General features: G+C 38.8%; 7 protein-coding genes across 21 annotated transcripts; 5 read left to right on the top strand and 2 right to left on the bottom strand.

Annotated features, from left to right (window-relative positions):
• Window positions 1-51,528: 51,528 nt before the first annotated feature.
• LOC113180271 (uncharacterized) lies at window positions 51,529-98,531 on the bottom strand. The gene is made up of 10 exons (XM_077800127.1): window positions 98,417-98,531; window positions 90,323-90,399; window positions 88,989-89,117; window positions 73,196-73,452; window positions 64,972-65,107; window positions 62,341-62,652; window positions 61,053-61,253; window positions 55,688-55,897; window positions 54,478-54,693; window positions 51,529-51,690 (listed from the first exon to the last, which is right to left on the bottom strand). Exons 1-10 carry the CDS (start codon window positions 98,529-98,531, stop codon window positions 51,529-51,531), a joined length of 1,815 nt encoding a protein of 604 aa, XP_077656253.1.
• A 595-nt stretch (window positions 98,532-99,126) lies between these two features.
• Window positions 99,127-167,576, top strand: Mthfd1 (methylenetetrahydrofolate dehydrogenase, cyclohydrolase and formyltetrahydrofolate synthetase 1). The gene is made up of 28 exons (XM_026385084.2): window positions 99,127-99,302; window positions 115,268-115,352; window positions 124,514-124,573; window positions 124,978-125,031; window positions 127,434-127,570; window positions 127,717-127,817; window positions 129,739-129,875; window positions 131,296-131,407; window positions 137,074-137,201; window positions 137,621-137,718; window positions 137,912-138,085; window positions 139,614-139,750; window positions 141,262-141,308; window positions 141,929-142,036; window positions 142,153-142,227; window positions 145,148-145,250; window positions 148,926-149,002; window positions 149,601-149,741; window positions 151,357-151,425; window positions 151,710-151,821; window positions 151,916-152,055; window positions 155,202-155,243; window positions 158,336-158,436; window positions 159,264-159,441; window positions 162,266-162,373; window positions 162,800-162,952; window positions 165,765-165,858; window positions 167,355-167,576. Exons 1-27 carry the CDS (start codon window positions 99,262-99,264, stop codon window positions 165,852-165,854), a joined length of 2,808 nt encoding a protein of 935 aa, XP_026240869.1. The 5' UTR covers window positions 99,127-99,261; the 3' UTR covers window positions 165,855-165,858; window positions 167,355-167,576.
• On the bottom strand, window positions 151,989-211,366 carry Zbtb25 (zinc finger and BTB domain containing 25). Of its 7 annotated transcripts, none has more exons than XM_077800341.1 (6): window positions 210,421-210,535; window positions 196,330-196,509; window positions 191,842-192,340; window positions 185,344-185,377; window positions 170,506-170,541; window positions 151,989-152,063 (listed from the first exon to the last, which is right to left on the bottom strand). In XM_077800341.1, exons 2-4 carry the CDS (start codon window positions 196,500-196,502, stop codon window positions 185,351-185,353), a joined length of 699 nt encoding a protein of 232 aa, XP_077656467.1. In that variant the 5' UTR covers window positions 196,503-196,509; window positions 210,421-210,535; the 3' UTR covers window positions 151,989-152,063; window positions 170,506-170,541; window positions 185,344-185,350. The 7 variants fall into 7 exon arrangements, with proteins under 7 accessions (XP_077656467.1, XP_026240882.1, XP_077656468.1 ...); XM_026385097.1 differs by lacking the exon at window positions 151,989-152,063 and adding an exon at window positions 162,973-163,272; XM_077800342.1 differs by lacking the exon at window positions 151,989-152,063 and adding an exon at window positions 162,973-163,272 and having other exon boundaries at window positions 185,344-185,374.
• Akap5 (A-kinase anchoring protein 5) lies at window positions 174,658-175,944 on the top strand. The gene has a single exon (XM_026385098.2). The coding sequence runs from the start codon at window positions 174,658-174,660 to the stop codon at window positions 175,942-175,944; it is 1,287 nt and encodes a 428-aa protein (XP_026240883.2).
• On the top strand, window positions 210,953-237,298 carry Zbtb1 (zinc finger and BTB domain containing 1). 7 transcript variants are annotated; one of them, XM_026385089.2, is made up of 3 exons: window positions 211,451-211,689; window positions 226,207-228,122; window positions 235,589-237,298. In XM_026385089.2, the coding sequence occupies exons 2-3, from the start codon at window positions 226,225-226,227 to the stop codon at window positions 235,623-235,625; spliced, it is 1,935 nt and encodes a 644-aa protein (XP_026240874.2). In that variant the 5' UTR covers window positions 211,451-211,689; window positions 226,207-226,224; the 3' UTR covers window positions 235,626-237,298. The 7 variants fall into 7 exon arrangements, with proteins under 7 accessions (XP_026240870.2, XP_026240874.2, XP_077656465.1 ...); XM_077800339.1 differs by having other exon boundaries at window positions 233,454-237,298; XM_026385085.2 differs by lacking the exons at window positions 211,451-211,689; window positions 235,589-237,298 and adding an exon at window positions 210,953-211,052 and having other exon boundaries at window positions 226,207-232,347.
• Window positions 237,299-241,778: 4,480 nt separating this feature from the next.
• Hspa2 (heat shock protein family A (Hsp70) member 2) lies at window positions 241,779-244,557 on the top strand. Of its 2 annotated transcripts, none has more exons than XM_026385092.2 (2): window positions 241,779-241,863; window positions 242,205-244,557. In XM_026385092.2, the coding sequence occupies exon 2, from the start codon at window positions 242,210-242,212 to the stop codon at window positions 244,112-244,114; it is 1,905 nt and encodes a 634-aa protein (XP_026240877.1). In that variant the 5' UTR covers window positions 241,779-241,863; window positions 242,205-242,209; the 3' UTR covers window positions 244,115-244,557. The 2 variants fall into 2 exon arrangements, with proteins under 2 accessions (XP_026240877.1, XP_026240878.1); XM_026385093.2 differs by lacking the exon at window positions 241,779-241,863 and adding an exon at window positions 241,921-241,963.
• Window positions 244,558-250,435: 5,878 nt separating this feature from the next.
• Window positions 250,436-275,661, top strand: Ppp1r36 (protein phosphatase 1 regulatory subunit 36). 2 transcript variants are annotated; one of them, XM_026385205.1, is made up of 12 exons: window positions 250,436-250,498; window positions 251,408-251,472; window positions 253,521-253,568; window positions 257,604-257,690; window positions 258,515-258,612; window positions 258,709-258,775; window positions 260,862-260,960; window positions 266,047-266,181; window positions 274,189-274,231; window positions 274,549-274,727; window positions 274,813-275,004; window positions 275,495-275,661. In XM_026385205.1, the coding sequence occupies exons 1-12, from the start codon at window positions 250,436-250,438 to the stop codon at window positions 275,640-275,642; spliced, it is 1,224 nt and encodes a 407-aa protein (XP_026240990.1). In that variant the 3' UTR covers window positions 275,643-275,661. The 2 variants fall into 2 exon arrangements, with proteins under 2 accessions (XP_026240990.1, XP_026240991.1); XM_026385206.1 differs by lacking the exon at window positions 253,521-253,568.
• Window positions 275,662-288,358: the final 12,697 nt, after the last annotated feature.

Genomic DNA, 288,358 nt, shown 5'->3' with positions numbered 1-288,358 from the left:
TAACACTTGCTATTATCTAACTGGAAAATGAACACAAAGTTTTAAAAGAATAAGACATCTTCCTCTGGGGTAGAGAATCAATTCCATCACTCATTTTCACCTATGACCAAAATTTTGGTCCAATGATGCTAAAATGACCTGTTAGACACACACCATCAAATGGCAAACCCCAAGACACATCCAGGCCATTAATCAGGTACTATGATGACTGTCTAGAAAAATACAGATCTCACATGTTAACCTATTCCCAACTTCTCTAGAATTTCTACACATCCCCAGCACAATGACAATTAATGTTAGAGAACTGATTGCTGAGTGGTCATAAAAATGCAAGTTACTATTTGGTTTGATAGTTTTGGGATGTATCCAGATTCATGTGATAACTATTTCTCAGAGGCATCTTGGGAAATTAGTAAACTTGGTAGCCAATGCAGAGTGCATTTCTCCTAAGCCAAGCCATAACAAGGGATGATGAACTTAAACCACTACGGTAAACAGGAACACAGGCAGCATAAGGGGAGCCTTCTCCACCAAAGGTCTATAAAACTAAATGAACAAACCCATTCTGGTTATTTGAGTACTTCTATCCTAAAACGGAGATACAAAATGGTTAAAGGAAAGAATCCTCAAAAGATCCAATTTCTTCAACATTGTAATGTGGAATTCTCTCAGCACATCATTTGAGCTCAAGCATGGCCTCAGTGACCACAATATCTGGTAGAATAGGAAAAAATACTCTCTAACAAGTTTAATTGTTGGGCCTGGAAGGCATGGAGGTTTAGCTGGCCAAGAAAAGAACATAAACCTGGACATTCTAGAATTACTCATTACATTTATGACAATCCTCTTTAATTAGTAACCATAACCTAAAATGATCGTTCCATGTCCTTTGGGGTGAAAGCCTGTCTTCCATCCAGAGATTTCTCTTTCCCATTCCACCAGCATCACACACACACACACACACACACACACACACACACACACACCTGTTTGGCCCTCTCAGGTACCATCTTTGTTCAGCAGAAAAGCTTTCTGTACATATGGGATTATGCATGGTGTCCTAAGGCACTGGCTGGGGAACACATTATGGTTCTCAAACTGAAAAAAACTTAAGTTTTTAAAATCCCAAATATTGGCAGTGGTTTTATGGAGAAGATCAAGGTCGGCCCTAGAAATAGTAGGAAGACATTCCAAAAAGAATAAACTGATTTTTATTAATGCGCCTATAAATCTAGCTAAAGAATAAGAAATCAGTCACCACGGAGCCTGTTTTTATGTATATTCTGGCTGACAGCACCACCCAGCAGACACTGGGTCTTGGTCTCAGCTCTGCCTGAAAGCCAGATGTCTTAGACAAAACACATAAATGACTTGAGCTTCCACGTTTTCCTCAGTAAAAATGGGGGCTTATATGGGCTGCACCTTTTCATAGTTCTCTGAGGAGAAAATGAAATGCTGTATGTGAAAGCATTCTGTTAGGTATTATTACACATCCAAGAGAGGGAAGCCAGTCTATTGGCATGCCACTGAATACAGGTATGGTATAGAATTTCCAGACCCTTTAAGATAAAATAACTTGGAGCTGGGGATGTGGCTCAAGCGGTAGCGTGCTCGCCTGGCACGCGTGCAGCCCGGGTTCGATCCTCAGCACCACATACAAACAAAGATGTTATGTCCACCGAAAACTAAAAAATAAATATTAAAAGTTCTCTCTCTCTTAAGAAAAAAAAATAACAAAGGATTAAAAAAAAAAGATAAAATAACTTATTGTCACCCCAAATATTTTTGCCTCCTAATTTTACTTCCTAAATTTCTGTTGGATAGAAGTCCATTATCACCGGTCCAGATAGCTAGGCTGCTAAGTAGCCTGTCAACTTTGTATGTATAAATAAAATGCACAGCCCCTGATGCTACATTCTCAATCCTGCAGACTGGGAGGACTTTGCTAACTCATCCCCTTTCTTCTCCCACCTGTGCATCACAGTCCCTAAGCATTCCATTCAAACACTCTACATTTGTATGCCCCACAAAAGTCATAAATTCACACTCACAAAACAAAAGCTAGAAGGGAGGGGAACTAGAAGAAATTTCAAGGAAAAGATTTAAAAATACATTTCTTAAGGACTGAGCATCCTTGATGTATTTATCTGTTTGGCAACCAGGAGTTTTAAACGTATCTTTTCCAAAGCAAAATGGTAAGGCCATCAATCAATTTAATATTAATTAGAATAAAGAAAAATGACTCTAAAATAACCATAGAACTGATCATCAATACTTGATATACATATAACTGTTTAAAATGTATACAGGTTCTGGGTATCATAGTACGCACCTGATATTCCAGTGACTTGGGAGGCTGAGGCAGAAGGGTGGCAAGTTCAAGACCAGCCTCAGCAACTTAGTGAGGGCCTAAGCAACTTAGTGGGATCCTCAAAATAAAAAATAAAAAGGGCTGGGGATGTACCTCTGTGGTAAAGCACCTCTGGGTTCAATCCCCAGCACCCCCCCCCAAAAAAAGAAAAATACAAACAGCAACAAAAAATGTTCATACGTATCTTCCAAAATGAGAACTCCTTCAGTCATAATTCATACAGTGACACACCTAAAAAGGCCAAATATAACTGCATGTAAACAATACTAAGTCTGAATTTTTTTCAAATGTCACTATGTCTAAAACAACATACTTGATTGAATTATGAAGCCAAATATTCAAGTAAACAGTTCTCAAGGGCTCTAGACATAATAATAAAAAATTTACCAGTAAATGATTCAAGTTTAGTCTTTGATATTTTATATATTTTCATATATATGTTCCATAAAATTACTCAAAACAAATAAAATTAACATAAGATGTATTTTGAATCATTACCTGTTAGATACACATTTATAGAAAATTGCAGTGTCTTGTTCCTCAAAAGGGACACTTCAATATCTTTTAAAGGCTAATTATATTTTTATAAGTTGAATTTACTGTTTTGCCTTATCTGTATTATAGATATATTTTTAAAATGTAAAAGATAGATTCATTCCAGACCCTCAAAACCATGATGAAATGTGTTGTTTTTAAATGATTTTAAAGATTTATATGCCTTGAGCAAGACTTAAATGTTATAAGATATTACTTTCAAAATAAGAATGTTTCAGATTCATCTAAAGAAATGAATGCAAAACAGGAATCCTAAAGCTTATGTCTGCACACCTAATGATGAAGAAATCTACATTTCCCCCCTTCTAGAATGTATGCAGAAACAGAGATTTTCTCCAGAGTGGGGAAAAGCCAAAGAAATATATCATTTTTTTTCATGGTCACAATACATCCACTAATAACCAAATCCAAGTACACACCTTCTCTTTCACATGTTCACTTTTAAAATAACAAACATCTTTCTCACACACAAAAAAAGGAAAATAGTCATTGTGAGTTTAGAAACTTACAGCAGACAGAAAAATTTCTAAAGGAATGCCCATGGGAATACTAGAACTATAACAAAGAAAGGCAAAATCTTTTCTCCAAAGTGCTGCATACCACACCAAAACAAAAACCTGCTCTTCAGAAGAAGATAGTTTAAATCAACCTTACTTTCCTAAACAAAGCTCCACTCAAAGTCAAAGCTCTTTAAAAGTAATATTCACTTGACCTGATTTTGTACTTCAATATGACACCTTGGATAATGCAAAGTGTGAGGAGGCAATAGTTGGATTCCTCTTCAGCAAATAAGAGACCAGATTTAATGTAGTTCCGTCTGCCCAGTAAATAAGTAAACCTATTTCTGATATGGCTGAGAAACGTCGGTTAACACGTTTTTAAAGCACTGGTCGTCTACCTGAGACATGACTCTCCCAGTTCATAAAACTCAAGCGGGAAGCGTCATGCCGAAGTCCACTGTATTCATTTCACCCACAGTGGGGAAATCAAAGAGGACCAAAAAGAAAAACACAAAACAGGATTCTTTTTTTCTTTTAAAAAGACATTTATATTATAACACCCAACTAGAAAATCATAAGCACAAACGGAGTAAGTTAACTTGCTGGCGTCTAAAGTGAAGATATGTAATCAAAGCACAAAACTTCTGTTACCAGTAGTTTCCAAGGCTGGAGCCCAGAGTGGCGGCACGCGCCTGTAATCACAGCGGCTCCAGAGGCTGAGGCAGGAGGATTGCAAATTCAAAGCCTGCCTCCGGAATTTGGCAAGATTCTGTCTCAAAATTTAAAAATTAAAAAAGCTGGGCTTTAAAATTCAGTGGTAGATTACCCTTGCTTTTGATCCCCGGCCCCGGGGGTGGGGGTGGGAGGAGGTTGGATTTGTCTTACTTTTATTGGTCACACAATATTACTGGTTTCTCACCGCAGAATTTCAAAGACATGACAATTAAATCACACCTTGACGAAGGGGGCACCTACCTTACAGGTAAACACGCCGGCCTTGCATTCTCTAAAATATCCACACGTGCTTTCCTAGGAGAAGTTCCACTCCCGGAGCTGGCTCCCGGCCACCTGCTGTAGAAAGTGAGCGCAACTCGCAACCCAGCCCTGTCGCCAGCCTTTACCCGCAGCCCCGGATGCCAGGAATGTCCGTCGCCACACACGAGGGTCCCTCTCGCCCCAGCTCTGGCCGCCACCTCTCCACCCTGCAAGTGTCCAGAGGTGGTTCTTGCAGCCTCGGCGTTTCCCACGGCCTCGCGGCAGGGGCGCAGGGACTGTCAAAAGGGCCGGCAGCTGGAGAGGTCGCCCACGACTTAACGAGGAGCCTCTTCTTCCTTTTAAACACCGAGGAGAGGGTGTGGGGGTTAGTTTGTGAGCTCACGTGACCACGAGCGGGAGACGGTAGGAGGACCGGGAGCTCTGCCTGGAGATCCACAAAGGGGGCGGCCCCGGAGAAGGGGCTCTGGCCCCGGCGCCGCCTTACAGCTACCCTTCAGGGTTGTGAAGCGCAGACCGGGTTCCCCCTGCCTGTGCCTAGACTCTCAGAGGCAGGAGGGCCGACGTGAAGACTGGGGATGAGCATTTCTAATCAGGTCCCGCCTGCTACTGGGACTGATGCTACCGGTCGCGGGTCTCACGTTATGGATCCTGTCTCGGAACCAGAACCCACGTGGGTATCATTAAATTCCTGGCTCTGGAAGAATCCAGTATTACACTTGGGTGGGGGAACCCCAGGGGTGTAGCTCAGTGGTAAATCGCTTGCGTGGGGCGAGTGAGGCCCTCGGTTGGATCCCCGGCACAGCAATAAGTAAATAAGTAAATAAATACCTAGGAGTGAAACTAGGGGGCTGTGGATTTACTAGACCCCCAGCAGCAAGCGGAGAGGCAAAGCCATGGACTGCTGCAGACATGAACTCTCACATCCCAGAGGCTGGCTAGGAGGGCCTTCGGGGCTAGATCTAAGATCCCAGGTGTCTTCTCTAACTCACCGACCGGAAAATCTGTGCCTCCGCGGGGGCTGCGCCCCTCTTCCTAGACTTGGTCTCGGCTCACCCCTCTCTCCTGGCGAGGGTCTCGTGCGCCCCCTGCTGGCATCTCCGATTCTCCTCACCCGACTGGCTGTGACTCCACTAGGTGAAGACTAGGACCTCACTATCTCTAGATGTTAAGAAACTGCAGGCTTCAAGTCAGCTTTTGACGGCTGGATGTCCCATAATCCACTGGGAGCCCGCCCCCCGTGTCACACCTGTGCCTAATTGATAGTTAAACCATCCACACACCGCATAAGAGACTTGGTTCTGGGGATCAAACCCATGCTAGGCAACCACTCTACCACTGAGCTACATCCCTAATCCTTTTTATTTGTTGAAATGGGGGTCTTGCTAAATCGCTGAGGCTGACAACTTCTGACTCAGCCTCCCAGGTAACTGGCATTACAAGCCAGGGCCACTACACTTGGGCTGGGACTTGGGTTTGGGGATGGGGGTTGTTTGTTTTTAATTTTTTTTTTTTTTTTGGTAGTCGTAGATGGACAGCATGCTTTTACTTGTTTCATTTTTATGTGATGCTAAGGATCAAACCCAGTGCCTCACAGATGCTAGGAAAGCTCTCTGTCGCTGAGCTCCAGCTCCAGCCCTGGGACAGTTCTTGATGTGATCTGTATCTCTAATGGAGGAACACCAAGGGGCCATTTGGAAGGAACCTTTTACAGGGCCAGCCTCAACTGGGATTTAGCCAAACATAGCTTTGAAGGACCCTTCTGTGCTCTGTGTTTGTAAGAATGAGGTCCACAGGTAGTAAAGAAGGCTTCAAATATGGAGGAGTTTATGGAGTCTCTACTGTACCCCACCCCCATCCAATTTTCATTAAAGCCAAGAGTTCTGGTTTCTTTCAGATTGTAAGACAGTTCCCTAATCCTGAGGCACTGAAGTTAGTTTGTACAGTAGAGTGGATAGCTGGTGCACTTCACCTGGTGAAAATTTGTAAAGGCCAAGATGTTCTATTTTTGCCAATCTCAGCTTCCCCAACCCCATCGGGGTGTCTCTCTGGATAGTCCCATACCCATGTGCTCCTTCCTCTTTTCTACCTTAAAGAAAAATTTCAAATGATAGCCAGTTCTATTAGGTGGTACTTGCTTGTTAACTTAATACCTCTGGAATGGAAACTATAATGAAGGAATTTCAGTCATGAGCCAATAGGCAAGGAAAAACAGTGTGAGGGTAAGGAAAACTGCCATCTATCAGCTACCTACATCATGCCACACTGTATGCTGAGCACTTGCACAGAATTTCACTTAATCCTCACACCAGGTTTGTAAATAGATAATATTGACCCCACTTTTCAGATGAGACACTGAGAATCACAGAGCTTATATCAGTTACCTGAAGCTACATGAAAAGAAAAGAACCCAGTAGCAAGAGTGGCTTCATAGACAGGTTTAGATACAACAAACATATAAAGTAAAAATTCTACTATTATTCCCATTTTATGGTTGAAAAAAATGGATGTTCAGGAAGGCTGTGAGTTATTTAAGATTACAAGGCTTGTCACTGGCTGACAAGGACTTGAACCCAGGACAGGGCATGAGGCCCTATTTACCTCCTTACCATACCTGCACTTGATCACAAATAAAGATGGCTGGCACATCTCCTCTGTGCAGAACCTTAACCCTCCTGCATACAAACCCTGCCTCAACACCTCCTGCCACCTGTGAGATAAGCTCCTGCTCTATCTGGGAAGTACAGCTGTGCTGAAGTGCCACAGCAGGCAGACTTGCCAGGTTGGTTCATTTTCGTTTTCCTTAATCTTCACAGATATCCGGGGACTATCCCTGTTTTATGGATAGGGAAACTGAACCTGACTTTTTTTTTTCCTTTGAGTTCACCCACATGCATATGCTAAAATGAAAAATTACAACTCAAGCTTGCCTACTCCTCTGCTAATCCCATGCTTTTCCACTGTTACCACGTGATGTTTTCCTTCTTTGGTACATACATGAAGACCTGTCTGTCCCATAGAGCCCAGGTATTGTTGAATGAAATTTTGCCAAATTGTGGTCTAGGCCTGACCACCTGTGAGCATATTTACATAACTTATTCTTTACTGACCTGTGTTTGAATACAATCCTCAGTAAAATGATCAAGGACAAAAGCAGCAAGGTAGATATGACCTAATATCTGGGTGTCCAGGACACAGGACAGGTTTCTTTGACCCGCAGTTTAAATGAACCACCTCAGCAATCAATATCTGCAGCCAACTCTCCCATAAGTCACCCTCATTTATCTTAGTCTTGTTCTTTGACATTTGTAAACAAACAGGTTAAATGACTTGTCCTGTGGACTGTTCCTCAAAGGGACTTGGATTTCACACAAACCTCTTGCATACTTTGGGTTCCTAATGTTCTATCCACTTGAAATCAAACAACATGAAGAATAAATACTCCTGTCCTCACCCCAGCTCTGATTAAAGCAATTCTCTCTTGTGAACTAGAAGAGAAATTAGACCCTGGAGGCGTGAAGGGGAACACCCAGTCAAGAAAGAAAATGTTAAAGAACTGCTAGAACTGGTGGCAAATTGTAAGATGCAATTTCACAAATGACTCAAATGCAATTCTGAAATGCAGCTTCCTTACCTTTTCTGATTCAGAATAAAATAATATTAATATCAGGTCAGACAGTGTAAATTTCTCAAAAATGAGGTCAAAAAGGAAAAGATGGATAGATAGACATGGTGTAAGAGAACAGAGTCTGACTGTCTGATTTCACAGTTTAGTGTTTTTTAAAAGTTGACTAAAATTTTTTCTGCTGCTTCTTGTAAATGTGTTTAACATTTTCAAGTTGTTCATTCATATTATAGAAAGTTACTAGGAATGCCTCTTATGTCCTTTAGACCCACATCAACTAACTCCCTAGTGGTGCACTTTGCATAAATGGCTTTTATAAAAATCCAGACCTGGAAAGGTTGGTTAAAGGATACAAAATTACAGTTAAGAGGAGGAATATAAGTTCTAGAGTTCCATATCACAGCTGAGTCACCACGGTTAGCAGTAATTTTATATGTCAAAATAACTAGAGAATTTTGAATGTGCTCGATGCAAAGAAATGATAAACATTTGAGATGATTACCCTGACTTGATCACCATATATGAAATATCACATGGTACAATTATGTATCAGTTTTTTTTAAAAGGAAAGATGACATTTACTACCTCAAAGGAAAATGCAGACCCAATCTTTTGTGCCCAGAAAGAAGGCATTTCTTTCACATATGTTATTTCTTAATTGAATGAGCCCAACCAAAGAAATAAATTATTTTCTTCTCTATCATCTAATTCCCTCCTTTGTTGGTAACCCCAATCATAAAATGAACTTCTCTCTCTAAGCAACTCCTCAGCTATTGGAAAACACAACTTTATATAGGAACACAGGCCATCTGATTCGTAGATAGACATACACCTCACAGGAGATTTGATTCCCAAATCACTACCCCCTGGAGTCCTAATGTCCACTGCCAGAGCTAGTGCCTCTTAGGCTTGTCAGCCAGACCCCGTCCCATCCCTGCCTACCTCGGTCCTCCCACACCATCTCAGTCTAAACTACCATTCAAGGGAGAAAATTCTTGACAGCTGCTTTAGTTCTTTTTGCTTTACATTTTTTCTGACAGTTGATATAACATTTATTCTTTCATAAAATGCTTTTCTTGAAGAATAGCTTCTTGCCACACATTTATCTCCTTGTGGAAAAGTCCCTTTAATGCTGAAAAATTATAAAGCTTTAAGTGCCTACCTGAGACACTTAAAATGTGTTGCTTTAAGTGTATACCTGAGATACTTATAAGTGTGTTTGCTCTCAAAGGGGAAAAGGAACAGGGAGACACAATTTCCATTCATTCAGCCATTACTTGCAAAAACCTCTACCTGCTCTATTTCACTTAATCCTTGTCTAATTTGGCTTTCCATGACTGTAACAAAATTCCTGAGATAGTCAACTTAAAAGGGAAGAAGTTTATTTGGGCTCACAGTTTTGGAGATTTCAGTCCATGGTTGGTTGGTCCTATTGCTTTTGGGCTTGTGGCCAGGTAGCTCATCATCACCAAAATGCATGGCATAGGAACCTGCTCAATTAGAGGAGCTGGGAAACAAAAGAGACAAGAGGTCTGATGCAGTGGTGCACACCTGTAATCTCAGCAACTCAGGAGACTGAGGCAGGAAGATTGCAAGGTCAAGGCCCATCTGGGCAAACTTAGTGAAACCCTCAGCAACTTAGTGAGACCCTGTCTCAAAACAAAAATGGCTAGGGATGTAGCTCAATGATAGAGCACCCCTGAATTAAATCTCTAGTACCCCCCCACATACACATTAATAAAAAGAGAACAAGAAGAGGGTCTGTGATCCCAATATCTCCTTTCAGGCCTCCCCCCAATGACCTAACTTCCTCCTACCAGATTCCAACTTCTAAAGATTCCACCATCTTCAGTAATACCATGAGCTGGTGACCAAGTCTTCAAAACATAGGCCTTTGGGGGACATTCAAGATCCAAACTATAGTAACCCTCAAAACAATCTGCCAAGGTAGGTACTGTTTATGCTCTCAATTTACAGAGAAGACTAATATTCAGAGAAATACCTTGCCCAACATCACACAGGTAGTAAGTAACAGAGTCCAAATCGGATCTGTTTCACTACAAAGCTCATTTTCTCTGTATTGCTGTTATCCCTAAGGCTTTATTCTCTAGTTATGGGGAGAGAACAAAATATACAAGAAAGACCTCCTTGCCTATTAACAAATGATAAGTGAGAAATGAGTGAGAATTATATGGACCTTTCGGAAGTTCCTTCTGCAGTTTTAGGTTCCTCTTAGAACTTCATAGTAACTCCCAGAGCTCCTTACCTGAGCTGAATGGATTTCAGACCTAGAGATTTCCTAGCTCCCCTGGGGTCTCTGAATTCTATAGGTTTTTCAGGCCCAGTCTTGCATCCTTCCTTTGGAGTCTGTGGGAAGCCATTCTGACACGTGATTGGGTGGCTCCCATTAAGGGTCTGAGGTGCTTTGGCTGTGTCGAAGCTTTCCCAGCCCTTTCCTGATGAGACAGCCCATCCGTGTGGGGGAGTGCCTGACCACTGACCCCGGGGACCCAATCACTGACCCTGACCTTGGAGTGCAGCCCCCCCCTCAACCTTCATTGGATGGAATTCTCCCCTGAATCTCTTGTTCCCCAATAAAAGGCTACTCCCAGGCATGCCCAGTCTCTCTCTCTCCTGCTAGCCCTGAGTAATCCTTGCTGCCCTGCTGGGCAGTTAGAGGTGGGAACCAGAGAGGGGAGCCGTCTCAGACCTAGCAATAGAAATAAGGTAACTGAGTCTGTGTGTTTTATTTCGATCTCTTCTAACTAACTTTATGCCTAGAACCTCATTAATGAAACCATTGAGCAGGCCGCATGGTAGAGGAGTCCCTCATTCTTCCACTCTCATGATCTGGAAGCTTCATTCAGACACCTGAAGACTAGAAACGACCGCCTTTGCTCTGTCCACCTCAACATGGTTGGGAGGAGAGAGAGCATGGGGCTTCTACAGAGGACAGAGAACACAGGCCTCTGTGCAGACAGGTCAGAATGCAAGCCAGAGCCGGGGGTCGGTTTTTAGCTCAACCACTTCCCAGCTGTGTGGGCTTGAACACTCTCCTGACCTCTTTGATGTTTCTCTGTAAAATGGGAATAGTAGAAGAATCTGTCATAAAAATGTTGTGAGAATTAAAAGAAATGATGAATTGTAATGTGCCTATCACCTTGTAAAGGCTCAATAAATGGTTGCTTGAAAACAACCCAGAGATCTTTGGAACAAAGGGCTTCCCAGATGTAAGGAAGCCTTGACCCAAGAAGGGAAAGCAGCAGGCTGAGGGTAGAGGAGGTACCCGGGGAATCATGCCCTTCGTTGAGTTCTCTGCATCCACTTCTTCAAGCAGGCCTGATCATGAAGTGAGTCAGTCTGACATACTCATCAGACCCATCTATAAAAGCAATTTAGTGTTGGAGATGTAGCTCAGTGGTAGGATGCTTGCCTAGCATTCATGAAGCCCTGGGTTCAATTCGCCACATACGGCGGGGGTGGGGGGGGAAATAGAGCCAATTTTCCCCATATCCCTGGGTCACAAGTGTCACCTGGTTCACTTATTTAGAATACAGATTCTCCCTAGAAGGTTCTAAATCAGGCTCCTCTGGGACAGGGGTTGGGGATACGTATTTTGCACAAGCAACTTAGTGAAGGAAATGTCTAATGTGCTCACATGTCTACTGTGTAGTTGAATCTACATAATGGGCAAAGTTATCACCCCAATTTTAAAGGAAAGTTTACTAAGACCCACTCACACTGGCCCAAGAGAGCTGACTATCCAAGGAATCTGAAACTTGGTTGTTATACCAGTGGCAGCTTGAAATTGACCATAGGATCAAGATTCCTTCTGGCCAGAAGGTAGCTCACAGGTACTCCTGTCTGTTTCCTTCAGAATACTACAGGGTGTTGATTGTCATGAACGCTTCCTGGCAGTTCTCTGGTTTTCAGAACATGGCTTAATCTGAATATTATCTTTCTCTCTATGGAAATCCATAAACACTATATGCAATCAGCAAATAAGCATTTTGTTGTTTTTTTTGCAAGCTGGTTTACTGGCACAACATTTATCCCCTGTCAGCAATAGAACTGGAGTTCACCTGTGTTCTCCTAAGCGCAGGAGCATTCTCTTGCATTTAACCCCCTGTAGCTTCCCTCCCCACTCTAGTCCTGCACAGATTTATTAAGGGCTCAAATTCTACAAAAGACCACCTTCCACAGAGTTGCCACACTTTCTAGTTATAGAATCCAAGGGTTAGCTTTCCACAGCAGGTTCATGCCTCCCTCTAGTGGATGGGAAAGAGTACAACTAGCCAGATTCCTGTTTGTTTTTAAATCATCATGTGATAATGTGTGACGCGTTAACACAATATTTAGTGGCTTACTCAACTAATTTCCAAGAGCAGCACAAAAGGAAGGCAAGGAAAATAGCCAGGAAGGGCTCGCATTCAGGTGAATTTCCACACAGGCTCTTTTCAGGCCAGTCTCTCATACTTGTGACATCCCAGGTAAGCTTACAAATGGAGGCTCACACGTGTCTTAATTTTGAAACATGAAAAATCAAGCTAATAAAATGTATTTTATATTTTCAATGTACCTTTGAAATGACAAAACTGAAAATTTTGTGTAGGGCTAGGAGTGTAGCTCAGTTGTAGGGCCCTTGGCTATTCTGCAAGGTGGCCTGGGTTCAATTCCCAGTCCTGGGGTTTAGCAGGGGAGGGGGCTGTAGTATAAAAAGCTATGCTTTGCTAGGACTGAAAGTTGGCAAAATATCAAAGAACTAGGTTCTATTACTATTGTGTATGTCTGGGTTTTGATGATGAAGCAGCAAGATTTGAATCAATAATAACATGAACACATATTTAAATCATAATTACTCCACAGAATTTATATCTCTTGCCTTTATTTTAAAAGCCCATTAATTATTTTGTTATAATTGAGTTTTTATGTAACTTATGTTCCATTATCTAAAGGATAAAAAGTAAAATGTGATTGTTTTTCAAATTGTAATTTCAAAATGAACAAAATTTGAATGTATATTTATCCAAAAAGAAAGTTTTAAAATAAAAAAGTTAAAATAATGTTAAATGTTTTCATTTTTTCTTCTTAAATATTAAAAACTGCTTATGAGCTAGGCTGGGAATGTAATACAGACTGGTATGGGCAAGACCCTAGGTTCCATCCCCAACACCACCAAAAATGTAAATAAAAAACTGCTTATGGAAATTAATAGGTAGCAGGATATAGTGGTGCATGCCTGGACTCCCAGCTTAGGTTCACAAATTCAAGGCCAGCCTCAGCAACTTGGCAAGACCCTGTCCCCGCTCCCCCCCACCCCCCCACCCCAAACATCCAGCAAAAAAAAAAAATAGGACTGGGATTTAGCTCAGTAGTAAAGCACCCTTTGGATTCAATCTTCAATACCAAAAAAAGAAAGAAAGAAAGAAAAGAGAATTATTAAAGGTAAAATGCAAGTCATATTTAATAAAATATTTTTAATAAAACTAAAATTTTAAAATTGGAACTATTACATGAAATATTTTATAAAAATGAAAGCAGTCACAATTATAGCGTTTAATGCCCATTTGATTGATGCAATAAAGAAACATGCAGGGGCTGGGGTTGTGGCTCAGTGGCAGAGTGCTCGCCTCACACCTGTGAGGCACTAGGTTTGATAAAAATAAATAAACAAATATTTAAAAATAAATAAACAAAATATTTTAAAAAAGAAACATGCATGTTATGTTTAGACCTAGACATAGTCTAGTTCATCTTAAGAATCAAGATGAACTATTTAATATTGTAGAATATTCCTTAGCTGTTGCAGATACAGTGCTAATTCCTGGGTCGCTCTGGAAGCATGAATTAGAACATGAATGGAGGTAAGAAAATGGGACTAGAGGAAAATAATACTTCATTAAGTAAGAAGCAATTACAGTTTAGTTCTTAGGAAGAATTAGGCAAGTTAATTCTATCCCTGTCTTTTAACTAAGCGCTTCTGCTGCTCACCTGGGTCCTGCCCTTCAAAATTCTGTCCATCTCTGATATCAGCAGAAACACAAATTTTCACAGCTTTTGGCTGCTAACTGGATGTTGTTTCAAGGACATGGGGCCTAGAGAAAGACAAAGGGTCCTTCTATATACTTAGTTTGTTGAGAAAGATTTTATTAGGAATGGAGATTGGATTTTGTCAAATGCTTTTTTTTTTTTTTTTAATTTGGTATAGGAGATTGAACCCAGGGGTGCTTCACCACTCAGCCACATCCCAGCCCTTTAAAAAAATTATTTTTTAGTTGGACACAATACCTTTATTTCACTTATTTACTTTTTTTCTTGTGGTGCTGAGGATGGAACCCAGGGTCTCACACGTGCGAGGTGAGTGCTATACCGCTGAGCCACCATCTCAGCACCCCCAGCCCTTGTTTTATTTTTTATTTTGAAACAGGGTCTCACTGAGTTGCTTAGGGCCTCATTAAATTGCTAAACTGGCTTTGAACTTGTGATCCTCCTACCTTAGCTTCTGGAACTGCTGGGATAACAGAAGAGCTTCCCACTGTGCTCAGCTAAATCCCACTTTTTTTTCTTTTTTTAAATACATGACAGCAGAATGCATTTCAATTCATAGTACACATATAGAGCACAATTTTTCATGTCTCTGGTTGTATACAAAGTAAGAGTCACACCATCCGTGTCTTCATACATGTACTTAGGATAATAATGTGCATCTCATTCCACAATCTCTCCTACCCCTATGCCCCCTCCCATCCCCTCCCTCCCCTTTGCCCTATCTAAAGTTCTTCCATTCCTCCCAAGCTCCCCACCCTACCCCCATTATGGATTAGAATCCACATATCAGAGAAAACATTCTGCTTTTGGTTTTTTAGGATTGACTTATTTCACTTACCATGATATTCTCCAACTCCATCCATTTACCTGCAAATGCCATGATTTTATTCTTTTTTAAAGCTGAGTAATATTCCATTGTGTATATATACCACAGTTTCGTTATCCATTCATCTATTAAAGGGCATCTAGGTTGGTTCTACAATTTAGCTATTGTTAATTGTGCTGCTGCGATAAACACTGATGTGGACACAGCCACATGTTGTTTTTAAGTCCTTTGGGTATAAACTGAGAAGTGGGATAGCTGGGTCAAAGTTTACCAAGGAATCTCCATACTGTTTTTCAGATTGGTTGGACCAATTTGCAGTCCCACCAGCAATGTATGAATGTGCCTTTTCCCCCACATCCTTGCCAACACTTATTGTTGATAGTATTCTTAATATCTGCCATTCTGACTGGAGCGAGATGAAATCTTAGAGTAGTATTGATTTGCATTTCTTTAATTACTAGAGATGTTGAACATTTTTTCATATATTTGTTAATTTGATTGTATATCATCTTCTGAGAAGTGTCTGTTCATTCCTTTACCCACTTATTGATTGTGTTATTCAGTTTTTTGGTGTGTTAAGTTTTTTGAGTTCTTTATATGCCCTACGGATTAGTGCTCTATATGATGTGTGTGTGGTAAAAGTTTGCTCCCTTTCTGAAGTCTCTCTATCTATCTCACTGATTGTTTCTTTTGTAGAAAAGAAGCTTTTCAGTGTGAATCCATCCCATTTATTGATTCTTGATTTTATTTCTTGCACTATAGGAGTCTTGTTAAAGTTGGGGCCTAATCCGACATGATGGAGATTAGGGCCTACTTTTTCTTCTATTAGGCCCAGGGTCTCTGGTCTAATTTCTAGGTCCTTGACCCACTTTGGGTTGAGTTTTGTGCATGGTGAGAGACAGGGGTTTAATTTCATTTTCCTACATTTGGATTTCCAGTTTTCCCAGCACCATTTGTTGAAGAGGTTATCTTTTTGCCAATGTATGTTTTAACCCCCCTTGTCTAATATGAGGTAACTATATTTGTGTGGGTTTGTCTCTGTGTCTTCTATTCTGTACTATTGGTCTACATGTCTGTTTTGGTGCCAATACCATGCTGTTTTTTGTTACTATGGCTCTGTGATATAATTTAACATCTGATATTGTGATGCCTCCTGCTTCGCTTTTCTTGCTAAGGATTGCTTTGGCTATTCTGGGTCTCTTATTTTTCCAGATGAATTTCATGATTGCTTTTTCATTTCTATGAGGAATGTCATTGGGATTTTGATTGGAATTGCATTAAATCTGTATAGTGCTTTGGGTAATATTTTTTCATTTTGACAATATTCTGCCTATCCAAGAACAAGGGAGATCTTTCCATCTTCTAAGGTCTTCTTTAATTTCTTTAGTTTTCATTGTAGAGATCTTTCATATTGAAGGCATCAACAAATTTCTAAAGTCATATGATTTGCTTAAAACTGAATCAGGATGATATACACAAGTTAAACAGATCAATTTCAAGCAATGAAATAGAAGATGTCATCAGAAGCCTACCAATCAAGAAAAGCCCAGATGGATACACAGCTGAGTCTACAAGACCTTCAAAGAAAAATTAATATCAACATTTCTCAAATTATTACAAGAAATAGAAAAAGGGGGAACACTTCCAAACTCATTCTGTGAAGCCAATATCACCCTGATTCCAAAACCAGATAAAAGACACATCAAAGAAAGAAAACTTCAGACCAATATCTCTAATAAACATAGATGCAAAAATTCTCAATAAAATTCTGGAAAATAGAATACAAAAGCTTATTAAAAAGGTAGTGTACCACAGTCAAGTGGGGTTCATCTCAGGGATAAACATTGGTTCAACATATGGAAACCAACAAATGTAATTCATCACATCAGTAGACTTAAAGATAAGAATCATATGATCATCTCAATAGATGAAGAAAAAGCATTTGACAAAATACAGTACTGCTTCATGTTCAAAACAATAGAAAAACTAGGGATAACAGGAACATGTCTCAACATTGTAAAAGCTATCTATGCTAAGCCCAAGGCTACCATCATTCTAAATGGAGAAAAACTGAAAGCATTCCCTGTAAAAACTGGAACAAGACAGGGATACCCTCTTTCACCACTTCTATTTAACATAGTTCTTGAAACTCTAGCCAGAGCAATTAGATGAAAGAAATTAAAGGGATACGGATAGGAAAAGAAGAACTCAAAGTATCACTATTTGTCAACAACATGATTCTATACCTAGAGGATCCAAAAAATTCCGCCAGAAAACTTTTAGAATAAATTAATTCAGCAAAGTAGCTGGATATAAAATCAACACCCATAAGTAAAAGGCATTTCTGTACATCAGTGACAAATCCTCTGAAAGGGAAACTAGGAAAACTACCCCATTTACAAAAGCCTCAAAAACAATAAAATACTTGGGAATCAACCCACTTTAAAAAATTTTGTTTTAGTTGAAGATGGACACAATACCATGATTTATTTATTTTTATTTGGTGCTGAGGATCAAACCCTGTGCCTCACACATGCTAGATGAACGCTCTACCACTGAGCCGAAACCCCAACACTAAAGCCTACTTTTTATCCATAAAAAGTTCACCGGCAGCAGTAGCTTAATGCCATGCACTCCTGGTTCTCCAACCAGATGCACTCTCTATAAACACATTTAGGGATACAAACCCAGAGAGTCTGGCTTGGAGGCCAGGCTCTTTAACACTGCATGACCTCTTCCATCATAATCACACCCATTCCTCGCTATCAGTTGTCATCTGGAAACAAATAGCAACAACATACTTTAGAAGCCTTCTTTCCATAGTCCTTTGGCATGGACTTTTTTCTCCTGGGTTGGAAATACTGAGGATTTCCCAAAACTCAAAATTGCTTTTTAGCTTATCTCTTTTATCATTAATGAAGGGTAATTGGCAGAGCTGGGGCAAAAGGTTTATTAAGAGGCTTTCTGTTCAGTCCTTCTCTTACTAGTTTTTGACTTTAAGCAAATGATTTAAATTCCCTGATCTTCAGTTTCCCTTATTGGAAAAAAAAGGGGGGATCAAAAAGAAATGGGGGAGGAGGAGGAGAATAATACCCAGGCATTTTATGAGAATTAAATGAGATAATCTAAAGCATGTGGCACAATGTTTATGGTATAGTAGGTGTTCAATAAATGATAACTATTATTGTCAAACTCTTTCTTCTATCATTAAAATGGTGTAAAAGTGGAATTATTTGGCACTTCTGGAAACAGGAAGGAATACAAAGTGATCCCTCATAATCAACACTCATTTGCTGCTTAAAAGAATATGCTGAGTGGAAATAGTTACATAAGCCAAAGATGCTATGGTATAATTTTATTTTAACAGGATTTTTTCAGTTGCAAGTAATAAGAAGCTTGACTCACATGAACTTAACACAGAAAATGCAGCATCTCACAAGTATGACCTCAGAGTAGCTACAAATTTAATTAATTCAGAAACTCATGTCAATAAATCTGTTCTTTCCATTTTCTGCTCTGCTGTCCTTGGTGTGACTGATTTTGTCCTGGGGGCAACTTGCAGCAGTCTGGCTGGGCACAAAATCACGAGCCACTCACAGCCTTGTATATTCAAACAGCAATTCTTTATTCCCAAACTCTCACCAGCACTCTACACGCACGTTCTGGGGAAAAATACACCCTCCGCAGGGCTCTGCGTTCCAAATACCCTCTGAATCCTGAGAGAACTCAACGGGAACTCAAGGAGTGGGTGCCTGAGGCATCAGGATATGCACTATTCCCAGCAGGATCCACCTTAAACCTGGAATCGCCCTATTCCCAGCAGGATCCACTCTAAACTTGGATCCGCCCTAAACCCGGATCTGCCCTAATCCCTGAGCAAGGTCACCTTTCATGCAATGTCACTGCAAATGACCTGGGTCCAAGTCAAGCCCATTTCCACAATGGAGAGTCCTCCCTCTAAGCAACATTGGGTAGGCTGATAAGGAAATTGCTATGTGTCATTCCTACTTGGCTATGGCTCTCAGCATCTCCCCCCTTCTGATTAATTAAACAACAAGCAATGTGGCTTAGGGACCGTGCCTGTTAGGTTGTCCAATTCAACATATGGTTCTTACCCGTCATCGGATGAACTGACCTCTAGGCTTTAGGCGTCAGCCTCCTGTCTTAGGTTGATACCACTGCAATTGGATCATACCCATCACTGACTACCAGTCCAGCATATATCCATACTTGTGGATAGGCCTTTGCACCAGTTGGGGGGTGAGGTTCTTTGCCTCACCTCTGTTGGCCCCCAAATTTGGCCTTTGCACCAGTGGAGGGGGTGAGGATCTTTGCCTCACCTCTGTTGGCCCCCAAATTTTAGACCATCACTAGCAGAAGGGAGGACAATACAGAAATGCCACGACACCAAGCCAATTGACGGCTCCTTAGGAAAAATTGCATCACTGGTGACACCATCAGCAAAGATATGCCAGCACTACCACAATTCGCTGCACCAAATGATAGTTCACAATGCATACAAGTGATACATAGTCCAGGCAAGTTCTGCAAGCAGTTCAAAGTGGAGGAATCTATCAATATGTCCATTTCCTCCCAAAGAAAATTGACTCCTTGATTGAGCATTACTTGTTGAGTTATATTCATTGATGCATCAGTTTATACAGATTATTGTGATAGCTATCATAGAAGCTGTAGTTTGGTTTTATCTTTGTCTTCACCGGCACTGGGATGAAGATAGGAATTCTGGCAATGATGCTAAAGAGACATTATCCTGAACAGAATTATTAAATATAATGAAAAGGAAAGGTGAAAGTAAACAAACAGATCTGTTAACCTCCTTTAAAAAAATCCTTAACAGCTGTTTACCTAATTTAAATTAAACCATTAAAATCACGTGAAATAAAAAAAAATTCGGATCCATTTTTTCATGAGCGCTCCTCATATATGAAATATGGACATACACACATACAGACATATAACACAAAACAAAAGAGTGCACACAAATGTACAACACATAAGACATTAGTAAAGGCCTTGTAGCTTTACACAGGTGAAATTTCCATTGCAATGTTTAAAAACTCCACAGTCAAAAAATAAAACTGATCAGAAAAACATTAACCTAGGTTTGTATGAGCTCAAAAAATAAAATAGAACTTTATTATGTGGGAAAAGGCAATAATAAAATAGATATCGAAAAAAGCACACTGGTTAATCACTGTCGCAGATGTAAGAATAGCCAAGCTGGAGCTCTGGATATCAGCTGTTATGGATTTGAGTCAAATTATCTTCTTTTTGGTCTGTAGAAATTGCTTTGGTTAGTCTCTCTGGAATCCAAATCAGCCGCTGTTCTCTCTGTGGAAACACACAAACAGAACCCCGACTCCAGACAAAAACTGGGTCAGGACCTTTCCATTGTCATGTTAGAATATCTTTCCAAAGTACCTTAGGTTTATGTAAATTTTGTGGATACATATGTCTTTCCACAGCACTAAGTCCTGATGAATCCAAATTTAAAAAGTTTAGAGTAAAAAGGGTTATTTTAAGTTTATCTTTGGGGGATATATACCCCTTTCCAATTCCCTCTTTTTGCTTTAATAAGTACATTTTAATAGTTTGATGAGCTCTTTCAACTATGCCTTGTCCCTGTGGATTGTATGGGATTCCTGTTATATGAGTAATACCAAATGATGAGCAAAATTGTTTAAAAGAGGTAGAGGTATAGCCAGGACCATTATCTGTTTTTAACTGTTTTGGAACGCCCACAGTGGCAAAATTTTGTAAGCAATGAGCTATAACATCTTTAGTTTTTTCTCCGGCATGAAGGGAGCCCATCAAAAATCCGGAAGAAATATCAACTGTAACATGCAAATATTTTAATTTTCCAAATTCTGGCAAATGTGTGATGTCCATCTGCCATATATGGTTAGGTATCAGTCCTCTAGGATTGACTCCAAGATTAACTTGTGGTAAAAAGATCACACAATTTTTACATTGTTTTATTATATGTCTGGCTTGTTCCTTAGTTATTTTAAAATGCTTTTGTAAAGTATTAGCATTAACATGGAACCTTTTATGAAAATTTGTAGCTTCTTCTAGTGTAGAGAAAATATGTATGTCATGTGTAGTTTTATCTGCTAAATTATTGCCCAAACTAAGGGCTCCAGGCAATCCTGTATGTGCCCTGATATGTCCTATAAAGAATAGATCTTTTCTGTCCCAGATTAGATTTTGTATAGTGGAAAACAAAGAGAAAACAGTAGAGGAAGGGGAAATCCTACCAGCATCTTCAAGGGATACTATAGCATTAACTATATACTGACTATCAGAAAATAAATTAAATACAGAATCTTTAAACATCACAAAAGCTTGTAACACTGCATTAAGCTCTACCTTTTGAGCTGATTGTTTGGGTACTAAAAATGTAAAAGTTTGATCAGGGGTAACTACTGCTGCTGTACCATTATTTGACCCATCAGTGAATATATTTGGAGCATTCATGATAGGGGCTTTTCTTGTCATTTTTGGAAAAACTACAGGATGCTTAGACCAAAAAGACAACAATGGATTAGATGGTAAGTGATTATCAAATGAAACATTAGATTTACACATGATTATTGCCCAAGTATTTAACTCATTAGCTAACTCATCAATTTGATCCATAGTATATGGAGTAATAATTTTATTGGGAGAAATTCCAAACACTCCATTCGCTGCTTTTATTCCTTTGAGTATTAATTGTCCTACAGCCTCAGGATACCTAGTAAGAATAGTGTTAGGAGAATAAGATAAATGTATCCACAATAATGGACCTTCTTGCCAAAATAGTCCTGTAGGAATATTTTTTGTTGGTAGTACAATAAATAATAAAGGCAAACTTATATCAATTCTATCCAAATGCATATTTTCCATATATGTTTCAATAATTTTTAATGCCTTTCTTGCTTTAGGAGTTAACATGTGGGGTGAATTTGGATCTGATGGACCTTTTAGAATATCAAATAAAGGTCCCAACTCTCCTGTTGGTATGCCTAGATAAGGCCTTATCCAATTTATGTCTCCCAATAACTTTTGAAAGTCGTTAAGTGATTTGAGTTGATCTACTCGTATTTGAATTCTTGGTGGACGGACCATGGTTGAGGATAATAGAACTCCTAAATAATTAATTGGAAAATTTAATTGTACTTTATCTATTATAGATTATAATTTTTTAATAAGTTTGTAAGTGTGGCATAACATTCCAGCAATGTGTTTTTATCTTTATGTGCTAATAATACATCATCCATATAGTGAAATATTTGTAGTTTAGGATTTTGATTTCTAAGTGGCTGGATTGCTTTGTTAACATAGATTTGACACATAGTTGGACTGTTAGCCATCCCTTGAGGGAGTACTTTCCATTCATATCTCTGATCAGGACCTTCATGATTTAGTGCAGGGATAGGAAATGCAAAACGTGGACTATCCTTGGGATGAATTGGAATTGGAAAAAAAAATCTTTAATATCTATAGCTAAAACATGCCAGGTTTTTGGCAAAGCAGACAATTGAGGAATCCCTGATTGAGCAGGTCCCATAATAACCATCTCATTATTAATGGCTCTTAAATCTTGCAATAATCTCCATTTACCAGATTTATTTTTGATGACAAAAATGGGAGTATTATGGGGAGATACAGAAGGTTGTATATGTCCTTCCACTAATTGTTGTTTGACCAGATCATGGGATACTTGTATCTTTTCTTTAGTCAGGGGCCACTGAGGAACCCACACTGGTCTTTCTGATTTCCAAGTAATTTTGATTGTCTCAGTGGCCCTTTCTGAAAACCCAATCCATGTCTATTTATTCCTTGATCTATTTGAATTGGTGCTACTATACCTTGTTCTTGTTCTCCTAATCTTTTTTCTTTCATAAAACCTTGTTTAGCCCTAGTAGTGGGCGCATTAGGATTGATGTTATTTGTTAACGTCAAACCTAATTGATCTAGGACATCTCGTCCCCATAAATTTATAGGAAGATGATCCAATACATATGGCTATATAGTTCCTTCACATCCTTCAGGATCCTTCCAAACTAATACCATTGCACTTCTATGGGGATTTAGTCACCACTCCTAGGCCTTGAAGCATTTGAGTGGCTTGTTGTAATGGCCAATGTTTTGGCCATTCTTGACGAGATATGATGCTAAGGTCAGCACCTGTGTCCAGTAGCCCATTAAAGTTATGTCCTTGAATATTTAGTTTTAGCATTGGGCGAGAATCTAAATTTAAAGACAGCATAGCCCAATCTACACCTGTGGAGCCTAATCCCCTGGAACCTCTTTCTACACTATGACTAGAAAATTTACCATGTAGGCTGGGTATTATTAATAACTGTGCTATTCTATCTCCTGGTGAAATTGCTGATATATTTCTTAGAGAACTAGCTATAATTTTTATTTCACCTACATAATCGGGATCAATTACCCCAGGACTTATCATAAGTCCTTTTAGTGTAGAATAACTGTGTCCCAATAATAAGCCTACTGTTCCTTGGGAAAGAGGTCCTTTTACTCCCGTGGGAATGATTTGAACTCCCATCTCTGGCATTAGTACTGCTCTGGCAGAGGCGCAGATGTCCAACCCTGCGCTCCCTCTGGTTTGTCTGATGAGGGATTTAATGTACAATGTGTCCTGGGCACTACCCTGATGGTGTTGCTGGGTTCCTCCACTGCCCCATATATTTGTGGTTGTGGGCCCCAGAGCATTGGGCCCCCCAGTCCGTTTTTTGGCAATGGAGCCTGATGCCTTTCTCCACGATATCGTGGGTAAATACCTGGTCCTTGTCCGTTTTTTAATAAGGGAGTACCCTCTATGGTGGTTTGAGAACAGCATTCATTAGCCCAATGTCTCCCTCTACAGCATCGTGGGCAAATACCCGGTATTCTATTCCTTTGATATCTAGTTTTGTTAAACCCTTTTCCTATGGGGAAATTCCTTTTAAAATGTCCTGTTTGTTCACAATTGTAGCATGTTTTGGGCCTGGCATCTAAAGCCTGTTGTACTGCAGCTGCCAAGACTTGCCCTTGTTCATTAATGTCTCTACATAATTTAATATATGTGTTTAAATCTTCAAGTCTCCATGGTCTAATAACCTCTCTGCAGCAACGATTTGCTTGGTCATAAGCCAGTTGTTTTATTTTTTTTTTATTTTTATTTATTTTTTTTTTTTTAGTTCTCGGTGGACACAACATCTTTGTTGGTATGTGGTGCTGAGGATCGAACCCGGGCCGCACGCATGCCAGGCGAGCGCGCTACCGCTTGAGCCACATCCCCAGCCCCGCCAGTTGTTTTATTAATGGAATTGCTTGTTCTGTATCCCCCAAAATTCTGGCAGCTGTTTGAATAATCCTATCTACAAATTCAGCATAAGGTTCATTAGCTCTCTGTATTACCTTAGATAGCTGACCTTGTAAATCTCCATGTCCTTGTAAAGTCTTCCATGCCCTAACTGTGTCTGCAGCAATTTGTGCATATATAGCAGGATCATATTCAATTTGTTGCCATTGACCCTCATAAGGTCCTTTTCTTAACAACATGTCTAGATTTCTTTGAGGGTAACCGGCTGCTGCATTTCGCCTAGCTGTCTCTGTACAAAATTCCTCATTGGCAACCTTCCATAACAAATATTGTCCTCCATTTAGCACAGATTTACACTTGCTAGCCCAATCTGCTGGCGTCATGTCCAAGTTGGTAATGGATTCTATCATGCTTACCGTGAAGGGTGCTTGGGAACCATAGATTGTTACAGCCTCCTTTAACTGCTTCACTGTTTTGAAATCTAAAGCACAGTGAATTCGCTGCCCTCCTGTCTGCTCAAGTACAGGGCATGCTAATCTTTGAGGTCCTGTCTCAGGATCCCATTTATCAACTACAGGGGTTGAGGGCCACTCAGCTGTCTCCATAGGTGGAGCTGTTGGTTGAATTACGCCCTCTGGTGATAGGACAGAGTTAGTAGCAGCCTCCTGTTGTAGCCTTTTTCCTAATAGCCCCTTTTCCTTTAAATTTTCTTCCTCTGTCTGACTAGCTCGAGAGACCTTCTCTTTTGCTTGATCTAAAATGTCTTTCTCCATGGTCTGAACCTCTAACAATTTACTTAACACTCTTTCAGTTTGTTTTTTACTAATTTCTAATCTACTATAAAGATAACGCAACCCAATAAGATAACACAAAACAAAACTGAAACTGAATGAAACAAAAACGGAATAAAAAATTGTTGTATCAATTTTCTCTTCCTCAGGGCCAACAAACTTCAAACCTTGAGCCAACCATTTTTCCCAGTTTGCCTGAGAAATTTCTAGGGATAGGCAGCTTGAAACAAAAACAAAATAAATCAAAACAAGAACACATTGTTTTTTGAAATGGTCACCCATTCTCTCGCCTTCCCTCAGGGGAGAGCAATTTCACTTACCTCCAAGCTTCAGACGTCCCCCGCACGGGCCACCAACTGCCGCAGTCTGGCTGGGCACAAAATCACGAGCCACTCACAGCCTTGTAGATTCAAACAGCAATTCTTTATTCCCGAACTCTCACCAGCACTCTACATGCACGTTCTGGGGAAAAATACACCCTCCACCGGGCTCTGCGTTCCAAATACCCTCTGAATCCCAAGAGAACTCAACAGGAACTCCAGGAACAGGCGCCTGAGGCATCAGGATACACACTATTCCCAGCAGGATCTACCTTAAACCTGGAACCGCCCTATTCCCAGCAGGATCCACCCTAAACCCGGATCCACCCTAATCCCTGAGCAAGGTCATCTTTCATGCAACTCACTGCAAATGACCTGGGTCCAAGGCAAGCCCATTTCCACAATGGAGAGTCCTCCCTCTAAGCAACATTGGGTAGGCTGACAAGGAAATTGCCATGCGTCATTCTTACTTGGCTATGGCTCTCAGCAGCAGCTCATCCATGATTCTAGGTGGCTATAGCAGTGCAAGGGTCACATTCAGGCAAAATATTCAGTAAGGACAGAGGATGAACCACTACTTGAGTCTTTGGGAGTAAAGAAAAGTTTCCCAGTAGCTCTCCTAGCATATTTTGCATGTCTCCTTGGCCAAAACTGAGTCACACCTCCAAACAAACCACTGGCTAAGGGACTGGAACACCTTAAACAGTTGGGTCTTATCAGCATTTAATCTTCTCTCTCTTTTTTTTTTTTTTTTTTTTTTTTGGTACTGGGGATCGAACCCAGGGGAGCTTTACCACTGAGCTACATCCCAGCCCTTTTTATTTTTTATTTTGAGACAGGGCTTCTCTAACTTGCTTAGGGCCTAGCTAGGTTGCTGAGTCTGGCTTTGAACTCGTGATCCTCCTGCCTCAGCCTTCCCAGTCACTAGGATTATAAGTGTGTGCCACTACACTTGGCTAGTATCTCTCTTCTCTGAGCACAGGACCATAGAGCAAAGGACAGAACCCTAACAAACATGGAATGCAGCAGCAAAGAAAAAGGAAATTACTATTATTAAGAAACTGGAGTATCTATTTCAGTTAGGAAACTTCCTTGAGATCCAGGCAGAGCTGCTCTTTTAGAATTCTGTATTTGAATGCAACATTATAAAGGATGATATAACTCATTATAACTGTACAAAGGGCATTATGGAAGACCTAATGACACCCCAAAACAGCAATAAAAAGATGTAAGGTATTTCAAAATTGAAATTAGCATCATATGTCTTGGCCAAATTATATTGTTATATTGTGTGTACGTATAAATGTGTAATAACAAATCCCATCATTATGTACAAGTATAATAATATACTGATAAAAATGTAGAGAAAAAATGGTATCACATGTATTAAAGTGATATTTAATATAAAATTATAAAGATACTGTTCCAAAGGTAAAATTAAAGTATAAGAATACAGTTTGCCTTTTTGAAGAGATTATAGGGAACTTACATATACAGCACTTTCATATGCTTCAGCAGGGCCAGACACAGCATTATCCCATCTTCCATTTTGCCTGGGTCCTTAAAAGTCCTTAGTAGGTACAACAAAAAAAAGGCATATTGATTTCAAAATCTCATTTACAGTATCTTCAAAATACTTAAAAATTCAATGTGTCTGACCTAATCCTCCTACTTCCGTGTTCCTGGTCATTCTCCATCAATTACCTAGTACCCTCTTCCCTGCAAAATAAAGGCTTTTTTTATGGTAATATATTTTTGTCCACACTTCCCTATAATCATTTCAAGTTTGTCCACACTTCTCTAAAATCATTTCAACTCACACTAGACTGGAAGACTTAAGGATGCTAAAATGTCAGTAAATCTGTTCTTTCCATGAGAAAGTATGTTAACTTCGAGATTGTTTTCAAAATAATCATAGAGCCCTATTAACTAGGGCTACATGATATTAAAGAAAACTATATTAAAGTGGCTAGCCACAGTAGCCCATGCCTGTAATCCCAGCTATATGGGAGGCTGAAGCAGGAGGATAGCAAGTTTGAGGCCAGTCTCAGCAATTTAGTGAGACCCTGTCTCAAAATAAAAAATAAAAAGGGCTGAGGATGCAGCTCAATGGTAGAAGACCCTGGGTTCAAGCCCCAGAAAATTATATTAAAATGCCTTAGAAGGAGAACGTGATATTACTTTATAAAACTCTAACTTAATTCATGTTTAGGCCTCTTGAGATTTTAAAACCTACACTACTAATAGAACAACTTTGCTTTACATTTCAAAAGCCTACGTTTTTTCCTAGCTTCTATATTCTCTTCTAAACATTGTACAGTGAAGTCAGTGCTGTGAAACAGATACCAATCTTAGGTGCATTGTTTATGAAAACATGACTATAAAGCTTTGAAAACTCAAAGGAAAAACTATTAGTAAAACAATAGAACATGGACTGTATCACAGGCACAGTGGTCATAGTTATTCTATAGATCTAAATTTTCTATAGATAAAGTATATGTGTGATATAGCTATTCTCTCTGACTAAATGTAAAGAATTTTAAAATGAAAACCCACAACCTCAGACCACTTATTTCAGATTACTGGGCCAGTTTATTTACAAGAAAGGTTGGGGTGAATGTCAATGGGAGAGCACTTGCCTAGCAATGAATAATGCCCTGGGTTGGATTCCCAGAGCTGAAGAAAAAATGGGGAAAAACAGGCAGGGGGAGAATAAAAGGAAAAAAAGAAAAGCAAAAACAAGTCCTAAAAGAAATGAATGTGATATTTTTATCAGAAAGAGTTGAAGACATAATTTAACTATTAAAATTCATTATTTGCAATCACATTTATACCCATTTCTTGCATTGCTTCTACTTAATTAATTTTGCCTGTGAAGTAAAAAAACAGGGTATTTAAATTACTATAAATTGCCTTTGAAGAATTAAACTACTATATTTTATTTGTCAAATTAACTCTAATGTATAAACATCTATTTACAAATGAAATTTGGGAAAGTCTTTTATTATTACAGAATTAGTCTGCTCTAAGTCAATACTTAAATTATTTCTGCATATTCACATATTATATTAATCTATATAAATTTAGATCAACTATCTAAAGCCCCTGAATGTGATTAAAATTTGCTAAATGGGTACCAATGATCTTGTAGTAACAGTGACACTTCATCTTATCAAAAAATTATTTGGCCACAATACTTGAGTAAGACATAAACTACAGAATAACACCAAAAACTGAAGATGGGGATTTATACTTCAGGGAAGATGGATAGATGCATTTTTCTATATTCCTCCTGAAAATTACAACTAAAGTACCTAAGCATTGTATTAAATCAAACATAAGACTCTAAAAGACTGAAAGAAAAAGGCAGGCCAGTCGGACCTGCAGAACAACATGGTGGTTAGTTGCCTACGTTTTCTTTTATGCCTCACATACCCCATACTTACAGTAGAGGAAGCTGCCTGCCCAGACATGGAACAGACACAAACCAAAAAAAAAAAAAAAAGTCTCAATAAAAACCTATTTTCTCTAGCAAAAGGACCAGGAAAAAGAAGTCTAGCAAGACAGAAAGCTTTTGTACAATAACAGCTCTCCTCCAACCAAACACCACAAGGGGAAAAATAATAGCAAAACCAAGCCAGTCACACCAGCAAAGGTTGAGTGGAGAGCCCAGATATATACCCTTGCAAGCCTGTCAGATGTCTAACAGCAGTGCCATGCCAGGGCCATGCCAGAGCAGGCCAACTTAGAGAAGCTGGGTTTTCTTTCTCTCCTGGTCATGAGCTCCTCCCACTTCTGTATTGTTACTGGAGACCACATAGGGGCCTGAACCTTGGAATCCATACCTGCTGGGCAACGATGATGCAGCCCTTCACTTCTTTGCTGGGGTAATGCAGAAGCAGCATAGTGAAGTGTCCAAACTTTCATCACCACCCAGCAGTAATTAAGGAATACCACTGCACTGTCTATAGAGACCACAAAGAAGCTGAAACTCCCACAACCCACCCAGGAGTAATAAGGAGTCCCCTCCTTGGGTGTCAGTGGAGGCTAATCTCAACTTGTTAGTAATCTGAGAATACCTCTTTTCTCCTTGGGATAGCAGTGTCAGAGAAAGCCAGAGTTTTTAAAACATCCAGAATCTCATCAAAAAAAAAAAAAAAAGAGAGAGAGAGAGAGAGAGAGAGAGAGGCCAGGTTTCTGATTATTTGCCATACCAAGTACTAGAAACAGCTCAAACTGGATTAAAAAAAAAAAAAATAGGGCCAGGCAAGGTGGCACGTGCCTGTAATCCCAGCAGCTCATGAGGCTGAGGCAGGAGCCTTAAGGCACTAAGCAACTCAGTGAGACCCTGTCTCTAACTAAAATACAAAAATAGGGCTGGAAATGTGGTTCAGTGGCTAAGTGCTCCCAAGTTCAATCCCCAGTACAAAAAAAAAAAAAAAAAAGAACTACATGTAAATGCACTCACAACAAATACCAAATATGTGTACAGTGGGGAAAATGGGAGATTTAGAAAATGGTAGGCTTTTTGGAAAACTCTGAAGCGTAACTTTAAAGATTTACAGGTATCTTCCTCACTTTTCCAATTTTAAGCGAAATATAGTTTTATCAACTTACTACATGAAATAAAGTCATTAATATTAAAATAATATATGATCAATTTCATTGCCCAGAGCAACACCTATAATTCACAAAAAATCTTTTTTCCCCATATAAATCTAATATTCCTTTTTAAAAAAGTTATTGGGCTGGTGCTGGGGCTGGGGCTCAGTGGTAGAGAGTTTGCCTAGCACAGATGAAGCACTGTGTTCAATCTTCAGCACCACATAAAAATAAATAAAATAAAGGTTAAAAAAAAGTTATTGAAAGAAATTTTTCCTTCCAGATATTTTGAGGGTCTTTTTTGTTCCTTATATTTTTCTTCAACTTAGAACCATTCACAAAAGTGCTTCATAAAAAAATGATGCAGGTGCCCCATTTGCTGAGTGAGCATCTAAATTTCCTGCTTAAGAACTTTCATTCTCTATAGGAAAAAAACAAAAACCAAACCACCATTTTCTGTTAATCATCAGTCATTTACAGTGACATTGTAGTGACAATAAACTAGTGAATAAACACTAAGGGAAGACATTTTTTAAGATTTTGACATTCTAATTTTATGGTATTGGGGATTGAACATAGGGGTGGCTTAACTACTGAGCCACATTCCCAGTCTTTTTTATTTTGAGAGAGGGCCTCACTAAGTTGCTTGGGGCTCAGTGGTGGAGAGTTTTGAACTTGTGATCCTCTGGCCTCAGCCTCCCAAGCCACTGGGATTACAGGTGTGCACCACCATGCCCGGCTTGGACATTTACATTTTAATTTTAAAAATAAATAGATCTAAGGGCAGGGGATGTAGCTTAGTGGTAGAGTGCTTACTTAGCCTGTAAGAGACTTTGGTATATGGAATAAGACAGTTTTAAAATAGTGATAAAGTTCTAAAATAAGTTTGAAAAAAAACAAGATTCAAAAATTATGAATCTGCCAGGCACAGTGGCATCCACCCATAATCTCAGACACTCAGGAAGCTGAGGCAGAAGTTTTGCAAGCTCAATGCTATCAGTGTAGGTAGTTGGTCAGAGAGGAGCTAGAATGGAAGAACTTAAAGGTGAGAAAGTGGTGGCAGCTGTAAGAGTCCCTGAGCAGTGATTGAGCCAGAGGACCCAATAACCATCATGCCACTCCCTAAGGACACAAATTCCTTCTCTCCTTTTGTGGGTGGGGCTAGGGAAGAAATTCTTCTGAGGATGGTGGGCAGACTACTCAGAGCCACCAAATACACCACCACTCTTCCCCAACATTCTACCAAAGGAGTAATCACACTTCTCCATAGATTTTCAGGCACACATCATGTTCCCAAGGTCTGGCTTGTGCCCACCAACTGTTCTGAGGGCAGTTGACTGCTATATGATCTTCTATCCATGCCACTAGGCCAGAAAGGACAAAATGACCCTGGTACAAAAGGGCACAGCACAGGCTTCTTATGATTCCTTCAAATAGGCAGCCACTACACAAGCAGTGGCCTGAAGAGGCATGGCTACTGCCACTGCAAGGTTTCATGACACTGCAAATTCCACCCCATCCTGACAAAAGCCTAAAGCCTAATGATTTCAGTGCATTTTTGTCCCTAGCCTATCTGACCACCTTTCTCTCTGAGATGTATCTCACCATCTTTATCACTGTCTCTTGCCTTGCAGGAAACCTGCTCCAGTTACCATCCTTGCCTTACTGGACTTCTGTTTCAGTGCTGGGGTGATTGCACTAATCTTAGGCATTACACCCAAGGGCTTATGATCACTTTACAGTCACTTTCAACCTCTAGTAACAACGCCATCTCAGGTAACTTAGTGGGACCCTGTCTCAAATTTTAAAAGAGAAGGTTCAGGTAGAGTCTGGGGATATAGCTTAATGGGCAAAGTGCTTTCCTAGCATGCCAGGCCCTGGGTTCAAACCCCAATACCATATATAAATACACACAAAATCATAAGAGTATGGATCTCTATAAATAGAAATTACAATGTAGTAGATCTGGCTAACACTTTGAAACCTAACCTGATAGTTATCTTCATTACATTCTACAACGGATAAAGTTGAATTGCTGAGTCATTAGGCAGACATTTGGTTTTAGAAGATATTGCCAAACATATTTTCAAGCTAGTTATACCAATTTAACCTCCCACAAGCAATATATGAAATTCTTGTTCCTTGCCTTCCTATGCCAATCATTTTAACTATATGTGAAATCCTCAGTTACTTTTTTTTTTTTTTGGTATCAGGGATTGAACTCAGGGGCACTCGACCACTGAGCCACATCCTCAGCCCTATTTGTAGTTTATTTAGAGACAGGATCTCACTGTGATAGACCTAACCTAATCTTTTCTTAAAATTGGGAGCCATCTCGCCACAAAGCCATGAAAAGATAATTCCGGCTTTACTATAAATTACTGCAAATTCTGAACCTGCTTGGAATGCCTGCCTGTGCCTTAACTCATCCATGCCTGGCTCTCTGACCAGATAGTATAGCAGCCCTCTCTGAAACTTTAGTGACACCTCATAAATATTGGCCTTCCCTGGCCAGACAACGACCCTCTCTGAGGCTCTAATGTTCCTCATAAATTCTGATGTTGGGGCCAGCAAAAAAAAAAAAAAAATGTAAACTACCATTAGTGTTATGCTGTCAGAGTTCTGTTATCTGTAATCCCCCCTTGTGTAACTTTCTGGGCTATAAAGCTGGGCTGCAGGAAAGCTGCAGCTACTGTCTTATTCCCACGGTTTTGGGTGGGAGAGGCAGCCCGGCCGGTCGAAATAATAAGCTTGCTTTAATTTGATTTTAATTGGAGTCAGTGGTCTTTTCTTGCATCGTGGTCTAACAACTGAGTTGCTTAGTGCAATCACCATTGCTGAGGCTGGCTTTGAACTAACGATTTTCCCATTTCAGTCTCCCGGGCCACTGGGATTACAGACCTGGGCCACAACACTCAGCTCTTAGTTCCTTTTTTAAAAAATTTGTATCTAGGGGCTGGGATTGTGGCTCAGTGGTAGAGCGCTCGCTTAGCATGTGCAAGGCCCTGGGTTCAATCCTCAGCACCATATAAAAAATAAATAAATAAAATAAAGATATTGTGTCCAACAACAACTAAAAATAAATATTTTTTAAAAATTGTAACTTTTGTCCCCACCCTTTTATGCAACTCTGGGCTCAATAAGCAGATTCAGTTTCCAGATTTTAATCAAGTAAAACTAGAAAATAAGCTGGGAGAAAAAAATTATTAAAGAAAAAATGATGAGGTTTGGGGATGTGGCTCAATGGTAAGGTGCCTGCCTAGCATGAACTAGGCCCTGGTTTTGATCCCTAGCACTGGAGAGAGAAAGAGAAGAAAAGCAATGATGAAATTTGCCTCAGAAGGAATTGAGGGGAAAAACAGAGGCAAAATAAGAAATGGGGAAGAAAAGTCCTGAGTGGTATAGGTTCTGGATATGGGACAAGATTTGAAGAAAATTGAGAGTAAAGGAAAAGAGAGAAAAAAAGATTTTAGGATGTGAAAAATATAGTGAGGAAAATGGAAGGTGTATTATGAATGATGGATAATTGATCTCTTTATTACTCGAAAGAAGCAAATTAAGATAGAAATTCCTTTTAGGTACTTTTTATCTTTGCCTTTTCTGGTTGTTTTCTTTTTTCTTTCTTTTTTTCTCTTTTTCCTGTTTTAAGATGGGAACTTGCTGCATTGCTCACATTATCCTAGAACTCTCAAATCAAATCTGTACCCCAGGCTCCTGAGTAGCTGAGACTGCAGGCATACACCACATGACACCACAACATGCCCAGATACAGTCAACAACTTTTAACAACTGAACTGTTCTTTAAAAATGGAACCCCACACATACATTGGATCTGTGGAAATTTGCTCTACCCACAGACTACATGAACAATCTGTTGGAGATGAAGAGGACTCCCACTACTTCCTTGAAAAATTTTCCCCCCAATAGGCTTCTATAAAATCTCCCTGGCTGGCATCTTAAGAATTCTTATCTACTGACCACTCCCCAACTTTCTTTCACTTAACAAAGATTTGGGGACAAGTTCACATTATTTTTTTAAATATTTTTTTTAGTTGTAGATGGACACAATATCTTTATTTTTATTTTTTAAATTTTTTTATTAATTGCTCAAAACATTACAATGATCGTTTATTTTTATGTGGTCCTGAGGATTGAACCCAGGACCCCACATGTGTGAGGCAAGTACTCTACCACAGAGCTACAACCCCAACCCCAAATTCACATTCTTCTACACCAACACATAACTTAATTCTGTATTCCAATGGCTACAGATGATGACACGTATAACAATATAGTTTTGTGATTCACAAACTTTTTAATTCCAATATGTTGATGCATGCTTATAATACCAGCTACCCAGGAAGCTGAGACAAGAGGATTGCAACTTTGAGGCCAGCCTGTGCAATATAAAAGACCCCATCTCAAAAAACAAAATTATAATTCCAATGACCTTTGCCCATATTCAGTATGTTAGTCAGCTTTGGGTCACTGTAGCAAAATACCTGATATAAACAATTGATAAGAAGATTTCAGAATTTCAGTCTGTGCTTGGTGGGCTTCATTGCTTTTGGGGCTGTGGTTGGATAGTAGTACATCACGGTAGAAATGCATGTAGTAGAAAATTGTTCATTTCATGGCAGTCAGGAAGCAAAAAGAAATGCAGAGGAAAGGCTGAGATCCCAATATCCCCTTTAAGAGCACACTCAATGACCTAACTTCTTTCCACTAGGCCCTACCTCCAAAATGTCTCACTAAGTCCCAACAGTCCCCTGGGCTGGCAACAAAGACTTTAACACGTGGCACTTTGGGGGAGACTTGACTAAAGTACTTACCATAGTACTCAGTGGCACACTGTTGAAGCTAGCTCATTCCAGTTCCTGAGAGCTGATTATTCTTGGCTTTTTCAATTTCCATGCATAATGATATTATATTGATAATACTGGTAGCTTGAAATCAGTCATGGTGAATCAATAAATGCTACAATTTGGAATGTTCTTTCTTTCTTTTTCTTTTCTTTTCTTTCTTTCTTTCTTCTTTTTTTTTTTTTTTTTTGAGCTGGTTTACCAGTACATGACTGCCTCTACCATTCTTCACCTACACCCAGATCCAAACAAAAACAATTTAAAACTCCAATATTTCATTCTCTAACCACCACCTCAACTCAGCTCTCTCACAGTCCTAGTTCCCCCATGACTTCTCTTTAGCATCACAGAGACTTTCAGGCCTGATGTGCACTTTCTTTCCACACATCCAAGGGCAGGAAGGCTTCCAGTCAACCATGCTGTACTGTTTCCTTTTATTCTCCCTAGAGAAGAGAAGGAACAAATTAATCAACACATATCAATATTACTGTGTAGAGTAATACAAGGTAACAAAAATTCTTTTTCTTTTAAAACAAATCAAAATTTACTCTAATCTTCATCATGAAATAAAATTGTGTGTGTGTGTGTGTGTGTGTATACATATACATGGGGGATTTAGGATAATACTTTGATAATTATGACATTTAGGATATCACACACAGACTGAACTACTTCTACCACAATAATTGCCCAAAGGCATCCTTTAATTTGGATTTAGAAAATGGAAGGAAACTGGAAGTAACTATATTGCAACAAAGAATAATATATGTGAAAATTTGGCATCTTATACACAAATAGCTTAGATACTCAAATGACTGATTTTATGACTGATTTTGCTTTATTTTTTATTTTTCTAAATATTTTTTAGTTGTAGGTAGACATAATAACTTTATTTTATTCAGTTTTTTTATGTGGAGCTGAGAATAGAACCCAGTGCCTCACATATGCTAGTCAAGTGCTGCATCACTGAGCCACAACCCCAGCCTTGGATCTTGCTTTGAATACCAATTGCAATTGCTAGAATGGTCATCTCTCTCTCTCCTCTCTCTCTCTCTGTTCTAAAAGTACACTACAGTTTCTAAAGTTATCTATAGTTTCAATTGTATTTCCATATTTTTTACATCCCCTCCTTTCTTAGGATTATAGTCACAGGGGCTGGGAATGTAGGTCAGTGGTAGAGCACTTACCTTGCATGTATGAGGCACTGGGTTCAATAATCAGCACCACATAAAAATAAATCAATAAAATAAGGTATTGTCCATATACAACTAAAAAAATTTTTTTAAATAAAATAAAAAGGGCTGGGGATATAGCTCAGTGACAAAGTGCCTCTGGGTTCAATTCCCAGTACCCACCCCACCACACACACAAAATAACTCTGGAGATATGTGATACACACAGAAAAAAATCATATATATACATACACACAAATATATATATATATATATATATATATATATTTACATACACACATATATATGTATGTGCATGTGTAGGTATGTGTATGTGTATATATATATATGTAGATATAGAGTGTATATGTGTGTGTGTGTGTGTGTGTATAGTTGGAGTCCCAGAATGAGAGAAAGAATGAGATTGCATAATAATCAGATTGTTTATAATTAAAAACAGAGAAAGTCTTATAAGCAGCCATAGGGATTGGGAAGAGTGGAGAGACTCATTACCTTAAAAGGCACAACAATAAGAGTATAAAACTGACGGCTGACTTTTTAACAGACACCAAGGCAATCAGACAATAAAAGAATGATATCTTAATGTGCTGAAAGAAAAAACTTCAAACCCAGAATTCTATACCCAGTGAAATACCATCCATGAGTGAACATTAAATAAGAAAGTTTTTAAGAAAATTAAACAAAAAAAAAACTGATAGAATTCACTGCTATAGGAACTGAAGCATTAAAAGTAGTTCTTCAGGAGCTGGGGTTGTAGCTCAGTGGTGGAGCACTTGCCTAGCATATGTGAGGCTCTGGGTTTGATTCTCAGCACCACATATAAATAAGTAAAATAAAGTTCCATTAACAACTAAAAAATATTTTTTTAAAAAAGGTAGTTCTTCAGGTTGTTGGAAAATAATTTCATTGGAGAATTACAGGAATAAAGAACACCAGTGCAGCTGGGGATATAGTGCACGGTAGAGTGACTACTCAGTAAGCATGAGGTCCTGGTTTCAATTTCCAGCACTGCAATAAATTAATTAATTAAAGAGCACCAGAACAGATAATGGTATTGGGAAACAGACATAAATATGATAGTTAATAATGACTATAAAGGGGCTGGAGTTGTGGCTCAGTGGTAGAGCACTTGCCTAGTACATGTGAGGCACTTGGTTCAATCCCCAGCACCACATAAAAATAAATAAAATAAAGGTATTGAGTCCATCTACAACTAAAAAATTATATAAAAAAATCATGACTATAAAATAAGGTCTGGGCGGGGCTGTAGCTCAGTGGTAGAGTACTTGCCTGACATGTGTGAGGCTCTGGGTTTATTCTCAGCACTGCATGTAAATAAATAAAAATAAAGTTCCATCAACAACTAAAAGAAATATATTTTTTAAAAATAAGGTCTCATGGGATTTGTATTGTGTGTAAAAGTAAATATGGCAAAAATAGCATGGTAGGTATGGGATAAATTCAATTAAACTATCATAAGAGTCTTAATTTGGGGGAGAAGTTATAGAAGTATTAAAGTAAACTATAATAAATCAAGTATGCATTTTAAAATCTCTAGGGCTGATAAATAGCTCAACAGTAGAGCTCTTGCCTAGGCTGAAACAGGAGGAGCCACATTCAAGGTTAGCCTTGGCAACTTAGCTCAGTGGTAGCAGGCATCTGGCTTTAATCCATAAAACTTCACACATGCATACACACATGCAAACACACACAAATTTATAATTGTAGTTTTTTTAAAATTTACTATTTTAAAATCATGATGGATATTTAACTTATACATAAAATCAAACCTTTCAAATCTGTGTATTCCAGTGTTCATCTTAAAATCAGATTAGTACATATAGATTAGAATGTGATTTCATTCCCAACATTAAAATTGTCCCACTTTTTAAAAAGTGAACATTATACAAATAATGAATTCTACAATTCCTAATAGAAAAGAATTTTGCTAGCTACTGTTTAGGCCACACCTATTTTGCTTTATGGTAGGTCCTAAGGGGGAGTGTAGTCACTGTCTATTCATTCTACCACCAAAACTTAGTGGCTTATGACAACAACCATAAATTATCTAACAGAATTTGAGAGTTTGAATTTGAGGGATCCAGTTCAGGGCCTCCTTGTGACATTGTTGTTAAGAGGTCACCTGGAGAGGCAGTCATTTGAAGGATTGACTAGGGCTGAAAATCAGCTTCAAGGTGGCTCATTCATACCACTGTTGGCAAAAGTCCTGAGTCCCCACTGGCTGGGAGTAGACTTGTTTTTCACTGCATGAGCCTAACAACAGCTCTGTTTGATATGTCCTCATGACCCAGCAGCTGGTTTCCCTCAGGGTGAATGATCTAAGAGACAGCAAGAAGGAAGTTGTGACCTATTGACATAATTCCACTTCCACCATATTCTAATCAGAAGGAGGGGAATTGGCTCTGTGTGTGTGTGTGTGTGTGTGTGTATTTTGTGTGTGTGTGTGTGTGTGTGTGTGTGTGTTGCTGGGGTTTGAACCCAGGGCCTTACACATGCTAAGCAAATTGCTTTACCACCAAGATATATCCCCAGTCCTTTTTTTTTTTTTTTAATTTTTCTGAAACAGGGTCTCACTAAGTTACCCAGGCTGTCATTGAACTTGCAGTCCTCCTGCCGCAGCCTCCACAGTAGCTGGGATTACAGATGTGCACTACCACATCAAGTTAGATTCCATCTTTTGAAGGAAAAGAAAATCAAATAATTTGTGGTCTTATTTTAAAACAGCCATACAAATGCTGTTTTGTGTGGGAATTTGTTTGTTTTCCTGAAACAATGTTGTTAAGAACTGTATCTCCCAGCCTTGGGTATATAAAGATGAATAAAAGAGGCAGAACTCTAATGGAACTTAAAAAAGAGACAGTAAAAAATATAAAAATTCATAAAATACTTTTAGGTGGTGATTTTAAAAATAGAGTAAAGTACTAGTGATCAGAGATCAAATGAGGGAATACTTTTTGATAGTGTGCCTAGAAAGGCCTTCTGTGCTAAGATAAATGGGATTGTACTATATATTCTATTATATAACCTGATTTTATCATTAACAAGGCCATAAGTCTTAGCTTGGGCTGCTATAACAAAATACAGACTGGGTGACTTATAACAAGACACTTGTGTCTCACAGATCTGGAGCCAGAAAAGTTCAAGATCAAAATGCCATTCAATCATGATGAGTGTTCTCTTCCCATTTTAAAAATGGCTGCTTTTTCACTATGTCCTTACACAGCAGAGAGCTCTAGTTTCTCTCTCTCCCATCATGAGGCCCCACCTTCATGACCTCATCTAAACCTAATTACTTCTCATAAAAGCCTTCCCTTCAATAACATCATCAAATTAGGGGTTAAATCTTCAATGTGTCAGGCATGGTGGTGCATGCCTGTAATCCAAAGGACTTGGGAGGCTGAGGCAGGAGGATTGCAAGTTTGAGGCCAGTGTCAGCAACTAAGTGAGGATCTCAGCAATTTAATAAGACCTTGTCTCAAAATATAAAATAAAATGGACTGGGGATGTAGTTCAGTGGTAAAGCCACTAGAGTATTTTTATCTAGAGCAGTACTGTTGGCACACAGTGGCCACTTATTAAGTACTCGCTCAGGTCATACATAGACGTATCAAGGTGTCTGAGGTGCCAAAGGCAACAAATTTAGAGAGAAGGCATCTGGTTTGGGGCCTTGTACAGACACAGCTTTAGGCAATATTCTTTAAAGTTCACACTCTCACCTGTACAGTGGGGTTTATACCATATTCCTCAGCATAAGAGATAGTTCAAACAGTCAAGCTGGGCGTGGTGGCACACACCTGGAATCCCAGAGGTTCAGGTACATTGGCCGGGCAGTGCACACCACTGGACAGGGAGACCCCAACAGACTCCTTTAGGGGGTAAGGCGCTTCTTCTTCTTTCTTCTTTCTTCTTCTTCTTTCTTCTTCTTCTTCTTCTTCCTCCTCCTCCTCCTCCTCCTCCTCCTCCTCCTCCTCCTTCTTCCTTCTTTCTCCTCCTCCTTCTTCTTCTTCCTCCTTCTTCTTCTTCTTCCTCCTTCTTCTTCTTCCTCCTTCTTCTTCTTCCTCCTTCTCCTCCTTCTTCTTCTCCTCCTCCTTCTTCTTCTCCTCCTTCTTCTCCTTCTTGTTTTTCCTTTGCGATCGCTCAGAGCTTGGTTTTTGGCTTAGTGGAGAGCGTGAGCTCTCAGAGCCTTTCTGGTTTTTCGGTTTGGGTTGGCAGAGTGTGGTTGCCAGCGGAGAGCGTGAGCTCCCCCTGGCAGTGGTGGACATACGTGTCCTGAAGCCACAGGCCACGTCTTTCAAGGGACGCCTTGGAGGACTCTGGGAGGGACGGAAGTGCCCTCATCTGGTATATTCTGCTGCCAACCCGTCTGGTCTTGCTGACAATTCTTTCTCTCAGGTTGAATTCACTGTCTGTTTTTAATCTTTGCCTCTAAACTTGTGTTACACGTTTACTGTGTGTGTCTGTGTTTGTGTCACGTTTGTATTGTCCCTGTCTTTGTTCAAGTAACTTTCATTATGGGACAAAGCCATTCTACGCCTCTGTCCCTGACCCTTGATCACTGGACTGAAGTCCGCTTAAGGGCTCAGAATCTTTCTTTTTCAGTAAAACGCCTGACCTGGCAGACTCTCTGTGCCTCAGAATGGCCCGCCTTTGGAGTCGGATGGCCTCCAGAAGGATCTTTCTACTCCCCACTAATTCGAAAAGTCAGAGATATTGTTTTTCAGCCGGGGCCACATAGCCATCCAGATCAACAGCCGTATATCTTAACTTGGCAGGACCTCTGTGAATCTCCCCTTCCATGGGTGAAGCCTTTTCTTGTCCCTGTCCCCGCTCCTACTCCTCCCCCCAAGATTCTATCTCTCAAACCCTCTGCTCCTCCTCCACCCTCTGTTCTCCCTGAGTCTCAAGATTTGACTCTACTGGACTCTCCTCCCTTTCCTTATCCCCTGCCTTCGTTCCCCAATCCCCAACACCCTCTAAGTGATTCCCCTGCTGCTGACTCAGCCTCTCCACCTCAGGTTAAGCAGGCCCAGCACCCTCCAGATGACTTCCCCGAGACACACATAGCCCCTCCTCCCCTGGAGGAAGCTGGCCCGGCTAAAGGAACTCGCCGGCAGTGAATGACTAAAAACCCTGAAGCCCCCGTGATACTTCCCCTCCGTCCTTACGGGCCAATGATAGAGGATGGCCATGGTGGAGAAATGCAAGCCTACCAGTATTGGCCTTTCTCCTCTTCAGATCTATTTAAGTGGAAAAATAACAATCCCCCTTTTTCCGAGGACCCCACCCGGCTCACAGGTCTGATTGAGTCATTGATGTTTTCACACCAGCCTACTTGGGATGACTGCCAACAACTCTTAGGCACTCTCTTCATGACAGAGGAACGAGAGAGAATCCTCCTGGAAGCTAGGAAAAAAATATCCTCGGACCAGATGGGCGACCGACACAACTTCCCAACATAATCGAAGCCGACTTCCCCTTGAACCGACCCAACTGGGACCCCAACACCTTTGAAGGTAGGGAGCATCTGTCCACTTATCGCCGGGCTCTAATAGCGGGTCTCCAAGCAGCCGTTAGACAGCCAACTAATTTGGCCAAGGTAAGAGAGATTATTCAAGGGCCTAATGAATCTCCCTCTATGTTTTTGGAGAGAATTATGGAGGCATATAGGAGATATACTCCTTTTGATCCTCAGGCAGAGGATCAAAAGGCATCTGTTACGATGGCCTTTATTGGGCAAGCTGCCCTGGATATTAAAAGAAAATTACAACGCTTAGATGGATTACAAGATATGACTTTGAGAGATTTGGTCAGAGAAGCCGAGAAGGTATACTATAAGAGAGAAACTGAGGAAGAGAAGGAACAAAGGAGGGAGAAAGAAAGGGAGCAAAGGGAGGATGAAAGAAGCAAAAGACAGACTAAGGCATTGACTAAGGTCCTGGTCACAACAACAAATAGGCCAGAAGTTAAGAGACAGGGAGACAGAAAGGGATACCTGGGCCCACGCCAGAAGCCACCTCTGGCCTCAGATCAATGTGCCTAATGTAGAGAAAAAGGACACTGGGCCAAAGAGTGCCCTAGAAAGAAACAGCCACGCCAGCCAGCCATTCTAACTCTGGAGGATGACTAGGAAAGTCGGGGCTCGGATCCCCTCCCCGAGCTCAAGGTAACTTTTGAAGTGGAGGGGACTCCAATAAACTTTGAAGTGGATACAGGGGCAATATACTCAACCCTTAAGGCCCCATTGGGCCCTTTATCAACTAAAAGGTCTCTAGTTCAAGGGGCTAACAACAGTAAATATCGGGCTTGGACAACTAAGAGGACCATGGACCTGGGGAAAGGAAAAGTCCATCACTCCTTCCTGGTGATCCCAGAATGCCCAGCCCCATTGATGGGCAGAGATCTGCTCACTGAACTCCAGGCCAAAATAACTTTTAACCCTGAAGGCCCCCAAATGAAATTTCTAAATCCTTCAGTAAAAACTCCTATAGTCATGGCTTTAACTATGTCAGTAGAAGATGAACATCAACTCTTCACACCCCCCAAGACTGATCAAACAGGCAAGCTATCCCAGAAATGGATAACAGATTACCCAGATGCCTGGGCAGAAACTGCTGGGTTAGGCCTAGCCATAAAACAACCTCCAATAACAGTGGAGTTAAAAACCTCAGCCTCCCCAATTAATATTAAACAATATCCTCTGAGCAAAGAAGCTAAAGATGGGATAAGGCCTCATATTCAGAAATATCTGGCCTTAGGGGTCCTAAGGCCCTGTCAATCGGCCTGGAACACTCTCCTGCTACCAGTAAAAAAGCCAGGAACCAGGAACTATCGCCCCATTCAAGACCTAAGAGAGACCAACAACAGAGTGCAGGACATTCACCCCACAGTACCTAATCCGTACAATCTGCTTAGCACCCTGAACCCTGAGCGAAAATGGTATACTGTTCTGGACTTAAAAGATGCTTTCTTTTGCTTGCCTCTGCATAAAGATAGTCAGTTGCTGTTTGCTTTCAAATGGGTAAACCCAGAAACCGGAACGACTGATCAACTAACTTGGACCATACTCCCACAGGGGTTCAAAAACTCCCCCACTCTCTTTGATGAAGCCCTCCACAGAGATCTCAACAACTTCAGAACTACGCACCCCGAAGTCACCCTGCTTCAATATGTGGATGACCTGCTACTGGCAGCTGATACCAAGGAAAACTATACATTTTCAGGATGGATTGAAGCCTTCCCCACAAAAAAAAGAAAAGGGGGAAATGGTGGTCAAGAAGAAATATACGGCCTGCCTAAGGTAATAGGGTCTGATAATGGACCGGCATTCGTGGCCCAGGTAAGTCAGGGGTTAACTAGGACCCTGGGGATTAATTGGAAGTTACATTGTGCTTATAGACCCCAGAGCTCAGGACAGATAAAAAAATAAATAGAACCATTAAAGAGACCTTAACGAAATTAAGCTTGGAGACCGGCATAAAAGATTGGACCATGCTCCTGCCTTATGCACTGTTTCATAAAAGAAACACTCCCTCTGTTTCTTTGTGTAACCTCACACCCTATGAAATTCTCTATGGTGCCCCTCCTCCAGTAAGGGACCTAACCCCAACTCTAAGACCTAACAATCCCTTCCACACCCCCTTGCTTGACAGACTTAAAGCTCTTGAAAGAACCCAGCGATACCTGTAGAAACAGCTGGCCACTGCCTACCAACCTGGGAACGAAGGGACTCTGCACCGATATCAAGTGGGAGACTTCGTCTACATAAGACGACATCAGGTGTCATCCCTAGAACCCCGCTGGAAAGGACCATACCAGGTGCTACTTATAACACCTACAGCGGTAAAGGTAGACGGAATCACTTCCTGGATCCATGCCTCTCATCTCAAGCCTGCGCCCTGTCCAGACTCTGGCTGGAAATTGAAAAAGACTGGTAACTCTCTCAAATTGCGTATTCGCCGTGTGGATAGGGCTATGGACTCTCCCCTTGACCACCAGTAGTCCTAACCCTCATCAGCCCGTTCAGCAGCGATGGCTGATCACAAATCCTACTGGACAGGAAGTATAATCTATCTCGTATACAGCCCCCTTAGGGACCTGGTGGCCATCTCTCCACCCAGACATTTGTCAGCTGGCTATAGGTCTTTCCTACTGGGATATCCCTGTTGAAGAGGATCCCACTAAAATTCCATTAAATCCCTTCCGTACCATAGATAATAGAAACAAACATTATGGATGTAGGGACACGCGAGCCAAATGCAGGTTGGCTAACCTAGATTACTATGTTGCGGCGGACTATCAAAGCCACAAACAGTCACCGCTGTGTGGGGGAAAAACCGACTTCTTCTGTAAGTCATAAGGATGTAAACATACAGGGGCTACCTGATGGAACCCAAACCTCCGCAGGTTCTCAGACCATTGCCCCCTTGCTGAAGTAACAGGTACTGAGGTATCTCTCCACCCATTCACTCCTTTCTTCTCCTGTCAGTGCCCACACCGGGTCCCACCAGGTCCTCCTACCAGCTAACCCAAAGCTCCAACCAGCTGAGGAGAGCCCTCAGACCCCTATCCAAGATGTAATGAAAATGGCCTTTAAAGTTGCTTTGTCATCACTGAAAACAGGTTACTAAAAATTTAAAGTCCCTCACAGGCTTTTTGGGATACACACTCCAGTCTTCCCCTCTGCTCTACCTGTTCTACTACTCAAGTTTTTGTTGCTAGAAAAATCCCAAACCCTTTTCCCATTATTCTTTTACATCTCTCCTTCCTCATTCTCAGATCCACGGAGCTGCTCTCAGCACCGCCTTCCCTGTCCTCCCTCTCTGTACCAGGCCCACAGAAAAGTCTTAACTGACCTTCTCCAGAAGTCTTCACCACTGCTGACTTTAGGACTTTCAGCAAGAGTCCCTATAAAAGAGTTCAGTATAGATAAACTTCCTCTTTTCATGTTGCCCTGTTCTACTTGGCCACTGGCTGGAAAAATCAGCACTCCTAAGCTAGACACCCCCTTACTAGTTTTTCACAAAATATGTGAACAAGGCCTCTGGCCTTGAGCTGGGGCTTCACAGAGATGGCTACATTTCTAAGATAAAAAATTTATCAACTGGGCTCCATGGTAACAGCTGGCAGGAAGAAAAAGAAAAAATTCTCCCCCTCCCAGGTGTCCTTGAAAAGTTAACTTGCCCAGAACAGAGGAAAAAACAGAAACAAAAACTGCTTTTTGTGAACTTCTGCAGACTGTGAACTTCTGAGCCCCTTCCCTTACATGTTGAGTACAAAATTCTGAAACTACCTAAACTTGGGGTTCAGGAGATTAATTGATTACAACAGAAGCAATGCCCTCTGAATCCGGTTGCAACCAAATAGGACTGTTTCCCTGTCTTCAGTGCTATCTTAGGTGCCTTGCCTTGTCCATGCCTACAACAGTATAATTCTATATACTTAAACATTATTTATGTTTTCATAAAATGGTCAACAGATGTGATTAATTGTATAATGGTGCAGATGTTTCCCAGAGTGCTCTATCATGACGCAGGTTCATTTGAAGATCAAATAAGGGGACATACAACCCGGTTTCGCAGGGAACCTGTATCCCTCACTTTAGCCATCTTATTAGGAATGGGAATTGCTGCAGGGGTGGGCACAGGGACCACTGCCCTGGTCCGTGGGACACAACAAATGACCCAATTAGAAACAGCAATGGACCAAAACTTAAAGATATTAGAAACCTCCATCACAGCTTTGCAGGAATCTTTAACCTCTCTCTCTGAAGTTGTTTTACAGAACAGGCGAGGGTTGGACCTCCTCTTCATGAGAGAAGAGGGCCTTTGTGCTGCATTGAGGGAAGAATGTTGTTTTTATGCCGACCATACTGGAGTTGTAAAAGAATCTGAGTGAACTAAGAAGATGCTTTGAAGAGTGTCAGAGAGAGAGAGAGGCCCAAAAAGGGTGGTATGAGTCTTGGTACACAGTCCCCCTGGTTAACTACACTTTTATCAGCCCTGGCTGGTCCTTTAATAATTCTTATATTGTTGCTAACTCTAGGACCCTGTTTGCTCAACCGTGTAGTTTCCTTTCTCCAAGCCCAAATTGGACAAGTCAAACTTATGGTAATCAGACAACAATATACCCCACTAGCAGACACAGAATGTGACACCCCCCAATGATCACTTTTATGATTAAAAGTAGCCAGAAGACGGGCTGGGGATGTGGCTCAAGTGGTAGTGCGCTCGCCTGGCATGCGTGCGGCCCGGGTTGGATCCTCAGCACCACATACAGACAAAGATGCTGTGTCCGCCAAATACTGAAAAATAAATATTAAAGTTCTCTCTCTCTCTCCCTCTTAAAAAAAAAAAAAAAAAGTAGCCAGAAGAAGAAGTGGGGAATGAAAGGTTAATAAAATAGGTACTTGTCACTCAGTTTTTCTGTATGCTTAACAAAACACTGTTGGAATCTTGTTCCCAGGATGTGTTGTCCCCAACTGTGAACTGTTTGCTAATCTTGTTCCCAGAATGTGCTGTCCCCAACTGCCAAACTGCAGAATGCACTCCCTCACTAGGTTGCAGGCAAACTGCCCACTCGCCCTGACCCATCAATGAACTTCCCTCCCTGCCCTCTCCAAGAAAAGTATATAAGCTCTGCTTAAGCTGTTCTCAGGGCTCTATCTCTCTTCGCTCTAGTGAGCTCTGAGCCCCAGCATGCTGGTCCCCAAATAAACCCTTTTGCTGTTGCATGAGACAGTCTCTTGGTGGTCTCTTCCTCCGAAATTTCACCAGTCCCTTACAACCATGTAGTCCTCTTAGTTCACACTCTATCATGGTCGAAATTGACTAAGAACGCATTTTGTTGAAGTGTTCCTATCATAAATCCACACATGACCGTACACTAAAATCACTAAATCATACACTTAAAATGGGTGCATTTTTATGGTATGTAGATTATACCTCAACAAAACTGCCAATGAAACCAAACGAAATTTTCTAATTCCATATACGGGGGTACTGTAAAATATTCTCCGAATTTAAGTATAAGAAAAAAAATACCCAAAGAGCTCCCCAGCACCCACCCCCCAAAAAAGAACCCGAGTAATAATAAACCGCTGCCATTAGTTGAAACAGGCTACTTAAGAAACAGCTAATTGGTCAGGTCCTAAGTGATCTATCTGGACGACTGAACTATATGGGGGGTTTGTAACCCGGGCTCGGTAAGAACCTAGCCAGGGAGCTGGTGCAGAGAAAGCAGAGTCAGCGGACCCGGCGCCCAGCGGGACCGTCCTCACCCACACCCCAGCTGCCTTGTCGGTCCCGCAGGTTCCCGGAGCAAATGCCAAACTCAGTACTGCTCCGGGAGGGACGCCTACAGGGAGGAGCGTGCGCTCGGAGGGTCAACCTCATCTCGCGGACCCGCGGCCCGCGTCCGTGCTCCAACCCCAGGTCTGGGGCGGGGAACCACGCACCCTCCAGTTCGGTCACCCTCCCCAGCACAGCGGGGCTGAAACAGCCACGGGGCTTCAACCTTGGCTGGCACCAGGTTCTCTCACGAGTTTTTTTAAAAAGTCACTGGCTCCATCTCAGACCCTAGGAATGAGAGGCCAGCCCCGACCACTGTCGGTGGCGCCCAAACGACCAAGCTCAAGGTCTGCAGTCGCTGCTGCACCGGGCAGAGCAGACACAGCAAAGTGTCTCCAGGGCGCAGATTCGTAGCGGAGACGCGCCTCCAGAGCCCGCGAAAGGGATCCCGCCAGGCCGCCCCGCCCCGCCCCGCGCCCTGATTGGCTGGAACGGAGGCGGGTCCCACCCCAGTCAGAGGCGCGCTCTGCACCCGCTCTTTCCACCAACCTATCATTTCCCCAAATTTCTGACGGCCTTCGTTTTTTTCTTTTCTCTCTCCCGCCAGCAGCGTTGAGCATCAGCACCCACCACAGTTAAATACCCGACCCTTTCGCCGCACAGGCGCAGTAGTGCGGGTCCCTGAACTGTTGGACGCTAGCGGACTGTTCCGAGAAGTCGCTCCGCCAGTTTGGCCGCACCTACAGTGGGAATCCCATAAGGGACTCATGTACTAGAACGTGGTCGCCACGTAAGTGGAGGACTTGGGGCTGGGACGTTTTGCACCGTAGGACATTGAATAGGGTGTTCCCCTTTGCGGAAAGGGACACTTGTAGGGGAAAGGCGGGGCCAGGTGGCTGAGGGATGAGGCTGATCTCAGACTGTCAACGCCTGAGGACACGTTGTTTGGCTGTTGAGGAAAGGAGCCTGTATCAGAATGTACCTAGTGGCTGTGCCCACTGGCTCCTGTCTTTTGCGGGTAAAGAGCTCCTTTAATCTGACCAGAACATGTTCTGCCAGAGTAGTTGGGGCTGCCTGGAATCTCACAGTTAGAACTCAGGAATCCAGGTCACATTCTTTAACTTCGATATAAAATTCGAGTTCAAAGAAGTGCCAGGACTTTATCAAGTGTGCAAAGCTGTTTAGTGACAAGTTCAGTAAGAACAAGGTCTTACATCCCATTACTTTCTCCACCATACATACTTGAATCTTATCACCTTGCTTAAGAGAACCCCATAAATTTACCCCTTTTCCTCAAACCTATGTTTGCCATCTCTTAGGTTCTGGCCTCATAACCACCTTCTAGTTTCTGACCCTGAGAAATTTAGCATTTCAGTTGACTTCTTGTTCAATCCCAAAGGAGTTCTGAATGCTTAACCAATGCATTTGGTTGCCACACTTATTTACTTTTTTTTTTTTTTTTTTGGTAGATGAGAGTTTGGGACGATTATAAGCAATGCTGCCATAAATAATCTTGTAAATGTCTTTTTGTATAATATACACACATTTGCTAGTTATATATGTAGGAGTAGAATTGCCTATTCATAAAGCATAAATGTATTCAATTTTAGTAGTTGTTAACTATGGTAGGCACAATAAATAACTATGCTCTTATCCCTGGCACCTGTATTAAGTTGTATGGCAAAAAAGAATGAGGGTTGTTAATCATCTTAAAAAGGGACATCAGGGCTGGAGAGCACTTGCCTAGCAAGTGTGAGCCCTCAGTTCTATCCCTAGTATGACAAAGTAAACAATTTAAAAAGGGACTTAATTCTTGATTGCTCAGGTGGGCCCAATATAATCACAAGGGCTCTTATATGGGGAAGAGGGAGGCAAGTAGAGCAGAGGAGAAACAGAGAAATAGTAGTATGGCAAAATTGGGGTTGGCCTGATGACCCTGGATTTATTTCTGTGGTACTGGAAATTGTACCCAGAGATGCTCTACCACCACCCCCTTTTTATTTTTGAGACATGTCTTTCTAAGTTGCTGGGGTTGCGCTCAAACTTTCAGGTCCTCCTGCCTCAGCCTCCAGAGTCACTGGGATTACAGGCATGCCCTACTGCACCCTACTGACCCTAGATTTAAAGATGGAGGAAGGAGGCAATGAGCCAATAATGTTGGCAACCTCTAGAAGTTGGAAAAGGCAAAGAAAAAGATTTTCCTCTTTCCTGAGGGACACAGCTCTACCAACAACTTGATTTTTAAGCCCAGTGAGACCTCCAAAACTATAAGATAAAAAATTTGTATTTATTATCTTAATTTTTCTACTTATATATTTACCTATTTTTATTTCAGCCAACAAGCTTTATTTGTTATGGTGACCCAGGAAATTAATTAACAGTTTTCCCAAGTATTTTATCAATTTTTATACTTAGGAAGCTTTGAGAAAAATAACTGAGCTGGAACCTCTAATAGGACTAGAAAAAAGAAAGTTTATTAGGTGATTCTGATGCATCTTGAGAACCAGTTATCTAAACACTTTATCTACATCTGTCCTTGAAGAACAATGTGCAGTGATTTGGATTGAGAGCATTTCTAGAAAAAATTGTCCCAGATATTTGAAGGGTAACTCTCCCTAACTTGCTCAGAATTAACACAGTTAACACTTTTTACAATCCCTCTTCTGTGAATAGCCAGTTCCTGTTCCAGGCAGGGTGTACCCCACATTTTCTCTTTTGCTAGACCAAGAATATTACTCCCCACCCCCATATACTGGGATTAAACCAAGGATCAAGGAAATTCTTCAGAGGAAGGATAAGCAAGTTTTTTTTTATGTTCCAGCCATGTATCCTAAAGTCCAGGGAAAGAGTGCCTTATTCCTCAGGTTTGCACGTCAGCTTCCTTGGTAGGGATACCAACTGATGGGCCTCACTTGGCAGTAAATTTACAAAAGTTCTGGGCAGTTTTTATCACAAAGATGTTATCAAAAGAAACAAAGTGATCAAATGTTGAAATTATAAACTACTTGAAACTAGTACTCATGTACTTTCCTGATAGATGTTAAATATCACTGTTTCCCCTTAAATTTTGAAATATTTCAACTAAGAATACAAGTTTCTGATTCACATTCTGCTTAAAATCCTGTAATTCTTGAAGTATATCAAGATTCCTTGGCATACAGTTTGAGAGTCACAACTATGATGATTTAGAAGGTGATTCTCATTTTTCCTTAAATGGGTATTTTATATAATCATTTTCTTCCAAAGTGCTACTTCTGTAAGGTCCAATATAATCTGATCCCTCCCATGCTAAGGAGCCCTCCAAAACTAAGCCAAACAGGAGACCCTTTGCAGTGACCACAACAGACACTGAATCCCACACGCTTGTTCAGATTCTGACCTGTTCCCACAGAGGACATATTGGGTAAATCTAAGACCACCTTGGAAGATGAACAATTTCCTACTTTAAATGAAATATATTAGAAATTATACTATTTTTAAAAAGCCCATAAACTTAGAAATCAACCTACCATTAGGGAAACACTGACAGACACTATTAAATGTTAGGAAAATAAAAAACAATTAGGTCTATTGCCTGACAAGAATTGTCAAAGACCTTCCTACCCCTCAACATTTCATATTTGCTATTCATACTCTGTTAATAAAATGTATAAGATAGATTCAAATTACAGAATTTAACTTTACCTGGATTCTTAAGGGGGATTTTATTTTTAGTTGTAGATGGACACAATACTTTATTTACTTATTTTTAAGTGGTGCTGAGGATCGAACCTAGTGCCTCACACATGCAAGGCAATCACTATACCACTTAGCTACAGCCATAGCCACAGGCCCTCTTAAAGGGTTTTTTTTTTTTAACTCAATAACTTGTTCATTCTAGAAACATACTGTTAACTATGAATATAAATATTTCAACTAAGAATACAAGTTTCTGATTCGCATTCTGCTAAAAATATAGCTAGTGATTAAAGGTCATTAGATAATTATTATGTATTACAAAGTAGCAATCCAAACTAGACTATAATAAAGGTATTGAACAAGATTATTTACAAAGACATGTTAAGTGCCAAACATCACAGGAGAGAAGAGACTTAAGTAAAATTTTTCCACTGCATTTTATTCATGATACAGCATATTCAAGATGCCGTAGGAAACAGCTATATCTGCTCAGTTCTTGGCAGCAATTAAAAGGCAGAACTTGTTTATTCATTATCTTGTCCAGTCTCACAATCAGAAGCAATCTTTGATTTGTTAGATATTTCATAAACTTGTATAATAAGCTTTAACTGATTGATGATTTCTTTGTCTGCTGTTTTCATGTCAAATCCCAACATCTTCAAAATAGTTTCTCGAAAGTCGCCAAGCTATAAAGAACCACCCACAAAAATCAAGATATGTCATTAGTTTCAGTTACCAATTTATTTTGCACAATGAAATTAATATTAGAAATTTGGTCTTATTCAGCTTTTCTTTTTAAATGTAATATATACTACATTCAAATGGTATTTTTAAGCTAGAAAATTAGTCTCTTCTATTCCAATAATTCTTTAAAATTTCCTTTATATTTTTCTTATGTTTACACTTTAGTAGATTAGACCTATTTTTTTTACATCTTAATGTTTTTCACCCATAAGGCAATTAAATTTTGTTGCTGCTGCTGTTTGAGATGGGGATTTTACCAAATTGCCCAGGCTGGCCTCCAACCCTTGGGCTCAAGTGACCCTCCAGCCTCAGCCTCTTAAGGAACTGGGACAACATATGCACAACCACACTTTTTAGACTTCTGGTGTGCTTTATGATAATAGAAGTCCCTTAAATATATATCCATTCATACTCCAAAAGCCACAGTGATCTAGAAAGAGCACAAATAAAAACCACCCATAAGGGGCTAGGGATGTGGCTCAAGTGGTAGCACACTCGCCTAGCATGTGTGAGGCACTGGGTTCAATTCTCAGCAGCACCACATAAAAAATAAAATAAAGATATTGTGTCCACTTAAAACTAAAAAAAAAAAAATCACCCATAAATCCATGCTTAAAACAACTAAAGAATATCACAGCCTTCAATCTGCATTGAGTGGAAATGAATATCCTAAACTAGTAGGGGCAGCTCTAGAGGAGGGTGCTACTCGTTTCCACTGTTGTAGAACACAGATAGCCTTACCCCCAGGAAATGGGATAGTTCTCAAATGGGGAAATACAGAGAATAAATCTGAAACCTGATAGTGAGGAAGGAAAAGAAAGAGGCCTGAAAGCATAAAGACCAGAAATGGTAGTTCTAGAGGGCAAGGGGAGGTTGGAGAGTTTGGAAGGGTGAAGTGTTTCTTAGTGGCTTGGTAATAAAGGAAAAGGAAGAAGTAAACAATGAAATTAAAAGACATAGACAAACAGGAGAGTATGGCAGAATCATACATCACACAAATTCCTACTCCCAAAATAAAAGGCTTGTTCTAGTGAACTTCAAAAACTGCATCTACCACCTCAACAAAAGAGGGCGGTATTGAGTTAAGAAACCTAGTAAGTAAACCCAACCTACAGCTACTAAAGAAGAAACATGAAAAAAAGGACAATTAAAAGGATTTCAAATTGAACAGATAAATGGCAAATTAATATCCATAGAGAATTGCTTTAGGAAGAGTCAGGTGGAGTGTCACATGCCTATAATCCCAGCAACTTGGTAGGCTGAGGATAGGAGGATTCCAAGTTTCAGGCCAGCCTCAGCAACTTAGTGAGAACCTGTCTCAAAATAAAAAGGCCTGGGGATGTAGCTCAGTAGTAAAGCTCCCTTGGGTTCAATCCTCAGTTCTCCCTCAAAAATAATTGCTTTAAGAATAAGCAGTATTATCAAAACTGTTTAGGTGATGAAAATATGCCCCCCCACACACAAAAAAAAAACAGTCACAAAGCACAGGAAACATGTTTGACACAAAACCCTGAAGTGAATTAAATCTTAATTAAATGAGGATTTGAAGACATGGAAAACAACAACAACACCTTTCTTTGAATTATACGTTTAATAATTCAGAATAAAACCATGTCCAAGATGTCTAATGAATACAGAAGATATGATCATTGAAATCAGGCAATAATAGAAAATCTTTTCAGAAATGAGGCGTGAACTACAAAGTGACCAAAGGAGGGCCGGGGTTATGGCTCGGTGGTAGAGCACTTGCCTAGCATGTGGTGAGGCACTGGGTTCAATCCCTGGCACATTTAAAAAAAAAAAAAGTGACCAAAGGGGAATAGACTTTACTGAAAATTTTTGTTTTTTTAATCAAAACAGGGTCTCAGTAAGTTGGTTAGGGCCTTGCTAAGTTTCCAAGGCTGGCTTTGAACTTGTGATCCTCTTGTCCCAGCCTCCTGAGTCTGCTTTGAGCATATCATCAAGAATTTGGAAAAGTTTCAAATTTTTTAAGCAACTAATATGGAGATGTGGCATATACTTTAAGAGTGGCCCAAAATGATCAGTTAGCCTTTTAAAAAGTCTGTTAAAATATTTGCCTTGTAGTGAAGCCCTGGGATTGGATCCCAAGCACTGAAAAGAAAAGGAACAAGAAAAAGAGGAAAAAAAGGAAGGAAGAGAAAAGGAAACAAATTTGCTTTATAAGTATAGTGAAAAATCTAAGCAAGTTTAGAAGTGTCATTCTATTCTAGAATGTGACACAAACAATAACATACATGGTTTCCTCTGAGCTTCCATTCTCTAACATGACCCTATCCTCCAAACTAAAATAATCACATATCCCATTCCTAAGCCATTGTGGGATTCTCCAGGGAGAAACACTTGATTTAAGCCTGCCCAATAAGATTCCTTCTGGAATTTTTCTCTCCCATTACAAGAACTAAATATGAAACTCCATGGCTGTCATTGACCATACTTCCTGTCATAGGAAAAAAAAAAAAAAAAAACCACTGGTAGTCAGACAAACTGTCACACAGATGCCAAGAAGACAGTGAAAAGGGTCCTGTAAAGTGCCTGGTGCTAGTCCTGGGGCCTAGGTTCATCTCTGACTTCACAGAGATTAGTTTAACCTGTTTTTGATTCCATAAGTCAATAAATTCTGTTTTGTCTAAGTTAGTTAGTGTAAGTTGAGGTGGGTGTGTTTATCATTCCAACTAAATTAGCTTTAATATAGTTAAAAGAAAAAAAACCTCTTGTTCTTGTCCTGACACTTCAAGCTCGTTCTTGGCTATAGAGAGCTCAGGAGTGACAGTATCAAACATCTGACGGGCCTTCTCTTTGTCTGATCTTGCTTCTTGCTCTGCAGAGTCGGATGTAGTTTTCAAATCATCTATATTCATAACTACCTTCTCCTTCATTGTTTCAACTTTTGTTAAAGATTGCCTGAGCTTCATAATTGTTTTGTCCTATGAGAGGGTAAAATGTGAATGAAAGAGAGGAGATGACTGTGAGTTGATCTCCTATAAAAAACAGACAGGCTTGATAACTCGTGTTTTTTTTTTTTCCCATCTCTCTTTGAAAAGAGGTATGATTATGACTTAGATCTGAAATTTCCTCCAAAATCTCATGTGTTGAAGGGTGTGTCATCACAGATCCAAAAACAATAGAGCCAGTGATCCTGGTCTGAAACCTCTGAAACCATGAGCCAAAATAAATCTTTTTCTCTTTTTTTTTTTAAGTTGATTATCTCTGGTATTTTGTCACAGCAATGAAAAGCTGATAACCACATATGGAAAAGAGAAATAGTCCACAATTTTTCATTTAAGAGGCATTTCTACCTTTCATAATCATTTAGCATTTATATAAACTGAATTCATGGATTTAAAGAAGCTTAACACATTTTCCATGTCCTTAAAGGTCTTACAGCCTACATTAAACAAATATAGAAGTGGATAAAATAATTGGTTCTACAGTAAGAAAAATATTGGTGATAAAATAGCATATCAGTTGATCAATTATTTAGTGTGCATTTGGCTTAACTCAGTCTATTTTTGATATAGGAAAACTGAATCTAGCTCCAAAGAAGAGAAAAAATTATCCATTAACCCAATAAGAAACTACAATAAAACTAAAACAAAAAGCAGCAAGAGATTTAAAATCATAACATTCAGAATACCAGTTACATTTGAGAAATAGGGAGGAGGATACCTGGGGGCTTTAGTGGGATTGGTAATATTCTGTTTTCTAAAATGATTGATGGATTCACAGGCATCCAATTTTATTTTCCTATAGTAATACATATTATAAAATAGCATTATATATTAATGTTACATATTATTCTGTTTGTATATAAAATTATTTTAATTTATTCTTTAAAAAGTTCAATGAGAGCTAATGCAGTTAAATAGGAATGGACCAAAACTTTTATGAATTTTTGAAAACTTCATTTCCTTTACTTACTTTAAGGACATTTATTTTTGTCAGTTGAGTTTTCATATTTTTATTTGATAATTTCAAATCACTGAGCTGTTTCTGAAGTTTCTGAATTTTTTCCTCCAATATTGGCGTTGTAATAATCTGTAAATTTTGCCGAATATTCAACAACATCTCTAATTGTTTGAACTTCTTGTTATGCTTATCTACTTGAGAATTCAGAGTTCTGAAGTTGTCCTTTGCAGAAATTAACAGTATTGAAATAAATAATTGGCTTTAAAATGTTCTATACTAGCATAAAACCAATCTATTCTAGAACAATAAACTGTAGGCTTAATAATATTTGCATAAGTAAAATATCTTTTCAACATAAATACACATTATTAAGATAATCGGGAGACTAAAATGTTACAATAAAAGTGATGACTATTGCTATCAAGGGTAACAGTTTAGCAATAGTGTAGATTAATTCTTCTTTTCTAGGAATGTATTCTAAGAAAATAATGAGTATTTGTATAAAGATTCATGTACAGAGATATTCTTTACTACTGTATTCATAATGAAAAATAAAAAAATACAAATGTCAGGAAAATTACATATGGTAATAATACATTCCCTAGAAATTATTTTAAAATATTTATTAAAAGAAAATAATAATATATAGTTAAATGAAAGAAACAGGATTAAGAAAAACTATACTTATCTCAGTTGTTACAAATATGCACTGAGGAGCTGGGGCTGTAGCTCAGTAATAGAGTGCTTACCTCTCATGTGTGGGGCACTGGGTTCAATCCTCAGTACCACATAAAAATAAATAAAGGTATTGTGTCCATCTAAAACTAAGAAAATATTTTTTAAAAAATGCATGAAGAGCCAGGCATGGTGACACACTCCTGTGAGTCCAGTGACTCAGAAGATTGAAACAGGAGATTGCAAGTTCAAAGCCAACCTTAGCAACTTAGTGAGACCCTGAGTAACTTAGTGAGACACTGTCTCTAAATAAAAAATAAAAATGGTTGGGGATGTGGCTCAGTGGCAAAACACCCCTGGGTTCAATTCCCAGTACCAAACAAACAAACCGGACAAAAATAATATGTATGGAAAGTAATCAAAAGAAAACATTATAATATGATATATGATAACACCAGTTATTTCCAAATGGTGGAATTACTGGTGATTTTGGTCTTATTCTTTTCCTATTCTGTGCTTTATAAATCTTTATAATGCACATGAATTAATTTTATTATGAGAAAAAAATAGTTATTTAAAATATCTTGACAAATGTAGCAAATGTATTAAAACATTCAAAGAAACAAAATAGATAACACTGGATAACAAAAATAAGAATGGCACATTTTTCTCAATAACAACACTGGAGCCCCAAAGATAATTAGAAGAATTAATGTTTTCTAATCTCTTAGTGAACTCAATTATCAATCGAATGTGAAGATTTTTTTTAAAAGACCTTTTTATTTATGCAAGTACTCAAAGAAAAAAGTATCTTTCCCACGGTATCATTTCTTAGGAAGTTATTGGAAGATATATCCAAGCAAAATGAGAAAGTAAACCAAAAAAAAAAAAAAAGATATGAGATTCAGAGATTAGAGAAGAAAAGTCACAGGATCACAGCTAGGTCCAGACCCATAGAGTAAAAATCAAGATCCCCAGTCTGAAGGAAGAAAATGAAAATTTTGAGAGAGGGGGGGAAAAAATGTCATATTTTTATAGACTAGTGGATCATTTGTTACAATATTTAAGGGAAAAACAAATGAATGTTGAAAATTACACATATGAAAACACAAGGAAAAGTGGAATGCAAGAAAGGACATGTAAGAAGAACATAGTACTTTGTACTTTTGTAAATATTTAGTTGTCATAGTGAAGTAAATATTGATTATGGATCTCTCCCCAAATATCAATATATCAACTATATTTGGGAAATAGCTAGATGGGAAAGTGGTATAAGAGAGATAAAACTTTAATATGAAATCAACAGATAATGTCTGAAATAGAAAATTCAAGATGTAGTAGTATAAAATTATTTAGGGAAATGAAGGTACTACCAGAAGCAACAATCAAAAGAGTTAAAAATAAACAGCCCTTGTTCTATCTTGTCTCCAGGGAAGTCTGGAACTCTTGTACTGTATTTTGGTCAAAAGAGGAGTTAAGCATACTAAATAGTAAAATTTTCTATGTACTTTTTATAGTCTGTTTAAATATCCCCAGGAGAAATCCTGTTATTAAAAATGTATGGACTTAAAAAAAAACAAAAAGCAAAAAAACACAGCCTTGCCCTACATTTCACTTAATGGCAGATGAAGAATTAGTTCCACAGAACACGTTTAAAAGAACAACAAATGAGATGGATTCAAACTAAAAAGCTTCTTCTCGGCAAAGGAAACTATCAATAACGTGAAGAGAGAGCCCACAGAGTGGGAGAACATCTCTATTACATGCACATCAGATAGAGCACTAATCTGCAGGATATATGAAAAACTCCAAAAACTTAATACCCCAAAACCAACCCAATCAATAAGTGGAGTAAGGAACTGAGCAGACACTTCTCAGAAGATATAAAAACAATCAACAAATATATGAAAAATGTTCAACATCTCTAGCAATTAGAGAAATGCATATCAAAACTACTGTAAGATTTCATCTCATTCCAGTCAGAATGGCAATTATCAAGAATACACTCAACAATAAATGTTGGCGAGGATGTGAGGGGAAAGGCACACTCATACATTGCTGGTGGCACTGCAAATTGGTGTAACCACTCTGGAAAGCAGTGTGGAGATTCCTTAGAAAACCTAGAATGAGGGTTGGAGTTGTGGCTCAGTGGCAGAGAGCTCGCCTAGCATGTGTGAGGCACTGGGTTCGATCCTCAGCAACACATAAATATAAAAAATAAAGATATTGTATAAGTAAAAGTAAAAAATAAATATAAAAAAAAGAAAACCTATAATGAAACCACCATTTGACCCAGTCATCCCACTCCTTCCTTGGTCTATACCCAAAGGATTTAAAATCAGCATACTATAATGACACAGCCACATCAATGTTTATAGAGGCTCAATTCACAATAGCTAAACTGTGGAACCAACCTAGATGCCCTTCAAAAGATGAATGGATAAAGAAACTATGGTATATGTACACAATGGAATATTACTCAGCATTAAAAGAGAATAAAATTATGGCATTTTCAGGTAAATGGATGGAGTTGGATAACATCATCATGCTAAGCAAAGTAAACCAATCCCCAAAAACCAAAGGCTAAATGTTCTCTCTGATAAGTGGATGCTGATCCTTAATGGGGGGAGGGAGAATGGGAAAAATGGAGGCAAAATGGAGGCACTTTGGATTGGGTAAAGGGGAGAGGAGGAGGGGAAGGGCCATGGGGGTAGGTTAGAGAGTGGAATGATACAGACTCATTACCCTAGGTAAATGTATGATTGCACAAATGGTGCGACTCTACATCATGTACAACCAGAGAAATGAAAGGTCTGAGGAAGTGGCTCAGTGGTAAAGCATCTTGGGTTCAATTTCTAGTACCCATAAATAAATAAATATTAATATATTGATGGGTCACTTTTTCAGATATTAATAATCTACATATTTATAATTTTGGTGATTGACATTGTTTGATAATTTGGTATGTTTCATTTGCAGATCTTATTTCATATTCCCCATTAGGATTTTGCAATGTCCATATAAGTCCTATATAAATCCTATATGTTTCTGGTACAATTTATTCTTGGTTACTACAAAGAATGCTTGTATACACAATTGGTTACTGATAAGAAAGAGGAAGAAAGAGGGCTAAAAAATTATTATTTTTTCTTAAAATCTTTTAACATGATTAAAAGGGTTGTGGAAATCATATGTTATTAGCTCCCCCCCACACTTTACTGGGAATTGAAACCTAGGGTACCCTATCATTAAGCTATATCCCTAGCCTTTTCATTTTTTATTTGAGACAGGGTCTCACTAAGTTGATGAGGCTGGCCCTTGAACTTGCGATCCTTCTGCCTCAGCATCCTGAGTAGCTAGGATTCCAGGCACGTGCAACTACGCCTGGATTGCATATTCTTAAATTTCAATATAGCATTTAAAATAATTTTGTGTGGAAATGAATCATTATCAGTCACATACGTAAGAGCAGAGATAGAAGCTGCACTCATCTTTGAATACTATGGAATATGTCTTTTTTCCCCCGGTACTGGGTTTGAACCCAGATGTAGTTTTCCATTGAGCTGTATCCCCAGTTTTTTTATTTTGGTTTTTGTTTTGTCTTTTTTTTTTTCCTAAGATAGGGTCTTGCTAAATTGCTGAAGCTAGTTTCAATTTGCAATTCTCCAGCCTCAGCTTCTTTAGATGTAAAGTTGTACACAGATGGGATTATAGGTGTGTACCACTGTATTGGTTTATGGATATTTTTTTTAAACAACATTTCCTAAAGTGCTGGAAGAAAAACTTAGAGCTCCAGCCAGAGGTATAGCTCAATGGTAGAATGCTTGCCTACCATCCAGCACTGCAAAAAGAAAAAAAAAAAGAGTTTCATAAATATTGGATTGGAGCTGAGGATATAGCTCAGTGATAGAGTGCTTACTTAGCATACTTGAGGGCCTTGGTTTAATCCTCAGCACCACAAAAATTTAAAAATTAAAAAAAATGTACATATGTGTGCATATATATATATATGTGTGTGTGTGTGTGTGTGTGTGTGTGTGTGTATTGGATGCATGAATGGGCTGAAAGGCCAACTGAGTCATTAGTAAATAAGTGAGTGATATTACACCTTGAGCCACAGCAATTATAGAAATAGTATAAAATAGGTTAAGGTTCGACAGGTAATTCAGTGAAGAGGTAGCAAAATAGAAACAGGACTTCCTGAAAACAAATTGAATTGCAACCTACTCGTTTCCATCCCACTTTTAGGACTGCCTTTTTCCTTATACATTCAGGGAAGCAGAAATTGGAGAAGATAACAGTTAATACAGTAATTATTCAAGGAATATCATTAATACACCTCACTGATACTCATCATATTTAGCTGTCACTGTGCCTGAAATTCCACCATTAGAGAATCATTCCTTGGCATTCCTTTCCTTCTAATTCTCTTCTAAAAGTATATTAAGATATTTATTAACATATCTGTCATAATAAACATCAAATATGTGCACAGTAAGGAAATGGAGATATGGAAAGAGGGGAGGCTTTTTGATAAAATCAGAAACTTCAAGGATCTATAGCAAATCCTCCCCTTTTCCATTAGGAGAAGTATATATAGTATGAATAGCTTTAAACATTAAATAATGTTAAAGTCATTAATAAAATAAAATATGATCATTTCCTTTATCAAATAAATGCCTATGCTTCAGTATATTCTTACTTTATTCCTGTCCAAGTCTGATTTCCTTTGAAAAAAGTCATTGATACCAATGTTTCCATCTAGACGTTTCAAGGGTTTTTTTTGTTCCCTATAATTTTCTCCACCCTGAGGTGATTCTTGAGCAGTTTCTTCGTAAATCTGATGCAGCTGTTCCAATTGCTTAGTGAGCATCTGAATTTCCTGCTGTAGGCCTTCCGTTCTCTTTTTAAAAAAGGAGATATTTTTCAAAAACTTCCTGATGATCCATGCTTTCTGCATCATTTCAAAACTGTATGTTCTAATTATATTGATTTTGTGATGACATTAAATTACAAAATAGATGAATAGGGAAGCCTTTTAAGAGATACTTTTAAGAGATTTTTAGTACTGAGGAAGTTGTATAGTGAATTTTAAGTATGCAGGGTTTTTTGGGTTTGCTTTTTTAAAAATGGATGGGGTTGGAATATAATTCAGTGGTAGAGTGCTTGCCTAGCATGCACAACGCCCTGAGTTTAATCCTCAGCACTGCCACTGTCCCTGCCCCCACCCCCAAAAAAAACCAAAATTGGAACACAGATTATTGTGCAGTAGGTTTCACTAACACATTGAATTTAAAAAATACTTATCATCAGCTGAATTCCAGGGTGAGGAATCACAAAACTTTGCTAAAATGACACAGACAAGAAGATATATCCACATGAATATGTTGATTCAGTCTTTTGATAGACTTGACCAGTAAATTAAACTAACTAATCTGAAATTTATTTATGAATGTGTTTTTGATACTGGGACAGAGCCAAGGGCCTCATGCATGCTAAGCACATGCTCTACCAGTAAGCTACACCCCAGACCTGACAAGTTGTTTAACTGCACCAACTAAACTAACCAGTGTTGGAGCATTATGAAAATACTATCTTCCCATAGCAATATTTTTAAGTTAATATTTATTGAACTTATACCAAACTGTACTAAGCATTTACCATGTATTATCCACTCTGTGAGACAGGAACTATACCCCTCTCCACCATTTTACAGATGAAATGGAGGCACAGAGAGAATAAGTAATCTGCCCAGGATCACACAGCTAGCTAAGGGCAGAGCTGGGATTCATAGCAGGCCTCTGTGCTCTTAGTGACTATGCTATACTTTTTCCAGTGTCGTAAGATGACCTATTTCTCTTCTTTCACTATGGAAATACAATCAAAATTACAACTCAGAGCCATACAGTATACTAAATTAGATAATAGCAAAGTCTATATCTTAAAAGAATCAAATAGGAAAAAAATAACTTTTCTTTTGATGTACTTACAGATTTCCAAGAGAGTTCATTTTCACTGATTTCCAGTATCCTTTCTTTCACAGCTTCCTCTGTGGCTGGTATGGGAACAATGCTATCACTCAGAAGAGTAGACAATTGACTGAGGAAATTCTGATATTGAGATTGTGCAGTTTCAGTTTCCCATCCGCATGAATATGGCTGTCTGTCTAACTCTGATGCTTGTTTATCCTCTTGTATCAAATCTTGTTGACATCCATCCCAAATTTTCTGCTTGTGATTTGGTTCTTCAGTATGAAAAATGTCTCTCTCAAAGTTGTTGGCCAGGAAAGCTTCGGTCTTATCCTAAATATGCACAAGTTAAACTTCTCACTTGAAATTAAATACAAAGACTTCTATTTTCCTTCTTTTGAACTACAAAATATAGCAGTAGCACAAAACTTCAGGAGACCCTCAAGAGAAAGAATTAAGACTCACAAGAGAAACTTGGGCATATATTCAAAATAACAAATGGGAACAGCAAAAGTAGAAATTAAGCTTAAAGAAGCAGCTAACCAAAAATCCCCAGTTGATGAAGGTAGAAAAAATTGAGCTAAAAAGTGTAGAAGGAATGATAGGAATGTAAAAAAAAATCATCATCATCATTTTGTAATTCCTAATGTAATAACTGATCTAAGCAAGAATCAGCAATGATGGGCTGGGATTGTGGCTCAGTGGCAGAGTGCTTGCCTCACAAGTATGAGGCATTGGGTTTGATCTTCAGCACCATATGACAATAAATAAAATAAAGGTATTGTGCCCATCTACAACTAAAAAATTTTTTTAAATCATCAATGAATGCTAAGACCATTAGTGAAAAGTTGGCAGAGAATTATCAAATATAATTTAATAAAAACAACCGTGATAACATGAGAGTATAAATGAAAGTCATATTTCTTTTCCCTAACCTTTCCTTTATGCTCCTGTAGTCATTCTGCTTCCATTGTAAACATGACAGGAAAAAAAAAATTACAGATAATGCATGTACCTCTTTCCCTTACCTCCCACAGCAGAATTCCACCTTATAACTTCAACAAGGCTTTCTTCCCAACTTCCTGTCACCTTCAGTTCTGGGAGCTAAGTAAGCAAGTTCAGTTTCTGGGCTTTTTGTTATGAAACTGAGAAATTCAAGGAGAGCAAAAATTGTGGAAGTAATGGTGGGTTTGTATCACTAAAAGCTTAGGAAGAAACAGCCACAGGAATAAAGACTAAGGGAAGAAAAAGTCAGAACTGCATGAACTTTGACTCTGTGAGAGTTTTTCAGAAATGTGTGAGTTTTACAACAATATTTGAGAGAGAGAGAGAGAGAGAGAGAGAGAGAGAGAGAGAGAGAGAGAGAGAGACTGTGAATTCTAAATTACTTGAGAGAGGCAAATAAAGAATACTTCAAAACACTTTGAAAGTAGTTGCTGAATTTTTTTAATGAAACTCCTCCCATTAATCAGATCGTATAGGATCTTGTCTTACTTTCAGATTTAAACATTTTAATTTATTTATTTGCTACTAGATAGAGAACCCAGGGGCACTTTACACTGAGCTACATCTCCAGCCCTTTTTATTTTTTATTTTGAGACAGAGTTTCATGAAGTTATTGAGGCTGACCTCAAAGTTTGGATCCTTCTGTCTCAGCCTCCCAAGTAACTGGAGGGGAGGTTAAGGTGTGTACCACCATGCCAGGTTCTAGATTCACATTATATAATAAACTAAGGATTTCACAATAAACTTTCACCACTTCCTGGACAACATCTGGCTCCCCTTCTTTTCCTTCAGACTTCTATAATACCTTCAACTCATCCTATCAATCACTGTCTACCTAAAGCCCAGGCTCACTTCCTTCCTCTAAACCCAACTTACATCATCATTCTAGATGTCAATGACCAATGGAGATGACCCACCAATTTAGCTTCATGATTCCTGTGCCCCAGTGACCTTCACTTCTATTCTCCTCTTCAACCACCTACACTCAGATGCACTAACCCAGATTTTGTCAGCCGCAGGTACTAATCCATACCAGAAATTTAAACTCCAATATTTTGGGGGCTAGGAGTACAGCTCAGTGGTAGAGCACTTGCCTAGCATGTGTGAGACCCTAGGTTTGATTCCAAGCACTGCAAAAACAAACACGCAAACAAATCCGATATTTCACTCTCACCATCACCTCTTTCCCAGTTATCTCACAGCCCCATTTCCGCTAACCTTTTCTTTAGAATCAGAGAGATCTTCAGATCCTTCTTGCATATTCTTCCCATGTATCAGAACAGCTTCCAGCCTGCCACACTCTCCTCCTTCCTTTTATCTTCCATTAAGAAGAGGGCAGCTGAGTGTGGGAGTGCATGCCTGTAATCCTAGTGACTGGGGAGGCTGAGGCAGGAGGATCACAAGTTTGAGGCCAGTCTCAGCAACTTAGTGAGAACTTGTCTCAAAACAAAAAAGGATGTAACTCAGTGGTAAAACCCTCCTGGGTTCAATCCGAGAGAGAGAGAGAGAGAGAGAGAGAGAGAGAGAGAGAGAGAGAGAGAGAGAACACTAACCAATAAGTTACTCAACTCTACACATTATTTTCTGGAGTAACAATAGGTAATAAAAATCCTGTTTCTTCAGAGATTAATTGGAATTTGTTCTCACCTTCACTGGGAAAACATCCAATAAATCTTCTTGTCCTTTCATAGTCATATAAGAAGGGAATCTGCTAGTGCCTGACAACATTTTCTCCAAAAGATCAGCTTTTCGCTCTGCTTTTTCTCTTTCAACCAGATGTACTCTGTGTAAGATAAAAGTAGATAACAATATTGTAAAACCAACTCAACTAATTTTCAATTAATTAAAAATAACTTTTAAATGCCTCCATTCAAAATAAATTTAAAAGTGTATCAAGTAAAAACATATTTCTTATAAAAAGAGCTAGGCAGTTATCTAAGTGTTTCTAGGAAGAGATTAGAAATGGTAGATAAATGTAAAGAAAAACAATACAATGTTAATCTTTGTAGTAATTCCCCTAGGGGACATCATTGTGAAACAATCCTCTTGAGGTGAAATTTAGATATGAATATATGCCACTTCGGAAATACTGTGATCATCCAGAGGATCCATCTGGATAAATATTCTTATTTTAACAATCCCTAAGTGGGACTTCAATTGGAGTTTGATGAGGAAATAAGGAATTAGAAATAATGATGCATGGGCTGGGGATGTGGCTCAAGTGGTAGCACGCTCGGCTGGCATGTGTGCGGCCCAGGTTTGATCCTCAGCACCACATACAAAGATGTTGTGTCCACCGAAAACTAAAAAATAAATATAAAAAAAAAGAAATAATAATGCACAACAAAGAATAGCATATGTAAAAACTTATTAAATCATGTTCTTTGATATAAGCAGCTAATAATTTGGTACTTCTTTGATTACCAATTGCACGTTAGTAATATTTTCTATCCTAAAACTAGGTTAGCAGGGTGTGGTGGTGCACGCCTGTAATCCCAGTGGCTCTGGAGGCTGAGGCAGAAGGATCGAGAGTTCAAAGCCAGCCTTAGCAAAAAATAGCAAGGTGCTAAGTAACTCAATGAAACCCTGTATCTAAATAAAATACAAAATAGGGCTGGGCATATGGCTCAGTGGTTGAGTGCCCCTGAGTTCAATCAACCTATCTTCCATATTTTTTAGGTGACTCTTCTAAGAATTGCACCCCCCAGAATTAACAAATTTAAGTCACTCAGCCAAAAGAAAGTATTCAAATTATCAAAAGAGAAAAATTTAATTAAAAAAATGATATTATTAACATGCAGGACACACTCAAAATGTTTAACAAACCTATAACTTCAGCCCTAGAATGAAAGTAGAGACAGAATGGAATAGAATCAATATTTGGAAAACTAATTCCCAAGAATTTTCTAAACCCAATGAAAGACATGAATTTGCAGATTCAATAAGCTCTGTGAATCCCATGTAGTCAATTGCTAACAATTAAAAGCAGCTAGAGGAAAAACACACATTACTTTCAAAGATACAAAAGTAAGACTGATGACTGGTTTTTCAACAGAAATTATAATACCAAAAGATAACTGAATAACATCTTAAGCGGCTGAAAGGAAAGTACAGACAACACAAAAATCTATACTCAGTGAAATTACTCTTCAAAATTGAAGATGAGGGGCTGGGGCTGGGGCTTAGTGGTAGAGCACTTGCCTTGCACATGTGAGGCACTGGGTTCGATCCTCAGCAGCACATAAAAAAATAAACTAAAGGTACTTAAAAAATTGAAGATAAAATAAACAGTTTCAGAGGGGATAAAATGGAAAAATGTCAGAATCACTCTATAAGAAATATGACAGGCAATTTTTCAAGATGAAGGAAAATGATTCCTGATGCTTGCACAGAACTGTGGAATAGAATGAAGAACATCAGAAAGGGAATGTGTGCATAGACAAAAATTAAAACTGATGGTTAAACCCGTCGGGTATGGAGTAACACCTGTATCTTGGTACAGAACTGATATTTGTTTGATTTTGAAATATCTGATATTAATTTGGAATGAGGTGTTAAGTTTCTGTTAAAATGTATTCGAAGCCCTTTAAACCAGTGGATCCGAAACAATTTTCACACCGTTAGCGGTTGAAACCTACCTCTTTAGGTATTTTGAGGTATTTACTATTAACTAAATTTAGGAAGTTTTTAGGTTCACTCTAAGTGCAGTAAATATTACAGACATTGGATACAGTGGGATTTTCTGTAGATTTTACTTAAGAAGAGGTGAGTATAAAGCAATTTGCAGTCATTATTGTAATGACAATACTGTTCAAGTGCAAACCCAAAACAGTATAGCTTTTAAATTTTAAAGCATTCGGTAAACTATTGCTGTTTTTTTTTCTATTGCCAATAGCAAAATGCTTTTCCATTAATGGAGACTTCATGCCTTTCAAGCATTTTAAATATGAAAATATTTATAAATGTGTGATTTGGAGGAATTCTTTAAATTCTTTTTCCTAATTTCCTTTTTCTTCAGAATAGATTCTTTCAACAAGTAATTTGTAGTAATGACTGTGTTGACTTCAATTTTTGGAGTGTAGTAGCTATGTTAAAGATTAACTATTTGGTCTTACTAAAGCCAACACAGAACTTGCTGCTGTGTTTTTTCTTCAGTGATAAATAAAATACTTACAGAAAAAAAAACTGATGGTTAAAAAAAATGATATATTATTTACCATGTGGAAAAGTAAAATATAACAATAGAACAAAAGCAAGAAATGGGTAAATGGAGTTAAACTGTCATAAATACTTTATTTGAGGGGATATTGTAAAAGTACTAATTTAAAGGAAACTAATAAATCAAATATATATTTTGTAATCACTAAATTTAGGGTGAAAACTGATATTCTAAAAAAGTATTAAAAGCTCAATACAGAAGAAAATGAAATAAAAACTTATGAATCAAAAATAAAACAGAGACTGGTGTGGTGACTCACGCCTGTAATCCCCTTGGCTTAGGAGCCTGAGGCAGGAAGATCATGAGTTCAAAACCAGCCTCAGCAACAGCGAGGTACTAAGCAACTCAGTGAGACCCTGTCTCTAAATAAAATACAAAATAGGGCTGAAGATGTGGCTCAGTGGCTGAGTGCCCCTGAGTTCAATCCCTGGTACCAAATAAATAAATAAATAAAGCAATAAAGGATTAATAAAGGTACAGAAACAGATGGGGAAAATATAAAATAACAATATGACTGGCTGAAATCCAACAATTTCAGTAATTACTTTAGAGACAAATGTTATAAACATTTGATTAAAATGTAAGATTATTATACTGAATTTTAAAAAGACAATGTTAAACATTTTTCAAGAGACATACTTTAAATATAGGAACACAGAAAAATGTAAATTAAAATGGGAAAATACATCCTATGCTAATATTAACAAAAGGAAAGCTGGTGTAAAATTATTAATATCGAAGTAGACTTTAAAGCAAGAAGGGCCTGGGGTATAACTAAGTGGCAGAGTGCTTGCCTAGCATGTGCAAGGCCCTAGGTTAGACCTCCAACAACAACAACAACAACACACACACACACAAAGGAAAAAGTACATAAAAAGATAAAGAGGGTCATTTCATAATAAAAAGTGACAGTCTGGGGATGTAGCTCTGTGGTAGAGTGCTTGCCTAGCATATGTGAGGCCCTGGATTCATTTCCCAGCACTGGAAAAAAAAAAAAGTGGGGTGGACAATTAAATAGAAATATATCAATATCTTTAGGATGCTTCAAAATATATAAAGCAAAAGTTGACAACACTAAAAGGAAGAAAAAAATACAAATCTGCAATCATAATTGGACATTTTCATACCTCTTTCAATACCAGTAGAATAAAAGTAAAAAGTGCTAGGCCTAAATTTTTTTTTTTCTTCTTGCTTGTGATACTAGAGATCAAATCCAGGGACTCCTGCATGCTAGGCAAGTGCTCTACCACTGACTACATTCACAGCCCATGAAATCTTAGTTCTAGATTCACTAAATGCAAGGGGACAATAGTTAAAGGATCTGGGAACCAGAAATGGCTTAAGAACAATTATTGTCCAGAGTGTCCTCCCAAATTCATTCCATGGGAACTGTTTCCACTCCTCCTGTCCCCCAAACACTAATAAAATAATGAAATCCCTTTAAAAAAATAGTATGTGTGTTAATCAGGGTTTTCTTGAGAAACAGGATTTATAAATGAATAGAAAGGGAGTTATTATGAAGATTGGTTCATGGAGTTGTGGAGATTGGCAACTTCCAAGATCTGCTGCAAGGTGAGTCAGCAAGCTGGAGACTCAGGAAAAACAACAGCATAGTTCTAGTCCATGTTGAAGGCTTTAGACCAGGGGAAAAGATGGTGGAGTTCCAGTCCAAAGGCCCACAGGCTTGAAGCCAGGAAGAGTTAATGATTCAGTTAAGGTTCAAAGGCAGAAATAAAGCTGATGTCCCAGTTCAAAGGCCATCAAGCAGCAAAAATTCTCCATTTGGGCCCTTCACCAGCCAGATGAGATCCACCCATGAGAAGAACAATCTGCTTTATTCTACCGATTTAAATGTTAATCTCATCCAAAAATACTCTCATAGAAACACCTAGAATAATGTTTGGCCAAATACTGGGCGCCTCATAGCCCAGTCAAGTTGACACAGAATTACCCATCACAGTAGATACAGCCATGTTTTTCTTTAGCACTAAGGATAATAAAAAAACAATTCAGTAGTGACTCACTCTGTGTTTTAGTCAGCTTTTTGTTGTATGACCAAAATAACTGAGAAGATCAATTTAGAGGAGGAAAAATTTCTATGGGGCTCACAGTTTCAAGGTCTCTTTCCGAAGATAGCTGACTCCTTTACTCTGGGACCAAGGTGAGGCAGCACATCATGGTACAAGGGTGTGGTAGAGGAAAGCTGCTCCTCTCATGGCTGGCCAGGAAAGCAGAGGGAGAGAGAGAAAGGAGGGAGGGGCTGCAGGAAAGATACACCTTTCCAGGGAACCCCCTCAGTGACCCACCTTCCTCTAGCCCACCCACCTGCCTACGGTTACCACCCAGTCTATTCAAACTAGGACAGATTAGGTAACAGCTTTCACAGCCCAATCATTTCTCCTCTGAGCATTTTTGCATTAACACAGAAGATTTGGGGGGACACCTCTATCCAATCCATAACACTCTATAGCAATATTCAAAGTTGTGTTGAATAGCTTGCCATGGCTGGTCAGCTGTTGGATCAACCTATAGGCAACTTCATGTAGATATCTGAATGATGAATTACTTTTAATCGGTCTTTCACTTAAAGTTCGTCAGTCCTCTTTTTCTAGACACTTTACATAAACAGAAGAAAAGTGGAAGTCCCGTTCTCCTTTTTGCAGGCCTTTAAGTAAAGATTTGTTTTCCTATCAATTTTAGTTCCCTGTACGTTTTTAATTCTCTTCTCCTCCTCCACTCTTCCTCCTCTTCTTCCTTTTCCTTTTCTTTTTTTTTTGTGATAGGGATTGAACACAGGTCCTCACACAGGCTAAGCAAGTGCTCCACCACTGAGTTACATACCCCCATTCCTGTTTTCTTTTAAAAAGTGATCTGGAAAATACAAGACACAGAAGAAACTTCAACCTATCAGGTGAGCTAATAGAGCCTAGTACAACCTGAATAATAACAGGCTACACTAGTATTCATATCTGAACAGAACATCTTTTCATCATTGTGTGACTTTTTAAAATAGTATTCATATAATAGGACTGAAAATTAATGATGTTTTTCTCTGCCCGTCAGCCAAGGACACATGATCAGATGCCTTCTTTCTCTATAAACCTACTAAGTAACCATAGGTCTACGAGTAACAAGTTGTATGAAGGACAAAACTACATGATGATCCCAAAAGGTGCCGGAAAAAAAGCATTTTACAAAATCCAACACACCTTCATGATAAAACTACTCAAAAAACTAGGAATCCAAGGGACATCCTCAACTTGATAAAAGGCATCTATAAAATCCCATAGCTAACATCATATTACTGGTGAAAGACTGAAAGCCTTCTTCTGGGCTTTCAGGAACAAGTCAAGGATGCTGACTTCTTGCCACTTTTATTCAACATTGTATTGAATAGTGGGAGGCAAAGCAATTAGGCAAGGAAAAAAAAACACACCAAAGGGAAAGGAAAAAGTAAAACCATCTCACAGATAACAAAGTTTTGTATAGAGAAAAACTTAATTCACACACACACACACACATACACACACCTATTAGAGCTAATAAACAAGTTAAACAAGGTTCAGGACAGAAGATTGACATAAAAAAAATAAATTGTTGGGCTGGAGAGATACCTCAGATGGTAGAGTGCTTGCCTCGAATGTGCAAGGCCTTGGGTTCTATCCCCAGCAACAACAACAACAACAACAAAAATCAATTGTACTTCTAATCCCTAAAAATGATCAATCTAAAAATGAAATTAAGGGAACAGTTTCGTTTATAATTCATAAATAAGAAAAATACTTAGGAATAAGTTTAGCAAAAAACATGTAAACTGAAAACTGTGTCACACTAAAACAAATAAAGAAGGTAGGAGCAGTGGCACATGCTACTTGGGAAGCTGAAGCAGGAGGATTAAGTTTTCGGCCAGCCTCAGCAATTTAACAAGACCCTTACCACTTAGCAAGACCCTGTGTATCAAAATAAAAAATAAAAGAGGTTGGGGATGTAGCTCAGAGGTAAAGCAAACCTGAGTTCAATCCCCAGTGCCAAAAGAAATTATTAAAATAAAGAAGACTCAAATAAATGGAAGTACACCCCATGTGCATGGAATGAAGACAATATCAATATATTAATATATATATATTAATAATATATATACAGTATATTAATATATATATAATATATTAATATATTATATATAATATATATTAATATATATGTGTATGTATATGTATATATATATACAATATGTCAAAATATACTGTCATGTATATCTAAAACTAACAAATTAAAAAATAAAATATATATATCTTTTTCAACATAATCTTTGTCAAAATTCAAGTTACGTTTTTGGGGGGTAATTGACAAGCTGAAATGATCTTTAAATGTACTTACTATAAAGCTACAGTAATTAACAGTGTAGTACTGGCATAGGATTGATGTATAGACCTAGGGAACAGAGTTGAGTATCCATAAATAAATCCATATGTTTATAGTCAAATGATTTTTGGCAAGAGAATTACCAAAATTCAAGATGCCAAGACAATTCAATGGAGGAAAAAATAATCTTTTCAACAAATGGTGCTGGGAACAACTGGATATCTATAGGGAAAAGAATGAATTTGGATGCCACCTCCCATACCAGTCAAAAACTTAGCCAAGCCAGGCAGGTTGGAACATGCCTGTTATTCAAGTGACTCAGGAAGTTGAGGCAGGAGGATCACAAATTCAAAGCCAGCCTTAGCAATTTAGGGATGTCCTAAGCAACTGAGGGAGATCCTGTCTCAAAATTAGGGGAAAAAATGCCAGGGATGTTGCTTAGTGGTTAAGCATCCCTGAGTTCAATCCCCAGTTCCAAAGGTGGGGCGGTGGGGGGGAAGATAGATGTAAATGTAACCCTGGATTAATCAATGATTTCTTACATATAACACCAAAGATATAAGTGACTAGAAAATTTTAAACTTCATTAAAAACTTTTTTGCTTCAAATGACCCCTACATAAATAAATAAACCAAATGTGGTATATAATACAATAGAATATTATTCAGCTATAAAAAGGAATGAAGAACTGATTAATGCTACCCTACACTGAACTATGAACCTTGAAACATTTTGGCACATGAAAGATGTCAGATACAGGCCTCATACATTATAATTGCATCATATGAAATATCCAGAAAAGGCAAATCCATAAGACAGAAAGATTAGTGATTTTCAGGGCCTGGGGGAGAGTAGAATGGGGGGTAACTGGTAAGTGGCTGGTAATTTGAAGGTGATGAAAATATTTTGAAATTAGTGGTGATGATTGTGCAACTACTGCATTCTATATACTTTAAAGGCATGATTCTTTTTTTTTAATATTTTATTTATTTTTTAGTTTTTGGCGGACACAACCTCTCTGTATGTGGTGCTGAGGATCGAACCCGGGCCGCACGCATGCCAGGCGAGCGCGCTACCACTTGAGCCACATCCCCAGCCCAAGGCATGATTCTTATAGTATGTGACATATCAGCAAAAAGTTTTTTTTTAACTATTATAATGTTGATTCAAATATTAGGTGAAATTCTACTAGATTTAAATTCTGTGACTAATCAGGAATATAATGTTCACATACTATGTGCAAACAAATAGCAAAAGACTTGTTTTAAAACAAACCAGAAAATTCCTTACTTTAGAAGATTTTCTAGTGCTGTAACTCGTTCAGTTAGTTCCCAGTTGCCTCTCTCAAGACTTTCAATGTTGGTGTTTTTCAAAGACTTAATTCTGGTTAGAGAAGCAATGAGTTCCTGTAGGTCCTGGATATCATCTCTCAGGGACATTATCTGGAATGACTGTTGGGTGTTATTTTCTTTATAACTTTCTAGCTCACTCTTCATTTCTTGCAACATACTTTCCTTTATGAGAAGTTTGCTTTGAAGATTTCTTAGCTAATGAGAAAGTAAATACTAATTAAAATCATTTATAATTTGGTTTTTAAACGTTTATAATGTTAAGTAATTACAAGTATTTAAGTTATACATTATATTAAAAAATGAGGCTTTTTAAAATTTTTTAAATTTTTTTATTTTTTTAGTGCTGGGAATCAAACTCAGGGCCTCACACATGCCAGTTACCCTACACTGAGCTATATCCCCAACTCTAAAAGGAAGCCTTTCAATCAACTCCTAACCATATATTCCAATGTTAAAAATGTATTTTCTTTCCCTTTTTTTTCTTTTTTTGCAGTACAGGAGATTAAACCCAGGGGCTCTCTCCCAATGAACTATACCCCAGTCCTTTTTACATTTTATTTTGATACAGGGTATCACTAAGTTGCTGAACTTGTGATCCTCCTGCCTCAGCCTCCTGAATCATTGGATTACAGATGCACACCACCACATCCAGCTAGATGTTTGTTTTGCTTTCCAATGAGTTGTTTGATTTTTTTTTGTTATAATTGGGCACAATACCTTTATTTATTTTTATGTGGTGCTGAGGATCCAACCCAGCGCCTGGCATGTGCTAGGCAAATACTCTACCGCTGAGAGCCACAACCCCAGGCCTCCAATGAGTTGTAAAGAGAAATGAGTTCACAAGTCTATCTTCAGGAGAGGTGCCTGTTTATAACACTTGGTTCCTGGTCTTATTTGTGCTCATTGGAGAAGCGGAGAGGAAGTCAGGAGGAAAAGCAAGGTATAAATAGGCTATATATACATAAGGCAGATAAAGGGAAGAAGAGATTATAAAGTTGTGGGAAGAAGCAAGAGTAATGGCTTGTTGGGGAGTGGGGAAGCCACACCCACCAATCAGACAGGGGTGGGGGTGGGGGGTGTGGAATAGGAGGAGGAGCCCAGAAAGAACTGTAAGGAATGGGGGCCATCTCTTCTGATAAGTGGAGAATGTTCACCAGATGAAGGAAAAGTGAGGTACTGCTAATATTCAGGGATCTTTTAACTGCTAATGTTTTTATACCTTTATTTATTTATTTATTTATATGTGGTATTGAGGATGGAACCCAGGGCCTTGCACATGCTGGGCAAAGGCTCTACTGCTGAGCCACAACCTCAGCCCCAGATTTAGTCTTTTTTACATAGTGAAAGATCATTAGTTTCATAACCAGAAGTAGCTCAGGAATACTGTTATGAAAAAAAAAATACTTAGAAATGCTATATTTTCACCAAGTATATCGGCACATGCCTATAATTCCAGCTGAGGCAGGAGGATCATAAGTTCAAGGCCAGCCTGGACAACTTAGTGAGATTCTGCCTAAAAAGTGCTGGAGATATAGCTCAGGGGTATCAGTACTTCTTCCCCCCGCCCCCAAACACACACACAAGCTATATTTTCTAATAGTGAAGTCTGTATGAGAACCAAGCATTTTAAACTAAGTTTTTCATCAGTATATGTATATAAGGTACTTTTCCTCTATGTCTAAAAAATCATGTGAAATGAAAACAAAATGAATAAAATGAACTGAATCTTCTATATTCTCACTAAAAACATACCTTCATGTATTTTTAAAACTTATATTAATATATCTTTCATAAAAACACATCTCAGTGAGTCCAGAGAATTTCTAGAGCAAGAACGGAAGGCATAGGGACAGACCTCAAACCTCAGAGCAGCAAGACAGACTGTGGCCACAGCTAAATTTTCCTACTCATCCTACAAGGTGGCTGTAAGGATTAAAGATGACATAGGGCCTAGTACAGTGTCTGGTACATTTTAGATCCTGAAAAAAGTTGTAGAAATGGAGCTGGGATGGTACAGGGCACAGACCTGGTCGTGGGGGAAGCAGAAGATTTGAACTCCAGCTGAAAACCCATGTCTTGTCTCTGTTGCACAGCCACCTCAAGTATAAGAGTTCTCTGTGTTCAGTCCTAGTCCATCATAATTGGACTTAATGTCATTTCATCAGTTATCCTGCATGCCCCACCCCCAAAACTCTTCAGTGATCTCCTAATTGAGAGATTCAACCATTTCTCTTCAGGTACCATTATATTCCATCTGTCATTGAGGCATGTGACACACTGGCCATTCTCTTTTGCCTGATGTGGTCACTGGTTTTGGGTACCAATTCCTACCCCCATGTCATCCTCTGGTACTGCAGAACTAAAAATAAAACTGTTATTTTCCAGACTCCCTTAAGTAGGCTGGGATTCTTTAGGCCAATGGTTCTCAAATTTAGCATGTATTAGGATCACCTGGAGGGCTTGTTTAAAAAAAAAAAAAATAGGTTACTAGGGTTGGGGATGTAGTTCACGGGTAGTGCTTGCCTAGTATGCGTAAAGCCCTGGGTTTATCCCCAACATATGCCCCTAAAGACAAACAAACAAATAACACAAAGAAGCAAAACAGATGGCTAGGCCTACCTCAAGAGTTTAAATTTTGATGTGGGAACAGAGAATTTGTTTTTCTTCTGAGTTCCCAGATTTTATTCATGTGGCTGGTCTGGGGAATTAGGCTGTATGCAAACTGGACTTTGTCTCTTTGGTACAAACAGAGTATAGGAAGAGGCTGTTTTTCCCATTATTATTTCTTTTGGTGAGCCAGGTCAAGGATGGGGCTAAAATGAACATTCCGCCCTTGCAGAGGTTGAGAGGCCACCGTGCCTGTGCCATAAAGACTCAACCACAGACATCATTATAATAAGTACATGTATGAAAACACGAATGATTTGTGTATAACCAGAGACATGAAAAATTATGCTCTATATGTGTACTATGAATTGAATTGTAATCTTCTGTCATGTATAATAAATAAATATATAAATAAATCTCAACAGCAGCAACTTCCTAACCACAGGATAGTGTCTACAGATGTCTTAAGCTCACTCATCCATTCAGTGCTGGCCCTGACTCCCACACTCTGGTCTTCCAATCATTTGCTATACACCTAATTCCCCGACTTAATAAATTATTTTCTGCTTGATTTAGAGTGGTTTGTTTTCTACAGTGAATCCAAGACTGATCTATCCCTCTTCACAACTTTTTCCTCCTTGATTTTCACGAAATTGGTTATCTCCTTTTTCTTTTCCTCTCTGAAGACTTCTTTTCAGTCTTCTACTATGTTTCTTTTTATCTTGTTTGGAGGCATTTCAACAGAAGATTGGGTCAATTGAACAATTTGTCTCCCTGGGTCAAATTGTTCAAATTGATTGAATATCTACAATTCTATCTCCAAGTATACAAGCATTTCTTTTTTTTTTTTTAAAGAGAGAGAGAGAGGGGGAGAGAGAATTTTTTAATATTTATTTTTTAGTTTTCGGCGGACACAACATCTTTGTTTGTATGTGGTGCTGAGGATCGAACCTGGGCCGCACGCATGCCAGGCAAGCACGCTACCGTTTGAGCCACATCCCCAGCCCCATACAAGCATTTCTGAAATAGGGTGGTGGTACAGCTCACTACTTGCAAATTGACGAGTCCTATTTTAGCCAGAAAATCAAGTATCATAGCAGCCATGCAGCAAATATGGGTTTGGGACATGAGAGATATTACCTGTCAATCAGCTATTAGTTATTCAGAAATTGCTGGTGACTATTCCACCCAAACTTTGCTGTCTGTTTTATAGTGTAGCTAACATTCACTCTGATTCATGGCCTGTGTATAATAATGTTCAGCCTCTCCTTCGTTTCCAACATACTCAGGTTAACCATAATGATTCCAACTTCTGTTTGGTGTCATCTCTTGATATGCATACCCAAAATATGGAATCCTATTGAAACAAATGTGCAGCAAAGGGTAAGACCATAAGAAGAGATTATGGTATATATCAGACTCATATTTGGCCATATTTATGTGGAGTGATTGATTTTGAAATGCTTTCAATTCCCTTTTATTGAACAGCTCTACCACTGAGCTATATCCCCAGCTCTAATAATTCTTCTTATGTTCCTTACTTCAATAAATAGTACGTGAATTGGGGGAAAACGGAAGGGGGATGGAAATAGGAAAGATAGTAAAATGAACTGGACATTATTTTCCTATATTCATATAGGAAATGTGTAACTCTACATCATGTACAAACCACAAGAATGGGAAGTTATACTCCTTGTATGTATGTCAAATACATTCTACTGTCATATTTAACTAAAAAGAATAAAAAAATAAATAGTACTGCCACCCTTTGAATAACTTTGAACATTTTTTATTATGAAAAGAAAAAGAGGCATCCAAGATTACCATAAACAACCAAGAACACTATTTCTTAAATTGTTTCATTGAGGCAGGATAGTAAACTGAAATAAGACAATATGAATATGATGACTTATTTTCAGTAGTTGATATTTATAGGGGTTATCCTCGAAAGAGCATTAAAACATAAGGAAGCTGGGCACGGTGGTGCATGCCTGTAATCCCAGTGTCAGGAGGTTGAGACAGGAAGATCGCAAGTACAAAGCCAGCCTCAGCAAAAGCGAGGCACAAAGCAACTCAGTGAGACTCTGTCTCTAAATAAAATACAAAACAGGGCTGGGGATGTGGCTCAGTGGTTCAGTGCTCCTGAGTTCAATTCCTGCTACCCCCACTTCCCCAAAAAAAGTTTAAGGAAAGTTAACTTGCACACACATCATACATGAAAGTAATATGTAAAACTTCCTAAATGTATATTTATAAAATCTAGGTAAGTGTTTCTAGAAAGTGCTTTGCTGCTATTTTGAGCAGTGCTAAGCTGGATATGACACACCCTATATTGTGGGTGCAAGGTTCTTTTTTTTCCTGTTTAAATAATCATAAAATATGTACAAAAATTTTTTTAAATATATCTTTCTGTTTGAAAAGTAGATGAAGCTTCCCAGAAAAGAAGAGTCTCTGGAATTCAATAAACACTTTCTGGTTAGTCCAATTACCCCAAAGTCAGGCCTACACTGATTTTATCACTGAAAGAGCTTTCTTTCCTTTTCTTTTCTTTTCTTTTCTTTTTTGAGACAGGGTCTCACTATGTGGCCCAGATTGGCTTCAAACATCTGAGCTCAAGCCCAGCCTCCTGTCCAGTCTCCCAAGCAGCTGGGTCTACAGGTACATGCCAACATGCCCGGCAAGAGTGCTTTTTAATTCCATTCCCAGCACATAACCAATCTTTTCAAAATACTGTTCCATTTCCTCTACCATATGCCTACAAGCTGGGAATGGCTGTGGTGGTGCAGCTGCTCTGGAGGCTGAGGTGAAAGGATCACTTGGATCCAGGAGTGTGCCCGTCTAGATAACACAGCAAGACCCATCTCAAAAAAGAAAAAAAGAAAAGAAATTTTAAAGAGAGGATTTATAGTCTTTATCCCTAAGCAATTCTCCTAAGCTAAGTACAGCTTTCTTATCCTAGAGAAAATGAAAATGGTAATTAACTTAGAGTATGAAATTGGTTTTTTTAGGCCCTTCTGGCAAAATCTTAACATAAATCAGTTTTTCAGTCTAAAGTCCTTTAAAAAATTATTTCATTAAAGTAAAACTATTTAGAAGGAATGCAAATGAAACACAGCCTCTTTAAAATGAAAAGAAACTTCCTGATAAATGCTTTTCTGCATTCAGTTTCCTCATACTTAGAAGGGAAACTGGGAAACTTCTCCCAGCCTTGATGGGTGCCAAGAAAGGTAAGACTGACATTTTCTATAGCTTGTATAGCCTACCTAAGTCTGCTTATATATATCCCCTGGGTTTTGTTTCTACAAATTGTAACTGCTTCTGTAGAGCCACTGAAGAAACAATCTAGCTGTTTCTCCCCAGTTTCATCAAGCTGCATTAAATTAACTTTTCCTTTTTATATCATTGCTTATTTCCCATGTGGGCAGGTGGCTGAATCCTGCCAACTGGGATCCAGGCAGTTTTCCTGGCTTGGCTGCCAGTACTAGCCCTGCCACTCTAACACTTCTCAGAATCATCCTTAATTGACAAATAAGCCCTTACTGCCTTCTGTTTTCCAGGCATGTGCCAGGTGCTGAGGATCCAAAGAAGATTAAGAATGCTCTCAAGATTTTTCCAGGTCGCCAGGTAAACCAATTTGAAGACAATAATTTTTTAGATAAAACTTTACCTTCATAAATACAGTAATAGTGGTATGAAAAGAATGGACAGAGAACACAAAGGATATCTAATTCTGCCCTCAGTTGTCACTTCAGATCTTCCTGAAAACCCTGTGATGATCCCCCTGCCCATTGAGGACAAACTCAAATGGCAAGTTATTTTGCCTACCCATTCTCTCCAATCACTTTTTATAGTCCCCCTCTTCAACCTCTGTGAAACATTCTGTGTTCTTCAAGTCCACCCTAACTGCTACTACCTTCAAGAAGCCTATATTCATGTAGTTTTCCTGATACTTCTCATTGTTACTCCCATTTCCTAATTTTTTTTTACCTTTTCTTCACGACCATTGATTTGTAAACTCTAAGATTTTAAAACATTCATGCATTACTTTTTTAAGTAAAAAAAAAAATCCAAACTTGAAGAGTCAGATGTTGGATTTAGAGATCATGAACCAGAAATATACTCAGGACTTAGCTAACTTTAGGCTACTGTGAAAACTGAGATGTGACTTATTGATAAAAACTGTCAATGAAGGACTTGAATTCAGAATATATAAAGAATTCTCTGAACTCTCATAACAATCCAATTAGAAAATAGGCAAAATAACTAACTAGAACAAATTAAAAAGTTAAAATAAATTTAAAAATTGATATAAAGAAAGTAAGAAATTATTAGCAAAGAAAGAAAGAAAATGGGCAAAATATTTGAACGGAAACTTTACCAGAAAGGATATACAGGTAGCAAATGAGCACATAAAGATATGTTCAACATCATCATCCATTAGGATATGCAAATTAAAGCCACAATGAAATATTACAACACACACAGAATAAAATACAAAGTAATTACAACACCACATTCTGGTAAGAATACAGGGAAACTGGATCACCCATGCATTGCTAGTAGACATGTAAAATAGTATAGCCTCTCTGGAACATAGTATGACAACTTTCTTATAAAAGTAAAAATGCAGTTACCATATGACCCAGATACTGCACTATTGGGTATTTATCCTGGAGAAATGAAGTTATGATCTTACAAGAATATGCACATTGATGTTCACAACAGCTTCATTTGTAATAGCCAAAAAAATTGGAAACAACCCAGATATCTATTATTAGGGTTTGGATCTACAATATTCCCCAAAGGTTCATGTGTTGAAAGCTTGTGCCCAATATAGGAATGTTCAGAATTGGGGCTTTTGGGAAATGGATGGATCATGAAGGCTCTAACTGCATCAATGGATTAACTGATGGAATAATAATTTGATGGCATCATTGGGAGGTGATGGAAACGGTAGGAAGTGGGGCCTCACTGGAGGAACTAGGTCACAGGGTGTTGAGAGCCACAGTTTAGTCGGAATGACGCCTGGCATTTTGCTAGAGGGAATGGTTGGAAGGTGACCCTGCTCCAGGAATAGGGCGGCTCCGGGATTAGGGCGGATCCTGCTGCCTCGGCCCGCTACTTAGGAGTTCCCGTTGAGTTCTCCCGGGGTTCCGGGGGAATTGTTGCAGGGAGCCCGGTGGAGGGACGTATTCCCGGGAAGTGTTCGGGAATAAAGAGTTGCTGTTTGAACCTACAATGCTTTGTGGCTGCTCAGTTATTTTGTGCCCAGACAGACTGCGACAACAGAGAGCATATCTTGTCCCCTGCTCCTCTCCCTCTTGCTCTGCTTTCATAGCTGCCATGAGGTCAGCAACTTTCCTATGCCATCATGTCTCTACCTTGGAGCCAGCCCATCATGGACTGAAACCTCTGAAATTATAAGGCAAATTAAATCTTCCCTCCTGAGTTGTTTTTCTCAGATATTTTGTCTTAGTGTGGGAAAGCTAAAACTTCTGTCAATGGGTGAATATTCAACAAACTATGGTACATACATACAATGGAATACTACTCAACAATGCAAAGAACCAAATCCGTGCTTCATGCAATGATTGGATAAATCTCTGTGAAATTATCCTAAGTGAAAAAGCCAATCTCCAGATGTTACATATGTAACATTCTATTTATATAACATTTAAAGACAAATTTATTGAGATATAATTCATCACTTCTTTTTTGCAGGGGGGGGAGGGGGGAGGAGTGTTTTTGAGGTGTGGTCTTACTGTGTTGTCCAGGCTTGCCTTGAACTTGAGATTGTCCTTTCTCAGTGTCCCAAGTAACTGGATTTATAGGTATATGCCACCACACCCAGTTAATTCACAAATTTAAAGTTTACATAGTTGGGTGGTTTTTTGTATTCACAGAATTGAGCAATCATAGTAGATTCATTTTTTTCCCATTACAAACTAAGATGTAATTCACATAAAATTCACCTTTCACAATTACAATTCATGGGAAAGGATGGGGGAAGTGCTTAGGAGTGATATTGGCCAAAGTAGATTGTTATATTGTGTATTGTGTACATGTATAAACATGTAAAAACAAATCCCATCAGTATGTACAATTATAATGCACCAATAATAAATGTGGGACCGGGTGCAGTTGCACTGTAAGGGTAAAATTTCTAAGCTGATTCTAAGCCGCAAAGCTTGAGTTAAAGTGTAAAAGACCGGGCATTGTAAAGTTTCCAAGCTGTAGGGCCTGAGTTGAAAAGTGAAGGACCAGGTATTGTTAAAATCCTCTGTTAGGACAATACCCAAACTGCCCAGTAAATATTCCCACTGACTCCCTGGTTGTCTAATAACCTGGGACTCTGTGTAGTTTGTCACGTAGTCCTTTAGGCCCTAAAACCAATCAGTTTAAATGTGTACCCCACTTAGAAGTGACCAATCACCCCTGTCCAATCTGTTTCCGCCAATGAATGTACTAATCATGTCTCAGAGTTGTTGTTCAATTTTCCTGAGCCTCATGATGATTTGTTCTGATGTATGCAAAGCCCCCCGCCCTCCCCAAAAAGTGTACTTAAACTCCGCTTGACCTCTGCTCTGGGCTCTGGGCTGCTCTCCTTTCTTGAGTGGGCACGGAGCCCCAGCATGCTGGTTCAATAAATCCCCTTCTGCCAATTGCATGACTGGTCTCTTTCTCCAATGCTTCGCCGGTCCCTTACAGCACAAGTTTTTAATCCCAGCGGCTTGGGAGGCTAAGATAGGAGGATCGCAAGTTCAAAGCCAGTCTCAGCAAAGGTGAGGTGCTAAGCAACCCTGACTCTAAATAAAATACAAAAAACGGGCTTTGGATGTGACTCAGTGGTCAAGTGCTGAGGAGGAGGAAGAGGAGGAGGAGGAGGAGGAGAGGAGAAAGAAATGTGGGGAAAAATACAATTCAGTATTTTTTCATATTTTCACAAGTTTTTGAAATCATTACTACCATCTAATTCCAGAACATTTTCATATCTCCCAAAGAAGCCCCATACTCACTATGGCAGTTATATACTCCCCTGGAAACCATAGATGTGTTTATTCTGTACATTTAATATGAATGGAATTGTATATGTTTTCTTCTTTCCCTTAGGTAATGTTCTCAAGATTCATCTACATTGTAGCATATATCACTACTTAATTCCTTTTTATGGCTGAACAATATTCTACTATGTGGATAAACCTTATTTTGATTATTCACTTATCAGTTGAGGGACATTTGAGTTTCCGTGTGTATATGAGAGAGAGAGAGAGAGAGAGAGAGAGAGAGAGAGAGAGAGAGAGAGACAGATAGATATTAGGGATTGATTCCAAGGGCACTCTACTACTGAGCTATAGCTGCTGCCCTTTTTATTTTTTATTTTGAGACAGGGTCTCATTAAGTAGCCCAGGCTGGCCTTGAACTTGCAATCCTCCTGCCTCAGCCTCTATGTTGCTGGAATTTCAGGCATGTTCCAGGTTGAGTTTTCACTTTTGTGTGTGTGTGTGTGTTGCTGAGGCACTGGGTTCGATCCTCAGCACCACATAAAAATAAATATATAAAATAAAGGTATTGAATCCAACTACAACTAAAAAATGTTTTTAAAAAAGAGGGGCTGGGGATGTAGCTCAGTGGTAAAGTGCCCTGGTTTCAATCCCCTGTATCAAAAAATCCAGGTCCTTGTGCATGCAAGGCAAATACTCTACCAGCTGAGCTCTCTCTATAGAGCCTGAGTTTTCACTTTTTGACTTTACAAATAATGCTACTAGGAATATTTATGTACAAGTTTTTTGTGAATGTTTCTCACCTCTCTTGAGAGTATACTTGGGAGAAGGATTACTAGGTCATATAACTCCATGTTTACTGTTTTAATATACAGTTCAGTTCTATTATCCTCAGGTTCCACATGCATGAATTCAACCATGTATCAAAATGTTTGAAAAACTATTGTGTTTATATATTGAACATGTATAAACTTTTTTTTATTTGTACAGGGGATTGAACCCAGGGGCACTTTACCACTGAGCTACATCCCCAGGCCTCCCCACCTATTTTTAGTTGTAGATGGACACAATACCTTTATTTATTTATTTTTATGTGGTGCTGAGGATTGAACCCAGTGCCTCATATGTGCAAGACAAGTGCTCTGCCACTGAGCCACAATCCCAGCCCCAACCCCAGCCTTTTATTATTTATTTATTTTTTTATTTTTTATTTTGAGACAAGATCTTGCTATGTTGCTGCACATTTGAGTCAGCTTTTTCATTGTTGTGACCAAAAGACCGGACAAGAATAATTACAGGAGGAAAAGTTTATTTGGGGGCTCATAGTTTCAGAGGTCTTAGTCCATAGATAGCCATCTCCATTCCTCAGGACCTGAGATGAGGCAGAACATCATGATGGAATAATGTGACTGAGGAAAACAAGTCAGGACATGGCCATCAATAAGTAGAGAGAGATTCCACTTGCCAGAGACAAAATATATACTGCAAAGGCACACCCCCATGACCTACCCCCTCTAGTCATATCCTACCCTGCCTTCAATTACCTCTCAGTTAATCCCTATCAGGGGATTAATTCACTGATTGCTTTAAGGTTCTCATAACCCAATCATCCACCCCTAAACCTTTCATTTCTCACATATAAGCTTTTGGGGGACACCTCATAATTAAACCTTAACACTGAAGTTCTCTCTAAATTTCTGTGACTGGCCTCAAACTTGTGATCCTTGTGCTCTGCCTCCCCAGTCACTGAGATTACAGGCATGTGCCAATGAGTCCAGCACTGAACATACACAGACTTTTTGGTCATTGTTCCAACAACATAGTATAACAACTATTTACATAGTAAATATGTGGGTGATCAATTCCAGGATTCCCTACACATAACCAAAATCTGCAGATGCCCAAGTCCCTTATATAAAATCATCTCATACACTTTAAATTGAGTAACATTTCATAAATAAAAGAGAAAGGGGCTGGGGTTGTGGCTCAGTGATGGAGTGCTTTCCTAGCATGTGTAAGGCACTGGGTTTGATCCTCAGCATCACATATAAACAAACAAACAAACAAATAAATGTATTGTGTCCATCTACAATTAATAAAATAAAAGAGAAATAAAGGAGATATTGGTGGTTACCAAGGGTTGGGGGTGAGAAGAAGTGGGTGTAGATGTAAAATGGCAATGTGAAGGATTCTTATGATGTTAGAACTATTCAGTATCTTGACTGACTTATAGCATTTAATATATAAACATACAAATGAGTACAAACAGAACTGGGGAAATCTGAATAAGATTGGTAGACTATATCAATGTTAATACTCAGGCAGTTACATTATACTATAGTCCTGTAATGTTTTACCATTAAAAGAAATTAAACAAGCTGGGTGTATTGGTGCATACCTGTAATGCCAGCGGCTGGGGAGGCTCAGGCAGGAGGATCACAAGTTCAAAGCCAGCTTCAGCAATTTAGTGAGGCCCTAAGCAACTCATGAGACTCTATCTCTAAATAAAACAAAAAATAGGGCTGGGGATGTGGCTCACTGGTTAAGCACCCCTGGTTTCAATCCCTATACCAAAAAAAAAAGGGAAATTGGACACAGTGTACAGAGATCTCAACGTAATTTTTTGTTTTTCTTTTGTGGTACACCTTGGCAATCAAATCCAAGACCTCACTGCTCCACAGTCTATCATTGAGCCACATCCCCCCACCCCTGCCCCCTACTTTTTCTTTAAATTTTTAGTCTTGCTAAGTTGCCCAGGCTGGTCTTGAACTTGTGATCCCACTTGAACTTGTAATTCTCGACTTCCCAAGTCACTGGGATTATAGGTATGTGCCACCATGACTGGCTTGCCATTTCTTTTAATAATTTCAAGTATATTTATGATTATCTCAGTAAAAAAATTCAATTAGAAAGAGTAATAATTTTCTTTACCTGAAAAAATTTTATTACTCTCATCTACCCTCTCCAGAGCTGGCTTCATCTACCAAGTCCTACTATTAGCCTTATTATTATTCTCTGGCAAGAAAAATATCTGCATAATATAGTCAATTCCCTTACAAATAAAAGTTTCCATGAGAATCAAACTAAAAAGTACTGGTAAGACACATTAAATTATCTTAAATTTAGAACACCATAATTCATTATACATTTTCCTTTTTATTGGTGCATTATAATTATACATATTAGTGAGATTTGTTATTACATATTCATATGACTTTTTGTTCTGAACTCATATTTTTTAACATGGCAGCCCACCTAGCACTATGTAAGAGTTTTAGCTCAGTATCATACTGCTTTAACTAGACAACACAATAACCAACTGAATAGGTTAATATTTATTCCTTCTATATCCAGCTTTAGCCAAATATAGCTCTCTTGCACCTGTTTCTCCATTAAACGGCAAAAACACAATTATTTTTGTATGTCCCACAAAGAGATAAATTATAATAAAAATTTTTAAATGCATGCAGTGAGAAGAGAACTACCCTATCAAGACAGTTGTGTTCCTATGGAATTAAATAATAGGTTATTGGAAAAAGGAAAGATGACTCATGCTGATGCTCAAGTATTCTGTTGAAATCACTAAATTTTTCTTTTTTAAAATGACTTTAACACTAGGAAACCATGCAAAAATAGTCACTAATTTTGGGTGTGGGGGTGGGGATTGAACCTGAGAGTGCTTTACCACTGAGTTACATTCCTAGCCCTTTTCTTTCTCTCTTTTCTTTTTTTCTTTATTTGTGACCTCCTGCCCCACTCTCCCAAATTGCTGCAATTACAGGCATGTGCTGCTGTACCTGGCTGACACTAATTTGTATTAAATTTAGACAATGCCAATGGGAGCTATCTAAAACCATGTCAAAATGAGATCTTACAGAGCCTTTCAGATATTTACCTTGTTAAATAGATGAAGACATATATGTAATTAGGAAATGATTTATGTACACGTGACAAATAACTTTTTTTTTTTCCTAGTGCTGGGGATTGAACTTGAGTCTTGCATATGCTAGGCAAGTGCTGTATCACTGAGCTATATCCCCAAATATGTTAATTTTATCTTGAGGCAGAGTCTCCCTAAGTTGCTGTGGCTAGCCTCAAACTTGTGGTCCTCCTGCCTCAGCTTCCTGAGTTGCTGGGATTATAGGAATTTGCTACTATACTTGATGGTTTAAAAGTTTTTAAATGAATTATGCATAGACATAAAACTTAATCTAATACAAATATGAGTTATAAAAAATTCAAATTTCTGAGATTATTAATAGTAAGTTACACTGTAATAATAAGATCTCTATAGTTTTAAGGGATTGGCATCATTTTTCCTGAAAGAAAAAAAAATCTATGACTCTATCAAAGCTTTCATAAGATATACTATGTCTATATAAGCTCCATTTAAATCTAAGTTCTATCTACCACTCTTGTGTAGATAAAATGGAAAGAAATATATATATATATATATATATATATATATATATACATAAATATATTTACCTAGATATCTGTATCTATACTTGTATCTACTTAAATTAAATCTGGAATCAATTAGGCCATTGATAGAGGAAATAATAGAAAAGTACTTTTATATGGTTCTGGGCAGCAAAGAATCCACTATAAAGGACTATGATGAGTCCCTGCCCCCATATTTGTATGTTGAAGTCCTAACTCCTAATATCTTAGCACGTGCCTGAATTTGAGTAATTATGTTAAGTAATTATGTTAAAATGATATCATTAAGGTAGGCCCTAATTCAATATGATGGGTATCCTTATAAGAGGAGGAAACTTGGACATAGGCTGATACATAGGAAAAACCACGTGAAGACAGGGAGAAGACCACCAGCTACAAGCCAACCAAAAAAACTACCCAACTGACACCTTGTCTCAGACTTTTTTGATGTGGGGTGCTGTTGTTCCACTCTGGGGAGTCAAACCCAGGTCTTCACATATACCAGGCGCTTCCAGCACTCTACCTCTAAGTCACATTTTTAGCCCTTTGTCTCAGACTTCTAGCCTTCACAACTGTGAAAAAATAAACTGTTGTTACATCTACTCAGTCTACGACACTTTGTTATGGCTGCCCTAGGAAATAGCCACCATAGATTGCTACTTATTCAAAGGGCTGGTCATTGCCCCTCAAATGTAAGCATTCCCAGCATTTTGCCTAGAGGTAACCATAGAGGCAGCATAGACATAAATGGCTACATCATAGTACCCTTAACAATGACCTTTGAGCTTCCAACCATGGCTACCTATGGAACTATTTCTTGCAACAAATCCTGAGAATAGTTAGGCTCAACTAAAGAATTTCTACAGGTGCTCTCTAGTCTTCATCAGAGGGAGTAAAAGTCAAGGGATTTCCTACAAATGTGTTTTCTGGTTTTGTTTTTTAATCTATTGATGCCAATGAGATATATCAAGTATTAAATTAAACTAGTGAATATTTGCCAGTTGGTGGTATGCTGAAAATAGGAGCTCATTTTTTTCATTAAAAATATTTAGGAGCCAGGCATGGTGGCGCACACCTATAATTCCAGCTACTTGGGAAGCTGAGACAGGAAGATTGTGAGTTGAAGGCCAGCGTTGGCAACTTAGTAAGCCATTGTCTCAAAAATAAATAAATAAATAAATAAATAGAGCAGAGGGTATAGCTCAATAGTAGTACACCACTGGGTTCAATCACAGTACCAAAAAAATATATATATTAAGGTAGGCAGTATAGCTCAGTGGTAGAGCACTTGCCTAGTTTGGTCAAGGTCCTGGGTTTAATCCCTAGCACTGGAAAACAAACAAACAAACAACTTAGTACATATAATTGATTATTATTTTTACATAAATTTTAAGCATGGTAATCTGTAAGCTATGTTCTAATATCCCAAATTTGTCAGTCATCTCCAGTGGATATTCTCTGTCAAAAGACAGATTTGAGTCTAAATTAAAATTGCTCCTCAGGAATGAAAGAATTCAATATTGAGACACACACACACACACACACACACACACACACAAAAAAAAAAAGCAAAAGTGGGATAGATAATACCTTGAGCTCTTTATCAGAATGTTTACTCTCCCTACTTCTACAGAAGATATAATTTTCTAGTGTTCTTTTTTGTTTATATAATCTCTATACCTCAGCTAAAAGATTCTTGTTTTTCACCAACAAACCAGCAAAGTCAGGATGGACTGGGTCAGCTGCCCTTTTGTTGCATGTAACTGGGTTCCTGGTAGAAATCACCTCAGGAGGTAGATCAAAACAAGCCTACAAAGAGAAATTGCCAATTAATTACTAAACATGTACCCTGTGAATAAAAACCCACAATATTCTGGCTTATATTAACTCAAGTAAGTAGTTTTAAATAGACCAAACTTTAAAATATTCATTGTGAGGTGCTACCCTAACAAACACATTAGGTCCCAAGAAAACAGTAAGCAACAACATGCTGACCGAAAAAGCTACTTCACATTTTCTAAAACAATTTGTAATGTGAGCCACGAGGAGAAGCTGCACATCTATAAATTGTGCAGACACAATTTCTGAAAACATAGGAATCAAGAAAATGGGGAAATTTTAATGTGCATCTAATAAAAAGTTTACAGAAACATGAACTACTAGGTAATTGATTCCGGGCCTGGTAGTGCTCATCTGTAATCACAGCTACTAGAGACAGAGACAGAAAGATCTCAAATTGAGGCCAGTCTTAGTGAGACCCTATCTCAAAATAAAAAATAATCCCAGCAACTCAGGAGGCTGAGGCAGGAGGATGGCAAGTTCAAGCCTTGCCTAGATGACTTGGCAAGACCTTGTCTTAAAATAAAAAATAGAAGGGTTGGGGATATGGCTTGGCAGTAGAGCACCCTAAAGTTCAATCCCCAGTACTGCAAAAAACAAAGTAAATAAATAAATAAAAATGAAAAAGTCTGAGGATATAGTTCAATGCTTGCCTAGCATGGGTAAGGCCCTGGATTCTATCCCCAGTACTACAAAAAGCAAACAAACAAAAAAATGTGGTGCACTAAAAAGATAATGAGAGTCAGACTACTTAGTTCCTCCACTTAATCACTATGGCCTTTCTCTGGGGTTCAGTATCCTAATCTGCAAAATAATTGAACTAGATCAAACTCAATTTATAGTCTATTTTTATATTATTTTGGGGATAATGGGCATTAGTGAAATACCATAACTACAAAACCAGTCAAAACCAAAATCCGTTTGAGGTTTTATTAGATTCTAATATTTCCTTGCTCCTTGTTCTAGAATCAAGCCAGAAATCAAAAGAAGTGGGATATCATTTGACCTCATTTCTTGTATTCATTCACTAGCAAAGAAAGGGTCAGGGCACTAGCATAGACAAATGGACAAACAGAATGGACTTTCCCTTTCTTCAGGCTCTAAGTTGTGTGGGAGAGATTGATTTACTTCCTTATGAGAATGGGGAAAAAAATAAACACCAGAGTACAACTCACCACTGGATGGTTTTTCCAGGCTGATAGCTGCTTGACTTGTGGTGACTTAGCCTCATGGGGCCTAGTAGGAAGTCTTCCTGGATGTGAGTGGTTTAGAGATCGGAGAGGGCTTGACATGCTGGAGATACAAGCAGCATGAAACGGATCTACTAACGGTGACCCCAGATGCTTCCCAGGGAAGTTTCCATAGAGTACTCAAGAAGAGATGCTGAGGTCTGTTGGGCATCAAAAGCAATGTCTTCTAGAAGGTTCTACTTCAGATCCTCAGGGCTTAGTTAGACCTCAGAAGAAGCTGCCCAATGAACCTATTGCTTAGAGAAAAGGAAGAGCTGGTTTCTAGAGACAGGACCAAACTCTGTTTAGATTGTAACTGGTTAAAGCAGCACGTGAATGTAGGTGTGTACAATCATAATATCATTCCCCTGTTTTTCCTTTAGTGATGGGGATTGAACCCAGAGCCTTGTGCATGCTAGGTAAGCACTTTACTACTGAGTTATACCCACAATGTTGTTTGTTAATCATGTTTTTAGTTATTTGACTTGTAAATTTTCCCTTATTTTTAATCTGTTAGAAATATTATGTCCCTCAAGATACCACTAAAATATAAAAGTCAAATATGAATTGATAACATAGAATGTGATAGTTCATAGTGCTCTTTATACCCCAGAGGAAAATAAAATGTAACCACATATTGTAATTTTTGTAAATTAAATTCTCTAAGAATTTCAGCATTGCCTTAAATCTATTTTCTCTACCCAGTTCAATTCCATATATTATCTTTCTTTTCTAAAGTAAAATCTTAAAGAATAGAGAAAACTTAAAAAATTGACCTTCTAGATCAATGTCCATATGTTTTATCAAGCAACGGGATAGGGGATCCTTTTTCAAAACCAGGAAAATAGACAGGTGCAATGGTACATGCCAGCTACTTGGGGGGCTGAGGCAGAACAGAAAGTTTGAAGCTAGCCTCAACAACTTAGTGAGACCCTATCTCAAAATTTAAAAAATAAAAAGGGTTAGGGATATAACTCAGTAGTAAAGCCACTCCTGGGATCAAAGTAGTAGAGCCACTCCCAGTACCAAAATAAATAAACAAATAAAACAAAACAAAATCAGGGATATGCATTCTGATGTTTAGGAACTGCCCTGAAGGGGCTTCATGTAAGTGTGGGGTATGTTTTTCCTTTGCTGAGTGTTGTCTCCCATAGAATTGGACAGTCTCAGAATGATAGAAATTTTCAAGGGAAGAGGAAAAATAAGGATCATGTGACTTGTGTGTGTAGGTGTGTGTGCATTCGCACGCAAGTGTGTACGTGTGTGTGTGTGTGTGTGTGTGTGTGTGTGTGGTGTGATACTGGAGATGGAAACCAGAAAAGCCTGGCAAGAGTTCTACCACTGAACCACACCCCTAGCCCCAAGGACCCTGTGACTTGAGGAGCATGGAACACAATGCAATAAGGGCCTGTGTTTTCTTTACTAACCCTGAAGTCTGTTTTAAAATCCATCTAGTAGGGTTGGGGTTGTGGCTCAGCAGTAGAGCACTTGCCTAGCACATGCAAGGCCCTGGGTTCGATTCTCAGCACCACATAAAAGTAAATAAAATAAAGGTATTGTGTCCAACTACAATTAAAAAATAAATATTTAAAAAATCTATCTAATAATTTATTCTAAATTTAATATTATCAAAAGCAAATATTAAAGTATAAATATGTCTAGTGAGACTTTAATCTCTCCCCTATTCTCATTATTTGATACCTAAGATAATTACTATATCAATTTCTTTTCTAAAAGCCAAAGAAGAGAATCAAAAGAACTAAAGTTTTCATGGAAGGAAAAATAAATTCCTCCTTAGTCCTGGAATAATCATGATACTGAAAATAAATTTCTTCTTAATATTCTCAGTTTTTACTTTCATTTTTATTTTCTTACCATCTTATGAATCTTGGCCTCTATTTTTTTTTCTTTTTGCAGTTCTGGGGACTGAACCCAGGACTTTGTACATGCTAGGCAAGCACTCAACCACTGAGCTATTCCCTAGCCCCTTGTGCTCTATTAAAAACAACTTTATTTATTGATTTTCACTCATATTCTCTAAAAAACAAGCTATTGTGCAGGCCATTCCCAGATGGTGAACTTTTATAAAAATTCTTCAGTGTCAGTTCAAATACCATCTCCTCTAAGGGGATTCCTTGATTTCTACAAAGCAAAGGTGATCTCTCTTTCCTCTTAATTTTGCTATGGTCTGAATGTATCCCCTAAATTAATATGTTGAAACTTGTTTGTCAGTGTGATAGAATTAAGAGGTAGGACCTTTAGGAGGTGATGTTAAGAGGGCAAGCCCTCCCGGATGGCATCAGGACTCCTAATAAGTCTTGAGGTAGCTGGGTGCAGGTGGTGACTTGGGAGGCTGAGTCAGGAAGATTGCAAGTTACTTAGTAAGATCCTGTCTCAAAATTAAAAATAAAAAGAGCTGGGGATATGGCTCATTGGTAAAGTGCCCCTGGGTTGTTCAATTCCTGGTACAGGAAGAAAAAAAAAAGATTTGAGTGAGAGAGCTCACTCTCTTATCTTCTACTACTATGTGAGGATGAAATAAGAAGGCCTTCACCAAGCTGAGCGTGGTACCCCACACTTGTAATCCCAGCCATTCAGGAGGCTGAGGCAGAAGGATTACCAAGTTTGAGGCCAGCTGGAGCAATTTAGAGGAAACCCCCTCTAAAAATGAAAAAAGAAAAAAGGGGCCCAGTAGTTAAATGCTCCTGGGTTCAATCCCTGGTGCTGAGAAAAAAAAAAAAAAAAGAAGAAGAAGAAGGCTTTTACCACTTTACCAGATACTGAATGCCAGTGCTTTGATCTTGGAATTCCCAGCCTCCAGAATCTAGAATCATGAGAAATAAATTTCCAGTCTTTATAAATTACCCAGCCTGGGTATTCTGTTCTAGCCCCACAGACTATTCATTTCATTATTATCTCATTTGATATTGTATTATGTCAAATTTTCATCTCTCCTGCTAAATAAAAGGTATTTAACAGTAGGATCTACTTCTGGTTTGTCCTTATCATCTCACAACAGCCACAGAAAATATAAACTGAACAACCAAAGAAAACAAGAGAAAAAAATCCTTAATACAAAGTTAATTTAATAGATATTAGTACTGTTCCCTAAAATGAATTTCATGAAAATACAATAAAAATGTATGAGATATCTAAAGTAAAAATAAAATGTAACAATATGACATGTTTATTCTGGGATTTTTAGTTTTGTATATGACTATTCTATTTTACATACTCATAAGATAAAGTATGCTATGTAAAATTTAATAGAAAGCAAAAATTTTTACCACATAAAGAACAAGAGAAAATTCCAAATCCAAGGTCAATCCCAGAAGGCACCTGAATTGTCCACTGTAAGCAGCAGTCCTGCCAGTAGAATGTTAGCACATCAAAGGAGCTGTTGCTGGGCAACCGCATCACAGAGGTTCAAGGAGGGAGAAGAAATCTCCCAAAGTGACAGTTAGACTTGTAGTTATTTCCCTAATTAATAAAATGAAAAAACAAAGTGATTTTCATCAAGCATTAGTAATCTTAGGAAATCTTAAGAAAGTGATCTGACCAAAAAGTGAACACTCTAGCAATCATGCAAATCATATTTCTGATCTTCCTTTTGTGAAATTCTTAGAATAGGTCAAACATTAGTACTCCAACATATATATCTCATCAAAGGAGAACTATTTTGAGAGAATGGGAAATTATTCCATCTACTATTTCTTTTCTTTTCTTTCTTTTTTTTTAAGCTGTTGAAAGACCTTTATTTTTTTATTTAAATGTGATGCTAAGAATCGAACCCAGTGCCTCACACATGTTAGGCAAGTGCTCTACCATTGAGCCACAACCCCAGTCACCCATCTACTATTTCTAAAGCAAAAGATTCTTTGTCTGAAAAATCAGGATTCTAATTCTGGGAAAATATTTTCACAGGGCTGGGGATGTGGCTCAAGTGGTACCTCGCTTGCCTGACATGCGTGCGGCCCGGGTTCGATCCTCAGCACCACATACCAACAAAGATGTTGTGTCCGCCGAGAACTAAAAAATAAATATTAAAAAAAATATTTTCACAGCAGAGAAAGTAGGTCACTATTACTATTACAATTATTATGTGTATGCAGACTGGAGATTGAATCCAGGGACACTTAACTGCTGAGCCACATCCCCAGTTGCTTAGGGCCTAGCTAAGTTGCCCAGTCTGGCCTAGAACTTGCAATCCTCCTGCCTCAGTCTCCAGAGTTGCTGGAATTATAGAATGTGCCCCTATGCCTGGATATGTATTATTATTTTTTAGTTTTAGTTTTTTATTTTATTTTATTTCAGTACTAGGGATTGAACTCAGGACATTCTACGTCTGAGCTACATCCCTACCTCCCCAGCCCTTTTTAAAAAAAGATTTTGAAACAGAGTTTTGCTAAGTTGCCCAGGTAAGCCTTGAACTTGTGATCCTCCTGCCTTAGTCTCCTGAGAATATAGTTAGGCACAGCCATTGCTGGCTCTATAATGTATTCTTGATCTTGAAATAACCAGAAATATCTTTTAATATCAAATAAATCTTCAAAGAATACTGATACCTTGAACTTACCCCAATTTATGACTTTATTAGTCAAAGGTAGAACCTAAGCATAACTTCCTACTAAAAGCTATATAGGTCATTAAAATGTAAATTTAGGGGCTGGGGATATAGCTCAGTTGGTAGAGTGCTTGCCTCACATGCACAATTCCCTGGGTTCAACCCCCAGCACCAAAAAAAAGTAAATTTAGGGCTGAGAATAACTGCCCACTGTCTTCATCTATATATGATAAAAATGAGGCTGGAGAAATTAAGTTATAGAAATGAGAGTAATAATAACTACTCCAGGATAACAGGAAGCATTTTTTCCCTCTACAAGATTTTTTTAAAATTATACTCACTGAGGATAGGAGTGTAACTTAGTGATAGAGCACTTACCTATTGTATGCGAGGCCCTGGGTTCGATCCTCGACAATACAAAAAATAAAAATTAAATTAAAAAATATCCATGTGCAGTAGGTAGGTAAGTACGAACAACAAAGGAAATCTTATAAAGCTCAGACTCTGGTGGAGAAAGCAGATAGTCCACAAATAACTTAAAAACAAATCATTTTTATGGTAATAAGTGCTATGAATAAAATAAGCTCATGTGAAAGTAAAGGAGAGGTAAATTAGAGGGCAACTTTTAATAGTATAACCAAAGAAGGCCTTTGGGGGATATAATAATAAATTAAATGGTAATATACATTTTACGGATAACCTGCCTTTACAGAGATTCATTATGATGAAGGCTATTGAGGTTTACTATTGAAGTTGATGTTGCAATTAACATTTTCCTATATATCTTTGTGTATGTGTGTGAATATTAATTAAGGATAAATTCCAAGAAGTAGAATTACAATAATATCAATATATTATTAAATCACTCCTCCAAAAGGTTGTAAAAATGAAGTTTGGGCAAAAAAGTGACACATATCTTCTAGCAACTGCCATTACATGTATTTAAATAAAATTTTGTCTTACTATTCTTTCTGAGGTAGTCAATTCTTACTCCCTACTTTAACCAATGTGCAACATTTTCTTTTATTTTTTAGACAGAGTCTTGCTAAGTTGCTGAGGCTGGTTTTGAACTTGCAATCCTCCTTATCTGCAACATTTGACAGAATTAATTATCCCTTTTCCCATGAAATATACTTTTTTAAAAAATATTTTTTAGGGCTGGGGATGTGGCTCAAGCGGTAGCACGCTGGCCTGGCATGCATGCGGCCTGGGTTCGATCCTCAGCACCACATACAAATAAAGATGTTGTGTCCACCTAGAACTAAAAATAAATATTAAAAAATTCTCTCTTTAAAAAAATTATTTTTTAGTTGTCAATGGACTTTTATTTTACTTATTTATATGTGGTGCTGAGAATCAAAGCCAGTGCTGAGAATCAAAGCCAGTGCCTCATACATGCTAGGCAAGCACTCTACCACTGAGCTACAACCCCAGCCCAAATATACTGTCTTTTAAGACAATGTGCTTTTGTAGTTTTCCTCATAACACACCAGATTCACTTTTTGTCTTTCCTCTTGGGTGTTCCAGGGATCAGTCATTGGTTCTTTCTTTACTTATAACCAATTTTCTTGGTGAGCTCTTATCCAGTCTCATGGATTTAAATATGTCTCCACTTGTATGTTGAAGAGGCATCTGAAATCATTTCAGTTGAATTCATGATCTTATCCCTAAAACCTGGTCCTTCTACAGAAAGGTAAAATCCTTTCATCTCCCTGTAGCTCAGACCAAGTCCTTGTTATCTTTCTATTACATTCCAAGTTCCTCCCTTCATTTAGGTTTCTGCTTAATCATTGCCCAGAGAAACTTCTCTTACCACAATTCCAAAACTGCACTGCTGGGGATGTGGTTCAGTGGTAGTACACTTGCTTAGCATGTGTGAGGCCTTGGGTTCAATTTCCAGCAAAGGAAAAAGGAATAAACATGTATCAACCATCACCTTCCACCTCCCCACCATCACTGTCTATCCTCTTAACTAGCCCATTTTTAAAAAATAGCATTTCTCTGGGCTAGGGTTATATCTATAGGGCTTGCTAGCATGCTTGAGGCCCTGGGTTTGATCCCTAGCACTGCAAAATTAGTAAATGAGGAAACAAATAATAGCATGCCTTAATCTATAAGCTGTATATTCTTTAAACTGATCATTCTCTCCCCCCACCAAAATATGAACTGTGGGCAGGAACAGCTTACTAATATATTTGGTTCAGCAATATACCTCTAGAGCTGTGTTGTTGGCACATAGTGGCTGCTCAACAATTTCTTGCTCAATGAATGAATGAACTGTACAGGTCATAGATATGACAGCTGAAAACTACTCTTGTTCAGATAGCAAAGGCAATAAATTAAAGATGATGCATCCAGCTTTGGGTCCTAGGGCCAATAACAGCTTTGGGCAAGTAATACTTCAAAGTTTAGTTGCCCATTTGTAAAATGGAGTTTGGATATCTTTCTCAGCAAACAAAACAACAGAAACAGTCACTATCTGGTAATGTAAGATACAAAAAGATTCACTACCTGTAATTCATCAGAAAGTTTTCTTGTTAATTTCATTTGTTCAGGCAAAACAATATGAGTGTGTGTTCAGAAGTCATTATATTACTATTATATGGTAATTATTGTATCACTATGTGTTATATTGTGTCCTCTTAGGGGCTGGGGATGTTGCTTACTGGCAGAGCCACTTAACATATGGGGGGCCCTGGATTCAATCTTTAGCCTAAGTGTACACACACATACACACACTGGAAAAAAAATCGCCAAATATTTCCTAAATGTATCATGGTGGTAGCTGTACAAGTCTGTAAATATATAAAAAATTATTGACATTTAAAAACGGGTTAATTTTTGGGCTGGGGTTGTGGCTCAGTGGTAGAGCGCTTGCCTAGCACGTGTGAGGCCCTGGGTTCGGATCCTCAGCACCACATAAAAATAGATAAATCAAATAAAGGTATTGTGTCCAACTACAACTAAAAAAAAATATTTAAAAAGGGTTAATTTTATGATATGTAAGTCACACCTCAAAACTGTTAATAAAACAAGAAAAAGATTCTATAATTCCATATAATGGGTATTGCAAAATATTCTAAGAATTTAGGAATTCTCAGAATTTAGACAAATGTCAATTACCGCCCCCGCCCCATCAAGTTCAATAAATAAGCTCTGCCATTAAGAAACGCTTGCTAGGGCTGGGGTAGAGCGCTTGCCTAGCAAGTGTGAGGCCCTGGGTTCGATCCTCAGCACCACATAAAAATAAATAAAGATATTGTGTCCAACTACAACTAAAAAATAAATATTAAAAAAAAAGAAAAAGAAACGGTTGTTAGAAGAAGCCCAGCTAATTGGTCAGGTCCTAAGTGATCTATCTGGACGACTGAACTATATGGGGGGTTTGTAACCCGGGCTCGGTAAGAACCTAGCCAGGGAGCTGGTGCAGAGAAAGCAGAGTCAGCGGACCCGGCGCCCAGCGGGACCGTCCTCACCCACACCCCAGCTGCCTTGTCGGTCCCGCAGGTTCCCGGAGCAAATGCCAAACTCAGTACTGCTCCGGGAGGGACGCCTACAGGGAGGAGCGTGCGCTCGGAGGGTCAACCTCATCTCGCGGACCCGCGGCCCGCGTCCGTGCTCCAACCCCAGGTCTGGGGCGGGGAACCACGCACCCTCCAGTTCGGTCACCCTCCCCAGCACAGCGGGGCTGAAACAGCCGCTGGCGCCAACTCAATCAGAGGCCGACCCCGACCACACCAGCGCGGGTGTGAGAGTCGGAAGTTGCCCACAAGCCAAGGGTCCCCAGCCACTGCCAGGCGGGGCGGGGCAGAACTCTCGAGAGAAGCCAGGTGGCCTCAGCCTCAGCCCCAGCCCGAAGTCCCCACAGCACAGAGAGATAGCGGAGACGAGCCTCCCGCGCCCGCGAAACTGCACTCCCGCCAGGCCGCCCGGCCCTGATTGGCTGAAACAAAGGCGGGTTCCGGAGTCGGTTCCAGCTCGCAGTTCGGCGGGTTCCCGCCCCAGATAGAGGCGCGCTCGGCACCGGCTCTTTCCACCAGCCAATCATTCTCGCCAGCCAGTCATCACCTACTTTCTTCCCTTTGCTACAGCCCCCTACCCCTCCGCTCTTCGCTAGCTGAGGGAACGTCATCTTCCTGGATTGCGCACGCGCCTCCGCCTCCTGGGGGGTGGAGGGGTGCTGGTGGGCGCAGGCGCAGTAGTACGAGCTCTGTGGGCAGTCACTAAGCACGTGGGTTAGGCTCCCGGGTCCCGCCGCTGCGAAGGGAGTGGAACCTCGATTTTGGTGGTGTCAATCGTGGGCAGCGGTCTGTTGAAGGCCATGGCACCGGCGGAAGTCCTGAACGGGAAGGTGGTCTCTGCGTAAGCACTTGTCATTTTTGTTAGGGCGTATTGGGCCGCTGGCGAGATCTTTGAGCCAGGTGTGCAGTTCCCCACGGACCCAATTTTTGCAGGAGGGACGCTTGTAGAAGTAGTGTCAGGTCTGTTGCGTAGGGAGGAAGAACATTGACTGGGCCCATATCACCTTAGGACCGGTCTCCTGCAAGCGAAGAAAGGTCCCAGGCCCAGTCTGTTTGCCCTTGGGCTCCTCTATGGGGGGAGTGGGGGAGGCAAGTCTTGGCCTGACTTAGCTCCCAAAGTGCAGTGTGCTGGTAACTTTCTGAGTATTTGGGACTGCTCCGGGGCGCCAGTTGAAGAACTCAGAAATCCTGTCCACTCTTTTCTCCTATGATTGGAGGTGATTACATTGTGACAGCACTTTATAAAATTGGTGACAGAGGATCTTCTTTCAGTCCATGGTTTTTCCAAGTACACCAGAGTCTAACTTTTCCTTTCCCTTCCATCTCGTGCTCCTAACAGCCATCTTTCTGTGCTGACTCTAGAGTTAATTTTTAGTTTGGCTCATGAGTCCTGACAATATTCCATATTTCATTTGAGCTCTGCCTTTTCTACCCCTTCAGATTTGAAGTGGATATTGGTGCCAACTTTGCTCCCAGAAAGGAACATCTCCTGCTCTTTACTGAGCTGAGGATTGTACCAGGGCCTTATACAACATGTGCTCTACTACTTCTCTACACCCCTTAACCACGCCCCCTGCCTTTTGTTTTAGAAGTGTTTGGGGTGGTAAGAGGAGGGTAGAAAGAATAGAGAAGGATCTATTCTGTCTGACTTTACTGAAGTTGCATTTGAGACCTTTGGCATCTCCAGTTATTTAGTATGTGCTGTAGCTGACAATAACAATTGTCCTCTAATCCTTAACTTTATTCAAAGAGGCTTTTGAGTGCATTAGAAAGTTAACTGGTGGTAAAGCCTACCTTGGGACAAAATTATTGTTTCCTGAAAGGTAGAGAATATGAACAAAGATGGAGAGATGTAAATTAGATGGTGGTGAATCTTCCACATTGGTGAGGAAGAACCCCAGATTTTTGCACTAGAAATTGCAATACTTAATCCCTGAGTGCTTTTTTAAAAATATATTTTATTAGGTATATTTGAGGTTTACAATATGATATCATGGTATACATATAGATAATAAAATGGTTTCTATAGTGAAGCAAATTACATTATCTCATAGATACTTTTTGGGACAAGAATAGCTAAAATCTACTTATTTAATAAAAAAAAACTCACACAATATAACTGTTAACTATAGTCTTCATGTTGTGCATTAGAATTCTAGACATGTTCCTCTTACATAACTGCTACTTTCTATTCTTTGACCTAATCTTATGTATAAATATTTCATATATGAGCGAAATTACGCAATATTTTTCTTTTTGTTTCTGGCTTATTTCACCTAGTGTAATGTCCTCCAGGTCCATCCATGTTTTGGCTGGTAATATTCCATGGTAAATATTTCCCACTTTATCCATACACCCATCAGCAGATACTTAGGTTGTTTCCATATCTTGGCTGTTTTTAATGATGCTTCAGTGCATAGTGACAGGGCACTATCTTTACAAGGGGGTGATTTCGTCTCCTTTGATTATGTATCTAGGAGAGGGACTGCAGGGTCATGTAGTAGTTTTTATTTTTTCTTTCCTAAGGAGCCTCAATATTATTTTCCATAATAGTACTAATCTATATATCCACCAGTGGTGTACTAGGATTCCCTTTTCTCTGTATCCCCTCAACATTGGTTCTCTCTCGTCTTTTTGATAATAGCCATCCAAAGGGATGTGAAGTGATTTTAATTTGCATTTCCCAGATAATTATTGATGTTTAGCAACTTTTCATATACTTGTTGGCTATTTTTAAAAATCTTCTTTGTTTTTCAATACCTTGCTTCTTAAACTGCATAGTTTCTGCCTGACTTTCCTTTTTGTTTATTTTTGCTTATATTCAAACCTATTCCTTTTACCAGTGACTTTTTCTTTTTTTCTTTCTTTCTTTTTTTAGTTGTAATGGACAGAATGCCTTTATTTTATTTATTTATTTTTATGTAGGACTAAGGATTGAACCCAGGGCCTCACACATGCTAGGCACGCCCTCTGCTCCTGGCTACAGCCCCAGCCCAAAGTTCCATAAGGACAAATAGATTGTTTTGTTTTTTCTGTGTAACCCAAATACCTGGAAAACCCTTTTTTTCTCTTTACTACTTGTGCAACTTTAAGCAAATTCCTTAATCTGTCTGTGCTAAAATTTCCTCAGATGTAAAATAAAAATACCGTCCAGGCTATTGGGTTCTAAGGAGAATTAAATGAGTTCCAAACAGGAACATTCAGAATTGTTCCTGGCACATAAGTGTTCAATATATGTTAGCTGTATTAATGATCTGTAATTAGTTAATATATACATAAATGATAGAATCTTTTTTTGGGGGGTACTGGGGATTGATTTCAGGGGCACTTGACCACTGAGCCACATCCCCAGACCCATTTTATATTTTATTTAGAGACAGGGTCTTACTGAGTTGCTCAGCGCCTCACCATTGCTGAGGCTGACTTTGAACTCTCAATATTCCTGTCTCAGTCTCCCCAGCCACTGAGATTCCAGGTGTGCATTACTGTGCCTGGCATAGAATCATTTTCTTTTTGACAGGGATAGCTGCCTTGAATCACTTTGGGAACTTTTTGTTATTTTTATATTAAATGTGGATACATATAAAATAGTATACCTATTATAACTATACATCTCAATGAATTTTTTCAACTGAACATATTTGTATAACTAAGCACCCAGATCAAGAAATGGCAGTATTGGCAGTTATGGAGGCAAACACCTTTAATCCCAGTGATTTGGAAGGCTGAGGAAGGAGGTTTTTGCACATTTGATGCCAGCCTCAGTAATTTAGTGAGACTATCTTGAAATTAAAAAAATAAGGAGCTGGGGTTGTAGTTCAGTGGTAGAGCACTTGCCTAGTATGTGTGAGGCACTGGGTTCGATCCTTAGCACTGCATAAAAAAATAAATAAAGGTATTGTCTCCACCTACAACTAAAAATATTTTAAAAACATGAATAAAAAGGTCTGGGGAAATAACTCAGTAGTAGAGTACCCCTGGGTTCAATCCCTAGTACCAAAAGAAAAAAAGAAATGGCATTATTGGCACCTGAGAAGTGCCATCTGGTTACCAATTCTCAAAGAGGCAATCGCTATCCTGACTTCTAAAACTAGATAGTTTTGTCTGTTTTTGAGTTTCTATAAATGGCATCATACTCCATTTCTGAAATTATTCTGTTACATATAATTCATTTACTCATACTTCATTGACTCATTGCAATATAGTGTTCTGTGTACAGCTGTTTACTTATCTGTGGACATAAGTGGCATAAGTTCCCAGGTCTTGGCAATTCAAATGGTACCATGCACATTCTTTTACATGTCTTTTGGTGTAATGTGATATGCTTTTTTATTGGAGATATATATATATATATATATATATATAGAGAGAGAGAGAGAGAGAGAGAGAGAGAGAGAATAGAATTATAGGACAATAGAACATGTAAATGATCAGTTTTGTTTGATATTGCCAATCTTTCCAAAATTGTTTTACCAATTTACTCTCATAAGGAGCTTTGAAAAATATCAGTGCTTGGTGCAAATTCGATACTGATATAATTGGATTCACTTGCCATAAGCTCCCTGCAGGCATCCTGAAGTTTGAGACCATGTATGCAAATTCTTAAATCTAAATCAAGTTCCTGTCATTGAAGAATGAGGTATCAATGATTTGGCCATAGGTATTTTTTTTTTTTTTAATATTTATTTTTTAGTTCTCGGCGGACACAACATCTTTGTTGGTATGCGGTGCTGAGGATCGAACCCGGGCCGCACGCATGCCAGGCATGGCGCGCTACCGCTTGAGCCACATCCCCAGCCCGAGGCCATAGGTATTGAAGACACTTTCTAGAAAAAACCTGTTCCATGTACTAGAAGGTTTTCTCTCTCCAGTCTTTTCAGAAGTAACATAGCTAAATAAAATTTAATTTAATTAAAATTTTAATTTTTGCAGTGCTTAGGATCAAATCCAGGACCTCATGCATGCCAGACAAGCACATAACCACTGAGCTACATCCCCAACCCAGGCTGACCTTTTTGCATCATCTTTTGATGAATGGCCAGTTCTTATAAGTGCTATTTATAAAGGAGCATGAAGACTTGAAAACAGAAAGCAAAACACACATATGCATACACACAAAGGCTTGTTTTTGCACACAAAAATTTTCTTCAATGTGCTCATAAGGTGACTGTATCTTAGCATTTTGACCTGCCTAGAGAGTTTGACTCTAGGAACTATGCAACAGTGTTTATAATTCTTCACAGTGTAGGAGCTCTGAAAGGAAAGGTGGCCTGCAGGACCCATAGGATATCATAGTTCTTCTAGATTCCATGTGTTGAAACTGTAGCAGGAAGCTAACTCTTGGGGCCATGGCCCCGGGCACTCCTGAACAACAAGGTTTTCTTTATTTTTGCTGTACAGGGATTGGAACCCAGGGCCTCACACATGTTAGGCAAGTGCTCAGCCACTGAGCTATATCCCTAGTCCCCTTCTTCTCTTCTTCTTCCTTCTCTCTCTCTTTTTTTTTTTTTTTTTTGGAAACAGGGTCTCCCTCAGTTGCCTAGACTGGATTTGAACCTGTTTTAGCCTCCCAACTTGTGTTCCTTCTGTCTCAGTCTCCTAAGTATCTGGGATCGTAGGCATGTGTCACTGTATCCAGCAAGAAGGTGGTTCTTAAAGCTTGAGCATGTTGGGCTGCAGATGGAGACCTTTGGTGAGGTTTCCCTACCTTTTCTCTTTTGCTAGGCCAAGGACACTCATGAGAGGAAAGGTAAGCAAGCTTCTTCCATTGCAGTCAGGGATCCTGGAGTCCAGAGAAAGGGTCCCTCTTTGCTAAGTTTACAGATCAACTTCCTTAGTTGCCACCAACTGTTGGGCCTTTCTGGGAGTCACATTTGTAAGGCTTCAAGTACCCTGGGCAGTTTCTTCCTCTGGATCAATGGTATTGATACAGTGTTTGAATTATTAAAAAAATCTCTTCCTTGATTGGAGGAGAGGGTGGGAAAAAGACCACGAGTTCACAGTCAGAATTTCTCCAAAATCCAGTCCATTACCCCCACCCCATCCTGCAAATAGGGAAATAGACCAGAAAAGCAATGTGATTTGGCTAATGGCCACTAGACTACTTCATAACAGAGGCTCAACTAGGACCATAGTCTTCACCTAGTACTTGGTGGTTTTCACTCTGTCAGGTACTGGCTGTTTGCTAAAAGGAATTTAATAAGCTCATCTGTTTCTCTTCAGTCTTCTCTCATTGCCAGTTCCCCACTCTGCTGAAAACACTACCCCTGACTTTTATCTACTTATCAGTCTGCTTTTATGTCTTTGAGAAAGCCAAGTTCAGCATTCCAGCTTTCTTCTCTGCTTGTTTTGCCCTTTGTGAAATTACCTCCCTTTGAAAGTAACACCCCAGTTTCTCCCCGACAGGAGCTCTGAGATTTCAGCCTGAATTTGACAATTAGGAGGCGGTCTGAGGTTTGTATGGTCAGGTTTTTTTGTTTTGTGTTGTTGTTTTGTCACTGTGATCAAAATAACTGTCCAGAACAACTTAAAGGAGGAGGAGTTTATTTGGGGGTTCTTGGTTTCAGAGGTTCAGTCCAAGGTACACCACCTGCATTGCTCTGGGCTAGAGGTGAGAGAGAACATCATGGCGGAAGGGTGTGGCAGAGGAGAGCTGCTCAGTTCTTGGTGGCCAGCAGAGAGAGAGAGGGAGGAGCCAGAGAGAGATATAATCCCCAAGGATATGGCCCCACCTGCCTACAGTACAGTACAGTAGTCCTTTCAAATTATTAGTCCACCCAATTAATTGATCATAGCTCTCATAATCTAATAATTTCACCTCTGAACATTTCTGAATTGTCTATCCCAACCATAACATGGTTAGAGACATGTATGTGTCCTTTTTGAGTATTGTTTGACAAATATCTGTGTGTTTTCTCTATGCCAGGCAATCTTCAAAGCCCTGAGTCTGTTTTTATTTATTTATTTATTTATTTATTTGGTACCAGGGATTGAACTTAGGGGCACTCAACCACTGAGCCACATCTCCAGCCCCATTTTATATTTTATTTAGAGACAGGGTCTCACTGAGTTGTTTAGCGCCTCACCGTTGGTGAGGCTGGCTTTTGAACTCTCCATCCTCCTGACTCAGCCTCCTGAGCCGCTGGGATTACAGGCTCGCACCATGGCACCAGGCAGAGTCTTCAAAACAAAACAAAAACCTTTATTTATTTATTTATTTATTTATTATAAATTATTTATTTATTATAAATTCATGGAATGTGTGGACTGATGGGTAATTGATGATAAAGTGGGTAAAACAACAGGAGGTATAAGAAGTGCCAAGAAGAAAACCAGAGCAGGGAAAAGGGTCAGGAATTTCTGTGGCATGGGTGTTGTAATTTTTGATATGGGAGTTAAGGTTATAGTCTTTGAAAAAGTGACCAATGGACAAAGACTTGAAGGAGGTGGAGCCACCAGCCTGTTGATGTTGTGGGGAAGAGGTCTTCTGACCCAAAACAGCCTGTGCCCTGGACTTTAACGTAACCAGATAATAAATGACTGGCTTTGGGTTAATGGATGGCCCTGTGGAAAGCAGAGAAAACACATACCTTGGGTGTGAAAGTCTTTTAAGAGATTATATATAGGGAGGAAAGGGTGTGTATTAGACAGTGTTGGAAAAACCATCTTGCTTTGTATTTTGGAGGTGAAAGCAAACCCTATCTGTGTATTTCAAAGTGGGGTCAACTGTGTTTTGTGATTTTTTTTTTTTTTACTTTCCTTTGCTACAATTAGATCTGTTTTCTCCAATAGGGGCATTTTTCTTTATTTATTCTCTTTTCTAAAAAAGACTGGTTGTAAAGAGACAGATGGTTTGCCACTTGGCAGACACCGGGAGTAGATGCTCAGAGTTTTTGTTGTTCGAGTGAGGGAAGTTGGATACATTTGTAAATTCCTTGTAGCCCTGAAGCCTATGCATGGCCGCCTGGATCACTGGATAATAGTTAACTTTTGTGTTTTGGTTTTTCCATCTGTACATTGGGGTACTAATGATACCTAACTCAAGGTTGTTATTATTAAATGAGTTATTACTTATAAAGCATTTAGAGCAGTCCCTGATATCATGGCAAAGGGCAAGTCTTTTTGGCTACTGAATCAACATTGATAAGCCTTTTTTTTTTTTTTGTCCTATACATGAAATATCTATATGCCCTTTTATGCTTAAAAAGATTTGTCTGTAATATGCTCCAACTTTTGATGCTCCAGGTTACTCAAAGTTACATGGGGCTGGACACAGTCACAGACACCTGTAATTCCAGCGGCTCAGGAGACTGAGGCAGGAGGACCTCAAGTTCAAAGCCAGCCTCAGCAACTTAGCAAGGGTCTGTCTCTAAACAAAATATTAAAAAGGGGCTGGGGATGTGGCTCAGTGGTTAAGCACCCCTGGATTTAATCCCCAGTACCAGGAAAAAAAAAAAAAAAGTTCCATGGAACCTGGAGGGTCCTAGCAGGTTCAGCTTTGGGATCCTATGCAGGAAAGCAGGTGGGAGTTCATGAGAGGTGAGACTTTCTGCTAGGTTGTAAGGCAAAACCTTAAGACCAGGCTGTTGAGGTTGTAGCTGGAATGTGGCAGAGCACAGAGCTGGCAGCAACTACTGTGGTCATGGCACCAGCAAAAGTCTTCAATGGGGATATGGTCTGCAAGTAGGTGTTTGTCTTTATAAGGAGAATTAGAACCAGGGAGTTTGGCAGTGGAGTTTTAAGCAGGAGTGTGTGGCTTCTCTGTCTTCTCCATTGAGTGGGACTGATGGTAACTATCATGTCATGGAGGTTGTCTGGAAGACTAAAAGAATGTGTAAAGCCCGTGTGCTAACTGTGGTTACAGCTGTATTCTTTGACATCTGATTCACAGCACAGGAGGGAGGTCCCAGTATCCCTGCACTATGCACTTTGATCCCCTTGGCACTGGTGCCCTGGAAATCTTGACCTTGAAGGAGTGGGTGGCTGGTGGTGCCATTGTCAGGATTCCTCCGCCCCAGCTCAGCCATCTCTCTCTCTCCATTTTGTATTTCATGAAACTTTCACCACAAGTGACATGCCTTGCCCCAGAGTTCCAGTGCTGGTGACAGAAGCTCAACAGTGCATCTTCCTTCCTTACCAAGGAAGGGTTTGTGGATTGCTTACTAAAAGGAAGTGCAAACCTTTATCTCCACTAAGAGATCTCTTGAGTTTGGTTCTCCCTGAAGCCTTTCCACTGTTAGGAGATGACTCAGTCAATCTGTTTGGGAAGCATTCAAACTGATCCTCTTCAGGAAGTCAGAGAGTTCAGAGAGGTGGCACACACTTATAATCCCAGGGATTTAGGAGGCTAGGGCAGGAGGATCGCAAGTTTGAGGCCAGCCTCAGCGATTTAGTGAAACCCTCAACAACTTAGACACTGTCTCAAAGGAAAAAAAAATGACTAGAGATGTAGCTGTGGTTGAGCACCCAGTACCAAAATAAATAAATAAAATAAAAGTCATTTTTGAGGGTTTTGACTGGTTATAGAATCTAACCATTTTACTTTGTTGGCTAAGGATTGTCTCCCTCCCCACCTCCTTGATGAGAACGTCTTTGCTACTAGTCTGAGTAGTAGAAGTACACCTTTGGGTTTTTGATGCTTGAGTCTCAGAAGATAAAGGAGCTTTTCTGTACAGCATTTTGCTGGAGCCTGTCAGGAACTTTTCTTCATGATAAATGATCTTTCTTTTGGGTTTTGGTGTCAAACACTAGTCCCTGTTTATTTAGTAAGCAGCCCAAGACCAAAGTCTTTTCTACCTAAGATTTTCCTTTAGTCTCCTCTAAGAACAGAAAGGCCTGCTCTTTGTGAAGCTTTTCTCATGGAAGAGCTGTTGAGTTGCTCTTGGCCTCCAACTGGAGATGGCTCAAGCTTCCACACTGCCCCTGGATGATGATTCAGAGGCCTCGCAAGGGACTTGAAGCTGTTTGTTGGAGCCATAACTAGCTCTGATGGCCAGATCTGTGGTTAGGTAATCCTAATCAGTGAGACTGATTCTGGATGGGAGGCCCTGGTTGGGTGGCATCTGGCAACTACTCTCCCTTGTTGGCATATAGTTGGGCACAGCTTCTAGGTTCTCATACTCAGAGCCATAACTCTTGTCTCATAACTCTTTCTATTGGCAGAAGGTAACAAAACAGTGGTCTAGAAGCCAAATGTTTTGTTTTGTTTGACTTGCAGAAGTATTTTTAAAAATTGGATTATATCTCAACACATTTATGTCTGTAATAACACATAAAAATCTGGATGCCTCAGTTTTTGAAAGGAGATGGAAAGTTTAGCAAAACCATACTCTGTATTAATGTTGCCATTATGTTGTGTGATCAATGCCGCCCTGCCTTCCTGGGTAGAGCAGGGGTGGGGAGGTGGGCCACAGTGTTCAGGAATCCTACCACCCTGGGTTGCATGCCCCAGGACTCCAAAGGTGCTTTTCTCTTTGTAACCCTTCTCTAATGAATTTGTAACCCACTTTTCAATCTGTTTCCTTAGCTCCATTTGTTTCTCTGTCAGTGGTTCTTGAAGAGGAATGGTTTTCCTTTCTTCTACCTCAGGGCATTTGGACATGAGTGGAGCCTTTTTGGTTATTACATGGGACAGGAGAGGAGTTGTGTGCTATTTGCATCTAAAGGCAGAAGGCAGGAAAGCTGCTAAGCATCCTACAAAGTACAGGACAACCACTATAACAAAGAATCATCTGGTCCAAATGTCAGTAGTACTGAGATTGAGAAACCCTGATCTAGAAGCTTAAAATAAGTAGTTATGTACATTGTGTATGTGGATAAATGATGGTTTTTTTTTACCTCAGAGAGAATTCATTAAAAATGTATACCTGATTTTCCTGTCGTAAGTATCAGGCAATTTACTTTTCCTTTCTTAGATCTTTGAAAGAGTTATAATTGGATGGAAGAACTTATTTTTTTTTTTGCGGGGTGTGGGTACCAGAGATTGAACTTAGGGGCCCTCAACCACTGAACCATATCCCCAGCCCTATTTTGTATTTTATTAGAGAGACGAGTCTCATTGAGTTGCTTAGCGCCTTGCTAAATTGCTGAGGCTGGCTTTGAACTCGAGATCCTCCTGCCTCCGCCTTCTGAGACATTGTAAATTTTCAATGAAGCATAAAATAATTTCTTCACATTAAACTTTCAAGAATGTATGAGAGGGCTGGGGCTGTAGCTCAGTGGCAGAGCGCTTACCTAGCATGTGTCAGGTACTGGGTTCAATCCTTAGCCCCAGATAAAAATAAAAAAATAAAATAAAGGCATGCTGTCCATGTACAATTATAAAAAATTTTAAAAAAGAATGTATGAGAGATATCTGTCAAATGTAATAATATTTATGTTGAATTTTTTACTTATATATACTTTTTAATTGTTGATGGACCTTTATTTTATTTATTTATATGTGGTGCTGAGAATCAAAGCCAGAACCTCACAAATGCTAGGCAAACGTTCTACCACTGAGCCACAACCCCAACCCTTGGGTTGAATTTTAAGAGTTTCTGTTATAAATATTCCTATATGTAATAATATAAAATACTGTTATTAATTGACTATTCAATATACTGATTTAATGTAGCTTTTTGCTATGTTGGTGGTTTATGACCAGTCAGACTTCTTTCAACAAGAAGGTAATTTTGACTTTAATTTGATTTAAAGGACTAGGAATTCAAGATATATGTAGTTCTTAAAACACTAGATGGCCTCACAATCAAAATTATTTTTATAAGAAAATACTTATTAAGTTTTTAAAGAAATTTGAGGGGCTGGGGTTGTGGCTCAGTGGTAGAGCATTCACCTCACACGTGTAAGGCCCTGGGTTCAATCCTCAGCACCACATATAAATAAATAAAGTAAAGGTATTGTGTCCAGCTAAAAAGTGAATATTTAAAAAAAAAGAAATTTGAAGTACCTGTTAGCAAAAAAGTATAATGAACAAATGAAAAAGCAACAAAATGAACAAAATGGAGATAAAGCAAATTAATTAAATTTTTTTTGTGTTGAATTGCATTGTTAAAATCTTAAGAATAATCTAATCCTTGGAGGGGGAAAATAAATTTGGGTCCTTATTTAGGAAAAGCTCTATATTTTGTGTTTTTGAGAGGAGGGTCTCATTGTGTTGCCTAGGATGACCGTGAACTCCTGAGCACAGATGGTCCTTCTGCCTCAGCTCCTGAGTAGTTGGGCCTACAGGCACCCACCTCTATGCCTGGCTAAAGACTTATCTTTTGACCATGAATGTTCTTTTTCTCTGACAGTTATTAAAGGCATTTCTGGGTACCTTTTCTCTCCACTTTGGTGCTGGAATTTGCATCCAGGGCCTGGCACATGCTGAACATGCAGTCTACCACTGAGCTACCTTCTGTGTACCTTGTGAGAATGGAGAGTTACTGTCAGCTTGTACTACATTTCAGCATTTGTTGTCTAACAGCAGCTTTGTTTTCTTCCTGAACATTTCTTAGCCATGTCCCTAAATACCTTTTGCTGCCTCCTTTGTCTATCATGTTGAAATGTCCTTTTTAGCTTATATTTCAGCAGTGCTTTTCTGCTCCGCCGTAAAATGTCAAAAGATTTGAACCTGTGCCATTGTGTTAGAAAGGTAGAATTGGAATTCATCATAGACTGTCAAGAATCATTATATAAGCCTTTGGGCCAAAGAGATGACTGGTGACTGTGAGGGTGTTAGACTGTGTGACAAGGACTCTCCAGAGGTAGTATGTGGTTCTGTAGGGATGTTCACTTTTGACTTTCGTTGATGAGGCTGTTTTACAGTTGTTGTGGGGGAGGTTAACTTGGAGAAAATTGATAGTGGCAGATGACTCTTATCTAACAGAGATTTAAGGAAATTTTGTCAAGTAAATAATTCCTGCTTGATTTCTGCTCCTTAGAAAAGATAATCCTAAACATTACCTTTTATTGCAGGATTTCTCAGCCTTGGCACTATTACTATTAACTTTTGGGCTGGATAATTCTTTGCCATGGGGGCTTATTCTATGCATTGTAGGGTGTTTAGTTGCACCCCTGATCTCTACCCACTAGATGCCAGTAGCATCTTAGTTAAAACTGCACCTGTATCTGTTCTTGCTTGTGCTTTTTACATATCTAAGTAGCTATAATTATTTTACTAGTATCTATCCATCAGAACCAGAGAGACTTTAATGGTATATTGCTACTTTTTCTTCTTTCATTAACACTTAAGTGCTGATTTCTCCTGCATAGAGACTGAGCTATGTCTTCCCTTAGATATTAGAGTTAATGTTGATGGAGGATGGTGTTAGTTCGATGTATGTAGTTCTGGTATTCAGAGACAGTGAGTGTTCCTCCAGCGATCTATTTTGGTCTCACTTTGTTCAGGAATCCTTACTTAGAAGGTATATGTAACTCATGGGGATGGAGAGAAACTGGCGGCAGCTTCAACTCAAGGAAGTTTCGGATGATTTAGAAGATTTTAAGATTAGGAAGTTGTTCTGTTACAACATTTAAACTTTCTGGAATTTACAGGCTTCTCACCATTTAATTCACCACAGCTTCATGACCCTAAAATAAAGACTGATGAAGGAATGTTCACTTTTTCTCTCCATTTTTCTCTTTTGTAGTTTCTTAATTTCAGTCATTGTTGACCTTTGCTTTTATTCTGCTTTTCATGGTAGGGTTCTTCAGTTAGTGGCTAACCCAGAAAATGAAGACAGGGCACAAAATTTTAGGGGACTTAACCAATGGGCTTGACTCCCTCCCTGATTTGAAAACTTTCTACCCTATTGCTTTAGTTATGAACAGTTAGTTCTTGCGGTTATGGTTTAAAAGGGCCTGAATGCCTGCTTTTAAACAGACCTTTCTAATTGGAAGAACTTCCCCATCAAGGCAATTGCAAAGATAAGTCTGCTTCTTAGGAAAAGTTTAGGAGATTCAGTGTAACTGATCTCCAGCTATAATCTTTTTTTTTTTAATATTTATTTTTTTAGTTGTAGTTGGACACAATACCTTTATTTTATTTATTTATTTTTATGTGGTGCTGAGGATTGAACCCAGGATTTCCCATGTGCTAGGCGAGTGCTCTAGCGCTGAGCCACAACCCCAGCCCTCCAGCTGTAATCTTTTTTTTGTGTGTGTGTGTCTGTGTGTGTGCACACGCGCGCGCCTGGTACTGTGGCCTGTGCCTATAATCCCAGCAGCTCAGAAGGTGAGGCAGGAGAATCATAAATTCAAAGCCAGCCTCAGCATCCTAGCAAGTCCCTAAGCAACTTAGTGAGACACTGTCTCAAAATAAAAAATAAAAAGGGCTGTGGATGTGGCTCAGTGGTAAAAGCACCCTAGTTTAAAAAATCCCTAGTACAAAAAAAAAAAATTCCAAAGTTAGATTTATTTAAATGATAGTATAGAAATATGGAACAGTTCTTTGTTGTTAACCTACTGAACTAAAACACCACTTTCCACCTGTACCACCTGTGGTTCTAGGTTCCCATAGCTTACCACCTGCTGGGTGTATTTTTTATTGTTATTTTTTGCCTTTAGGTTTCAAAATGCTCACTTATTCTAGAATCTTTCTAATAATTGCTAAGTAAATTCATTGTATCAGAATGAAATCTGCTCAGTGCCTTAGGATATTTGTAGTGGGCAGTCTTTCCATTTCCATTTCACAGCCCCAAAGCTCAGCCCTTTATGTGTGGCCCTGGTATTTTCTCTGTGCCTTATGTTAATGTATCTAGAATCCAATCACTTTGTACCAACCTACAATCAACACTGTAATCCAAACAGCAGCAGCATCTCTGCCTGGACTTTGGCAATTGCAGTCGTTTCTTGCTGGTATACCTGACTTTCATCTCTGCTGTGTGTTCTCAATTCAGCAACCAGAACAACCTTTTAAAAACCTGAGGCCGATCATGGCAGACCTGTTCAAAACCCTCTCACGGCTTCGTATCACATTCAGAATAAGACAGTTCACCTGATCTGGTTAAACTGCTTCCCTTTCTAGTTGGAACTCATTTGCTCACTCAGGGTCATCACTCTGGTTCATCTTTCTGCCACTTGGCCTTAAGGAAAGTCACATGACTTCTGTGAATAAGAAAGCTCTCCTAGCTCACCAGGTGATTGAGTCTCAGAATTGTTCTTTGTTTTCACCATCTTTATCTGCTATTGTCTTTCCACTTTTTAGGCTCCTTTTATGTTGTGCTAGTAAGTTATTTCATGAGTTTTGTTTCGGCTGGGAAAAGTGAAGTAGAACCAGTGGAAACCTTTACCTACCCTTTTTTTTGGAGAGCCCTGAGAGACACAGAACTTTTACTTCTTGCCCTGTTGTTTGTGCCTTTTCTCCTTTTTCTTTCTTTCCTTCCTTCCTTCCTTCCTTCCTTCCTTCCTTCCTTCCTTCCTTCCTTCCTTTTCTTTTCTTTCTTTTTTTTTTTTTTGTACAGTGTGGGGAATTGAACGCAAGGGGTGCTTTACCACTGAGCTACATCCCCAGCCCTTTTTTATTTTTTGAGACAAGATCTTGCTAAATTGTTAAAGTCCTCCTAAGTTGCCAGAGTTACAGGCATGCACCACCGTGCCTGTCTTAATTCTCATGAAATATATTCTTGTAAAGAATATGGATTTGAAAAACAAGGTCACTAACTAGATAAAAATTGGAAGGCTAGGGGATGACTTCTTGTACCATTCAACAATCTTGATGTTTACTAGACCAGTTCAAATGAACTTTTTCTTTTAACTTCTATGCCTGTTTATGACAGTTTTTGTAAAGCATGGAGAAGTAGAGCCAGGAGTACCCCAATTAGAATGAGGGTCCATGTTTATTTGTTATGTCAAGTGCAGTTCAGGGTAAGATGAAAAAAGATAGGCAAAACTGGATCTCCAAGAGAGACAAATCCTGTTCAGATGTAATTATATATATCATAACTGGGCAAAGTTGAGCTATTTTGAATATTTGTTTATGGATGTAATTTAACTTGCTTAATGTTGTATGTTGTTGAGAAGTTATATGTTGATAAATGGGTTATCTGAGTTTCATTTGAGGTTATTCTTTAAACATTGCATTATATTTTTCTTATATGAATTAGAATGCCATTTGTAAGTTCATGTTGAATTTGCCGTGGAATTCACTGATTTATTATTGAGCCTTATGTGGACACTCTGTGGTCTTCTTACTATGGTAGGTTGAGCAAAAGGTGTGAGCTTGAGTTATTCCCTGTAAAAGTTTTTCATGACAGCATCTGGTGACTGGAAAGGCTGAAAAAGATTAGAACCAGCACCTTCTAGAAATTTTGTTCAGATTTTTACTTATTCACTGTATGATTTAGAATGCCATCAATTAATATATTTTATTTTATTTGGAGGGTTGATGGGGATTGAACCCAGGACTTTGTGCATGGTAGGCAAGTGCTCTACCACTGAGCTATAACCCAGCCTGACTTATTTATTTTGAGACAGGGTACTTATTTATTTTGAGACAGATACCCACACTGACCTGGAACTCATGATTTTCCTATCTCAGAGACCTGAGTATCTGGGATTGCAGACATGTATCATTATGGCTGGCCCAACTTAATACATTTTAAATTGACTGTCCTCACACCCCCAGCCTAGTCATCATCAATGAATGTTAGAAAGGATCCATATCAGCTTAAAATTTAGAAAATTGATGAGATGATCATCGTACATTATATCCTAGATTCATTTAGTGAAAGTATTTTTAATTTAAGAGAAATAATCTAATAATCCATGTCACTTATTTATGCCTGAAACATGAAGTGTTATCTTCAACCTTTCTTTTTTCTCTAGGCAAATAAGGGAGAGATTGAAGAACCAAGTCATTCAGATGAAGGAGCAAGTACCTGATTTCACCCCAGGCCTGGCAATTTTACAGGTATTATCATAGTATATTTCTTCTAATGACCTCCCTGAAGACACATGGTAGCAATTCAGGCAAAAGCACTTCAGACTTCTTCCTCCATTTTTTTCTTTATTGGCTTTTGTGAAACCCCATGCCTTTACAGTTTCTCTTAGCAGACAACTCCTTTTTTTTTTCTCAAATTCCATGTGCTGGTTTAAGCTGTCCCCTGCCCCTCTCTCTGGATGCCTTTTCCCCAGACCAGTGTCTCTTAACCTTTGATCTTCATAGAACCCTTTATGCTCTTCAAAATTTAAGACCCCAAGGAGCTTTTATTTATATGGTCTTACCTATTTGTATTTACTGTATTGGAAATGAAAACTACATTTTAAAAATATTCGTTCATGTTAAAATTCCAATAGGAAGCTTTTTATTCTGTAAAATAAATGGAAAAAAAACCCCTTTTTGATAATAGAATTATTTAATGAGAAGAGGGGCATTATTTTACGTAGAGTTCTACTGTCTGATGTAAAGATGTGGAAGAGTTGAAGAGGGGGGATTCCCAACCGCGTCTGCATCCAGTCTCTTGCTGAGTGCTGGTCTGGTTGAAATGTAGGAAGAGAATCTGGCCTCATTCAGATGTGTAGCTGTTGAAGGGAAGAATTTTTTTTTTTTTAATATAGTTGTCCAGATAATTGTAGATATTTTTCTTTGATACTGTACCAGGATTCACTGAGTGAAGTTTTAGTCACAATGTGGAATTTGAAAGTCTCTAAGTCAACAGTTCATGTTTTGTAACTTCTTTTCATATTTTCATGCTTTTTTACTTCAAAGTAACAAAGCATGAAAATGTTACAAAACAGGAATGGATATTGACCCATGACTGGTTTTGTAACATCCTTCATTCCTCATTTGGAAAACAATGGTTCCCTGAATTAGGCAGATTTTCTAAATGCTAACATTCTTCATTATTCAATATTTAAAAAAAAAAAATGGTATCACCAACAAGCTCATCAGAAAAGTCTTTAAGTATTAAAAAGCTGTCAAATTCACAAAGGTTGATTAAGTTCTAATCTTTGTTTGATTTTTTTTTTTTTTTTTTTTTTTTTTGGTGCTGGAAGTTGAACCCAGGACCTTGTGCCTGCTCAGCACATCTCTACCACCAAGCTGAACCCCTAGCCTAGAAGTGTTATCATTGGCAACAAGTGCAATTTGTTGTTCTCCTTGAAGTTCTTACTTGCTTTATTCAGTTTTGATAAAATATTTGACAATCATGTTTTTCCAACTATTCTTATAAGTAAACATGGTGTTCCAGGGACTGGGGCTTGGGCTCAGTGGTAGAGAGCTTGCCTAGCATGTGTGAGGCACTGGGTTCAATTCTCAGCACCACATATAAATAAATAAATTAAATTAAATAATTAATTAGTTAAAGGTCCATCAACAACTAAAAGAAAAAAAAATCTTTTTTTTTAATTAAAAAAAAAAAAAAACAGTGGTGTTCTATAGCAAAATGCACCTTGTTCAGCTGCCAAGGCACAAAAGCCCAAGTGCTTTTCCTACTGACAGCCACTGTACTTCCCTGGGCAGCAGAAGTGCTTTATGAATGCTTCTTGATTCTTACACAGAATAATAAAAAGGCATGTATTCAAGGTTGAGGTTTAATAAAATCAGTAATTTGTATTACTTCAAGAGCATTCACAAGTGAAGCTGTTATCTGTTTTTACTAAGATTTATGTGTCAGTGAAAGATACCTTAGCAACCAGAGTATGGTTTGGTACCCTTGTCTCAATTTGTGCTATCACCAACAGTCTTACCCAGCATTATTTTTGTGCTATCAGTATAAAAGTTAACACAATGAAACAGCAAACAACATAGTAGTATGTGAAGTTGTCAGAATATAAATGGAGTCACTGTGTCAAACCTTGACAAATGAAGCCAGAAAAGGCCATGAAGGGAGAGTTCTCATGCTTAATTGCCTGATAAGATCTATCACCAACTGGGAGTGGTGTTGCATACCTTAATACTTGCAACTCAGGGGGTTGAGGCAGGGGTATCATAAGTTCAAGGCCAGCCTCAGCAACTTAGTGAGACCCTGTCTCAAAAAAAAAAAACTATCACCAAAGACTGCCCAAAGCACAGACTTGCACAAAGCCAAAGTACTACAGCCTCACCCAGAAAATACTTCTGCAAGTTTATCTACCCAGCAACTGCCTAGCCAACATTAGATGCCACCTTTGTTATTGATCCTTGTGGCCAAGGGTGATTGTTTCAAAACAACTAATGGAACACTGAGTTTAGTTTGCCTTTAAAAACCCTTGTTTGTCTTTACTTCTCTGAATATGCACATAGTTTGCTGTGGCAGGTATATTTCTATTGCAATACTCATTCTGGAATAAATTTATTATCTTTGGAGAATCTCTCTCCATTTTTTACTTAGATAGTAAAAAATGTTAGATAGTAAAAGATGTTATTTAGATACAAATTCTATTATGAAAATAATTTGACCCTCAGATTTATCTTCATTTAATGGTAATTTTTCTCCTTTAAGTTATTTTATTTTAGTTTTAATCATCCTGTATTAATTGTACCTATTAAGGGGATTTAGTGTAATATTTTAGCACATGCACTAATCAAATTCAATCTCCCTTTATCCATCCACTACTACACCCTTCCAAACTTCTAGAACTCAGATCAACTTTGTTTAGCTTCCACATTTGGGAGAGAACTTGCAGTACTTGTCTTTCTGTGTCTGGCTTGTTTCGCTTAATATAATGTCCTTCAGTTCTATCCATTTTACTATTTAATGACAGATTTCATTCTTGTTTATTTTTGAACAAAATCCATTGTGTATATATATTTATCACATTTTCTTTATCTACTCATCTGTTGATAGACACCTAAACCAATTCCGTATCTTTTTTTAAACCGTGTTGGAGATTGATCCTAAAGATACTCTAACACTGAACTACAACTCCAGCTCTTTTAATTATTTTATTTATTTACTTATTTATTTTTTGGTACTGGCTGAATCCAAGGGAGCTTTACCCCTGAGCTACATACCCAGTCCTTTTTATTTATTTTTTTAAATTTTGAGACAGGTTCTTGATACATTGCTGAGGCTGGTCTCAGACTTGGAGTCCTCCCACCTCAGCCTCCTGAGTTACTGGTATTTCAGGTGTGTAGCACTGTGCCCAGCTTGATTCCACATCTTAGCTGGTATGAATAGTGTGCTAATAAACAGGTATCTTTTTGGTATGATGGTTTCATTTCCTTTGGATATATACCCAGAAGTGGGGTAGCTAGATCATTGTTTATTATCAAAAACAAAACAAGTGCTGATGAGGATGTAGAGAAAAGGGAACTCTCATGCCTGACAGAGACAATGTAAATTAGTTCAGGCATTATGGGGAATGGTATAGATGTTCCCCCAAAAGTCACAGATCTTTGAAAAGGTGTTGGGATCCCTCTAGTGCACAGGATACACTTTGAGAACTATTGCCCTAGGTGGTTCAGTAACTGTGAACCCTGGATCCCTTCTGAGATCCAGACTCATTGTTCCTGGAGAGAACATCCCTTGTTTCCCTTCCTTCTCTAGCCTCCTTTGCTGTTGTTTGTCTTCTCCTGATACCTAAACCATATGGATGACTTAGGGTTCAGCTCTCGTATCTCTTCATCTTAATTTTTCCCTAAGTGACCTTACCCAAGCCCATAGTTTCATGAGGGAATACTTCCAAATTTAGGTCTCTAACTGGAGTTTCTTCTGTGAGTTTGATTGCATGCAGAAGGGAGGCATTTGATAAATATTTGTATGGGCAAAGGTATAATTGACTGTTGGAAGATTTGATTTGGATGACAGGATCTCACAGTTTTCCTTTGAAACTCCCTTAAAACACCAGCTTCCTGCCTCATGTTCTATTTGTATTTCTTCACATACATCATCTAACCCCTTGCTAAGTTTCCCTTCCTTTTTGTTAAGAATTTCAGCGTGAATGCTACTCAAATTCCCCTCCCATTACTGTGTATCTCATAGGCCTTAGGTGAGGGAAAAGGCACAGAGGGCCTGTCACTCCGTATGTGGTGTGTTCTCTGCTATGGTGAGTTTTTCTTTTTTTTGCTTTTTGCAATTACTAAGAAAGTAATAGGTTGTGGGTGTACACTTGGTACATCTGGGGACTGGTTATTTCTTGGCTTATTATTGTTTGTTGTAAAAAGAAAGTAAATGTCATAGGTGAGAAAACTGTTTCTGGACTGAAGGTATAGCTCAGTGGTAGAGTGCTTGCCTGGCACGAGTAAGATCCTGGGTTCTGCCTCCAGCACTGGAAAAACAACCACCCAAACAAAAGCCAAATCTGTTTCTGTAAACTGTTAAATAAAAATTATAGTAGGTCTTTATCTGGGCTAAGATCCTGCACTAGGCCCCATCAGTTAAATCTAAAAATCAAAATGGAATCACTAATGCTGATGTTCCCTGCTACCAAGCTGAAACTAAGATGTTTATCTGATCTTCTGAGAATTTAGGACTAGAGAGATAGTAATAACCTTTCCCAGAGAGGCCAGTTTCGATTAATTAAGTTGCAGTTCCCTCTGCCTTAATCCTTTTGCCAAAACAGGTAACCTGATGTTAACCAATCAGCTACATTTCTGTCATTCTAACTCCCTGTCCTAGTCTACAAGGAAAGTCATTTTGAAATCATACACACACACACACACACACACATTTTATTTGTTTGTTTAGTGGTGCTGGGGATCAAACTCAGAACCTAGTGCATGCTAGGCAAGTGCTCTACCACTGAGATACATCCCTAGGCCTTTTTGTTTTTTTTTTTTTTGGTTTCTGCTCCTTTTGAGCTCGTTTCTGTTTATAAAACCAGCCTCCTCTGCTCAGCTCATTGGAACACTGATGCTATTTTATTGCCCAATTCCAGAATTGCAAATAACCAATTAAGATCTTTAAACTATTGAAATTTTGTACTTTGACAAAGCCTTTTCTTAGCAATTTTCCCCCCTTTTTAAAAATCTACTTCCAGAATTGACTTTAAATGCATTGATTACAAGAGTTTTTATTATATAAATACTGTTCTACAGCTTGTCTCCATGTCCTTGCTGATAAAACAGTGGTAGGATATTTCAGTCTTGTACTTTAGCACTGAGTCGACACTTTCAAGGCTTACGTAATCTGTTCCAATCACATCTCTCATTTTCACAATTCTAGCGTTGCTAGCACCACCATCTTCCTGTATGACCATGCCAGATGCCTGAGGTCCTCTCTTAGAGCGTCTCTCTGCCCCACTCCCTGTGATTCTGACAATTAAACTCTGGGAGTCTGCACCCTCCTCTTGATTCTTGCTGCTCCTGCCCATGAGCCATTACAGTCAGCACTCACGGCTTCTAAGCTTCTGATGTAAACTCCTCCTCTCTGTCCTCTTGACTACAGCAGCACTGCTTGTTAAAATGCATATCTGATCACAACTGTCCAACTACATCTAGAGATGACAGTACTAATTACATATCATCCAGTGTCTACTATAGTTTAATGATCTGCCTGTAATCCCAGTTACTTAGGAAGGAACCCAAGTTCAAGGCCAGCCTCTACAATTTAGTGAGATCCTATATAAAATAAAAAATAAGAAGGGCTGAGGATGTAGCTCAGTGGTTCAATTCTTAGCACCCCCCCCCAAAAAAAATAAAACAAACTTGAATTTTTATGAAATACAAATAAGGTTGTAGTTCTTTCTATTCTTTAGTACATAAAATATATTTGTTTGTTTCTTTTTGGTACTAGGGATTGAACTCAGGGGCACTCGACCACTAAGCCATATCCCCAGCCCTGTTTTGTATTTATTTAGAGATGGGGGTCTTACTGAGTTGCTTAGTATCTCACTTTTGCTGAGGCTGGCTTTGAACTTGCGATCCTCCTGTCTCAGCCTCCTGAGCTGTTGGGATTATAGGCATGTGCCACCACACCTGGCAATCTTAATTATTAATAACATAATATCTAGTACTTGCTTCCTATCAGAATTTATTTTGAGTACTTTATATGTAGTAATTCACTCAGTTTCCACAAAATATGTGGACCAAAAAAAAAAAAAAAAAGGCAAGAAAAAGAAAAAGTAATAAATTTGACTGACCTGAGTATCTTTAAAAAGTTCCTAAGACAGAAATAAAAATTAATGAGTAGGGGCTAGGGTTGTGGCTCAGTGACAGAGCACTTGCCTTGCATGTGTGAGGCACTGAGTTTGATCCTCAACATCACATAAAAATAAATAAACAAAACAAAGATATTGTATTCATGTATAACTAGAAATTTTTTAATTAATGAGTAGACCAATACCCAAGATATTTTCTGGTATAAAAATAGGGATTGGTAAACTGTGGCCCATGTCTAAACATTGCCCAGATTGTAACCAGTTAAAAAAGAAGTAGCAGCAGCTGTGACAGGGTATGTGCCCCATAAAGCCTGAAATATACGCTATCTGGTCCTTTGCAAACTCCTTCTGTAAAAAAAAAAAAAAGAAAGAAAGAAAGAAAGATATCCTGTTCTGGAATAGGGCTGTTTTTTTGTGGGGGGATGATATAATGCATAGCTACTTTGAAGGAAGAGATTAGCATTCCTGATAAAATGCTAAAATGATAAAATGAAGCACTGTTCTTGATAAAACTAATGGGATTAAGATTTTGTTCTGAGACACCAGTCTTCCACCCACCCACTTGACTGCCAGTCAAGAATCTAATGTTCTTTAACTAAATATTCTTGCACCTAGTCCATCAGTGATTGTGTAACTATTTTTCCATATAAAATGCCTAAAACTGGAGGTATAGTTCAGTGGTAGAGTGCTTGCCTAGCATGTGTGTGAGGCCCTGGGTTCAATCCCGAGCAACAGAAGAATGAAATAAAATGCATATACTGAGAGTAATCTTTGAATTGATACCTTAGATATCTCTTCCTTTACATTTGGATTATGTTAAAATGTGGGCATTTTAACTCATGACTAAGGCTTCTTTGCAACTAGTGGCAGTTTTGGAGTTTTAGAAAAATTCCTTCATAAATATTAAGGCAGAAAATAGTTAATATATAAAGACTTTAGACTTGTCTTCTGGCTGGGCACAGTGTTGCATACCTGTAATCCCAGCAGCTCAGGAGGCTGAGGCAGGAGGATCACAAGTTCAAAGCCAGCTGCAGCAACTTAGGGAGGCCCTAAGCAACTCAAGTGAAACCCTGTCTCTAAATAAAATATAAAAAAGGGCTGGGATGTGACTTAGTGGTTGAGTGCCCCTGGTTCAATCCCTGGACTAAACAAAAAAGAAAATAGATTTGTCTTCTGTAGATGCCAAAGACAACATCTCTGAAGGAACACACTATGCGGATTTAACTTGACATGACTATAGCCATTCTTGAATTATAGTCTCATGATTGCCCCAGAATAACCCTAGCCAGTTGTTCCTATATAGTTTTCCAGCAAGCTACAAATAGACAAAATCATTAGAGTGTTATGTGGAGCTTTCCAGCTGGCCCCTTGCCCCAGGGGCTCATTGGACTCTTTTGATGTTAGCATAAGATAAACCAGGTACATTCCGGATGGGATAAAGTCATTGTCCTAACCTAGATATGCCTCTCTTCCTGACCCAAACTGTGGGATCTAATTGGTCGTGTTGCCATCCAAGACACACTTCTGTCACTAAGTCCCCAAATAAATTGCATTCTGCAATACTGGATCTGTCTGCCTCTTATTCTTTAGTTTTACAGTACTTTGGGGTCAGTCCTCATATACCAGAACTAGTTTCTTCTGGAACACACTGTGATTCCAAATTTAGCCAAGGTTCTTCAAATACAAAGGACAGCAAAAAATATTTTCAGGTATATATAGACTCAGAAAAATGCCTGCATACCTTTCCTGGAATCATGACTTATGGTAGTATTTCAGCTGCTTGAGAGATAAATGAAGAGAAACTCTGAAGTAGAGAAGTAGTTTAAAAAGGACTGGTAGGTACATTGAATGTAGCTTGATGGTAGAGCACTTGCTTATAATATGCAAGGCTCTGGGTTCAGTCCCCAGCCCTGCAAAAAAACAGACAAATCCCCCCAAACCAATTTCCCCTAACAGGACTCTTCTGATTCTCTCAAAACTCAAATTAACTTTATAGAAAACTTAGAACTACGTATGGAAGGGATGTCTGAAGCCAGGATTCAGGCCATGTCCTAATGTGCAAGGGCAGCATCTGTGTGGCAGGGTCTGGCAGTACAGTTGCACAGGTTCTGTGGTCCTGTTCAGAGGAGCAGGGCTCTAGTCATCTTTGGAATCAAGGCACCTACTGCTTTTCCCTCTGCAGTTTGGGGAGAAACCATACTTGTAGTGTTTTTTTAACCTCAAAAGAGAGAAAGGTTGACTACTAGAGTGTGGAAAAATACTTGGAAAATTAAATTTTACAGATAAATGCTTATAATGGAAAACTTTCAATATGTTCATAATTAAGAAAATGGAGGGAACACAGGGAGCCACAGCAGAGTGACCCGAAGGGGTTGGCTCCTGCACCGACTTTCTTCTGCTGTGAGGGTGGCAGGCTGCCCTCTGCCTGTCTTGGCTGTCTGTTCTGTGAATGAGGTCCTCTTCCTGGTTGCTGTTTGTGTGGCTGGGCACCAGAGCTTTCCACTGGCCTGCGTGTGGGGGAAGGCAGGGTACTCTGCCTTTCGGGTGTCTTTTTTGCCTGACAATAATTTCATAGCCCTCCATGCCTTATTCTGGTATGTCAGCAGAAATTCCATGTTTCTGGTAGCCCTGTAGCCCCCTTGCTTAGTGCTTCATTTCTAATGCAGATGCAAGTAGCCCCTACTTTTGGAATAAGGTCTCCCCCCATGTTACCTAGGCTACTTTGAACTATGCTCAAGCAGTTCTCCCTCCTCCTGGGTAGCTGAGACTATAGGCACCAGCCACCTCTCCCAGCTTGACATTTTCTTTTAGTTTGGCCTTTTTGGTGAGAGTTGGGTGAACCTTGTTTGGGGAGTGGGGGCAAACGTAACGATGCCACCAGCATTCATGTCCCCATCCTGTCCTGACAGCCTCCTTTTTCTCCTATAAAAGTTCTCTCCAACAAGAGAGACATGCTCAAACGTTCCTTTTATCATAACTAAAATTGTAGAAGCTTTTCTGTACACTTTGCCTTTCCCTAATTGTCTGATTTGCATGTATTTATTATTCTAGGTTGGCGACAGAGATGATTCCAATCTTTATATAAACGTGAAGCTGAAGGCTGCTGAGGAGGTAAAGCCTAGAGAAATGGTGCTGTCACCCTCCCTCACCTTCATTCCAGGTCCTGCCAGTTACCCTTTGCCCTTCCCATAGGACTTTTACTGACACCAGCAAACATTAGAGTATTTATTTTGCAAGACAGAAATGGGTGACAGTGTGGCAGCCTCTGGTTTGCTCTTGAATGCTTTCTCATCCATGATTTTCTTACTTCCCAAAGAGCAGGAATAATGGATATGATGTGTGGTGACAGTGAACAAGTAAATAATGAGCGGTTGGAATGAGGGACTAAGTCTTCAGAACATGGGGGCGAAATCATGACTAACAACCTGGTTTATTTTAGTCATATCCTTAAAAGAAGCGGGCCCATATCTTAATTTCTCTTGGCATTTACCTGTTTTCAATGTTCATTTTTACAGATTGGAATCAAAGCCATTCACATTAAATTACCAAGAACGGCTACAGAATCTGAGGTGAGCCTTAGGGACTGATTGTGAAGAGGCAGCTAGAGTGCTTTCTTCTCTGGCTTTTGTTAGTAGCATTTTAAGGACTGAGATACATAAGATCCCCAGGTAGATCTCTCTTTATAGACTTCACCTCCAGAAAATCCTTAGAAATACCCACAGAGGAAATAGTGCATCCTTATGGTATGAATATTTGGTACTCAAAGCTGATTGCAGTCCCATTTGCTCTAGATCACCTGTCATGTTCATTAAAACTGATCCTTGACCTGTAATTACCTTCCTTTTAAAAACCAAATATGTATTATTTGTTTGTTTGTTTGTTTATTTCTTTTGGCAGAGCTGGGGATTGAAACAGTGGTCTTGCGCATGCTAGGCAAGTGTCCTACCCCTGAGCTACATCCCCAGTCCCATATTCTATTTATTGATGTTCGAGAATGGGCAAAAAAATTAGTGGTGATTAAAGTCAGAACTGTGGGCTGGGTGGTGGCGCATGCCTGTAGTCAAAATCACTCCAGAGGCTAAGGCTAAGGCTTGCACCTACAAGTTTGAGACCAGCTTGGGCAGCATAGTGAAACACTGTCTTAAGAGAGAAAAGGGAAAAGAAAAAAACTGTGGTCTAGGGATGTGGCTCAGTGTTAGACCACTTGTCTAAAATATGTAAGGCCCTACATTTAATCCTCAGCACTGCAAAAATATAAAAAATAAATAAATGGAATCAGAACTGTAGTTGCCTACTTGTAGGGGGATAACTATAAAGGGTAGGAAGGAAAAAGAACTTTCTGGGGAAATGTTCTGTGCCTGCACTGTCCAACATGGTATCCTCTAACCCTAGGAAGCTGTTTTAAGTTGAATTAAAAAGAAATAATATGAAAAATTCAATTCTTCAGTTGCACTAGCTACATTTCAAGTATTCAGTAGATGTCATTGTGTTATAAGATACAAATTACAGAACATTCCTGTCATCACTGACAGGATTATTGCACATTGCTGCTCTATATCTTTGTTGTTGTTCCCAAATCTTTATTATTATTATTATTACTTTTGATAAATTTGAGACAGGTCTCACTAAGCTGCTTAAAACCTCACTAAAATTGCTAAAGCTAGCCTTGAAGTTGCGATCTTCCTGCTTCAGCCTCCCAAGTCACCGGGATTATAAATGTGTACCAGAACTCATATGCTAGATGAATAAATTTTAATCCTCATCTTCCTCCCCTTCTTCATTTAGTTAGTATGGGAATAATGCAAATTATAACTGCTTTGTTAGCAACTGCGTGCAACCAGTTGCCAATATTCTTCTTCAAATGTTTTTTGGTAAGATACTTCAACTACCTTTCAGAACAGGTTACCTTGTTATGGTGGTCTTGCCTTTTCTCCTTTCGAGGGTTGCAACCCATCCACTGAGATTCCCCACTTTTCCATTTTTTATTTTCTCTTGGAGAGACTGCTTGAAACTGGCAGCTTCTGTGATTCCATCTTCTCTAGGATGGGCTTAATTAAGGGTAAACCTCAAAATCTACTTCCTTTTTTGCCCCACTTTGCCACAAGTTTTTTAATATGCACCATAGGAACAGCAGAAGCAGAAAGGGCTTCTCTGTATCTGGATTTTGATGGTTATAACATAGGCCTTGCTGTTGCAGTAGTGAGTTGTTAAAGCTCTTACTTTTTTGTGTGTATGTGTGTGCTGGGAATTGAACCCAGGGATGCTTTGCCACTGAGCTGTGTCCCTAGCCCTTTGTATTTTATTTTGTGAAAAGCCCAGGCTGGCTTCAAACTTGATATCCTTCTGTGTTATCCTCCCGAGTCACTGGGATTACAGGCATGTGCCACTGTACCCAGCTTTTTTGTTAAGATTTCTTAGCAAACACCTGGGGAATTGTGTTAGTCAACTTTTGTGCTGCTGTAGTAAAATGAGCTAATCAATCTATAAGGAGGAAAGATTTATTTTTGGCTCACAGTTCTCAGATTTCAGTCCATGGTCACTTGGCTCCATTGCTTTGGGCCTGCAGTGGCACAGTACATCATGGCAGGGGCTGTAGAGAGAAGGCCTGCTAAACCCTTGGGGATTGCAAAGAGAGAGAGGAAGAGGCCAGCATTCTCATATCCTCATTAAGGGCATGTCTCCATTAACCCAGTTTGTTCCATATGTCACACCTCTTTCCTTTAATGCCACAGACTGTGAACAAAGCCTTCAACACATGGGCATTTGGGGACATTTCAGGTCTAAACTGTAGCAGGTACATTTTATGTTAAAGTAGAATTTCTCTCAGCATTCCAGGGTGAGTTACATTCTGAGAAGACTATAATTAAATTCTTTGGGAAAATTGGGCCACTTGATTTTTCCCTTGAAACATGTTTCTCCCAGCTTTTGACTTCTATGTACATGTACTATGTATGTGTGATCTTACTTTTAGGTGTTAAAGAGCATCACGTCCTTGAATGAAGACTCTACTGTACATGGCTTCATAGTACAGCTACCCTTAGATTCAGAGAATCCCATTAATACTGAGGCAGTTATCAATGCTATTGCACCTGAAAAGGATGTAGATGGGTGAGTGTGGCTTGGCTTCCTACACTGCATTGGATGGTTCCATTTATAATACATCTCTGTTTGGGGAAAATGGCATATTTGTTTCTGAAGAATAGACACCTAATGATTTTTGTTTCCCCCTCATTTTTAATCACTTTGTTGTTTAGATTAACTAGCATCAACGCTGGAAAACTTGCTAGAGGTGATCTCAAAGACTGTTTCATCCCTTGTACACCTAAAGGATGCTTGGAACTCATCAAAGAGACAGGTAAAAACAAAACAAATAACAAGATGGCGATGTCTCTGAGTGCCTGTGTTGACATGTGGAGTGCAAAGGAGGGCACACACTGTGGGCATAAGTGATGGATTTGATTGGCAGCAGGCCTGTTTACTAGGGGGTTTTACCTAAAGTCACAATTTCCTGAAAACTCTGTGAAGTAGGTGCTATTATCATTCAATAGCTAAGAAAATAGGCTCAGGGAGATGGAGTATTTTGCCTAAGAGACAACAGAACCATGATTTGAACTCAGAGTTATTTGAGTTGAAAGCAATTTATTTTTGTGAAAAAAATATCCTGTATGGTGATAAGAATTCAGAGAGTATGAAAGGGTACAAAGTGAAAAGTCCCCATCCCTGAAACTGGCACAGATAGTGGTTTTAAGACTAGACAGATGGCTGGAAATGGATATCTTGAACAGTTGGCCATATTTCCTTATTACGTAGTTAGAACCTTGGTATTTTTAATTTCATTATGAATACTTTTAGCAGAGGTTATTTTTTGCAAGGAAATGGGTCCTATTTAAAAAAAAAAAGTAGGCCAGAAGTTTCATATGGAAAGTTTGGCCAGCACAAATGAAAATTCTGTTTGGTTGACAAGAAAAGATCAAGCCATAAGCCTTGGGACAGCTATTACAGTTCAATCCTACAACTAAATTTATATTTTTCAGCATACTGAGCAAATGCTTATTACAATGTGATAAAAGCAAATCTCATGAACTATATAGCAGCTATAAGCTTTCTACTTCCTCTTAGTGATAATGAAGCTACCATTTGCCCTAAGTCAGCTTCAAGTCTTTTGCTGAATCCTAAAAAGCATAGTGAGGTATCTTTTATATGTGTATATGTCTGCGTGTATTTAGCTAGCCAGCTCTTTTGGGGATTGAATCCAGGGCTTCATACATGCTAGGCAAGTGTTCTACCACGGAGCTATATCCCCAACTCTGACCAAGATAAACCTTTTAAACATATTAGACTTAGAAGTCTATTTTTGAATATTCATGATGTTAATACTATATAAGATCTGATCTTTTTCTGATAAAATTGATTTTATAAATGAAGCATAATTTAAACTCAAAACTGCCTCAAGCAATGATCCACAGTCTTCAACCTTGACTGGATCCTATGGCTTAGACAGAGTCCTCAAAACATTCTCTTTGCTTTAGTGTATGCGGGCAGCTCATTCTCAGGTTCCTTGTCCATCCTTGGGCATAATAGTAATGGGATTTTGCCAGGGGATGAAATAGGGCCACTTGTCTACTACTGGGTACTCACCCTAGTCATCTCTGTTGAGCACAGCAGGAGTCAGTCCTGAAAAGGATGTTAGTATATTTCCAGAAGAATGGGCGCTTAGTAAGCAAAAAGAAAGCTTTCTACTATAGTTAAAATTTCCCCTTTATCGCTTCCCTGCAAATGACTCTGTGGTTCAGGTTATAAGTCAAATGAGAAACTTTGACAAGGAACTGCATGAATAAACTTGAAGCTGAAAAGAATCACCAAAACTAATCTAATTTCCTTCACTTCTCTTTACCCCATTCCATACACCCAAGTAGTTATAACCATTTTTCCCAAGTAATTTAATCTGATAACTTCTTCCATATGGTTGTTTAGCTGTATCTCAGGGTTTCTTTTTGAGTGTAGGATTTCTTCCCACTCCCCTATGACTCAGTAAATGGATCTTGGCCTAAGATGCTCTCCAAAACCACAACAAGGACAGTATACAAGTTCCTAATCTGGATGTGAAACCCTAGAGCTAAGAATCTCATTGCCAGAGAAGGAGTGTTTTTAGGAAGGTTTCTGTTCGATGCTAAGAACCTGCTTTCGTGCACTTGTTCTGTTTTTCCACTCAGGTGGCAGGCGAAGAAGGGCAGCTGCTTTGTTCCAACTCTGACGCACACTGGCTTTTCTTTCAGGGGTGCAGATTGCTGGAAGGCATGCGGTGGTGGTCGGGCGTAGTAAAATAGTTGGTGCCCCAATGCATGACTTGCTTCTGTGGAACAATGCCACAGTGACCACCTGTCACTCCAAGACTGCCAATCTGGACAAGGAGGTAGGAGGTCTGGGATAGAGTAGGAGGTGTTCAGTGTGTGTGTGCATGCATGTGTGTACTTCACCCTCACTGTCTTGTTTAACCTCATAATGTTGTTAATATGTTTCTTTTCTCATTTTACAAGATAAGGAACAAATTCAAATTACAAACTTGCCCAAGTTTATACATTAAGATTTTGTTCTGACTGTATATTTTGACAGTAATTTGCCTCCTGGCAAACAGAGATTAGCAGTGTAGGCACTGGGATTGGCCTCTGGTATCCAGATCCTGTGTGTACTGCAGAAGAAGAAGTGTTCCAGAGAAAGTCGTGGGCAGCAGACACCCATGGCAGCTTCTTCTTTTGGGGGGGAGGTACCAGGGATTGAACTCAGGGGCTCTTGACCACTGAGCTATATCTGCAGCCCTATTTTGTATTTTATTTAGAGACAGAGTCTTACTGAGTTACTAGCACCTCACTTTTGCTAAGGCTGGCTTTGAACTCATGATCCTCCTGCCTCAGCCTCCTGAGCCTCTAGGATTACAGGCTGTGTGCCAGCCCGCCCAGCCATGGCAGCTGATTCTTGATCCTCACATCAGATTCCTGAGTCCAAAAATGTTTGCATGGCCAGGCCTGGTGGCTGGCACATGCCTGTAATCTCAGCTACTTGAGAGGTTGAGGCAGGAGCATTGCAAGTTCAAGGGCAGCTTGGGTAACTTAGCAAGATATGGGGAGAGAGCAGGAGAGAGGCCTAACATCTTCTCTTTTAATCTTTCTAAAGCAGTGCTCTGTGGAAGGTTCTGTAGGAGATAATGCAGTTTTCAGGCATTATATTATGCAGGGTTGTTGTCCTGAGTCTGTGGCTCTGAGTCCAGGCTCCCCTTCACCCTAAAGGTTCTCATTGCTTTCCCCCATTTTGTTCAATGCAAGGGGAGCTCTAGGCATATGTAGAAATGCATAGCATGTGAAAGGCCATCAGAAACAGGCATGTGGCTTCCATTGGAAGCCTTACTCTTATATCCTGAAATAGCTGATGATAGTAAAAAGTTAGTATAGGGGCTGGGGATGTGGCTCATGTGGTAGTGCACTCGCCTGGCATGTGTGCTGCCTGGGTTCGATCCTCAGCACCACATACAAATAAAGATGTTGTGTCCGCTGAAAACTAAAAAAAAAAAAAAAAAAAAAAAAAATTAGTATAAAGCTCAAAGGTGTCCTTTCTACTTCTAGATTTTTTTTTTAAAGTTTTTTAGTTGTAGATGGACACAACTTTATTTATTTGTTTGTTTGTTTGTTTGTTTGTTTCATGGTGCTGGGGATTGAACCCAGGGCCTTGTGCATGCGAGGCAAGCACTCTACCAACTGAGCTATATCCCCAGCGCCCACTTTTAGATTTTTTAGTGTGTGTCATTACTCAGTTTCTGAAAACTGAATCCCTTCCCTTAGGTAAATAAAGGTGACATTCTGGTGGTCGCAACTGGTCAGCCTGAAATGGTGAAAGGAGAGTGGATCAAACCTGGGGCAGTTGTCATTGACTGTGGAATCAACTATGTCCCAGGTGAGTATTGCTGTGGTTTCTGGTAAAGGCCCAGAAGGACAGGAAACCTGAGAGAGAACCTTTAGCCTTATTTTATGTTTGAAGTACTGAGGTTTAGAGAGACTGACTTGCCTGAGGGTGCACGTGGTTTATAGATGAGATAGTCGCCTCTTGTGGGCAGGCCCACCTGGCGTGAGAACCTGGAACTTTCACTGCTGTATTGTAGTGACTTAATCCTCGTTGACTTAATCCAGGGAGAGGGTGGCAGAGGGGCTGGGAGGGTGCTGCTGTTTGTCTTCATGTAGAGATCAGTTTGTTTTAACAAAGGTGATGGGTGGGTTTAAAATGTAGCGCAGTTAGTCCCCTCTTACCCACAGTTTTTTTTTCCCATGATTTCAGTTACCCATATTCAACCTCATTCTGAAAATATTACATGGAAAGTTCCAGAATTAAGCAATTCATGAGTTTTACATTGTGTGCTGTTCTGAGTAACTTGGTGAGCCTCTTGTGCTGTCCCTTTTCATCCCACCTGGGATATGAGTCATCTCTTCCTTCTCCGTGTCCACATTGAATATACTACCTGCCTGTTAGTCACTTCGTAGCCATCTCAATTGTTAGATGAACTGTCATGGAGTTGTAGAGCTGACGTTCAGCTCGCCCTTACTTCACTTAATCACAACCACAAAATGCAAGAATAGTGATGCTGGCAATTTGGGTATGCCAAAGAGAAGCTGTAGAGTGCTTCCTTTAAGTGAAGACGTTAAAGTATAATCAGGTATTTTGAAACAAAGTGAAACCACATTCACATAACTTTTATTATATTGTAGTGTTGTAACTATTCTATTCCATTGTTGTTGTTAATCTCATGCTGTGTTTAATTTATAAATTAAGCTTTATCATAGATTTGGATGTTTAGAAAAAAAATAGTATATATAGGATTTGGTACTGTCCATGGTTTCAGGCGAAAACTGGAGGTGGGGTTTTGAAACTATCCCGCACAGTCAAGGTGGATCTATTGTATAATTGTTGCAAAGTGCTGTGAGTGTCCAGAAGAGAGGCACATTCTACCAAAAGTTCTCTGGAAGGGTTTTACAAAGTTGTTTGGGCTGAGGGTGTAGCTCAGTGGTGGAGAATTTGCCTAGCACATGTGGGGCCTTGGGTACCATCCTTGGCACTGCCAAATGAAAAAAACAAACAAATGTTCAACCTGGATTTTTTTTCTCAGAGGAGAGAAATTCAGCTTTTTAGTCACGTCCAAAACTCTATGTGGCTGGGCATGGTGGCCCAGTGACTTGGAAGGCTGAGGCAGGAGGTTCATAGGTTCAAAGCTAGCTTAACAACTTAGGGAGACCCTGTCTCAAAAAAAAAAAAGGGGGGGGGGCTGGGGATGTCGTTCAGTGGTTAAGCGCCCCTGGGTTCAATCTCTGGTACAAAGAAAGCAAAACAATACAAAAGTTGTATGTGTCTTCCTTATCCCCAGGTTATTCCTTATTTTCTTATTTTGGCTAGTGATATCGTCATCCTTCCTTTTTGCATATCTGAAACCTTTTCATTTCCCTTCCAATCATTCTCTTTGTTGGATTCATTTTTAAATGTTAGGTACCATTTTCCTCTCTCCCCTGTTTTCAATGTCACCCCAAGAGTTGCCCTTTCAGCTGGGTAGCTGCTGTCCATTTCTTGTTGGTCTGCCTATCTGCAGCTGATTCCCTGCTGGCCAGGACCTGTGTGCCTTTTGTCTTCCCTTGTCTCTTGCCAGACTCCTCACATGAGCTTCAGCGACCCCTATAGTCCTTTTTCTTCTTTGCACTTAGTGAATACCTGGCGTAAGCTGTTGGAAGTGGACCACTTTGCCTTCCCTACCCGTTCCTCGTTTGTCCTTTGCAATTTCTGTGCTGCATCCTTAGCGGAGTAGGCTGTTCAAAAATAAAACTTTCAAAGAGCAATACAGTAATACCTGTATTGTTGCATACCTCATAGATTCAAGAAAGTAGCCATCTTGGGGCTGGGGTTGTGGCTCAGTGATCGAGTGCTTGCCTCACATGTGTGAAGCACTGGGTTCAATTCTCAGCACCACATATAAATAAATGAATAAGATAAAGGTCCATCAACACTAAAAAATATTAAAAAAGAAAATAGCAATCTCTAATTGAGTGCTTCCTTCTTTGCAGCAAGGGCCATGCCAGGGCTTGGACTATACAACCAAATAGGGCTTGGCTATGGCTGGCTGGCTGGCTTTCTGTCTTTCTCAGGGAATCAAAACCAGGGCCTTATACTTTTCTGCCACTGAGCGACATATTCAGTCTTGAACTTCACTTTATTTGGGGGGGGGGGTGTTGGGGATGGAACCCAGGGCCTTGTGCATCCCAGGCAAGTGGAGTTCTACTACTCTACCACTGGAGCTACTTTGATCTTTTAGTTTTACTTGCAATCCTCCTGCCTCAGCCTCCTGAGTCACTCAGACCTCACTTCGAATTGCATAGTTCCTCTCTGTTTGTGATGTCTGTTCCTCCTTCCAGACCTTGTCTATTTCCCGTTAGCCAGGAGTGGTCTCACCTTCTTTTGAAAATCCTTCCTTCCCTCCCCTCCCCTCCCACAAAACTTGGTATTTCTTTTGTTGTCTGTCTCATGTTTAGTGTCCTGTACGCTCCCTGCTAGGCTCCTCCCAGTCATCATGTCTGGGGAGTCTTCTCCGGCTTCTTGCCTTCTGACAGCTGGCACTCAGATCTGTTGAATTGTTCAGGGAGTTATAGCAAGAATAATCTTTTTTTTTTTTTTTCCTCCCTTCCCATCTCAAGTTTGAAATGTAGACACTGAGCTGCCAGGAGCATTAGTCACTGTCAAGTCCTCACTGTTTTTAACCTCCCTCCCACTCTCCCTACCTCGATTTTAAGACAGTAGCTCATAAATGATCACTCATTTTCTGGTAGTGTAATTATCTCATGGGTGATAAAGAAATTGCTCTCCTACAACTCCTCAATTTGAACACTTGCAGCATGACATTCAAGCTCACTGTCTTTCAGTCCTTGCATCTTCTGTATCCTAGTCCTGCTGTGGGCATTTTTGGATTAGATGTGAGAGATGGAGAAGAAAAACCTGGGTGAGAATCTGGAATCTGGAAGATAGGAATGAAATGTTTGTTTACACATGAAACTTATCATCCTGTTCACATTGATTCTTTGTGTATATGGTAACACATGAATAAAATTAAAACAATATCATCCTTTCTGTTCAGTGTTTTTGGTGATCCTGTGCGTATAGGCAAATATATCGATAAGCCTGGATGTTATTGTGCCCCAGGGATGGTAGAATCATTGCATTACAGACCAGTGGGTGGGCTGCAGGACCTAAAAACCATTCTTTGGAAATATTCATTTTAGAAGCAATATATTCTACAATTAGGTCACTTCTTGGTTCATATTTTATTTAAATTGTTTGTATGGGACCTGGGGGTATAACTCAGTAAAGCCTTGGTTCTCTGAGCCTTGGGTCAGTCCCCAGCACCCAAAAAATAAAATTAAATCATTTGCATGACCTAGTCAAGGTTAACAGGGATAAATTACTTGACAAATTAAGAACGAATTAAGGTGAATTTATGTTTTTCAAAAAAGAATTTTTTCTTTTACAGTTCTGGGGATTGAGTCTAGGTCCTTGCACATGCAAACAAGGGATTTATTTATTTATTTATTAAGATTTACGTGCAGAGCAAAAAGTATTGGCCAGGGCAATGTGTGAAAGGTTCTTCTTCCTTAACCTACTACTAAAGATAATTTGAGAAGACCTAGATTAATAGTGTTTTATTTGAAAGGCATAGAAGAAGAGGTAATAGATTTCCCACCCTACCCTGATTCATTCTCAACTCATTCAGTATAATGTTTCCTGTACTGACAAATATTTATTTTTTAGTTGTAGTTGGACACAAATACCTTTATTTTATTGATTTATATGTGGTGCTGAGGATCGAACCCAGAGCCCCACACGTGTCAGGCAAGCGCTCTACCGCTGAGCCACAACCCCAGCCCCTCAGTTGAATTTTGTATATGTAACTTTCCAATGAAAGAGAAATTCTAGGGCCAGGGTTGATAATCCCAATGTTTATCTGCTACTGAAGCTGTATACTTAGGCTCAGAAGTGGTCACTTTTTCCCCTGAGCACATTGTTCAAAAACTAAGATGACTAATAAATAGAAATGAAAGGAGCATTTTAGGCTAATCTCAGTGTTAGATTGTTGAAACCTATAACTGCATTTCCTTGGCATTTTGAAACGATTTCAGGGGTTATGAGGGGAAATGTTCTACCATAGTTTGCTGCTTCATAATCTTCTAGAAACCAGGAACTACTCCAAGGAGTTGTGTTCACCAGCTTCCTCTAGTACATATCTAGGTTGGGAAGAAGAACCTTAATTTTAGAGAACGCGTTTTTAGTTTCAAGGATGTGCACTTTCACTAGGCATGGTGGTACACATCTATAATTCTACCTCCTTGGGAGGCTGAGCCAGGAGGATTGCAAGTTTGAGGCCAGCCTCAACAAGTTGGTGAGGCTCTGTATCAAAAATATGAGTGTGGGGGGTGAAAGGGCTGGGGTTGTAGCTGAGTGATAGTGGCCACCTGGTTTAATCCCTAGTATCACTGCCACACATACACAAACAACACAGAGAATTTGCACTTTCTTGTTTGGTTCTCAGCAAGCTTGTGAGATAGGTAGTGATGTTTCTTCTTTGCATCTTTGTACTTTCAAGGAACATGGGCACCGCAGAGTGGAGGACAAACAGTTAAAGGGTTTATCCTAGAGCATAGTTCTGGCTTTTTGGCCTCATCTGAAAGCTTCCTCTCTCAGCTGTGAAGATCTGCTGAAGGAGAAGTGGTATGAGGCTAAGATTCTACCAGATCCTGCTTTGGCAGCCTCATTGCTTCAAGGTCTAGCCCTGTGCCCCAGCCCCTCCCGGAAGTGCACCAAGCCAAGTGTAGGATGTTCTTTGTGTGAGTGAGCAATGATGCATCATTGGGTTTTGTTCTCTTGAACAGCTATTCTTTGCTGGTAAGATTTGTAGTTGTTCTTGTATCCATTTAAGGGAAGTGTAATTATATTCTTTGCCTTCAGCATACATTTAAGTAACTGCTCGTCTTTGGAATTGGATGTTGAATTGTTCCTCCAGCTCACGCATGGAGCTTACAAAACGCTGACAGTTGCTGTAGAAACGGTATCTGGCAGCTGTGACATAGCTGGAGTTTTTTGCACCCAAAAAAATTCCTTTGTAGGCCTTGGCAAATTAACATTTTAAAAGGTTCTCATTATATACTGGGTAGTTGGTTTTAAGAATAAAAAACAGTGTTTTATTTGCCACCTGAGGGACTACAAAAGGATTCTCCAGGTTCTGAAAAACTACTTAGTTGTCTTGTGAATTTTTGCTGGTAATATGATCTTCCTAGGAAATAGGAGACACCTGTCACCCTACAGTGGAGCTGGTGATGGAACCCGGACCTCATGCATCCTAGGCAAGCGTGCTGCCACCAAGCCACACTGCAACCCTATCCTGTGGCTTTTAATTAGACACTTGAGCCTCATGGGGTTATACACCCTAAAATTTGCCTTAGTTTTTGGAACAAACAGTCATAATTGATCACTTAGCTTGGAGATAAACTTAGCTTTCGATTCTGAGACTCTGCTTTGATTTATTCCCACTCAACCAGATGATAAAAAACCCAATGGGAGGAAAGTTGTGGGTGATGTGGCATACAAGGAGGCCAAGGAGCGTGCAAGCTTCATCACGCCTGTCCCTGGCGGCGTCGGGCCCATGACAGTGGCTATGCTGATGCAGGTATTGATGAGTGAAAGTTGCTGTGATTGTTCTGAAGAGTCAACACTGCTTTTCTCTCCCTAAAAAGAAATGGAAGAATGAAGAAATAGTATCAGTCACATTAACAGAAGAAATGGCATAATTCTTATTTCCTTTGGAATGTAATTCTCTCCAGAAACAGAAAAGCACAGACAGGCAGATTGGCTCCATCTGTTTTGGGTTGCTTGCTCTTTATGACACATAGTAGCTGGTCTGGGGGGAGGCAAGCAGCCCCAGAGCATGTCAGGTACACGTGGACTCACCTAGAATCAAAGCACATTCCTAGGAGGATTATGAATCAGCTCATTTTGGGATTGAACTAGAGGGCCCTGATGTTTGGAACTGACACGGGGGTTAAAATAATCACCTCTTCTAAGTTTCATTTATGTCATTTTGCCTAGAGCACAGTAGAGAGTGCAGAGCGTTTCCTGGAGAAATTTAAGCCAGGGAAGTGGACACTTCAGTATAACACCCTTAACCTCAAGACACCTGTTCCAAGGTAAAAATGAAATTTTCCTGATCTCGAACGTTATGGATTGCTGGGCTCAAGCTGATGGATACTAAGGGCACATGAACGCTCCCAAGAAAAGTACCATCAGTTGGGGTGGGGGTTGTATTGCCATATTGCCTATACCAGTATAGGATTAAATTCACTGAATAAAGACTGATGCCTATCTTCTGTATTTTTAAAGTGACATTGATATATCACGATCTTGCAAACCAAAACCCATTGGTAACCTGGCTCGGGAAATCGGCCTGCTTTCTGAAGAGATTGAACTATATGGTGAAACGAAGGCCAAAGTCCTGCTCTCGACACTGGAACGCCTGAAGCACCAGCCTGATGGGAAATACGTGGTGGTGACTGGGTACCGTGTTGCTTTGTGTTGCCCCTCGAGTCTTCAGAGCCATCTTGACTGTTACCAGGGCTTGCATTTGCATGTGGCATGCATGTGTGGAGGTGCCTTTAATTTTACCTTGGCGTTTTCACACACACCTGATCTTATTTGATCCTTATAGCAACCTCTTGAAGTAGGGAAGAGTTGAAGTCTTTCAGAGATGAGAAAATTAGTTTTCCATCTTGTAGAGAGAAGAGTATGATTTTTTTTAATTAAACCCCTAATTCATTAATTCAATAGATCTCCTGAGCAGTCCGTTTTTTGGAAGTTCTCTGTCTTTTCAATTTATTTGTTGTTTTTAGATATACATGACAGTGGGGTACATTTTGATATATTACACATACATGGTGAGCAACCCATTATAATTTTCATCCCATTCTTGTGGTTGAACATGATGTGGAGTTACACTGGTCGTGTATTCATATATGAGCTTAGGAAAGTTATGTCTGATTCATTCTACTGTCTTTCCTATTCCCATCCCCACTTCCTTCCCTTCATTCCCCTTTGTCTGATCCAATGAACTTCTGTACATCCCCTCCCTATCTTCCCTTGTTATGGGTTAACATCCACATGTCAGAAAGAACATTCAAACTTTGGTTTTTGGGGACTGGCTTATTTCCATTCATCTGTTGAAGGGCACCTAAGTTGGTTCCATACCTTGGCTATTGTGAACTGAGCTGCTGTACACATTAATGTGGCTGCATCACTGTAGTATGCTAATTTTAAGTTCTTTGGGTATTATAATCCGAGGTGTGGGATAACTGGGTCAAATGGTGGTTCCATACCAAATTTTCTAAGGAATCTCCGTACTGCTTTCCAGAGTGGTTACACCAAGTTGCAGTCCCACCATCATTGTAGGAGTGAAACTTTTCCCCACATCCTCACACTGAGCAGTCATTTTTTAATGCTGGGTGAAGTTATATTTAAAGCTAGTTTTTGTTGTTGTTGTTAACAGTACTGGGAGTTCAACATAGGGATGTGCTGCCACTGAGCTGTATCCCAAGCCCTTTTTATCTTGAGACAAGGTCTCTCTAAGTTGCTGATGCTGGTCTTGAAATTGGTGATCCTCCTACTTTAGCCTCCCAAATTGCTGGGATTATAGGCATATGCCACCACACTAGCTAGGTTTATTTTTTCAATGCCAAGGATGTAACCCAAGACCTTGTACATGCTAGGCAAGTGCTCTACCTGAGCCACATTTCCAGCCCCAAAGGAAGAAATTAAAGAAAGTAAAATTATACCATCTGTCTACAAGATCAAGTGTCAAGAATATTTGCTTCTTACAATTAGAGCTTTTCCTTCTTCCTTTCTTTTTCTTTTTCTTTTTTTTTTTTTTAGCTTTTTGGAAATTACAGCTAAGAATTTTAGAAAAGATCACTTTCAGGGCTTTTGTCCTTATTTAGATTTAGAGTCATTCTCTAGTATCTGTTAGGTCTGACTTAGTGAAAGATAAATAATTTATGAATGAATCTTTTCCTCTTTTCCTTTAATCTTGAAGAATCACTCCAACACCCCTGGGAGAAGGAAAAAGCACAACCACGATCGGTCTGGTGCAGGCCCTTGGCGCCCATCTTTATCAGAATGTGTTTGCGTGTGTGCGACAGCCTTCCCAAGGGCCCACCTTTGGAATAAAAGGTACTTATGGGGGCCAAGGTGGCCAGAGGGCACCTACCTCTCCTTCACTCCTCTCGGATCCACTTGACTCCTGAAGGTGTCTGAGGTCTTCACCTCATTTAGACACTAGGAATACCTGGTGTTCATGTCTTCCAAAGAAGTGCATTTGGTGAAGGCTCTCCTTGGATCACCCCAGCTCCTGTCGCTATTGGACATTGCACAGGGATTCTCTGGGATTGGTAATATGTGGCTGGAGGTGCTTTTATTTGACCCTGATAGTCTACCGTCTCAGTAACAATAAAGTTATCCCAGCTATTGATTCATGCTGACAAGTCTGAGACAGACTCTAGAGATGTCTTGTTGGAAATAAGAAAAGCCTACTTTTACTGAATGCTTTTTTGTCAGCTATTGTGCAAAGCGTATTATTTCTGTGCATATTATTTCATTTTATAGTTCTACATGACATAGTATTATCACCATTTTATAATAGCAGCAACAGAATTTTAGCAATAACTTGGTCAGAGGCGCCCTTATTAAGGACAAGAGCAGTTTCCCATGTATATTTCAAGCTCTAAACTACCTTTAACACATGCTTCTTCTGATTGGATGAGAACATGACATCAGTAATCATCTTTCAGAGTTTGATTGCTGCAATAGTGTAGACCTGCTCTTCTAATTTAAATTATTTTACTAATTATAATAGGTTCAAGTCACCTTTCTCATTTGCTTGGTGACAGGGTATCCATTCTTCTTGTTTCAGTAATTACTGCAAATGTCTACACCAGGCACACCTCTGCCCTTCTACCTGTTTTATGAATGTGTTTTGACTTAGTTCTGCTTTCAAGCTTGTCTTAACAGCCCCCTTTCCACTTTGGAAGGAGCCTTTCTCCTTGTTCTATTTAGTGAACACACTATTCTCCTTTTCCTCTTATTGCCTCATTGCATGGTCTCTGCCTCACAAAAATAAAATCTATACTCCAAGTTGACATTTATCTCACTAATGATTTGGTAACCTGGATGTTTTTGACTGGCCTTGTGTTAATAATCCAAATGGGCCAGCATAACTCTAGCAGTTAAGCTGTTTTCTAATATATGTCTACTTCAGGAAGGATTAGAGTCTCTGTGTTAGGTGTGAATACTTTGGAAATTCCTATTTTGAAAGCCAGAGTAGCTTTATGAGAGTAGGAAATTAAACAGGCTTGCCTTTATGTAACTGTCAGCTGAGTCTTTTAATGTGTTAGGAATCACAAGGAACCTATTTCTAAAGATAATGACTAGGTATGTATGTATGTGTTCGTGATTTTGTCATTTAGACTCAGATTTCAATTGAGAGACTATTCAGCATGAACATGATCAAGTGTTTTACTGTGGTAAAAGAAAATTAGAAAATACTTGATCAAATCTGTCCAAATGATTATTAAAAATAAACAAATAATATGCTTGGTTACAAAATCCCTTTTTTTTTTTTTTTTGGATTCCAAGTCATGGAGAAGCGTTTTTAACAGGAGCCCCCAACCTTTACTCTCCCCTAGGTGGCGCTGCAGGAGGTGGCTACTCCCAGGTCATTCCTATGGAAGAGGTAAGGTAATCTGGGATTTGGCTGAATCAGACCCTTTTTATATCTTTATACCTCCAGAGATTAAAGGGGTTTTTTCCTAAAAAATAGCACTGTTAGTGGACAAATGACTTGTTTCCCAGTAGAAGCAATGCAAATGGAAGAATCGTCTTAATTCATAAACTTGTGACATTTTGGTTCCAAAGTCTGGCTTTCAGTTCATAAGCAAGTGATCAAATGGAGCATGATTTTGAGAAGCACCAGGACACAGTGAATTCAGGCTACTAACAACAGGAATGGGAACAGGAGAGGAAATGCAGTTGGTACCGCCTCAGTGTGCTCCTTCTTGCTCTTTGGTTAAGGGATCTGAGTATGTCCTCAGCAGTCTGTGTTGCTGTTGGTTCCAGTGGTGTTGTATTTGTAATCTCTGTGCTGTTAAGAGAAAACTGTACTGTGTGGGAGGAGTTACTCTTGAATTCAGCCAGTCACTCATTTTCTAGGAGCTCCCGCCATTGGGCATTCTCCACTAACTGCTGACCTTGGTATTCCCCTGGCGTTAAAATGGAGGTTGACTGGTTGCAGTAGAATGAAAGTTGGAAAGACAGAGCAGCTGGGAGACCAATGTGGCTTCTGTTCTGTTGTAGTTTAATCTCCACCTCACTGGTGACATCCATGCCATCACCGCAGCTAATAACCTCGTCGCTGCTGCCGTCGATGCTCGGATATTCCATGAGCTGACCCAGACAGACAAGGTAGGGTGCCAGGGGCTTTTGAAAGGGCTGATGCACCCAGATTAGTGTTGGCCCCTTGGGTAGCAAGGCAAAGGGGTTCCTCTGACCTAAAAGCCCTTTCCCTCCTTTTCTTTAAGGCTCTCTTTAATCGTTTGGTACCGTCGGTAAATGGAGTAAGAAAATTCTCTGACATTCAAATTCGAAGGTTACGGGTAAGTTTTTTCCCTCTTTGTGATATTGTCTAAAATTTGGTGATAAGGATATAAAACTGTCCTTAAAATATCTTATTTTGTGTCAAGTTACGTCAACAATCAGTCCTGTTGTCATGATGTGGGTGGCAAGGATTGGTGGTCGAGGTTATTTCTCATTTATTTATAAATTATAAATAGTTAGTCCTGGAACAAAGAGAGCACTGACAACCTGCCCTCAGCTAAGAAGAAAACTGATGCTCCCTTTCTAGCATGGAAAAGAGTCAAGATGCCATTGCAGTAACATTGTAGTTTGATTCCCTGCCTTTCCCAGCCTTGGGACCTTAAAGCAAAATTGTTATAAAACTTGCCTTGCAGTTTACTCATCTGTACTTGCCTTGTTGCCCTGCATAGATAGAGGACTATCAAATAGTTAAAGGAGTAGTTACTTTGAAATATTATTAGAAATTTAATAACAAATATATAGTTAATAAGCATATGCTATACCACACTTCTAGGGGTTTTTTTCCCAAAAGAAATGAAAACTTGTGTTCACACAAAAACCTGTGTATGAGTATCTTTAGTGGCTCCATTAATAATCTCCAAAACCTGAGAATATTCTGTCTTTCAAAGGATGAATGGATAAACAAACTGTGGTACATCTATACAATAAAAAGAAATGAATTATTGGTACACACAACAACTTGGGTGAATCACAGTAAGAAGAAATGAGTTATTGGTACACACAACAACTTGGGTGAATCTTAAAGACATTGTGCCAAGTGAAAGAAGCCAGTCTTAAAGGAATATGTGTGGTTCCATTTACATGACATTCTCAGTAAGACAAACTGTAGTGATGGAGGACACATCAGTAGTGCCAAGAGTCATGAGACAAGGCAGGGTGTGATCATGAAAGGACTGTAAAGTTAAGAAATCATATTGGGCGTGATGACACACTCCTGCAATCCCTGCTATTCAGGAGGCTGAGGCAGGAGGATTGAAAATCAAGGGCAACCTCAGCAACTTAGTGAGCCCCCATCTCAAAATAAAAAGCAAAAAAGGACTGGGGATGTGACTCAGAGTTAAAGCTCCTCTGGGTTCAATCCCCAGTACCAAAAATTAAAAATAAATAAGTAAACTCATGTATTCCTTTATTGAAGAAGTAAGGAAGATAAATTTTATATATGTGCTCTTTAGATAGCATGGTACATATAAGCATTTAATAAATTTTGGGTGCTTATTACCAACAACACTTCTACTCACTTTATTTTTAATTCTTGGCTACTTTATATTTTGATGCTGCAAGAATAGTCCACGGAGCTCTCCTGTACCAGATGCCTTGTTGCTGTACATGTTGCTGTACTTGCTTTACAACTTTGTCACTATTAATACATGTGCATTTTTTGGTGGACCATTGAGAACAACCAACCATGACGCAGTCTGGCATTCAATAGCCTATTTTGCTTTTGCACCCTACCCTGCAGTGCTGTCCATCAGGTAGCTCAGCTGTTACTCCATTCAAAACAGAGTGGTGCTCCGTGAGGCAGGAGGTGCCATGGAAAGAGCAGGCAACTTCTGATTTTACCTTTGCTAATAGAAATTTCTATCAGAGGTGAGGAGGGAAAGGCTCTTAAGCCAAGAGACATGCACAAGGTGACAGTACCCCTTGCAGGGATAGAACTAGTCCTAGGCCTCTTGTCCCTCTCTCCTGGCAGAATGTATAGTCTGCCCTGGGCGCTTGCTGAAGAGTAGATTGTCAACAGCAGATTCTGAACAGGATGACCAAGGGTTTTGCTGGCTTTAGTGAGCAATGTCATGTTCTAGGTTTTGTGGGGCTCTCTGACAAGCCAATGAGTGGCCAGCTCTGCAAACAATCTGAGGTTTCAAAGCAGGTCCTCATAAACAAGAAAGAAACTTCGAGGCAGAGCAGATCTTGCTAGGGCCCACTCTGAACTACCATGAATTGGAAGATGTGACCTATGTAGACACTGTTGGGAGGAGAAAAATAAAAACCCTTTCTGTGTCTTTGAGAATGATGAGAAGTTAACAAAAGTACAACACTACATTAAAACATGTAAAAGTCATGTTGATTTTTTATTGATATTCATTTCTGTCCTTTCTGAAATTTTATTTATTTATTTGGTACTGGTGATAGAATTCAAGTTCTTACATGTGCTAGGTAATCACTCTACCACTAAGCTGCCTCCTCATCCCCTAAAATTTTCATTTGAGTTGGGCTTCTTGGTTGTCTGATTAAAACTCTTTGTCACAGTGATAGAGCATATGCTTGGTATGCATGAATCCTTGGGTTCAATCCCTGACATGAAAAAAAAGAAAAGGCAGCTCTCAGTGGTGCAATGGGGGAGGCTGAGATAGGAGGATTGCAAGTTTGATGCTAGCCTCAGCAGATTAGCAAGGCCCTCTGTCCCAAAATAAAGAAGGCTGGGGATGTAGTTCAGTGGTAAAGGATATCTGGCATCTGGCTAAAAAAAAAAAAAAAAAAAAAAAATGCTTAGAGTAGATTTCACTGGTAGAGCATTTGCCTAGATGCATGAGACCCTGGGGTCTGAACTCCAGCACCAAAAGAAGAAAAGAAAGAAAGAAACAAAAAATCTTTGTATATTGCTTTTCTTTCCTTTCAGTATATTTGGGCTTGGTGAATCAGGAAGTGTCTTACAACACTTCTTGGTCTATTCTTTTTTAGAGTTAAGTTGAGGGAAATGCCTCTAGTACTCAGTCATAGGGACCAACCTGTCAATATTTGTGCATGTGTAAGGAAGAAATAACCTCTAGGTGTAGCCTCAGGCATCATCATATTCTCTTCTGAATTTAAGATGATTTGCTTTTCCTACAAAGGGACCCAATCTCAAGAAAAGGATTCATTTTTTTTTAATTATGATGTTTGTTTTGTCTTATTTTATGTTTCAATTTTCTACCTCTTCAGAGACTAGGCATTGAAAAGACTGACCCTGCCACACTAACAGATGAAGAGATAAATAGATTTGCAAGACTGGATATTGATCCGGAAACCATAACTTGGCAAAGAGGTACTAAAGCCCAAGGTGTTTGGTTATACTGCACGCCCCATGCCCTCCAGGAGAGTTGTGAAAATGTGAAGTCCAGAAGCTCCTGGGTTGGTATTTTCATGGTTAAGGCATGACCAAGATGGTGACATTATTTTTCTTGCCACCCCCTCTTATCAGCTGCCATCAAACCCCCTTGGCTGGATGGGGAGAACATTTTGCTATCTATTCAGTGTTGATTGAAATGAGGGTGGTTTCAAGGATGTTCATGCATAAACCAAAAATAACGTTTTTAAAGTTCCATTTTATGCAAAAAGTTTTGGTGTCATGAAGTAGAGAAATTATGTTTAATCATTTCTTGAATCATGTGTGCCCTTTATTCTAGAACTCTTGTCTGGCATCAGTGAGTTGATTTTTCTTGTAGCTCTTCAGCTTGCCTAATCATTTTTACTTCATTTTATTAGATTCTTTTGTAGCAAATTAGATAGCCTCCAGGGTTTAAATACTTAGGAATTTAGCTAGTGAGTTGCCCGGCTCCACCACCATATGTTGCTTTTCTCCACGCACAATTAGCATGGCTTGCAATTTTATTTTATACCAAGGGTGCATCCATCTATTTTATATTACTACTGAGAAGAAATTCTCATCATCATGCAGAATACAGCTAAAGGGCAATATGTTGGCTGTTTTTGTGATTTTTATTGGCATGGAAACTGTTAATGGTGTTTTTAAGATGACACGCTTAATATCTAAAACCACACTTGTAGGTCTGCCTTTGCTTCAGCAGTTTTAAATAGATGGTATAATGTTTTACCAGGAATAAACTAAAGATCCATTTTGAAAATTTAGTATCTCATTTACTTTTCTTTTGCTTTGTGTCTATTCTTGACAGACAAAAAATGGATCACAAATATCAACTAGCTATTTGATACAGAAAAATTAGTTATAAGGAACTGGATAGTATATATTTTGAAAAGTAAGGTGTAACTCCAACAACACATTGTTTTGTGCACTTACTGAGTAAGTCTGTGTGTCTCCTGAGTACGGTAGATTACACTGCATTTGATGTTTAAGTCATTAGTCTTTTTTGGTGAGATTGAACCCAAAACCTTGTGTATGCTAAGTACATGCTCCAAACATTATTATAGTTTGTTTTTTTAAAATATTTTTTTAGTTGTAGATGGACACATACCTTTATTTTATTTGCATGTGGTGCTGAGGATCAAACCCAGTTTTTTCCACATGCGCAGTGAGTGCTCTACCACTGAGCCACAACCCCAGCCCTATTGTAATTCTTATACAAACTAATTCACGTTACCGAATTCCTTAAAAATACTTTTCCTTGGGTCTTCAGTGGTAGAGCTCCTACCTCATATGCATAGGCCCTGGGTTTAGTCCTCAAAATTGGAAAAATATAAATGCTTCTCCTCTTTGACTCCTTTTGCATATGAACTGGGTTCCGCTTTGGCTTGGTGGTTGTCCGTTTGGGCTTTGCTGTTGGTGTGCTTGGCATTTCATGCAGAAGTGGCTGCTCTTATTCCCCTGTGTGCCCACACTGCTCTCAGTACTTTCCTTCTGACATCAGATGTCTAGAGGTTTTGTTTTTTTCCTCCCAGAACAACTCAGTTCAGTTTTCCAGTGGATACTGACGGGGTATCTCCCAATTTAACCCCATCTGACACAGTCTGAAGTTAAGGGTCCATCTCGTTCTCTCTTTTTTTTTTTTAGAGAGAGAGAGAGAATTTTTTAATACTTATTTTTTAGTTTTCAGCAGACACAACATCTTTGTTTGTATGTGGTGCTGAGGATCGAACCCGGGCCGCACGCATGCCAGGCGAGCGCGCTACCGCTTGAGCCACCTCCCCAGCCCAAGGGTTCATCTCTCAATGTGCCCTCCCTACTGCATACTTTAATCCCAAGCCCAAAAAGTCACCTGGCTGTAAATTGGAGGCTCCCATGACCTCCTCTTTAAGTTTGATCATTTGCTAAATCCAATTCAGGACTCAGGGATACGCTATTTATGTTTATCTGTTTGTGTATATGTGTGTGTGTGTGTGTGTGTGTGTATTTATTTCAGTACTAGGGATTGAACCCCAGGGAACTCTATCATTGAGCTATACCCCTAGCACTTTGTATTTTAAAAATCATTTTGAGACAGGATCTTGCTAAATTGCCTAGTCTGGCCTCTTACTTTCGATCCTCCTCCTCAGCCTCCTAAATCACTGAGATTACAGGCCTATGCCACCATTCCCTGCTTGCCAGTTTATTATAAAAGATATTACTCAAGAATAGTCTGGGGCTGGGGTTGTGGCTCAGCAGTAGAGCTCTTGCTTAGTGCGTGTGAGGCCATGGGTTCGATCCTCAGCACCACAAATAAATAAAAAGAAAGGTATTGTGACCAACTACAGCTAAAAACAAAATAAGTATTTAAAAAAAAAAGACTAGTCTTAACAGAGGGCTGGGGTTTTGGCTCAGTGGCAGAGCACTTGCCTTGCACATGTGAGGTACTGGGTTCAATCCTCAGCACCACATACAAATAAATAAACAAAATAAAGATATTGTGTCCATGTATAACTATAAAAAATTAAAAAAAAAAATAGAGTGGAAGATAGGCAGGATACATCACCTTCCTAGCACCTTGATGTGTTCCCCAGCCTGCAAACTCATCAAGATATCTTATTATTCAAGAGTTTTTCATAGACCTTTATCTCTCTCCCCTAATCCTCTTCTTGGGGTTGGTGGATGGGGCTGGAATTTCCAAACTTCCAATCATTTAATCTTTCTGGTGACCAGGACCCTCCTTCTGCTCTCTAGGGGACTGTCATCTTATTAGAATAAACTCATGTGATTAAAAGGGATTTTTTTTATGAATAACAAGACACTCCTATCACCCTTAAAATTCCAAAGGCTCTCGGAGTTTTGTGCCAGGAATGTAGGACACACATCAAATGTACTCTTCCTATATCATGCATAAAAAAGCCAAAGTTAGGGAGGCACTACCATAGTACTAGGAGGTAGGATTATATATAGTTGGGTGGCCTGTGCCGAGTTTTCCAAAGTTATATAATTAGATGTATATTCTGTCATTTGAATAGAATGTGCTAAAGGAAAGACCAAGCCTTTTACCTGGCATGTTTTCAAAAGGCATTGGCATTTGCTGTGAGTCTATGTCTCTTGTTTCTTAGAATGGAATAAGGTTAACAAGTTCCTCCACAGAGCAACACAAACCTCAACCATTTTAAAGAGTGGACTGCTCTGTTTCTTGTAATATCGAACTTGCTTAAAAATAGATTCCAGCTGGGCACAGTGGTGCACGCCTGTAATCCCAGTGGCTTGGAAGCCTGAGGCAGGAGGATTACAAGTTCAAAGCCAGACTGAACAACTTAGTGAGTCCTTATCTCAAAATAAAAAATAAAATAGGCTAGGGATGTGGCTCAATGGTTAAGCACCTCTGGGTTCAATCTCTGGTACAAAAAAAAAAAAAATAGATTCCAGATTTCTAATTAGTTGTTTGAATTCTCTAGATGAAATAAAAATAGCCACTCCACATTCACTTGCTTTAAAAATAATTCCTGTACATTACTGGTATGTGAATATTATTTCTTAACTCATACTCTAACTTTGCCATCAAAGCTCTGCTGCTCCCTTAACCAGGTCCTTTTACTAAACACCATTCTGTGTCTTCCCTTTCCATTGTAGTGTTGGACACCAATGACAGATTCCTGAGGAAGATCACCATTGGACAGGCTCCAACAGAGAAAGGGCACACACGGACGGTAACTGTTTGTTCCTTCCCAAGTAAATTAGCTTGTGTGAACTAGATCTTGCTGCTCTATCCTCCTCCATCCTCCCTGTACGACTGATACTGCCAGGTGTTGTTCTGCCTTCTCCCTTTTAAAATGGAAGTGAGTAGGTGTGATATTGAGCACTCCTGACAGCTTTTGCAATAAATCCCATGTGTCACCTGTGTGTTTTTCCCCCAGCATTTTTTTCCTGGAGGTGGAGAGGCCCAAGTGAATATCCTTATATATAAATTGGTTAAAATTCCTCCTCTTTTGTGGTCATTTGACAAAATGTCTCTCCATAAAAGTGACTGTTTTGTCCCTTGTTTGGGGAAACCATAAACACAATTCCAAGCTGCCTTCACGGGGATAAAACAATAGCTTCCTGGTCATTCAAAACATTTATTTTTAAAAATTGGCTACTCAAGGACTTGGAATAAGTAATTTAAAAATTTTCTATTACAGGATCATTTTTATGAAATTCTTTGTGTATTTATTTAAGGCATAGGATGCCAAATAGGATGTCATTTTGCAATTAAAAAAATCAGTTTAACACAGAGGTTTTGTTCTTGTCTCTTTTTCCTGCCCACAGGCGCAGTTTGATATCTCTGTGGCCAGTGAAATCATGGCGGTGTTGGCTCTCACCAGTTCTCTGGAAGACATGAGAGAGAGGCTGGGCAAAATGGTGGTGGCATCCAGCAAGAAAGGGGAGCCCATCAGTGCTGAAGATTTGGTGAGTGCCCAGGCATGCCAGGCTTGATGACACATTGGAGCCCACTGTCCTAGGGTCTCTCGGTGGTTACTACTAACAAAAACTATGCCCTTCTTAAGACATTGTAATCTACTTATCAGTGTGATTATGCTAATGATAAGATAACTATGAAATTTGTAAATAGTAATTCATAGTGAATAATAGGTGTTATGCTCCAGATGTTTTAATAACATCTTCATCCTGTTAGTTTATGGCTTCAGTTTTCAGAGAACATCTAGAGGCCAAGTGAGGCCTTTAGTAAGTGAATTTGGAGTCACTCCTGGCCTCCTCCCCATGACATGTGGCTTTCTGCACAGAGGCCTCTGGGGCTTTTAGCCCTGCATCTATCCAGATAACTGCATTGGAAAAACTCATTAGCCATTTTGTTGATGGTCCTTCTAAGTTGGCTGTCTACTTCAGGGTTATTTCTGAACTGTCTGGTAATAGGAGATTTGAAATGAGAATTTTTTTTGTTTGGGGGGTTTTGTTTGTTTTGTGGTACTGGGAGTTGAACCCAAGGCCTCATATATGTAAGGCAAGCATTGTAACACTAAGCTACATCCACGGCCCTTTTTATTTTGAGATAGTATCTTGCTAAGTTGCTGGGGCTGACCTTGAACTTGAAATCCTTCTTCAGTTTCCCAAGTAGCTGGAATTACAGGTGTGTGCTGTGGTACCCTGCAGAATGAGAATCTTATTATAGTTCAACTTTTAAAAACCTATATTGTATTAACCAAATTAGTTGACTTGTGATAGTGGTATGGCAGAAGAATTTAGAAAAGAGAGAAAGTATTAACTTTCTGTTTTCATAGTCAAATATATGAATTTAATATGTATTTTAAATTTTAACATCCTTGCCTTAAATTTAGAAACTCATTAATATTGAATATAGGATTATGTATTAGAGAACTTGCCTAGCATGCATGAGGGTTTGATATCTAGCAATCACCCACGAAAGAAAAGAAAAAAATTTAGTATAAATGGGAATTATTGCTTTATTTCCCATTGTCACCAATTTGTTTGGCTATATGGATGGCTTAAAGGAGGAACCTGGAGCAAGAAGATCACGAATTCAAGGCTAGCCTCAGCAACTTAGGGAAACCTTGTCTCAAATAAAAAGAGCTGGGGGATGTAGCTCAGTGGTAGAGTGACCTGGATTCAATTTCCAGCACTGAAAGAAAAAATGGGGGACCTGATATCTAAGATTTGGTATTGAATTTTGGGGTAATATTTTAATTTCAGTTTTGGAAAACACATAATGAATTTCTGTTCAGATATCAAAGTTACAAATAATGCATTCCTCTAGGAACTAGCATTTCTGTGCTGTAAATGAGCCTGAAATGGATTCTTCACATTAGTCAGCAACAGAGCTTGATTGAGATGCTTGTTTCTAGAACATGTTTTTCCAGAAATTGCATGTGAATATCATTTTCATTTTGTTTTCCCTGCTTAAAATAACTGGTAGCTTCAATGAATGGTCTAGTTTAGCTGAAACTACTAATTGGTCCAGGATGACTAAAAAGGGAACAGCTAGAATGTCAAAGGTTGTTTTTTTTCTTGCTGGCGTGAGCTGATACTTCCTGCATTTGTCTTGCAGGGGGTGAGTGGCGCACTGACAGTACTGATGAAGGATGCAATCAAGCCCAATCTCATGCAGACGTTAGAGGTGAGCAGAGGAATCCTTGTCTTCCAGAATTGGTTTTTGACTTTCAGAGCAGTGATTAGAAAGTACACTTTCCTTGGGCAGTCAGAGAGCTTTTCTACTGCTCATCTCTTTCTTATCTTTTTGACAGTTGTGACTGGGAGAATACTGAAATATACGAGGTGGCTCTGTATTTTCCCTCTGGGAAGTTTTCTTTAAAATTCCAACTAAATTCTATGCTCTTGACTGCATGATCCCCTTTTGAAGCAGGGTTGACGGTGCTGCTCATGGTGTCCTGGTTTCCACAGGGCACCCCGGTGTTTGTCCATGCGGGACCTTTTGCCAACATTGCACACGGGAATTCCTCCATCATTGCAGACCGGATTGCACTCAAGCTTGTTGGCCCAGAGGGCTTTGTCGGTGAGAACTTTTGCAATGTCAGTGAACAGGCTTTTTCCTGAAACATGGGGAGTTAGGATGGCATTTTTACAGTTGCTCTTCTCCTCCCTTGCAGTGACCGAAGCAGGATTCGGAGCAGACATTGGAATGGAAAAGTTTTTTAACATCAAATGCCGATATTCTGGTCTCCGCCCTCATGTGGTGGTGCTTGTTGCCACTGTCAGGGCTCTTAAGATGCACGGTGGAGGCCCCACGGTGAGGATCTAGGGTCAGAAGAGTCTGATTATCAGGAATGTTCAGCAGCTTGAAAGAAGTTGGATAACTCTGCCTGCATCAACAGTAACCTGCTCTTGTCCTCATAGTTAACAGAGTGCTAAAGCAAGAGGTGGTCACACAGCTCGGTGCTGTCTGCCTTATCACTCATAGGCATGTCGTCAGCTCTTGGCATTTTAAGAGGGCTGAAATTGGCTTTGTGGCCTGCCTTTCTAAGGAAACATCTGACAGTATCTAAACTCCTCCAAGGACATGTGCTTAGCTATACGACGCACAAAAACGCTCCTTTATGTCAGCCTGTTCTCTGTAAATCTGAATCTCATTTTACTTCTAAATAGGGACATTGGCAGCCAGCCAACCACACCATTTAGCTGAGGCACAAGTCAGTTCCTTGAGAAGTTCTTGGTGGACAGGGCCACTGACAGCAGGAGGGCAGAGGCCTGGTCAGTGAGGGCAGGTGAAGGAGAATGATAGAGCCTCTTAGGACTATTGGGTGATAAAGAAGCAGGTATTAGACTAGCTTATCTTCTGCTTCAACCTGTACTAGGTTTTCCTGAATTCCGACTCCTTAGAAATTGCACTTTTTGCTGGGCATTGTATTGCATGCCTGCAGTCTCATTGACTTGGGAGGCTGAGATAGGAGGATCACAAGTTTGAGGCTAGCCTCAGCAATTTAGAAAGGCCCTAAGCAATTTAGTTTTAAATACTAGGGATTGAGCCCAGGAGCACTTGGACACTGAGCCACATCCCCAGCCCTGTTTTGTATTTTATTTAGAGACTGGGTCTCACTGAATTTCTTAGGGCCTTACTTTTGCTGAGGCTTGCTTTGAACTCATGATCCTCCTGCCTCAGCCTCCTGAGCCACTGGGATTTATAGGCATGCACCACCACATCCAGCCCTAAGCAATTTAGTGAGACCTTTTCTCAAAATAAAAAATAAAAGGTTTAGGGATATAGCTCAGTGGTAAAGCACCCCTAGGTTCAATCCCCAGTACCCCCCCCCCGCCATTACACTATTTATTCTAGCATTTTAACATGTTTTAATCAGCACCAGCATAGAAAGACATGGTGCTAGTTTTCAGAAAACACTGAAATTAAATTCCTATTCTCCAGGAACTTGTATTATAACTTGGGAAATAAGATCTCCCTCATCTACTGAATAAAATCAGTGTTTCCTAGTGAGGTGACCAGCATTGTCCTACTGTAGTGATTCTCAAGTATTTTGGCTTCAGATCCTCTTTGGTACTCTTAAAATTCTTTGAAGATTTTGATTCCTGGCATTTAAAAAAAGATTGTTGAAGGCTTATGAGAGCTTCTGCTTATGTGAGTTATATTATATTAGAAACTAGTATTGAGTTATACATTAATATAAAGAACTTCTATGAAAGTTACTATAGTTTTTGAAAAAAAAAAAAAATGGGCATCATCTATTTTCAGATCACTTCTGTATCTGGTTAGCTGAAGACAGCCGGATTCTCATCTTTGTATTTGACCTGTTGTGATATCCTGTGTCACATAATAATCTCTGAAAAATCCATTTTATACTTAATGAGAAATGAGAGAATGCGTGAAAAGGACCCTGAGATCTTGGCTCTATTAGGAAAACAGTTTTGGTCTCAGGGCTGTTTGAAGACTTAGTTTCTCAGACCACAGTGTGACAGTGGGTGCCCTCCACACTCCAACACACCTCCCAGAGCTCTGGGTCTTAGTTACTCCTGGGGTACTAAAGGCACTTCTGACCCAGGACACCCCTTTCTGCTAGCAGTGCAGGATAAGCTCCCCTTTTCATAGCCAATATTCCTCTCTTTCATCTTCATACCATTGTCCCTCCTTTGCTTCCTTCCTCCTGACCTTGTGATCTGAACGGCAAGAATTCTGGGTACTTACCCTGGCCAGCCCTGAGAGGGGGCTTTGCATGTACAACTCTATCAAGGACCTAGACCTGCTGCCCACATGACCTCACAGATGGAAAGATGTGTAAGCTCCTTGCTTCCTACCCTGCCTCCACATGGCCCCCTGAAGTTGGAGCGGTAGTCTCCCTGAAGAACTCAGGCAGACTGACCTGGAGTGTTCTTCATTACCATCTGCCAACCATGCTGGGTCCATGGAATCAGCACCTTGATCCCCTTGCTCATCCCTGGGGATGCAGCAGAGCTGAACCACTGTAGAGATCAGGACATGGTACCCAGGCATCTACACACAATGAACCCACTGCTTAAGTATTTAGTTGCTTTCAGTTGTCCTCTATGATGGAATTCTGTTGTTTTCCCTCGCTTGTATTATACCTGTGCCAGGGTTTGGCTCCCCCAAGATATTGGCTGGCCCTGTGGACCAGCTCTTGAAACTATGACAGGGTCATCACAGGTTCCATCAACTGACATCCCAGGGTGATCTTTGCAGGCCTGGCTGCTGCCTTTACCATGCTCACCTTTACTCCTCCCCTGCTGCAGTTTTCTTCACTTACTAAGGACACTGTTCCTGCCTGGAACGTGTTCCTTTTGACCTCTGCTGTCATAGATCTGTCATTTCTCACCTCTTACTTTACCTCACAAAAGTCTCCCACTTGGGCTGGAGTTGTGGCTTAATGGTAGAGTGCTCACCTGGCACGTGTGAAGCCTGGGTTCGATACTCAGCACCACATAAAAATAAATAAATAAAAATAAAGGCATTAAGGCTGGGAATGTGGCTCAGGTAGTAGTGCGCTCGTCTGGCATGCGTGCGGCCCGGGTTCGATCCTCAGCACCACATACCAACAGAGATGTTGTGTCCGCCGAGAACTAAAAAATAAATATTAAAAAAAATTCATTCTCTCTCTCTCTCTCTCTCTCTCTCTCTCTCTCTCTCTCTCTCCTCTCTCACTCTCTCTTTAAAAAAAAAATAAAAAAATAAAGGCATTAAACAACAACAAAATCCTAGGCAAAAAGTCTCCCACTTTGCTCAAAGGAGTTCTTGCTCTGTGCTGTGTGCTTGGTCACTTGCCCTAAGTCCTTGGGGCAGGAAGCAACCTCTACTGCTGTATAACCCCCAAGCATGCAGCCTTTCACCCATTACCCAGGACAAACACCACTTTAAGCTAGAGCCTAATTGTAAGTAGGGAGTGCATCTGATTTCGTGTCCTTTCCTTGCAGGTCACTGCTGGACTGCCTCTTCCGAAGGATTACATAGAAGAGGTAACTTCTGTTATTTCTATTTATTTGCCTTAGAAAGCACCATATCCCAAATCAACCTGGCCCATGGGGAAATGAAATGGATGTGGTTATGATCCAGGGTTGCTCCTGGGAGTTCAGGATGCTAAAAGGCAGCATGCTGAAGGTTGTATTAAATGAGTAGTAGTAAGTGGAACTGCCTCACAGAAGAGATCAGTAAACCACTGATACAGACCCATAACTGGTTCTCAGTGGGGTGATTTTTTTTTTTATTGGTTGTTCAAAACATTACATAACTCATGACATATCATCTTTCATACATTTGATTCAAGTGGGTTATGAACTCCCATTTTTACCCCAAATACAAGTTGCAGAATCACATGGGTTACACATCCACATTTTTCCATAATGCCATATTAGTGACTGTTGTATTCTGCTGCCTTTCCCATCCCCTACTATCCCCCCTCCCCTTCCCTCCCTCAGTGGGGTGATTTTGATCTCCTGGGATATGGGACATGGCCGTGTCTAAGGACATTTTTTATAGCTGGGGGTGGGGAGTGTACCTGGCATCTAGTGGATAGAGGACAGGGATGCTGTTTAAAATCCTATAGTGAGCAGGATAGCCCCCCAGTGAAGAATTATCCAGCTCAAAATGTCAGTAGTACTGAGGTTGAAAAACCCAGCCCTAACCCAATGGAAGTTTCCTGGACTGTCTTCCCTGGATGGCAGGATGAGTCCCTAATGCCATTGAAATCAGAAGCAAGTAGGAACCTTTTAGAAATAACCTTTTCCTCTGCAGATTTAAGCACATATTAAAGAGCCAAGGTAATAATATTCTGGTTGTTTTGTAGGCACATCTTCCATAAGCTGATTTGGTTTATAGTATCAAGCAGGAGCCAGAGAACAATTTATGAGAACAAACCTTTTCATATTGATAATGTTTACCATCAAAGAAACATCTCTAGAGCCAGATTTGGTGGCTCCATGACAATCAGGCCCTCAGATAAGTTGCAGGGTCATCTGATGTCATGGTTAATTCAATTTTTCTGCCTTTTGGAGGCCTTTACATTATCCAATAATACAGGGTCATTATGTAGGTCTCAAATAAAGTATTTCAAAATTGGCTAGAAAAAAACTGTTGGTGCCTTGAATCTGCCTGTCTTCTGCGTGATGATTTGCCTTTTATGGTCATTCGTCTGAGTCATGCGTAGGAGGGGAATTCACAGTTCTGGCCCTTCTGCCACCCCACAGCCTCTCCTGTGTCTAATTACAGTGACTGCCCCAAACTGGCCCAGCTGGTGTCTTCATTTAAGAAATTCTACTTGTTTAAACCCTTCTCAATCAGTCTTACATATGAATTGGATTTCATGTGATTAGAGGTTAAGAATTAGCAGTGCTTTTTAAAATGCCAGATAAATCCTAATCTTAGTTTACAATTATTAAAGAAAAAAACCCATAAGTCACATTTATAATGAGCCTGTTTGTTTTCTACCTTTAACCTGTTGCTGTTTGAGGGGTCCACAATCAAGCACTAATACTACTAGGCTTTTTTCATGGTATATATGTGTACATATCATTATGTCTATGTATTTTTGGAGATGATGACTATATATATTTTTTTAAATATATAATCTTTTGATTCCTGGCATTTAAAAAAAGATTGTTGAAGGCTTATGAGAGCTTCTATTTATGTGAGTTATACTATAATATATTAGAAACTAGCATTGAGTTATACATTAACATAAAGAACTTCTATGAAAGTTACTGTAATTTTTGAAAAAAAAATGGGCATCATCTATTTTCAGATCACTTCTGTATCTGGTTAGCTGAAGACAGCTGGATTCTCATCTTTGTATTTGACCTGTTGTGATATCCTGTGTCACATAATAATCTCTGAAAAGTCCATTTTATACTCAATGAGAGAATGCGTGAAAAGGACCCTGAGATCTTGGCTCTATTAGGAAAACAAAAAAAGTTAAACATTACAAGAATATAATAAGTGATTGGAATTTCTTTAAATTTTAATATTTAAAAATTTTTCTTGAATTATTCAAGTACTTTTTGTACAAAAAAAAAAAGTAAGCTGTCCTTAGTTGTGCAACTTTAGTACATCTTGGGTGGACTCTATGCTAACACAGATCAGTGTCACTTTTCATAACATCTGCATGATGAATATTTATTGAGTGAGGTTATACTTCCGTGGCCTGAACCCCTGTAACGGAGGTTAGTAGTGTTTGCAATTTTCCAATGGTGCAAGCAGAACTGCAGTAACATTTAAAGATATGTTTCCTTAGTATTTGGTTATTTTTTTTTTTTTTTTTTTGTGTGTGTGTGTGGTACTACATTGAACCTGGCCTTTTTTATTTTTTACAGGTCTTATGTTTCTGAGCCTGGCCTAGAACTTTCAATTCTCTGACGTTAGCTTCTCAAATTAGCCCCCCAAATTACTGGGATTATAGGTTATATGTGTTTGCCACTGGGCCTGGCCTTTTTTTTGTCTGTTTTGTTTTTTGTTTTTGATATGAGGTTCTCACTATGTTGCCCAGGCTGGTCTCAAATTCCTGGACTCAAGAGATCTTCCTGCCTTGGCCTCCCAAATAAGCAGGATTGCAAGCCTGTGAGAGCATCACTGATGTCGTCATAGGTCTTCTACAGTAAAGGATAGTGAATGCCTCTTTTGTGCCAGGCTCTGTTTTCTAATGGAAGGGATTATACTATACTGAAAAGAGTCTGTATTTTTGTAGCATATGTGTGTATACAATCCATAAACATCATTTAGGTAGGGGCAACTCATCCCCTTCAAACAGCAGCAGAGCTATTAAGATGTGGCTAGTAGATGTGGTATAATGACCACAAATCCCCCAGCTCTTGTGTTTTCAAGGTGATGAGGGTACGGGCATAGCTCCCGTGCTGCAGGTGGAGTTACAGCTCCTTCCTCCTCCACAACATCCACTCACCAGGAGTGAGTTGCCTCATTGGCCTTTCTCTTACTTGTCGGCTTGCCTCTGTGTCCTGGCAATGAAAGGCTACTCACTCAAGGAGGCCGTTTGCCTTTAAAGAAGAAGCTGCAACCATCTGCTCTCTGATCTTACAGACCTGTCACTCTTGTTTTACAGAACTTGGAGCTGGTTGAAAAAGGCTTCAGTAACTTGAGGAAACAAATAGAAAATGCCAGAATGTTTGGAGTTCCTGTAGTGGTGGCTGTGAATGCATTCAAGTAAGTACAGAGCATAAGAGAAAAGGGGGGGAATGTGGAAAATAGCCAGGAAGCATTTCCTATAGCTAACTGTTGAGAGGTGCTTAAAAGCTTCATTTTGTTCTTCAGTTGCTGCTACTGGTTACAGCCTGCGGGTTGAGCCTGTAATTTGACAGGTACCACATATATCACGGCAAACTCACTGCCTTACCTTCTGAAGGTCCAGAAGTGAGATTCAGTTCCTGTGGGGTCCCTTTTCAAACACTGAGTAAGATAGATAGCACACAGGATGGAGGTTTAATGCTCCATTGGCTGATAGAGGCTTTTTGTACTAGCATAAGATTGTAGCCTGCAGTCTTCCATTATTTCTCTAGGTCTGGTGGGATGGTGTCTTGATGGAATTGAACACGTTGAGCTGGAAATGCTCATGCGAGGACTTGTGTGGGTTGTTTGGCATTTTGGTACTGGTTTGGGTTTTGTTATAATGGCCTCACCGCAGTAGAATGGAAAGCAAATTTTTGAAAAGCCAGTATTTATTGATTCCAGATAGTGTTCTGGAAATGTTCCAAGTACTTTCCATCTAAGCCTCATGACATTCCAATGAAATAAGTGCTGTGATTATTTCCATTTTAACCCATGTGGGATTTGAGATACATAAAGATGTTTTGGCCAAAAGTTACCTAGGTAGTTAGTTGTGAAGATAAGATTCACACCCAGGCAGTATTATTTGTATTGACTGATTTCCATTTATCAGTGGGTAACTCACATGGGTTTTAATGGAATAAAAAAGTTATACTTTGTCCTTTCCAGCCATCTTCCATGCTTTAACGTGAAACACTCCTTTACAGGACAGACTCAGAGGCCGAGCTGGACCTCATTAGCCGCCTTGCCAGAGAACATGGGGCCTTTGATGCCGTCAAGTGCACTCACTGGGCAGAAGGGGGCAAGGGTGCTTTAGCCCTGGCTCAGGCTGTCCAGAGAGCTGCACAGGTGCCCAGCAGCTTCCAGCTCCTTTATGACCTTGAGGTGGGTTACTTGCTATATGCGGAAGAAAAAAAAAAGCATAGTGAGGTTTCTGTGTAGCTATCTCTGTAGAGCCCATGTGTAGCAGCTTCAGCCTCTCAACCTTGTGGTTTCACTTCCTACATGGGCAAGTTACCGGACCAAAGACTGGACTCTCAGCTCCGGATAACTGTAAGATTGCATTTTGTTTTCAGTTCTCTGTCCCATGTACTTCAGGATGTGGTCAAACATTAAGTAGTATGTCCACAATTGGCAACTCTGTTAGGAATATGGAATGTATAGGTGCAGTTCTGGTTGTAATTCTATAAGCTAGTTCCTGGCTTGGTTTTTACAAGATACCATAGGCTTTGAAAAAAAATTAAAAACACAAAAAAGCAGAAGGAAGAAACTCAATTACTCTTGTAAAATAAAGGTAAAATACTGATTGCTTTTAATACAGTATTTATATTGATATGATACACTGCCAAATTCCTCTTTGTCTTGTTCCTCTTTGTCACTTGCAGATATAATACACTGTCAATTAATTAACTTCTTTGCCAGGAGTGGTGGCACATGCTTGTAATCTCAGCAACTTGGGAGGCTGAGGCAGGAGGATTGCAAGTTCAAGGCCAGCCTCAGCAATTTAGTGAGGCCCTTAAGCAACTTTGCAGGACTTTATGTCTTAAAATAAAATATACAAAGGGCTCCAGATATGGCTCAGTGATAAAGCACACAGGTTCGATCCCCAGTATTAAAAAAAAAAAAATCTCCTATTGACAGACATTCTCCTGTTGAACTCTTTTTTTTTTTTTTTTTAATGGAATTTTGTGTTTATTTTGTTTTACTGGTGCTCTCAAACATGGTGCTCTCATATGGTAGGCCAGTGCTCTACCACTGAGCTACTCCCTAGCCCCTGAACTCTGGTTTTTATAGATGGGTTTGAAAATCTTTTCAACCAATCATCATTCTAGAAAATGGTACACAAAGTGCAAAGTACTTACAGTTACCCTCTCTAAACCCCTATCCACAGCACTTAAGTCAGAAACCACAGTTCTTTTTTTTTTTTTTAAAGAAAAAGACAGAATTTTAATATTTATTTTTTAGTTATTGGCAGACACAACATCTTTGTTTGTATGTGGTGCTGAGGATCGAACCCAGGCCGCACGCATGCCAGACGAGAGCACTACCGCCTGAGCCACATTCCCAGCCCATGAAATCACAGTTCTTAAAGCAAGCAGGAGACATGGAAGAAGTAGGGTAACAGGGACTTTTTAACCTATTTCTGCTTGGAGCTTTTCTCTGCTCTGACATAAGACAAAGCTACTATTTTTTGTCTTATTCAATATCTGCTAGTCTTAGATCACCCCTCAGCCAAAGTGCTTTTTGCTTCAGAAGTTCTCAATGTGCCTTGGCATTTAATAAGCCCCAGTTATAAGATGCATATGAAAGTAATCTGTTGCATCTTTTTAAAACCTTTATTGAATATTCATTTTATTCATGACCATTAAACAAAGCCCCTTCATAAATGATGACTATTTAAAGGTATAATTCTTACTTTTATAAAGTTTATTACTCCTTTCAAAAAAAAAAAAAACTTGCCCAATATATTCTTTTAATCTTAGTTGCTAAGGAGTAGAGAACCAGTTAAAATACTAATTTTAATACAGTATTTATGTGTGTGTGTGTGTGTGTGTGTATACCTTTCTATCAGTGTATCTAACCATACCCTCTACACACACACACACACACACACACACACACTCACGTATAATTATATATAGACAAAATAATTTCACTTCCATGGGACATTCTCCACTTATCAAACCTTGGGCTTGGGATGGGCATGTTGTAATCCCAGATATTTGGGAGGCTAAGGCAGGAGGATTACAAGTTGGAGGGTAGCCTGGACAACTTAATGAGCCCCTGTCTCAAAATAAAAAAGTGCTGGGGTGATAGAGCACCCCTGAATTCAATCCCCAGTATCACAAAAATATTGAAAAATTAAAAATTTTTTTAAAATCTGGGGCTTGGCAAAAGACCTAAGAAGAACATACTACAGGAACACAGCCACATCAATGTTTATAGCAGCACAATTCACAATAGCTAGAATGTGGAACCAAACTAGATGCCCTTCAATAGATGAATGGATTAAAAAATGTGGCATTTATACACAACGGAATATTACTCGGCACTAAAAAATAATAAAATCATGGCATTTGCAGGCAAATGGATGGCATTAGAGCAGATTATACCAAGTGAAGTTAGCCAATCCCTAAAAAACAAATGCCCAATGTCTTCTCTGATATAAGGGGGGTGACTCAAAATGGGATAAGGAGGAAGAGCATGAGAAGAAGACTACCACTAAATAGGGAAGAGAGGTGGGAGGGAAAAAGAGGGAGAAGGGGAGTTGCACAGAAGATGGAAGGAGAACCTCATTGTTATACAGAATACATATATGACGTAATGAGAAAAAGGAAAAAAAAAGTGTGTCACATTAGATTGGATAGAGAGGAAGGATGGGAGAGAAGGAGAGGAGTAGGGAGGATAGGAAGGGCAGCAGAATAGAACAGACAATATGATTGATGTATGTACATTCCATTTATGTATTATATCAAAATGCATTCTACTGTCATGTATGACTTAAATAAATAAATAAATAAAAATAAAAAAAAATCTGGGGCTTGGAATTAACATGTTCCTAAACCAATAAACTTCAAATTATTTGCATATCAATATATGTATATTAAAAAATATGACCCTTTTAGTGACACTGACCTGGAATGTGACCATGTCCCTGTGAGGAGTTCTCATGCATGTCATGGTTTCTCTTTTCTTTCTTGTGTATTAGCTCCCAATTGAGGATAAAATCAGGATCATTGCACAGAAGATCTATGGGGCCGATGACATTGAATTACTCCCTGAAGCTCAGCAGAAAGCTGAAGTCTACACAAAGCAGGTAGACGTTGGGCTAGTTTGTTTTTTCCTCCCTTTGCAAAGCAGGCCTTGAAGTCAGAATCCCTGAGTTCTCCCAGCCCTGCCAGTCACTCACCGCTTCACTTCTTTGAATAGCAGCCTTCTCACCTCTGAAATCCTGGGTTTGGATAGGTGATTCCATCCAGGGTCTTCCTTTACCCATATGTCGTATGTGAATGTATAGAAAAGCCCCGAGGATATGAGGAATGTCATAACTGAAATATCAAGAACCTTTCCCCGGTTTTATCCTCATGCTCTATTAAGCAGGAGGATAGAGAAACAGAGATAAACATGAAGGTCATCAGCTATTTCAAATAAATTAAAGAAGCTTGTAATCAGAATGCTCTGATATCCTTTTTTGTACTTGTCAACTTTTCATTTGTCCTACTCTTGTTCTCTTTCCCCCCAGGGCTTTGGGAATCTACCCATCTGCATGGCCAAAACACACTTGTCCTTGTCTCACAACCCAGAGCAAAAAGGGGTGCCCACAGGCTTTGTTCTGCCCATTCGTGACATCCGTGCCAGTGTCGGGGCTGGTTTTCTTTACCCTTTAGTAGGAACGGTAAGTGAGGCCACAAGAGAGGAGCCTACTTATGTGTGCTTCTCATCCTAAATGTATTGTTAAGTTGCCAATAAAATGCCAAATTAACAGAGTTCACTGCTGAGAAGAAAGTTGGAGTTAGGCCTATTATGGTTAATCCTCATGCTATGGACCATTTTGATGTTAATTCAAATGTGATACTGTGACTACTACTGCATAAAAAATTCAGGGGTAACTTGCCCTTGATTGAGTCCAGGATGGACCTATTGATAGGTTGGGTCAGTGATAATATGTAGGCAGCTCTTCATAGCCATGAGTTCTGTATCTGTAGATTCAATCATCTGTGGATCAAAAGTATTTCTAAAAAATTGTCTGTACTGAACATATACAAACTTTTTAATATATATAATTATATAGCATTTACATTGCATTATAAGTAATCTAGAGTATAGGAGAGGATGTGCATAGGTTATATGCAAATATTACATCATCTTAAATAAGGGACTTGAGCATCTACAGATTTTAGAAATCATGGGGATCCAGGAACCAACCCCTGATGTTACTGAAGGACAATTATAATCATAATTAGTGTTTATTTGGCACCTTATACTAGATAACAGTCCTCCCAGCAGTCCTAGGAGTAAGGACTGAGGTTCTATATGTCCAGGGTTTTACTGACAGGTTTAGAGTAGATGCCTAAAATTCAGGGAGGTCATCATCTTTGAGTAAGGAATTCTTTCATAAAATACAACTGAATCATAGATAGACAAAAAGCAAATTTGCTTACTCACAGGTTTTATGCACATAATAGGAAGGTAGAGAGATGATTAAGGACATAATCGTAGTTTAGACAAATGTTGTCCTAACGTTAACATAGATTTGCGCCTAAGATTCCTCTTAGGTCTGCCTGCTATCCTGAATTTACAAATTGTACTTACATGCAAAACAGAATTGAAATATTCAACTAGACTAGTACAATTTAAAAAAATGCCCCAGGCACATTGCTGCACCCCTGTTATCTCAGCAACTTGGGAGGCTGAGGCAGGAGGATCGAGAGTTCAAAGCCAGCCTCAGCAATTTAGCGAGGTGCTAAGCAACTTAGTGAGACGCTGTCTCTAAATAAAATACAAAATAGGGCTGGGGATGTGGCTCAGTGCCCCTGAATTCAATCCCCAGTACCAAAAAAAGAAAAAAGAAAAAGAAAAGAAATGCATGGATGTACTTTTAAAGCTATGCCATTCTTTCAATACAGTAAGAAAGTGATAGGGGTAACATTATGCATCCTTTTGAAAGTGCATGATGTCAGAGCTGAATTCAGTTCTTACCTCTGCTGACTTTGGTCTCAGACAAGGTATGAGAGGTGTGAGCCCATTGACCCTAGCTCACAGCATGGGTCAACATCACCATGGAACAATGGCATCAGCACAAGTGCCAGCACACTATTGCCTCCTTGGCCACTCCAGAGAATAGGAGGCTTAGTCTTGTGATGTAATGCTTATCAGTTTGGGGCTTGTAGAAATTTTCTTTTGATAGGAATGTTAAACCAGCACCTGCAGAAATGTATGCTGTTCTTTTGGAGAAATTGTCAGCACTTATCAGAACAAGAGCAGTCGCTGCACTCTGCCTGGTTACTTTCCATGTTTGAATGAAGAAGGGTAATCATAGAGATGAAAGTAGAGCTGGATGTGGTCAGGCCAGTGCACATCTGCCTGCTCAGACAGCCAGCCTGCCCAGTACAAGACTTTCTCATGGAGAATAAAACTTGCTTCAGGGGCCTTCAGCTTTAACTTTGACCAAGACTTGCACACATAATCAAATGACTTAAACACTCTTAATAATTCTGTTCTTAATACCTCTTGGTTGCTGTGGGGCCTCAGCAGTGCTCAGAGGATTTATTTATGTATCACTTCAAAGCGTGGTGACTTCTTTTCAGAATTTTATATCTAGGTTTATATATACACATCATTTTATTTTTTTCTGATTATTAATAACCAATATTTAAGAAAAAAATCATCTTTGGGAAGGAGTAAAAACTCTGAAAATCTTACTGCTGTTTGGGAAACCATTTTTAGAGCTTTCTGCTGACAGGCACATGCACATCTACCCCAGTGGGCACATGTCTCTTGTCTTCATAATATGCAGTCTGCTAGATTTTTCTGCTAGGTCTAAAAACTAGTCCTTTTCTTTTCCATAGTTGTCCTTATCTCTTGCAGAACACAGGAATAGAAACCAGTTATCAGATCCCTATATTGTGTATTGTTTGGTGCTCACATGTCAAAATTTAGATTTTCTTGAGTATTAATGTTTTGTTTTACAGAAGATGACTCATCCTACTTAACAGTGTTTTTATACTTAAATTTTAAAAATTCAGCCTAAGTTGTTTTCCTGTCTGGTTCTGATTTGGAACTTGTGTGTGTTCATTATACAGGGTATGGTTACACATAAAAATACACCAAGTTCACACTTACAATCCATGTGAATTTGCATCTAAGCAGGTATTTATTAAAGTCAAGACTTTAGAAAAGAAGCAAGAATAAACATATAAGCACTATAAGTTTAAGAGTAATGATTGTACTGGACATAGTAGTGCACTCCTATAATCCTAGCTACTCAGGAGGCTGAGGCAGGAGGATTGCAAGTTTGGAGCCAGCCTCAGCAACTTAGCAAGGCCTTAAGCAATTTAGTGAAACCCTGTCTCAAAATTTAAAAAGGGGGCTGGGGATGTGGCTCAGTGGTAAAGTGCCCCAGGTTCAATCCATGGTACTCTGCATACCTGCCCCCCCACCGAAAAAAATCACATTAAGTTCATTTTTCATGCTGTTTTACATCCTAGATGAGTACAATGCCTGGGCTCCCTACCCGGCCCTGTTTTTATGACATTGACTTGGATCCTGAAACCGAACAGGTGAATGGACTCTTTTAAACAGGTAAGTTGTTACTGGATAGAGTTTTATTTTTCTTTCCCTCTGTACTATATTTAGTATTACAGAAATCAACAATTGTAAAAATTCAAATTGTAATGCTTTCAAAACATTTCTTTTTGGACTTCACTGAAGGGAGATCAAGAATGAGAGTTAGCAATAGCCAGTGAATGAGATATTTGTATTTCAACACATCTTTAGGAAAAGAGCAGGCTTGTCCTGGGTTGGCTGTGCAGGGGAGAGTGTTGCTGTAATGAACTATGGAGGGCCAGCAGAGAAGGTTAGGCTTGAGCTAAAAGTTGATGGCTTGTTGGAGGTCAGACCAGCTAGAGATCTATATCAACAAGTTTGAACAGACAGAAGGCAGGAGTTGAGTAAATGTCCCAGAAAGCAGAGTAAAGAAAAAAATGGGGCTGGGGTTGTGGCTGAGTGGTAGAGCACTTGCTTAGCATGCATGAAGCACTGGGTTCAATCTCACATAAAAATAAACAAATAAAATTAAGGTATTGTATCTATATGCAACTAAAAAAGTATTTAAAAAGTAAAAGAAGAAGAAGAAGAAAACAGGACCAGTCCAGGAGTTCTTGGGTTCTTAGGTGAATCACAATGAGTGAACTATCCCTAGGCACATCCAATTGAAATTTCAAAAACCTCTAATAAGAAAATCCTAAACAATCTTTTCCAAGTAAGGAAAAAAAAAAAAAGAAACCTGATTTGCCTGTGAAAAAATGAGAATTACACTGAACACCTGTCTTATCATCGATAAGAGGCTTTTTAACAATGGCAACGCAATATCTTCCAAGTTCAGGGAAAGATAAGTTTCCCTCTATGTTAACCCATTCAAATCTGTCCAGATGTTTTCAGATATGCACAGATTTGCCACTTCCACATCTCCTCTTAGGAAATTATTTAGCAATGTACCCTGTAAAAATGAGGAAATAAACCAAGAAAAGAGGAAGATGACTTTTAGGAAATTGAGTCCTGATTTTGACAGTAACAGGTGTACTGACGACTATGTAAATGATCTCGAGTTACAAATCCAAACTGAAACCAGAGGAGGGACGGCTTGAGAAAGGATGGAAAGAGCTAGAAAAGACAAGGGCATCAAAGGGCAGAATAAAAGCTCTTATATCATTTGAGAAAGTAAAGGTCCAGATGGAAGCAAAATGTAACCATTTAAGTCATGGTGAGGATGCTAAGAAGAGAGACTTTGAGCTCAATGCCAGGGAGATTGTGTTCTTTGAGAGGGCATGTGAACTACTGGAAATGCGGTCCTGGCTTACTGCTTGGTGTGTTCCTGAGCAGTATTAACATAACCTTCATGTAAATGCCATGCATTATTCTCCAACCTATTATGGGCAGACCCTAGAAGACTATTGGTGGGAGAGCATGTAAATGTCAACAGCTTTAGCAATATGAGTGGGGAATAATGCAGTGTGGAAGAAAAGAAGAAACATTTTGGTGCAAAGAGAAAACATTTATTTCTTTGTTTTTCTTTCTAGATCATCCTTCTCCAAGAAGCCACTTTGAAAGTTTGGCCCACTGTGGTGGGAAGTTGTGAGAAGTCAGCCGCTGCCTGGAGGGTCTTATGAAATGAATAATGGGAGTTTGCCTACAAGCCTTTTTTCAGCCTTAATTCTCATGATTATGTACAAATTAACATAGCTCATGTACCTATTTACTTTAATGAAGTTCTACAGAATAAAAAGAAAATAATTTTGCTATCTTGGTGTTAAAATGTAAATCATAGCACTGATCGACTGTGCTGCAGTATCAGTGCCATCCTATCTGAACCCATCTTTGGGCATCCCCCTGGGGCTGAAGAAGCAAATTGCAGTATGTACTTTGTGATCGGTTGTGTTTAAAGCGGGGAATATGTGCATGCTTGTGTATCTCTGCAAGGACACATGATTCAGGAGACCTAAGAAGGTCAGAGTGGAAGTAGGGTATGGAGGAAGATTTGCCTTTTTATCTAATACCTTTCTATATTGTTCATTTCCCATCCCCATCCCAGGGAAGTATTGCATATATAGGTTTTCGCCCTGAGCTTCCTTGGAATTCCCATTTCTGTCATTGCATTAGCACCATTAAGTCCTTAGGAAGGATGGTCATAGCACTAGACATAGGTTAACCCTTTTTACTCTTGCTGGTTCAGCAGTTGTTTATTGAGTTGCTACTAAATGTCTGGGCTTTTCTATAGAATTTTTTTTCCTAGAATATTCTAACTTTTCTTGTGAGAGAGCTGTCATCGCAAAGTAAGAGCTAACCTTTGCTTAAAAATGTGTAAATATTAACTATGATAGAATAGATCTCTAAATTAAGTTAGTATCCCCATTTTACAGAAAGGCAAACTGCAAGATTGCACTGCCAGGGCCTGCACCATGAACTTGTAAGTTGTTTTGTTTCCAAAGTCTTTTCTCTACCATCAGTCCGTCTCTCCAAACTCTACCTAGAAGGCAACTCCTGCCAGGTTGTGAGAGGTGGTAAGCTGTGCCTTTTTCATATCCCTCCAGAAGGAAGGAATGATAAGGGTAGAAGAAGCTAAGAAAGGAAATAGAGGTTAGAAGGCTGCTGAGCAGTCCTGATGGCATGGGTTTTGTGGAGTTGCTTTTTCAGTCTTTGATAAAGAAGATGTGTCACACGTACCAGCTTACAGATGCTATTTCCACAATGAAAGAAGGCACAAGCAGCCAAATAACAGCAGGTCAAGTGAAGACTTGTATTAAAGACCATAGAAGCATTGGTGCGTGGAGTGCTTATGTGTATCACCAGAGAAGGCCCAGTGTTTTCACCTTGGGGTTGGGAGTTACTTTTGATCACTGCTTCCCTGAAGTCTGTTCTTACTGTTCTCTGGGCTGTGACTGCGTTCCTTCCCCATATTAGTCATCTTAATGCTAGGCTGTTGCTGTGAGTTGAAAATGTATAGACACTTAATTCAAGAGAGTCAGCAACATTTATGTGCTGCCAATTAAAGCAGATTCCAGAAGAACTGCTGTTGGGTTTCTGGTGGCTCTCTACAACTTTCATGCTGCCCCCAGGCAGATCAACCATCAGCAAATTGGAACCACAGTTTCACTTCATGGTGTGCTAGGGAAAGGGGCTGAAGGACTTCTTCTCAGAAGACCTCTGAAATGTTAAGACTCTTGAAGGGCTTACCCAATTCCACAGCTCAGGCCTGGACTGTGGGTGGGTAGTGACCAGAGTTGGAGAAATGGTATGATGGTATGATTCAAATAAATGTGTAAACTATTTTATTGTCACACTGTATCTGGTGATATTACATGATAAACTGTAAGTAGGGTAATTTCTCATCAAATTGGAGAGACATTTATAGCCCATTTCCTATTACATAATGCAAAGCTACTAATAGAGTAGTAGACAATGATATGGGTAATAATTTCAACAGTCTTAACTGTCACTTAAGTGCATTCAGGGATGACAGGTTTCTTTCATGTATGAGGTACTGGATACATTTTTTTTTTAAATAGATCTGGCATCCTGTTCTAGTCAAATCCTAAAGAAAAACCACAGTGCAGTATTTTATTTATAGTACTATACTCAGTGTGAATGACTGTGTGGTAGAAGTCAGGGACAAGTTATTTGTAATATACCTCAAAGAAATCTCTTAATTTGTCTTTCAAATACAAGATAAATTTACCTCTGACCTCAAACTGCTTTTCAGCTCCTTTTACTTTTTTTTTTTTTTTTAAGCAAGTAGAATAAGATCTACGAGTCATTAAGGTGGACTTTATATCATTCAACATGAATCTTTCTTCATTTCCCAGTGCTCTCTAGTAAGATAGCTATTCTGTCCTGTCCTCATCTAGGTAAACCATCCTTATTTGTTGCCTAAAACTGCTGCAAATTCTCAGGTCCACTAGATTTGAAGAATCTTGGAGTTTGAGTATGAGTAACAGAACCTCAGTTGCTTATAAGTGGCATGAATTTCTTTTTGCTCTTATTTATTTATTTGTGCAGAACTGGGGTTTGAGCCCAGGGCACTTTGACACTGAACTACATCCCCAGTCTTTTTATTTTTATTTTGAGTCAGGATCTCAGTATGTTTCTGAGATTGGTCTCAACCTCCCAAGTCACTAGGATTATAGGTGTGGACCACTAAGTTCAGTTTTTTTGCCTTGTTTAAGCTTCAAAACTGGCAGAAGCAGGGTTAGCAGCCCATAAGGAGATATCAAAGCCATTTTCACACACCTATGATTGTTGGATAAACAGTGCTAAACTGAATTTCTTAATTCAGATGCTTATAGATGTTTATGGGTTTCCTGCTTTACAGCTCTTATCTGCAAATTTAAGATCCTGACAACTTCAATTCAGCTTTGTTGGATTATTTAGTTTTTTTTGGGGGGGGGGGTACTAGGGATTGAACCCAGAGGTACTCAACTATTGAGCCACATCCCCAGCCCTTTTTTTTATATTGCAATTAGAGACAGAGTTGCTAAGTGCCTCATTAAGTTGCTGAGACTGGCTTTGAACTTGCAATCTTTCTGCCTTAGCCCCCTGAGCCACTGGGATTACAGGCGTGGACTGCTGTGCCCAGCTTCAGTTTGTTTTTGTGCAGTTTGTTCCTTAATAAGTCTTGGTGGAATGATCTTACAAAGTGGGGTTGGGGATTTAGCTCAGCTGCAGAGCACTTACCTAGCACACGCAAGGCCCTGGGTTTGGTCCTCAGCCCTGGGGGAAAAAAAGAATTAAAAAAATCTTACAAAGGTAAAATGTGTTCCTGGGAAAACATTAAAAAATGGACACACACACACACACACTAAGATGATGGTCCCATTGAAGAAAGAAGTGCTGCTGTTTTTCAGGAGTTCTTCCTTCCACCATCTGGAGGTTCTGCTGGAAAGGTTCAGGGAGGAGGCTGGACCTCACAGCTGGAGCTCCCAGGAGTGCTCCCAAAGCAAGTCATCCTAAGCTTTCATTGGGTGTTAACATTCATGCTTTGTGTTTACAAATAAGTACTTGTGCAGTTTTTAACCACGACTAGAACCATTTTTAGGTAAAGGCTCAGAAAATCCATGAAAATAAAATAGGCCATCAGGCAGGAAGGTAGAAAATGCCTGAACCCTTTGACAGACTGGAATAGTAAGAAATGTCCTCTCTTCCACTCCTGCTTAATTAAGAGAGACAAAGTTAATCACATAATGAATTATATGCTTATAACATAAGCAACTTAAAGCTATTTCAACTTATTTTAGGAAATATATGTAAGTTATTAAAAGTGGTGGGACTTGGAGCTGAGGTTGTGGCTCTGGGTAGAGTGCTTGCCTAGCATATGTGAGACCCTGGGTTTGATCCTCAGTACCACATATAAATAAATAAATTAAATAAAGGTATTGTGTCCACTACAACTTAAAAATATTTATTAAAAAAAGAAGAAGTGGTGGGACTGCGATCTGTGCCCTTCTCACCTTGTTGGCTTAGATGTTGCTATGCATCATCATCTCCACCTCCTACTGGGAGTCAGGTCTAAGAGCCTGTTTGGCAAGAACCATGACAACTTCATATTCAAAGCCACTGCTGGGAAAGTTTTGTTTCTTTTTGTTTGGATTTATATGTAATTTTCTTTCCAACTGACACTTCACTACTCTATGCACTTTGAATCCTGCTTTTAAAATTAGACGTCTGCTTGTCTTTAAATATTCGTGGAGGTAATTTAATGGGAGTGCCTATAATTTAAAAAAGGATTTTGCTACTTTGAAAAATGCGGGGTTCTCTTCTTTGGTCACCTCCCCCATCTTCCCACTCTCGGTGGTACCTCTGCCCTTGCCCTGATTTGAGACCGCAGGGAGAATTCGCATCCCCGGCTATGATCCAGAAGGGAGCTCTCCAGCTGGCTGCAAACTATTCACAGGTGGATCCCCCATTCCCAGCGCCCCCGCCCCTAGGGTTGCCCCGCCTCGCCTCCGGCCCCGCCCCGCCGCTCCTCGCGCATTGGTGAGGCCGGCTGTCAATCTCCAAGCTGCTGGGGAAGGGGCGCAGCCTGGCTGCAGTCCCTCTGCAGAGGGCTGTTTGCTCAGGGTGCGAGGTGGTTCCCAGGCTGTCTGGGCCCAGTGCTGCGCAAGATTGCCCGACCTCAGCAGTGGAGTTCACGCCAGCGCTAACGGTAAGTGAAGGCAGGTTAGAAGGCTGCGGAGGCGGTGGGTCGGAGAAGTGTCAGGTCCGCTCACCTCCTGTGCGGCAGAGTGGGTGGGAGGTGCCCTCATTACAAGGGGGACCCGGGTCCTCCGAGATGGCCAGGAGTGAGAACCTAGAAGGTCATTAGTCCGCAGGCGTCTCCCACCTACCCACTTGGCTTTACCGCTAGTACCAGAAGCATAGATTACGGTATTTTTCCCCTCTCCTTTACCCTGTTTTGGAAAATGTGACTTGAGATTCCTGACCATTATAATTTTACAGATAGCTTGAAGCTTGGTTATCTGTTCCACGCCCCCGACATTTTCCTTTTTGAGTACTTTATCCTGCGCGCTCCATATCCTGCCATAAAGGGTATCAAGCCAGAGAGATTCCTTCCTCCAGAAGGAAGCTTCGTGGTCCATATCTGGTGCTCGGGAAAGATGCTTTGCTTTCCTCAGATAGTGGTTGCTCTTTGCTGCAAGGGATAGAAGGAAGGTGGTGTTTTCTGTGGCATTAGACATAAGATTCGGTGAAAAACGGGGGCTTTAAGGTTTCCTGAGTCAGTGAAGCTACCCTTGCAGGTTAAGGACGAGTCATTAGCAATCTAACATTCTTCTAAGTTTTAATGTCTACAGACTGCCTCGCGCCCTCCCCCACCTCCATTTCTGTTAGGCTTCTGTTTGGATGTTTGTTTCTACAGCATGATATACATTCAAGTGAGCTTTACAAGCAGTTGTCTTAGGGCAATTCAGGTTAGTTTCTAATGATACATTCTTAAAAATAATCTGTTTTCAATATTTCTATTAGTAATACATCCTCTGCTTACTAAAAATGCTTAAGCTCTGAGAATGCACAAGAGATGAGAAGACTTGAGTTACAATCAGCTGAGGTTCTGGTGCTGATTGAAGCATTATGTGTGAAAGATACTGTAAAATGTTCATATTTTCTGCCATCGTTCTAGAATGACTTTGTCTTAGAAGCATGAAGTATGCCATACTGAACCCAAAAATATATTTCCTTAGATCATAAACTGATTTTCCAGAATTCCAGTTCACAAAACCAAGGGCTACCCAAATGAAACTTCATTTAGGATTTACATAAAAAACAGTTATGAGAAAAGAATTCACTTGCCTATTTTAGGATACCAACTAAAATTTATAGGATTTTTTGTTAGGTAATCACCTCATATCTGCATTATTTGATGCTATCATACTACTCTGTGGATTAATTTTAAATACTCCTTCATATTTTTGTTTAGCCTATCAATTTGCCAATTGCATGGCTTATCAATTTATATTTGGCTTTTAAATTGGTTCCAGAACCAAAAAATAAAAAGACTTTCAAAAGCTTGGTTTTAAAATAGTAAGAACTCAGTCTAGGTTCAATTATGAGTTGATGGGCTGCATTATGGTTAATTAAATGACCATTAAACAATTTTTTAAAATTTGACTAATGGATTTATTGAAGATAAGAAAAAAATAGTTTTCTGATGAAACTCTTAAAGCCCAGTTTCAGAGCATAGGTTTTAGAAACAGGCAGCGCTGGGCTGAATGTGAGCCTGTTACCTAACTTTGTAATCTTAGGAAAGCTGTTTCATCTGTAGACAGAGATACTACCACCCACTCATTTGGTAATATCCTGGTTCAGGTTAGAGATGTATGTAAAAGTGCTCAGCATGGACTAATACACAAGAGTTGCTGAACATATGTCAGCTATTATCATTAACTTGTACCAACCTCCAACTACGTGCATACCACAGTGGAAAAAGTATGAACAGCAAACACTTAAGTGAAACACCAAAGTTATAGAACTAAATTGAGAGTGGAGATTGACAGTGATGTTAAATTTTCCTAAGAGTATGTATGAAAACTAGCACCTTCTTGATAGAACATACACTTTTAGAACAGAAACCTTATGGTACAATGGAAAGAACTCTAGAGAGTCAAAATCTTCTAACTATGGCTATGACCTTATCTGCCAAGTGCCCCCTCTGGAGCTCAATTTTGTCATCTGGCTGGACCTGAATGACCTCAAGTAATCTCTGATTTCCTTTGCAGCTTCAAAATTCTTTATATTAGATTATTTGTCATCCTGCCCTTCACTGTTTTTTGTTGTTTGTAGTTGTTGTTTGCTGAACTTACAATTTACGATCATTAATAATTCATGAAGACAAGCCCAACTAAAGAATTGACAATATCAGACTTGCAGAGTAATCCAAAATGAAATTTTCACAAAAAGAAAATATATATATTCATATCAAAATATTTTTGATAGGGCAAAAGTAGACCCCAATTTCTACTCTTTAGTCATTTAGGAAGTTACTATATGGAAAACATGCCCAGTAGAATCTACATTCAACTGAAATAATGTTCACAGAAAATAATATTCTCATGGTCAAATAAAATACCATTTTTTTATTCTCATCAGGTTGGTCTTGAAATAGAAGACCTTTCATGAAGAAATTAAAAAAGAAATTGCAACCAATAGAGAAATGAGGCCTCTGTCTACTAGAGAAAGCCCTAAAACAACCGTATAAAGTAGGATGAAAGGAATGAATATACCTGGGAGAGATTTTACTCAGTGTGAATATTTTTGTCCACCAGTTTGCCCTAAAAGGCTGCCTAAGGAAGAAATAATATAGTTTTCTAGAGAATGAAAGAGTGTGGTGTAAATATGGAGACCACAGTTTCTGAAATTCAAGTAGAAAATAAGGATGAAATGAAATTAGCAGAAGTCAGTCCTCAGAATGAAAGACATGAGGAAAAAACATCCATGCTTTGCTTCAAGAGAAGAAAGAAAGCAGTCAAGGCAGTGAAGCCCAAAGCTGTCTCTGAGGCTGCCAATGTGGCAAGGGAGTGTCCGGTAGAAGCAGGAGCTTCTGATCAGCCACAGCACCCAGGGGGCACCTGGGCCTCAATCAAACGTCTAGTAACACACAGGAAAAGGTCAGATTCTTCAAAGCAGCAAAAGTCATTTAAGGCTGAAGTGCAACCTGAAATAAAGGATGAGGATGCTGATCTTCCTAAGAAAAAGGTAAAATCCAGAATTAAGATTCCCTGCATAAAATTCTCAAAAGGTACACAAAGAAGTAATCATTCCAGAATTACAGAAGACTCAGACTGCACCATCAAAGTCCAAAAAGAGGCTGAAGGGTTGGATATACAAACTCAGACCCAATTAAATGACCAGGCAACAAAGGCTAAGTCAGCCCAGGACCTAAGTGAAGGCATCCTGCACAAAGATGGTGATGAGGTCTGTGAATCAAATGTGAACAGCAGCATAACATCTGGAGAGAACGTGATTTCAGTAGAACTTGAATTAGATAATGGGCATTCTGCTATTCAAACAGGAACTCTAATCCTTGAAAAGGAAATTGAAATGATTGAAGAAAAACAAAGTGTTCAACCCCAACAAGCAAGCCCACTTGCAAGTTCAGAAACAGACAACCAGCAACTAGTGGCTTCTGATGTTCCTCCATCACCTGCAATCCCAGATCAGAAAACTATGGAAGAATCCAGTAACAGTGTCCTAGAAAGCAGACCATACTGTGAAGACTATGAAAGTAGAGAGATGGCAGCTGAAGAGAATAAGCCAAAAGATACTGAATTGAGCCAGGAATCAGATCTGAAAGAAAATGGGATCAATGCAGAGAAACCCAAATCAGAAGAAAGCAAAAGAATGGAGCCAATTGCTATTATTATTACAGACACTGAAATCAGTGAATTTGATGTTAAGAAATCTAAAAATGTCCCTAAGCAATTCTTAATTTCAATAGAAAATGAGCAAGTAGGGGTTTTCGCTAATGATAGTGGTTTTGAGGGTAGAACTCCAGAACAATATGAAACACTCTTAATAGAAACAGCTTCTTCTCTTGTCAGGAATGCTATCCAGTTGTCTATAGAACAGCTGGTTAATGAAATGGCCTCCGATGATAATAAGATAAACACTCTCCTACAGTGACTTAATTTCCAGGTCAAGGAAGAAAAGCTTAACCATTTACACATTTGTGGCATTTCTTGTTCAGAAACAAATAAGATTTATCACTTGTGGAATTAAAGGTAAAAATTCCAGCCTACAAGTGCTAAAGAGTAAATCAAGTTCATAAAACTCTACCACTGAAGTGCAGTCACTTCTGGATTGAAGGAAGTCAGCACAGATTGCAACACAAAGTGACATACAGGGAGTACTAAAATGGCATATGGAGATTGTTTGGGGAAGGAAATATTTATTGAGCACTGCAGTATGCCATAAGCTCTTTACTGTTCTCTGACGTCAAAGTCTGATTTCTTTTTAATAGTTCACTGCTGTGTAACATCGAATTCAGTTTTCAAAAACTTTTTTTACACTGCACTTTTATGTTGTTTAAAATGGTGAATAAGGTGAGTTATTTTTGTGAATCTGTATTTTATAGTTATTATATTCCTCAGCAGTAGTATTACCTCAAAAAATATATTGCATTTCTAACTTCAGCAGACGGTATGCATAATATGCATACTGGAATTAAACATAAGTGGTTTTCTCATTTTGCTCAAGTCCCTTACAAAAACCATTCATGAGATCCTTCAAATAGGCAAATAGTGTGGAAACAAGGGATACAGTTTCCCTTTCCACCTTGCTTTAGCTCCATCAGATCTGTATATATCCATTTTTATACCGGCTGATACTGGCTGGTCTGCTGAAAAGTGTAAAACAAAACAATGAAAACAAAATGAGGGGAATATTACTTTTCATCCAGGAGAAGTAACAAATGATCACAGCACAGAATTCTTCTTCAAGAATTTCTTCTTTAAAGACCCTATTTACCAACCTCTCCTTAAAGAGGGGAGAGATCTGATGGTAAAGATCCTAGGAAATTATAATATTCCAGTGAAAATGTTGTTTATTCTTGGCTAAGAATGAGCCATGTATAGTTATTTATAAGGTACATATTTTCAGCGTGTCTATGTGTTAAGAGAAACCAGTAAAAAGTATTTTACATGAATATTGAAAATTAACTTTTCATCACAATTTCCAGTCCAGCTAATATTTTACAAAAACGAGAAGGGCTCATTTGCATTTTATTCAGTTATTTAAAGAGAAGCATTCAATCACATTAATGATTGCCATGATTTTTGGAGAAAATTCTATCCTCTGTTTTTTTTGTATGAAATGGCCACGATACCCTAACATACTTCCTTGCCTCACAGGTTAGAGTTCATATTATATAGTCTCCCATTTTCTAAACTGAGTTATGGTGTTACTAGTTGAAACACATGAAGAAATGGAAGTATGAATGGTAAGGTTTGTTGAAGACCACCTTAGAGGAAGGATGCACATTAGATGATTTTAAATGATCTGGGTGACGACTTGGCGTCATTTCAAGATTGCTTACACAAAGTTATGTGCTAATTTTTCCTATAATTCATTTTTTGGTAAATAAGTTTTGAGACCTCTGACAGAGAAAGCTAGTCTGACTTTGGAATTAAACCAAATAATGGATATTATTAGTAAGATTCTTTGCTGCAGTACAAAAATATTTCTCCCAGATTTTCCTACCTTCATATTTATAATATTGGTGGGGAAGTTTCCTTTAGTAGCAAGATAAAAAATGACCCAAGAAATCCTTGTCTTTTAATTATACAACTTCTACCAATATTTTTTAAAGATTAAGTCATATTCTTTGAAACACTCTTTAACTCTCTATATGTGGTGCTAATAGACTTAGAAAGCTACCAGCAAATATCACATATTAAAATGAACAACTTAAAAACCTGATTAAGGTTGGTGCATTGTAGAGTATTTTGAAGAATCCTGTCTTCATTTATTACAAGGATTGCTCCAAGCCAATATACTTGCATTATAATTTTCCAGTAATCTCTTATGAACAAGCAAAAGTATAGCATTCATCAGTTATTTAAAGCAGTTTGGAAGGTTTAGACATTTATTTAGGATTTTAAAAAAACAGATACAAGCTAAATATGTATAGTGAAATATCTAGGTTTCACACTGTTGTTTGATAAATGTAATTTTGGTTAGAATGCATTATGATTGTTTTTATGATGATATGTATACTCTCACTTGTGTTCTTTATAAAGTGGTTTCTCCTCAATTTTTTCTGGTGAATTAAATAACTAGTATTTATTTGAAAATACAATCCTCAAATTAATTGGTCTCAATCTATTATATCTGTTACATGGCCAAATCCTATTATAGTGAATTTCTGAAGGGATCCAAATTGTTTTTTTGTTATAGAAATAAGCAGGAATTGGATGGCCTAGAAGTCTCTCATAAAATATTTTTTATTATAATAGTATTTTTTAAGTAATTTTACCACATATGCAAAATACTGTGTGAATATAAATAGTTTCTGATTCACTTCACATCCATTTGATCATTTAAAAAGCTTAAATTTAAGAACATCATATTTTCATTTAAATCTGCTATGGTATAAATATTGCTTTTAATGAACATTTATTAGCTAGGATTTAGCTTCACTTTGAACTCAGATTTTTTTTTGCAAGCCTGGGGGAGTTTATCAGATTCTTATTAATCTTTTCAGCATATTATCTTCCCCCTTTTAAGAGTCAAGTATTATTCACTTTTGCTTCTTACAACACAGGATATTAAAATTCTCCTCTATTTTATGTAGCACTATTCACCTAACATTTTTTAAAGCACTTTACAAGATATAAAAATAGTACCCAGTAAAGGTAGAAGAAAACAAAAGAACTTTCAAACAGAAATTATGTTCCCTGCCACCTCCTCCACCTCAAAGAATAATAAGCATGTGGCACAAATGGAGTTCTTCATATAAAAGCTGTCTGCATAATTTTCTTTCAAGGTAATATATTTGACAGCACAGAGTTTGCAATGGTCTTAATTGGGCTACTATGCAGTGGAGTCTTAGAAACTTTCTAATTTACTTTTGAGAACTTGTATTATGTCACCAGTATATTTGAAGAAGCATCTTGCTAAAGGTTGTTTCGGAGATCATGAGAGGGCTCCAGTCAAATCTGCAAGCATTCCAGAGTTAATTTTATCCATAAATTTCTAACTAACTTCAAGTTGCCTTACTTTTTAAAGTTAAGATTTTTTTAGGGTTTTACAGCAGAATTTAAAAAATAATTGTGAGACTTTAGAATCTTATTGTTCGAAAACATCCTTTTAATGTCAACTTTACTGAAAAAAGTCTACTTTCTAATTTCATCTGCTATTAAATATATCAGGGTTTGATTTTTCTGCCTGCTGTTTCTGAATCCCTTAAGTTTTAGAGTTCTTTAGTTTCAAATTCCTGTGTTTTATTGTGTAACATGAGGTTTCTTACACACAATTCAAAATATCCTCCATAGTACATTTTATGAAAGATTTTTAAAATAATGATCCTTATTTAGTTACATTTATTAGAATGAAGCTACATAAAACTTGTGTGTGCAGATTAAATACTATTTGATTCAGCCTCTGTTCGGCATTACACGTGCCAAACATTTTGATAATGGAACAGGCTCTCTGCTTTCCAAGAGCTCAGTTTAGGGAGCAGGACAGCAGAAGCTGGGACAGAGGTTAAGGCAAAGAGCCACAGACAGTGCAGCAACATAAGGCCAGATAGGGAAGCATAGAGAGTAATTTTGGGTTGTGTGGGGGAAAGTGTCATCTGAATACACTAGCAGTTTCAAAAGAGTTAAACAGTATATTCATTCTGAATTGTGCCTAGGTACAGAAAAAGGCCTGCATAACGTTACATATTTATAGTAGTTCATTGTCTGTAAAAATGTTAAGTGGATGAGCTATTCTGAAAGTCTTAAGAATTCCATTTTGTATTTCTCATTAAAATTGGTATTGTATTACTGTGGATCAGAAGTTAGTATTAAATAAATAATACTGAGAAAAAGGTTTCAAGCTGAATTAATTTAGATACTAATTATTAATAAAGAATGTTTATTTATGCACAGCTTTTAAAAATGGTAAATTATGTCCACTTCATAAAACTATAAATATCATACTGATAAAACCACTTTGTTAGCCTTACCAAAAGTTCCACTCAGCTGATTGGGCATCAGACAGACTTTATATATGTGCCTGAAGGAGTCTACTTTCAGCAAGAGACATAAAAAGAGAACTAGAATTCTTAACTAATTCAACCTAAAGGGAAGTTCTGAATGTGATGCCACCTGTGAATTTAATGAAAACTGTTTGGGAGGCTGGGGGTATAGCTCAGTGGTAAGAGCTCTTGCTTAGCAATGCAAGAAGTCCTGGGTTTGCTCCCCAGTGCTGCTTAACAAAACAAAACAATAATAGAAACAAAAAAGGCAGTTTTTATCCTTTCTTGCTATATACTCATTAGTTGTCTTTTCTGAATTATATTAATCTGATTTCTTAATGATCTTTATGGTTTCCCAAATAATCAAGCCATCTTGATGTAAAAAATGCTTAAATTATCCAGGTAGTACCGGTTAAGGCTGGGTGTGTCAAAAGTTCTGTGACTACTAAGACACTGATTCATTCTGCTAACATAATGCTGGTTTTTCTTAATTACAGCCCAATAATAATATTTGGGCTCTATGAAAGACTTGGACCCATTTAAAAGTTGACCTTCAAAGTCCTAAAACTAAACCTAGTTCCAGTTAATGTCTTTTTTTTTTTTTTGTAGATGGACACAATACCTTTATTTTATTATTTTTTTAATACGGTGCTGAGGATCAAATCCAGTGCCTCACATGCTAGGTGAGCACTTTACACTGAACTGTATTTTTAAAAAATATTTATTTTTTAGTTGTAGTTGGACACAATACCTTTATTTTATTTATTTTTATGTGGTGCTGAGGATCAAACCCAGGGCCTCTCACATGCTAGGTGAGCACCCTACCACTGAGCCACAATCCCAGCCCTTCCAGCTGTAAGTTTTATATTTTTAGAGACAGGGTCTTGCTGAGTTGCTTAGCGCCTCACTTTTGCTGAGGCTGGCTTTGAACTCACGATCCTCCTGCCTTAGCCTCCCAAGCCACTGGGAATACAGACTGCGCCACTGCACCTGGCTCAGTTATCAAAATTTTAAAATTTTCATCAAATTACATATTTCTAGAAATATACACTACCTTTTGCAAACTTGTCCTCACAGGCAACTCTGCTAATCCCTGTTAAAGCCACCTTGGCTCCAACTGTTTTGAGTTCCTTCCCCACTTCCAGTTTAAGCTTACCAAAGGTTGTTCCTGAGCTCTACAAAAAATACATATGTGTTTGTACATGTACACATGACACACTGTCAGAACTGCAGTGAATTCTCAGCAATGTTGGGTGCAGGCACCATAAAAAAGTAAAACCTAGAGAAGATGGTGATAGCTCCTAACTTAGAAAACTCCCAGCCTTAAAACTGATTTTCAACCTATTATAACCATGATAGCAGTCCCTAGCGGTTTCTGTACATTAGCAAGACTAAACACTTTCCTTACATTTGCTTTGTAACTAAACTTAAAAAGGACTTTCAGCCTTGACCTTTATGACACTGCAATTATGGGGCAGGATTAAGCCTTTCATATATTTTTCATAGGTGAACTTGGGGCCATAACCAGGGTCTTCCACTTCTGCCCTCCTGGGAGATTAGGTGCAAATAACTGCACATGCTTCCTAAGTGCTAGGGATTGAACCCAGGACCTCATGCATGCTAAGCACACACTCTGCCCTGAGCCACACTCCCAGCCCTGTATCTAAATCTTTTATCCCCAAATCCCTGCTTTAACATCTGTATCTTTGGGTCACACAGAAATGTCTGGCCAATATGGTCACTAGGGGGACTCTGCGATACCCTGGTGATCCATCACCATAGCTAATGCAGCTATAGGCATGCATATGTGTGCTCATCAAACAGCCTCACGTATAAATTTCAGGACACAGGTTTCATGTGTAATTGTCATTTGCAAAATCAGGTATTTAGGCAGAATATCTCTAAGTGTCATACAAAATTGAAGTATTTCTATCCTCCTAACAGAATGACTAAAGTAGAATTGCCCTTAAATGCTAGAAGGCTGAGATGTATAGAATGCCAAAACAAATGGTCACTACACAATTCAGATGAAAAAAAAAATGAACTGGATTTTCTATATTTTATCCAAATATGTCACAAATAGCCTTGTCAGCTATTTCCCTGATTTCAGCATGAATTTGCATAGAATTATCTCTAATTTTCTGAGTTCTCTCTATGTGCTCAATATCTGGCTAATGCATTTCTCCTGAAAGATGATGAATAACTGTGAATAATAGCAATCATTAAGTTTTGTTAAACTCTAATAAGACTTTTCTGTATTTATCTGAGTGGTATACATCTTTTTTCATTAAGCCATACTTTACAAACAGTAAAAAGAAAAATCTACCTATTTGTAGCATATAACAAATTTTGACAAGTCTTTAAACTTAAATCTTATTATGACCTCTATACCATCTGTGTATTTACACATAATCTGCAGGGCCATCATGGTGGCTGAGTGTATCCATCAAAGTTTGAGAGGTCTACAAAGAGATGCGTAAAATTTTTTTAAAAAGTCTTCCCTTTATATGCCTTTCCTCCCATACTTTAAAATACTGTGGTTGGAAAAAAGAGGACAGGAACCACTTCACTCATAGTATGAGACTGCATATTTGTGAGAAAGGGGAAGTGTTCAGAAACGAGAACTGACTGGCTAAGAAAATTTTTTATATCATTTCTCTGGAATCTTTGGTCTGCATTTAAAGACCTTTCCCCTTCCTTATGCAAATGTTTCATTTTCTCATTCAAAAAGTTAACAGATGAATATTTGCTGAAGAACCATTACAGTTTATTTAGATTTCCTTCCCTACAAAGCAGTTTCTACAAATCTCAGTCCCTCCCATCTCCCATTCCTTTGTTTTGTTTTTAACCTACACATTTAGAACAAAGTATCATATGTCATATGTCTTCAGAAAAACAGGCTAAATTCATAAGGTCTCATTCTTCAAAGACTCACTAGGTACACACAAATCTGATGTGGGACTTCCCGAAACTCAGTAAAAACACAACTATAGCTGGTGAGGGACACCTTCTCCAGCTGCCTCCTTCCATAGCCTCTCCCTGGCTCTGAGAAGGGAAGGGACTAGTGCAGTGTACAAGGAATCCCTCCCAGTGCACTGCTACTCACTCCTTCAGACTTCTGACAGTAAAGGAAAACGGTAAAGGGTTACTTTATTTCTGTTATTTTAATATGATATCACCAAGTTGTTTCAATGGAAAAAGTATAACATTGTATAAACACTGGAAGAAAATTTATCTGAGGGAAATGGATTCATTTTCCAAGTTGGCTCATCAACTGTGAAATAAAACTGATGAAAGCAATTGGTGGCTAGGTATTAAGTTCTAGGAGAAAACTAACAATAACCTTGTAGTAGAAATGGGAACAAATTTAAAAGACAGACATTCACTAATTTTTGGAAGGCAAGAAGAGCTGAGGGTAAGAGGATTCCATTAAAGAGAAAGGAATTCTCAGCTTACTCAGACTAGAACTAGATGGAAGGAAATGAGGAAGAATAAAAAAAAAAAAATACCACTGTAGTGAGCAGCTGAACCATAGTTGTAAAAGAAATTAAATGGTCTACCTCAGATTGTGGATGTGAAAAAAAAAAAAAAAAAAGCAAGGAGTCATTTTCTCAAACGTCTCCATTTTCTCAAATCCCTTCACCAGACAAAACATCAACTGAATTTGACACCTGATCAGAAGAGCCAACATGACTGGACCAAAATTCCATGACCTTTGGTTAATGACTTGTAAAAATCCTCAGAAATGCTCAATATTAAAATAAAAGTGGGATGCTTTAAAAAGTTATCTACTGGGGGGGGGGAAAGTTATCTACTGATATGATATTTACATGTAAAGTGGAGGCATCCTAATCAAAGAGGGATGTTAAGATATTGTAATACCTAACTTGAAATTTTAGGAAAATCCTGACTATAAAGTAAAGGCAAATCCAGAAGTAGCTAACAATTAAGAGTAACACCAAACTTGGTGCATTTTTAAAAAGTACACTGGTGCCACCTTTTGGCCAATTGAAAATTTACAAAAAATTTTTTTAATATTTATTTTTTAGTTATAGGTTGTCACAATATTTTATTTTTATGTGGTGCGGGGGATGGAACCCAGTGCTTCACGCATAGTAGGTGAGCACTCTACCCCTGAGCCACAACCCCAGCCCCCAAGATTTACAAAATTATAACCTACAATCCCATTTTAATTTCACCAAGAGAATTTAGAGACACAATTATTTCATTCAAATAGTATATGAATAGATTTAAAACTGTCCCAATTAATACACCTCTGATTTTTAAATAATCACATTTTTAATTTTTTATAATCTGGGGGATAGGATAATACAAATAGAATTCACTTCACAACAAACGTATCACATACTCCATTAAAATAATAATTAACTTCAAAAATAATTGGGATATAAATCTTAAAATAAGTTTCTTTGCATCCTTTAATTCCTGACAACTACCACAAAACTTATATTAGGCTTTTACGCTAGGGTTGGTCAACCTCAGCTCCACGGACACTGAGCTGGGTGGTTCTTCATTGTGGGAGGCTATCTTCTGCACTGTAAGATTTTTAGCAGCATCCGTGATTGATACCCATTAAATGCCAGTAGCAACCTTCCCTTATCTCCTATTCAGTAGATGACCAAAACCATCTCCATACTGCCAGATGTTACCATGGAGAGGGGGATATCTCTGTGTGCTGGTTAATGTCTGAACTTGACTGGATCATGAAGTATTCATATATTTAGTCAAACAGTATTCTGGGTGTCTGTAAGCATTTTTTTTTTAATTTAGGATACTGATCTCCTGTCTTTGGATGAATATTGAAATACTGGCGTGGGTCTCAAACCTGCCTAATTTTGAACTGGAACTTCTGCCATTAGCTCTACTGGTTTCAAGGCCTTTGGACCACACTAGAACTACACCATTGGCTCCCCTGTTTCTCAGTTTGCAAAATACAGATGTTGAGACTTCTCAATTCCATAAATGCATGAGCCAATTTCTTGTAACACATCTATATATCTATCTCATCTTTCTATCTCCTGTTGGTTCCTTTTCACTGGAGAATCCCATCCTGACTGACATATGGTTGAGAACCACTGATGTAGATTATGTTACTGGGGGCAAGGAGATATAATGTAAATAGGGAAGATAGGGGCAAAGAAACTTCTGGGAAATGACTAGACATTTATTACCTTTCTTTCCAGAAATGGCAGTTGGAAGGCACTTATTTGATTAGGATACCCCTTTTCTTTTACTACAGATTATGGTTGGGAAGAACAAGGTCCACTGATACTTTTTTGCATCACACCTCCAAAATGTTACCCAGCACACAGACTACTTACCTCAATACTAGGAAGACAATATTTGGCAGGACTGCTGTAAAATAAGAACACAATCTATAAGCTGAGCTAATAAAAGGTTTTGTTTATAAATTACATTGATTTGTCTTGATAAAGTACATAGAATCTATTGTTTCTATTCCAACTGGAGAATACAAAACTTTCTAAGAATTTTTCTGAAGCAAATTCATAGTACATTAGTTGAAAGAGTTAATCATACAACGTATTATTGATTTTAGTCTCCTGCATTTGCTATAAATTACCTATAATTTTAAGATTTCTTCAGTATGCCCTTTATTATTATGCAAATATTTATAGTTCAACTTTCTTTTAAAATATTTTATTTATATTTTGATTTGACTAAATGAGTTTTTTGGCACAAAATATAGTTGATGACACTTAATGTCAATTGCACTGGAGCAATATCTACTAGATAATCAAGTGTGGTACAGACACATGTTGAAGCACAAAACATTTTTCCAGGTCTTGATAATAATCACAGTTTCGGATCTAAGACATCCAGGCATGGGACAGTAAAACCTTACCAGTTTAAAAAAAAAAAAAGTAGGTATAGCAGAGCATATGTACACATTTCACTCTTAAGAATTTAAAAATTAATTGTAATACAATGCCAAAGACCTACATTCAGTTTAAAACATACAAAGACACAAGTTACATTATAAAAACTCTGACATGGCCTATTTTTACCTCAATTACTACAAAAAAATAGATATTGATCATCAAGAATCTGAGTTACAACATCAAACATTTGCCTGTACAAATAAATTTTAATAGAGTTATACACTCTCCAGATTATCTTTTTCCATTATATATATTTCCTTCAGTTTTTAGTGAAAATTATTTTAATACTATTTTAAAGTAATATTAATGAAGTACCATGTAATATCCTTACTCCATTTTCTATTCCTATTTACTATTAAAATCGTCTTTATCAAAAAAATGAATGGCTATTTCTTCATTGTCTTTGTTCCTTTTCCTATGTGAAAACAACACATTTGGAGAAACTTCCAATAAAGCTGAAATTGGCAAGATTTTATTCCCAATAATGCCAAAAGCCTATCTTCTTTGCTGAAGGCTAAAGAAAAATTGTTATAATTACAGTAGAATAAGAATTCAAGCAATTTTGTTATTTGTAAAAAATGAGTTTTGTCAGTTAATTATTGAATATTAAATAGTACACAACTGCTTTTAACATGTTCTAGAATTTATAAGCTGAAATATTGGTTAATATTTTTAGTCACAGAATAAATGTAGTTTTCTCTTTATGGTTGGTTTTTTATCATTAATACTAACAGAATACAAATCCTCACAACACCCCTATGAGGTAGGTATTACTTGTACTTATTTTACAGGCAGGAAATCAGAAAGCCAGAGCAAGAAGGAACAATCTCAAAAATTACAGATCAAGAATTTTGGTTTTCTTATAAGGCAGACTACTTATTAGACATTAAGTTTTGATAATACACTCATAAGGACAAATACTGAAATTGTCTATTTTTTTTCCAAGAAAAAAAACTATATGTAGAATTTGAAAAGAAGAGAAAATTTAAAGCTGACCCATGGGGAAAATGCCTAGTTAGTTTTCCAGTTTTAAGAATGATAATCATTAAGCAAACCTACATTATTAGAATACTTTCTAAAAACATAGTTCTATTTTGCAGATGATATAGTCATAACAAAAGGCTTTACATAAAAGAACTTTAAAAATTTTAGTGAGGAATCATGTCTTAAAGAAAACAAAAAACCAGCCAGGCATAGTGGTGCACGCCTGTAATCACAGCTGCTCAGGAGGCTGAGATAGGAGGATCCCAAGTTTAAAGCCAGCCTCAGCAATGGTGAGATGCTAAGCAATTCAGTGAGACCCTGTCTCTAATAAAATACCAAATTGGGCTGGGGATGTGGCTCAGTGGTCAAGTACCCCTGAGTTCAATCCCCTGTACCAAAAAAAAAAAAAAAAAAAAAAAAAAAAACCACAACTCTCAGGGCCCAGTGTTAGGCTTATGACAGTTATTTTAAAAATGCCTGATGAATGAAAAAAGAAAAAAAAGTTACTGGCTCTCTGGAATTCAGCTTTTGGGATTTTTTTTCCCCAATAAAATGAAGTCAACAACACTTTCCACACTGTAAGACAGAATATTAAAGGACCAAGGGGAAAAAAAAAAAAAAAAAAGGACTAAGGAAAGAGCATCTGCTTGCTTGCCTTTTTTTTTTTTTTTTGAGATGGGATCTTGCTATATCACACAGACAGGCTTTAAACTTGTAATGCCCCTGCTGCAGCCTTCTGAGTAATTGGGGTTAGTGGGGTTACAGTATGTACCACAACACCCCAATGCTTTGAATTCTTAATATTAAAAAGAAAGTATAAGAACAGAAATCCAATTGACCACTATCATCTTAACACTCACATAGATTTATTTGTACTTTAATTTTAAAATATTGTCTAGCATAGCTAATCAGCTATAAGAAAACTTAATGAGAATAAAAATTTACTTTAAGAAGATCACAGAATATATCACAAATAGCCCAAAATACATAGAAGATCACAGAATATATCACAAATAGCCCAAAATACATAAAATCAATGTTAATATTTGTGTTCTTCTTGTGAGTTGAAATCTTGAAGGGCAGTATAAGTTTGGGTAATTGTTTATGTGAATTAGTAGAAAAAATTTTAAGATTAGATGAAGTTCTGAATCCAAAGAGCAACACATTTGTTTTTAACAATTCCCAATACAATTGATCATATTAACAAAGAAATTTGCTCTCAGCACAGATCATTCTTGACACCAAGAGGTTTTTCTCACCTTCAGCAGAAATTCAACTGCCTTATACAATGCCTAGAAGTATTCTTCATTCAGACCTCAAGAAAAAGTTAACACTTTGTAATTTTACCTAAACTGTTTACCTAGAGAAAATCTTTGTGTTCTAATTAGGTGGATTATTCTGAGCTCACTCCTGATTGAATATCAAGATTGTTGAGTACGTCACCAAATGTCCTAAGAAGTGTGCAGTTAGGAAGGAGTTCAAACCGATGTGATACTGCAATCTGTATACGGGGTAAAATGGGAGTTCATAACCCACTTGAATCTAATGTATGAAATATGATATGTCAAGAGCTTTGTAATGTTTTGAACAACCAATAAAAAAAAAGACAAAAGTCATAAAAAAAAGATTTTTTGAATGTGGTTAAATTCCAAGTCTTACAAATCAATTTTATGAGATATATTCAAATGTCTGTAAGGCTGAAGCACGGTGGCATATGTCTGTAGTCCTGGCTAGCTACTCAGGATGTTAAAATGGGAGGACCACTTGAGCCCAGAAAGTCAAAGCTAGCCTGGGAAACCAGAGCAAAATCCCATCTCAAAAGGAAAAAATAAAATAAAATAAAAATAAGAGTAGGAACTCTTAAATGTTCTTCAAATGTCTGTGAGGCTTAGAATTTAATAGGGCAATACACAAAAATGATGACTGTTTGGAGTCTCTTCTGTTTTGTTTTGTTTTTTAATAAATCCAGTGCTATGTTTTGTTTTTTTTTTTTTGGTAGTGGTGGATGGACAGCATGCCTTTATTTATTTTATTTGTTTATTTTTATGTGGTGCTAAGGCTAGAATCCAGTGCCTCACACATACAAGGCAAGCACTCTGCCACTGAGCCACAACCCCAGTTCTCCTTTATTATTCTTCACTATTAGTACTTAAAATTTAAATTCTTCAGAAACAATTTAAATCTATCTTTTATGGTGAAATTTGACCAGATGTTTCTCAGGTATAGAGAGCAGCAGTATCTATCACTTATTCTACAAACTTTAATTTTTCTGGGATTTTAGCTTTATATCACCATTATAAAAGGAAACTAAGTTATTCACACAGGGAAAGCTACCATCACAGATTTTCAATGTGGTTCTAGATTACTGAATTTATCTACTTTGCTTGTTTTAGGAACAGAAAAAGTGACCATTATGCCTCTAAAAAATGTCAAGTGATTTTTAGAAAACTAACATTAATCCATGTAGCCTAGAAAATCCTGACAGAACAGAGTAGAAAGATGATTTGTATTTTATCACTTTTGTCTTTAAACTCATGTAAATCTATGTTCAGAAATATCTCAAATTGTTCTTAATGCTTGGGATGAAGGTTACAACCCCAGGGTATTAGTTAAGCATATAAAAACAGAGATTAAGGTAGATCTGCTTATGTATTTCTCTTTAAGATTATTTTTTAATCTGACTCCTCTTTTATTTTTTATTTTTATTTTTAGTTCTAGTTGAACACAATACCTCTATTTTATTTACTTCTATGTGGTGCTGAGGATCGAACCCAGGGCCTTGAATGTGCTAGGAGAACGGTACCGCTGAGCTACAACCCCAGCCCTCTCGACTACTCTTTTAAATGAAATATATTTTTTAAAAGAGCTATACTCAATGTTTAGTAAATAAAAGATGTTGCAAACCTAGTAAAATTTTGCTGGGTATGGTGACACACACCTGTAGTAATCCCAGCTAAGTATGAAACTGAAGCAGGATCACAAGTTCAAGGCCAGCCTTGGAATCAGAGGGAGACCTTGTCTTAAACAAACAAACAAACAAAAGGATAGGGATGTAGTTCAGTGACAGAATGCCCTGGGTTCCATCCCCAGTACCACACACACACACAAAAAAAAAAAAAAAAAAAAACAAAAACAAGTCAGGCATGGCACACTCCTTAATCCCAGTGGCTTTCGAAGCTAAATCAGGAGGATTACAAATTCGAGGCCAGCTTTTGCAATTTTGCAAGACCTTGTCTCAAAAAAAAGGGTTGGGAATGTGGCTCAGTGGTTAAGTGCCCCTGGGTTCAATCCCTGGTACCAAAAAACAAAAACAAAAATACCCAACAACAACAAAATTACTCATGATTCAGTATAGCCAGGTCTTAATCCTATATACTATATATTTCAGTCATAAAGAAAAATTACATTATGTAATTTGAAGGAAAAAGGATGGAGCGAGATGTCATTATGTTAAGTAAAGTCAAACTCAGAAGGTCAAGGGACCTATGTTTTCTCTCATATGCATAAGCTAGAGAAGAAAAAGGAAAAGAAAGGTTGGGGCAGATCTCATGGAAGTCAAAGGGAGATCAGTAGAGGAAAAGAACTAAGGGGTGGGAGATGGTAAGGAAGTGGGGAAGTGCTGGGGAGTGATACTGGCCAAATTATATTGTTATATTGTGTGCACGTATGAATATGTAACAACAAATTCCATCATTACGTACAACTCTAATGCACCAATAAAAAAAAGTGGGGAAAAATATTCTAAAAAGACAAATATATGTATTATTGATAATTATGTATTAAAATAGCTACTAATTTCCTACATGGCAGAAAATATTTTAAAATAATCCTCATAGGGACTAAATTCATATGAAACATAAGCCATGAATGATAGTTTAGAATATTATTTTTAGCAGTGCTGGGGATTGAACCTAGGGCCTTGCACATGTTAGGCAAGCACTCTACCAATGAGCTATATCCCCAGCCCTTAGAATATTCTTTAAAACAGATTTCATATTCTATTTTATTTTACTGATTCTGAAACCTGGAAAAACTTAGATTCTAAGTTTCTATAAATTTCCACACTGATTTCTGATTTCTAAACTGAGATTTAATTTATGAGAAGTTCATAGAATTAACTGAAGGTTACATTTTAATAGGCATGCACTAATATATGTCTTGTAAAACCCAATATATACAACCTTAAAAACTGGATTACAAAAAAAGTCAAGCACTTAAGAAGGAAAATAATTCATAAACAAAAAATACCACATGAATTTTTTTTTCAGGATTGGTATAAAAATTCTGTAGGAGGAGTTGCTATTCAACAAGGATAGTGTCAACATTTTCTTGTGTGAGCTCTGACTCTAAGGCACAAGGCAAGTCCAAGTGTTCTTGTGATAAGCAAGAACTTTTCACAGGTACATCAGACCAGTTGTCACAGTATGGCTGAAATCTCTGGGCCAATGCATTACCAAACCTTTGGCATCGGTTATATCTGTAAGATTTACCTTTGTGTGTATACATGTGTTCCAGCAATTGACTCTTTCTAAGAAATTTATGACCACAGATGGTACAACTGATTTTTCTTTTCCTTGAAAAAGAAAAATTACAGTTTAATTCTACTGGCTCTGTATCTTTGGAGATCAAAGATACTTGACTAATCTGCAAAGGCTCTGAGGTATCACGATTTGAGTGTTCAGGCTGCTGCTCATTCTCCTTGACAATAAAGGAACTGAGCCTGTGGCATTCAAGAACCTCGCTATTTTCATTAAGTGGATGTACTTCTCCAAGATCATTACTTTCTAGAATGGAAGCAGGGACACCAAATGGAAGGGATCCAGACACATGGGTATGGAGATGTTGTCTTAAGTTACTACGGGAATCAAAACGTTCCCCACAGTAATGGCATAAATGTATTTTGACACTGTTTTCTGTAAAAGAGAGACCTGTTACCTCTGATGAGGGTGAAGGGTGGCTCTGGGGGATCACAGATTCTGGATCACATCTCTCCTGCTTAATGGACACTGGGGGTTTCTGGTGCTCCTCCAAGGCCTGGGCAGCAGGATGAACTCTCTGCTGGTCTGCAGTGCCATCATCAAGCCCAATAGCAAGAGACAGCTGCAACTGAGGGTGGTCACCCTGGACAGCAGCTCTGTTTCCATTGTTATTGGAAGGAGTTTCCTTGACCTCCAGCCCTTGTTTCACAGTTGTTTTTTGGGTTGTTGAAATCTGAATGCCGTACAAGTTTGAGGACTGCACAGTCTCTGGGGAGAACACTTGATTCATTTCAGTTGCAATGTGAGAAAGGTAGTCGGCATGAAGAAATCGAATCCCTTCCTCCAAACGACTATGATCCACAATCTGTTTTGGCCCTTTCCCCGTGTACATAATATGTAACAAATAGCTGAATATGTCAGGTTGAATGTCGGTTGGTTGGATTTTTATGCATTCACTGTTGAGAGAGAGAACCATGCAAAATGAAAACACAACCTAGTTGGCCTTTCAGTTAACAGCAATCTTAGTCTAAAGCAGTTTCTTCTTATGAAGTATAAATTAATTTAGCAATCTGTCTTGATAAAACACTACAACAAAAGCTTATACTTCCTTTTACACCAATTTTATGGTCTAACAATAAGCCTTCATATATTTCATCTACTGGCTAAAGTTAGGAAATGCAGACAGATACTCTGATTAGTTGGACATTAATCAATGACTCTTAAGTGATAAATACTATACTAGATGACAGGAGGTAGAAAAATGAAGAGTAAGATAGATGTTCTGTTTTTTTTTTTTTTTTTTTTTTGAGAGAGAGAGAGAGAGAGAGAGATAGAGAGAGAGAGAATGAATTTTTAATATTTATTTTTTTAGTTTTTGGCGGTCACAACATCTTTGTTTTGTATGTGGTGCTGAGGATCGAACCCGGGCCGCACACATGCCAGGCAAGCGTGCTACCACTTGAGCCACATCCCCAGCCCAGATGTTCTGTTCTTAAGGAATTTAACAGTCTATTGAGTATATAACCAAGAGAACTGACATAGGGACTCAGATACCTGCATGCCAATGTTCACTGCAGCATTATTCAGTGTAGCCAAAAGGTGTAAACAATTGAAGTGCTCATCAAAAGATGAATAGATAAACAAAATGCAGCTTTATACTTACAACAGATTATTCGGTCATATAAAGGAATAATGTTCTGATACAGACTATTAACAAGCATGAACCCTAAAACCATTATGTTAAGTAATATTAGCCAGACTCAAAAAGACTACTATTATATGATGCCACTTACATGAAATACCTAGAATAGGCAAATTCAAACACAGAAATTGGAAGTTACAACAAGCTGTTTAGGGTGATGAAAAAGTTTTGTAAATAGCAGTGATGATTGTACAACATTGTGAATGTAATTACTACCACTGAATTGTTTAATTAAAAATGGTTAAAATGGTGGTATACATACACATAGAAGTAATATGTACCATCTCCATGCACAATAAAAATATTTTAAAATTTAAAAAAGTCTATTGAAATTGGTAATATTTAAAATGTAAATTATGTTAACCTTATTTTGGCTTCCAAAATACATTAATATTCTATTCTTTAAATCTCAAATGAACATAGGTACAATTCTGGAAAACTTTATTTAAGGTAATCCTAAACCTGATTCTTAGATATGAATCTAGAATTTAGTTAATAGACGGAAATAACAGTAAAAAAGAGATCAGGAAATCCCTATAAAATTGGAAGAGAGACAACCTAAGGGAAACTGTTGAATATGAAGGGAAAATGGAAATCAGTCAATGGACTTACCTTTCGGAAGCAGAAGCTCACTGTCAATGCATCAGAATGCACTGGGTGTCAGTATGCTTGCAATACATTTCTTTAGTCCTGATATCTCAGGATTCCCTCTTCCTCTCTTGGTCTTCATTCTTTGTTCTGACCTAGCTACCCAATGACATGGCCTGTGGCAAGTTTTTTTTTAAAATACCAGTTAAGAACTCTATTAACTGAGGGGCTTCTTTAGTTGCTCAATACAGAGCAGGTCTGCAACCTTCATAATTCCTAGGTTCAGTTTAGCATTGTACCTGGCACACAACATGTACTTTAGGGGCTGAACCAATTCATGGCTCTCAGGAGCCTGAAGACAAAGTGCCACTTCTAAAGCAGTGAAAGCAATCTACTGTGACACTTAGGTCAGAGAAGAAACTCCTTAGACTGGCAGAAAAAGCTGCCTGTTACTTGTTCTACACTCAAACTTGCTCTCCCTATTGTGCCATGCATTCCAATCATTCTGATCTACTCAGAATGTCTGAATGTTCATGTGTATATACATATACACACACACATATACATATATGTGCATGTATGTGTGTGTATATGTGTGTGTGTGTGTGTGTATATATATATGTTTTCATGCTGTTTTTTCCCCCTTCTATCTGCTACATACCTTCTTACACGCCTCTCTATCTGAATCACTCCTGATCTTTCAAGATTTAGGACCTCTGTAAAGTCTCTTCACAATACAGCTGCTGAAATACTATTTTACCTTGTACACTCTTCTATGATAGACATTGTATTATTAGTAACAACAAAGCTCTTGTTTTAAGCATTTTAATCTATATTGATCTATTTAATCTCCTCAAATACCCTAGGGGGTGATCGTTCTATTTTAAAACTTTACAGGCAAGACAGAAGAGAGGTATAGAGAAGTAAATTACATTGTAATAATTTGTTTTACATGGGCTGGGGATGTGGCTCAAGCGGTAGCGCGCTCGCCTGGCATGCGTACGGCCCAGGTTCGATCCTCAGCACCACATACCAACAAAGATGTTGTGTCCGCCGAGAACTAAAAAATAAATATTAAAAATTCTCTCTCTCTCTCTCCTCTCTCACTCTCTCTTTAAAAAAAAATAATAATTTGTTTTACATGCATTATCTATAGGACTATTTTTTTTTTCAAGACTACGAATTTCTTGAGGGCAGGGTGTATAACTTCACTTACTGGGGTCTACTTAAGTGCCTGGCACATAGGTACTTAATATACATAACGTGCAGGCTTGGTTTTTTTGTTTTTTGGTTTTGGTATTAGGGATTGAATACAGTGGTACCCACTTAGCTACATCTCGAGAGCTTTTTATTTCATTTAGAGACAAGGTCTCACTAAGTTGTTGAAGCTGGCCTCAAATCCTACCTCAGTCTCTTGAGTCATTGAGATTATAGGCCTGTGCCAACACATCAACAAATAATTAATATATATTTGAATGAATGAACATTTAGATACAAATGTATAATTGAGGTTGGATTCCTAAGTATTTATGTAAGGTTCTTTAAAGAAAAACAGACTGCTGAATCACTTTGAATCTAGAATGGACTAAAATTACTCTCTATTCAGAGCTTCAAATTTGAATATCTAAATTGGGTGCAGTGGTGCATGCCTGTAATCCCAGTGACTTGGAAGGGTGAGGCAAGGTGATGCAAGTTTGAGGCCAGTCTCAGCATTTATCAAGGCCCTAAGCAATTTAGTGAGACCCCTTCTCAAAAAAATAAATAAAAAACCACTAGGATGTGGCTTAGTGGTAAAGCACTTCTGGGTTCAATCCCCAGTATCCCTCAACCCCGTAATCTGAATATCTAAATTTGTCTTGTATATAAATTCAAAAAACACAAAGGAAGTCTTTGAAAAAATATTTTAAACAAAAGACCTTTGAATTGTAATATGGAGTTCATGGTAGGTAGAATTATGACAACAAAATCTTGCTATGAAAGTATCATGAAATAGAAATCAACAACTCAATGATTAAGAGCAAAGACCTGAGCAGGGCTTATGGCTCAGTGGTACAGTGCTTGCCTAGCACATGTGAGGCACTGGGTTCGATCCTCAGCACCACATAAAAAAATAAGTTAATTAAGTTATTACATCCGTCTATAACTAAAAATATTTTTTTAAAAAGAGAGCATAGACCTTTAGCTTCAGATAGATCTGCACCTGAGTCTAACATATTAGCTATATAATCCTGGCTGGGCAACTCGATCTTACCAACTCAATTTGTTTCTTTTCTCTAATATAGGGGTAACTGTAGAATTACATTATAAGATTTAGCACTTCAATATGGGATAAGCCTTCAATACATTTAAGTTATAATTTCATTCTGACCTTCCACCACAGATCTATTACATATTGAGTTTAATTACTGATATATAAGACAATTATAAAATTGCTTAATATATTTGAATGAACATTTAGATAAAAAATGTATAATTGAGTATAATGATAGTATACTGATAAAATGATACATAATACATGATGATCCAGTACCAAGAAAAAGGGGGTCTCACTATAATGATAGCACACAAAATGATAGTATAAGAAGTACTTTTTTCAATATTGTAATGTGAGAAATATACATAATCTTCTTCTAATATACAAAAACACATCCTTACCTTGTTTGGTGAATAAATATCATCTTGAAATAGTTAGAAAAAGCAGCAAGCACTGCTCTATGGGCTTTGAAGTAAACATCTCCAATAGCAACTGTGCAATCACATAGAAAACCAAATTCTCGCTGCATGTTCAGCTGCTGCAGAAGGACAAGGCTATGGCTAGCAGTATCCATTGTGGCTCTGAGAAAAAGAGCAATATAAAAATATATGTTTGTATGTGTGTGTCTGTGTTTGTGTGTGTGTGTGTATATATATATGTTATAAAAACTGTTTACAGTTGACACAAACCTACAGAGCAGCAAGGATTCCTAAATACAAATGAAATCATAGATTTTCAATCCTGTTAATTTCACCCCAAACCTTGCTAATATTAATTTCCTCCATTATGATAACTGATATAAACTCTGTTGAACAGTAAACAAGGCCCTTGATCACCTTATAGCTTGATATGAATGACGCATGAGCAAAAGGAAGTTCTGTTCTTTTCTATCTATGCAACCATAATGTTTCTAATGCTCAGTTTCCTCAATGGAAAAATGGAAATGAGATACTTATCCCTGCCTCAGAGTTAAATGAGCTAACTTACATGAAAATCATGTTGCAATAGATACTGCCATTCAAATGTTAGCTATAAATGTGAATAACATAAGGAATACTGTCTGGGGTAGAGCTGCCATTGTTCCTTATGGATCCTCTGGCACTCAGGGGACATAGCTGCCCACCTATCCTAAAATGTTTGTGGGGAATGATCAGTAACACTAAGTTTAGGAGCCCTTAAAGATGTCAGGCCACATTCCCTGATTTACATGGGAGCCCAGGAGCCCCATGAGAAAGAAACTAACTCCTGATCTCTTCTCAACTGGACTCCAACAGATAAGCAGATATGCCTGAAGGTAAGAAAAGGCAGGGATGGATGTCAGGTACAGAAGCTCATGCCTATAATTCCAGAAACTCAGATGGCTGAGGCAGAAGGATGGCAAGTATTCGGTCTACCTCAGGAACTTAGGCACTAAGAAACTTAGCAAAACCCATCTCAAAAGAAGGGTTATGATGGGGCTGGGGTTGTGGCTCGGTGGTAGCACACTTGTCTGGCATGTGTGAGGCACTGGGTTCGATCCTCAGCACCACATAAAAATAAATAAATAAAGGTACTGTGTCCATCTATAATTAAAAAAAATAAAAGAGCTGAGGATGTAACTCAGTGGTAAAGAGGAGAAGGAGGAGGAGGAGGAGGAGGAGGAGGAGGAGGAGGAGGAGGAGGAGGAGGAGGAGGAGGAGGAGGAGGAGGAGGAGGAGGAGGAGAAGGAGGAGGAAGGGAAGAAGGAGGAGGAGGAAGAAGAAGAAAAGAAAGGCAGGATAAGACAAATGAGTCTCAAGGGACAAAGTCCTACATAAGGAAGAAATTGTAAGAAAAATTCTGGCCAAGAGGCCTACTGTGAGCATAAGGATATTCAGGAGTGCCATCATTCTAGGCATGTGGAAGGATATTCTTCACCACCTTCCCTGTTCTAGCTGTGCAGAGTGTTCTGGTACTTATAAAGGGCATCACCAGGTGACTGAGAGAACACCCTTTGAAAGAGTAGATCCTGAGAAAGAGAATGAAGTTTCCTCACTAGCCAGATAGATCAAGGTCAAAGGAGGTCAATGGTGGAGGTCTGGATTAGCTGTCTGGGGACTGGCAATAGTTTGAGTAGACAGCTGATAATCAATAATATAATAAAAATAGCTGATATTTTACCATGCTTTCTATGTGTTAGGCACCTTCCACTCATTTAATTCTTAATACAACTCTAAAAGAAATAATACTAAATGCCTCCTACAGATTAAAAAAAAAATCAACAGACTTGAATCACTTATCCAAGGTCATACTGCTAGTAAATGGCAGAGCAGAAGATTCAAACCCAAACTCTAGAGTCCAAATTTCCTTCCTCCCCACCTCCCAGAGTGAATATGACTTACAAACTGGAAGAGCCAAGAAAACACAAGGATTACACATAAAAACACCCCTATGAAGCCTTGGGAGTATTTGGAAAGAGGAATCAGAGAGAAAATCAAATTTTCTGCTGGTTAAGCAGATGTGACACAGCAAAATTAATGCTTATTCTTATTAGTAAAATAAAATCTAGCATAGTGTAAAATGTATACAGAAGACTATTTGTATAAAAGGAATGGATGGTAATTTTATTTATTTTTGTGGGGAGGGGTACAAGGGGTTGAACTCAGGGGCACTCAACCACTGAGCCACATCCCCAGCCCTTTTTTGTATTTTATTTAGATACAGGGTCTCATTGAGTTGCTTCGCACCTTGCTGTTGCTGAAGCTTGCTTTGAACTAGTGATCCTCCTGCCTTAGCCTCACCAGCTGCTGGTTATTTGAAAAAGTGGGAGAAAGATTTATTTATACACAAGTTTGGACTCCAGAAATTTGAGCTCTAGAGATTGGGTTTGAATCCTCTGACACTTATTAGCATTATGGCCTTGTGTAAATGACTTACTTAACTCTGTATTGATTCAGCTTTTTATCTGTAAGAGGATTTAATATTTTTTCTTTTATACATGTCTACTACACATCTCTGGGAAGGTTCCAAGAAACCAGTAAAATGTTTACTTCTGGGAGAGAAACTAAGGAGTAGGGGAAGTCAAGGATGGATAGGGAACTATAAGATCTGAACTTAAAATAATATATTTCAGGGCTGGGGATGTGGCTCAAGCGGTAGCGCGCTCGCCTGGCATGCGTGCGGCCCGGGTTCGATCCTCAGCACCACATACAAACAAAGATGTTGTGTCCGCTGAAAACTAAAAAAAATAAATAATAAAATTAAAAAAAAAAAAAAATAATATATTTCAGATGGACAAGTAGATACAGAGGGAAAAAAAAAACTACCCACCTACTGCAAAACACAGAAAATAAACATCACCGGGGAACTGGGGTTGTGGCTCAGCGGTATAGTGCATGCCTAGCACGTGCGAGGCCCTGGATTCGATCTTCAGCACCACATAAAAATAAATAAAATAAAGATATTGTGTCCAACTACAACTAAAAATTAAATATTAAAAAAATAATAAATAAACTAAATATCACAAGCACAGTAGATACTCCTTGGCATCTCTCCCTCAGTCTGTCCCCCCATCTTCCTTGCCTCTAAAAATAACCACGATCTTGAACTTTGTGTTTACAGCTCTCTTGCACATTTCCACTCTAAGTGTATATATTCTTTAACAAGGTATACTGTTGCTTTGCAAGTCTTAAAATTTTATATAAATAATATTGTTCTTTAGGAATACTGTAACTTGATTCTTTTGACTCCACATTCATGCATTACTTTTGGTGTGTGAGGGGTGGTTACTTGGTATTTAAGGGGCAGTTTACCACTGAGCTATATACCCAACCCTTTTTATTTTGAGACAGGGTCTCATAACGTTGCTTAGGGCATTGCTCAATTGCTGAAACTGGGCTCAAATTTGTGATCCTCATGTCTCAGTCTCCCAGATTGTTGAGATTATAGGTGTGTGACACCAGGCACTACTTTTAAACCCTATTTATTCAAACATGTGCCCATTTATCCCCCAATTAAACAAAACCTCTTAACCCTTGCCATTTCTTTTTCTTTCTTTCTCTCTCTCTCTTTTTTTTTTTTTTTTTTTTTTTTGGTGGTGGTGCTGGGGATTGAACCCAGGGCCTTATTCATGCAAGGCAAGCATTCTACCAACTAAGCTATACCCCCAGCCCGCATATCATTTTAAAAATACCTTAAGCATCAACAAGGTAACAGATAATACAGAAGTTTAACTCAATCCTCTAAAATATAAACAAAAATTTAAATTGTAGGTACTGTTCCAAGAAGTTATTTCACCAAAAACCACTACTTGTATTTCCCACATTTTCCCCATTTCAAAACACCATCAGGGAGATTTAAAAAAATAAGCAAATAAAAATCTTTATTAGAGCCGGGCACGGTAGCTTACTCCTGTAATCCTAGCAGCATGGGAGGATCCAGAGTTCAAAGCCAGCCTCAGCAACCGTGAGGCACTAAGCAACTCAGTGAGACCCAGTCTAAATAAAATACAAAATTGGGCTGGAGATGTGACTCAATCCCCAGTACTGCCCCCACAAAAAAACACTATTAGAAATTTTATTATGTGAAAATCATTAAAATGTCTCAAATTGAAATACCTTAAGCCAGCCTTACAAACTGCTTTAAAAAAAAAAAAAGCCTCAGATCCTAAACATTTTCATCAGTTCTTCCCCCCACCCTCTCTCTCTATATATATATAAAATGCATTAATGTAATGAACTATTGAACCATATGGAAATGAGGAATACTACACTAAAAAGCCGCACATACAAATATCTTGTGTTTAATAGTCCGAGTAACATTTACTCATTACTCTTAATTTACTCAACAAATACTCTTGAAGAAAAGCCTAATAGAGAAAAAATATTTGAAAGCATGTACTGTTCAAGACCTGGAGACAAAAAAAAAAAAACTGTTAAGTGGTGCCATCAGAACAGTTCAGAAAACATGCTATGAACATGCTTTGAGGGGGAGATAAGTACAGGTAACTTAATGGAAAACAAGGCACGAGAACTGGTCTTACATAAATAGGAAAAATAATGATGATGATGATGATGATGATAATTATAATGATAAAAATTACTGGGAAGGCTGAACACAGTGGCACATGCCTCTAATCCCAGTGACTCAGGAGGCTGAGTCAGGAGGATCACAAGTTCAAGGTCAGGCTCTGACCACTCAGGGGAGCCCTAAGCAACTTAAAGAGAACCTGCATCAAAATAAAAAATAAAAAGGGCTGAGGACATAACTTAGTGATAAAGTACCCTGGGTTCAATCTCCAGTATCAAAAAAGAAAAAAAAATACTGAGAGGTATATGAATAATTATATAACAGAAGAATTCATTTGGCATAGAACAAACAAAAGGAAATAAGAAAGATGGGGTTAATTCACAGAGGAGACTGAATATAAGTATAAGTTACCCCAGTTGTGTTTGCAATAAGCTAAGATGTTTCAGTGAGAACAGCATGATCAGTTACTTATTCTGCAGGAAGAATAGCACAGTAGTGAAAGCTTAGATTCTAGAAAGCCAGTTTAAAACTCCAGCTTGGCTAACTTACTAAACTGTGATTTTTAACAACATACTCAGCACTCTGGGTCTCAGTTTTCACTCATAAAATACCGATGACAGGATTTATTTCACAGGTGTTATATTAATTTTTTAATTAAAAAAATTTGTTGTAGATGGACATAATACCATTTATTTATTTATATGTGGTGCTAAGGATCAAACCCAGTGCCTCATGTGTGCCAGGCAAGCTGAGCCACAACCCCAGCCCACTCAGTGAGATTTTAAGATTTCAGATACTGTATTTTCAGGTCTCACATTTTCATTTCATTCCTTTTTTGGAAGTTTCTTATTTCTCTGCTGAGATCTCCTATTTTTTACAACCTTACTTAGCTTCATATCCTTAACCATGGTTATAATATCCGTTTTAAATCTTCTCTGCAATCTAGCTTTGGGTTGCTGTGGGGGTCCATTGATTAGGGTGATGGTTCCCTGTTGTTTTCTTTCCCATGTGTAGTCATTTTAGATCATATACTAAAAATTGTGATTAATACAAGAGATTCTCAGAATCTGTCACATTCCTCAAAGAGTGCTACTTTTGTAGACAATTAACTTGGTTGGAACTAAACTCCATGTGTGGCCTCCCCAACGTTGGACAACAGTTGAAAATACCTGTTTAGATTTTTTTAGCCTTATGTGTGCTGTTTGGAAGGTATTCTATACATGTGCATATCAGGAATGGGCAAGAGATTCAACCCTGAATCAGCAAAGAATATATACACAGCAAGTATATATACAGCAAGTTTATATTCAGCATTTATGATTCCACCACCCCAATATCCTCTCTAGGATTTCTCCTTCACTTTCCAGATACACCAACATTCTGAACTCTGGCCTCTTCCTTAAGCAAGAGTACAGGTTTGTTACCCCAGTTTTAGCCATCCCCTTGTGTCACCAACTGGAGCCTACCCTCATGCTAAAACTCATTAAAGTGTAAACTTACCCACTGGTATTTCCCTCTTCCAGTTGCAAATTTTACCCCCGTTTTTGTAACTATTAAATGTCATCTGGTAATTTAAAAAAAGGTTCCCCTAGTTTTTAGTTTTTAATCTGCAGAACTGTCCCAACAGGAACAAATTAGCCATTACTCTTTATCAGCTGCTCTAAAAATTCTGATCTCAACGTATATTTACACACTTAAAAAAAAGGGAATAATGGTTATGAAGATATTATTTATGTGGATAATATTTATCCTTATTTACCATGTTAGAAATTAAAAGTACAGGGGCTGGAGTTGTAGTTCAATGGTAGAGCATTTGACTCACATGTGTGAGGCACTGAGTTCGATCCTCAGCACCACATAAAAATAAATAAATAAAATAAAGATATTGTGTCCACCTACAACTTAAAAAAAATAAGAAATTAAAAGTATAAAATGTTTAAATGAGCTGGGTACAGTGGCGCATACCTGTAATCCCAGTGGCTTAGGAGGCTGAGGCAGGAGGATTGCAAGTTCAAAGCCAGCCTCAGCTACTTAGCAAGGAACTTAGCAACTCAGCAAGACCCCATCTCTAAATAAAATACAAAAAAGGGCTGGGGATGTGGCTCACTGGTTGAGCACGCCTGGGTTCAATCCTCAGTATCAAAAAAAAAAAAAAAATACAGCTGGAGCTGGGTCCAATGGCACATGCCTATAATTCCACCAACTTGGGAGACTGAGGCAGGAGGATCACAAGTTCAAAGCCAGCCTCAGCAACTTCATGATGACCTAAGCAACTTATTGGCTTCTGCATTCAATGGGTTGCTGTGTGTTGTTTTGGTTCAAGTATACTGAAAATCTTGCCAAAGGAAGATACTTGTAGATCCAATGAAAGGGTTTCAGAATCACCAAGGGTCTTTGGACTACACTTCGAGAACTACTAACCTACACTTTTTTTTTTTTTAAATCCCATGAGGTAGTAGAACAGATATTATCAGCTCCAATTTTTAACTGAGAAACTTTAAAATCAGAAAAGGCAGGAAAGGTACACAAAGTCAGAAAACTAGCTGTTAAGTAAGGCTAATGGTAGTTCAAGTTCTGACTTTTTAAATCCAGTGCCTTTTCTCCAAACCCCCATCTAGAACTTTAAAACATTTAGATTGATAGCAGATCTTTCCATTATGTTGAAATATAATTGCAAATTGCAAACAGAGGTAAATTCTCCAAGTTTATAAAATGAAATAAATTCAGAACTGTTAAAAAGATAAGATACACACACACATATACATACATATACCTTACACACATAACAGGTTCATACAAGCTTGCTTGCATAATAAAAGACATTTAATATTTTAAGGCAGCATATTTTATATCTAGTCAACAGTGCCAATCCACTGCAAAGTTATTACAATATTTTCTAATACACCCTTCGATGTACTCTACCACTGTTTTATACTCTAGCCCTAGTTTTGTTTTTTTCCATTTTGTATTGGAGATTGCATACTGAGCAAGCACTCTACCCCAGCCCTTTTTTAAGTTTTTCTTTTGAGACAGGGCCTTATGAAATCCTAGGCTTATTTTCAATTTTCAACCCTCCTGCCTCAGCCTCCCAAATAGCTGGAACTACAGACATGTACATCATGTATGATCCTAGTCAGGCATTTTTTATTTTTAGTAATATTTTTGGTTGCTGATAAACTTTTATTTCATTTATTTGTATGTGGTGCTGAGAATCAAACCCAGTGCCTCACACATGCCAGGCAAGTGCATTACCGCTGAGCCCCAGCCCCAGCCCTAGCCCTAGGCTTTTTATATAGACTTTGTTCATCATTTCTTTGTCGTCCATTTTACTTTCTGATATGCAAAATAATCAGTTTCCCAAGCAAACAGAAAATCTTAGAAGCTGCATTTAAGAATTTTTGGTGGAAGTTTTAAGATGGCAGAAAGGATGCAAAAAAGTTATCCTTTTATTATATTTGTAAATACTAGAAACAATAAGAGTGTTTCATTTTAAAGCTTTATATGCTGGACAAAGCAGCCCATGCCTGTAATCTCAGCGATTTGTTAAGGCAGGGGAACGCAAATTGGAGGCCAGCCTTAGCAACTTAGCAAGACCCTCTCTCAAGATAAAAAGTAAAAAGGGATGGGGATGTAGCTCAACAGTAAAGTGCTCCTTGGTTCAGTCTCCAGTACTGCAAAAAAAAAAAATAAATACATCAAGCTTTGTTATCAAAGTAATAAAATAACAGGATTAACATGATATTTAAGAGACTATAAAAACTTTTTTTAGTTTCTAAACAGTAGTTAAATCAGGATTAGTTCAAACTAAGTAAGATAAGGAAGTTTAATACCATATGTTTGTTTAATTAAAAGTTAACTTGAGGGCTGAGGTTGTGGCTCAATGGTACAGCGCTTGCCTAGCATGTAAGAGGCACTGGACTGTATCCTTAGCACCACATAAAAATAAATAAATAAATAAATAGATAGATAAATACAGGCATTGTGTCCATCTATAATATATATATATAATATACATATATATAATATATATATATACATATATATATATATATTAAAGTTGGCTTGATGTTAATTTTTTCTATTTAGAAAAATATATTTTATTAGTTAGACTGCACTCTCATCTCTATAGTAGCCAGAATGAGATCCCAGACCTTACAACTCCTATTTCTCCAGGCTGTACAATCCTTAATAAGAAAGGAAAAAAGGATTAGGACATCTATTTCTGAAAGAAAATAGTCTTACTTCTCCTGTAGGTCTCTATCACTGAGACTTTACCATTAGCATTAAGACAAGAAGACATGGGCCTGGGGATGTGGCTCAAGCTCAAGCGGTAGCGCGCTCGCCTGGCATGCGTGCGGCCCGGGTTCGATCCTCAGCACCACATACCAACAAAGATGTTGTGTCCGCCGAGAACTAAAAAATAAATATTAAAAATTCTCTCTCTCTCTCTCTCCCCCCACTCTCACTCTCTCTTTAAAAAAAAAAAAGAAGACAGAAAGTTGGCAGAGAAATATTCACAGTTTTTTTGAGCTCCTTACTTATGGCTATAAATACAAATGTAAAAACAAAATATTCCAAGTGCTACGTGACAAAATACTTTCTACAATGATTTTAACTTTTTAATAGAACTTTTAAGATGATTGCAGAGGTATGACATTTGATTACCCAGAAAAATCAAAGAATAGGGCCGGGGGTGTGGCTCAGTGGTATACTGCTTGCTTAACACCCACAAGGCCATATTCAATCCCCAGCACTGAACAAAAGAAAAGGTATGGAAATTAGAATTTATTTTATCCTGAAAAAATGGATGTTATCACTAACTATAAAATTTTCTATGTAAAGTTGACTAATGCCAGAGACCCATCCCAGGCCACCCAAACAATTCCTGGGGGTGAGGCATAGGTCCTTGCTTTTAAAAGAAGCTCCCAGGAATCTTTCATATGACACCACAATTAACAACCATTGCCTTGGAAGAGCACAGAACCAAGGAAGTACTTCATACTCTAAAATTACATGTTATTTAGGAGACTAACAAAATCTTATTTACTTTCTAGATTATAGTAACTCTGGATTAATTCAAACTAAGTAAAATGGAACAATTTTATACTAGTTATTATTAAAAAGTAGCAATCTTATATTTAAAGTATGGGAATGATATTGTGTATATTAAATGAACCATAATTCCAGTTGCAACTTTTTAAAAAAATTGGCCAAAATAAGAAACAAAAGGCTCTAAAACTAGTAAGGTGATTAGGGATGGGAAAGAGGAAGAATACATTATTTTCTGATATCTTAAAAAAAAAAAAAAGTATTTAGAAAACCAGGCCTGGTTCACACAGAGCCTTGGGAGGCTGAAGCAGGAAGATGCAAGTTTGACATTAGCCTCAGCAATTCAGCAAGACCCTGCCCCAAAACAAAAAACAAAAAGGGCTGGGGATGTAGCTTTCCCGTATCAAGAAGGGGAAAAAAAAAAAACACTAGAAATTTCTCATATTCCATTATATTTACTTTCATAATATCTAAAAATGATACAGAAATTTCAAATCTGAAAATGTTTGACGAAATTCTGCATAAATTCTTGATATTGGCTTATGAAATCCACAGAGAATGTTAAAGAGGAGAAATAGACATTGTTGATGATAAAGAAACAGCAGTTATTCCCTAGAAACCTTTAACAGAATGGGCAAATGTCAGTTTGGGGCCTCCTGCCAGTTGGCAAGACACAGCCAGGCTTCTCCACCTCTAACCCCCATCTAAACAACATTGTGGGATGCCTGATAAGCCACAGCATTAGGCCAACAACAATGCTAACAGCAGTGAGTACAAACTGCTAATGGACCTTTAAAAAAAAAAAAAATCAGAACCCTGAGAAGAAAAAGATTCTTTTTAGTCCATTAAAAAGAAAAGGAAAAAAAAACATAAAAACTGAATTTCTTTTTTTTTTAAAATATTTTATTTTTTAGTTATAGTTGGACACAACACCTTTATTTTATTTATTTATTATTATGTGGTGCTGAGGATCGAACCCAGGGCCTCTCATGTGCTAGGTGAGTGCTCTACTGCTGAGCCACAACCCCAGCCCCAAAACTGAATTTCTGACAGGGAAAAAAAAAAGTTCCTCAAAGAATCAGAGAAAGTTGAAAAGGACAATGCTAGTATAGACCTGGAATACAGTACAGACAAGAGTGATTATAACTTCTGAATATAAGTGAAACAAAACTTTCTTTGCCAAGGAATTACAGTTCCATGAACATATAATCCACATAACCATGAAATTCTTTGCTACTATTGCCTAGAGTTTTCCAGAAGAAATAAAACATCCATGTATAATTAATTTGTAACTAGGGAAAAACTGAATTAGAAAAATTTCAAAAATAATTGACTTAACACTATAAACACTTTTCCTCCAAATAAAGAAAAAAAATGAAATGCCTAATAAAAAAGGAAAGCAGAATGTAAGTAAAATCAATTAATAATCCTGAAACTGCTTGCTTCTAACACCACTTCTTCCTCCACTCTCCCTAAGCAGGTTTTTTTTTTCTTTTTTTAAGAGAGAGAGAGAGAGAGAATTTTATTTATTTTTTAGTTTTTCAGCAGACACAACATCTTTGTTTGTATGTGGTGCTGAGGATCGAACCTGGGCCTCAAGCATGCCAGGCGAGCGCGCTACCGCTTGAGCCACATCCCCAGCCCCCCTAAGCAGGTTTAAGAAGCAACATCCTTCCTTTTCTAGGAAGAATAAATACTATCCAGATTACTTCCCACAGCTACTATTACTATAGTACTATACGTAAGGCTGTATGTTAGTGCTCCCCAGTCTCTCTCTTAACCCTGTGACTAATGTTTATTATTTTCATTTCCATTTTAGAGATGAGGAAAAAATTTAAACTTAGGATACATAACTAGCAAGTAGTATAACATGGAGATCAAAAAAGGCAGGTCTTGGGCTGGGGTTGATGTTCAGTGGTAAAGCGCTTGCTTAGCATGTGTGAAGCACCGGGTTCCATCCTCAGCACCACCACATAAATAAAAAAAAAACAGTTAAAAAACAAAACAAAACAAACAAACAAACAAAACAACTAGCAGGTCTCACTCCATAGCTTATACTGGTCACTATAAACTGGAGCAGTAGTTTTGTTAGATCTCTCCTCTCAAAGGACTGATATTCACATGCTCTGTGAATAAAACAGAAAGGGAGCACAGAAGTAGTATAGAAGTACTTTATAATTTATCTAGATAAGAGCACCTGCACTGCTTTTTTAAAATATGATGGGCGGGGGGAATCTGCAGTCATTTAAGACCCCAACTCTTTTCTGGTCTGTTATTACTAAGATGGACAAGTTGGTCAAGCACCACCTACGGACCATAGTAAATAAATCACTTTGGTTCAGTGGTAGGGAGGGCATTATGCAATATTTCCCAGCATAGCCCTGACCAGGATTATTTTACGACCAAGACACTTGGGCCCCTCCTCCCCAGCTAGACAGCCTGGCTCCTTTGCATTCCCCTCAGGAGATAGGGTGGAAGCACATAGCTCCACTTTCTGAGGCATAGAGGGCAGCTGAAAGTCCTGCTTGGCCTCTATGGGCAACCACAGGCGCCAATAAATCAGCCACAGGCGATTCTCTCATCCCCTTCCTGGCTTGAATTGGGAGCAACATATAATGCAAAAGAGTACAGACTAGACTTGGAAGATAAGGGATCTAGGTTGAAATTCCTCCGTAAATGATTTTATCATCATAGTCAGGTAAATCTCTCTGGGCCCATTTCCTCAGAGTTTTAACACATTTATAACATGGAGACAGTGTTTTCTTCTTCTTGGGAAGAATTCAGAATTCATCTATGAGAAAGCAGCTGGTATGGGACCTGACCCACTAAATGTACTCAATAAACCTAACTTGAGCAGGATCCATCTCAGCTATATCCAAAAAAAGACATTCAGGATAGGACTGAACAAAAAGATACAGCAGGTAAGGTGGGGTCCCTTCCAACTTTCTTGTTAACCATCCCTTGATGTTTTGTTGCCTCTTGGTTTCATCCCAGTCATCAGAACTAACTTATTTCATGTCATTAGTATTCTGTCCCATAATGGATTCATAGTTTATCCTTAACTAACACATTCAGACTCCTAGAGGCTTTGATGCCCAAACCTAAAAACCAACCCATGCCACAAGGTTGTAGTTCTTGCAGAGAAGAGAGCTAAAGGGTTTTGTTGTTGTTTGGTTTTGGTGGGAGGTATTGGGAGGGAGAATGGGCTTTTGGCCCCAAAGCACATCACCTGCTGCCTAACCCGCCTAGAAACAGTGCTATCTCCCTACTGCAGAGCCATCACATACTGGCCAAGACTGATTTCTCAATAAACCTGAGAAATCCTACAAGCCAAGTGTAATCTCCTTTGGTTGATACATACAGAGCGGGTTAAACTGGCACAGCAGCCCTGGCATGGTGGAGGATGCAATGTCCGAGATGTCTGCAACTATGAACTCCAGCTGAGAGATGGAGGCCCTAGATCAAGCAGATCGAGAAACACCATGCCCTTTAGGCTTGGTGTCCTTGTAAATATCTGGTTTTTGTTTTCTTATTTTGCTCTACTGGGGATGGAACCCAGAGCCTCGTGCATGGTAGACAGGTGCTCTACTACTGAAGCCCCGAACTGAGTTTTATGTAAGGCTTCTCTCAGCTCAAACGTTTGAGATTATGAAATGTCCTTCACATACTTGACAGAATCCTGAGTGAATCAACAGTTCTGCCAAAAGGACTTGAGTCTAAAGAGAAGAATACCAAATTTAACCTCTTGCAGGGAAATACAAAAGTTAACTTATAAAACACGTTAGCTACTGCCAGGTTCTAGGTACAGCGCTGCTCGCTGCCCAAGGAATTTATTAGCACTTGATTTCTCCAAGTAAGTGCTAGGGAGGCGCTGATAAGATGGGGCCAACTTCAAAGAGAAAAACTGAATTTGCTTAGAATGACGTAAACATTTTAAAGAGAGAGAGAGAAAAATTATTGGGATTAGGGACCTAGCTTTCTTGTCCTTGAAACTGGGTACTCACAAACTGGGATGGGGAGGAGATATTGGCCGCTGCGTCCGCGCAGCTGCACCTGCAGACCTTCCCGCTTGTAAGATGGGTGGGCCCAGTTGCGGGAGGGGGGGGCGGGAGGGGGAGACGCGTCATGAGTATCGGGGCTTCTGGCGCGGGGTCGCACCCAGGCCCTCAGCAAGGAGGGTTCCAGGCCTGCGCGGCGGAACCGCGCACCACACCCGACTGCGTCAGGCCCCAGCCGTGGCACCAAAGGGCAGCTCTGGTCATCCACCCAGCGCTCATTCAAGGTTGCCATTTTCCTCCTGCGCCCTGAATGACATCTCAAATAGATCAAAAACACCCCTCTCCCCAGCTACTTGCATCTGTCTCTCGGCCCATGCAGCTGCAGCCACAGCCCCAGTGGCTAGCGGCGGGAGGGACTGAACCCAGAGCAGCCTACAGGGGCTGGGCCGCGACGCTTACCCAGACGCCGCCGCGGCGGCGGGCTGGCTTCTCTATGCGGGAGGGGCGGGCTCCGCGCCGCGCACTGCACGCGGCAGCGCCGACTCACGCACCCGGTGCCGGGCTCTCGCGCGGCTTCCCGCGTCGGCCGCCGCGCGATGGGCCCACGTGATCGTGCGCCTAGTTTCTGGGGAACCAGCGACGACGGGGCCGGGTGTGCGTGCTTGCGTGCGTACGTGTGCGCCCGCCCGCCTAAGTGGCCAGACGGGGGTCGGCCCGCGCTCTGGGTGCCGCCACGGTCCCCAGTCCTGACTCTGTTAGCGGAAGCGTGGGGCTAAGCCTGAGCGTCACAGGCTCCCCACATACAACCGCGTGACCTGGGGACTTTCCCCAGGGTGTGCAAAAGCACGGGCACCCCCGCAGTTCTGAGGTTGGGGTGGGGGCGGGGAAGATGTGCCCGCGTGTTCGGCGGGTGAGGGCGCGGGGCCAGCCAGGCCGAGCCGCGGGAGCCTGGGAGGCGAGGCGGTCTGGACGGGGTGGAGCATGGCGAGGGAAGTGACTCAAGGCCAGAGGCGGACAGGCCCAATGAAGGCAGGGTGGGGGGAACGCGAGGAATGGGCGTCCCAGAGCGGATGAGCCGCGGACAGGATGGGGTGAGGGTACTGGCGCCCCCATAACGCCCCGGGCATACCGCGAGGGAGAGGGCCCCGCAGCTGGGCCCTGCTGGGCGGGGGTCTAACATCTGGGACGAGTGGTTAAAGCATCATCCTGCCCTTGGGGAGTCGGGAGGAACCCAGTCCCATCCAGCTGTGCAAACAGAAGGAGGTCCCAAGCCTACCCTTGGGAGAGGGGCGAGAGGGGTGGTCAAGCCGCCGCCACGACGGCCCCCGCGGTGCGGGTTGTGCTAGTCTCCTCGGAGCCCGACGCAGAAACTTGTTGCAACAAACAGGCGACCGCGGGTGCCCCTAGCAGCCAGCGGCGGAGTGGGTGGGCGGGCGAGAGGGAGGGGAAGGCTGGCGGACGCCGCAGCGAACTGGTGGGCAGACCCGGAGTCGCCGCGTAAGCGGGGCCGGCTCAGTGCGGTGCGGCAGGCGCGGCTGTGCGGCAGCGGAAGTCCTTTGTTGCAGCACAGTCCCTGGCAGAGCCAGAGTCTCTCCGCGCAGCCCAGCCCGAGCTCAGCGCGCCGCCGCCACTGCAGCTCGCGGCCCCTTCGCCTCCGCCCGCCTTTCCCGCGGCTGATTTGCCTTAAACTCCCTAAAATCTCCGCAGCCCGGGTTCCTGCTGCGGCGGGTGAGTATTTGCCAGTTGTGGGGCTATTTGCGCAACTTTGGCCCGGGCCTGAGGGTGGCGGGCCGCGGGCCTGGCGGAGTGCGGGGCCAGAGGGGCGCCGACCCGTGCGGGAAGCCGGAGCAAGGCGGAGGCGCTGGGAGGAACTGGAGACCGGCGGCTGCTGGGCCGCCTGCTCTATGTCGGCGCTCCAGGTCCCGAGCATGCGGCCTCCCTGGGTGGGAGGCGAAGCCCGGGTGGAGAGTAGTTACCAAATAGTTATCATCTTTTCCCTTTCTTTCTCTGCCTTTATTTTATTTTTTTAAGGGGGGAGGGGAGGTGTAGACGGGAGGCGGGAGGACCCGGTTGATTGACGGGCCCAGGGCCCGCTTCTCTCAACTTACAGCTGCGGCTCCTCGGCGGGTGGGAGGGGAAGTGTCCCGGAGCCCGAGGCCGCAGACTTGGGCGCGCTCCGAGGGAGGAGGCATAAGAGCTTTGCAAATTCTCCTACGCGCCTTCCCACCCGCTCTTTCCAGCACACACGCTTTTTTGTTCAGTAAAAAGTGGTAGGTCTGGGTATCGGGGATTTTCAGTGGGAAAGATCTGTTTCTTGGGAAGAAAGTGCTTTTGCCTCCAGTGGTGGCCGCTTACTAGAAGTTCGGTTAGTTTCGGTGAATGTGTTGTTGGCTGTAGATCCGGAGTTGTTGCCACTGGAGTGTGTAGGCATGGGTCTGACTGAGCTGCGCTCCGCTCTGTCTCCCTTTCCACCTAAGCAACGCGTCCACATGATCTGAACGGTTGACAAGACGTTTTCCTAGTTGGGCGCGTCTGGAAGAGGTTGATAAAAGTCGTTGTTTTCAGTGCTTTAAGGCATTTGTATGTCGTGATAATGTTCCTAAGTCGAGTTTCAGCGTACATGCAGTTTCAGGTACATGCAGATTCTGCGTTGGCCAAAGTGTATTTTCATACCGTATTAGAACGGGAACAATTTTCCCATTGATACTCGAACCCAAAGGAGCGGTCCGAGGCTTTTTGAGGCAACTTAGAATCAATTTCTTGAGTGAAGGTAGGGGCACTCTAAGGCAAATTTGTTGAAGGTTGCAATATGACAACTTCAAAGCACTCATGATTTGCTTTGAAACGAAGAAATTAGATTCTGTGGAATCTTATTGGTAAAATTGGACATGATCTGGAGAAACGGGAGATTTGTAGATATAGGAAGATGAAGCCTGACTGATGGCAAGCCATCATTTGCTCAGAATTAAATCTTTTATTTTGAATCACTTGCTAAGTATCTAAGTCTCAGTAAAACTGAATGGCTTTGAGAGCCAGATGGGGCGTCCTCCTCTTACACAGAAGAAACTGAAGCATAGTGGAGGTGAAATGCTTTTCTCCAAAGGTTAATAAACAGAAAATCTACAGGAAGCCTTCAGTTAACACACTGATTTTTATAGCAGGATTTCTTCATTAAGACCAAATTTTCCTGCTATTCAGTAACTCAGGCCACGCAGTCTATTTCTTTCCACCTCTAACATGATGGCGTACTCTTTAGGTGTTTTTTTGTTTTTTGTTTTTTTTTTTTTTTTGAGGGGGTGAGGAGGCTAGTGCATCATTGTCAGAGAAGAGAAACCATGTTTTAACCAGGACCTTAGCAGGGCATGAGCACAGTCACAGCCATTTGCTATTGACCTTGTGTTTTGATTTTACTTTAACACTGCTTATTTTTGTACTGCTTCCTCATTCTCCTCTTTTGCCAGGCTATGGGGAAGATAGTGGACCTTTTTCAAAGTGTCTCCATGTTCTTTGCAGCACCATTTCTCACTTTAAATGTGCAGGAGAAGAGAAGTGCCTGCTTTCAGGCCTGTCCTTCTCTGGCCAGGAAAGACATTAAGTCTTCACTGTCGACCTTCTGGCCCAAAGAGGAAGAAACCATTTGGGACAGAAATTCAGAAATTTTTCCTTAGCTTTTTACTTTATGTTTTCTCTTGATATTTTCTTCTTGTGCCAGTACCTTTTATGATAGATTGCTTTGTAATTTTTCTTATATTCTAATGTGAACTAAGTCAAGTGTTATGTCTATTTTTTTCCTCAAAATGGAAATACTTTTTTAAAATTATAAAATACATACTCTTTGTAAACATTCGATCTATGCTGAAATACATAAAATACAAAAATGAAAGTCATTCTGACTCCCACTCCTCAGAGATAATCACCAGGAACAGTCAATTCCTTGTTTTAAAAAGGAAAGAAGGCAACATTTGATCACAGCTGTGCTGCTGCATGTGCCTTACCCTGCCTAGGGATGGCCTGTCATGACTCATGGGCTCATGTTCTCTGTTCACTGCTTGAGTTGGTGAGAATTGCCAGGTAGGGAAAAAGGGAGTGTTTTGAATTGAGCTGATTTTAAATTCTATGATCAAGTAGCAAACATGAGAGTTTAGACTTATCAGAGTTGCTGTCTTCGATTTGTTCTCCTGAAGTGTACCTTGGTGGGTGGGTTCTCACTCTTTTTTTTTTTTTAATTTTATCTAGTCTCTGATGGATTGTTTTATCCAAGCCAAATGCATTAAAACAAGACAAACCCCTCACATGTAGAAAGTTTCCTTATTTATAGTTGGGTATGAGTGGGTGTAATTGGGATAAAGACCACTCCCAATGTATCCCTGTGCTGATGTGGATGATGGAGGTTCCTTCTGATCAGTATCCAGAGATTGAACTTTGAATATTACGGAAAGGAAATGAGAAGAAAGAGGGAGAAGTTAGTAGTCTGTTTTCAGGTATGGCATGAGAAGGACCGATTGGGGAAGGGTGGATGGGACTCAAACCTGAGTGCTACTAATAATTGGCATCTTGGCATATATTAAAGGTAGAGACTTGTAATGAACTTACATTTTGGCATATATAGTTGTACATTAACTGTAAGAGATATTAGTCAAAGTACAGAATCACTCCTTAGCCTGGTGTATTGAAGAATAACCTATGAAGAAGTTGTTCTAAAAACAAAGACCCAAGATAGTTCATATCAGTTATTTGAGGGTATTGGGAACATGTTTTGTTTTTTAAACACTACTTTGTCTTTGAATTTATAACTGTTTTAAAATAAAATGTGAAAATTAAAGAAATAGTTGCCGAAATTTTCTGTTGTGTATGTAAGATAGATGTATTTTTTTTTCTTTTTTAGAAATAACTGAAGAAGGTCTATCCCCACTTTAAAATTCTAGTGTTTGGGGAGGACATTCTATAGTGGGGAGCAAGAATCTGGTTAGGGAAAAGACAGGGCATTCTGCCTGCCTGTAAGATGGAGCAGTATGAGAATGATGCGAACTTTTAGATTTGTAAAAAAAGGGAGATTCTGGGAAGCTTAGAATGTTCCAAAAGAGCAGTGTGGTTGATAGTTATGTCCAGAAAGTGTTGGTTGGCTTACAGAAACTGTAACTTAGAACTTTTACTTACAAGACAAGCAGTTTGGGGTAAATCAACCACAGGACTTGTTTCTTCATTCACAAAATGAGGGTAATAAAAGTACCTATCTTGGGGGCTGGGGTTGTAACTCAGTGGTAGAGCGTTTGCCTGGCATGTGTGAGGCACTGGGTTTGATCCTCAGCACCACATAAAAATAAATAAGTAGGGGCTGTAGCTCAGTGGTAGAGTTCTTGCCTAGCATGTATGGGATACTAGGTTCAATCCTCAGCACCACAACATAAAAAGAAACAAAGGCATGCTGTCCAACTATCAAAAAATTAATTAATTATTTATTTAAAAATAAATAAGTAAAATAGAGGTATGTGTCCATCCACAACTAAAAAATATTTTTTATAAAAACCCTATTTTAGGTAGTTGTGAGAATTAGTTGTATAATGCATGAAAAATGATCTGTAAATTGTCAGCCATGTGACAAAGCAAAAAGTTGGTAAGCAAAATAAAACTTAACCTACTTCAACAATTATTCATCCAAAAACCATCAAATATCAACTAAATGTCAGGCAATTGGAGGCTTAGAGGTTACAGTAATGACTAAGACAGTGTTCTAAACCCTACAATAAAGCAGAGGAACTAAATAATTATAATACCTACCTTAAGCGCAGTGATAGATGTAGCATCCAGTTTAGAAGATAAATTTTTGGCCACCCTATGGTTGTATGTATACAGAGTTTGGGAAGCATAAAAGAGAGTGCTCTGCCTCTTCCTGGGATCAGAAAGAACTCCCCAGAGAATGTGAGCTGGACATGGAAAAGATTCTAAGCAATGGTGTGAAGGTAGGAATGCTTTCATGGTGTTAGGTGATGTGGGATGAAGGAAAATCTTAAATAGATTTATGACTTAAAATGGAGTTAAGTTTAAGCTTCTTAACTTTTTTTTAAAATAGTTTTTAGTCGTCAGTGGATCTTTTATTTATTTATATGCATTGTTGAGGATTGAAGCCTGGGCCTCACACATGCCAGGTGAGCACTCTAGCACTGAGCTCTAGCACTCTAGCTACTCCAGCTCCTAAGCTTCTTAACTTTTATGCTAATCTTTATTGGTTTCATTTCATTGAATTTCTTGCCCCACCATCCTGGGGACTGAATTCTGGGGTGCTCTACCACTGAGCTGAATCCCTACCCCTCTTTATTTTTTGGGACAGGGTCATCCTTTACTCTCAAATGATTCATAAAGAACAAGAATTAGACCTCTAGGTCTTGTTTATTTTGAGAGAAGGTCTCACTAAGTTGCTGAGGCTGGCCTTGAACTGGTATCCTCCTGCCTCCAAGTAGCTGGGATTAGAGTGGTGTGCCACTATTTTCAGCTTCATTTTGTTGAATTTTAATTAGGCGTGTGGTTAGAATTATGCACAAACAAGTGGCTGGGATTGTGGCTCAGAGGTGGAGCGCTTGCCTAGCATGTGTGAGGCACTGGGTTTGATCCTCAGCACCACATAAAACTAAAATAAATGTATTGTGTCCACCTATGACTGAAAAATAAATGTTTTTTAAAAAAAGAATTATGCACAAACAAAAAACACTGGGGCCACAGAGTTGAAAAGTGTTGAATGTGTAAGATTTCCTAAAAGAAGGAAACTGGTAATCCCTGCCATCATTGCTGAGATCTACCTTACTGGTTCTTCATTCAGTATATTCACTGAATAGTTGTGTTCCACGTAAAGGAATAAGCCAAAGTCCTTGCCTTCAAGTTGCTCACAATCTACTGAGGCATACCAATACATATGTAATTGTAGCCAGTTCCTATTTAGCACTTTGTGACTGACATGCCTATGGTAACTCTAAAAGCTACCATCCCTTCACAGTTGAAGAAAGAGGCACAAATTGGGTAAGCAGCCTACTCAAGGTCACACCTAATAAGTGGCCGATCTCAGGCCATCTGGTTAATCAGTACTTTAATGCCCACTATATATATATTGCTATTCTAATTATTAAAATGTAAAGTGCAAAATAAGATGATAATACACAGTTAAAAATGGGAGAGGAAGTTATAAAATGCTTTTAGGAGGAGGTAGTAACCTCTAATATGTGGGAGGGTCATACAGCAGAATCAATCAGCCTCAGTAAAACTGGAGGTAAGACATGAAGTCCTGTATGTTAAGGATGCCTGGCCACAAGCAGTACTCTATTGCTTGAATTTTGAAGTTTGAATTAGGAAGCAGCCACAGATGGGTGGGCACAGAGGGTCTTATATGCCTTGCCAAGGAGTTATATGGCCTAGGGATATGTGAGGGGGCACCTATAGCAGGAGAATGGCAAGGTCTAATTTTATTCTTTGTGAATCATCTGAGAGTGGAGGATGTATTTGAGGAGCACATTAAGGAACCCATTACAATAACTCAGGATTGATAATAGAGGCCTCGCAAGGGCAGGGAAGGTAAGGGTAAAATAAAGGGTATATTTGAGAAATACTGAGTGGGAAAATTGGCAAGACTTGGCAAATTGATTGCCAGAAGTTCCAGGTAATTTGTAAGTAGCCTGGGGTGCTCAGTGGTGGCAACTGAAACAGAATGCAGGGGGAGGAGCAATTTTAGGTGGGCCTCAGACAAAGTCTGAGTGCATAAAGTGAGTACTTTGGAATGGGTAGGAATCCTACAAAATGAACCCTAAGAGTGAATACAAATGCCATGTGCAAAAAGGGACTTCCTGGTAAAACCACTTTTAGCGGAGAAAAGCCAACTGTTTATGCAGTGCCCTCTGGTGGTCAAAATATGTTATGCTGCCTCTTCAAGATGAAGGATGAAAGTGTAGAAACTGCCTGGATTAAATAAATACTTTACTCCTGGAGGAAAGAGAATATTTTAGAAGCCACTGTTTCCTCTGCCTTTGGGTTGAATTGATTTCTTAGACCTGTAATTCGGTTGAACTACAAAGGTATTTCATAAGTTATTTGGTTGGCAATCTTACCTAATCCCTGTCATGAAGCAGAAGAAGGCAATTTGAGTGCCTATCAACAAAGTACAGAAATTGAAATTTGTATGTTTGTGTGTGGGGGGGTGCTAGGGATTAAACCTAGGGATGCTTAACCAATGAGCCACATCCCCAGCCATTTTTAAATTTTGAGAAAGGATCTCACTAAGTTGCTTAGGGCCTCTCTAAATTGGTGAGGCTCACTTTGAATTTGTGATCCTCCTGCCTCAGCCTCCTGAGCCACTGGGATTACAGGCATGGACTACTATACCCAGTTAGGTGAAAACTTATATCTTACTCCTAGAGCCCTTCCCTAGGTTCTCACAGAAAATTAATTTATTATTAATTGAGTTTCAATGAGTTTTTGTCTTGTTTCACAGCCTATAAGAGACTGAAATGGTGAACAGAAGGAGGTCAGCATACCTTTTAGAAGTAACAGCTGTTGGCTTGACAAGGGGACAGAAAAATACCAGCAAACCAACCAACAAACCACCATCTCCAAAAGCAGGTGTAGGTATAAACAAACTTTGCAAATTTCACCAGCTCCTGCACCTCAGCAAAACGTAATTGATGTAGAGAACATAGTCAGGTGGTGCTGTGTGTGGAGCTGCAGTTAGAGTAGCGAAGAACTCTAGACCAGGACTGAAGAGACCAGGGTTATCCTGACAACCACTAAACCTACAAATGGCTGTGAGCATATCACTTGGTTTGCTTTGTGGGCCTGGAGAATAGTAGATTGAACCTGTCATTTCATAAAATTTTATAAAATGTGCAATGATGACATTAATAATTTTTAAAAATTGGATTATGCTTGGATTGAAAAGGCAAAAACATTTGTCATCTCTAGTTTATATAAGAGTTCTTTGATGAGTATTAATTATGCCAATTTTATAGTTGAGAAAAGTAGAACTAGAGAGATAAAAAAAGTTTCCTCATACCTACATAAGTTGTAGAGCTGGTATTCAAATCTAGTAGGGTGTGCTTCCTGGGCTTTTAAAAAAAATTCTTCATTTAACAAGCTATATTAAGTGCCAACTATGTGAGAAGAGTGTGCTAGACACAGGAACACCCAGGCTGTTAAGCTTCGGCCCTGTCCTTGAGGGTTCAGAATAGTGGGCATTACTGTACCAGACTGTTCCTTGGGTCTCTGTCAGTGCTAACGATACAAGTAATACTTCAGCATTGTTAGCATTAATGTACAGCTGAGTTGTGTTTTTAAAAGACTTGAGGGTGTGAACATGAAACCAAGCTACCATTTATAGCATTGTTTCTATGGGAATATGTGTTTTAGGTTCCAAATAACTTAAAAATAAGTTTTGGAACATAACCCAATTATAATTTCAGAACTTCCTGTACTGAGTACTGAATTTGGAATTTAATAACCAGCCAGAATGTTTGGTCTAAATAGTGAATAAGTTTTTCTAATAATTTTTCTAATAATTTTTTCTAATCATTTAAATGGCTTACAGTAAAACCTTTTATCTTTAGGACCCTCTACAACTGGTTATTCCCAGAAGTTTCAAGGAGAAAACCTAAAGAATTTAATCAGTTTCAGAGATTGAACTGTATACCCTGGAAAATGGTATTCAAAGAAAAAAAACTTTTGCTGATGCGATATTCTTTTAGGTGGCAAAATCTCTAAGGTTGTGATCTTAGACTGGAGAGTTATATTGCTTGTGCTCTAATCCAAAGAAGTTCTCTCTTTATGGCATACATGCGATACTATATGCCTCTGTCTTGGTCAGTTTTTCATTACCATAATAAAATAACTAAGACTGGGTTACTTATAAAGAAAAGTTTATTTAGCTCATAATTTGAATGCCAAAGATCCTAAGAGCATAGCACCAGCTCTGGTAAAGTCACCTCTTGGCTAGATCTTATGTTGGGAGTGAAGGATATATTTGAGGAGCACATTAAGGAACCCGTTACAATAACTCAGGATTGATAATAGAGGCCTCACAAGGGCAGGGAAGGTAAGGATAAAATAAAGGGGCATATTTGCTTTCTTTATAACAAACTCCCTCTTAGGAGCTACCTGGTCTTAATCCTTTCCAAGGGTGGTGCTACCAGTGATCTTATGTCCTCCCACTAGGTACCACATCTTAGGGCTGGGGCTATAGCTCAGTTGGTAGAGTGCTTGCCTTGCAGGCACAAGGCCCCAGGCTCAATCCCCAACACCACCACAAAAAAAAAAAAAAAAAAAGGTACCATGTCTGACAAGGCTTCCAGCACGTGCACTACTTTTGAACACACTTAAATCACATCCAAACCATAGCAACCTCTGTTTTTTTAATCTAGTTTTTTTAACCTATGTATGTGTATGTAGTATGTGTTGAGATATACACACCCACGCAAATATCTGCCTAGAGCAGAGCCTGACATTATAGTAAGGCTTAACAAATATTAGCTATTCATATTATTATTGTATTATAGTTGTCATTTACCACACCTCACATCCTTCACCTTCCATTTATAAAGCAAATCTACCTTCCTTTCCATTAAAACTATTGTATAGTCCCCCCCAACTATTTATATACATACCTATGCAAATACCAGAAATGTCTTTCCCTTGCTCTCTGTTTTTCTCCACTTACCCCTTTGTCAAGTTTCCACTCAAATCCTACATCCTTCCTAAAGCCTACTGTTCTGGTATAATTCATGCTTTTCTCCTTCTAAACTCTTGCTGTATTTTAGTCAATATAATTTAGTTAGCATTTAGTTGTTCTCAAATTGCTTTTTAGTTTCAAATTTAATCCCTCATATATAATTAGCTCAGCTATACACCATCTTTCTGCACCCCCATGCTTTATACAGTGTTAGGAACACAGTAGGTGTTCAATACATTCTGATACTCTAATTATAAAACATGAGGGAACCCTTTCATTACATTTTAGGCTTTCAAAAAAGGTAATCTTGGGCTGGGGTTGTGGCTCAGTGGTAGAGCACTCACCTAGCATGTATGAGCCCTGGGTTCAATCCTCAGCACCTCATAAAGATAAATAAAGGTATTGTATCCATCTACAACTAAAAAATATTTTTAAAAAAAGTAATCTACAGTCCTTAATTAAATCCATACACATACATTCGATCTGATAAGACACAGAAATAGGTAAAAGGAGAGTAAAGTATATACAAGTTGTGTATCCCATATCTGAAATGCTTGGAACCAGAATTGTTTCAGCTTTCAGACAAAATTTTCCTGGATTGTAGAATATTTTTATGACTTTTATTGGCATGTTAGTACTTTAAAAATGTTAGATTTTGAAACATTTGGAATTTGGGGATTAGGTATGTTCAACCTGTACTTAAATAACCCTTTGAGATCTGGAGGTAACTGTAATAGGTGCAGAGATGGGGTGTTGAATTGGGAGTCTGGTGCTAGGCTCTCCTCCAGACTTTCCTGAGGCTGTGCAAATCATCCTTAAGTTTCTCAGTGGTAATGCAAGTCTGTGTCACAATTTGAAATTATTATTTGCCTTACAGAAGGAGACACTTCAAAATTACTTTAAGTTACTTTATTTGCTTTACATGCTTTTTTGTAGACCCTTTTCATTTATCCAGTGATGGGGCCAAAGATGTCATCACCCTCATTTCACATTGCAAAAAGAAAGGTTATGTGCCTGGCACATAGTAAGTACTTAGTGTGCTGACTGTGATGTGTGCTTATAAACAAATCTGAAAATAGGTAATCCAGCAATACTATTATTTCCAATTTAAGAGATTTAGCCATGGAGGGTAAGTGTTTTTGAAATCTTAGTGTCAATAAGAAATTTACTGAAACAGCTTACATAGTATATCTAAGGGAACACATCTGTTGAATAAGACTAAGTGGACACATGCAGGTAAAATCACATTACAAATAGTGTTCAGAATGGGGGTGGTCACTTGTGCAGTAGCACATAGCCAATAAACTCTAAGCCCCACGCCCAGTCTTTGTTAGTGTTCTTTGCAGAGGGCCACACCTCATAGTTCCAAAGAAGTGTTTAGTACCACCTAGGTAGACTGGAGTCCTTGTTTTATAGTTCTGCTACTTACTTCACCACAGCTAACTATATCCTGAGAGATATGGTTTAGTGGCCCTAGATTGTTAACCTTCTTTTATAAAATAAGAATTTGGACTTGGAGTAGATCTTTTTAAGCTCTACATGTCTGTGACTATCTAAATTACTTAATATGTTTAATGTGTTAGCTGTTTTTGAATTTGAGATGAGCTGGAGCTAATAAGCTTTTCAAATCAAAATCTTAAAAATCCAGCATAATTTTTTAATTTTTAAATTCTTGCTGAAGTACGTACCACACATTGGGTATCCTAGCCTTAGGGGAGCAGTCCTTATCCAAAAAACATGAAGTCCTTTGAATCACACTTGAATGTTTTGCTGTCAGCCCAGCCTTTGACTTCTAGCTGTGATAAACTTGTTTTTCCAGTGATGCAGCTAAGTAACACAAACAAAAGCAACCACAGATTTCAGTCATAAAAACAGGAGCAACTGAAATATAAGCAATACTTTTATGTGAAACTTTCTATAGGTTTTACTATAAGAAAGTTCACTAAGTTTTTTTTTTAATAGCATCATTAAAGAGGGTCAGAATATTGAAAAGAGCTCAAACTTGGAATTCGAGTGAAATTGTTTTTTGTGGATTTTTTTTTATTTGTTTTGATAATTGAATCCAGGGGTACTCTACCACTGAACTACAACCCCAGTCATTTTTATTTTTGAGACAGGGTCTCACAGAGTTGCTGAGGCCAGCTTCAAACTTGTGATCTTCCTCCCCCAGTCTTCTGAGTCACTGAAATTATAGCTGTGCACCACTGCACTCAGCTGAAATGATTTTGTAATAAAAGCAAAAGCACTGGGCTAAGGATGTGTAGCTCAGTGGTAGAGTGCTTACCTAGCATGTGTGAAGCCCCTAAGTTCAATTCCCAGCACCCAAAAAAAAGTGAATGCATTATAAAAAATGTAATGTAAAAGAGATTTAGGGATTAGATCCCCTCATCCTCCATACCTACTTTTTTTTTTTTTTTTAATGTATTAAGCCTTCTTAAAGCTTTTCTGAATGAGAGAGAACAAGAATACAGTTGCTGGTACAATGTAAATTACAGCTATTAGAAGTTATTCTACCTAAGATCAGTTTTACCCAGAACTTGGACAGTTGCTTAATACCATTGCTTAAACTGTAGGTCAGCCTAGTAATTGGTTAGCACCAAAAATTAGACAGCCCTTGTTCAGCTTCCACCTCTATGATGAGAGAGAATGTAGACAGATGTAGGCAAGGGATTCATACCCATTTAAACCCAGAGCCCTTGTGTTCAACTACAGCATGATGCCTTCTTCCATAGAGTAGGAACTTTACTCAGTTCATGTTGAATGAAATCACTAATTTAGAAACTCAAAATTCTCAATGATCTAACCTTGAGATTATGGAATGCTTATGCTATTGCTCATTTCAGTACTTAATAGTGCCTGGTCCACCAAAGGTATTCAGTAAAATTTTTGAATGAATAAATGTACATTAAATACTATAAGTACCATTATTTGTTTCAGTGTTTTGTTTATGTTAACACAGAATGTATTTTTACTACTTTGATTGAATAGTGATTATAGCTTCAGATGTCATATGTAATTGGACTTACATGTAGTTGTATTAATTTGAATTAATGGCCATAAAACTGCTTTTCATACAGATAAGAGTTCTTGGAACTCTTTGTCTTTATTTCAAGTGTGGACTATTTAATTCCTGAAAGTTGTTATAGATTTATAGCTTTCTAATGGACTGTATTATTTAGAAGGAAACTTTAAGATTATCTACTTAGACTTACTTCCTGATGCTTAAGTAAGCATTACCACTGCTGTGACAGTAGTTACTGTTACTTCCATTAACTGACTACCTGCCAAGCACTATACATTTTATACGTCATCTCTGTGAATGCTTATTTTAATGTTATTTGAGGTGTTATCCCCACCATGAAACTAAGGGTGAACTAGGAAAGCAAGTTTAAAACTCTTAGTTAGATTGGAACCCAGGTCTGACTGATTCAAGGCTTGTGCTCATTTCACTGTACTATCCTCAATAACATTTTGCTTCTTCTTTAATTTGGGTGCTTATTATCCTCCAAACAGGTTTGTTTAATTTTTGAACAACTCTTATTACTAGAAAGCAATTTTTTTCAATCCTTCTACTTTGTTTTCATTCAGGGTCTCTCCGAATCCTACAAAAATGACTGTACACTAGAAATCTCGCCCTACGTAAATGAGCTTGGGTCCACATTTTTGTAGACTTTTTTTTTTTTTAAACCTTTTGAATATGACTGTACTGTTTGGATTTGTTTTATATAATTCTAATTGTAACAGAATTTTGTACTTTGTTTACTTCATTCTCACTGCTGTTGTCTTCATTCAAAAATACAATTTTCGAAAGTCAGTGAATTTTAAGAGTGAATCTAGGGAGTAGACTATTCACTAAAAATTCCCTTTTTATCAGGCACCCAAATTATAAATAACACATTGATGAGCATCTTTGGCATAAACTGCTTTTGTATTTAGATCCATGGAAAACAGGAGTCCTCAAGGTTTGGTACAGATTTTCAAGTTACAGTGGTTTGAAATATCGTACCTACTTGATACACCTGATCTGGTTTCCAGAAGGCACAGCGGTTGCCATTTTAAGAAGGCAGCAGATGTCATCACCTTCATTTCATACTACAAAAGCAAAACTATGTGTTTGACACATAGGAAGTACTCATTATGCCATGCATGTATGCTTACAACAAATCTGAAAATATGTAATCCACACTCACAGAGTTCCACAGAACTCTGGCTTTAGGCAGGGAAATAGGAAGGAAGATGTAATTTAGGCCTGTAGGGGGAAAGGGAATGTAATCCATATTTGATCTATGAGGAACAGATAAAAGCAAGAAGAAAGTAAGTAAATTTAGATACTCTTAATTACTATAGCAGGTATCAAAGAGTTTGGGGAGTGAAGAGTGAACATTTTATTTCTCTGAACAGCTTGTTTAAATGTTCTTTTTAAGTTCAGTAAAATTGCGTAGGAATTTTTTTAGTAGCAGATACATTCTGAACCTTTATGTATACAGATTAAAATTTGAGGCTAAAATTGGATCTTATTTAGGCCTGGGGATTTAGGTCAGTGTTAAAGCACCCCTGGTTCAATCCCTACTACCCAAAACAAAACCAAAAATATACAAAAATAGAATTTTACTTTTCTCTCAGCTTCAATAGTTATCACCACATAGCCAATCTTGTATCATATATAGTCCCTTCACCCACTTCATTCATCTTGAATATCTCATTTCATCTACAAACACTTCAATACATATATATATGTATATATATATATATATATATAAAAGATAAAGATTTTTAATAGTTATATTATACTTGAGATATAGGCATACTTTTAAATTTTTAAAAAATAGAACAGCGAGTTATATTTTTTTATCATACTAAGTCCTATAATGGCAAAGCATATCTTTTTAAATTAGTTTTACATGACAGTAGAATGCATTTGATATGTCAAACATAAAGAGAGTATAACTTTTCATTCTTCTGATTGTACATTATGTAAAGTTACACTGGTTATATAATCATATATGCACATACACTCATTTTTAACAATCAAAAAACCCTTATCACACTTAGAAATGAGCAATAGTTCCTTAATATCAATCATCTAAGAAATTTTTAATAATAATCTGGTTACTAATGTTCAGATTAATCTTTTATTTCTTTTGTTGTTCATTTCCTTCAAGTACTCCATTCTAAATCTTGAAAATTTTCCCACTTTTTTCTGTTATCTTCATAAATACAGTTTTTGAAAGCCAGTGCATTTTAAAAGTAAAGGGAAAAAGAATGTCATTTTTCCTTTCATATTTAATGTATACATTTTTCCTGAAACCAAAATTAAGGTTTTTGCTTTTGATGACTTTTTTTAATATGGGAAACCTGAATAAATGGCTGTTTTCATTTTCAAACTTAAAAAATTATTCATAATGTATTAGCAGGTTTTACTACATTAGGGTGGAAATCTATTCATACCTTGAATGTAATAGCAGTCAGACAAGTCTGAAATAATGGTAAAAATTATTTTAATGCTTTTCTTATATCATCTGACTTAATATTTTTGTTTTACATAGGTCTCTAATTAATAGAAGATGGCAAAACCCAGCCACAGCAGCTACGTTCTTCAGCAGCTAAACAACCAAAGAGAATGGGGTTTTCTCTGTGACTGTTGTATTGCAATTGATGACATTTACTTTCAAGCCCACAAAGCCGTTCTAGCTGCCTGCAGCTCCTATTTTAGAATGTTTTTCATGAACCATCAACATAGTACTGCACAACTGAATCTCAGCAATATGAAAATTAGTGCTGAGTGTTTTGATCTCATTTTGCAATTTATGTATTTAGGGAAAATTATGACAGCTCCCTCCAGTTTTGAGCAGTTTAAAGTGGCAATGAACTACCTACAGCTGTATAATGTTCCTGACTGCTTAGAAGATATACAGGATGCAGATTGTTCTAGTTCAAAATGTTCATCTTCTGCTTCCAGCAAACAGAACAGCAAAATGATATTTGGAGTAAGAATGTATGAAGACACTGTGGCTAGAAATGGAAATGAAGCCAATAGGTGGTGTGCAGAGCCAAGTTCAACAGTAAATACACCACATAATAGAGAGCCTGATGAAGAATCTTTACAATTAGGTAATTTTCCTGAACCACTATTTGATGTATGTAAAAAAAGTTCTGTGTCCAAATTATCTGCTCCAAAAGAACGTGTATCGAGACGCTTTGGACGGAGTTTTACCTGTGACAGCTGTGGATTTGGCTTTAGTTGTGAAAAATTATTAGATGAGCATGTGTTGACCTGTACTAACAGACATTCATACCAAAACACAAGATCTTACCACCGAATAGTAGATATTAGAGATGAAAAAGACAGTAACATCAAAGCTGAATTTGGTGAAAAGGATTCTTCTAAAACATTTTCTGCACAGACCGACAAATACAGAGGAGACACAAGCCAGGCTCCTGATGATTCAGCTTCAACCACTGGAAACAGGAAAAGTAGCACAGTGGAGTCTGAAATAGCCACTGAAGAAAAAAGCAGAGCTGCTGAGAGGAAAAGAATCATTATCAAGATGGAGCCAGAAGATATTCCTACAGATGAGCTGAAAGATTTTAACATTATTAAAGTTAATGATAAAGACTGTAACGAATCCACTGACAACGATGAATTGGAAGATGAACCCGAAGAGCCATTTTATAGATACTATGTTGAAGAAGATGTCAGCATTAAAAAAAGTGGTAGGAAAACTCTAAAACCTCGGATGTCAATAAATGCTGATGAAAGAGTTGGTTTAGAAAATATGAGACCCCCTAACAACAGCAGTCCGGTTCGAGAGGATACTGAAAATGCATCTTGTGAGCTGTGTGGACTCACAATAACTGAGGAGGACCTGTCATCTCATTACCTAGCCAAACACATTGAAAATATCTGTGCATGTGGTAAATGTGGACAAATACTTGTCAAGGGTAGACAACTTCAGGAACATGCCCAAAGATGTGGAGAACCCCAAGATCTGACAATGAATGGGTTAGGAAATACTGAGGAGAAAATGGACATGGAAGAAAATCCTGATGAGCAGTCTGAAATAAGAGATATGTTTGTTGAAATGTTGGATGATTTTAGGGACAGTCATTACCAGTTAAACAGTATCCAAAAAAAGCAGTTATTTAAGCATTCTGCCTGTCCTTTTCGATGTCCTAACTGTGGCCAGCGTTTTGAAACTGAAAATCTAGTGGTTGAACATATGTCTAGCTGCCTAGACCAAGATATGTTTAAGAGTGCCATCATGGAAGAAAATGAAAGAGATCACAGGCGAAAGCATTTCTGTAATCTGTGTGGAAAAGGATTTTATCAGCGGTGTCATTTAAGAGAACACTATACTGTTCATACTAAGGAAAAACAGTTTGTTTGTCAGACATGTGGAAAGCAGTTTTTAAGAGAACGTCAGTTGCGTCTGCACAATGATATGCACAAAGGCATGGCCAGGTATGTCTGTTCCATTTGTGATCAAGGAAACTTCAGAAAACATGACCATGTACGGCATATGATTTCTCATTTATCTGCTGGTGAGACTATATGCCAGGTCTGCTTTCAGATATTCCCAAATAATGAACAATTGGAGCAGCACATGGATGTTCATCTGTATACATGTGGAATATGTGGAGCAAAATTTAATTTGAGGAAAGATATGAGATCACATTATAATGCCAAGCATTTGAAAAGAACCTAAGTGATTTTCTACTGTACTAATGTCTAGTTGATAGCAGACAAAACACCAAAGCAAAAAGGATATGAGCTATTTAGAAATTGATTTTATAAGATGAATTGTTTTAAAAAAAATTCAAGTCCCTTTTATCTTTAATATTTTTGTTTAGGATATTAAGTTTCTACATTTTAGGCGTTAAAATGTTTTTATCATTTTTTGTTGTTTCTAATAGCATTCTTTGTTTCTAGTTTTCTTAGCTTGGATTAAAATTACTTTTACATGTAGACGATAAGTGGCTGTTACCCCTTCAATGACTATTAAACTTTAGTTTTTTTTTATCAATAAGGTGATGACTTCACTATTTTTATGTGGTTTTTTTTTAAGGTTATCATGTGAAATTTAAAACCCAATATGATTGGCCATTCCTGTTTAAATTTTAGAAAGTATTTATTTCAAACTGCCCTATTTCACTGTTAGCATTTTTTTTCTTTTTCTTTTTTCTTTTCCCAGTTGAACAGTGGGTTAGCTACTGTTTATTCTCCCTTATTATCAATGAAATTCATATTCTTAAATTGACAAGCTTATTAGGCAAGTTAGGTGCACTGAATCTAACCTTTAAGGTTGACATGGGCTCAAACTTGGCCTAAAAAGATTGATGGACCTGAGGAAATTCCTATAAATGAACATTTCCTATAACTGATAAAATATTATCATTTAATAATCACATTAAAAACTTATATTAAGTGTAAATCCCAATGGCTTTCCCTCACTTGTGAAACTTGTGGGGATAAGCCATTTTGTTTTATGATATTAAATTTAACTATGATAGTTAATTAAAAAGACATCTTGTATTCATTAAAAATATTTTTAATTTAAAATATTCTTGATTTTCTAAAGTGTGTTAGTTTACCAATTATTTTTGTTTATAAATAGACTTTAATAGCGCTCTAGAAGTATGACATCTAAAGGAAAATATGATTTAAAATTACATACTTTTGGAACTTTGAGATTCAAGAAAGTTGCCATGTATATTGATAAATCTAATAAAATAAATCAATTATAAATCTGGTTGTTCTATAAAAGTAGAGTGCACAAAAAATGTGTTGTGTTTTATACTAAGATTTGGAGAAAATGTGTCGTGGCAAATTGCAGTTTATCACCATGCTTTATTATTATTTTCTGTAAAGGATACAAAATTTGAAGATTATAAAATAATCAGCATATAAATGGAAATAGTTTATCATTTTCAATTAAAGTAGTTTGTTAGTTGTTATTGACCGAGGGTCTACATCATTTACATGTGAATTAAAACACTGGCAAACCTGACCCACCAATAAACACATCTACTGAATAGAATGCCTATTAATGTGAATTACTTGTAACATAATACCCTTCTTATAATTAAAAGGATTTTAGTTAACTCTCCTATATTTAAAATATAACTTTGTGATTATGAGCAATAGTTTAATGGCATTGCTTTTTGTTCACATCAGATTTTTAAATAAGTAATTTTTGTACAGTTTACATAAAAGAACAAGTTGCCAAGAGAATTGAGAGATATATTGGCAAGTAAAGATTTAGTTGAAAGTATTAGAGCAGTGTGAGTACAGAGACTTACAGGGATATGTTCAAATTGTTGAGGTTAGGAATAGCACAGGAGCCAGGGCAGAATTAATGTGAAGTAGAGAAGCACAAGAAGATAAAACAAGAAATTGAGAATATTTTTTTAAAGCCACACAGTTAACAGAGAATGCAGGAAAAATGAGTTCCTCTTAGTCTTAGATTTAGTTGTTTATCAAATACTTAAATTGGAAATGCAACTTAAAATGAAATGAAAATAAGATGCATGGATATATTACTGTTAGGAACCTGATAACCAAAAGCTCTCAGAAAGTAGTGTAAAGAGATAAAATAAACCAAATTTCCTAACTACATGATATCTTAGTGAACATGATCTTCAGGGTCACTTTTTTCTACCCTCATCAAAATTTTTGTTGAAATGGCTTTCCCCACTATTGGGGTGGGGGTGGGGAGGGCTTTTTTCTAAATACTACCTCTTTGAAGAAAGGATTATTTATTCCATTGGGGAGGGGTTGTGTGATTTTGTATTTTGCCATGTGCTAACAGCCAACAATTAGCAACCAAATATATAAACATTATCTTAATTTTACATGACTGAGATGTTTATAGTTTCACAAAGTCACACCTCATGATGTTTTCTTCTTGTTTCATATGTCACAGGACACACTTGTTTTGGAATTAGCTACAGGGTAGTATAGGCTTCTCCAAGTGGAAAGTATAATTTTCCTTATCAAACAGTTCAAAGGCTCCGTGGCTTTTAAAATTAAGGGAAGCTCTGCACAGTGACACATGCCTGTAGTCCTAGTGACTTGGGAAGCTGAGGCAAGAGGATGCCAATTTGAGGCCAACCTCGGTAGTTTAGCAACTTAATGAGACCCTGTCTCAAAATAAATAAAAAGCACTGGGGATGTAGTTCAGTAGAGCACCCCTGGGTTCAATCCCATATCAAAATAAAACAAAATTAGGGGAAATGAAAAATGCCCAACACCTTAGCCAGACTCAACTTCCTTTTACCTCCATCCTCTGTTAGCATGGAACTAAAGAGCTCTAACTCCTTTGCTATTGCTTCTTGCTCTCCTGTGCTGTGAAGAGAATGAAGACTGGAAGTTGTCTGCTGTTCATAAAACACACGTCTTTAGGCTCCAAATTTTAAAAAAAGGAAAATCTAGATAGATGGAGTAGGATCTTGTTCCCGTTTCATCCTGACACCATTTTGTTTGAAAAGACCTTTTGTTCTTACCACTAACAATTCTTGAATTCCTTTTTTTCTTCCATACTGGGATTAAACCCAGGGGCACTTTACCACTGAGCTATATACCCAGCCCTTTGTAATTATTTTGAAGGAGGGTCTCACCAAGTTGCCCAGGCAGACTTTGAACTTGTCATCCTACTGCCTCAGCCTCCTGAGTAGCTGGGATAACAGACATGCACCACTGTGCCTGGCTAGTTTTTTGAATTTCTTTATGTATAATGAGCAATCCCAGACTAAATTTTTTATCTTGTGGTGCTAGTGATCAAACCCAGTGCCTTGCAAGACATGTAGGCAAGTGCTCTGACACTAAGCTACATCCCCAGGCCTATTTTTTCTAAAAAGCAAGAAATCCTGGAGGAATAATCAGCTTTTAACAAAGTTGCCACTAATTACAGTTTGGATGTTCTATAACTTTTTAGTAAATAAGACCCTCACACCCGGAGATTAATAAAACATAGCCAAGGCCATAGTAGATTAGGATTCAGAAGTTTGTCTTAATTTCCCATATTATTAAAGTAAAAATATTCAGAGAAACGAGCCATATGAGTAAGTGGTATTTGGCAAATGTTTAATTACTACAAAGTAATTAACAGTTTGACTATGGACAAAAATTAAATTAGAAAAAAAATCTTCCAGAGGGGCTAGTTACAATAATAAGAATTAAAATAAGGATGGTGTTTGCTAGAGCTGACACTAATTAAAAGGAAAAATAATGGGCAAGAAAGATGTTGTACTGTAATTAAAAGCAAAAAATATGAATAGGATATAAAAATTGAAGTAAATAAAACATTTGAAAATTATAGAGATGAACAGAGATTAAAATAAATTGATCAGATTAAAATAATTATAGGCTGCCTAACTGAATAAGAGTGATGAACATATCAAGGCTATGCCTGAATACTTGAGATACTTTTATATTCTAATCAATGGGAAGAGGCTGGTGATAGCTGGCAACTTCTCACTGTTAACACAATACTCAATCCTCTATATCACTACGAAACTTTTCCTACTTAATGCATCTCTGGAAAATCTGCCAAAGAACCAGTGTAACAGTTGTTAATATTTAAGTATAAAACTTGTCATTAACAAAAAGCTAAATAAGTACCAACAGAAAAAAACCTGGATATGTCTGTGCATACATAGTTAAGAATAAAGAAATTTGGTATATCTAATTTAACTGAGTTTTATCATGAATTAAAATTGAAAATTTTTTTTTCCATTAATCTGTTTTGATCAGTCAACTTTCCTCACCATCCCCTTCTCCGTTGTAACTAATGCTTCCCAGGGATAAAATGCTGGTGCTCTGAAGGCATCCTAGCATCAACAACTTCTAGCATTGTAGAGCACCAAAAAGCTGTGGGAAAACATATCCTTGTAAGATTCTCCCTATATCCTTAATGTCTGAGGGTGATAGGTTGGATGGTAGGAAACTCAAGCAAGTGAAGTTATATTTGGTGTTTAGAACTTGAAGCTACATCACAGATTTGGAAATCCATTATCCATTCATAATAGGGTTCTCAATAATCCCAGTATCTATTTATTTAGGGCTATATACTCAAATGCTTTACATACATAATTTTAATTAAGCCTCACAGTCTTTTGAGGTAAGTATCATACTAATTTTCTAGATAGGGGACCCAGGTCCAGAAGGGCTGAGTATGTTTCCTAAAATCACATAGAAACTATATTAGACCTGGAGTTTGAATCTAGACCCAACTTTGCCTACATTACTATACTTAACCACTAAGCTACTTGCTCCACCTATCAAGAAGTACAAAGATGGGCCTTTTCAGGCTCATGTGATAAAGGTCCTGTGAGGCTGTGCTCCTTGTTCATCTCATCTGCAATGCCTGGTAAGGGGGCTAGTAATGGTACCTAATGAACATTCTGAGTAATGTGAAAATATGAGAATGGAAAACAATTTTTATTTGAATGAGTCATTCAGAATGATGTTTTAGAAATAAATATTAAATGCTGATATGTTTTGATTTTCTTTCATTAAAACTTGAAACATTTAGTGGTATGTCAGCCATTTGTGGGGGCCTGTGGTAGAAATCAATTAAAAATTACTTTGAATTCAACTTCTACATTTCTATGTCTGTGACTCCCCCCCCCCTTTATTTTCTCTATTGCTGTCCTTTGTTTTAATCTCTTCCATCAATCTCCATTTCCTTTTATTTGTTTTGACACTGATGAGTTAAGAACTCATTTGAAAACAAATGCTCCCAAGAAAAAGCAGAATGACAGAATAACCAGTTTCCTCTTTTTGCCTTAACAGATGATGTGGATAAGAAAGTCATCATTTCTTTGATCAAAAAACAGAACACCCCTGAAAAGGGAGATACTGAGGGATGAAATTTACCAAATTATATTGTGTGCATATACAAATATGTAACAATGAATCCCACTATTATGTACAATTGTAATGCACCAATAAAAATATGAAAAAACTCTCCCATTACTGTATTGTGATTGCTAAGATTTATAAAGCAATCAAAGTTTGCTTAAAAACAAAAATTGGAGGGCTGCAGATATGGCTTAGAGGTATAGCCCCTGCCTAGCATGCTTGAGGCCCTGAGTTCAATCCCCAGCATAGCCAAAAAGAAGAAACAAAAGTTGGTTATTCCAGAGTGTATAATTCAACTTATGAAAGCATAGATTTTAGATGAACTTACATAGTCTTATAAAAGAGGAAAAATAATCTCAGGAAATGACAGCTTGTATAACCACCCTAACCTAGCAGCAAATTTAAACATTTAAGTGAAACAACCCCTCCAATCTGATTCTAACTTCTGCATCTACTACCTGATTTCTATACAATAGTTTCCATGCTACTACTAGAATGACTTATCTGTTAAAACATTTTTTTCAAGTGAGAAGATTGAATTGCAGATGATTCTGTGAATGTCTATATAATCATTTAAGTGGCCTGCTTTTCATTGCTGTCAAATTCAAGGACATATCATTTGGTAACATGGGTGTAGTCTCAAAAACCAGATGAAAGTTAACTACTTATAAGTTTATATGAAAGGCAAGAGGCAAAAAGACAAGGGTTTAGAATGTTTGTGTCTGTAACTGACAATTAGTAAATATAAACTAAATAACAGCTTGTAAATTCAAGCTAGTTGTGAACCAATGTAATATTGCTTACATATTTATGTACATACACTTAGTAGAATTCAGCATTAAGTTTAAATCCTACTTAAGCTATTCCTTTAATGTATTTAGGAGAACCAAATCATTGAGGTCATTCAATAGTGACTAAATTGTTCTATCAGAATCCACACAGATCACTAGGGGGCAGGAAACTATTATAATATCTTAATATCCTACTCAATGAACTGACCAAAAAAAAGTGATATAAAGATTACTTGGCTCTGAATTGAATAATGTACTAATCATCATTGTACTAAGAAATCAAACAATAGCTCTGAGTCAAAGAATGACAAATTTTTAAAAAACATGATTTCATTTCAGCCAGGAATAATAATAATTTTATGTGAGAAAATTTGAATAATACTCTACTTACCTGAGAAAGGAACAGACAAGCATTCAGGCTATAAAGCCTGGTCTAGCCTTTATTTCAAACGTGTTAATGTTTATATTCTACTTAAAACCAATAGTTTATAGCAGTTGAATAGGCTCAGCTCAATTTCTGATGAAACAATTCTAAGCACCCTGATAATGAAAATCACCTTTCAAATGTTTATGTTCCCTGATATGGAAAAAAATCATTTTAAGGGACAATTTATTTTTTAATTATGGAATTACAATTATACAAGGCATTATAATTCTAGGCAAAAATATAATTCTACCCAGAATCACTGGGGCTGGTTAAGACAGTTATATGCCTAGGAATTTGAAGGAAAACTTCTTTCTCTGTGTATGTGTGTACTTCCTTTTCATTTGCAGAATATATAACAATATTTGAGGAAGGCAATGTTAGCTTCATGGCTGAAGAGAGGAAAAGGAACATGAATTTTTAAATTTGTTTCAATCAGAAATTTGTCATTAAAAAATACATTGTAAAACTTTTTATTTGAAGGAAAAATGTGTCTTCTTCCTTCCTACTCTTCTATTTGTCTGACCTCCTTTTTTATGTTACGTTTTTGTGCCCAACCATTTAGTTCAGACCATACATGCATGACAAAAATAAAATTCTGCTAAATAAATATAGCAGAATTGTATTAATAATAATAATATTTGAAAGATGCAATGAGTTATATTCAAGAAGTAATTGGGTAAATTTAAATTCTAGAAACTATTCTTTTATTCCTATTCTTTGTTCTTTTTAACAGTGTGCTGGCCTGGTGCCAAAAGCTAAGAAATTCTGACCTAAAAATATGTTGTATCTTGTAGACAGTCAACTTGTAATGTTTTTTTTCTTGAGTTTTGTCTTTTTCTGTGTGGCAGTGGTGAAATAGGGCCTTCTAAACCTCTGGAGAAGTGACAGATCTGAATTTGGAGAGGACATGGGGAAGAATCAATCTTCAACAGATAATCTTTAAGTGCAGACCCAGGAATATCAGATCTGAAGTGGCACCATCTTTTCTGTCTTCCTGACAAACTTCATCAGCCCCAAAAGTTCCAGTTGCAAAGATCCAAGAAAATAAAGATCACTTTGGAATCACTTTGTTATAACAAAATTGATTCATGGTGACTTTCCTAGTAGTTGTGAAAAATATGCTAAAGTTACTGTAAAATTCTTATGACATCAGTGGTTAAAGCTGCACTAAAATGAAACTTTATATGCTAATTATCTTCAGTGGTCCCTTCTAAAATAAAAGGGCTTTGTAGACTACTGTAAATATAAAACAAAGAGATAATCACATATCTCTAAAGAACACATACAATTCTAAACTTAAAATAACCAGAATCATAGCTTATATATTAAGAAATGTAGTTAGGCAGTTTTTAAAAATTCACTGAAAAATATGTAGTTTAAGTGTTAAGTAAAAAGACAGGAGTACAGAGAAGGAAATTTAAGGCCAATATTATAACAAGACAATCTAGTTATTACTCACTGTAAGTAACACTTGCCTTCCTTTCTGTGCTTACCAGGCACATACAAGGTTATTAATATACGCTCCTCTTTAAGTCTGTTAACTCGAAGAGCGGAGTAGTATAATCCCAATAGTAGTAGATTTTCACAAAAAACAGACACTCTGTTTTCTTCTGTATTTAGCAATATAATCTAATAAGGTAGAATTAATTTCTGTTAAATATTCTCAATATTAATGTACAGTGCCCTGCTCTTCAACTTCAAAATTCAAAATAAAATTCAACAAAGTATTGAGTGAAATGATGATTAACATTTAACATTTTTAAAAAAAAAAACTTTCATGCAGAAATACTTGAGATTTTAACCTGGATACAAATGCATTGCAATATACACATACATACACATTCTTAACCACATGACTTATGGCCATATTATTTCCTTATTGTGAATATACTATACTGTTACCTTTGGTTAATTATGTAACCAGATCTTTATTGTTTTTAGTGCAATACCAAGATGTTATATATTTTTAGAAGTGCTGTCTTATTTTTATGCTTATTCAAATATTGTAGTAAGAAATTGCACAGAGATCAAACTTTAAAAATATACTTAAAAGAGTATATATGCAGGGATTAAGTCACTTAAAAACCTTAGCTGCAAATTAGGAGATAACTGAATATCTATTATAATAATTAGACTAGCTGAAAATCAGAAAGAATTTATTATAATGGGATAGTAGGAATAGATGGGAGAAGGGAGAAAAGAACTCCATTAATGAGATCAAACATGAAAATGTTTCAAGAGACATAAATAAGTCTAGAGAAGTTTTAGAGTCTAAAAAACACTACTATTCATCTCGTAGGAACACAAAGAAACAACTGCAGGCTTCTAAAAATAAACAGAAAACAAAAGATAAAAGAATATTACCAATAATTAAAGGTGCCAGATCAATATGAAAATGACAACAAGTAATTTGATCAACTAAATTTTTATTGAATTAGATTTACTAAAGAAAAATGGCTTAAATTCTGACTGTATTAACTACAAGTGTCATGAATTATAATCATTATAAATGGTGTAAATGCCTTCTATGATATGATTATTTTCTGTATATTAGTATAAAATGGAACTTTTGGATTACATAAAGTACTTTTGTTACATTTTTAAATACATGCTTTTACCTAATAAAAGTTACTCCTTTATGTTCAGAAGTTAAATTGTCTGTATATTACTTTTATTTGTACTGTATGTTTTTCAACCTGGATCTTTTAATGTACAGTGCCCTGTACATTAAAAAATAATAATTAGTCTGAAAAGTTATCAATTCCTCTCATTCTCTAATACTATAATAACAGAATAAACAATATATTTAATTATGGTGTTTCTGCACAATTTTAAAAAAGCACAAAGAGAATTAGCTAAAACTCTTCTGACAAATCCTGGTTTCTTTGAATATAGAATAATGATTGAAAAATGTTGTTTCATGGCAAACACAGATGACAACAAATTGGGTTTCCTCATAATATAAAAAGAATATTTTATAAAAAAAATCCACTGACAGGGGCCAGAGTTATGGCTCAGCAACAGAGCGCTTGCCTAGCATGCATTAAGCACTGGGTTCAATCCCGGCACCACATAAAAATAAAATAAATAAAATAAAGGTATTGTGTCCATCTACAACTAAAAAAAAAAAAAAAAATCCACTGACAAAGTCCTTTCAGAGTGTTAATTTCTTTCTCAAAATAGCAAACATAATTTACTATTCAGAAAAATGACTTCTTTGCCAGCAATTAATTCTGTTTATGTTCAAAGATTTTAATAAGTATTAAAAATAATGGCATATTGAGTCTGATTCCCCAAGTACAGGAGAATAGTCTCCCTTTTCCTGGATTGTTTCAAGACTATTCCTCAACCTTAAAATTAGCCCTCAAAACTGGAAGAGGAACATTTGTCCCCTACTGTCACAGAATGATTTCTTCCAGGTTCAGTTCTTCCATACCAGACACAGTTGTTTCCTACACCAGCTTATTGTGTATCTACAATTTAACTGTAACTAAAAGACTGGATTTTTTAAGACTTAAACAAATGGCAATTTTTTTTTCCTGAAGCAACAGGTCATTGAACAATTATTTCAAGAAAGGACAATTTCAAAGGATTATAAGATGGCAGTATTTATAAAGATCTTAAATATAATCATTAGCTGAACTCCAGTTTGCTCAAAGGTCCTCAAATTATAGGATGTTACTCTTTCTTTTTCCTGCCACCATTACCTCCTCAAAACAATCCACAATCTTTAGGAAGATTGTGAGTGGGTGGGGATTAAGGATTGAGAAGGGTTGCTGGAAAATACACAAGTTTTTTCTCTCATAGTAATTCTGGGAAAATTTATTCTTTTCAATCTACTTGGGCATGTACATAGTTTTAGGCCTCATTTTCTTCATCTTTGTATCTCTAGTACAAATATTTTCAGACAGCAAAGTTGTCTTCAACTTTTGAAATAGAAATAGGAGAGGTAATCAGAAGATCTTTTTCTAAGACAGGAGAAAAATGAAGTTATTATCTACAAGATTCAGGTTAAATGATGTGCTGCAGGTCCCTTCTAACAAACAGGAAGAGGGCTAGGAATGTAGCTCTAAGGTAGTATCTGTGCTTTACATGCGAAAACCTTGGGTTTGATCCTCAGCAACCAAAATAAACCAAAACAAAAACTAGCCAGAAACAAAATATTGAGCTAGTAAATTACTGTGTAGGATAAAAAGATAAAAAAGTTTTGCAACCTCTTTTTTCACTTATATCAAGAATAATTTTGTGTAACATTAAAAACCTTGTTAACAATTTTATGGCTGTATAATAATTCATCATATGCATGTTCTATAATTTACATAATCACTCTCTTGTTATCTATTTAAGTCATTTCCTTTTATTTATGTTGCTAACTTAAATAATAAAACCTGCATTTTCTATTATTTCCTTAGGGCAAAGCCATAAAAAGTAATATTAAATGAAAAGTATGGTCGTATTTAAGAAAAAAAGTTGTCACATAGCCTTCAGAAAGACTGTAATATCTGACATCCTCGCTGGTAGGGCTTATCTGTTTTGCTACACCATTAATGGCAAGGATGAATATTATTTGATCATAAATTTGCAAATCTGATAATTTTTAAGAGTTTTTAAAATTCTGAATCAATTATCAAAAAGAAAAATAAGATTTTTAAAAAACCAATACAAATAAGGAAAATATAAAAATTCCAAGAATAATCAGTATGTGCTAAAAATAGTCTATGAATGCAAAAATGTCTTCCATATAAAATCAACAGGCAGATACTGTATCATTTTGGGAAAAGTTCAGGATGCCATATAAACTATAAAACATTTGAAAATCAATTTACCAGGTAAAAAACTAGAGAAAAAATATCTAGTTATAGCTAATCAAAGTATGGTTATAATTGCTACTCTGGTTTAGAAAGTTGTGTTTAAGATGAATGTGGTCATTAGATAACAATATTTCTTTATTATAACTGTGCACAGAGGTAAAACATAGTTACTGAGCAAAAGAACCTCTCCTTTTGAAACTCTAATTTTAGCCTTTGTGTGGGAGATCTCTGGGCCTGCTTGTTTTTTTGCAGTCCTGCTTTGCTTTAAGTAAACGTGTGAGTACAAGAAATAGGAAGAGCTTGTGCTTCTCATCAGGTTCTTTCAAATGTAGGTAGGACCCTAGTGCCAAATCACATTATTTCATCAGTTCTACAAAGAATTGATTAGTATTTCTTTCCAGGCCACTAATTCCCTCTTATCTTAAAAAAAATAAAAATAAAAATAAAAAACAAGAATTTCCAAGAATAAAACCAAAAAATCTGTACTCACAACTTATATCAGCTTCAATTAGAATGTTTTGATTTTTTCCCCTCGTTTTCCTAATATTTTCTCTAAATGTTTTCCTATTTCTATTTTTTTTTCAACTGCTTTCATGGAAAAGAATATGGGTATGATGGTTAAAACCAGTACTGCTTGACCAGTGAGATTAACAAATTCATATTAAAAACTGGGAATTACATACATGACTAAATAAAAAAACCTTTAGGTGTTCATTGATTTGATTTTATAGAATTCTGTCAACGTTACCTTTTAGATATAAATAGCTTTTGTGTTTCTCAGGCCAAAATTCTTCTCCCACACTGTCTTACGCAACTTTTTTCCAGGCTACACCAGCATTTAGCCAGCTTCAAAGGATGGCTCCCCTCTCCTGTAACCCCAGGAAAGACCAGGGCACAAGACTCCTAAAAGTATCCTGCCCAGCTGTAGAGATTTTCTTGTCTGTACCCCTCTCCTTCTAGTAACAGTAAGCTTCCCGGACAAAGCTCATATACTGGTCTCATCGTTGCCTTTCCAACTCTGCTGGCAAACTTCAGCACCTGGCTAGGGCATGTGGCCTCTCCAGGAAGCCCTCACCAACACCAGTCTCACTCATCGTTCTGGGTTCTCACAGCACCCTTTTTCCAGCACTTTTCTCCAGTTGTGTTACTTCCTTATCAGACTATCAACCCCATATGGGGGGCCGTTTGTCTTTTTCCTCTCCACAGTAGGTACCTGTTAAAAGTAGGAATCATCGTCCTCACTTTCCCTCTCCGCCCCCGCCCACCCGAGAAGCTAGCGCTCTCCACTCCAGGATTCAGCTTCTGCTCCAGTCACCTGGGGCCGGGCAGTGCTTCCCTGAGCTATCCCCACGTTCCTGTTGAACACCCACGGACCGTGAACTTTTTCATCTACCTTCACCTGAAGTTACCTGTAACTTCATCACAGGTAAAGAAAATTATCTCCCTGGGCTCAGACATAAACCCTGCAGAGTGTGCGAACGCCAGGGATGCGGGGATCGTGCGGGGTTTCGTGAATTTGTTGATTTTCCCCTAAAGGACTCAAAACGATGGACAAAGCACTTGAAGCTGAAAATGAGGGAAACAGTGCAGAGAACAGGAAGGGGAAACCTGGAGGTTTACAGCGACAGGACGAGCAAGGAACCATAAAAGCTTGGTCGAGAAAGTGCAACCCTAGGCTCCTGGGAGGCGGGCTGACGACGCTCCAGTCTCGCCCCAGCAAACCGCCCGCGCGCAGCGAGGAAAACGGCTGGCCTTCCCGGGCTCGCCCTCCCCCGCGCCACGCAGCTTTCACCGAGTGCTTCACAGCCACAAGGAGCTGCAACGAAACACGCTCTATAAAATTTCAAGTCGCTGGCCAACGACTCAAAAGAACCTCATTTTTGTCTCCGTCCAGGGGAGCCTCCCCCACCCCCTGCCATGCAGAGACCGGAATCCCCTCAGCTTGGGCCAAACGGGCCGGTTTGGGCCGTATTTATTTGGTACCACCAACTCAAAATGAATTCCCCTTCTTCCTCGTGCTAGGTCAGTCTGGACACCTGGCACTAAAACCACTTGCGGCCTCGGGACCAATAAATAATCCCCACACCCCGCTCCCCTTCCGCACCTCCTCCCGGCGCCACGCCTCAACCCTTCCTTCCCCGCCCTCACTGAGGAGTCCGCGCTGCTCACTGGCCGCGTGCCCTGCCAATCCTTTGCGCATCGACGAATCCCGCTTCTGGAAAGCCAAGACCGCGGAAAAAGCGCGTACACCTGGCGGGGGCGGGGGGCCGGGGGGGCCAGGGCACGAGCCTAACGCCCCCAAGCAGCTGGAGGTACTGGGAGGAGCCTCATTTGCATAACGGCCATCCTCGGGTCTTCTAGCGAGGGTCGGGGTCCCGCCCCTCACCCAACTAGACATCTGTTGGGCTTCAGGTCGGTCACTCCGACCCAGGCAAGCCTGTGGCTGGGCTGGAAGAGTTTGTGCGGGCGGTCCCCGGAGCGGATTGGCTCTGGGAGTTTCCAGAAGGCGGCTATAAGAGCGGGGAACCCGGAGGGGGGAGCGGGGAGACTGGTTGCGCTCGCGGAGAGTCGTGCGAGGTGACCGTTAGTTGACGCCGCCGCGGACTGCCTCTCCCTGGTTTTCTCGTCCTCACATCGCTCGTTTATCTTTCAGTCAGGATGTCCGCCCGCGGCCCGGCTATCGGCATCGACCTGGGCACCACCTACTCCTGCGTGGGGGTCTTCCAACACGGCAAAGTGGAAATCATCGCCAATGACCAGGGCAACCGCACCACCCCCAGCTACGTGGCCTTCACGGACACCGAGCGCCTCATCGGCGACGCCGCCAAGAACCAAGTGGCCATGAACCCCACTAACACCATCTTCGATGCCAAGAGGCTGATCGGTCGCAAGTTCGAGGACGCCACGGTGCAGTCGGACATGAAACACTGGCCGTTCCGGGTGGTGAGCGAGGGAGGGAAGCCCAAGGTGCAGGTGGAGTACAAGGGGGAGATGAAGACCTTCTTCCCCGAGGAGATCTCCTCCATGGTCCTCACTAAGATGAAGGAGATCGCCGAAGCCTACCTGGGGGGCAAGGTGCAGAGCGCGGTCATCACGGTCCCCGCCTATTTCAACGACTCGCAGCGCCAGGCCACTAAGGACGCGGGCACTATCACGGGCCTCAACGTGCTGCGCATCATCAACGAGCCCACGGCGGCTGCCATAGCTTACGGCCTGGACAAGAAAGGCTGCGCCGGTGGTGAGAAGAACGTGCTCATCTTTGACCTGGGCGGCGGCACCTTCGACGTGTCCATCCTGACCATCGAGGATGGCATCTTTGAGGTGAAGTCCACGGCCGGTGACACCCACCTGGGCGGCGAGGACTTCGACAACCGTATGGTCAGCCACCTGGCAGAAGAGTTCAAGCGCAAGCACAAGAAGGACATTGGGCCCAACAAGCGCGCGGTGCGGCGGCTGCGCACTGCCTGCGAGCGCGCCAAGCGCACGCTGAGCTCGTCCACACAGGCGAGCATCGAGATCGACTCGCTGTATGAGGGCGTGGATTTCTACACGTCCATCACCCGCGCCCGCTTCGAGGAGCTCAACGCGGACCTCTTCCGCGGGACCCTGGAGCCGGTGGAGAAGGCGCTGCGCGACGCCAAACTGGACAAGGGCCAGATCCAGGAGATTGTGCTGGTGGGTGGTTCTACCCGTATCCCCAAGATCCAGAAGCTGCTGCAAGATTTCTTCAATGGGAAAGAGTTGAACAAGAGCATCAACCCCGACGAGGCGGTGGCCTACGGCGCCGCAGTGCAGGCGGCCATCCTCATCGGAGACAAGTCGGAGAACGTGCAGGACCTGCTACTACTAGACGTGACTCCGTTGTCGCTGGGCATCGAGACGGCTGGCGGCGTCATGACCCCGCTCATCAAGAGGAACACCACGATCCCCACCAAGCAGACGCAGACCTTCACCACCTACTCAGACAACCAGAGCAGCGTGCTGGTGCAAGTGTACGAAGGCGAACGGGCCATGACCAAGGACAACAACCTGCTAGGCAAGTTCGACCTGACTGGGATTCCCCCGGCACCCCGTGGGGTCCCCCAGATCGAGGTCACCTTCGACATTGATGCCAACGGCATCCTCAACGTCACCGCTGCTGACAAGAGCACTGGTAAGGAAAACAAAATCACCATTACCAACGACAAGGGTCGTCTGAGCAAGGATGACATTGACCGGATGGTTCAAGAGGCGGAGCGGTACAAGTCGGAAGATGAAGCTAATCGCGATCGGGTCGCAGCCAAAAATGCGGTGGAGTCCTATACCTACAACATCAAGCAGACGGTGGAAGACGAGAAACTGAGAGGCAAGATTAGCGAGCAGGACAAAAACAAGATCCTCGACAAGTGTCAGGAGGTGATCAACTGGCTTGACCGAAACCAGATGGCAGAAAAAGACGAGTATGAACACAAGCAGAAAGAGCTTGAAAGAGTGTGCAACCCCATCATCAGCAAACTTTACCAAGGAGGTCCTGGCGGCGGTTCTGGAGCGTCCGGGGGACCTACTATTGAGGAAGTGGACTAAGGCTTGCACTTAAATCAGCGTAAATCTCTTTTCCTTTCTCTTTTTTTCCCCCTTTTGTTTTGGTTTCTTTGAAATGTCCTTGTGCCAAGTATGAAATCTATTGTTGAAAGTCTTTAGCCTGGTGTATGCATATGAAAGGAAAGGTACAACAACTTAGTTTAACTATAAAAGGTTAGTTCTAAAGTTTAATTTTGAGGAAAAAAAGATTTGCGGTTTCTCTTTAATGCATTTGTGTCATTGCTGATTTGAGCATTTTTTGGTTTAGTTTGTGCATGGAGATTTGTTTGAGATGGGAAACCTGGCCTTTGCACACCTGTCCTATGGAAGCTTAGTAACAAAATACATAAATGCTTAAAATTGTTTATTTTTATGTACTACTTTAAGACTAAGCATCACAGTGATCTTAAGGACAGGTATATTTTGCAAATAAATGCAAATTTCAAGTAAAGCTGAAATTGATCTCAAACTTATTGTCTTGGAGTTTTTCAATTTTGCCTCCTTCCCATGTTTTATTCATGTTGGTTTTTAAAATGTTAGTGTGATGTGAAATTTATCTAATCCAATCTTCTCTAATTCTCAGATGAAGTTCCCGCCTTGAATTATCAACAACTTAAGGGGAGAAGAATCTGGGTAAACTTTTCTTCTCCCTTTTTAACCTGACTGGGGTCTTCTAGTATACCCAGGCTCCTAAGACCTGGTTTAAGTGTTCTACTGAAAATCCACTTGACTATTTAAGGAAAATACAAGCTATATTTTGGGGTTAAGTATAAAAATGATTGATTTTTTTTAACCTAGTGGAGGCAGAAGTTATCTTCTCATAATAGTCAAAGGTAGTATAGAAAAAAGTTGTATTTTGTGACATACAGGTGCCTGTAAATCACTTTAAAGCTTGCCTGCTTTAAAGTTTAAAAGTGACTCAACATTTAAGTACAAATCAAGTCAAATTTGTTTTAACTTTTAATTTTCTAGCAAAACAGCTCAACTTCTGAGTTTGTGGAAAATTATATAAGAACATGTTTCCAGCAGTTATAACTATTGGGAGATAGGGGAAGATGATATATAGGCCCCTCTCCCATTTGAAGCTCATAATGTTTTTGCAGTACTTGCCTCACAAATCACTATAATAAACTTCTTTTTTAATATTTATTTTTTAGTTATAGGTGGACACAATATATTTTATTTGTATGTGGTGCTGGGGATCAAACCCAGTGCCTCACACATGGTAGGCGAGCACTCTACCTCCAAGCCACAGCCTCAACCCATAAACTTCTTTTTTAAAAGGCAAACTACAAGATAGTACTGTATATTGTTAATATACAACATGACCATTTATCTTTCTGATTTGAGATTGTTACAAATAGAATATTTCAAACCCTTTGGAAATCCACATCCTTGGGAGAAGGTGATTTTTATTATTTTTTTAAATGGAATGACACTTCTGCTTTATTCTCATTTCCTTTAAAGGGAATTTAGGAGAAATTCAGTAAACCTTATTGGAAAAAATTCATAGTTTTAACCCGATGTTTTCACTGTATAAATGTCCTTTTATCTCTTTCCAAGTGAAAAGATTTTCCTCATGTTGTTCAAAGATAATTGGATTATAAATTATATAAATTATGAATTATAAAAACTTTATTTTCAATCTAGCAGCAGACCCTTTGGGGCCATGAAGAGATTAATTTTTGGAATAATAGTATGAGTAATAATTTAGGGCTTCTCATACAATAGTTGACCCTTACATGCAGCTAATTTTTTACTTTAGTCTCACTTGGGTCAGGGGAGAGAGAAGAAGATAAATAGGCAATTGTGAAATTACTTCAGAATACTTCTTAAGAAATTTAGAGGTGATTATTAGAAAAGCTGATGGTAACTTGGGTTTATTAGTGTTAGTGTTATAGTGGTGGAAAGTTTTTGGCAATGGGTGTTTCTTTGTCTACACACAGCATCACGTAAATGTTTGACAAAATAGTACTGACAGAATCAGGTGAACAGTGGCTTTAAAGTGACTTTTTTTTTTTTTTTTTTTTTTTTTTGGTGTTGGGGATTGAACCCAGGACCTTGTGCATGCAAGGCAAGCACTCTACCAATTGAGCTATATCCCCAGCCCTAAAATGAGTTTTTTACGTGAGTTTTACCAAGTTAATACTCATACTATTGCCCTTTTCCAGTTCTTTGCTGAAAGTATTGATCTTTTATTCTGACTTCAAAAAATAATATCTTTAAGTGCAATTTGGTATTAGTATGACTATTTTAAATCTCATCATAGAAATTAGTTTCTAAAGTCTTAAACTGACCTTTGGTAGTCCTTGATCATATGGCCTGGCCTCCTGCAACCAGCTATTGTCCTAACCTTAGTGTATTAGATACTTTATTTTCTGTTGTTTTAAAAAGTAATTTATACAACTTTTAGCTGCCTTGAGTGTTTTTAAATTTAATTCTTCTCAAATTTACCTGAATTCAAATATTACTAAGATAAAGGCACCAAAGTGGCCATTTAGTGTTTCCCAGGAGTTAGTTGAAACTGGTAACCCAAGAACTCCTGGGAACTCCTTAGAAGATATAAGGTCAGCCATAGTCAAATAACAGTGGAAAAAGTACTTGAAGTTAGGATAGGGCTAAATTACAGTTTAAGGAATCATTAACATCACTTGAACTCAAAAGTAGTAAATTACAGTAGAGACTACTGATCAGGATTAAAGCAAATGTACTATATATAGATGCTAAGAGACTGGAAAGATATATTTCTCCAGGCACTTACATTCTTACCTGAATGTATGATTAAAGGTTGTCCCTGTTTTAAGGTGATAAATCTAGACATCTGTTACAATGAGACACAACAGATTATTTACAGAATTTGAGATGTGTGAAATTTCAAAAACAATCTCACTTTGTTTTGTACAGTAACTAGTCAATGGAAAGGCATTAAAACTGGTACATTAGGAGATACTAATGCTATTGACATCTTTAAACTTACATGCATAAATAGGATATTTAATACACCACCTGTTCAGTATGTCAGAGATTTTAAATGATAATTTAATTATTGGTATTATGTATTAACCAGGAATACAGTGGCTCTCTCTGGATGAAATCAAAAGTCTTTTTATGAAGCTAAATGGGGCCTATAAGAAATGCTACTTTAAATTGAATATAGTTTATAAAAATTGTGTTGAGAGGTGGGCTTGGTGGCACGTGCCTGTCATCCCTAATGGCTGGGAGGCTGAGACAGGAGGATGGTAAGTTTAAAGCCAGCCTCAGCAAAAGGCAAGGCACGAAGCAATTCAGTGAGGACATGTCTCTAAATAAAATACAAAATAGGGCTGGGGATGTGGTTCAGTGGTACTCAAGAGTACCCCTGAGTTCAATCCCCAGTACAAAAAAAAAAAAAAATTGTTGAGAGACATATTCCCTTGATTTTTGAATACTAGAATTTTTTAAAAAATCATATGCCACAAGACAATAAGAGAATTTATATATAGTTTATAATAATGTGAGTAAACTGTTTTGCATTACAGAATTAGAAATTAGAGGCAGAATTTTGTTCCTTGGAGAAAAATTATTGATCTTCAGAAAGAGTGCAGTTTTTAAAAAAATATTTTTAGTTGTAGATGGACACAATATATTTTTTTATGTAGTGCTAAGAATTGAAACTAGTGCCTCACACGTGTTAGGCAAGTGCTCTACCACTGCACCATACAACTCCAGACCAGTTTTTATTTTTTTAAATATTTTTTTTTAGTTGTAGTTAACACAATATCTTTATTTTAACCCAAGGCCTTGCGGCAAATGCTAGACAAGTGCTCTACCGCTGAGCCTCAGCCCCAGCCCCCAGTTTTTATTTTTGATATGACTCTTGGAATGGAAATATTTTAGGGGTTTAGCATTTTTAAAATTGTATAGTGTGATACTTAATGTTATATTTCCCTTAGAACAAATCAAGAAGTCATAGGCCCTTTCCTTGACCCCTTTCATTGTAGATCAGGTTGTTTGTGAATTGATGGGTAGGGAAATAAGAAACCCAAAGTGGTGTTATTCAGAATTTGGTATTGCCATTTTCTTTTATGGAAAATTAATTTTTAAGGTAGAATTATAACTATGTAAGTCTGTCCTTATGACTTTGTCATAGTATAAGCATACACTGTATTCAGTTAATATCTTGAGCCTAAAGTTTGAGACCAACAGCTTACTTCTGTGTTATATGCTCTTAGTTATACTTTGAGGAGTATAACTTTTTTCCCTTAATTAGGCAAAAAAAAAAAAAAAAAGTCTTGTAGGGCACTTGGAATTATTAGCTATTTATAAGTCATCTTTATATTTCTACTTTAAAGGTCACAAATTGTTTTTCTTTAAATAAATACATTTCTAGTGTAGGTTGTAAATTTCTAGTGCTATTTTAAAAATAAAAACCTAAAAAGAATTCTTAGGTAAAGTGATAGAGAATTCTAAGATGGTCCATCAGAGTTACTGAAGTTTCTCTTTAAACATTGTTCTTCTAGAACATGTGAAATAACTTGTGTAGATATTTTGAGTTCTCAATAACTTATTTTTTAGCATTCAAATTATGTATAGATTTATTTAAATGCCTTTTGTACTGGAAATAATTTTTCTTTTTTTGTTAATTTATCTTAATTTGGTATATATGACAACAGAATGCATTTTGATTCATTGTACACAATTGCAGCACAACTTTTCATTTCTCTGGTTGTACATGATGTAGCATTACACCATATGTGCAGTCAAAATGTACCTAGGGTAATGACGACCATCTCATTCTACCCTCTTTCCTGCCCGAATGCACCCTTCCTACTCTCCCTCCCCTTTGCCCAATCAAAGTTCCTCCATTTTCCCCATGCCTCCCCCCTCCCCATTATGGATCACCATCCACTTATCAGAGAGACCATTCTGTCTTTGTTTTGGGGGGATTGGCTTACTTTGCTTAGCATGATATTCTCCAACTCTACCCATTTACCTGAAAATACCATAATTTTATTCTCTGTCAATAACATTTTTTCCCTTAGGAGTTACATTATAGTATGGTATATAAGATCTTTGGTTTTTCATTAAAACTTCACACATTTGGGGGAGCAATTTGAAGAGTTTAATGACCACACTCTGAGTATGATTGTGAAATGACTGAATTCCATCCAGATTCCATCCAGATTTCTTAGACTTTCCGGGGAGCTTTTCTTCATTTTTTTCTCCCTGTTTTCCCCACCTCAAGTTATATACATTGTTTGAAAAACAAGACTTTTGGCATCTGGAATATTTCTCTTGTCCTTTCAAGGTAGTCATCTGGTAGTAAGCAAGCCTATCCTCAGTCTCAAAACAGCACTGTCAATGTATAGATGGGTTTCCATATATCGAGCCAACCTGAACAGCTACCAGAATGGATCTAGATGATTACTATTTTATAGTTTATCCTGATATAATCAGTAATTGTCACCAAGTAGTGAGATGGGAAGGTAGGGGTCGGAATCAGCAGAGTATCTCTAGCCACAATTTTAAAGTTTATGGGAGCGTAAAAATCCCTAAGCTACTGAGTATCTTTTATGCCATTTAAACTATGGGGATACAAAAGCAAACTATTCGGTATTCCTAATCATGTTGCATTGCTTGCTTCTGTGTTGGAAGGGGAAAATATCAACCAAAATCTGCATACCAACTCAATTGCAAAAGGAAATTACAAGATATGTGATTTGAAAAGTGAAAAATATATGTAAAAATAGCAACTTAATTACACATTGACACCGAGCACGTTTTCTGAGTTGAGCAACACTAATTTTGAGTACTTATTAAGGCTGGTGCTTTACACAACTATGAAAATCTTCATAACTCCTGATTTGGGTATTTTCAGAAGCAGGATGGGAGCTGTTTTACCCTAGGTTCCACAACTGGTGAAGAGGCAGAAATGTTCTGAAAATCTCCTCTGGTGTCTCATTCACTAGGCCACACTGCTTCTTCCCCCGCAACACCTCAAAATCAACGTAGGTCCAACCTACTTAATGTAGAAAGGTGGGAACAGACAGTTCTTCCCTATAGGAGGGAATGTAGTTGCTGCTTTGAAACAACGCAGAAGTGTACTATCACCGAGGGAATGCCCTCAAGTCCTGCGCAGCTTTACTACTGGGTCAGACAGTAAACCGATCCAGCGAAGATTGCGAGGTGCTAACGGGGCACCGGGTGGGGCTTTAGGGACCTGGAGAGAAGCGCGAGTCCCGCCGACACGCGGCGGAAGCAGCCCCCGACCCCGCCCCGCGTCCGGTGAGCCAGCGCCCGCGTCCGGTGGCCTGGGCGACGCTGTGAGGCGGCCAGGGTGCAGCCATGTACCGGCTGCCCGAGTCTAAGAGGAAGCAGTGGGACAAGCAGGCCCCTTCCCGGCAGGACGTACAAACCGCCTGTGTCCTCCCCTCTCCGGGGGCTGGTGAAGGCGGCCCTGCTCTCCCGGATCGGCAATCGGCGCCGCGGGCGACGGTCGCAGGCTCGGCGGGTGCCCGGGACAACAACCTACCGGCACCCGCACGCCCTCGTCCTTTGCTGCGCTCCGTGACCTCCTCCACAGGCGGGTCGCCGCCTTCCTCCGGGACCGGTAGTTCTCAAAAACATACCAGCATATTTGCCCACAAAAACAGACCTAGAGAGGTACATTGAGCAGTCGGTAGGAATTGAATTCTGGCTCCACTCGCAGATGTTTAGATGCTCGTGAAAGCCCACCTCACCACCTCTGATTGGAGGGTTGAAAAGTAGCCCAACAGCTGGGGAGCGTCGGGGGTGGGGGCAGAGAAGCAGCCCGGTTCTGGATAGGACCCTGGATAGGACCCGGGGCAAGGAAGGGCTGGTGGGTTGTGGGTTGCTCTCTACCACTACCTGAAAGGGTTTTGGCGATTGCCTCGGAACGGAGGGCGAAGGGTTTGGAGCAGGCTGCTGTTTTGTGTCCAAATCAGGTCAAAGGTTGTGGTTATGCTCAGCATCGATTTATTTTGTCCCAAATAATTTTGTCCGATGAATCTTGAGTTATGTGCAGTTTAAATTTTCTTTCTTCCTCCCTTTCCTTATCTGAACCGTCCCTTCCTTCCTCTTCCTACTTTCTTCCCTCCCTTCCTCCCTCCCTCCCTCCCTTCCTACTGAAACCAAACCAAAAAGCAATCAAAAAGGATAAGTTAAAAATACACTTTTAAGATTCTACATCTTTACTGACTAGAGTTAAAAAAAAGACGTGTGAGTTATTAAAGGTTTATGTAACACGTGGATTGAAAATTGAACTTTTAATTTTGCTTCAATCATTTCATTTTGCAGCAATCAGGATTACAGTTAGGGATGTGGTACTGGAAAGATGAAACCAAAACTCTTGAATTCAGAAGGTAAATTTTAATAAAACTTTATTAGCAGTTTTATAAAATTACATATGTGTGGGATAAAAAATAAGCAATAAGCAATGAAGAAAAGTATAGAGATTCTGGATGCTAAGAAATACACAGGAATATATATCTTCCCTACTGCTAGAAAAATAAATATTTAACCAGTGTGTTCCCTTTATAGTGTTATTTAGCATTATTCTACAAAAAGGATATTTTATATTATTAGTTGGAATTATTGCCTAATTCTATCTCATTCTTTTGACCACAATTTCAAATATGTAACATTACAATTTGTATTGAAAAAAAGTATAGAGAATAAAAGAAATATCTGGTGAAGTCCAACTATCTGGAGATTATCATTTTACTGAACAGCCTGGCAGACATCACTTTCTGTTAATTAACCCTTACCAGCTGCTTCCCATGAACCAGCCTTTCTACTAATCAGTCTACAAACCCTTTGAAACAACTGCTATCCAGTTTACAGATAAAGAAACTGAGATTTCAAAGGGCTAAGTGATTTGAAAATTAAGTAACTTGGTCCAATAGCATAGCTCATAAGTGACTAAGAAGATTTAAATGTATGCATGTTTGGCTCCAGAGTCCATATTCTTAATACTGTGTAAAGTTGCCTTTGTAAGTTATAGAAATAGTTTTACATGAGTGGGGTCACATTACACCTCCTGCAATGATGGTACATTTTATAAGGAAATATAATTAGATTAGAAAAACTAATCTAAAATCCTGAATCTAGCTGGGAGTAGTGGCACACATCTGTAATCCCAGTGGCTCAGGAAGCTCAGGTAGGAGGATCACGAGTTCAAAGCCAGCCTCAGCAATTTAACAAGGCACTAAGCAACTCAGTGAGACCCTGTCTCAAATTAAAATACAAAAAAGGTCTGGGGATATTGCTCAGTGGTTAAGTACCCTGCTATCAATGGAAAAAATAAATACTGACTCTAAACTATATAACTAAACTGATAATACTAGCCACTACTTGTGTATCTAGTGCATATTTTTCTAATTCTTATAAATAGCTATGTGAAGTGAGCATTAATATTCTCATTTTATGGGGGCTGGGGTTGTGGCTCAGCAGTAGAGTGCTTGCCTACACATGCGAGGCCCTGGATTCCATCCTCAGCACTACATAAAAATAAATAAAGGAATTGTGTCCCAACAACTACAACTAAAAAATAAATATTTTTAAAAATTTTAAAAAATATTCTCATTTTATTGGTGAAGAAACAGAGGGTCAGTGAGATTAAGCAAAGTCATATAGACATTGAGTAGCACAACTGATAGTTTGAACCAAAATTAGTCTGATGCCAAAACCCTTTCAACGTACAAGCTGTCTCCCTCTACTAGACTGTAAGCCCCTCAGCAGCAGAAAATGCCTTACTCATCTTTATGTCCCAGGACCCGTCTACAGAACTTTACAGAATGGGTGTTCAACAAATGTTTATTGAGATGTTCAGTTAACCAGCTGGATTCAAGTGGAGGAATACTAGAGGTAGGGGACCAAGCAGAAGGCCATTGATTGCAGGATTAGAGATAGTTATAGTAAGTAGCAGAATTAACTCCATGCAGTTAAAAACAGAAGGGTGAAGGACAAAGAAATATTTAAGAGGTGGAATTGACAGAATGTTTGGATAAAATTGATAGAATACAAGTGGCTGGATATAAAAGGAGAGGGAGAAGTAGGGGGTCTTTATTGACTCCCAGGTGTCTGAGTGGAGAAAGTGAGTGGCTAGGCTTGCCCTTCACTCAAATACAGATTAAAAGACCCAAATGTGTGTTTGAGTTTGCTATGACATGTTCTCATGGATATGACTCTTTAGCTGTTGGACAAATGGGGCTGGAGGCCAGGAAGAACTTTGCTAAGTATATATAGTTACATTATAAATGTAATGACATGGAGGTCAAACAAATAATTAAAAGGCTTCACATTTTATTAGCATCAAAATCAAGTTTCATAGAATATATTTGTTCCAGGATTAAGGAATCTTAACATAAGTTCAAAGTAGTAATTTTAGTTTTGCTTTTTTTCCCCTCAGAAATATCATAGAAGATTCTGTTTGGCAGCTTCTAAAGCATTACACTTGGTGACTGTGAGACAGACAGCTGTGGTTATTAAATGAAAGACTAGTCACAGGAATCAAAATAGAATGTGGGTCTAAAAGTTTCTTATATATGCCTGCATCTACATATAGATACATACAGATATACATATCTATTCTTCATACCATATGTATATCTCTATGTATCTATATGTAGATATAGACATAAATAGGTGCTGGGGATCAAACCCAGCATGCTAGGCAGGTACTCTACACTGAACTACATCCCCAGCCCTCTTCATGTAAGGACTATCTTAGGTAGTGACATAGTGCTTCAGGAGGCTGAGGCAGGAAAATCCCAGATTTGAGGCCAGCCTGGGCAATTTAGCAAGAACTTGTCTCAAAATTTAAAAAATTATGTGGCCTACACACATACATTCTGGGACAGTTTGAGGAGGTGTAGAAAGGAACATGATGAAGAATAGATAGGGACAGCCCTTTTGTAAGATATAAATTACAAAAGGGCTGTAAGGAGATGTAACTCAGTGGTAGAGGGCTTGTCTAGCACATGTGAAGTCCTGGGTTTGATCTTCAATAATGAAAAATAAAATAAATATAAATAAAGGCCATCTTAGCCCTCTTCTCTAATGAAAATTGTACCATACTTACTGAACTTCTTTATAAATGAAGTTAATTGGCAGTATTTTTAAAAAATATTTACTCTTTTTAGTTGTAGTTGGACATCATACCTTTATTTATTTATTATTATGTGGTGCTGAGGATCGAACCCAGGGCCTCACACATGCTAGGTGAGCACTCTACTGCTGAGCTACAACCCCAGCCCAGTTAGCAGTACTTTTCAGACTAATCTTCAGTGCTAATCCAGGTAGCACTATTTCATATTTGAGCCTACTCGTAAACTTACAGATAATCAGTTTCATAGTTTTTCATATTTATAAAATACTCATATTCACAAGCTAAAGTTTCTTTTGTTACCAAATTGTTATTAAAATATGACTTTATTTGATTTCCCCTAGTTTTAGAGATGGTGTGACTTAAAATATTGGTTGTAATTAATTGTCTATTTTAAAAAATCTAGAGAGGTTTATAATTGTACCCAACACAAAGAAGTAATAATTGTTTAAGGTGATAGATACACCAGTTACCCTGATTTGATCATGATATTATATAAATGTATTGAAATATCATACTGTACCTCAGTTACTATATGTTGATTAAATGTATTAAAAATAATATCTAAGTCACATGGTATAATATTGTACCAAAAAGGCTAGATACAAAGTGTAAATACTGCTGGGCACAGTGGGACATGCCTATAATCCCAGTAATTTGGGAGGCTGAGGCAGGAGCCTGAAGCCAGTTCTAGGCCAGCCTCAGCATCTTAGCTAGACCCTGTCTCAAAATGAAAAAGGGCTGGGGATGCAACTCAGTAGTTAAATGCCCCTGGGTTCAATCCCCAGTACCAAAAATAAATAAATTCCCCCCCAAACACCAAAGCCCCCCAACGAAAAAGTAAATGGTTGAATGAATGGTTATATGTGTGTAAAACTTTTTAAAACAAAAGGAATTGCCATGTTAGAAGTAAAAAATAGCAGTTACCTTTAGGGGTATTATCAACTGGCACATAGTGGGGGACAGTACAGGGGAACCTGCCCATGTACTGGAAATGGTTTTTATGTGTTGGTGGTAGTTACGTGGGTATATACATATTAAAAACTTGATCACGCTTTATACTTAGGATTTATTTGCTTTAGTACTTATAAGTTACAACTCAATTAAAAAAAATTAAATACCCCAAGTATTATGTGGCCTACACACATACATTCTGGGACAGTTTGAGGAGATGTAGAAAGGAATATGATGAAGCTGTTTCATGTTTAAGTAACTCAGTTTGGCAAACCTTAGTGTCCTGCTATTAGGGACAGTATTAAGGTGGAGGAAAATAGACCTTTGTATATTTTATGGCCAGAGTTAGTGTTTGGGTCCAGTGGAAATGTAGGTGCTGATTTCTTATTAAAAGTGGGCAGTGGTCGGAGTAGAAGCTGCAGAAGTGGCAGGCCTGTCCAGGAACCCTTACTGAGTACATGGGCTACATTTCTGCTCTAGAAAGCCCCTCCTGTGGGAGCACTGAGGAGCAAGATTCCAATTAGGTGGATAATCTTAGAGGGAGGGGGTAGGACCATGAATTCTAACAGAATAGAGAGATTAGGACAGTAGGTGAGTCAGTAAGCATGTAGAGGGGATGAAAGATTTAGTTATACAGGTAATAAACATACCTTCTTATTATTAAACAATTCAAATAATGCAGAAGCATACAGATGTGGAAGATGGATTTCATTACCACTATCTCGTGTCTGCCCCAGCCCTCCACCCCTCATTGGAATAGCCACCATTAACAGTTGGTATTCATAAATTTATTTATTTTTATTGCCTTTCCCCCACCCTAATAACTCAGTATACCCTCCCCCATGATCCCAATCCTTGGAGACCAATGATAAGAGGAACATCAGAAAGAATGAAAAACGTGGAAATCATCCATTGGCCAGCATGGTGCCAGTGTCTTCAAAAAGGAAAGGAAAAGAAAGGTGGAAAAATATAAGTAATCCATTCTCTTGAGGTGAAATCATGTACTCACTTTTTGGAGCTGACATATGATACAACAGGGCATTAGGAGGTTGGCCAAAGCTGCTGGGGAGGTATTCCTCCAAAATAATTCCTTGCTGAGATTTGATAAGGAGGCAATAAGGATCTATATGATTGATATTCATCTTTAGAGAATGACTAAAACTGGGGGGAAAGTACTTCCATTACTCTATCTACATTTCAGCTTAACAGAGGCACATACAACTTTGGGCAGAGATAAAGCTACTGGTTGGGTTATCAATGCCATATTGTTTCCAAGCAGAAAAGCAATTCATAACCCACACTGGGCCACCAAACCAATGTATGTAGCAAACACCACAGTTGTGGAAAATGTATTCTCTCTAAGGTAGGAACCATATCCTACTGATCTTTGAAAGACTTCTATTTTCCTGTTAGCATTTGCTGATATTCTGAGAGCATGCGTTGGCTGTAATCAGATACCATCTCATGTTCACTGTCAGCAATTGCTGACAAGAGTCTCAGGGGCCTCAGTATAAACTTGTTTTTTTGAGGTCTCTTGTTAATTAGATCCATTACTGCCTAATAAGTCTTATACTGCCTGTAAGGAAACCCTGAGTCAAGTAAAGGGTTCTGAAAACTTCCTGGAGACAGACAAGTTCTTGAGAGGGGTTCAAAATTACCAAGATGACTTCTTGGGGGCAGGATTGCCTGGTGGCTAAGCCCATAGCTCTGTGGCTAGAGAACCTGGGTGCCCATCCTGGCTTTGCCATTTATTATGTGATCTCAATCAAGTTACTTAATCTCTTTCTAAGCTTCAGTTTTTCCCAGATATAAAAATGGTGTTAATATTATTTTTCTCATAGAGTTGCTATGAGGATTAAATGAGATTGTGCTGCCTGGCATGGGCACATGCCTGTAATCCCAGCGACTAGGGAGGCTGTGGCAATAGGATCAAGTTCAAAGCCAGCCTCAGCAACTTAACAAGGTCCTAAGCAACTTAGCAAGACCTTGTCTCAAAATTAAAAATAAAAAGGACTGGGGATGTAGCTCAGTGGTAAAATGCTATTGGGTTCAATCTCTAGTACCAAAAATAAATAAATAAATAAGATTTTTCCTAAAAGCATCTGGCCCATAACAAGTACTCGATAAATTTTTAAAATCCCTCCAAACTTAGTGAGGTTTCTGCTTCTTGAGAAGTTACTACAAGATTTTTAGATAGAAATTTTTTTGTATGGTAGTATTGTGGAGGCTGCTGAGGCTGAGAGCCTAATGTAAAATCTGAAGTTTTAATCATTCTGTGTATAAATACATAAACAGAACACTGTTGTGCCCAAAAATACTTGGCCTCTGCTCATAATATATGCCATCCTAAGGTTGTATGAGTTATGATCATGATGTGATTAGTTTTTTCCCTGGGAAAACATCAAGTTCCTAATCATCTCATTTCTATTGCAGTTTTATATCTTCAGTAGAACTCAAGGAAAAAGGAAAGAAAGGCAAAGCCGTTCACTTTGCTGAAACTGATGGCCCCGCTTCAGAAAGGTGGTTTCACTTCTCATCCATGCCAGTTCTGCCAATGGTGCCTCTCAGTGGAATCACTTAAGTCTTTACAAACTCTAAGTTCCATTATCTCAGGCTGAAATGCAGTACCAATAAAGGAAAAATGAGGCACTACCTCAGAATTATAGTGGGAGTTACAAATCATCCCTATAAATGTATCTGTGATAACTTGGCTGTTAGTACATTTCAATTTTTTAGTTTTCTTTTAATCTGAATATTGTAACTATCCAGAAATAGATGATTGAAATGATCTCTTTTGGATGGAATATATGTGTGTGTGTGTGTACCGTACATATGATATTAGGGGTTGAACAGGGCCTTGCACATGCTAGGCAACTAACTCTACCACTGCATCACATCCCCAGCCCTATGTGTACATTTTATATCAGACAGTGTGCATTCCTTTTACATCTAGCATAATAAATACAATGTTTAATAAAATACATCCCCAAATGATATTTCATTAAATGAAACCCATGCATAACTCTGAGGATCTCCTTACTTTATAGTAAATGATTCACACACTGCAAGATAGAGTAGATACAACTAAAACCTTTTAAAACACTAGGGGCTGGGCATGGTGGTGCACACTTGTAATCCCAGTGGCTCAAGAGCTGAGGTAAGAGGATTGCAAGTTGAAGGCCAGCCTTAGCAACTTAGTGAGACCCTGTTTCAAAATAAAAAATAAAAAAGGCTGGGGATATGGCTAAGTGGTTAAATGCCCTTGGGTTCAATCCCTGGTACCAAAAAAAAAAAAAAAAAACCCCCCCAAAAAAACACTACTACATGCTGCTGTTCCAAAACAGGTTGACAGATAAAAGGCTCTCTTCAAGAGAGGATAAGTCAGCGAAAGCCTTAGAGAAACGAGGTCAGCAGGGCAACGTTACACTGGATGATGTTAAATGTGAGTAGCTGTTCCCTCCTCCTTACACACTACCTGGTATGAACCTCTAAGGCAGCACTTTGTCTCTCCTTCAATTACCATCTTCTCTCCTTTCAGTTGTTGCTTTGCTTTTGCTACAAGATACTGAGATGCAGAAGATCTGTTCTTTTACAACGTTTATGAGGTGTGTAATGCTTGCAAGACATTGTAAGTCTTTTCCCCTTTACTTTGCAGTAATTTCATCTGATAAATGCTGATAGATCTGATCTTTAGAGAAACAGCAGGAAGCAGGTTCTATGTAAACCATCAACTCATCACTCAGTCACAAAGACTGAAATCAAAAAAGTCTGGCAGAGGAATCCAGAAGTCACAGGAGCCCACAGGAAACCCCAACAAAGTCCCAGGGCAAGGAGTACAGAGTGCATGTTGCCAGAGTTCCATGCAGACTGCACTATATTTATATACCATTCACAGAATGTACCCATTTACTGTAGAATGTTTCTTGATTTTTCTAAGCATCAGTTCCCTTAGCTACAAAATTAAGAATAGTGTCTCCTTTCTATGGCCGACTGTGCCTGGGCTTCTCTTGGCATCTGCACATATGACTGGTCTATTAGAGTTGGGCACCCAATGCTATAGGCACTTCTCCTACATCCCCTCAGATTTCCAGTGCAGGTTGCTTGTGATGAATACCTGAGACTCTGCCCTCAGGTTTTGCTCCACTGCAGGGGCCCACTCGGCCTGAGCACTGACCTTGGCAAGCAGGACAACTCCTTAGAGTTGTTTTCTACATGATATTTTCTATACAACCTCCCAGAGCCCCTGCAGAACTGAATTATACTAGTTCACGGTGATAACACCCCATTCACTGGCTTCCTTCCTTTTCCTATTTCATTTCCACTCTCCATAGGATGTTTCCTAAGATCACGTCCCACATCATCTGCTTACTCTCAGTTCCTTGCTTCAGGATCTTTTTCTGGGGAAACCCAAAGTTAGATAAGTAGTTATTAATATCTTGACAAAAAAATCTGTAATAGTCACCTTCATTCTGCTTTAAAGGTGCAGTTAAAAGAAAGCATGTTAGAGTAAGAATGTCCTTTGGGGGCTAGAAAGAAGGTAGTAAAAGTCTGATAAAAATATAAAGAAAACAATAACTTCTAATTGAAAAATGAGATAGCATTGTAAGTCAGTGCATTCTTTTTTGGAGAGCAAAACATGAAAATTTAATATGCTTGTGTACTGTGTTCTAACAATTTCACTTCTGTCTATAATATTTTAAAAAGACATCAATATCCTTCAACAGAAGACTAGTTAAGTAATTTAAGAGAGAATATTCAGCTGTTTAAAAGAATAAGGGACATCTATACATAGCATCATAGAAAGAGGTCCACACTACACATTTAAGTGACAAAAGCAAGTGGCAATAAATCATGTCTATAGAAAAAAAATACTTTAAGGCATATATTTATACATATGTATACATGTTGGTGGGGGAGGATGTTATATGTAAACACCTATGCTTTAGAATGTTTAGGAAGAATTCATTTCAAAGACTTAATAGTGGCCACCACCAGGGAGTAGGATAGAAGAGAGAATATTTTACTTTATATATTTCTGTACATTTAAAAAAAATATTTTAGTTGTAGTTGGACACAATATCTTTATTTATTTTTATGTGGTGATAAGGATCGAACCCAGTGCCTCATACATGCGAGGCAGGCTCTCTACCACTGAGCTATAGCCCCAGCCCCAATTTCTGTACATTTTTTAAACAATGGATATATATTACTTGTATAGTAAGAACTTCTTAAAAATTTAATTAATAAGCACAGCTGTAAGAATTTAGTAGTCAGGCACAATGGAGCCTGTAATCCCAGGGACTTGGGAGGCCGAGGCAGGAGGATTGCAAGTTTGAGGCCAGTGTCAGCAAATTAGTGAGACCTGTCTCAAAATAAAAAATAAAAAAAGGACTGAGAATGTAGCTGAATGGAAGAGCGTCCCTGGGTTCAATTCCCAGTACAAAAGAAACAAAAAGAATTTAGTGTCTGACTTTCCAAAAATAAATCTTTTTTTTTTTTTTTACAAAAAGTGAATTTCTTAACTTTCAGTAGTGTAATAGATAGAATCTTAAATGGTAAGTAAATTAGTTGTGTGATAGGCATGATAACATGTATTTCTACTCATGTCCTATGCCCATATTTTTTATGAAAAACCTCATATTTGAAATAGGTTAGTGTTGATTTCTTTCTGTTTTCTAAATTTCGTCATAGAAATAAGAATCTTGACAATTTCCTCATGGCATTATTGTACTATTTATCTCATTACTTGGAAAAAAACTCGCTGGAAAAGAAGCCCCAAAGCTATATGGTGTAAGTAAGTTCTGTAAGTGCTTTTTATCACAGCCAGTTTAAAAGTAACTTTTACCTAAGGTGAAGAGATGATGGAATTTTAAAAATCTTTTGGGTGTACATGGGAGAAGTTTTCCTGTTTTTAAAGCTCATTGAATAATGGGTATTCCGTACAACAAAATATTCCAACTAATAAAGAATAACAGTACCCAATAATGAGATTTAATGAAAGCCACATTAGTAATTTAAAAAAATTTAGTAACCATATTTTAAAAAGATGCAGGTTAAATTAGTTTCAGAAGTTATTTTATTTAACCCTATGACTGGAAAATATTATTATAACAAGTAGTCAATACTAGGAAGTGAGTGATTAATGAGATATTTTACTTTTTTTATGAAATAAGTCTTTGAAGCCTGGTGTCTTTTATACTTATAATATATCTCAGTTGAAACTAGCCACATTAAATGCTCAACAGCCACATGTAGTTAGTAGCTACCATATCCAGTAGTGCAGAAATAGATTTATTTTGTTATGCTTTCTTTGCTAATAAAAGTTCTTGCTAAAGGGTTTGTAAGCATCTAATAAAAAAGCTAAGATTTTTTTTTTTTTAAATAACAGAATTGGCCAAAATGTCATCACAGGAAAAAACCCAAAACTTTCTTAGGTTACTTGTAAAGAACTTAATTGCTTTACACAGAGGTGGCTTAGAGATATACACCCAGGGGCAAGCTCTGGGAACTTGGAGTCCACAGCAAAACAATGCCTTGAAGACTTGGCCATGACCTTTCATAAACATGGAACTTTCCAAGTGCCCAGCCGCCCTCCTCGTACATGTGGAACCAACCCAGTGACTTAGCTGTTAGGAATGTTGAATAGAGCCATTAACTTGCTACAGAGTATTTTGAAATGCAAAATTCCTGTATATAATCAAGCAGTTTGAAAAACATTTTATGGATAGAGAAATAGTTTCTGGATAGCAGCTTTGTAAAGGACCAAATAAATAATTCAAACACTGCTGCTACCATAAAGCTATCATAATGTGCAATGCTGGTGTTGTTTCAGGGCAACCTTTCACAGTAAGACAGCCAGAGCATGCAGTGTTTCTATGGTAGCGAGCAAAAGGACTAAAGCTAGTGTGAGCTTCAAAGGTACAAGGATTCTTACTATTCCCAAGTAGAAACTTATTAGACTTTGGTGGTATTTTGGCTTATTTTGTGTGGTCTTTTCTAACTTTTGAGGCTTATTGCTAATCTAGCAAAGAAATTTGTTTTATATCTTAATTAACAGGTAACAGAGAAGAAAGATTCCTTAGTTATTTTTAAAATGCATGAAAACTCTTTAGAACATGGAGGTGTAAGACTGTTTCTTAGAAGGAATGACCAAAAGCAAAGTAGGCCTTAAAATGATCGATTCTGGGGTTTGATTCTAAAAAAGCATTATAACCTTTCATTTTCAGGCTTTCCAGTAGTCAGTCCATTTACTTATTATTTAGAATTAAACATAGATTGCAATGTGATATCAGCACAGAAAAAAATTGATTTCAGTCCAACTAGCATAGGGATAATGATAGTGCCTAATTCACAGTGTTGCACAGAAATAAACGAGATAGTGTCTTGTCTTAACCCAGTGTCGCACTTGGGAAGAAAGCTTGCATCCTGTGAGAGGAGGGCAGAAAGAAATGGAGAAAGATGTCAAAGATGCATTTTGTGGGGGGGAGGAGGTAGGAGGTTTAAATGAACTCTAGAGAGGGCAAAGGGGAAAAAGGGAGGGTGTGGAAGGGAGGGGGAAGGGGGTAGAAGAGACAGTGGAATGCGATGGTCATCATTACCCTAAGTACATGTATGAAGACACGAAGGATGTGACTCTACTTTTGTGTACAACCAGAGATATGAAAAATTGTGCTGTATATGGGTTATATGAATCGTATGTCTTTGGTTGTCATATATAACAAATTAAAATTTTTTTTTAAATTTAAAAATACAGCAAAGTAAATTGTGTAGCCAAGGGCAGGGGGAGATGCATTTAGATGATACTAGATGGTTAAAAGCCCTAATTCCAAAAAAAGAAAGCTCTTCCCCATTTAAAGATGAAAAAATTAAGGCTCAGAGAGGTGAAGTAATTTGTTGAAATGACATACCTACTAAGTAGTAGAGATGAGGCTGGAACCCAGGTCTAACTCAAAAGCCTGTGCTTAACCACACCCAGCACCTTCTATTGATCAACTATGGGTCTGTTTCCAGAGTTCATCCATTCAGAATCAAGATTTATAGCTCTGAACAAGACACAATTTTGCCTGAGTTTATAAACACTGTACAATAAACATTTTTCAAGTTATGACCTCCTTTATGATTTTTTAATGGTGGCATAACTTTCCATTAAGTAAATGACTTGACTTTAGCTACTAAGGGGTAATTTATTACAGTGGTTAAGGTTGCATATTTTGGTGCCTGGGTTAAATCTCATAGGTTTAATATGATCATTTCTGTGGCTCTTTAAATCTTTTTTTTTTTTTTTTTTTTTTGGTATAGGGGATTGAACTTAGGGGCACTCGACCACTGAGCCACATCCCCAACCTTTTTTTTATATTTTATTTAGAGAAGGGTCTCACTGAGTTGCTTGATGCCTCGCTTTTGCTGGCTTTGAACTTGCTATCCTCCTGCCTCTGCCTCCTGAGCCACTGGGATTATAAATGTACACGACCACACTCCAGTTGAAATTCTTTTCAGATGTTTATTTCACAGTATTATGCTGATTTTTCTCTTACTAAAGCATCAATTTCAGCAAAATTTGTCATTCTTGTCATTTACTTTTTTTTTTCAATAGTTCTGGGAATGGAACCCAGGGCCATGCTAGTCAAATGCTCTACCATTAAGCTGCACCCTGGCATTTTTAAAGAATATACTCGTTATTTCAGGTGAACTATTAATTTAGTGTTTAGGGCTGTCTAAGGCAGGGCTACAGAATGAAGTAAAAAGGCTGAAATATTATAGGGAATGGTTTTTCAGATATAGAATTTTTCTTTTTCTTTTTCTGTGTACCAGGGATTGAACCCACGGGCACTTACCCACTGAACCAAATCCCCAGCCTTTTATTTTGAGGCAGGGTCTCACAAGGTTGCCCACAGCCTTGCTAAATTGCTGAGAGTAGCTTTGAACCTGAGATCCTCCTGCCTAAGCTTCCCAAGCTGCTGGGATTACAGCAAAAGGTACTGGCAGCTTTGACAAAGGAAGGTTGAAGGTGCAGGAAGCAGGGAGAGAGGCTGTGATGTGGCCATTGGGGCTCATGTGGAGGGGTGTGTTTGGGTTACATGGCATTTGGACACTTAATATTGGAGCCTACTGGAAAAAGATACATTCATACCTTGCTGGTGGGAATGCAGATTGGTGCAAGAATTATGAAAAGCAGTATGGAGATTCCTTAGAAAACTTGGAATGAACACCATTTGACCCAGCTATCCTACTTCTTGGTTTATACCCAAAGGACTTAAAATCAGCTTATATAGTGATGCAGCTACATCAATGTTTATAGCAGCTCAATTCATAATAGCTAAACTATGGAACCACCCAGATGCCCTTCAACAGATGAATAGATTTTAAAAGTGGAATATTACTCATTCTTAATGAAGAATGAAATTATGGCATTTGCAGGTACATGGATGGAGCTTAATTCTAAGCAAAATAAGCTAGTCCCAAAAAAAGAGCCAAATGCTTTCTCTGATATGTGGATGCTAATCCATGATGGGGGCAGCTAGAGAAGAATATAGTTACTTTAGATTAGGTAAAGGGGAGTGAAGAGAGAGGAGCAGGTATGGGGATAGAAAGGATAATAGAACAAATCAGGCATTATTACCCTATGTTTGTATATAACTATATGACCAGTGTGATTCTACATCATGTACGATCAGAAGAATGAGAAATTATACTCCATTATATATGATGTATCAAAGTGCATTCTACTGTCATATATAACTAATTAAAACAAATTAAAAATAAAATTTGGGGCTGGGAATGTGGCTTAAGTGATAACACGCTCTCCTGGCATGCGCTGGGCGCTGGATTCGATCCTCAGCACCCCATAAAAATAAAAATAAAGATGTTGTATCCACCGAAAAACTGAAAAATAAATATTAAAAAATTCTTTCTCTCTTAAAAATTTAAAACAAAATTTAAATAGTTGGAGCCCACTTTATCTATTCAAGAAACTCATTCTATTCTAGTGATTTCCAAGCCTTTTATCATGTGTAATAATGTTTTGTGCTCTGAAACAGCCATATTATCCTTAAAGTCACCATTTCCCCTCACAGCATATCTTCATCTAGTCATTGTAGTGGTTAACCTCAGAAGGGATAGTAATTTGTTTTTGTGTACTGTGCATTTCATTTGGTATCTAGTGACTAACAGTGCACTGGAATGTATTGTCAAGAATATAGTTCCCTATTGTGCTGCAAAAAAAAATTTTAAATTAGGATTCAGACATGTTGCAACCTAAGAAAAGACTTTTACAAAGATCATTTGCAATTCAGTTGGAGCTGGGGCTGTGTTTTCACAGGGAAGCAATGTTATTATAATTAACACCCAAGTTCCCAAAATAGTTGTCCACAAATGCCTCTTTAGCAACACACCTAAACTCAGAACTGAGAGTGGCCCAGTGCTGTACTTGAAGCCCCCAAGCTTAATAGAAACACCAGGAACTGGGAAAGCTGAGGCGGCAGGGAGTCTCTACAGCAGCTTTGAGAACACAGTAGAAAGAAAAGCTGCCTGCTGCCTCAGCAACCAGTTATGGGTCACTTGTTAGTTGAGCTGTTCTGTAGATATTAGGACTAGCTTTATATAAAATTGAGGCTCCATAGATAGCAAAAAGAATCTATCTATAAACTAGTGAAAATTGACCATAAACTTTGAGTTACTGATTCTAGTGATTAATAATGATTTAAGGGACTCTGAGGATTTTCCTATGTCATGGCTCAAATAAAACAAATGAATTGGTAAGTCAGGTCTGTTGACTCACTAGTATATCTTTCAAAAAAGTTTATAATTCAGACTTTTAAAATGCTAATTAATAGGCATTTACTCAAATTAATCCATATTGTCTTTTTCTTCCCTCTAGGGGCCTTGTAGAGAAAAAAGAGATGGAGCTGGTTTTAAGTAAGTTAGAAGCAGCACAAAAATATTTGGCTCAGAAGTACTGTGTCCTCGTGCTGGGGTTGGGCATGCCCGATAAGCATCACATGTGCTGTGGAAAGTAAGTGTGCACCCCAGATGCCATTAGATCATGACACCCTTAGGACCCTTGCATTTGACTTCTGGTACCGGGGAGAAAAGCATTTCCTTTTTGTTGTCCAGAATAATTGGGCTCAGGTAAAATCTGCCCCAAGCACTGGGGGTTGTCTGCTTTGAGAGAGCCAAGTGAGTATGGAAGACATCCCAGAATCTCAGTTAATATCTGTTTATTTAGGTACGGAATTGAACATAAGGGTATTTACCACTGTGTTGCATCCCCAGCCCTTTGTTTTTTATTTTGAGACAGGGTCTTGCTAAATTCCTGAAGGCTGGCCTCAAATTTGCCGTGTTTCTGCCTGAGCCTCCAGAGTTACTGAGATTATAGGTGTGTGCCATGACACCCGGCTCAGCTGATATTCAAAAATTCTCCCCTGCTTGTGATTAAATGACTTGATTTCTCAGTGGAATCTTGCTCTCAACCAGGAGGGATTCCTATGCTAGGCAGGGCTACTGGTTGCCTCTAGTACATACCCAGTGATAGACCAATGTTGGTGGGGGATGGAATGTCTGCTTGTTTTGCAACTGCCAGGAAGAGCTGAGAGGTGGGGGGTTATAAAATAACACTGTCTATGGGAATACAATTTTTGTCTTAGGATGACAATGTCTGCATAATTGTAATTGAAATTGAAAAAGGGGTCTCATCACCAGAAAGTTGGAGATCACAGGAAGAAAAACTTTGATCCTTAACCCCAAATCTCCCCCTGAACAGTTTCATGACAAGCCCAAGAGCCATCCCATGGCCATAGCCAGAACTTAAAAAAAAAAAAAAAAAAAAAACCCTCAATAGGAAAAGAACACAATACATGATATACCTCTCTCTAAATCCCCCATGTTTTCAAAGATATCTTTGTCCATGAACATACTTAACCCAGTTGTTCCTATGTATGTTTTGTGTTCTACATTTCCTATGTGCTCTCCTCTCTTATTCTGCATACGTAATTTCACTTATCACTTTCCATAGCAGCTGTAGTTATCCTGTTGTATAGTATACCCATTGCTTAACCATCCCTTTTGTAAACATTTATATGGTTTCAGTTTTTCTGTTTTATTGTAGTTTGTATTGCTTTACATAAATTACTTTGTTCATGTGGACTATTTCCTTATGGCTTATTACCCAGAATGTATTTACCTATAGGGCACAAACAATTGTTAAAAAGCTCTTCATGGGCTGGGGATGTGGCTCAAGCGGTAGCGCGCTCGCCTGGCATGCGTGCGGCCCGGGTTCGATCCTCAGCACCACATACCAACAAAGATGTTGTGTCCGCCGAGAACTAAAAAATAAATATTAAAAAAAAAAAAAAAAAGCTCTTCATAACATATTGCCAGATTGTGCTCCAAAAATGTTCATTTCAGAGGTAGTGGTATGTGCCGATAGTCCCAGCATTTGGGAGGCTGAGGCAGGAAGATCACTGGAGCCCAGGAGTTTGAGGCCAGTCTGGTCAACATAGGGAGACCCCATCTCCAAACAACCAACCAAGACCAACCAACTGAAAAGAATCCAGAGCCCTCCACAGACCTCCTGCATGGGAGGCTGGGAAAAGTGATTTCAAAAAAATTAAAACATTTTGTATTGCCCTCAGCAATAAGCATATTTGGTTGTGTTGGGTTTTATTATTTTAATATTTTTGATAGTTTAAAGGTGTATTAAAAGCTTAAAGATGTTTTACATGAATGAATATTTTTCAGGCTTTTAGAGTCTCTGCTCTTTTTCTTTTTAAAATTATTCACTGTCTACTCATTTAGTTTCAACCATTTTCCAAGGGGGAGTTGGAAAATTTTTAAATTTATTTATTTACATCCTAAACCAAGGATTGATCATTTGTATTTTTTAGTTTGTTGCTTTCTTTTGAATATTTATATGTTTAAACATTAGAAAAATGTTTTATTCAAACATGTCCATCTTTTTTCTAATATTTGATAGTCATACAAGTTCTTGCCATTCCTGGGTTAAACTTACTATCTTTCTTTTTAATTTTTTAAAATTAGCATTTTAAAGAAATGTGACTTTGCTCCATTTGAAATCTGTTACAACATATCAGATGAACTATGAATATAAGCTTTTTATTTTTTTAACTAATATCAAACTTTCTAGTAATATCTATTAGTGATTTTTTTCTCCACAGTAACATGTCTCTCAAAAAGAGAGAGAGAGAGAGAGAGAAAAGGTTCAGTTTGGTCCACAGTGTTGGAGGCTTCAGTCCATCATCAGCTGCCCTGTTGCTTTGGGTCTGCAGCAAGGTAGCGCATCATGGCCAAAGCACACGTTGTACCAAAATCACTCACTCACCTCATGAACCAGAGAGCAGAGGAAGAAGGGGCCAGGGCCCCACAATCCCTTTCAAGGGCACAACCATAATGACCTAAGGATTTCTCATTAAGCTCCACCTCTTCAAGCATCCTTTCTGTACCACACGCACTCTTGTGTTTTCATAAGAATTTTGCTTTACTCAGCCTTTCAAGCAATTATACCATAGTGTTGTTTGTCAGCTAATTGTTCAATTTAGACAGTTGTGTTAATTTGTTGGGCCATTTGAATACACTATTGAATTTCCCCTATATTTTAGAAAAAGATAAGTGGAACATTGGAAAATCAACTACTGCTAATTCAAATCTAGAAACTATTGAGCATCTGGAGAATCTTTAGCTGCATTCAAATGCTCGGGACTAAAGTAGAACAAATGTGGGTTTGATTGCAAAAGACAAGACCTTGCACATACTAGTCAAGTGCTCTACCACTGAATCATATCTTCAGCCCTTTTTTGTTTTTTATTTTGAGATAGGGTCTTGCTAAGATGACCAGATTGGCCTCAAACTTGGGATCTTCCTGCTTCAGCCTCTGAATACCTAGGATGACAAGTGTGTGCCACTGCTCCCAGCTACAATCTTTTCCATGTTTTTTTTTTTTTTTTGGTGCAGTAAAATTATATACAATAGTGGGTTCATTGTTACATATTTGTATATGCACATGATATAACAATATAATTTGGTCATTATTGTCCTCCAATATTTCCCCTTTCCCCATCCTCCTTTTTCCTTCTTACAATACGATTTTTAAAGAAAACTATGATGTTTGAAAGTAGGTGAATGCCTCTGGTTAGCACAAAATCCTGGTCCCTTTTCCACCATCTGCAGCATCACTTGCTTTTCTTCTGCCCATTGGATGGCAGTTTGGAGAAGAACAGGCTTAGAGCTCACCATGCACCATTTATGTATCAAATTCCATACAATGTCAAAGGACTGACATGTCATGTATAGAACAAAGGACTTAGAGGAAAGCAGATTGCAGGATAGTTCTGCCAGTGAGTTGTTAATGGCCATGGATGTTGATTATGTCCTTGATTCAGGAATTTATAGTATTCTTTTGGTGGGCTTTTTTTTTTTTGCACTGGGGATTGAACTCAGGGACACTTAACTTCTGAACCACATCCCTAGCCCACCCCCCCCTCTTTTTTAAAGACAGAGTCTCACTGAGTTGCTTGGGATCTTGCAAAGTTGCTGAGGCTGGCTTTGAACTCACAGTCCTCCTGCCTCAGCTTCCTGAACCACTGGTATTATAGGCCTGTGCCACCATGCCTGGCATTGGTGGGTTTTATGTAGAAAATGAGGACAGTGATTTTTTTCAGTTATAAGTAATTAGCTGATTTTAACATGTCTTATTCACTATAATTTGAATAAGCTAATATTTTCATGTGGGTTTTCTGATTTTTTCCCTCTAATACATGCATGGCTAATATTGGACTAGAATACCTCATGCCATTTATCTCTGGAGTTAAAGTGAAGATTATAGTAGAACCAATAATTTGGGGCTGTTAATTTAGTGCTTTCATGTTGCTTGAGAAGTAAGAGAAGATGCTTCTCTATACTAAACACATCTGTGAAAATCCAGTATCACATAAATTAGCAAAATTTTGATGAATGTGTTCAGTAAAATTTATCTGTGTGTTGGAGATACATGCAAAAGCCTCCTTTTTGGTGTAAACTATAGACTTAGATCTGTTCTTTGATTGTAGCTAGTACAGGCTTCATCCTCACCCCCATCCTAGAATATGAACCTTCTTCCTACACTCTCAGTGTGGCTGTCACTTCATGGTGGACCAAAGAGGCTGGTGGTGGAGGTAGAGATAGAAAAGTAGGCTCTTTTAAAACATCATCTTTTAAAAATTTTTTTGGTGGTGGGTGTGACTATATTGCCCAAACTGGTCTTAAATTCCTGGTCTCAAATTATCCTCCTGCCTCAGCCTCCCAAATAGCTGGGATGACAGATGCATGCCACAACACACAGCTCTAAATCACTCTTAAACCTGCCTCCCAGCTCAGTCACATGCATTAAGGACTCTTTCCCCTCTCCACCAACACATCCTTGAAGCTTCTTTTTCCTTGTATAGGGCAGAATTTGACCTTCATTTAGTTTAGATCTTGAATGTCTCTCAAAGACCCATGAGTTAAAGGCTTGGTCCCCAGGATGGGAAGTGGCAGAGGCTTGAAGAGGTGGAGCTTAATGAGAAATCCTTAGGTCATTATGGTTGTGCCCTTGAAAGGGATTGTGGGGCCCTGGCCCCTTCTTCCTCTGCTCTCTGGTTCATGAGGTGAGTGAGTGATTTTGGTACAACGTGTGCTTTGGCCATGATGTGCTACCTTGCTTCAGACCCAAAGCAATAGGGCAGATGATGATGGACTAAAGCCTCCAACACTGTGGACCAAACAGAGAGAGAGAGAGAGAGAGAGAGAGAGAGAGAGAGAGAGAGAGAGAACTTTTTTTTTTTTTTTTTTTTTTTGTAGAGGGACATAACACAATGACTTTATTTTTATGTGGTACTGAGAATCGAACCCGGGTCTCGCACACACTAGACGAGCGCTCTACCGCTGAGCCACGATCCCAGCCCCATGAACCTTTTCTCTTATAAGTTAACTCTCTTGGGAATTTTGTTATGGTGATGGAAACTTACTAACACACTTGATTTCACCTAAAGCCATAGTGGGCAAATGGGAAAACACAATTTTTTCTTTTCCCCAGCCTAGAGCCTAGGTTCAAACCTTGGCTCTAGGCTTTATATCCTTTCACAATAACTAATAGTATACTTTCTTCATTTTGATTTAGAGCTAACAATCTAAAGTAGCAACAAGGAATAAGAAAGAATCTTAATAGGCCACTGCAAAAAAAAAAAAAATCTCTGGATTTACCATCAGGTCACCTTTCCCTTCTTTCCTTTGGATTGTGCCCTCAATGGTGGATTATACAGTGCTCTTGCAGACAAGCATGGTAGCCACTTGCCACATGTGGCTACTGAGCATTTGAAATGTAGCTTCAAATTGAGAGATGCTATAAGTGTGGAATATATGTAGTATATAAAATATGTACAAAAAGCTTTAAGGTAAATAAAATACCTTATCAATTTAAAATATTGAGTATATATTGAAATGATATTTCAGGAATTTGGATAAAATAATATATTGTTAAAATTAACATCACCATTTTATTTTATTTTTTTATTTTGCAGTGCTGGGGATCAAACCTAGGGCTTTGTGCTTGCTAAGCAAGTGAGCTATACCTCCAGATCTACCTGTTTGTTTTTTTTTAACCATAGCTGCTAGAAATTTTAAAATTATATTTATGGCTTACCTTATATTGGATTGTGCTATTACAAATCTTGTTTAATTTTGCAGGTGATTTTGGCAGAGGGGGAAGTGTCTTACATTCTATTAATCAAAAAATTTCTAAATTTTAAATCAATTGATTTTAGGTTCTATGTACTTAATATAGAAATTATAAAATACAAAAAAGAGAAAATGATCCACAGTTCACCAGCAACAGATGAATTTACAGAGATTGAACTGTGAGATCCCAAACAGTGCCCCTGCCACACATCCATTTCCTGGACTCATTTCAGTTTCCTTCATAGAGATAAATCAGAATGGCAAGACCCAGTCTTCCATTCTTCATTTCCCAGGTGTGGGCCACATCAGTTTGCTTTAGGTTTTAAGAGAGATAAGAGTTCAGGTATTTATGCCAATTTGAAGGAAAGTGAAGGACGTTCATGTTACCTTTCCTTCTAAACTAAAAAATGAAAGAGAGAGAGAGAGAGTGGGAGAATGTGTGTTTCATGGACGTCACTCTCTAATTTCAAAACCTTGCCAAGATGCTGTCTCTCTAAACTTTCTCCCAGAACATAAGCTGACTCATTATTCCAAAAACAGTTTGTTTGGTTTTCTGCTTCAACTTGGCAGGTCTGCATGGGCTCTAGTTTCAATCTGGTAGAGGTATGAAAGGGCAGAAATTCATACCTGAATTTCTGAATAAACCAAAGAAACATGGAAGCTTCTTTCCCTGAAAAGTTTCTGCTGGACTCCGTTGTTCAATATTTTTATCTGCAAACTATTCTAAAGAAAAAGCCATTTCCCAAGCATTCTGGTTATGAGGACAGATGTGTATATCTTACAGGCATGAATTTTAGCATAAGATCTGTCCCTACTTAAACATTTATATTTGGTTTTTAATCTCAAATTTAGTTTTTTTTTGTTGTAAGTGGGAATAATAGTGCTGACTACTTCATATGGGTATTATGAAGACTAAATATGGTAGTTAACATAAAGGTTTCAGCATGGTATCTGGCACATAGTCTGCACTTAATGTAATTATTGTTGCCTTAATTTTGTGTTGAAGACTTGTACATGAGGAATCTAGTATACAAAGAAGCAGGTAGGATAAGAGCTGTAAAAGATGAACCAGCTCTTTGGGCTCATGCCCCAGTGGAAGGCCGCTTTGGGCCAGTAAAAACCAAAGTCCCTGGAAGAAGGATGGAGGTCCTGAGGATTGGGGATTATCTTCCCTAGACTTTCCAGGATGGTTCTGGAAAGCCTGGTCCCAGGACCAATCCTAGAATCCTAGGAATCACAGTTACTCCAAGGAAGGCACAAGTAAAAGCAGAAGTGAAACCAGCTTCAACCTTGGAGTACCCTGGGTCTGACCTCCTTCCCCATGACTGATGGAGTGACTGCAGGTACACAGCCCCCACAGTCAACTCTCAAGAACTCTTCAGAACATGCCTGCTTCCCTAAAGCTGAAAGTCAAAATCAAAACAACCTGTGTAAGATGCAAGGTCGGGTTTACTATGCTCATCCCAGTACAATAGCCTTAACAATGAATTTGTGTTGCAAGGACTGCTGGGCAAATATCTGCCTTTAAGAGCTAAGGCTCAGGTCTGGGTGTGTGGTTTAGCAAGAGAGAAAAAGCTCCAGACTCTTTAATGTCAGATGTTACTCAGAAGAAGGAGGAGCACAATATAATTCTTAGTCTGTTGATTGTGAGGTGTTGATTTTATTAATTTTGTTTCTCTTTCTTTTTTAAATCCAGCAGCCAAAACCATTGTTTTTCTTCATTCTATACTTACCCTCTAGTTCTGTGCAACCACATCTATTTATCACTTCACATAACCTGTTTACCACCTTCCCACTCTCGTCATTTCCCCAACACTCACATCACCAGAAGCATTTGAAAATATACAATTTCTCATTGGCTTGTTTATTCTGAATTTATGTTGGCTTTTTTTTTTCTTTTGGGAATTGGGGATTGAACCCAAGGGCATTTTACCACTGAATCACATTCCCAGCTCTTTTTTATTTTGAGACAGGGTTTTGCTAAGTTGCTTAGGGCCTTGCTGAGTTGCTGAGGCTGGGTTTAAACTTGCAATCTTCCTGCCTCAGCCTCCAAAGCTACTGGTATTGAAGGCATGCACCACCGTGCCTGGTGATTTTGGTTAATTTTTGCCCAAATACTCCAGAGGTTTTGACCTGGGTCACCTAGGAAGTTGAATAGAAGGCATTTGTATTCTCTTTGCCTTTTGCTAGCATTCATGTAGCTAATTGTCTTGGAGCCACAGGTCGTGAGCCTACATTTTGGGAAAGATAAGAGCTAGAATATTAAAGACTAAACTTCCCTCTCAGCCTATTGTTATAATGTGCTATGTTGCAGGGAGAAAATGTCAGACACACAAAAAGACTGGAAATTCTTCGAGGTGAGTCACATTTCAGGGATTTTCTTTGTGCTGTGATACATAGTGCATAGCAATGATGAATAGTCATTTCTTAGGCACTTATTTTGGTGAATATTCTTTCTAAAAAAAATGCTAACAAGCCACATAGTACACCTTAGGATTTTGGTCTGATTTTTCTCCCATGAAGGTGAGTACATGTCCAATTTTTCATGGCTTTTCAGGGATATTGAGAAATTGGGTCATTTGGGTTTGTAGCTACTTTGCAATGTTATATGAACAGTTGAGAATTTTTCTTATGATTTCTGAAAATCATGATTCTTGTCTGTTTTTTGTCATAGTCCTTATTCACTTTCTGTACATATGTAGCATGGATTGTCTTCCAACGTCAACACTTGACAGAAATTGAGGAAGAAATAGGAAGGCTCTTCCGCTCTAATATGTTCAACATTCCTCGAAGGAAACGGGAGGATGAAGAATCAGGAGGGGAGAAGAAACGCATGACTTTTGTACAATTCAGGTTTGATCTCTGACTTTTGTAAACTTGAGGCTGTTTCTAGACAGCTGGAGAAGGTGATCTAAATGGCATCTTTCTTCTCCCACAGGCGAATGATGGCAAAACGCCCAGCCATAAAAAAAGCCGTTAACATGCGTTCTCCAGTCCTGTCTACTCTGCTGCCATCTCTCAGAGAAAAAGCTCAGAATATCGTTGAGAAAAAGTATCACCTAGTAGGCATCAAACTCCCAGGCCGGGTACAAAAACACATGCAAAGTCTGGACTCTGTGCCCATGTCAGTGTAAGTGACTCAGGAGGGAGGCCAGACAGCCTGAGGGTTGGACCTGGAAGGGGCAGGGGCTCAGCACTAGGCCTCTGCAGAGAATTGAATGAAGACAAGGCATCTGTATTTCCATGAATCCCCTGCTCCTGGCTGTCTGTTTCCTGTCCAGATTAATTCTAGTTATATCCATTGAGATTAGAAAAAAAATCATTAGAAAGTTGTGCTAGACTCCAAATATTTGTAACTTGGAGAAGTAAGTAACAGATTCTTTAAGGCTGATGGTTATGTATTGTAAGAATCATCTTTGGGAAATTTAGGAAGGGTCAATACAAAATCTTGCTGTGGATTGAGTTTTGGATTCATATGTCAGACCACAGTGGTTATTTGTGAAATAGAGACAACTTTCAAAAAAGTGTGTGTGTGTGTGTGTGTGTGTGTGTGTCTGTCTGTCTGTGTCTGTCTTAGTTTTAGTATACTACCTCAGCTATACCCAAAATTCTTTTTACAGAGTTGGCATTTTGGGGGAGCCACGATGTCTGTTCAACCCTCATACCCTTCTCCCCCTTGAACCAAAAGAAAATGCAAAATCATCTAAAAGACTTCCATCCCTGGTAGAGAGAAATAACAACCAGATTCAGGACACACTGGAGTCATGAAAACATTGTCTTCTTAAATATGCCCTAAATAATCTGATATATTCCACTTTTGTAATCAAGTCCCAGCACTTGAGGTAAACAACTTAACTGCTTGATATAGGATCAATATGTGTGTTGTTATTATTAAACTTTTTAAGTTATTCAAGTTAATTTTGTTTGTTCAAGTTATTTTGTTAAAAGTTCAATAGACTATTAAATAATTCCAGAAATCTCTTGAAAGCTCATTTTCTTATTTTTATTAGTTTATTTTGTTACTTTCTTGCTTCCTCTACTTCAGTGTGACTCTTCAAGAGTATTAGGCCACTTAAATAGTATTTTAGTTGACTGGTGAAGAAGCATTCATTTCTAAATCCAACTTTGCCTTATGAAAAAGCATCTTTGGTATGTGTGTAAATAAAATTTCAGAAACAAAAAAGGCAAATTAAAAATTTAACACTAAGCCAGGCATGATGGAGCACCCTCTCTAATCCCAGCAACTCTGGAGGCTGAGGCAGAAGGATTACAAGTTCAGTTCAAGACCAGCCTGGGAAACTTAGCAAGACCCTGCCTCAAAATAAAAATCAAAAGGGCTGGGGATGTAGTTTAGAGGTAAAGTGCCCCTGAGTACTATCCCATACATGCACCAAAAAAAAAGAAAAAAAAAAAAGTTTAACCAGTACCTAGGTGGCACCTGGTATTGTAGAGATGATTGACATGCAGTCTTCATTCAGGTTTCTCCCTGATCAGGGCAAGGAAAAGAAGGCTAGAAGTCAGATATAAAGAGAAACAGTGTTACTCAGCTTAAAGGAGAGAGGTTTTCAAGTTGGGGATGGAGGGATGGATATGGAGATGGCTCTTGAAGTTGTGTGGAGCCTGAACAGGCAGCTATGGGTGGAAGATACCAGGACTCAGACCCGAAAACCCGGTGGCCAGGCCTTGTTTAGTGGAGGTGAGCTGTGGGGTTGGTGGGGGTAGTAAGCACTTAGGAAAGATAGAGCTATTTTATTGCTTAAGCTTTTGTCAGTGGCTGCAGAACTGTCTTCTAGTTTGGCCATCGTCTTAAGGCCACCTACTCCCTGGTTCTGCTTCTGATACCTATCTGTGTCAACATTTCTGTCTTTGCATTTATTTTGGGCTTCAATTCCATCATAGATACAAACCATTCCTGTTTAGGACTTAACATGTGTCATTCTGATCTCAGCTAATCTCCATACCAAGAAAGAAAAGTAGATTTGACTCCTCCATTCATGGACCTCCCTCTAAACAAGTTTTAGGTTGCAAAAGAAAGTTTCTGGGGCTGAGAGCCCAGTGAACTCCCCCCTTGTTTTATTGACAGGCTGTTGTGTTTCCATCTCCAGAGCAGTCTGATTAGCAGTAGGTTCAAAAAGTTGTTCTGTGTCCAGAGTTTGCTAGCAACATACTGCTAGCATGCCCTTTCTCTCTCTCTCTCTCTCTCTCTCTCTGGATAATGTCTAAGGCAGTCTAGGTGATCCATGCCAAAGGGCTTGGTATGGCAGATCACTTCTTTTGCAAATAATCTCCCTTTTCTTCTTTGGGCAAAGATTCATTCTCATTTCCTTTACTTCTCCTAACTCAAACCCAGAGGCCTAAGCAAAGCAAAAGAAAAATGTGCTGGGTCTGAGAACCTCAGTCAGGTCACTCTGAAACCCAGCATAATGGTGGGTGGTAACTAGGACCTTTGTAGAGATGTTACCTCTCCCACCTCCACTGGCTAGTTTGAGAACATTGACACTATTTAGAATCAAATTCTTTCCAGAATCAAATTTTTTTCCAGGCCTAGTGGTGCACACATGTAATTCCAGTGATTCAGGAGGCTGAGACAGGGGGATCACCAGTTCAAGGTCAGCCTGAACAACTTAGCAAGACCTTGTCTCAAAATAAAATCTAATAAAGGACTATGAACAAAGCTCAGTGGTAGAGCACCATTGGGTAAAGTGCCCAGTAAAAAAATATTAAACAATTGGAAAAATAAACTAGATTATATGATTTCATTCTTTATCTATAGAATTTTCAAAGATTGAAAGAAATAATGACCAACATTGGCAAGTGGGTGGGTAACCAGGCACTCTCACACATGAATGAGGGAGTGGCAGTATGCTCTGATGTGACCCTTCTGAAGGAAATTTGGCAGTAATATATTTTACCTTTCAAGCATATTTGTGTATTCATTTAGGGCTAGTTCAAATATCTGGCTTGTTCATGTTGATCTCTGAAGATGTCCATTATTGATTTACCACTCATTGAGGGGTGGAAATGTATCATTCTATTCAGCCCAGTAACCAAATAAGCACTTTAAAAGTTCTTTTTAGAATGATTAGAACAATGATAAAGTAAATATTTTGTTACCTTATAAGAAGTAATTTATTGATAACCTACTCAGTGCTCAGTACCTTGCTAGGTTTATGAGACACTTAAGAAGTATAAGGTGGAGGGGCTGGGATTGTGGCTCAGCAGTATAGCACTCACTGAACATGTGCAGGGTACTGGTTCGATAAAAATAAAATAAAGGTATTGTGACCAACTACAACTAAAAAAACAAAACCAAAAAAAAAAAAAAAAGAAGTATAAGGTGGGTGTGTTAGTCAGTTTTCCATTACTGTGACAAAACACCTTATAAAATCAACTTAAAGAAGGAAAGATTTATTTTGGCTTAAGATTTCAGAGGTTTTAGTCCATGATCACTTGGCTCCATTGTTTCTGGCCCTGTGGCGAAGCAGAACATCATGATGGGGAGCACATGGTATAGCAAAACTATACCTCATGGCTGATGGGAAGCAGAGAGGGGGAACAGGGACAGATCATACCCTTCAGAGGCACAGTCCTAGTGACTTACTCCATCTAGGTCCCACCTCCTACAGTTTCTACCACCTCCCAATAGCCCCTTAAGCTCTCAGTCCATAAATGGATTAGTCCATTAACGAGGTTACAGCCCTCATGATCCAATGACCTCCCAAAGGTCACCTGTGAGCCCGATGCACTGTGGACCAAGCCTTCAACACATGAGCTTTTGCAGGACATTTCAGATCTAAACCATATCAAGAGGGTTCCAGCCTTCAGAGCTGAACTAGGAAGTCAAGAGCAAAACTGTGACAGAACAGAACGGGAGAGCAAGCGGGTAAGGCTAACTTGTGAAGTGGAGACTCAGACCAAGTAGCTGGCCAACTCACCCCCTCAGAAGTGATGAGGACACAGAGAGGGGAATGAACATCTCTTTTCCATCAGTCATTCCCCCTCCTCCTGCACCAGTGCTTTGATAAAAACAGCACAGCTGTTCTTCTGAGCTTCTCTTTTCCTTGGCTCTTTCTACCCAACAAATGACAGGTAGTAATTTCCCTTTCCAACTGAACAGTGCAACCCAAATAGTGGATGAGGGACAATTTTTCTCTGCAGAACTATTTCAGGAAATAAATTAAAAGGAAATGATAGGACTGGGGTTGTGGCTTAGTGGTAGAGCACTTGCCTAGCATGTGTGAGGCATGGGGTTCGATCCTCAGCACCCCAAAAAATAAATAGATAAATAAAATACAGGTATTGTGTGTCCATCAACAAGTTAAAAAAAATTAACAAAAACAACCCCCACAAAGGGATAGAGCTAGAATGTTATCATTTTGTAAATCATAAATGGAATAATGGATCAGGCATTGATCGCCAGTAGCAGCTGACATCCTAAGAGACACCTGGGCATCATGTAGGGAGTCTACAACAGTTCCTCTAAAGAAGTCCCTCCAAAAAATTAAAACTGCATAGAACAGAGTCTCTAAGCCTAAGTCTAGGAAACCTAAGAAAGGAGGAAAATGCTACATAGCACTTCTGGCATGCGATGGAAAATTTTAAAAAGGGAGGAATCTAAAGAAAAAGTGGCCTGGTTTCCACAACAAATAATAAAGGGTGAATCTTTAAGTGAGAAAAGTAGACTTAAGGGATATATTAGTCAAATACATTGTGGACCTTGTTTGGATCCTAATTTGAACAAGCTAATAATTGTTTTATGATATATATGTAATACATATCATATATAATGTATGTGATACAATCAGGGAAATTTAATACTGGGAGGTTATTTGATATTAAGGAATTATTGGTAAATTTGTTAGGTATAATAATGTCATTGTGGTTTTCTAAGCTTTTGCTCTTTTTTAAAAAAAAATAGAGGCAAAGACTTAAATATTTATAGTTGCAGGGGGAGCAGAAGTGGAAAGGACACTGGGAGATAAAAACAAGTAGGAATCAGCTCTCCATGAACTACCAGGATGTGATTGGTGAAAATTGCACCCTCCCCAGTTTTTTTTTTTCAAAAATTTTTTTTGTTGTAGATGGACACAATACTTTTATTTTGTTTTTATTTTTATGTGCTGCCAGGAATCGAACCCAGTACCTCATGCATCCTAGGCAAGCACTCTACTACTGAGCCACAATGCCCGCCCCCCCCCAATTATTCTTTTGCTTTGCAACAAGCACAGACCAAAGCATGCATGAAAAGTTTGAAAAAAAAAAAAAAGATTCCCTCAAAAAAAAAAAAAAAAAAGAAAATCACAAAATGCAGCAAATCCTATAGATGGGTAACTGCTCCAATCAACTTCAGCCCCTGCCAGCAGCTGGCTTGAGGCCCGGGTGGAAGTACAGTGGATTTCCATGCTCTTTTGTGTTGCTTCTCCGAGCCTCTGACTGTATAAATGTGCTGTTGCTTCCCTTGGGGTAATTATCTCCTCCCCCACACTCACCATCTCTCTTCTCACACCTCACATATTAATGTGCCAAAAGTCACACACTGATGCAGACACAAAGGCAACATCTGCTTGAGAATCTAGAGTCTTGTGTCATTTCACACCAAGAATCAAGGGGGGAGGAGCCCTAAGTGTCATCCCAGGACTCCCGTGGTAACATGTACCCATTAAAGGCCTATTGTGTGGATTTTTAGAACTAGACAATTCCCCCACCCCCAAGATTTCTTACAGCAATCCAGGAAGAGTGCTGGTGATGGATGCTAACTTTTCAAATCAGAACTCTGAGGAACAGAGTTATCACTACCAGTCTAGAATTACAAGTTTGTCTTACTAATTATTGGTTTACTGATCCACAAAGAAATATTTATATAGTGCACCTGCTATGCTATGACCTCCAGATTCTCCCATGATGAGGCAGATGTCGTCCGTGTCTTTCTGGATGAATGAGGAGCAGTTAGCAAGGTCCAGATGATTTGTGCTTTGTAAGTGGGTAGGGTGTTAGGATTCTATATTAATAGGGCTGGGGAGCAGATGGGGGTTTTAGGTAAAGTAGTGACATGATTCGATTTATTTTCAAAATGATTCCTCTGGCTACTGTGTGGAAAGTGGGCTGGAGGTTGAAGGCAGTGCGGAATGGAGAATGGAGGCTGGGAGATCAGTGAGAGGCTACTGATTTGAGGGAGAGATCAGACCTGGAAATGTAGATTTGGAAGTAAGTGGTCATTGAGACTGGAAACGATTGGCTAAGGAGAGATTTAATGCAAGTAGAAAAGACACTGGGTCCTTACCCAGCTGTAGAGCTTTCCACATGTTGGAAAGAGCAGAAGAGGAGCTGGAAAATGCAGTAAATTCCTTATGTGTTCCAGCAACATAGATCAACAATGTGCCAATAGCCTGTGAGGTAAAAGGAAAACCAAGAGCAAGGAATCGTGGAAGGAGAAAGCATGTCATGAAGTAGGGAGTGGGAAGCTGGGAAGAAATGCCACAGAGAGAACTAGTAGGATGTGAACAGACGTGACCTTAGATCTGGGAATATGGAAGTCAGCTGTGCAGGCCTGGAGGTGTGGCGCCCTCTTGAAACAGGTTCTGTGGGGAAAGGCAGAGGACAAAGTGGAGACCAGGACTATGAGAAGGAGAGATTTGCTGTGAACCAAAGGAAAGGAATACAGTCAATAGGCAGCGCAGTGGGCCAAAGGGGTGGCATTATTTTGTTGTTGAATTGTTTTGGCTTTGGCTTTTCAGAGATACTGGAACACATGTGTGTGTGTTAATAGGCATGATCCAGTTTAGGTGGAAAACCAATGAGGCAGTGAGGGCCAGGGGATACTTGGAGAGGTGAGACTTGAGGAGGCAAGAGGGTTGGGCTGGGGGCTGCCCTGGATGGGAAAGCTCAGGGTATAAATCTCTTCATGTTCTCTTGAGGCTCTTGAATGCCCAGTAGCTCCTCTGTGAGCATCACTTCAGCAACAACCAGGCCCTGAATTTTCAGAAATCCAGGTAGTAAAATTTCTTAGTCCAAAGAAGTTCATCCCAAATGGCGGGCTTTCAGACCGTGCATAGGAAAAGACAGTTGGGCATGATGTGTTTTTGTTTTGTTTTCCCCAAAGGCACTCCTTCTGGGTGTTCATCTGCTCCACATCTGTGTAGGACTCGGCCTGAAAATTGGGTTTCTTTTTTTCCCTAGGATCTCAAATAACCAAGTCATGGATTAATAATCATTAAATTAAGCAGCACCTGAGTTTTCAGCTGGCTGAGCTCAGTGGGTTGTATTTTAAACTAAGTTAATTTCCGTTTTAGAATTGACTGCTAAACGGGGGGAAAAAAATCACCTCTCCTTATGATTACTTTCATCAGAGAATGATAGTATTCAATCTATCATGTTTTCTTCTTTTCATTTTACTGCAAGAAAACACACAAATTTAAAACTAATACTTAATCATCAGAGCTTGAGGTTGGTTGCTCAGATTTTTATTTCCCATTTTTATTTTTGTACTGCTTATACCTTTTCTTGTTTGTTTCCTTCTTTAATTAAACATTTTATTTGGAGATAATTCCAGATTCAAAGTGTAAAAAATAATACAGAGATCCTATGAAAACTTTACTTAGTTTGTCCCAATGGTAACATCTTGCAAAATTATAGTATAATTTCATAGTGGATATTGATCATAATATTGATCTAGCCTAGACACAGAACATTCCATCACCACAAGAATCCCTCCTGTCACTCTTTTATAGCCACACACACATATTATTTCAAGAATGTCATATACATGGGTTCATACAGTATGTAAGTTCTTGGGATTGACTTTCAGCATTTTCTGGAAGTGTATCCAGTTCATTGCACATATCAAATAGTTTGTTCCCTTTTATTACTGAGTAGTATTCCATGATGCAGATGGAACAGTTTAATTCATCCTTTGAAGGACATTTGGATTGATTTCAGACTTGCACTATTACAAATAAAGCTGCAAACATTCATGTACAGGTTGTGGTGTGAACATCAGTTTTTATTTCTCTGAGCTTTTGCCTTTTATAGTATATTGTATGAGGTGGATCATAAATGATCATAAATAAGCAAAGACAATCAACTTTCTTATGATCATGATTGTTATTAGAATGCCATTATCCTTCATTTTTAAAGAGCTTCCCAGTCTCTAACTTCCCTGTGGCCTAGAAAAAGCAGATGAAATCTGAGACTGTTACATAATTTGTGGGTGTGGTGGAGTCAGATTCTTATGTGTTCCTGACTCCTGGCTTATTATGAAAACTAATTCTGAATATATAGTTTATTTTTGCTTTATTGCTCCAGAATCCTGGTCATTATGAACCATGTTTGGTTTCAAGTTGTTTGTTTAAGGTAAGTGTTTGGAATTCTTTGAAGGTATGGGTAATTAAAACAAAAAGCCCAGGGCTGGTGTGCAGCTCAGTTGTAGAGCACTTGCCCGGTGTGCACAGGCCCTGGGTTTCATCTCTAGGACTGCAAAGGGTGGGGGGAAGGGAATCCCAATAGAGTTGGTTATTTGGTTCATCAGAATCTACCATTTAAAATTAAGACAATCATTTTATGAAATCATGGTTTTATACAGATCTCTGCTAAAAACAATGCTTAATTCAGAGAAAATGACAAAGCTAGTCCACCGTGAAAGCCAAGCCACATGTTTTTGGTTGAAGTTACATCTGACAATTCATCAGTGGAGGAATGGAGAATGAGAAAGAGTGTGCATTTTTTTTGTTTTTGTTTTTGAGGTTCAGGAATGACACATCCAGTTATATACAGCTCTCACTCTTTCTGCCTATTATTAGTGTATCCAGAAAATTCTATTTGCTCATTTATTTCATTCAGCATTCTGCTTCCTCTGTGGCAAGAACTGTGGACCTGTGGAGTGTGTGTGTGTGGGGGGGGAGGGCATGACACTAGATATCCAAACATTAATAGGATCCCATTCCTGTGCTCAAGGAGCTCATAGTCCAGTGAGGGAGGGAGATGCACATCTCAATAGTGATAAGATAATACACTGGTATTCCAGGGTCTGCAAGGGGCAGTGGCAGCAGTGGGCTCATTGGACTGGCTCAGCAGAGGGGTCTTGCCTGTAGATAATGGCTGGTTATCCACCCTGCCTATACTCATGGCTATTTCCCAAATATTCCTGGTGATTTTACCCAAATCATCTTTCTGCTTTAATTACCAATGTTGATTGAGGATCATCCCAGTCGTTTTTTTTCCTACATATAAATTCAGGAATCCTCGATAGGTTGTGAGCATGTTGAAATACTTCCACAGCAGTTGGTAAGCAGACACTTCCCCAGCCCCCCATGACCCATCTACTCTGGTCCCTCCCAGAGATCCTCTCTCCTGCAATCCATCACCTAAAGGGCGCACACCCCACAGGCACAGGTGCTCCGCACTACACATGACATTCTTTCTGATTGGTGCCTGTCATGACCTGGGAATGAGACTTCCAAATGATACAGTGTATGTGTACCTAAGGTATAAGTCTATATACATTTCTTCAAATTCATAATGAATTCATATCAAATGAAAACTTACTATACCTTCTGTATAGCCAATGTGAGATCTTTCTGAATTAACATATTTAGATTTGTTTCTTTTTCTTTTTTGGATGCTAGGAGTTGAACCTAGAGTGTCTTACTACTGAGCTATATCCATAGCCCTTTTAATTTTTTTTTTTTTTAATTTTGAGACAGGGTCTCACAAGTTGCTGAGGCTGGCCTCATACCTTCAAACCTTCTCCCTCAGCCTCTGGATTCAGTGAGATTACAAGTGTGTGTCCCTACACCCAACAATTCACTTCATTTTAAAAATATCTGTTTTACATGGTTCATTACATGGATTTAAACATAATTAACATAAGCATTTAGGGGAGGTTTTGAAAAATGGAGATGTCCTGCCCCCACCTCCAGTCAGTGGCACAACATTGGAGATTCAGGGAGTCTGGGGAGGGTCAACCATGTGCATTTTCCCAATTTCTCCTGGTGGCCCTGATCATCTCAGCCAGGACTGAGATTTATTGGTATGAACAATGCCAGATTTCCCTAAAAATTTGAAAGAAAGTAGAAAGACCCAGAACTTCTTTTTGCAGTGCTGGGGATTGAACCCAGTCTTACACATGCTATGCAAACCATTACCACTGGGCTACAGCCCCAGCCCAGGACTTCTTTTTCTTAAAAAGGCCCTGTCTTTACTTTTCTAAGGGACAAGATACAAAATAAATGTTATGGAAACTTGTGTTTAAAGATGCCCAGTACTTCAGTTTACAGTTGCCCTCCCTGAGTTTTCCTCTGCTTAATAATAAGAAAAAAGAATGGTAGTCTGGAGAGTAGGTTCCAGATATCCAGGCCAAGCTTTGCTTCCAAAGCACATTCTCGTCTCTCCTGTATTTAGAATAAATTCAACTTTGGTTGTCCTCCAGGAACTGAGTAATAGCCAAACATCAGCATTTCTTCAGATTTGGAAATGAATCTTGATTTTTTTTTTTTTGTAAGAAGGCATACAGTTTAGATAATCAACTGCAGTTCTTGGAAAGGATTAAATTGTGAACTCAGCTCACCATTCCCAAGTTATCTGGAAGCCACAAAAGTATATTTATGGGAAAAGATGTTTATATAAATACTTTCTTCAGTGACCCACATGATGGAGTTGAGAACAAGTATCTTGTGTTTGGTGGATGATACCAAATTAGGTGGAGTTGCTAACATCAAAGACGATGAGAACTAAGTTCGACCCTTTCAGATGGATCTTGACAAATTTAGAAAGAACAAGATCCATACCGCAAATCCAAGATAAGAAGTGGCCTGAAGGAGCTAGCATCAAAAAGAAAAAAATGTGGTCTTGTTTTCAAAGTTAGCAATTTTGTCACAAGTACAAAATTAGTCAGCAATAGAGAACTAGCAGGAGAGCAAAAGAATGTAATTCTGGAATGTTAATGAGAAAATATAAGCAAAAGTCCTAATTTCTTTTCCCACATATGGCATGGGTCAGGTTTTAACTGGAGAATACTCCTCTCCACTTTTAGACTTTATAATTTGAGAAGTCTACCTCCCAGAGTAAAGTATGCACAGAAAAATGTGGGTGGCTTAGGCTATAGGGAGGAGAGAATCTTAGAGACACTTTTTTGTTTTGTTTTGTTTTGTGCTGGGATTTAACCTAGGGGTTCAATTATACCACTGAGATACATCCCCAGCCCTTTTTCTAAATTATTATTATTATTATTTTCTTTTTGGACTTGGGATTGAACTCAGGGGCGCTTACCACTGAACCACATCCCCAGCCCTATTTTGTATTTTATTTAGTGACAGGGTCTCATTGAGTTGCTTAAGGCCTCACTAAGTTGCTGAGGCTGGCTTTGAACTCGAGATCCTCCTACCTCAGCCTCTCAAGGCACTGGGAATACAGGTGTGCACCACTGTGCCCGGCTTCTAAATTTCATTTTGAGACAAGTTCTCATCAAGTTGCCCAAGCTGTCCTCCTGCTTCAGCCTCCTTAGTCATTGGGATTCTAGGCATGTGCCACTGTGCCCATTTTTTTTGGAGAAATTTTAAGCTAACTAGAATTATTCAAACATAGAAGGAAAACTCACAAACTAAAAATCCATCTTCAGGGGTTGATGGTGACATTATCAGGAGAGAGCTGAATATCATATTCTGTCATCTACAGAGGGTACAACTGAAAAAGAAAGAACCAAATCTGTGATATTAATTCAGGTTACACAAGATCCAAGGACATGTTTGCCTGAGGTCCAGTTGAGTATTGCTAACTTAGTATACGTGCAGGTATATAGGATGTGGACTCCGGGGCTATTCTGCTTGAGTTCAGATCACAGCTTCTCCACTTACCACCTACAAGGCCTCTGGTATATGACTTCACTTCAAACTGCCTCAGTTTCCTCATAAGAGAAGTGGAGAGATTAATAAAGTCTGCCTCCTAAGGGGAGATGGGTCTGAGACGATGTTTGGAAAGCTCTGAGGACACGGTGATTATGGCTTGATCATCTATGATGATAAAAATTGTAAAATGGGTGGCCAGGTGCAGTGGTGCACACCTGTAATCCCAGGGACAAGGGTGGCCAAATCAGGAGGATCACAAGTTCAAAGCCAGCCTCGGCACTTAGCGAGGCCCTAACCAACTTAATGAGACCTTGCCTCAAAATAAAAAGGGCTGGGGAGGTGGCTTAGTGGTTAAGTGTTTGTGGGATCAATCCCAGTACAGAAAACAAAAAAGTAAAATAGGCCCCTGGAAGAGATCCTTGAGTCCATTCTTAACACTTAAAAAAGACAATTTTAAACTCACAGTTAAATTCATAGTTCTTGGGCTGGGGATGTGGCTCAACTGGTAGTGCGCTCGCCTGGAGTGCGTGCGGCCGGGGTTCGATCCCCAGCACCACATACCAACAAAGATGTTGTGTCCGCCGAGAACTAAAAAATAAATATTAAAAATAAAAAAAATTAAAAAAAAATTCATAGTTCTTATTTGAGTCAACTCTGACAAAACATGATGTTTACATTAAACATCTCACTGACACAAAATTCTAGTTATAATTTCAAAATTGCCTCATTCTATCCCATCATTTATATCCCAAAATTATAAACTGTGCACACGCAGCTATGGCTGTCCCAAACACAGCACCCATGTACCATCACATGGATTTCAAATTGGATGTGGCTCTTGAGAATATTTACTCCTTTGCCTTTCAATATGTTATAGTTTAGATATTGTGTGTACCCCAAAAGCTCATGTGTGAGACCATGCAAGAAGGTTTAGAGAAAGGGTTATGAGAGTATTAGCCCAATCAGCATATTATTTTCCTGATAGGATTAACTGAGTGGTAGCTGAAAATGGGTAGGGTGTGGCTGGAGGAGATGGGCTTTGGGGTATATATTTTGTATTTGGGGAGTGGAGTCTATCACTTAGCTTTCTGATCATCATGTGAACTGCTTCCCTCCACCACACTCTTCTGCCATGATGTTTTGCCTCACCTTGAGCTCCAAGGAATGGAATCAGCTGGCTATGGACAGAGACCTCTGAACCACAGCCCCCAAATGAATTTTTTCTCCTCTAAAATTGTCTTGCCAGGTTTTTTAGTCACAGCAGTGAGAAAGCTGACTAAAACAGATATTACAGAGGTATAAACAAATAGTCTCCATAACATGTCCTCAAATATATTCATGCCTGAATTCTGTGCTGGTAAGCCAGCTTGTTGTTTTGCAGGACTGGGGATGTGACTCAGGGCCACATGCAGGCTAGGCAAGCGCTCTACCACTGAGCAACGTCCCAAGCCCTATTCAGTTCAACTAACCATGGTTGAGGACCTTTGGTAGGCCCTTAGAAAGACAAATAACTCTAGTTTCCTGCAATTAGAGACCTCATTATCTAACAAGAAAAAGAAACAGAAATAATTCATGTTAATATCATGTGCTAGATGCTCTATTTCAGGTGCAAATGGCTATGGAAGCAGAGAGCTTGACTGATGATTT

The sequence above is a fragment of the Urocitellus parryii genome, chromosome 6 (assembly GCF_045843805.1).
Source record: "Urocitellus parryii isolate mUroPar1 chromosome 6, mUroPar1.hap1, whole genome shotgun sequence".
Classification (NCBI taxonomy): domain Eukaryota; kingdom Metazoa; phylum Chordata; class Mammalia; order Rodentia; family Sciuridae; genus Urocitellus; species Urocitellus parryii.
This window is presented reverse-complemented; position numbering and strand designations above follow the sequence as displayed.

What these genes read in the sequence shown, in the direction of transcription:
- Zbtb25 (XM_026385095.2), bottom strand. Translation starts at nt 196,502, where the DNA reads ATGGATACTGCTAGCCATAGCCTTGTCCTTCTGCAGCAGCTGAACATG. An exon ending in ATATTTATTCACCAAACAAG is followed by an intron (nt 192,341 to 196,329) that starts GTAAGGATGTGT and finishes CTCTCTCAACAG; the next exon opens with TGAATGCATAAAAATCCAAC.
- Hspa2 (XM_026385092.2), top strand. Translation starts at nt 242,210, where the DNA reads ATGTCCGCCCGCGGCCCGGCTATCGGCATCGACCTGGGCACCACCTAC.
- Zbtb1 (XM_026385085.2), top strand. Translation starts at nt 226,225, where the DNA reads ATGGCAAAACCCAGCCACAGCAGCTACGTTCTTCAGCAGCTAAACAAC.
- Ppp1r36 (XM_026385205.1), top strand. Translation starts at nt 250,436, where the DNA reads ATGTACCGGCTGCCCGAGTCTAAGAGGAAGCAGTGGGACAAGCAGGCC. An exon ending in AAGACTGGAAATTCTTCGAG is followed by an intron (nt 274,232 to 274,548) that starts GTGAGTCACATT and finishes TTTTTGTCATAG; the next exon opens with TCCTTATTCACTTTCTGTAC. An exon ending in GACTCTGTGCCCATGTCAGT is followed by an intron (nt 275,005 to 275,494) that starts GTAAGTGACTCA and finishes TTCTTTTTACAG; the next exon opens with AGTTGGCATTTTGGGGGAGC.
- LOC113180271 (XM_077800127.1), bottom strand. Translation starts at nt 98,531, where the DNA reads ATGAGGTTGACCCTCCGAGCGCACGCTCCTCCCTGTAGGCGTCCCTCC. An exon ending in ACAAGAATCTTTTAGCTGAG is followed by an intron (nt 73,453 to 88,988) that starts GTATAGAGATTA and finishes CTTTCTCATTAG; the next exon opens with CTAAGAAATCTTCAAAGCAA. An exon ending in TGGATGTTTTCCCAGTGAAG is followed by an intron (nt 62,653 to 64,971) that starts GTGAGAACAAAT and finishes GTGCATATTTAG; the next exon opens with GATAAGACCGAAGCTTTCCT.
- Akap5 (XM_026385098.2), top strand. Translation starts at nt 174,658, where the DNA reads ATGGAGACCACAGTTTCTGAAATTCAAGTAGAAAATAAGGATGAAATG.
- Mthfd1 (XM_026385084.2), top strand. Translation starts at nt 99,262, where the DNA reads ATGGCACCGGCGGAAGTCCTGAACGGGAAGGTGGTCTCTGC. An exon ending in TTCAAATTCGAAGGTTACGG is followed by an intron (nt 142,228 to 145,147) that starts GTAAGTTTTTTC and finishes CTACCTCTTCAG; the next exon opens with AGACTAGGCATTGAAAAGAC. An exon ending in AGCTCCTTTATGACCTTGAG is followed by an intron (nt 159,442 to 162,265) that starts GTGGGTTACTTG and finishes CTTGTGTATTAG; the next exon opens with CTCCCAATTGAGGATAAAAT.